Source organism: Odocoileus virginianus, chromosome 3, assembly GCF_023699985.2.
Source record: "Odocoileus virginianus isolate 20LAN1187 ecotype Illinois chromosome 3, Ovbor_1.2, whole genome shotgun sequence".
Lineage (NCBI taxonomy): Eukaryota > Metazoa > Chordata > Mammalia > Artiodactyla > Cervidae > Odocoileus > Odocoileus virginianus.
In genome coordinates this window covers 40442380-40683340 of record NC_069676.1, presented here as the reverse complement: position 1 = coordinate 40683340, position 240961 = coordinate 40442380, and the positions used below count along the sequence as shown (strand labels likewise).

The following is a 240961-nucleotide window of genomic DNA, read 5'->3' as shown; positions in this document are numbered from 1 at the left end:
TGTAAATATGTTTTCATCTTTGATTCGGTTCATGGTTCAGTAACAAACTTAGTATGTTTTTCTTCCCATCATCAAATTAACAAAGAGGAGAGAACTCAGGCCCTGCCCCAGCGCCGGCTGTGAGATGGGCAGCACTAAGTCAGGGCTGTTGGGACATGTGAATTGGTACCTTTCTGGCAAATGACTTGACATTATCTGTCAAATTCCTGAGAAATGCTTCAGACCCTCCAACCCCGCAATTTCCACTTCCAGGGACATGTAAGGATATAATCAGATGTGCACAAAGATGTATGTACAGCAGTGCTTTATGCAATGTTAGTTTTATCGTGGAAGAAAAATCAGGAGGCCCTGAAATGTCCAGCAATAGAGGTCTGGTTAGCAAAAACACAACGGAAGCTATTTTTTTTTTTTTTTGGAAGCTATTTTTTAAAATGTGTTCAGTCGTAAGAAATGTTTATGATACATTTCCAGTAGGAGGGAAAAATTTTTAATTAAAGCCAAACAGACTTCCAAGAAGGATGGATCTTGTTAAAGGATGTTCTCTCAGCGACTCTGCCAGGCATTTGTGCCACTTTAGAAGGAGGCCCTTTGGTGCAACTGTGAGTCTCGATGATTTGGGGCATGTATGTATTCTTGAAATGAAGACTTGAATGGCTACTTGGTGACAGGAACTGGGCATACAGTGGTGAGGAAAATAGCACTTGGGGAACTCAGCCTTATAGGGAAGACATTTAATAAAAGCACAAAAAATAAAATCACAAGGAAGCATTGTAACACTTTTTGCTGCCACTACTATAAGTGCTTTATAATTAATGTTATTGAACACACGAGCCCTAAAAGGATGGTGTAATAATAAGCCCCGTTGCTTGAATTATCACTGTACAACAAAGCATCATGAAGCATACACAAAGATGTATACACTTAGCTGAAAACCGATTTGTTTGTTCACAGGTGTGTGGTCTGGCCTGAATTCGCCTATGTGGTTGTTCTGTTGGTCTTGCCAATGACCACATGGGTGCTTGTGTTCAGCAGAGCCTGGGCCTGTGGGGTTTGCCTCTCTCCAGGTGCTCACTCCTTCAGGGAAGCTGACTTCTGGCTTACACGACTGCTCAAGGTTCCCAGGACCACAACAGTGGACACTGCAGGTCCTTTTTAAGGCATAAATTCTGAACTGGCCCGGCTTCACTTCCACCACGTTCTCTTGGTGAAAGTGAGTCTCAGGCCCAGCTAAGATATAAGAGGAAAGGATTGTAACAGCAGACATGAATCACTGGGCATCGCTGTGCCCAGCCATAGTACAGACAAGGAAACCGAGATAGAAAAAGGTTAAATCACCTGTCAAAAGCAGAGCTAAGATTAAAAACAGGAAGTCTTGCTGCAGAGTCCAGAGTGTTAACCACTGCACCATAAGATAAATACAGGTTGTGAGGAAGTTTATACAAGAAAAGTGCAGGGAACCCTGAGAATAACAAAGACAACTTTGTCTGGAGTGAGGAGGTGGGGGGTCAGGATAAAGGAAATAACATTTAACCCTGAAACCTGATGCCTAAATGTGTTGGGAGCAAGCTTTCAGAGCTTAGGGAACTGCATGGCTCTGGTGTGGCATCAGGCCCAACTGCACAGAGGAACTGAGTGAAGCCTGGTGAGGTCAGGACCAAGGTGTGAGGGTGGAGTGACACGCAAGAGTCCCTTTGGGGTTGGATGTGCTCTTGGAAGGTTTTTGGGGTTTTCCAACTTATAATTTTGAAATACTTATAAATTCATAGAAATTTTCAAAAACAGTACAGACAGGTCCCTTGTACCTGTCACCCAGCTTCCTCCTAAGGTTATAGCTTATGTAACTATAGTGTAAAAACCAGGACAGTGACATGGGAACAGTCTGTGTAGATTCCTGTAACCACAAACCCAGTTACAGGACGTTTCTGTCCCCATAGAGAGCTTCCTCCACCTACCCCGCCCACATAGACTGCCCCCTACCCCATTGCCATGCCTCACCCCTGGGCTCTAGGACTCTTCTCCATCTTTGTCATCCTGACAAAACTGCTTTCCCCCTCAGCACAGTACCCGGGAGATGCCTCTGAGCCCACCCGCGAATCAGGACTGCCTTCCTTTTTGTTACTGAGCAATAATCCATACTGAGCACATGTGGGTGACCTCCCTATCTTAAGGTGCCTAACCTCATCCCACTTGCACAGTCCCCTCTATCATCTCACATGATATATACAGAATTTCCAGAGAGGAAGGGGTGGACATCTTCGGGGCCCAATCTGCCCACAGCAGGGGGTCGAGGGGCAGTGGACGGCCTGAGTCACCTAGACCTTTGTTGTATCAACTCTGTCCCACATCCCACATAGGGTCCAAACAGACCCTCCCAGTAAGCCTAGGGGGCAGGCCGGCTGGGAGAGCTGTCTTTATTCTGGGAACCACCTTCCCAATTAAGAACAGGGGTCTTCCATTTGGGGGAGAAGGAATATTGGGAGGCAGCTGAAAAATCACAGCAGAAGCCATCCATAGCTCACCCCTGTGTAACCCAGAGCAGTATTTTTGTTACTCAGGGCCCTTACTTGTAGCATGTAAAGTAGAGGGGAGGCTGGCTGTGACTCTGGGGGGCCAAGAAAAAAACCCAAAGAGAAAGGCACCCGCACGTCCTGAATCGCTCCTGCCAGGACCACAGGTGCCAACAGCCAGCAGCCACACCTCTAGCTGTGGTGCCATTGGACCCCCCCCACCCACCCACTGTCAGTGTCTTTTTGTGGCAGGCAGTCTTAAGCCAGTCCACAACGGCTCACCCTTGAGTGTGGGTAAAGCCTGTGATGTGATCCTTTGATACTCTGGCAAAGGCAAAAGGATTTTCCCAACGGAATGAAGGTCCCTAGTCAGTTGACCTGTAGTTAATTGCAAGGGAGATTATCGTGGCGGGGCTTGGCCAGATCGAAGGAGCCATTTAGAAGAGGGAGAAGACTAGGGTCCCCTAGAGGCCCTAGAGGCTCTAGAAGCTCTCCTGTGGTTCACGGGGAGGAAAGATGCCCCGAGTGCCAGAAAAGTTCAGTCAATGATCTGTGAAGCTTGGAAAAGGTGCCAGCCTCGGATGCAACACAGCCCCCGTGACACCTGAGTCACCATGGGGACCCTAGCAGAACACCCAGTCATGCGTGCCCAGGCCCCTGACCCACAAAAACTTTCAGAAGGTGTTGTTTTAACCCGCCGTGTTTGGTGCCTGCTGCATGGTGCCTCTTGCTCCACTGAGGCAGAGCTCCCTCCTTGCCTCACCTGCCTTCCTCCAATTCCATGCTCCCCAGGCCACATCCCCCTCCAATCCCAGCTCGAGTTTCAGGAAACCCTCCTGGGAGCCTAGCCCAGGGAGCTGGGTTCTCCCTCTGAGACCACAGCCAGTCTGAGCCTAAAGCTTGGTGCTCACTGGCACTGTTTTCATCTGTGTGGTCCTCTCTCCTCCATGCCCATATCCTGCCCACTTGATCCAGATGTGGTCAGGGCACTTGCTTTGATGACATATGAGCAGAGCGTCATGGCAAGCATGCATGTCCCCATTTCCCCTTTCTGTCCACCCTGGGGACTGGCTCTACTGCTGATGCTGGCTGCCTCACTAGCTGGGCCTGAGATCGAGGAAGACGGTGACACCCAGAGGGACCCTGTCAGCTCTGGTGGTAGAGCTCCCCTGGATTCAGACAGCAGTATCCATGACCTCACATCTGTGAAGATGTTGAGATTGAGGCATGGGCTGGGCTGGTTCTCTCTGGGGACTTGGAGAAGCTGCCCCCTTCCAGCTACCGGGGCTCTGACTGTCCTTAACTTTGTAGACACACCACTCCCTCTCTGCCTCCATCTTCACATGGCCCTTTTCCCTGTGTCTCCCCTTGTAAGGACACCCACTATTGGATTTAGGGCCCACCCTGATCCAATACAGCTTTTTCTCAATAAATTAATGTCGGCAAAGGCTTGTTTCCAAACAGGGCCACTTTCTGAGATTCTGGGTAGAAGTGAATTAGGGGAGAACGATGTTCAACCCAGTCCCTCTAGTGTCCGTGAGAAATGGATGTTAGTTGTTTATAGATGGTGAGCTTCGGGGTATTTGTCACCACAGCACCACTGCGCGAAGCCTCGCTGATTCACGCTGTAATGTAATTATTTGTCTACACACTCGTCTTCCCCAGACGCTGACCTCCCGCTGAAGAGAGACGGCATGTCGTTTGTTATTGTATCATAGAGGATGGTTAGGAAAGAAATTAATTTTACCGGCTGGCACCAGAAATCATTTTAGAGATGCAACTGGGCTTGTTTAGGAAAATACCTTAATTAGTACTCGGGGATGGTGAGCGAGGCCCTGAGGATGCGAGATGAAAGGGCACACAGAGAGACCGCTCAACACCTCTGTGTGAGAAAATAGCTGTTATTTGAAAGGAGAGGAAGAGGAGGTGAGAGAGGTGGGACCCACGGAGATCAAGAGAGAGAGAGACAGCCCGGAGACGGCAGAGCAGGTGTGGTCAGGGACCTCCAACATCCCCTTTTCATGCCCTGTGCCACATGGCAGGATCAGCCAGGTCCTGGCAGAGCCAGACTGGCTCAGCTAAAGCAGAGAACTAGCCTGCATGACCCAGTCAGCCAGCTGGCTGGAGCCCGGCACCCAGGTACCCTGGCCAGTGGTACCCTGGTGTGTGGTATGACCATGTCTGACAAAGATGAATATTAACATGGTGATTAGAAGATGCCTGCAATTCATGAAAGCTCAAGGAAAATCATGCTACTGATTAAAACAACAAAACCCTAACGTGCCCACATCCCCATAGACTCCAGCTTGTCTCATGCTGATGTCAGCCAGATGTGAGTGAACTGAAGGAAGGGCCAGTGGGGTTCCACCTTGTTCCTTTTGTCCCATTGCCTTTGACCTGTGTTACTTCTGTATTGTTCTTCTTTTATTTAAAAAATTGTTTATTTATTTGCTCGCCCTGATGCGAAACTTCTGGGATCCTTGTTCCCTGACCAGTGATCTAACCCCGGGCTCTTGGCAGTGAAAACTCAGAGTCTTAACCACTGGACTGCCAGGAAATTCCCTGTATTGTTCTTTTAAAAAAAAAAGAAAGTAAAAAGCTTTAAGACCAGTTACACAATGCTAGCTCTTCCGTGCTCCGTGTCTGCCTCCATCCAGGCCCCAAGGGGTCATCAGGTGCCACTGAGCTAATTGCTGTTTCCCATATTGTGTTAACCCTCTCCCCCACAGCTGCCCCATTGCCAGCTGTCCTGGGAGCCCAGATTCCTCACTTGACCTCAGGTGTCATCCATGGCTCCACTGACCTCTGTGAAGAAGCTGTGTGCCTTGCTAAGCACTGATCCTATTGTGTGCTGACCAGTTTAATACTAGAGTGGCATCTCCCCCAGTTCTGCTAATGCTGAGGCCTGTCATTTTCTGAGGGGAGTGGGGTTTCTTAGGCACTATAGGGGATGGAGCAGCATCCCTGGCCCCCACCCACTTGATGCCGGGGGCACCCTCAGACATGACAACCACACATGTCCCCAGACATGGCCCCATGTCTTAGGGGAGCAGAGTGCCCCTCGGGGGAGACCCGCAGCCATAGACTAATTGCATCCCTGCCAGAGCCCTGGAAGTAGCCACGCCTGGGTCAGCTCGCTCCCTGGGGTGTCCTCGGGACAAGCCCAGTGCCTGCATCCAGTGTGTGCCCTCCACCTGGTGTCTGAACAAATGAAAGGCAGCCGTCTGTAGCAGACAGATCTTCCCTGAACTTTCCCTCATAGGTCAGCATTGCCCATCAGGCAGGGGCCACAGCAGGAGGAGGGGAGAGCCCGGGGTGAGGTGGCATATCCCATGACGTCTTTTCGCCAGCTCCCAATGTCAGCTCACCCCATCTTCCCTCACCCTGCCCAGCCACCCCGCCTGCCATCTCCTGGTACTCCCGAACTGATTTTGGCAAACAGCTTGATTTTCCTCTTCACCCAAAACCTTCCTTCCTGGATCTGAGACGGGTCCAGTCGAGCACGTCAGTAACCAGTCGTGTGCATTTGGCTCATGAACAGTCATTCACGGGGCTCTGGACTCAATGCCACTCACGGCACTGTCCTGACCGGGGACTAGCCCTGCAGATGAAATGCTAACTGGGCAGCAGTTACAGTATCTGGCCACAGACCCTGTCTATAGAGCAATCTGGCCACCCCTGGAGAGACAAGTGTGTCACCAGACAAGGACAGAGATGCCTCTAGAAGCTGGAAAAGGCAGGAAACAGATGAGAGCCTTGAGAAAGAAGCACAGCCCTGCCCACACCTGGATCTCAGCCTGAGAGACCCATGTTAGACTCCCGACCTGCAGGACTATAAAGGACTATGAGATAATCAATGTGTGTAGTTTTAAGCCTTTGAAAAAAATTGCCTTTGTGGACAATGGAATAAGAAAAGTACCCATGCTTTCTAATCCCCATTTTACATATTTCCAAACCCATCTTTATAGAAGTAAAAAATATTGAGCCTGGTCATATTACTAAGAATGGAGTTCAAAAACACATACCACCTCATGTCCATTAGGATGGCAAATACTAAAGAACAACAACAACAACACAGGAAATAACAACTTGGTGAGGATGCAGGAAAATTGGAAACCTCTTCCGTGAATGCTGGAAATGTAAAAAGGTAGAGCTGCTGTGGAAACAGTCTGGAGGTTCCTCAAAAATTTAAACATAGAATCGCCATATGCTCCAGCAGTCCCACTCCTGGGTACAGACCCAAAATAAGGGAGATTAGGGAATTTTTAGAAATATCTGCACACCCATGTTCTGAGCAGCACCATTCAGGACAGCCAAAAGGTAGACGCAATGTAAGTGTCCATGGACGGATGATGGATAAACACAATGTGGTCCATGTACACACTGGAACGTTACTGCACCATAAAAAAGGAGGTTCTGACACCTGCTACAACAGGGATGAACCCTGAGGACGTGATGCTCAGTGAGAGAAGCCAGACGCAGAAGGATGCACTGTCTGATTCTACTCACAGGAGGTCCTAGAGGAGTCAGATCCACAGAGACAGGAGGTAGATGGTGGGGCCAGGGGCTGGGGAGTCAGTGTTTCATAGGGACAGAGTTTCTGTTTGGGAAGATGAGAACGTTCTGGAGATGACGGTGCGGCTGGTTGCACAACAATGTGAACGTGCTTAATGCCACCAAGCTGTGCACTTTAAAATGGTACATTTTATGTTATGTATATTTTACCACATAAAGAATATTTTTTCTCTAAATTCATCCCTACCAGCAAGCATTTCCCATACTGTGTGGGACACCTCCCAATGTGTTCACTGTTCGGCTCAGAGGGCAGCAGACACCCTGCCGGGAACGTGACCCTGCCGCGGCCCCCCTTCAGTTGTTCTCTTGTCGTTGCATCCCCCACTCCATGGAGATCCCCGCGTCCCCAGACCAGGAGAGGGCGGCGCACTGCAGTGTCTCTTCAACAAAGAGTCAAGGATTAGGCCCCGTTGAGTTTCCATCCTGTTTGCCTTTGATTTTTTTTAAAAAGCCTTTCATTTTAACTATTAGGCATTTCAGGGCAGGCTGCACAGTGTCATCTGCATTTCAAACAAGCGCCGCTGTGAGGGTTTGTTTTCTTGCTTTTTTTCTGTTTCCTTGTTCTTCTCCCAGACGTCGGTAATCTACAACCGTCTTTTATTTGTTTTCTTCAAGGTCCTCTATCATATTATCTCACATTGTTCCAGGCAGTAACTTTCCTCTTTGTCTGCAGCTCGTCCGCACGGACACAGCACTGACCGTCCCCTTCCAATCCCCCCAGGCTCCAAGCCAGCCCTCTAACGGGGCACCAAAAACTCAAATTCTCAGGGTCACCCCAACCTTGTTTCCATTCCACCCAAGACACAGTGGCTTCCCTGGTGACTCAGACTGTAAAGAATCTGCTTGCAATGCAGGAGACTGGGGCTCAATCCTTGGATCAGGAAGATCCCCTGGATGAGGAAATAGCAACCCACTCCAGTTTTCTTGACTGGAAAATTCTACAGAGGAGCCTGGTGAGCTACAGTCTATGGGGTTGCAAAGAGTCGGACACAACTGGGCAACATACACTTTCACTTTTCACAAGACACACTGAGCAAAAATAAGGATTCTGCCTCTTTAAGTCCCCTAGAACCTTGGCTGCACGAAGGACCCAGAACTGCAGCACGGGGCCAGGTCCTCACTCCAGGCTGGACCCCGGTAGGAACCGGGCTGCTCACCAGAGGCAGAGGGACTGTCACTTGCCTCTCATCTGGCAGGTAAACCTCAGTTCCGTGGAATAGATTCAGGGTGGATGAAAAGGGTTATTTATTTCTGTGTCTAATTCTTATACGGGGCAGTTTTCAAAAATTATGGTAAAACACTCATAATTTAAATTTACTATCTGAGTACACAGTTCAGTGGCACTCAGCACATTCACATTGTCAGCCAGCCATCCCCACCATCATCTCCAGAACTTGCTGTCTTCCCAAACTGTACCCCTGTCCCCATGAAATTCTCCTGTCCCCAACCCCCGAATCTGGCCCTGTTTAGAAGCTTGGGTTCTACTTTTTGTTTCCATCCAAAACTGTCATTGGACAGAAGAGGCCATCATAAATCTGGTTAAGAGATGAAAACTGCAAGCGTCTAGTTAATTTAGTCGAGTCATATTTTGTATTTGCCACGGTTCACGGGTCAGCTTATGACCTGAACCGTGGTGTATTTAGGCTCTTAATTCTTTCGATAAGGACCAGACGACTTCGCTCAACAATCTTACCAAAACGAAGTGGGATGGTGCTGGGAGGTGTCTATCTCCCTACCATCCAGAATTTCATTCTCTGAATGTGAAACTGATCAATGAAGAGTGTGAAACTCTATGATCGCCTGTCAGAGTGATGGCAACTGGAGGAAAAGTCACATTTCCAGCTGAGGACCAACCACGTTCCCATCTCTCATGTGCAAAGCTCTCCTGGGCCACCTGTATCTGTGTGTTGACTGTCTCCTATCGTTAGGGAGCCTCTGTCCTCATTAGAGGGTTTAGCACCAATCACAATGCCCTCTGCCCAGCCACAGAGCTGCCCCTGTCACCGGTCACCGCTCATCAACACATACCTCATCGGTGGTACAATGTAGCTGTGAATGTTTCCATAAACACTCCCCCCAACATTTTTTGTATGAAAATCCTAGGCTCTGATGCCTGCTTTAATCAGCACCATACATCAGAATATGAAGGAGTGAGGGAAACAGAGGAAAGATAATCAGAACAAACTTTCAGACATACAGTGCGTTTGCTGTGTTCTCAGTCCTCCCGCCAGCCGCTCCGGAATCTGCCTGGTCCTCAGGCACCCACGGCATCGGTGGAGGTGGTGCTCAGGATGGAGGGCACCCAGGTGAGGGCGGGCCTGCAGGGGGGGGCAGGAAGGGGGCCCACATCCTCCTGTAACTTGACCCCGGGAGCTGTGACTTACATCTGTGCATGTGACCAGATGGCAGGGAAACATAAACAGAGGCATGCATGGACCTGGCAGAGCCGAGTGGGCTCTGGGGTTGGGCCGGTAGCAGCATCCTGGACTTGATGATGCTCTGCAGGGCAGCTACTCTGTTGTCTGGCTCTCCTGGGATCTCGTTACTCTCTGGGCACTCTAGTACCAAGGTGATCTAGTTACCATCTGCTTACTCTTGTGTCTAGTTATTATCTGTGTGCACTAGTACCTAGTTAATCTAGTTGCCATCCACTTACTCTGGTTGTTCAGTCACTATCTGACTCTTTGCAACCCCTGGACTACAGCACGCCAGGCTTCCCTGTCCTTCACCATCTCCCAGAGTTTGCTCAAACTCATGTCCATTGAGTCAGTGATGCCATCCAACCACCTCATCCTCTGATGCCCCCTTCTCCTCCTGCCTTCAACCTTTCTTAGCATCAGGGTCATTTCCAATGAGTCAGCTCTTTGCCAACTGTTGTATTCAGCTACTATCTGTACATACTAGTACCTAGTTAATCTAGCTACTCTGGTTATTCTGGTATCAGCTTCCTTCTGAGGCTCTGGTACCAGATGCTGTAGGGTCCTGGTGCCATGGTTACCAGGTGTTGCTACTGGTGGTGGCTGGGCCAAGGACACTTACATACACTTACATACCTGTGTATTTTGGTGTACCTTTCTGTGACTATGATTATTTCAAGTAAAAAGTTTGAAAATACATTTTTAAAAAATGAGGGCAACACTCCAGAAATCAGTTCCCTCCACAAGCCAGCAGGGTTGCAGGAGGACAGAGGTGAGTGGACACCTGTGTGACCCCACCCCAAGGGGAATGGTGGGGCGGAGAGCGGGATGGCTGGGGATGCGGGCAGGTCCTTTCTCTTGCGGGGATGCACCATTTCTGACACTGTGTTCCCCTCACACTCAAATCAGGACCAGTTGCCGTCTGTCCAACTGGGGGTCTCCGAGCAGCCCTGGCTACCCCCACCAGCCCCTTTCCTCCTCGGCGTTCCCAGTATGCCCACCTCCACCCAGATCTGCAAGTAGGGAACTCAGGGGCCCCAGACTGCATTCTTGACGGGGCCCAGATCCATGGGGACCAAGCCCCATAAGGCATCTAGAACCCCGCAGCATGTCATGTTTCCACAAACCCGTGTCAGAGCCAGAGTGTCCTACACAGAGACAGTGCCCGTGTCCTTGTTGGGATGGAAGAGGGCCTTAATATTCTACTAGGCTTCCCCTGTGGCTCAGCTGGTAAAGAATCTGCCTGCAATGCAGGAGACCTGGGTTCAATTCCTGGGTTGGGAAGATCCCCTGGAGAAGGGACAGACTACCCACTCCAGTATTCTGGCTTGGAGAATTTCATGGACTACAATCCATGGGGTCGCAGAGAGTCAGACACGACTGAGCAACTGTCACTTTCACTTTCAATATTCTACTGGCAACCAAAGGTTCCGGAAGTAACGGACACACACTGTTCTGAAAACGTAAACTTGATGGGACTGCGGGACTCTGGGACTCCAGGCCAGAGGGAGGCCACAGCTGGGCCCCTCGGGGGCTTAAAACAAGGTGCCTGACTGCAGCAGTGCCTGCGCCACCCCCATGCTGGCTTCGGTGGGGGGGTCCTGGGCATGGCCAGGGCTCCCTGAAGGTGCCTGTTCTTGGGGGACCATGTCTGGAATCAGGGAGACAGCCACGTGGGGCTGCTCCAGGCCACTCCAGAGACCGTGCCAGCCCCAGGATGGAGGTGGCAAGTTGAAAAGAAGCTTTTAAATGCCGCTTCTGCCTCTTGAGGCTGCTGGTGCTGATGCAAAGATGCCAGCAAGGACAGGACTAGAATCCGGGTGACCTTGACAAGGTAAAGACCTCCTCGGCAGTGGCAAGTCCACTGTGTGAAGAGAGGGCAGTGGTGGGGCTTGAGCCCGACCCTCAAGTCCACACATGAAGACCTGAGCCTCGGAATCTCACAGTGTGACCTTGTTCGGCTATAAGGCTGTTGCAGGTGTAATTAGGGCCCTAAGCCAACATGACGGTGTCCTTACAAAAAGGGGACGTTTGGACACAGACACACACAGGGGTGGGCTCTGTCAGCATAGGGTCGCCCCATCGCCTGAGGCTGCTGACATCCATTGATCACCCTCTGGACCCCTCTGGGGTCCTGCGAACTCCCCCTCAGGATGTCTAGGGGGACATCCAGGCCACTGTGGGGTGTGGGGCAGCCTCCCTGGCCCCACCCCCTTGATTCCAGGAGCCCCCCTTGACCACAGACACCCCAGATGTCACCTAGCGTCCCCTGGGGGCAGGACTGCCCAAGTGAGACCTATGGCTGTGGGTAAACCTCTATTAAACTCATCTCAGCTAAAGTGCTGCTTTTTTCAGCTTGAAGAACATGCAGTTTCCTTTAAAATGTCCTAGAGAGAGGCCACCAGCGATTAAAAGCTGTGTTAACTTCTGAAATTCGAGAAAGGGCACTTTTTTTTTTAATATGAATGACCAAACACTTGAGTAATTTTTTTTAAGGACACAAAAATGTTACTTTTTGTTTTCAGATTCTGAGATCTGAGGTTTTCCTTTAATTTTTTTTTTTCATAGTATGATTCCCTTTAAAGTTCAAAAGCAGGACGAAGGAGATGCTTCATTTAGGATTACAGATACAGGTGGCATCCTTTCATTTTTAAAGGTCGTAAAATATGAGTAAAACATACAGAACACCAGAATGAAATAAGTTTAGGAAATGGAAGAGCCCAGTTATCAACAATGTGAAATACACTAGAGATGCTGGGTGTGTGTCCTGAGGTCTCCTTCCAGGATTTGGATCCCGAGGATATGTGACCTGAGTTCACAGGAGAACCACAAAGGTGGGTGTGGACTAAGGACCCCTCCTCAAAACCACCTCCCAGGCTGATAACCACAAGAAAACAGCCAATGAACCCCTCCCGACTGCCCAGGGCACCAAAAATCACAGCTTAGGGGGGCCCGGACATCACTGGGGACCCCTCGGGCATCAGGGAACCCGAGCCAATGCGATTGGAGCATGTGTATGAGTCCTAAACATCTCTAGTCTGCTGGTTGTGACAAACGGATGGTATGAGGGGACCAAGACTTCGAGGTGTGCGTTAGGGTGGGCTGGTTCACGGGTCCCCTGCAGCCCAGCCCATCAGCCCCCTGGGGAAGCCACACATCGAGCTGATGACAGTGTCCATACTCAGTTTTCCCCTGACCCCTGAGGGAAGAACATGGACAACGGGTGTGTCTTCTACAATAACAGTAAAAATCAACACCTGTATTCAGTTAAAGTAGCACAGACTTGAACAACGCTGGAGATCAGGGGTCCCAGACTGGCTCCTGCCCAGGGACCACCTCTTTCCCCCTACCCCACTGTCTCCCAGCTCCTGGGGGTTGCCAGTCACCCTGGGCTTGTAAAGGGCCTCACCCCACCTCTGCCTCCACCTTCACATAGCCCCTCCCCATGTGTCTGTGTCCAAGCATCCCTCGCATGAGGCCCCCAGTCCTGCTTCATCAAGACCACCTGCTCCCGGGCAGCCTCCCCTTAACTAACTCCTCCTGCAGAGACCCCATTACAGACAGATCCCGTGCTGAGATTCGGAGTCAGGACTTCAGCTTCAGAATTTGTTGGGTGGCGGGTGGGGGGTGCACCATTCAACCGGTAACAGAACCTGAACTCTAAGGACACTGGTCCACACGTGCTGGGAGCTAACATGGGCACCTGGAGCCTTCTCTTCCCTTCTTCCCCAGCACACAGCTCCACGTGGCCCCATGATGTGATGAGGGCTGAGGGCATCTCGCTCGGGATCTCAAGGGCTGGCCAGGTGCCTGCCTATTCTTTCCTGCTGCCTGGACCCTGCCTGGTGCCCAGTCTCACCTCCTGGGCCAGGATGCTCACCTGCTCCCCCACAGCTGCCCATGAGCTCTGCAGCTTTGAGGGGGTCCTAGGCTGGCTCCTGCCCGGGGGCCACCTCTCTGCCCCTGCCCCTACAGATTTGAGGGGGCCTCTGGGGGAGCTTCAATCTCCTGTGTGGGCCCCAACCCTGGATGTGTACACTCCAGCAATGCTGAGGCCCCAGTTTCCACCTTGATCCCCACAACCTAGCCATGAGTCGTGCTCCTTGGTTATCGGCTCCTATTAAAATGACCCAGTTTCCAGATGGCTGAGGGGCTAGGGCAGCTCAAAGACCGACCTGAAGTCATGTACCATGGCCAGGAAAGAGCATGGTGTGAGGCCTGACAGCTCACAAACCCCCGGCCCTGGGCTCATGGACTGACGCCTCTGCAACACCTCCTGGCTTTCTCCAGCCCTTCTCTGGACGGGATCCCCAGACCCAGCCTGCAGGGGCCTCTCTGCCCCGTCCAGTCTCCCAGGGCCAGCCTGTGCCCCTGACACCAGGCAGGACCCACCTTCTGAGGCCTGGGCCTCAGTCTGGGCCCCTCGGGGGAGGCTAAGGGATGGAGGGGCCCCGCGTCTGCCCGCTGGCATTCTCCAGACCCCAGGCCCACCCAGCTTACAAGAGCCTTGTATGCAATTTGTCTCGAGGCCACAGAGACGGGCACCAAGAGCCCAGACAGAATGTCCCCAGCCCCTGGAGCAGGTGTTAGAACTCAGCCCCCAGAGGTGTCGGCTCCCTGGCCCAGGGCCTGTGGAGGCATCATCTCACACGGTGAGGGCCCTCATAAAAGGGAGGGGGAGGGCCAGAGGCAGAGAGACCAGAGACAGCCTGCTCTGCTGGCTGTGAGGATGGAGGGAGGGGCCGTGAGCCAGAGATGCAGCGACTATAGAAGCTGGAAAAGGGGGGAGCCGGTGCTCCCCAGGAGCCTCCGGAGGGACCAACCCAGCCCCCGCCTGGATTCAGCCCCGTGAGGCCCGAGCTGGACTCCTGACCTCAGGACTGTCAGAGAATCAAGCTGTGTTTTGAGCCACCACGATTGCAGTGGTTTGGTCCAGCCCCTGTAGGAAACCCAACGGCTGTGGAGAGAAGCCACAGGAATCAGTCTCAAGATCCCTCTAGCTCCAAGGGCCCAAGGCTTCAATGAAGGCCCGTCCCGAACAATAAAAACACAATCTGCCTCTCAGAACACTTTATACATGTTCCTGTCCAATCTGGAAAGCAGGAGGCGCTCCAGAGGGACCAGCCAGAGGCTGGGAGTGCAGGGTCCAGGGCAGTGGGGGGGGGGGGGGGGGCGGGGGGCAGAGGAGGTTTGAGGACCACCGCTGGTGTTGGCGGCTCCCACACACCAGCCGCCTGCACACACAGGCTGGTCTCACTCTAAACCTGATGGGAAACCAACAAGCCTCATGGTCCAGCCGTTTCCAAAGTATTTTTCCAACCCTCCTCTCAACAGCTGCCAGAGTCCTTGGAAGTAGACCACGAACTGAAACCCTGACCTACTTCTCAGGACGGGAGCCATGCTGCAGAGTGGAGGACGGAAGCAGGTTTGCAGGGCTTGGCTGGGAAAGGCTTCATCACTTACCATGGGGAGCCAGCAGGTCCCCGAGGAAAAGACAAGCAGTAGGCTGATAGAAGAGATATACAAATGGCTAACCAACTCAGGTCGGGAAGGTCCCCTGGAGAATGGAAATGGCAACCCACTCCAGTATTCTTGCCTGGGAAATCCCATGATAGAGGAGCCTAGCAGGCTACAGTCCATGGAGTCGCAGAGAGTAAGACACGACTGACTTACACTAACACTTCACTTTGCACTTTCAATTGACTCGGGAGAAAGACATCTTTATCTTCAGCAGGTAATTGAAAATAGGGACTAACTCTAAATTGTCAGGTTTTTAAAAAAATACCAAGAATCTGTACCAATGAAAGTGGTTAAAATGGCACATTTTATGATATATATATTTGACGCAATTAAAAAAAATTGATAATATAATATTTCCAGAAACCATTGAATCGTGCATTATAAATAAGTGAACTGTCTGATGTGTAAATTATGTTTTGATAAACCTGTTTTTTTAATTCAGTATTATGCTATGGCCTCAACCTTTCAATTATGTTTAATTTTTAAAAATACACACATATGTATGTTTATATTTTACACGTTTGTATATGTATAGTTACTTTGATGGATTTTTTTTTTTGCTCTCTTTTCTGAGTTTTGTTCTCTCCAAAATCTCTACCACTTAAAAAGTTTGTAATTTAAAAATTGCTTTTATGAAATCTACAGATAACAAATGCTGAAGAGGGTGTGGAGAAAAGGGAGCCCTCCTACACAGTTGGTGGGAATACAAATTGGATCAGCCACTATGGAGAACAGTATGGAGGTTCCTCAGTAAACTAAAAATAGAACTACCATATGATCCAGCAATCCTACTCCTGGGTACGTATCCAGACAAAACTATAATTTGAAAAGACACTTGCACCCCATGTTCATAGCCGCACTAGTTACAAAAGCCAAGACAAGGAAACAACCTAAACATTCATCGTTCATCGAAAGAGGAATGGATAAAGAAAATGTGGTACATGTGTACAACAGAATATCACTCAGTCATAAAAAATGATAGAATGCCATTTGCAGCAACATTGTTGGACCTCGAGATTGTCATACTAGAGAATTCTCTGGCAGTTCAGTGCCTGGGACTCCTCGGTTTCACGACCGAGGACATGGGCTCAATCCCTGGTCAGAGAATCGAGATCCCAGAAGTTGTGCAGTGCAGCCAAAAAAAAAGAGATTATCATGCTGAGTGAAGTAAGTCAGAGAGAGACAAATACCATATGATATCATTTCCATGAATTTATCTACAAAACAGAAACAGACTCATAGGTATAGAGGAATAACTTTGTGGTTGCGAAGGCGGGAGGGATGGGGAGAGAAGGATTGGGAGATTGAGGTTAGCAGATGCAAATTATTATATATAGAATTGATCAACAAAATCCTACTTTATAGCACAGGGAACTATATTTAATATCCTTTGATAAACTATAAAGGAAAAGAATATTGAAAAGATGGACGTCCCTGGTGGTACAGTGGATGGAAATCTGCCTGCCAATGCAGGAGACATGCGTTTGATTGCTGGCCCGGAAAAATCCCCCATGCTGCAGAGCAACTAAGTCCGTGCATCACAACTATTGAGCCTGTGCTCTGGACCCTTCGAGCCATAACTGCTGAAGCCCATGCATCCTAGAGCCCATGATCTGCAACAAGAGAAGCCACGGCAATGAGAAGCTGATGCACTGAGATTAGAAAGTAGCTCCCATTCACTGAAACTAGAGAAAGCCCGCATGTAGCAACGAAGACCCAGCACAGCCAAACATAAATAAACAAATAAAAAATTTTTTAAAGAATATAAAAAAGAATGTGTATATATATGTATACAGTGAAAATGAAAGCGTTAGTTGCTCAGTTGTGTCCAACTCTTTGAGACCCCATGGACTGTAGCCTGCCAGACTCCTCTGTCCTTGGGATTCTCCAGAATACTGGAGAGGGTTGCCATTTCCTTCCCCAGGGGATCTTCCTGACACAGGGATCAAACCTGGGTCTCCTCCATTGCAGGCAGATTCTTTACTGTCTGAGCCACCAAGGAAGCCTCTTATGTGTATAAATGAACCACTTTACTGTACAGCAGAAATTAACACATTGTAAATCAAATATACTTCAATTTATTTTATTTAAAAAAATGTTTTTAAGTGCTTTTATCGACTGTCACTATGTGTGATGTGTTGGTCTTCCTCCCTAAAAGCCATCACCACAGTCTGACCATGTGAAACACATCAGCAAATCCCAGTAGAGAGGCATCCACAGAATTGACCCAGCCGTCTCACGACTGCCCAGGGCAGCAAACAAGGCATGCGAGAAACCATTACAGCCCAGAAGGACCCCAGAGATGGGAGACCTACCTGGCTGTCACGGGGGGAGCCTGAGGGACCCTGGGGCAGAGAGGACGTCAGGGAACTGCATGTGGGTGTCGGCGAGCCCTGACGCAGCAGTTAGTGCTGGCCTGTTGCTTGTGACCAACACATCGGGTCAAGGTGAGCTGCTGGGGGCACTGGGGACAGGCATACGGCAGTCACGTGCTGTCTTTGCACCCTTTCTGTGACTCTAAGATCCTCCAAAAAAGTGGAGTGTATTAAAAATAGTAAGAAGAGTAATCAAATGTTCAGAAAATGCTTTATAAGCACAGTGTTCTTTGTCCTGTGAAACAGTCACCCAGGTTGGTCCCGGGGGCGGCCAAGGAATCATTCTCTGGGGTTCAGTGGCTAAAGTAGGTGCAGTAGGCTAAAGCCTACGCTATGTCTGTCCCCTAGAATAGGGATCCCCAACTTTTGGCACCACCGATTCAATTAACATGTGTTTGAGTAAACTCTGGGTGATAGTGAAGGATAGGGAAGCCTGTCATGCTGCAGTCCATGGGGTCGCAGAGAGTCGGACATGACTGAAGGACTGAACCAGAACATCTTCTGGGATCTGATGCCTGATGATCTGAGCTGGAGCTCATGTAATAATGATAGAAATAAAGTCCACAATAAATGTCACATGCTTGAATCATTCCGAAACAATCCTCCCACCTCTGCCCCAGTCTGTGGAAAAAACTGTCTTCTATGAAACCCATCCTTGGTGCCAAACAGACTGGGGACCCCTGCCCTACAGCCACCAGTACTCCTTCCCTGACCAAAGCCCTCCTGACTCGGGGTGGAGGTCGGGGCCCAGACCTGTGCTGGGAATCGGGGGTCCCTTTGTAACCACCAGCATCCACATGCCCCCATTCCCACCCCAGGAGGCACACGGCAGCGGGGTGTGGGCTCTATCTCCCCCACAGCCCTGATACAATTCTGACACCATTTACATTTTCAGCTCCAGGTGAACGATGGGTGCCCCCCCTCATGGTTTGGAAGCAGATCTCTGTGATGCTGTTTGTGCACCTGGGAAGCTCCTGGGAGCCAAGAAATGCAGATCTATAGACACAGAGAAAGGGTTCCTGGTTGTCAGGGGCGGGGGGAAGGGGTGGGGGGCTGATTGCTGATGAGGACAGGGCTTCCTTTGGGGTGATGGAAGGTTCTGGGATTAGGTAGAGGTGATGGTTGCACAAACTTATGAAGGTACTAAACACAATTGTTCACTTTAAAATGGTTACTTTCATTTTATGCAAATTTCACATCAATGGGAAAAAAAAAGAACTTCAGGGGACCACTTCAGGGGGGAATTTGTCCCATAAGCCCAGGCATCCGACTGGGCCCACTTTGCCGGTTGGAGGACATTCTCCACAGGTGGGGCTGTGACGCCCACCCAGGGCTTCACAGAGATGGGGACTCCCGGCCCTGCTCCCCTGAGGGGAACAGCCACCACCTCTCAGTTGAGAAATTGACCTTTTGCCAGTTTCTCCCCTCCTCCCCCAACATACAACCCCAGTTCTGTGAAACAGGCACCCTGAGGAAGATGGTGCTGCCTGGCCGTGGGGGCTCCCCGGGTACCTAACACATATCTCAGAGCCGCGGCCCTGGCAGACACACCAGAGTGAGGACAACCCACCGACCCGCAGGCCATCAGCCACTGGGGATGAATCAGTGATTGTCGCTGGGGCGCGGCCGCCATGCACCACCACAGCCACTGCAGTTTGCTCTGATTATACATTCACCGTGGGAGAAGAAGCGCCAGGCTGGCCTCGTGTTTTATTCATGAAACCCGACTCTGTGTAACCATTACAGGTTTTTAGCAGGGAGGCCAGGACCACCGACACCAGGAGCTGTGATCCCCATGCCATGGCCACTCTGGAGGTTAGGGGAAGGACAGCAGAGGCACCTCCAGGGCAAAATGCCCACCAAGGGTTGTGTCCCGAGAACCAGAGGCTCTGGTCAGAAATGTGCCAATCCCAGGGACTTTTGGGACCGGCTGATGGGGGGCAGCAGGCTTCTTATTTCATGAAAAAGGAGAAGCTTAGTTTATCGCTGCCTGTGTCTTTGGTCTCCAGCCATTGTGGAAGTTGGGTCTGTGCTCATTGCCTTTCAGCACCGTTCTGTAATTCTGCACCAGGCAGCTCCGAGGTGTTGGCCTGGGCTGGGCTGGGGGCTCCAGAGCCCCACTCCCACCTGCTTACCCGAAGGAGCCCCCGATCTGTAGGAGTCAGATAATCACCCGTGTTTCCAGTCCCCACCCTCAACCCAAGTCCACCTGGCTTCCAGCCTCTCCTAGCTAGTCACTGCCCTCACCTTCCCCTAGCTGGCCGCAGAGGGAGACCCCGTGTCCCCACGGGAAGCACACTATTCCCAGATCAGGACTCTGCTGGGCAGGGATGTTTCAGTACCCACAGAGCCAGCCGCCCCACCCCCACTCCTCCCCCAAGTACCCCATGGCAAGAGTCCGACCGTGACCGCTACGGACCGAGAGCTGTCACCCGACTTGTCCAGAGGGTGGAAAAGAAGGTGTCCCTATTGTCTCCCCCAAGGGACACACAGAAAGGGGACAAAGACAGTCAGCCTGGAAGGGCCCTTGGCCCCCGCTTTCCATGGTGGCCACAGGGATGGCAGAAAACTTGGGTCGACAGCCCTCATTGTGCGCCCAGCGCCTCGCTGCACCACAAGCCTCGGCTTTCCACAGCCGTGTCCGTCTGATTTCTGGAGAACCGGACCCCGGGGGAGGGTTCAGGGGCCCATTGTGCCCCTACCTCCCTTCCTCGCCTGCCCCAACCCCCTCCAGGATGCCTGGGGTCCCGCTGAGCGTGGGCCCCGCACAGCATTGTGCCCGGGGTCGGGGCGCCGAGGCCTGGGTCTTGCCCCTGGTCATACGACAAGCCGAGCTGTGGCAGGTCCTTCCTGGCCCCCTCCAGACACCAGCCTGTTCTCCAGTCTGCATCAGATTTGGGGGGCTCTGCCTGGTGGCTGGGAGTGAATGTGCAAAGGGTTTTTAGGGAGAATTGAATATAATCTTCAGGAAATTTTCCAGAAGGGTAAAAAGAAAGAAGTATTCCTCCTGGAGCCAAACGGGGGGTAGGAATCTCAAAAGAAGACACAGAAATTTCCTGCCTGAAGGAGTGGGCAGAGGACTGGGGTGAAGGTCCCCAGGTCCTGAGGACTCAGGTCCTCAGACCTGAGTGAGGCTTCCTGGGCAGGAGACCAGGTGGGCAGCCAACCTGAACACCCCAAGCTGTTCATCCTCTCCACTTTCAAAGGCAGGCCATCAGCCCCTGCTGGGTCCGGGGCCATCAAGAAAGGAGAGAATGTCCCGTCACCCCAAACCATACTGCTCAACACCACCACACTCCCAGGCTGTATGAAAGAGCTCTGCCTGGCCAGAGAAAAAGAAACAAAGACTCCGGAGAGAAAAGCAGACCAGAGACAAGGCAGCAGGTGTCAGAAGATACAAGACCACTAAAAACACCTGGGGGGAGAAAGAGGCCGCGCATCACCTGTGATCCCACCCATGTTAGAGTAACCACCTACCTCTGGGGCTTTTTGAATCGGCCTTGCTTGCCCAGTCTCTCCTGTCCTCCATGGCCAGCGGGCGTGTGGACCTGAGCTGCCCTCCTGGAGGACGATCAGGGGACATCTGTTCAGCTCCCTGGAGGAGGGGGGCGAGGGGGCTGCCTCCTGGGAGAAGTCCCAGCAAGCATCAAACCACTGCCCGGACCAGAAGGAGGATTGTTGCAGCTGCCAAAACTTCTGTCCCAGCACCATCCTCATGAGAGAAGAGCTGTGGTAGCTCCGGAGACATTGTTGGGTGGTAAACAAGTTACAAATCAGCAGGCAAAATACCCCTAATCAGGAGAGGAAAAGTGGGTGAGCATATACACAGAGGCGCTCGGACACACACACGCACGCACGCACATGGATCCGGGAGGGGAGGGGCAGGGGGGTATATACTCCTTGGTGCCAGGGTGGGTCCTGGGTGAAGACCTTCGAGTGAGAGTTTGTGGCTTGATCTAGAACTATTTTCAGTGTTCTCCATGCTTTCTATGATGCCGGTGCCCCATTGTCATGGCCAGGAGGAGAGAGAGCCACAGGGAGACTCGGGGGTCACTGGCCCGCCAGGGAAAGGGCAGGCGTCAGGCGGCCAGTCTCGCACCCCAGCCCGGGGCTGACACTAATTCCCTGTCGGAGCAGGGTTACTGCTGCCCTTGCGTGACCCTCCTCAGGAAGCCGTGACAAGTGTTAAATCACACTGTCGCATCTGTGGGGACCACATGTAATGTGGCTCCCATTCATCCATTCGGGCACCAAGGACATGACACACACACGGAGGCTGGCTAGAACACAGGCGCGTCTTTTCCAAAAAATACAAACATGCTCTTTTTTTTTTTTTTTGGTATGGTAAAAAAAAATATACCTCCTGTGGAAAAACTCTGTGAGCATTCAGAAAAGGGAGAAAGGAGATGTTCCCCTAGATTGCACGGACATCACCATCCTGGGAACACCCTGTCAGGGAGTCTGTGCTTTCACACAAATGGGATCATATTTTTTTATGCTGTTTTATTTTTTTTTCTTGCTGTTTATTTGGAGATAATGACAGAATCACATGAAGAAGTGGAGACAGCACCGAGAGGCTCATCTACCCATCACCCAGCTTCCCTCCACGGTCAAAACCAGGCATCCGATACTAAGATGCTGCATAAGGCTGGGTGGATGCAGACTTCTTTGTATCCATTGTATATAGGTTGTATGAATTTTGGTTGTATCACTGTATTTCCCGTGCAGATTCCTGTAACTCCTGCCCCACCCACCCCCCAGCCCCATGTCATTTCTCTGTCTCTTCTCATCTTGAGATTATTCTGTCGATGCAACTGTGCAGCTCAGAGCCCTCAGAGCTCCGCACAGCACCCGTGTAACACGCACTGTGTTGCCCATCCCTGTGGCTGGTTCCGACGTCGTGCATAGGAACATTCTGTGGTGCACACGTCCCAGCCAGTGTGGCCAGTCACCAACTGAGGGCATCTGGGTTGGTTCCCACTAGGAGGTTTTGAAAATAAGCTGCCCTGCACGTTCTTGCACAGGCTGTGAGCAAAACATGAATGTTCACTTCTCTGGGATGAACGCCAGGGATAAACGCGGTGATGGCTGGGGCACGTCCTAAGTGTTTTACATGCTGTTTGGCGAGTTTGACACCAGCATATCAAGGACAGCGTCCCTCACAGCCAGACTCACTTGTTTGTTTGTTTTTTTTTTCAGACTCACTTGTTTACGGTGGTTGCTGGGGATCCCACCACACAGAAGGGAGTGAATCCTTAGGATCCCTGGAGATGAACGTGCAGGTCACTGGCAGGGACACAGCCCTGGATACACGCTGCCCCCTGACTGCTGTGGCTTTCAGACAATGTTTTTCTAGAAGCAGAACCACTGAACCCAGGACCCAAGCTGGTGTTGATATGAGGAGCCACATGGCCCCACCCCAACTGCCCTTGAACATTTTTTACATTGCCTTTTTTTTCTTTTGGTAAATTGAGATATAATTGACATATAACATTGTGCTAATTGTGGGTATACAGAATGATTCTGTATATTAGAAATGTATATTTGTGTATATTAAGAAATGACCACCGTGATAGGTTCACATCCTTTCACACCAAGCTACAAATTATTTTTTCTCCTGATGAGAACTTTAAAGATCACTGTTAGCAGTTTTCAAATATAGGCTGCACTGTTGATTATAGTCACCAAGCTGTAAGTTACCAATCTCATAACTGGAATAATGTATTTTCTGAACCCCTTCACCCAATTCCCCTGAACACCCCCTCTATCTACCACTCACTGGCTTTCTGCATCTGTGAGCTTGGTTTTTGTTTCAGATTCTACATTGGCACTGAGATCAAATAGTATTTGCCTTTCTCTGACTTATTTCACTGAGCATGCATTAAATCTTTAAAAATAGATGATTCAGACCATTGGTTAAAAAAATTGTTTTTTTTAACCAATATATATAATATATGAAGGATATATAGAGTGTAACCAATTTAAATCTCTATCAGTCATTCAGCCTTGTCCAAAAAAAACACAGAAAAAAATGAAAAGACATCTCTTTTCAGTGATTTCTTTGGCTGTTGAGTTGAACATCTCTCGCATGGAGAACTGCATTTTCACTGATTTTGCCCATTTTTTCTCCTGGGTTGCCAGTCTTTGTTGATTCGCAGCAGAGTTTTTTACATTAATGATATTAATTGTGTGTCCCAATGGTTACCCACATATAATTTGTTGTAAACTTTTCAATGATCTGATAGTTGAAGATTTTTTTCTTTTATTTTGGCCACACCGAGCATCATGTGGGATCTTAGTTCCCTGACCAGGTATGGAACCCAAGCCCCCTGTAGTAGAAACGTGGAGTCTTAACTGCCCTGAACTGCCAGGGAAGTCCCTGAAGGGTTTTTTTTTTTTCCCCCTTGATGGTTTCTGGCATTTAGAGCAAATTTTATTTATTTTTATTTATTTTTGTTTTAGTTCTACCACTTTATTTCTACCAACCCATCTCCCTCCACCCTTGTGCACACATGCTGAGTCATGTAACCCCATGGACTGCAGCCCACCAGGCTCCTCTGTCCATGGACTTTTCCAGGCAAGAATACTGGAGTGGGTTGCCATTTCCTTCTCCATAGAGCAAATTTTAAAAGGATTCCCTCATCTCAAAACTAAAAAGAAGCTTATCTGAAATTTCTTCTAGGACTTTATGGATCTACAGACAATCCAAGGATGTCTTTCCCAAGTGAACTGTCTATTGTGGAATAATTTGAGATTTTCAGAAAAGTTGTAAAGCCAGGCTGTTGGGTTCCTGACACCCAGCTTCCCATGGGAAACTCTGACAGGAGGGGGAATTCCCTAACAAGGAAACCAGGCTTTCTTTGATTTCACCCATTTTCCACTGATATCTTCTTTCTGCTCCTGGATCTCATCTAGGATTTCATGTTTCATTTCATGTTTCAGAGTTCTCACATCCCCAGGCTCCTCTGGCCAGATCTTACTGTCATATAAGAATCTGCTTGACTCCTCCCACCCAAGGGCATTGACATGAAATTTACACAAATTTAGAGTCAGTTCTAATCTATAAAGGTGGGTTTTCTCATTCCTCAGTATTGTGGGTTGCTGTGTATGCCCCCAAAAGATAGGTCCATGTCCCAAGTCTCAGAACCTGGGATCCAGGGCTCATTTGGAAATCGGGTCTTTGTAGACGTGATCAAGTTAAGATGAAATCACAATGGATAAGGTGGCCCTGGTGCCATGGCTGGTGTCCACGTAGGAAGAGGAACACTGGGACACAGACGCACAGGGAGAGGCCACATGAGAGTGGCGGCAGGGATCAGGGTGTTGCAGCTTCAAACCGAGGGAGGCCCAGGATTATCAGGAAACTACCAGACCCTAGAAGAGGTCCAAAGGACCCTCTCCTGGAGCCTCAAGGGGCCACATGGCCCTGCCCACACCTGGACCTTTGCCTTCTGGCCTCCAGAACTGGGAGTGAATCAATCCTGTCATTCGAAGTCATGTAACTTGTGGTCATTTGCTAAAGCCGCCCCCAGAAAACCACACACTGGGCCAGAGGCAGAGGATACTGAATGGCTGCAGTGCGTGGTGGTGGTGTTCAGTCACTCGTGTCCAATTCTTCACGACCCCTGGACTGCAGCACCCCAGGCTTCCGTGTCCTTCACCATCTCCCAGAGTTTGCTCAAATTCATGTCCATTGAGTCAGTGATGCCAGCCAACCATCTCGTCCTCTGTTGTCCCCTTCTCCTCCTGCCTTCAATCTTTCCCAGAACTCAGGTCTTTGCCAATGAGTCGGCTGTTTGCATCAGGCGGCCAAAGTACTGGAGCTTCAGCTGTAGCATCAGTCCTTCCAATGAATATTCAGGGTTGATTTCCTTTAGGATTGACTGGTTTGATCTTGCAGTCCAAAGGACTCTTAAGAGTCTTCTCCAACACCACAATTCTAAAGCATCAGTTCTTCAGTGCTCAGCTTTCTTTATGGTCCAACTCTTACATCTGTACATGACTACTGGCAAAACCGTAGCTTTGACTAGAAGGAACGTTGTCAGCAAAGTGATGTCTCTGCTTTTGAATACGCTATCTAGGCATGGTGTGCACCCTCCAAAGTGTTGCCTTGGAGCTTCCCCTGACAGGGAGCCCCCAAGCAGGTGTGTCTCCAAACAGGTTCCCCTACAGAGGGTGCCCCGTGTCTGTATTTATTATGAAAATAGCAGGTAAAAACTCAGTAATCAAATATGGCATCTCTGCCACAGTGTTGGGCAGCCAGGCTGGCTGAGGGGTGGTGCATGGCTGACGGAGCACAACACAGGTAGCCGTTGTGCAAAACAGGATATCAGCGCTCCCTCCCCCCAAATTAAACATAGATGCATATGTGACCCAGTTATCCCACTTCTGGGTCATCTTTGAGTATTTGCCCAATTGAAAGCAGGGTCTCAAAAAGATATTTGCATACCCGTGTTTACAGCACTGTGATTCATGGTTATGAAGAGGTGGAAACAACCCATGTCCACTCACACATTGGAATATTACTCAGCCTTAAAAAAGAAGGAGGTTCTGACACCTCCTACACTGTGGCCAAACCTTGAGGACATGATGCTCAGTGAGAGAAGCCAGACACAGAAGGACACACGGACACACACTGATTCCACTCACAGGAGGTCCCTGGAGGAGTCAGATCCAGAGACAGGAAGTAGATGGTGGGGCCAGGGTGGGGGAAGGGAGAGGGAGCTAGTGTTTCATGGGGACAGAGCTTCCATTTGGGAAGATGAAAAAGTTCTGGAGATGATGGGCGGCTGGTTGCACAACAGTGTGAATATGCTTAATGCCATCAAGCTATGCACTTAAACATGGTTGAAGTGATAGGTTTAATGTTATGTGTATTTTATCACAAGTTTTTAAAATATGGAAATGAAGAAGCTGCTGGTACTCAATCCCGCATGTCCAAGATGGGAGGGCCCACTGCTCTGCCAGAGGACCAAGGTCTCCTAGTGTCCTGACCCACGTGGTGGGGGTGACTCTGACTTTAGAACTGGAGTTGAATGCCCCCCAGCCTGACTCTCTGGTCCATACAGGCCATATTTTTTTAAGTTAAGGGTCTAGAGAAAAGAAAAGAGGAGATGAACAGCTGGCCAGGCCAGTAAAGAGCAATTCCCCAAGTAAAGACGTCCCCACTGCAGCCAGTCAAGGCCCTGGGGTCCTTGCTCTGATTTGTTGTTGTTGTTGTTTAATTGTTAAGTACAACTCTTTTGAGATCCGGTGGACTGTAGCCCATCAGGCTTCTCTGTCCTTGGGATTTCCCAGGCAAGAATACTGGAGTGGGTTGCTACTTCCTCCTCCAGGGGATCTTCCAGACCCAGGGATTGAACCTGTGTTTCTTGCATTGGCAGGCAGATTCTTTACTGCTGAGCCACCTGGGAAGCCCCAAGTGATTAGGGTGGTCTAGGACCACTGACAAGCTTCCTCGTGAGACAGAAGAGGCCATGTGTCAATGGAGGCAGTGACTGGGGTGATGGGACCACAAGCCCAAGATGCCTGGAGCCCCCAAAAGCTGGGAGAGGCAGGATGGACCCTCCCCCAGAGCCCCCAGAGAAAGCTGGAGCCTCACTTTCCCCGTGCCCAGAGCAGTGCCTAGCACACAGTATATACATAGTCTTCAAACACATGAGAACCTGCTGTGGGTCTCCTTAATCCACCTGCTGACCCCCAATCCCTGGCTGGGGCCAGCACCCCTAGAACAGCCTCGGGCAGGGACCCTGGCCTCTGTCCTGGGCCCTCCTGCTCCCCTGGGGCAGCTCTGACCCACCTAGGTGGTGGGTGCCATCAGCATGTAGAGCATGATTCAGCACAGGTTTTCATAAAGGTGCCTCTGTCCCTCCACACACGGGAACATCCCTCAGCCACGAAAAGGAGAGAAGCCCTAACACTTGCTACCACATGGATGGACCCTGAGAACACGATGCTCAGTGAGGGAAGCAGACACAGAAGGACACACAGGGTGTGATTCCACTGGTAGGAAATGTCCAGAACAGGCCGATCCACAGACACAGAGAGTGGGTTGTCAGGGGCTGGGGAGGGAGTAGGGGGTGACTGCTGATGGGGACAATCTTCCTTTTGGGGGTATGGGGTGATCTGGAATCAGATAGAAGTGATGGTTAGTAACCCTAACCCTGTGAATGTACAAAATTCCACAGAATTATTTGCCTGAAAACAATTAATTTTATGTTGTGTGAAGTTCATCTCACAAAAATGTTGCCTTCCTATTTCCATCTCTTGTATCACAGGAGTCAGATGTGGTCACTGCTAACTAAAACTGTCATGAAAGACTATAGCCTGTGAGGAGGCGCACACCTTAGTTCAAAGTTCTCTCTGGGAGAGACATCTGTGCAGACAGGCTGTTTTTATGTAACAGCCAAACAGTAATGTCAGCCACAGATGTGGTCCCAAGCTGAGGGCCACTCACGTCTACTCCTGCTGGTTCTGAAGGACCTGGGAGCCCACGGGGTCAGAAGTGGCTGCTACCCAAGGGTCTCAGGCCCCATAATCCCTCTTGGGCAGGGTGGGGGATGGTTTCTCCACGGAGATCACTGCCCTTGTGTTTGCAAATCTGAGCCTCGGGTCTTGTTCAGACCCAGAGGGCTGGCAGGGTTCCTGCCCTGGGCTCGGGAATCAGGGAAGGAGAACCCTGGCCTCTCCCCTGCTTCAGCTCATCCTTTGGGGCACTGCTCAGATGGGACATACCCCCCGGGAGATGGGGACGCCCTCTAAGCCCCGGGCACCACTGGCTGCATCAGAGCTGCTGGAGGGCCTGGGAGGTGACTCCACCACCAGCTGGGCCAGGGGTCCTGTTGTTCCCACTTCACCACTGAGAACACCGAGGCTCAGGGGGTCTCAGCAGGCCCCAGGCCCAACCGGGGCAGGACTGAGATCTGCCCCTCATTCCCCACGTTCCTCCCAGGGCCCCCACTCTGTACCTCCCTGGGCTCTGCTCCCCACCCCACCCCCCGCCCCCAGAGCCTATGACTGGGCCCCTCACACAGGGTACTTCAGGGAAGGGAATGTCTGCTCTCCTTAAGCCTCCATCTTTAAGCTGGCCGTTGCCTTGGCAACAGTCTGCAGCTGACCTTTGTGCAGGAAAAAAGGGTGACCCTCCCAATGCAGCCCCCCTCCTCACCGTTCCCCCAACCCCCTGCCACAGAGCGGTTTAAAGGCATCTGTCTAAACAATGCATGATGGATTCTCTGCTGGCGGGCACGGCCTGAGAATTTCAATCCGCGTGTTCCAGGAGGGAAGAGCGTCCTGGGCCAGGGCGGGCCTGGGAACCAGAATGGGGCCTGAGATGCAGTCCAGCTAAGGTCAGAGCCCCAGCCTCAGTTTTTTCATTTGTACACTGGACGCTGGGCTTCCCTGGTGGCTCAGTGGTAAAGAACTCACCTGCCAATGCAGGAGACACAGGACATGGAGGTTCAGTCCCTGGGTTGGGAAGATCCCCTGGAGCAGGAAATGGCAACACATTCCAGTATTCTTGCCTGGAGAATCCCATGAAGAGAGGAGCCTGGAAGGCTATAGTCCATGTGGTCACAAAGAGTCTGACATGACTGAGCCACTAAACAACAACACTGAATGCTGCAGAACCTAGCAGGTGGAGGTGACCGGCTGGCCATGCCAGGGGCCATAAGGGGCAGTTCCCCCAGCAGAGACACCGCCATGCCAGCCACAGGGACATGCTGGTCCCTCTGCAAACCAGGCCTCCCTCACCTGCCCAGGGCGGGAAGGAGCTGCCCCCACTGCAGCTGGTCAACGCCCGGGTTCTTGCTGGGCCCGGTGCTCCCTCAGAGTTCAGACAATAGCTGAGAGCTGGAAGGGCGGCAGGGGCCCCTCTTCTCAGAGAGTGGCTATGGGCACCAGGACCCTTGCCACCAGGCACAGGAGCCACCATCCAAGGTCCTTTTGGTAGGACTTCTGCCCTGGGCTCCTTCCACCACCTCCAGGCAGCCCTCTGTGCCTGGTTCTCCTGATGGGCCACTACCAGATCATGTCCCTCCCCTGCTCCAAACTCTGCCATGGCTGCCCAGGAACCTCAGAGAGTGGAGGGAGGAAGCAAGCTCCTCCCTGGAACCCTCCCCAAGCCCTCACTGGCCTCCTCGTGCCAAACTCTCCCTCCCCTAGTCCCTCACTCCAGCCACACCTACCACCCAGTAGACCTGCAAACACACCCAGCTGCGCCCCCACCTCGGGCCCTTTGCTCTTCTCATGCCTTCTGCCCAATTCACCGCAAGACCTTCCTTTCAGGCCTCAGCTCAGATGACACCTCCTTTGGGAAAGCCTCCTGCCCCTTCCCTTGGAGCTTGTTGAGATGGACAGGGAGAGACCGGGGCTGAAAGAGACAGAGGCAGCTTGTGGAGCTCATGGACGGCAGGCTCCCTGAGGACAGGACTGCTCTGTCTTCATTATTTTATTTTCTTTTTTTTTGGCCGTGCCACATAGCATGTGGAATCCTAGTTCCCCAAACAGGGATCAAGCCCACACCTACCTGCAAGGGAAGCACAGAGTTCTAACCACTGGACAACCAGGGAAGTCCCTAGTTTATCATCCTCTAAAATTTCATTTCAGGGGCTTCCCTGGTGGTCCAATGGCTAAGAATCTGCCTTGCAATGCAAGGGACTCAGGTTCCATCCCTGGTCTGGGAAGATCCTACATGCCTCGGAGCACCTAAGCTGGTGTGCCACAACTACTGAGCCTGCACTCTAGAGCCTGTGCTCTGCAACAAGAGAAGCTACCACAGTGAAGAGCCTGAACTTCTGAACTAGAGAGTAACCCCCACTCAACGCAACTAGAGAAAAGCCCACACAGCAATGAAGACCGAGCACAGCCGAAAATTAATTAATTAATTATATTTCAAAAATCCTCAGTTTGGGAACAAAAATCCTGAATGGTGCTGCCAAAAAAAAAAAAAAAATCACAGAAGAGGGTCCCCCCTCAGCTCCAGGATCAGGCCTGGCAGCCCTTCCTAGGGGCCTGGGGTGCTCAGACCTGGCAGAGCCCAAAGGTGTCCCAGCACTTCCCCCAATCCCTGAGGCTGTGGCTGGCATTCAGCAGGCGCTTAGATGGGGCCACCCCAGAGCTTCTGGACACTGGGAGTGGCCATGAAGCGGCCCCTGAACTCCCAGGAGCCCTGACCCGGCAGCATCAGCTCACCCTTGATCCCAGACTCAGAGGGGTCAGGTGGCCTCCCACCTGAGGCCACAGAACAGGTCATGGTCAGTCAGGGCATGGGGTTTGGGGGGTTGGGAGCTGAGAATGAAGCTCCTAGCCTGGAAACCCCAACCTGGCCCCAGCTCCTCCTGTGTCTCTCTGTCTCTGTGTCTCCGAACCACCGTGTGGCCACTGGCCCCCATGACATCTCTGGCCTCTGCCCCACACAGTCTCCACTCGGTCTCCTGGACCTCCTTTAGGAAAAGAAGGAGATGGATGCACTTGGGGGTGGATGAGGGCAGGGATTTATGCAGCCCCCCTCCTCCCTGGGGACTGTCGGGTGCAGGCTGCCTGGCATGATGGGCAGAGTGGGGCAGGTCCAGGGAGGGCCCAGCCAGTGGACAAGGAGGATTTAGTGCCCCCACCGGGCTGCAGGCATCAGGTGGGTCCACCCCCAGGGTGGGCTCAGGGATCCCCCCCACCCCTTCCTTCCCCACTTCTGCACAGCAGGTGTGAACACACTCCTCTGGGACCACCCCCTCTGAGGTTGGGGACCACAGGCAGAAAGTCACCCTCCTGGGGGTCTGGACAGAAAATGGAGGGGTCATGGGCACGGGGAGACCCCCTTTATATGCTCGGCCTGCCCTCCAGTCACAGCAGCGGTGAGACTCCCGTCTGCAGGAGTGTGCGAGCCACCTTTAAGTGAAAGCAGGTGCAGGCCAGATGCTGTCCCTAGGTTGTGACATACAGTGCTGCTAGAGCCCTTTGGCAGATGCAGACACCGGGCTCAGCGTGGGGTCACCTGAAGAGACTCAGGGTCCGTACTCAACCCCACTGGAGGTCTTCCCCTGGAGCTGCAGACGCCCCTCACTGGCTTGGGACCCATACTTTACTTTTGGCCTCAGGGGGCCTTGACCTTGTGTGAGGGTTTAACGCACAAGGCATAGGATGGTTAAAGGGTTTTCAAAAGAACAGCACTCTCTCCATTAATTCCAAGGGAGGGGAAACGGCCCAAGCTCCCATCAATGGTGATAGATAAACACACGTGTTCTTCCACACCCAGGAATACCATGCAGCCTGGAAAGTGGTAAAGCCGTGGCACTGGCTACCACGTGGATGGACCCTGAGAACATGATGCTCAGGGAGAGAAGCAGACACAGAATGACACACAGGATATGATTCCACTGATGGGAAACGTCCAGAACAGGCCGATGCATAGACACAGAGAGTGGGTTTCTGGTTGTCAGAGGCTGGGGAGGGGGTGGGGGTGACTGCTGATGGGGATAGGACTTCTTTTGAGAAGGATGAAAATGTTCTAGAATTGATTGTGTCCATGGACACATAACCTTGTAAATAGAGTAAAACAAATGAACTATACACTGTAAATGAATGAACTGTAGGATATGTGAGTACCTCGGACTTCTCTGGTGGTCCAGTGGATAAGAATCCACCTGCCCATACACAGGACATGGGTTTGATTCCTGATTCAGGAAGACTCCACATGCCGTGGGGCAACTAAGTCTGTGTCCTGCACCTACTGAGCCTGCACTCTAGAGCCCGTGCTCTGCAACAAGAGAAGCCACTGAAATGAGAGGCCTGAGCACTGAAGCGAAGAGTAGCCCCCGCTCATTGCAACTAAAAAAAGCCCATGTGTAGCAACAAAGACCCCCCAACAAAAAATAAAGACCCCTCCAAAAATAGTAAAAGATATTAGTATCTCAGTAATGTTGAAACCGTGGCATTCGCTTCTGTCCTGTGTCCCTGTCCTCCCTGACTTTGGATGTCCACCCCCAGGTAAGGCATAACTTCACCCTCAACCAGGTCCACATGCAAGGAGGCTTTGTCTGGAAAATTTGCAAGTATTGATCCTCCCATCTCCAGAGGCATGCAAGCAGAGAGCAACAAGCTGTGAACAGGGCTCCCTGTCCTGGGTGACAAATGGCCTCTGACTCAGGCTGAGCCTGAAAATCGGGAACTCCTGGCTGCTAAAAGTCCCTAGTGTCTCGGACCATCCTGCCTGATGCAGAAGCCCCAGGGGTGAGCGCTCTGCTGAGATGGCACCTCAGGCCTAGCAGGGCCGCTGCCACTGCACGTACATACATGTATGTTCACATGCACACATATAACTATTCGAGGAATTTTCCCTTCTTTTCTTCCAGTAAAGGAGCCTGTCATGGTCACGGGGCATCGGTGACACCGTGGATTTCACGGTACTTTCATCACCGCAGGCCTGGCTCACAAAGGCCCCTCTAAGCCCTCTCGTCTATTCTCTACGTGGGAGCCTCCTGGTTTCCTATTAACTTCAAAAGTCTCAATCCCATTAGGGTGGGGGCAGAGGGACAGCGGGCCATCCGGGGGCCCTGGGGACCCTCACTAGGCTGGCGGTGCTCCCACAGGTCTGAGGATCTCTGACAAGCACCATCCCCGCCTCACCATCACCGGAAGCCACAGCCAGACGCTGAGCTGCCCACAAGGGTCATTCCTTCCGGACAGGGATGCTGGGCGGGTAGCAGGGTCCACATGTCTAGGGGTTCAGCTGACATCACCTAGGGTAGCTGAGACCCCACTCTCTGGAGTCCCGACTTACACCATACCACCCAAACCTCCATCTCATTACCTGGGGATGGGGCCAATCTCATGCACCCAGCCTTTGCCTGCCCTTCCCTTCCCATCTGAGCCAGGACCCTCCTGAGGATGACGTGATCCCACCCTGTGGCATCAGGGATGTCCGGCCATGCCCTGGAATCCAGATTAACCCCAAGGGCAGTCGGGAGCCACAGATTTAGGCAGAGGAGGGTCATGGTCTGATTTGGGGATTTTTACAAGTGCCCTGGTTACCCCGGGAAGCAGGGAGTGTCCGGCCTCTCCCAGAACGGAGTCCTGCATGAGGGAAGCGCACTGATTCCATGTGTGTTGTACTAGAGGGGGACAGTTGGGGGGGGGTTGGGGAAAATTGTAGATCCCTGTGGGACTCCAGCCTGGAAGTGCTGGCCACAGGGAGGAAGGGTCAGTTCCAGTGGCCTATGTATGATATTGGGACATGGATCTCATCAGGACCTTGACTAACGTGGAGAAAAGGACAGGATGAAATGGGAACATCCACACACGGGAGCATCATTCAGCCATGAAAAGGGGATGAAGCCCTAACACTCACTACTGCATGGACGGACCCTGATGCTCAGTGAGGGAAGCAGACACAGGACACACAGTGTGTGATTCCACTGATGGGAAATGTCCAGAACAGGCAGATCCACAGACAGAGAGTGGGTTCCTGGTTGTCAGGGGCTGGGGGAGGAGATGGGGGTGACGGTGATGGAGACAGGGTCTCTTTTAAGGGGGATAGAATGTTCTGGAATTAGACAGACGTCATAGTTGCACAACAGAGTGAATGGACTTGAAAACAGTGAACTGCCCACTTTGAACAGGTGAACTACGTGGTGTGTGCATTTATAGTTCTTCTGGGTAAGAACATACCTCTCACTCTGTTGGTGTACAAGGTAGCCCTTTTTCAAGCACGTCTGTCTCCTGAACTTGACCGTGACTTTCTGAGGGAGAGGAGCACAACCCCCACCTCATTTTTAATAAATATTGTTGGACTGAAAGTGAGAATGGGTCGGCACATTGGGGGGGGCTAACTTTTGCCTGGCTGGCCCAGGGTTGTCACACACAGGAAGGGAACATCTGTGCAAGGGCCCCGAGGCAGGGACAAACAGAACAGGATAGCTGGGGGCAGGGAGCAAGGAGGAGAGGTGGCCTATGGGGAGAAGGTGGGTGTCAGATTTCTGGCTCTCAGTGCAGGAACATGTGTAGGAAAGTGACTAGGGACATGATTCAGGGGTCGAGCAGGGTAGCTCGACAATGCTGGGACCCCAGGGCTGCCCCCAGAGCAGCTGGTGGGCAGGGGGGAACGAAGCATGTGTTTTGGGGGATCCCCCCACAATGGAAACAAGCAGGGGTGCCAGGGCAATGTGGCCTTTCTGTGGTCCAGGACACAGATGGGCTAATCACACCACAGTGGGGACCCAGGTGTGCTCATGACATAGAAGGGGTCATGAGGACCACAAAGCATTAATTGCACAGATGCACCCCAGATGTGACCATAGTACAGAGGGGAATTTCACATGTGCTAATTACACAGAGGGAGCCCCGTATGTGCTAATTACACAAAAGGGGACCCATATGTGCTAACTGTACCAAAGGGGACCCATATGTGTTAATTGTACAAAAGGGAAGCCACATGTGCTAATTACACAGAGGGAGCCCCGTATGTGCTAATTACACAAAAGGGGATCCACATGTGCTAACTGTACAAAAGGGGAACCACATGCGCTAACTGCAGAAAAGGAAACCCATATGTGCTACTTACACAGCTCAGTGACTCAGTCATGTCCTACTCTGCAACCCCATGGACTGTAGCCTGCCAGGCTCCTCTGTCCATGGGATTCTCCATGCAAGAATACTGGAGTGGGTTGCCATGCCCTCCTCCAGGGGAGCTTCCTGACCCAGGAATCGAATTCATGTCTCTTGCATCTCCCGCATTGCAGGCAGATTCTTTACCACTGAGCCACCTGGGAAGTTCCAATTACACAGAGGGAGCCCCAGATATGTTGTGAGTGACCAAACCCTCTGGACCTCAGTTTCCTTTTCTGAGAGATGGGTCTTCCAAGAGGATGCAGCTAGAAGCCACTCCTCAGAGGGCAGATGGAGCTAGTGCAGGCAGGAGGGAGTGGGGGTGAGGGGGTGGGGGAGGCTGGGGGTTTCTGTTGGGGATGGATCCAGCCCTGAGCTTCTGGGAGGCAGGGGACAGCCTGGGGCCAGTGGTAACACCTGAGCCCACTCAGGCCATCCACATTTTGAGCCTTCCTGCTCCATCCCTGCCCAGGCCATACCTGGACGCCCCAGCCTCCCCCTGGCCCACCGGGGCCCTCACTCCTGCCTGTGCTGGGAGCTTGGAAACAAAGTAACTTAACCATACCACTCTCCCACTCTCACCCACCATGGCTTCCCAGTACCATCTGCACAAAACTAAAGTGCATCACCCTGTCCTATGGCATAGGAAGGCCTGGAATGGGGGTGGCCTGCAGCCCACCTTGGGGTGGGGGGAAGCTGCCCCCTGCTGCAGAACGCTCAGCCTGCTCAGGATCCCTCAGGCTCCAGGCCAGCTGCAAGGCCACCTCCTCAGAGAAGCCCACCTGTCTGCCCTGACACTGAGTCCGTGCCTGGGGATGGGAAGCTGGTCCTGAGGACCTGACCCAAAAGGATTCTCGAATGCCCCTGCACGCTGGAGGCAGGCAGCCTCAACCTCCCCGGACACCTGCATCCACAGGAGGCAGCCGGGTCAGGAATCGGGGGTCAAGGTCGGGTCGGTGGTGGGACCTCACCGAGCACTCCGGACCCGCCCTTCCCGTCCCCCACGCGCACCCCTCCCCGGCTGTCCCGGCCCGGGGGCGGCTCGCTTCCCTGTCTGCAGGGCAAGGGGCTTGAGCACGGAGCCGTCCCGGGATCCCGCGTTCCAGAGCGCGCGTCCTCCCGCGCGGCGTCTCCGCCGGCCTCCTCGCTCCACCTAGCGGCGGCCGGAGCCGGAGCCGCGTGGGGCCCAGGGAGGGCACGGGGCCGCTGGGCACACAGCCTGGGTCGGGCCCCAGGAAGGGCGCAAGGCCATTGGGCGCACAACTGGGTATGCGCGAGGGGACCACCAGGCGCGCCACTCGGGTTGGGGCCAGGGGTACCACCTCCCTGGGCGTACACCAGCGGGGATGGGGTGTCACCCCCCTCCCCACCAGGTGCACAGGGCAGGTCCAGGCCCGAGCAGGGTTGCAGGATGTGTTCACAGCCAGGAGAAGGGAGCTTCATACCCTCCTCCACCTTATTCTGAGAGTGAAGTCTCCCACAGTCTCTTGTTACAAAGTGGGAAACAGAGGCACAAAAGGGACCGGCATGACCCAAGGTCATCCAGAAGGACAGGTGACTTCAAGTCAAATTCCAGGGACTCTAGACCCAATTTATGTCCTTCCTCACCCCGGAAATTGAAGGGGTCCTGGAGCCCCTGAATAGCTGGGAGGAGGAGAGGGGTGGCTGGATTGTTGGGGGGGGGTGGCGGGTACAGTATGGTGACTGACAGTGCACTGCAGAGGGTGCGATGGGCCCTACCACCGTCCTGCCTGGGACCCTGGAACATATCTGAGTGTGGACCAAACCCCATCTCTGCCAGACGATAGCCCTGGCCAGAGACCCCCTCTTTGGCTTCAATTTTCAATCTTCCCCCAAGCGGTCAGTGGTAAAGAATCTTACTGCAGAGCAGAAGGCACAGAAGATGTGGGGAAGATCCCCTGGAGGAGGAAATGGCAACCCCCTCCAATATTCTGGCCTGAGAAATCCTATGGACAGAGGAGCCTGGTGGACTACAGTCCATGGGGTGGCAAAAGAGTCAGACATAACTGAGCACATAAAGGGTAGTTGTGAGATCTAGGGAGATGAGGCAAACAGTTGGCACTAAATAAATGCTGTTGATTAACATTGAGTAATACTGTCACTGGGCTCCTCCAGGCTTCCCCTGCCAGATCTCCTAACCTGCTCCTGCCACACAGGCCTCCCTGTGTTCCTACAGCTGCCTCGGGGCCTTTGCATGTGCTACCCCTCCCCACCCCAACCCCTCCAGGCCCAATTAACTTGCCCTGAAGAGGAACTTTAAAAACCTCTTGATGAAAGTGAAGGAAGAGAGTGAAAAAGTTGGCTTAAAGCTCAACATTCAGAAAACTAAGATCATGGCATCTGGTCCCATCACTTCATGGGAAATAGATGGGGAAACAGTGGCAGACTTTATTTTTGGGAGCTCCAAAATCACTGCAGATGGTGATTGCAGCCATGAAATTAAAAGACGCTTACTCCTTGGAAGGAAAGTTATGACCAACCTGGATAGCATATTTAAAAGCAGAGACATTACTTTGCCAACAAAGGTCTAGCCAAGGCTATGGTTTTTCCAGTGGTCATTATGGATGTGAGAGTTGGATGCTGAAGAAAGCTGAGCACCGAAGAATTGATGCTTTTGAACTGTGGTGTTGGAGAAGACTCTTGAGAGTCCCTTGGACTGCAAGGAGATCCAACCAGTCCATCCTAAAGAAGACCAGTCCTGGGTGTTCATTGGAAGGACTGATGCTACAGCTGAAGCTCCAGTACCTTGGCCACCTCATGCAAAGAGTTGACTCATTGGAAAAGACCCTAATGCTGGGAAGGATTGGGGGCAGGAGGAGAAGGGGACGACAGAGGATGAGATGGCTGGATGGCATCACAGACTCGATGACATGGGTTTGGGTAGACTCCAGGAGTTGGTGATGGACAGGGAGGCCTGGCGTGCTGCAAATCATGGGGTCGCAAAGAGTCGGACACAACTGAGTGACTGAACTGAACTGAGCTGATTAAGCCCATCTCAGTTTTGTCTACTTTGGTTCCCACCGTGTTCCCAGCATCCCGTGTAGGATCTGGCATACAGTTGGCACTCAAGAAATGCAGGAGGTCAGATGAAACAGGCCTGACCCCAGGCTGCTTTCCCCTCCCCATTTCATTATTTCCAGGAAACTGAGGCCCAGAAAGGGGGCAGCAACTGACATCAGACACAGGTGCTGGGACCTGGGGGTGGGCAGGCTGAGGAAGCCACCACCTCCTCTTCTCCAACCCCAGCCCCCACGGAGGGCCAGGCTGCAGAGGCAGAGACCAGGCCAAATTGAAATTGATCGTGGGGAACAGCTCGGCAGGGTGGAACAGACACGCGGCCGCCAGGGAGTGCAGGGGCGCCCGAGCGTGTGAACGCATCCCAGCCAGCCAGCGGTGGGGAATCGTTTAATCTTCAGTGCAGGCTCCTAGCATCGGCCTCCAAGGAGCCGGCAGTCTAAGTCGCCTCAGCTGCCAGAAGCCAGGACACCCGCCTCCCCTCATCCCTTCACCCCATTCTTCTTCGGGCATTTAGCAAGCATCTGCTTATTGTCTCAGTCTCTCCTCAGCCAGCCCTGCCAGGCCAGTAGAAGCAGAGAGAGGCAGAACGCTCCTGCACAGTGGCCCTAGGTCAGGACCAGAGTCAGGGTTGACGTCCAGCACCATACAGAGCTGCATCTATTGAGCGCCAGCTGTATGCCCAGCACCGGGCTCAGCCTGATTACTGCGTTTCCTCATTTTATCTTCACAACAGCCTGGCCACCAGGGGAGGGCCAGAGAAGAAGGTGGCTTACCTGTGGACTCACCCCTGGGGAGGGGGAACTGAGATGAGAAGCCAGGCCACGGAGCTTGATGGCCAAAGCTTTCATCACTGTTTCTGCAGCCTTTGTCTGGGTGAGGAAAACTGTCTTGACATAAGTGGGAGCAATGGAGGGATCTAGATTAGAAGAGGGCAGTCCAATCAGAAAGCCCCTCCCTCACTCCAGGCCAGGGTCTTTGGGGGCCTATCCAGAGGGGACACCAGGGCCATGTACCTTCTTAGCCATCCCTCAGCCCGGAGGGGTGCACTGAGGCACAGAGCCACTCGGGAGTTGGGACCCCCAGCGTGGCGGTAAGCCGCCTTCCAAGACCCCCAGCTTTTCTAGAGTTTCATTTTCAGAGCCCATTTTCAGGCTCAAAAAGGGCAGCTGCTGGCCTCCGGTCACCAACCAGAAGGTGGCAGGGCCTTGGGGCTGCCGACAGCTCTGCCGGCCCTCAGTTTCTTCTGTGGGCCTCTGCAGGGTGGTGACCGGACACGTGGCCAAGGGGACTGATGTGTTTTCCAAAGCCCCTGTGACCCTGACCCGGAAGCCCCCCTTGGTGCCTGGGGTGAGGGTCACACCCGGGCCCATCTCTCAGGGCCCCTCCCAGTGAGGGCCTCAACTCTGGGATTAGGGGGCCGGGGTCAGGGGTCAACAGCATTTGCCTCGGCTCCTTTCAGGCCTCCAGCAGATCCGTTCTCCCTGCCACCTCGAATTTCCTGGACAAAGGCTCGGTGGTGGGACTGGGCGGAGGGCCGGGCCAAGCACCCCTGGGAAAACTGCAGCAGCTCAAGGAGGGTATCTGCCCCCGCCCCGCACTTCTGCCCACACAGCCCCATCAATCCTCAGACTACCTACGGGCAGCCATGGCGGACACACCCATGCTACAGATGGGGAAACTGAGGCTGGGGAGGGGCTCAGCTGGGCCTCCAGGCCAGAAGCTGCTCTGCCAAAGGCCCAGTGGAGTTTTGTGCCAGCCTTGCCTTCTGAGCGCCGGGCTCGGAGCTGTGCTGTGCAGTGCTGGAGGCGGTGTCTGTGAAGGCAGGCGGGGCTGGCGGAGGACAAAGGCGGGCAGGCCTGGCCCGCGGGGGCGCGTTCCGCTCGTCAGCGTCGGTTCCACTTGAGTCCATCCTGGACAGGCTGGAATAATCCCTCCCTCGACCACTGCTGGGCCGTGACGACTTGAAGGGGCCCCGCGGGCCTGACTGACGGCCAGGCCGATGGGGCGGGCACCTGGGGCCCCCCCTACACCCCCTAGTGCTGGGAACAGCCTCAAACCATCACTGATGACAACTTGGGGAAACTGAGTCATGGGAGGGCACACATGACCTCTTACATCACACAGCGAGGGCTGGCAGCCCTTCGAGGCCCAGACCCCAGTTCAGCTTCACCAGGGCCTTCCCGTCCCCACTGGCCACACAGCCTCGCTGGTGACCTGGGGGAATTTTGGGGCCTGGACCCAGCTGAGTCATGGGAACCACCGGCCTCCTGTTCATTTCCCAGCACCTGGGAGGCAGGTACACACAGGTGGCTGGACCAAAGCCAGGCCAGGGGCCCAGGGAAGGCCCCACTGGCTGCTGCCAAGGCTGGTAGACACGGCTAGCTGCCATGTGCTCAGGCCGCTTGGCAGGGCGCGCCTCCTCCTCCGCTGCACCTGGGTGCCTGGAAGGGATTCTGTAGGGAGGGATCAACGACCTCAGGAGGAGAGGAGGAAGCAGCTGGGCCAAGGATAATTAGCAGACTCGTGGAGCATGAAGGTCAGATGGGGTCAGAGGGAATGTGGGGACCACGCTGGGGAAACTGAGCCCCAGAGGGAGGTGGCCTTTGAGGGTCAGTGTTCCGCAAAGGATGCTGGAAGGAGGACAGGGATGGGGGACAGGGGCCAGTTGGGCTAAAAACCTCACAGGGCTCTCTTGTTGCCCCTCAGAAGGAGAGACTAGATTCTTTTCTGCCAGCCTCCTCCCACACCAACCTCGGCCCTTCCTGGGCTCCAGCCTTCACTGCCTCCACCTGCGGCAACCTCCTCATGGACTCATCCTTCGTCCAGCAGGCGTCTATCTCCCACCAGATCCCAAGCTGCCCAGGTGGTGCTAGTGGTAAAAAACCCGCCTGCCAGTGCAGAAGCCACAAGTAGATGCAGGTTCGATCCCTAGGTTGGGAAGAGCCACTGGAGAAGGAAATGGCAACCCACTCCAGTATTCTTGCATGGAAAATCCCATGGACAGAGGAGCCTGGCAGGCTACAGTCCATGGGGTTGCAAAGAGCAGACATGACTGAGCACATACGCACGCACACAGACCCTAAGCTGCCCAGGCCCCAGGCTCCCTCCTTATTGTTCACTCTTTGCCCTCAGCACTGGTCTTCGCAAACTGCAGGTGCTCAATAAAGGCATTCTTAAAGCACAAAGGAATTGTTGTTTAGTTGCTAAGTTGTGTCCGACTCTTTGCAACCCCATGGACTGTAGCCCACCAGGCTCCTCTGTCCATGGGGATTCTCCAGGCAAGAATACTAGAGTGGGTAGCCATGCCCTCCTCCAGGGGATCTTCCAGACCCAGGGATCAAACCTGCGTCTCCTGCATTACAGGCAGAATCTTTACCTTCACTCTGGTTCTATCTGGGCCTCAGACCCTTGCTGAACACAGGTCCTGGCTTCCGCAGAGTGAGATTGCTCCCCCACTGCCCACCCCAGGGACAGCTTCCCCCAACCCTCCAGGGGCCTCACTCTGCTAATCCACTAGCCAGCCTGCGCCTCGGTTTCCCCTCCCGGAGGCCTAATCCCAGGATTGTGGAGGCTGGTTTTACATACATTTAGAGGCTTTTCATAATAGATTTACTGGGCCCCAGAACAGCCCTTGCTGGGTGATTAGCTGCTCCTTAATTGAAAACTCCCTTTCCGCCCCCTCTGGCCCTCCTGGCCGAGCTCAGGCAGAGGGATGGGGCCCGGGAGCACCCCTCAGCCATGTGGGCCCCACAGGGGCCTCCCCCTGAACTCAGAGGGGGTCTCTCTCACAGCCAACCTGATGGGGGGTGGGGGGGTTACCAGGATTGTTACCTCCGGGAGGGGTGGGGCCCAACCAGGATTCAAACCTGTTGTGTCCCAGCCCCACGTCCAGTGCCATGGACTGGGGGGGGGGGGGGTCTCATCCAGTACGTCCAGGTCCTGGACGCACACCCTAGGGCTCAGAATTCAGGTCTCAGACCCAGATTTTGCTCTCTGACCCCTAAAGTCCCCCCAGGTCCCCAGCAGGCTCCAGGGGAGCTGGGATGTTTCCCAACAGAATGAAGGGCGGTCCAGGGGCAAGAAGCCAGCAACACCTCCCCAACCCCCACCCCAGCCACTGCTGCAGGGTCCCCAACCGGGCGACTTAATTCCGCCTGTCACCAGGATGTGGGCTGGGTTATTTATCTGGTGTATATATGTATTTTAATTTAAAGATCTGCCAGCCAGCAGGGCTGACTCCTGTGGTGCCCCCTATGCCCCCCTTGTCTGAGAGAGGCTATTCCCCACTACCTCCCCACACCCAGGCCTTCCCTGAGGAACCAGCGCCAGAGAAGGAGGCCAGTGCCACCAGCCTTGCTGGTGAGCAGAAGAAGCTCTCAATTTGGAGTCCATGCACCAAACACATTCAGTAAGTCATTCAATAAATGTTCATTGGGGGCTGGCTGACATTGTGCCAGATGCTGGGGCCACCGGGGGTGGGGGAGAACTGAAAGTCCTGCCTTTATGGGGCCATTCAGGGCATCGAGAATCCCCCAGGCAAGGAACTTCCCTGGTGGTTCAGGGAAGACTGGCTAAGACTCCACGCTCCTGATGCAGGGGACCCAGGTTCAATCCCTGATTGGGGAGGTAGATCCCATATTGTTGTTCAGTTGCTCAGTGGTGTCCAACTCTTTGCAACCCCATGGACTGTAGCACACCAGGCTCCCCTGTCCTTCATTATCTCCTGCAGTTTGCTCAAACTCATGTCCATTGTGTAGATGATGCCATCCAATCATCCCATCCTCTGTCCCACTCTCTCAAGTAAAGGGTCCTGCATGCCTCTGCTGGGACCCGGCACAGCCAAATAAATACAGGAATTTTAAAAAGACTTAAAAAAAAGAAAAAAGAACCCCCCACCCCAGGCAGAAGCCCCACCATGTGCCATTTTCTGGGCCAACAAACTGAGGGTCTGAGAAGAGCGATGCCTCAAGCATGGTGGGTGGCAGAGCTGCTATGATGGAACCCCAGTCTGCCTGATGCCTATAGCTATGCCCTCGGCCAGGTAGGGCACTAACCTCTCTGTGCCTCAGTTTCCCCTCCTGGCCACCGGACGTCTCTAACCTCAGCGGGGCTGCAGGCATGATGCATGATGCTAATAAAGACCCCCGGGTGCGCGGGGCCGGGGGCGGCGCTGCGTCATTAACACTCGGCCCGGAGGGGAGCAGGATATTGCAAACCATAACTCTGGCGCGCCTGCCGGGCGGCGCGGAGGCAGAAGCGCGGAGAGAGGGCCCTTTCGGCTTGCCTCCCGCAGCAGGGTAATAGCAGGCTCTTATTTTTGCCGCTTAAGGAGGACTCCCAACGCCGGTCCTGCCGCCGCGCCCCGCCCGCTCAGGCGCCCCAGCCGAGCCGCTGCGGAGGGTTCTGCCGATAATAAAGACTCCGGACCCGCCTGAGCCGCTGGCTGCCTCCCTCCCCACCCACCCGTCGCTGACGGCCAGGTGCCAGCTGTGGGGCCCCCTCCTCCGGCCTCAGTGTCTCATCTGTAAAATGGGTCTCAGCTGGGTCTCTTCTGCTAGTAGAGAGGTCAACTGAGGCCCAGCGGGGAGTGGGGGGGCGTTCCCAGTGGAGAGAGAGGCTGAGTGCGGGCTGGGACCCAGGCCTTGCACCACTTCGCACACCTGGGGAACTTGAGTCCTGGGGAAGCCGACTGCTCGACCTTGCCTGCCTGTCCTCCCCTACCCCCAACACCGGAGCTCACGCCCCCACTTCGTAAACGCGGAAACTGAGGCCCAGAGCGGGGTCTTCAAGGACGAAGTGACGCCCTTTCGCAAGCGAAGGCGCGCAGGGGACCGTGGCGCGGGTGGGATGGGGGACCCGCCTGGGCGGCTGGGCGCAGTGGGCGGGGCCTCACTGGAGGGGTGGGGCCCTGTCCTAAGTGTTGGGGAGCCACGCAGGGATTGGAGCAGAGGAAGGGGTGTGGGAGCCGGGACCTTGGGTTCCGCGGCGTGGGGTGGTGTGCCCGGATGCCCCTCCTATCTCAGGGTCAAGGCCTTTTCCGGTGGGGGCGCCGCCAGCCTCAGTCCCCACTGCCGTCCCCCCCCCCCGCCCGCCCGCGGGTCCCAGGGGCCGCAGGAGGCTTTTCAGCACTTAGAACCGCAAACTTTGTGAGGGGAGCGGCTGGCTCTCCGGCCCCAACTCCAGCCCGCCCGAGGGTCCCCGGGACCCAGCACCGCCTCTTGCCTCTTCTTCCTCCCATCGGGCGCTGTGGGGGTGGGACAACGCCCCGAGGCTGCCTCAGTCCCCCCTACCCCATCCCGCCGCCTCAACAGGTCAGTGCAGACCCCTGAATCAGGGAAGCCGCGGAGGAAGGAGGCCCAGGGGACCAGAGACTCTGAGGGCGCCATAGACAATAGCCCCCCCACGCCCTCTGCCTCTCTGCGCACCATCCTTGCACAGAGGGGCGGGAACTGGTGGAGTTGTCCACCCCCAGAGCTCAGGCCCTGAGGTGTGCCCCCCCATTCTACCCCGCACAGCCTGGTGGGAGAACCTGTGTTTCTTGGAGGACTTGCAGAGTGGCACCCACCCTGGCTGCTGTGGGGAGACCCATGCCTTTTCCATCTCCAGCTGCCCTGGGCCCAGCTCAGATCCAACTCCCAGGTCCCAGGGAGGCCTGGGACTCACCCTGGATCCACCCTCATTGACCTGTGGGGCCTCAGTTTTCCCCCTCTGCACAGGAGAGGGGTCTCCTCCACCACTCATCCATCCCCTTCCCCAGGGACTTCGTCCATTAGGGCTCATAGGTCGTCTCTGGGCCTCAGTCTCTGTTTAGGGATCAATGGGGCAAGTCAGGGCTGTCGGGCAGGCGGCCCCCTGGGAGAGTCTATCTGTCAGAGGAAGGGGTCCGGCCCCCAACCTCCCTGCCTCCACCCCGAGGTTCCCAGCTGGCTCCAGAGAGCGAGGAGAGGATGGCTGGTGTGCAGTTCTCCTGCAGCAGGCGACAGTGCAGGGAGGAGACAGGGAGGGTCAGTGGCCTCCGGAACACCTCCCTGGGGGAAGCTGAGGCCTCAGGCTCAGCAGACCCCACCGAGTTCACTCCTTCCTGGCCTCCAGTCCTGCCCCAGAGCCTCCTGTGCACACACCCGCCAGCCAGCTCTTTGCCCCTGCCCTCTCCCTCCCAGCCTCCCACAAGACCACGCAAAGCAGTGCCTGAATCTCCAGCAATCTGTCCCTGTCCTGCACCTGCCCTGAGCCCCACATTTGAGCCCCTCCCTCCCCTCTCCAACTGCCTTGCCCCAGCCCTAGTGATCATCTCCAGTATAGGTCCAATAAGGGCCATCGCCAGCAAGCCAGGATGGGAGATTGAGTTTGGGAGGGTCTCCTGGCTCCCGCCTACCACAACTGCCCATCTCAGCTTCACCGGCCCCACTAGCCCAGCTGTAGCCTCTTAATTTCCAGCTTGTATGTCATCTTGTGGTGATTTATGGCTCCTTGGGGGCTCCCAGATTGTGAGCTCACTTTTTGTCTGTGCATGGCCACCTGCAACCAGGTCCAGGGTGCCCATCACTGTGGCCTCCTCCCATGACCCATATGCCCCCAAATATGCGGCCTAGGGGCCATCGGGGCAGGACTCAGCATCCTCACCCTGACCCCACAGGCTGAGGGAGGGCTCAGCACTGACGGCACACAGGAGGCGCTCACTGAACGCGCACTGAGGATGCTGACACTGACGCGGGAAACGTGGACGGCGGGACATCGTGTCGGAGGGTCCCTGAGGGAGCAGGTGTCAGGAGGGAGGAGGGGGTGGAGACACCTGGAGAGGGGAGGTGAGCCCAGGGCCTCTGGAACAGTGGCCTTTCCTCCGATATGACCCACTGTGTGGCTGTCGTCAAGGGACTTGATCAGACCCCCTGAAAGCCAGGGTGGTCCCCATCAGTCCGGAGGGCAATGTGTGAGCCCCTTCTGTCATGGTTCCAGAGTTGGGGGCCAAAGGCATGGCCTGGGGCTTCTTCTCAGACTAGATGGGGACACAGCAACCCAGAGGGGAGGGGCTGCGGTGCCTTCCTGTGACTGTGGGCATTGACTCCCCAAACCAAGATGTCCACAGATCAAAGAGGTACCTGACCAGGAAGCCCAGCTCCACCCAAGAGTGACAGTCATGATGTGAGGGGAACCTCAGGGTTCTCCCACCCCGCCTCCCAACCCTCTCCGTGGGGAACCTCCAGGTACACACAGGACCCACATACCCATGGCTGCCTGGGGTACCTGTGTCCAGTGCAGCCCCAGGAGTGGGGGCCACCCTGCACCTTGGTGTGGGCTTTCAAGGCCATTACCAGTAGCCAGTGATGGACGGTGTGGTTCCTGAGAGACCTAGGTCCCAAATGCAAGCACCTCTCCATACAGGGGGCGCACAGGTGGGCAAGGCTGTGTAGTTTCTCTGCATATGTGTGTATGTGTGTCTGCACCCGTGGCAGATGACAAGTCCCAGAGGAGACACAACTGTGGACCAGTCCTCCTCCACTCTGGGGACTCTCAGCCCAGAGGGAAGATGAATGGACAAGGAAAACTATCAGAGATTTAACAGCAGGAGGGTGTGGGGTGAGGGCTGTTTGACCAGGGAGGTCGAGAGGGGACATGGGACATATTTAAAGGGGGTTGGGGAGAGAGCCAGGTGTGGTCTGCTGGGGGAACATGTGCAAAGACCCCAATGTGTGAACAGAGCTCTTTGTACTTACCCATCCCAGGTCACCTTTTGTGTTAAAACTTTGTCTCAAAAATAACAAAATCCTCATAATAGCTAAAAGCAAACAACCCAAATGTCTGTAAGCTGGTGGATGGACAGAATGTCACCCTTCCACATATTGGAATATTACTTGGCCCTGAAAAGGAGAGAAGCCCTGACACTTGCTACCATGTGGGTGGTCCCTGAGAACACTATGCTCAGGGACAGAAACAGACACAGAAGGACACACAGGGTGTGATTCCACTGATGGGAGACATCCAGGCCAATCCACAGACACAGAGAGTGGATTCCTGGTTGTCAGGGGCTGGGGCAGGAGTGGGGTTATTTTGGGGGTGATGGATTGTTCTGGAATCAGATAGTAGTGATGGTTGCTCAACCCTGTAAATGAATAGAAATTGTGGAATTGCACTTGAAAGGGATGGCTTGTGTGGTATGTGAATTATATCTCAATAAAGTTTTTAGTAACAAAATCAAAATGAGCTGCTATGATTCTACCCCACAATCCTCGCATTTAACCTTCTTTCGCCAGTTTCTTCCAGCCCTGTGGTCGAGTTGGGGTGTTTGGGTGAGGGGTCTCGGGAAGGGTGGGCAAAGGAAGACTCGGAGTGCAGGGGTCCCTCGGCTCTCCCTCCGTGGCACTCTGCACAGTGGCCACCCTGCATCCCCTGATGCTGGGCAGGGCGGGTGGGGCACACACAGGGGTCTTTGTGTCGCTTGCTGGCCTCATTAAGAGGCAGCCCCCGTCGCTGGACCCAGCACGACCGAATTAATTAGCCGAGAGCCTTCCCTCTCCACTAATTATGCCGGGATGCTACAGTCCCCTCGGGTGGCACTGAGGCGAGGAGCAGCCCCGAGGCCCCCTCCCTCAGCCCCACTCTGTGCCTCTCCTGGGCCAGGCTGGGGTGAAGGCCCCTGGGACTCCAGAACCCTCTGATACATGCTGTTTGGAAGCCAGAAGGGGATTCGAGAAGACAGACAAACCTCCAGGCTGGCCTGGAGTCACTGGGGACACTGAGTCACACTTTGGCAGAGCTTGGCACCAAGATAACATGGAACTTTTTTTTCCCATTGTTTTATTATTTGGCTGCACCAGGTCTTAGCTGTGGCATGAGAGATCTTCAGTCTTCACTGTGGCACTCAAGATCTTTAGCTGTGGCATGTCAGATCTAGTACTCTGATCAGGATCAAACCCGAGCCCCCTACATTGAGAGCTCAGAGTCTTGGGCAGTGGACCACCACACATAGAACTTGGTAGGATCCTAAGAGACCTGTCATAGAACCTGGGGACCGCCCCCCAGCGTGAATGAGGGGTACAGGAAACGACTGGCCCTGGGGTCTGAGGACTCCAACCTGCTCAGGTGCATTGGGTGGTGGACACTTAATAAGCCCCTGCTGTGTACTCAAAGGCAGCCTCACCACTTCCTGGCCTCCCCATAGCTGCCCCAGGGAGCAGGGGCTTGTTTCCATTTCCCAGGGAGGTGAAAAAAGGCACAGCACCCCACAAATGCTCATGCCAGGGCCCTGCGCCCAAACGACGCATGCCCAGAAGCATCAACCCTATTCGCCATCAGCCCTATGGTCTGCAGACACCGCTCCCCAGCAGACCCCAGACCCGATCCCAAATTATGAGCTCAAAGCATCCCTCCAACAAGGACTGCCAGGCCCCAAATACAAATACACACCCTGGATGCTTACGCTCATTTTATTATAAAAAAATACAGAATCCAAAGTTGATTGTGACGGAGTGGGGGAGGCCCCGTCGCCAGCTCCAGGCGTGGCAAGGCCGCCCGCCCACGACCCCTACAAAAGCCCCCCCACCGCCGGCGTGCCTGAGCCAGCTCCCAGCGGCCGCGCACCATATATATTTATATATAATATATATAAAACACAGATCAGGAAAGGCGGGTAGAAATATGAAATCTGTATAAATGAGCTGTTTACTTCATTAAAGTGTCTTCCGGAGGGGGTTTCTTTTGGGTGGTGATGTTCAATACCCCCCTCCCCCCAGTTTTGTTTTGTCCTGTTTTCCTTTTTTCTTACAAACATTAGTCATAGAGGAGAGGGAAGGGGGTCTGACAGACAAAGGAGCTTATTGCGAAGTGCGGCTTCTACGCTAAAAAGTCTACCCCACCCCCCCGCCAAAATAAAACACCCTCACCCCACATGAAGGGGTGAGAAAAAAAAGAAACATTCCAGTCCATCCTCAGGAATACAGTAAAAATAAATCACAGTATATACTTGCTGGCTCTATTTACAGAAATGTAACATCTTCTCTGCCTCTGGGGTGATTGTGCGAGGCTGGGGGAACGAGGGGGCCTAAGACATCGCTAAGATACTAGGATGCTATGATTCCCAGGACCAGGACTGCATGGCGACCTCCAGTGAAACCCCATGGTTTCTTCTCTGGGAGACAAAGACCCGGAGGGAGGAGGGGAGAGCTGGGTTGATGGGGGTCTGAGGGCCCGTGGACCAGAGTCAGGGGAACTCACTACCCGCCTGCCCCTTCTGCCTCAGGCCAGCCTGTCCCAGGACACCTGGGAGTCCACTCCATGGTAACCTCCAGCCAGGACCAACAAATGGAATGACCAGGTCAGGGGTCCCTGGTCCCCCTTCTCCCAGTGGTTCGGGAACCCCTGCCCCATCCATCCATTCTGTTTCCTTCCCAAAGTCACAGGCGACAGCAAGGAATAAATTAAATTAGAAACTCAAGTCTTTCCGATCCAACCATGAAAAATACACTAAAAACAAAACAAAACAAAAATCCAACATTGCCAAGAGGTCCCCAGGTTCACCAGGGCCTCCAGACAAGACAGCGAGGCCATGAGCTGGGTGGACAACCAGCCTCTTGGGCGCGGGTTGGGGGGGCCTTGGCTGCCCCCGCCCCGGCCAGCCTGGGACGTGTGGACAGCCCCGCCTGCCAGAGCAGCACCAGTGGTAGGAGGAGCGGCGTCTCTATTTGGTCTCAGAGGCGGGCCGTCAAGGTGGAGCTGACGTCCTGTGGCAGGCTAGGAGCCCAAGAGGGTCCACAGCACGGGGACAGTGCTGAGGAAGAGCTGGCAGCTGCCCAGGCCACTGCAGGAGTTATTGCTGGTGAAGATGGGCTCAGGGGCCTCATACAGGGTCTCATCTGTGGGGGGGGCAAAGAGACAGGGTAGTCAGTGGCAGGCCCACCCACCCCCACCCTGCTTCCCAGACCTCATCAAGACCCAATGTTGTTATACATCTCAGTTTCAGGACTTCCCTGGCAGTGCAGTGGTTAGGCCTCCAGGTTTTCACTGCAGAGGGCACGGGTTTGATCCTTGATTGGGGAACTGAGATTGCACATGGTGCACAGTGCAGCCAAAAACAAAATAAAATCAAACAGCAAAAATAAGAAAACAGTGTCACCAGATGACTGACCTGAGATCATGACCCTGCTCTAAGGACTCCATGTTCCTGTTCCTCTGGGACAATGCCTCCAATCAATACAGAGTATGGCAACCAGCAGGAGCCCAATAAATGTGCCTGGAGCCAGGTGAAGTGGTGAGGCCATGGGAACCCCCCTTTCCTCTGAGCATCACAATGTTTCAAGAGCTCAGAACATGGGTATTCTAGAGAACTTTCCTGAAGCCCACTCTGGGTAAAGAGGGCTTCAGCCTCAGGGAGGCCCAGCTGCAGACTTCAACCTTCATTCTTTCTTAAATTTATTTGGTTTTGGTTACACTGGGTCTTCATTGCTGCACACAGGCTTTCTCTAGTTGCAGCAGACAGGGGCTATTCTTCATTGTGGTGTGTGGGCTTCTCATTTTGGCTCCTTCTCTTGCTGCCGAGCACGGGCTCTAGGGACATAGGCTTCAATAGTTGTGGTGCATAGCCTTAGTTGCTCCGCAGCATGTGGGATCATCCCAGACTAGGGATCGAACCCACGCCCTCTGCATTGGCAGGAGGATTCTTAACCACTAGACCACCAGGGAAGCCCCAAAACTTCATTCTTGAAGTTCTGACATGGCCCTATTTGCAGGGCCTGTCCCAGCCATTGGAGAGATTGTGGGACTCCCAAGGGTATGCTATCACCACCTCCTTCCTTACTTCACTGACCACTCAGTGGGTTCTGTGAGTTGAGGACGCCATTGACCCCCAAGCACTTACTGGTTGGCCTCACATAAACCTTCAGTCTCAGGCAGGGTCGGTCCACAGCATTGGGCGGTGTGGCAGCTGGAAGAGAGGGGTTGGGGATTAGTAGGGCAGAGGACTCTTGGTGCCTGGGACCTCGCGGGACTGCATCTCCTTCCCCATGCCCGTGACCCAAGCCTGACCCCAGGTAGGGGAATCCACACATAAAACTCCTCATCATATATCAAAGGCCCAGACATAATGGCCATGAGTTCCCAGAAGTCCTCTTGCATGCTCCCCTTGCCCCTCACTTCACTGAATCCTAACCCCAGAGATGGGGGTGGGGTGTCTATGTCTGACTCCATCTTACCCCAGGGCAGCACAAGGCAAAGTTCAAAGGTGATGAACAAAAATGTGTGTTTTCAATAAGAAAATAAAGGGAATTCTCTGGCGCTCCAGGGGTTCGATCCTTCATCAGAGAACTAAGATCCCACATGCCACACAGTGCAGCCAAAACAAAAACAAAACAAAATCAAATAGCAAAAAAACCCACAAACAAATGATTGACCTGAGATCAAATCCCTGCTCTCAGGGATCTGCGATGTTGGCAAGTCACCCCCTACCTAGGCCTCATGTGGCCCCAGGTAGGTGCTTTGGCGTGCATGCACACTCAGTCGTGACCCACTCTTTGTGATCCCATGGACTATAGCCCACCAGGCTCCTCTGTCCATGGGATTCTCCAGGCAGGAATACTGGAGTGGGTTGTCATGCCCTCTTCCAGGGGACCTTCCCGACTTAGGGATCGAACCCACATCTCTTGCGTCTCCTGTACTGGTAGTCAGATTTATCATCACTATGTCACCAGGGAATCCCCCACTGGGTGACTGCCTGAGCCCATTAAGCCTGGGAAGGAAGCAGCATCCGGCCTCCCTTGAACAGTGGCCCACAAGGCCCGGGGTCACGTGAGGTTGAAGTGCATTGAGTCCTCACACCTGAAACTCCACCACCGGGCTCCCTGCTTCTTGGTCCACATGGGGACAGGAGAGGTCCAAGAGCACTGCCCACGAGTCAGGAGAGAGGGGCTTGGCGGCCAGGATGGGGATAGGGAGGGAGGCCTGAGGCCCCGTGGGTGGTGGGGTTCACACAGGTGAACAGGCGCGGGCACCCACATGGCTACGGCCGGGGCTGTGCCCGCCTGTGTTCTTGGCCGGTCCTCTTTGTGGCCATCACCTCTGCCTGCCCCCCAGAAGTCCCTTGTGCTGAGAGATGAAGATAAAAAGCACGTAATAAAAATAACATTCGTCACAGAGATAGGACGAATAATTACAATAATTATCTTTATGAAACTCCCATCTCGGAAAGAAAAATGTAATTTTTCTTACATTACAGGGACTTAATTTAAACACCTTCTTCCCCTCCCCCACCCTCTTCTTCCCTGAATTAAGAGGAAAAAATCCAAATAGAGCAGAGGAAGGAGGAAATGGAGCCTCGTAGAGTTTAATTTGACTCAGCGGGAACCAGGGTGGTGAGGCGCTGGGTCCCTCCCCAAGCCCGGGCGGGGGTTGGGGTGGGGGTTGGGGGGGCAGGGGCAGGCCCCCCTCCCTCTCCCCACCTGCTCCCCATCAGCCTCCAGGACGCTGAGAAATGGGACCGCACAACCCTTCAGAGTCAGCGCCTTGGGCCGGGGTGGGGTTCCTGGGACCCCATCTTGGCAGGGGCTATGGCAGGACCCTCCTGTTCTCAGGTTTTCAGAGACCACGGGCTGCTGAGGCCTGGCTGGTGGGAACTTGAACCCTGGGCACATTCCACCACGCCAGGCCCTGCCCTTGGCATTTAGTGGGGAGGAGGAAGAAGGGACCCCTCGGGAGCCCCTAACGCCCAGCAGAGGCGGGGACAGTTTACCCGCCCGCCCCCACCGCCCCCAGGCCTACAGCATGGCATGAAGGCCCAGTGGACTGGACCAAGGCTGCCTCCGATCTTAACGCCTCCACACTCCTCTGGGAATCTGGGCGCTCGGGTGCGAGACGGGGTAGGCACGGTGTGTCCTCCATCACTCCTCAGCGACCAGACTAGGCAGGCCTAGTTTCTGGCCTCAGTGCAACATGGGGTGGGCCCCCCTGGTCTCAGGGTAAGACGATTTGACCGTGGGGCCACTGGCTCAGCGGCCCAGAGGCTGACCCGCAGGACGAAGGCTCGAGGATGGAGACATGAGGCCCCTGCGGAGGAGGGATGAGGGAGGGAGAGGGAAAGGGGAAAGGGAGGGGGAGGGAGGGAGAGGGGAGGGGGAGGGGAGGGGGAACGGAGGGGGAGGGGGGGGAGGGGATTGGGAGGGGAGGGGGTAGGGGAGGGGAGGGGGTAGGGGAGGGGAGGGCCCCACTCACAGATGTAGTAGTACTCGTGGCCTGGGCGGAACTCGAAGCCCAGAGAGAAGGGCGTGAAGAGCTGGAACTTCTCGGAGAACTTGAGCGGGCCCCCGGGCGCCGCGGGCCGGTTGCACTCCCAGCGCTTGAAGCCGCGCTGCCTGTGGTCGCAGGAGGCGTGGCCTTCGCCGTTGACCATGTACAGCACATAGTGCTCCATGCGCTCGGCCGGCGGCAGCGGCGCCCCGTAGTGCGGGCAGTAAATGTCCAGGTAGTCGTTGATGCTCACCTCCACGGTGTAGCCGCCGCCGTCGTCTGCCGCGCCCGCGTGGAACCTGGAGGCAGGGCCGGCGGTCAGCGCGGGGGAGGGGGGCTCAGGGATGCGGGGCAGGGGCCGGGAGTAGGGTGACGGGTTAGTGCAGGAGAAAAGGTAAAACTAACGGATGGGGTAAATGGGGAGGGGTCATTGGTCAGCGCAGGGAAGGGGTGGGGCCTGAGGATGGGGAGCCCGGGGAGGGTGTGGAGTTGACGGGTCAGTGCAGCAGACAAGTGCAGAGTCAGCGAAAGGGTAAATGGGGAGGGGTCACTAGTCAGCACAGGGGGATGGGGAGCCCTGGGAGAGTGTGTGGATGATGGGTCAGTGCAGGGTAAAGGGTAGATCGGAGATGGGGGAAGGGCAAGGGGTTGGGGGGGGGACCTTGCCCACAGTCAGGTGCCAGGGTCTGAGCCCATGGTCCCCTGCCTGGCACAACAACCCTGCCACACCAAGGCCAGAGCAGGCTAGCAGGCTAGCCCTGAGCCCCAAGGTGAGGTTTGTCCCAGGGAAGAGGGCCTGCCCCCAGGCATTCTGGGTAACCACATGCGCGCAAGCAGGCGCCCTGTGACACAGCCCCCCAGACCCCCAATTGCCTGCAGAATCCACATCTGGGCCCTTCAGCCACAACAGGCCTGGCACAAGATATCCCCCCACCAGGAAGTCCCACTCCAAAAACTTTAACTGCTTGACTTCAATGCCCCCTCCTCCAGGCAGCCAGCCCTCCATGCCATCCCGAGACAGCCTCCTGTTTTCTTTCTGCAGATCTGCCTGCCAAAAGACCCAGGGTATCTGGGACACAGGTCAGTGATCCCTACCTCTCTGAGGCAAGCTTGGCCCCTCTCCTGTATCCCCAGAGGGGGTGGGGCTTGACACCCCCTCAGATGCTCAGACACCCCCATCCCTCAGTCCAATTCAGGGGTGCCCTGGGTTTGACCCCCCTCAGCCCCACCCCTTCCACCCTGAGTGACATTCTTCATCCTCCCTCCAGAGCCTCCAAAATCTGGCAGCTACCCCACAACTCCCTGATTCCCCACCCCTGACACCTTGACCCACCAGCTCTGCCTCCCAGCCTTGGCCCTGGAGGTCTCCTCAGCTGTCGCAGAGCCTGTACCCCTTTCCCTGGGGGCCCCTTTGACCCAGCCTCATCAGGCAAGGATGGAGGTCAGCTGAGCAAGGGACAGGGAGCTACCCTTCCATCAATGCCTCCGGCTACAGCGCCAGGAGCCCTTAGATCTCTGGGACGCATTCCCCCGGGCCCCTGTCATGTAAACGCGGCCTGGACCGAGGGGGGACAAGGGGGCCTCCCCAGAGGGGCTTATTAGCACATAAAAGGCCTGGCAGCAGAGGTTTGGGGGCAGGCTCCCCTACCTCCTCCCTCCCCACACCAGCAGGGAAACTGAGGCTTGGTGAGGGGCAGCGGCAGCGAGAGAGGGCGACGTCACTGGGACCCCGACCCCGCTGCTGCCTCTGTGCCCGTGTGCCAGCCACCCCGGACCGCGGAAGGGAGCAAGGCAGCCCCCATACCAGGAGCACTAATTGGCACAGCCAGCACCTGACGGGGCGGCTGATCAGATGGCATTGGCTGGCCCCCTGCCACCCCGAGACAGTGTCAGATGGGGGTGAGGGCTCCAGGGACCCTCGAACTGGGAAGGAGGCAGGCAGGGGACTGGCCCATGGTGCCTCAGTTTCCCGATCCATCAGGAGGGACCCCAGATGATGATTTCAAGTCTGTGGCTGAAGTCAAGGTTCAGAGAATTTCAGGTCGGGGACTAGGGGGAGTGGATTCACTCCCAGCCCTTCCCTGCTGCATTGGGTTCACCCAGGAATAGGGCGCCCACTCCCTCCTGCAGAGGTGGGAAGGCCTTTGCACAATAAATGTGTCTGGCAGTGCAGGTCCGTTGGGGGCCGAGGAACCTCATCTGGCTCCAACCCAGGATGGAGCCCAGCTGGGTCCTGCCTTCTCAAAGACTGTTTCCAACTCTGTCATGGAGATGGTCCCTGAGGCAGATGGAAGAACTTCAACTGTGCAAACAGCAGGCACCCCATAGATGCAGGGTGGCCCTGAGTGGGGCTGGGAGCCTGCCCATCCCATGGGCCGCTCCGCGGCTGGCCGGGCACAGGCGTCTCATTGACCGGCCGCGTCCTCCGGCCCCTTGGGCACGATCGATGCAGAAGCTGCTCCAGGCTTTTTGAAAAGTCATTTTCGCTCCTTCCCGGCCCCACTGAAAGCCCAATTGATCAACCGATCGATGACAGCCACGGCCCAGCAGCCGCCCAGGGGCCCACCCTCACCCCAGCAGGCCCTGCAGGGGAGGCTGTGACGGGGAGCCATAGGCAGAGGTGGGGGAGTCCTGGTCCTGCCCTCTGGGCCTCAGTTTTTCCTCTCATCCCTGGCTTGATGCCAGGGATGTACATTCAGTCTGAAAGAGAATGTGACTCCACGCAGGGCGCTTCTGGAGAAAAGGTGGGCTGCACTGCCTCCCCTTTCTCCCCTCTTGACACCAGCACCATCAGGTCCCCCCAGCTCACCTTCATTAGAATATCAGCGACCAAAGCTGCTCTGCTGGGTCAGAGGCTGGACACCCAGGTCCCACTTGAGCCCCCCTAAATCCAGGACTCACTTTCCTGAGTGTCCATCAGACCTCGCCACCCACTGGCTCAAAGCCTTCTATCAGCTCCCCATCACTCAGAACAAAATCCACAGTCCTCCCAGGCTCATGGGGCCTCATATGGCCCCCACCCTCAACCTCATCACCCCCTGACTTCCCCAGCTCACTCCCTTCCAGCCATGCCAGCCTCGGGGCTGCTCCTATTCCTGTCCCAGGGCCTTTGCACACACTGTTCCCTCGGCCTGATAGCCTTTCTCTACTTTCCCCAACTCATCTTTTGGACATCGTCGTATTTATACCATTACACAGTCCACTGTCTGCCTTCTGGGGGTCAGCCTCCTCCTCTGTACCTTGTTTGGTGGCCAGCATGAGCCCAATATACAGTGGTGCTCGATACATGTTTGTTAGTCGGTCAAAGGCCAAACACTTGAGGTCTTTGAGGTGCTAGAGTCATGGGAGCAGAAAGCTGCCTCAAGGTGGGGAAACCGGGACCCCAGGTAGGTGGATCCCAGGAGAAGCCCCCCTACTCACCCCCCACACCTGAACTCTGGGAGCCAAAATGGACATTTTTCTCCTTTCCCTGCTCTCAAATAGCCACAGCCTTGCATTGGCATTCCCAGTTCCAAGCTGGTGCCTCGCCCCTGCTCAGGGTGGCATTGATGCAGGGGAGATGGACCCCACCCCAAGCCGAGCCCGGTGAGAGCAAAACAAAGCCTTCATTTCCTCCACCAGTGCTGAGGCCTGATATGCAAATGATCCCTGGGAGCAGTAGATACAGATCGAAATTCTCACTAAGGGGTTAATGACTGACTTGGGATGGTTCCCAGACACAGGGCTCCCCGAGGCTTCAGACCTCCCCGCCCCCAACATCTACACCTTCACCCTCAGTGGTTCACCCTGCCCACCCCCTGCCAATGTCCACCCTGCAGGCAGCCGCTCCAACCCCACCCACCACCCCTTCCTCTGGCAACCACCCGGCCTGCAGCTAATTAGCTCCAGTCAGGCGACAGTCAAGTCATTAGATGCTAACAGCACAGAAACTAATTAGGAGTCTCACCCAAAATGGGAGTGGGCTGCTGGGCTGCCTTCCCAACCTGGAAACTGAGGCAGGGGCGGGCAGGCGGGGGAGTCTGTCCCCTTCACTCTCCGACTCTCTGTCTCTTGTCTCCCTGGTCTGAGCCATTTCACAGCTCCTACTAAAGGGCTCAGAGATGCCAATGAAGACCCCAGCAAAGAGACACCCAGGCCTGCTCAAATGGACAGCAGGGCCCCCAAAGGCCAAGGCTGGGACCTCACTGAAAATTAGGGCCTCAGGACTTCCCTGGGGATCCGGTGGCTAAGACTCTATGCTCCCAATGCAGGGGGCATGGGTTCCATCCCTGGTCAGGGAACTAAATCCCATGTGCCACAAAGAAGCTCGAAGATCCCGCGTGCTGCAACCAAGACCTGGCACAGCCCAATAAATATATAAGAAAAGGCTTTAAAGGAAAAGGAAAGAATATCATGGCCTCACGATAGTGCAGCATCAGCTCAGAAAGGACAATTATGGCCTTGTGGGTGCAGGGTAAACTGAGGCACGGGCCCCACCATGGAAGCAGGAGGTGAAACAAATGGGGCAGGGTAGGTGGGGGAAGGTGAAGGAAGGGCCGCAGGATCAGCCCACCCCCCTCCCCCGGCCTTGGTCTCAGGCAGGAGGAGGCCCGGGTGCCCAGTCCATGGGGCATGCCTGCCCAGGTCACCCCACCTTCCTCAGCCCCCACAGCGTGTATGGTGTCCCCGCACTCCTCAGCCAGCCCCAGACCTGCATGCCTCTCAGAGGGGGTCCCCCCACTGGACATAACTTCCTCGTGGCCATGGGTAAATCACTTTCCCTGGGTCCATGAAACGGAGGCATAATGGGGAGCCCGACCCATGAAGTGGACAGGCGAGATGAGGGGGTGCATGGCTGGGGTAGGGGGGGCGAGGGGAAACGTGGCCGGGGTGGCAAACAGAGCCCCTCAAAGTCGAGACCCCCGCATGGGAGTGGGTATGAGGGTGAGCCCCCACCAGGACCAGCACTCAGAGCTCGGAGTCTAGATTGTGTGCTCCAAGCTCTCAGCTGTGTGTCCGCGATGGGGCAGCACAAAGGTGGCTGTGCCCTTCCTTGCCTGGCCCATTGCACAGGGGACACAGTCAAGCCCTCCTTTTGGAACTGTCCCCCACAGACAATTTCCCCAAGGCAACGCCAGGGGGGTGGGGGGCAAGGCTGGTCCGTGCTTGGAGGCTTGGTGAGGGGAGGGAACCTTCTACCAAGGCAGGACCCTGCGTTGGGCTTAGCTCAGGGGCTGCAGAATGAGCCATCGAACCTGCAGGAACCCTGCCTCCCAGACCCCCTGTTCACACACCTGCGCATCCCAAGGTCGGCCACCTCTGCACCTGCAGCCTCAAGGGACGCATGACCCACAGGGGACATTTGCTGAAGGCCCCTGAGGTCAGAGATGTCTGCCCCTTCCCCAGGCCCAGCTCCCAGGCAGGCTAGAGGCCAGTCCCTCCCCTTTCCCCAATCCTCAGCTCGGCTGCTGCCTCAGTTTCCTCCTCTGCATGCTGAGCTGCCCAGGGTGGGGGTGGGAAGCAGTTGTCCACCGTGGGGAGGGACCAAGGCTGGGGAAAGGGACCCTGTGGATCCAAGCCTCAGAGCCCAGGCTGCAAGCAGGTGGGGGCACCTCAGAACTGGCCCCCCACCCCAGCACTGCAGTTCCCACCCCTGCACAATCACCTGAACCTCGCTGCTGCTGCAGATGCACTGCGGGCTGGTCTGGAGCCTCCCTGCTTGCCTGCAGGCAGGAATGGCCTCCATTTCCCCTCCCCGTCGGGGTCCTCTGGTCCCTTGGGGTCACACCCATGCCTCGGGCGTCCACACCGTGCCCACCCTGCTGCCATCCGCAGAGGGGCACAGCCCGCCGCCCTACTTCACAGAGGAAACATGACACAGGGGCTCTGAGCAGCCAATCCACTAGCCCAAGGGCTTCCCAGATCCCCAAGTCCGAGATCCAGCCCTCCATGGCCCCCCAGACCACACCCTCGGACCGCAAGGCTTCCAGGTCCATGGGTCCTCACTCTCCAAGTCCCCCTTAAGTCGGGTGGATGAGCTTCTTTCAAACAAAACAAAAAGCCTCATGCGGCAAAATATGGCATCGCCCCCTTCAAAGCCGGTTCCCTGGAGGCCTGGGCATGGCTGGCAGGCGCCAGGGGTGCATGACACCTCCACAGGGAGGACGCAGTCCTAGTCGCCATCTTCCCCCTGGGCATTTGAGATGGGAACATGGCCGCTGCCCACACCCAAGGGCAATCAGGGTCCCACTCAGGGTCTGCACCACTGGGTCCACCCAGGCTGCAGACTTCCAACCAAGTGGGGGACTCAGGGACAGGAGGGTCCCTGCCAGTGCCAGCTCTGAACCTCGATGGCCCCTCTGCACCATGGGCAGCAAGGAGCCCAGTCCGCAGGACCCGGACACGTACCTCCAGCAGGGACCCACCTGGGCTGGAGGAGGGGGTGGAGGAGCGGTCAGGTATGTGTGGAAGGCAAGCTGTGATCACCTCCCTCTGGTGTGGGCTGTCAGCACCCCCACCAGGGCCCCCAGAGCCAGGCCGTACATACAGACACGTATGCACGCCATGAAGACGTTCCAAAGACACGCGTGCACCCCACATACAGACACACCTTCTCCCCAGGTGTTGATTTGCATGCAGATACACACGCACACCCCACACCCAGACACACTGCTGCAAACACGCATGCACCCTGCACACGCGTGTTCTCCAGGCACACACATGCAGAAACATGTGCAGACACACAGGGCCAGGGCTGCCAAACACATGTAGGCACTTGAGTGTCTGTGTGGCAGTGGCGGGGAGCAGTGTGTGTGCTCCACACACACTGCTATGCACCTCCCGGGCCCCGGGACCCCTGAACCGCATGGGAAAGAACACGCAGCTATGGGGCGGACATGCCCTGCGGCCCAGCGAGCCTCCGAGGTGTCCCTGTGCCCCCGCAGCCCCAGAAGCAGCCCGCCAGGATGCCCGGCCCAGTCCAATACGGCCACAGACAGGCCCAGAGATGCCCGGCAGCCAGACCCACAGTGCCCAGCTCAGGCGGGGACTGTACGGATAGACGGCTGAACAGCTGGCCGGCAAGGGTGCAGGGGTCCGTGGCTGGACCCAATCTCCACCCTTCAGCGGCAGTGGAGGTGGGTGTGGGGCTCCCTGGCAGCGTCGGCCAGCCTCGTGTGCACAGGAAATCCACGGCACAGCAGGAGAACACAATTGGGGAAGCACAGCCACACTCTCATTACCTCGGCGCAGGTACAGGCCAGCCAGGCGAGGGTGGCCGGCCTCACCGCAGCCCTGCCTGGGCCTGGTGGTCCTCCACCAGCCCACATGCATCCCCGTGGCTCCTCTACTGCCTGATGGTACCCCACCCGAGGCGGCCCAGCCCTGGCTCGGTCCCCTTCCCAACTCACGGTGCCTTTTGTGTGCGCCCCCCTCTCTCTCTGCACGGCCTGTCCCTGCGTCTCCTGGCTCCTCTGCCGGCCGCCGCCACCAGTCTCCCTGTTTCGACCCCATTCTCGCCTGTCCCTGCACAGGCCTGTCTCTCATCTCTGCCCAAGGCACTACCTCCCACATCAGGCCCACCCGCCGACTTCAAACCTCTCCCTGCACCCTGGCAGCTGTGCCCGCAACTGGGCACCCTCAGGAAATGTCCATTCCGGGTGCCCTCAGAGCCTGAGGCTGGGCAGCACCCTCCTCCTCTGCCCGGCACTCACCCAGTCACTGGACACAGATTCCGTTCCAGACACCCCAAGATACCCAGCCTTCCAAGGGGGCCACCCTTTAGCAGAGACCCCCAACCATAGTGGTGAACAGAGCCCTGATTCTTGACCCAACCGGGCTTCCCAGGCGAAGGGCTCCCTGGGACCCCAGGCCCCGCTGCAAGAAGTGGGGGAGGTCACCTCCCACCCAGGACGCCCCAAGCAGGAGGAGGCAGAGGAGAGGCCAGCCCTGACCACCAGGGTCTGTGCTGGACAGTGAGGCTGTCCCTTCGGGCGGCTGGTCAGAGAGAGCTGTGGGGTCAGCAACAGGAGGCGGCTGAGCGGCTGGACAGAGCCGGCCCCGGGGGCTGTCTCCTTCCCAGCCAGCATCCTGCCTGCCGCCCTGTGGCAGGTGGGGCAGCGGCCGGCCCCCGCAACCCCCTTCCGTCCCTGTTGGAAGCTCCTGGTGGGTCTGGCGTTTGCTAGAACAAAGGACAGGCCACGCTGGGACGCTGGGACAGGATTCCAAGGCTGAAACCAAAAACTTGGGCCAGGGAAGCGCTGCCCGCTGGGCTCCCTGCTTGGCCGCAGGGAAGAACCGTAATCAAACCCACATGTGACCAGCGGGGCTAGCGGTGCAGGGAACCCGCTCCGCAGCGGCCCAGCCATCCCTCCTCGGCCCTGGCTCTCTGCCCTCAGCCCTGGGGCTGACCCCACAGCCAGGAAAATGATGGGGGGGGGGGGTGTTTGGGTGGGCTACCTGCCCCGACCTGGGACACAGGCTGCCCTGGTCCCAGGGCTGGCCTCAAAGACGGTCCTTTATGCAACTTTCTGCAGGAGGACCGAGGACAGCAGGGGACGGCGAGGGGGTGGCGGGGGACCGCTGGCTTGGAAGCCAGGCAGTTCTGGCACTTGAAAACCGAAAGAAAGTGACTGGAGGCAGAGGATCAGGGGGTGAGGAGGCCAGCGCCCCTGCCCCCACGTGCAGCCCAGCTGGCCTGGATATGACCATGACCCTGACGGTGGGGTGGACCGGGAGCTGTAGGACCCTAGATCCCATCTCCCATGGGACCCCCAGCCCACTCCCGCCTCCCAGACCCCAGAAGGTCCGAGGTTTCCACTGCTGACCAGGATGTGGTCAGTCCCTAGCAAACTTTTCTCGCTTGAGTAGCAGGGGCTCTCGCTGCCCCCAGACTGTACTCAGTACCCGACCTAGAGGAGGTCTGCAGACAGGCGGGCGGGGCACCTGGGCCGGGTGTGGCAGGCTGGGCACAAGGCCACCTGGGTCCTAGCCCCAGCCCTGCTCCCCTCACCGTGACCTTGAGCCAGCTGCTTGGCCCCTCTGCGCCTCAGTTTCCCAGTCAGTGCAAGGAGGACCGCGGAGGACACAGCCTGATCAGGACTCTGGGGACAGACCCTGAGCCTCCTCCGTGCCTCAGTCTCTCCGTCTCTTTGAGAGCCCGGACCAGGGACCCGCTGGAGCAAATGTGGACACTGGTCCACGGGGAGGGACATTCCAACTTCCCCAAGTTCATCTGGGGAGCCTCCGACAGAACGCGCCTGAGGAACCCTCCCCTGGGGGGCCACGGTCCCCCACCTCAGTCCCTCACCTCTGGGCGCGGCTCAGTGACAAGAGTCCTGGGCATTCCCACCAACTCTAAAGCTAGCGGAGGTCCCCAGAGAGACCTGAGCATTGGGTCCCCCAAGTCCGGGGAGGGAACTCAGGGCCAAACGGCTTCTGAGGGTGCCAGAGGGGATCCCCAAACTCCTGGGCCGGCGGCGCTCCGAAGCATGCAGGGCGCCAAGTCTCCCAAACCTGTAGGCGGAGGGGCGCCCCGGGGGGAGATGCACGCGGAGTGAGTCCCCCAAACTCCGGTGGCCGGAACTCCCTGGAGGCTCCCGTGGGAAGCGGGAGCCCCTACTCCTGGGGGTGGCGCACAGGGGCTCCCCGAGTCCGGGGTGGGAGGCCAGGCTGGGGTGGGGGAGTCCGGGGTCTCCCGGCGCTCGGTCCCCGCCCGCGGCCGCGCTCACCTGGGGTTGCTGCGGTTCCAGTAGACCGCGTAGCGGTCCGAGTTGGCGCGGGCGGCGTCCTCGCCGTGCGCGAAGGGCGGCGGCGGCAGCGGCAGCAGCAGCAGCAGCAGCGGCAGCAGCGGGCGCTGCGCGGGCGCCATGGCCCCGGTCCGGCCGCCGCGCTCGCCTGGCCGCCGCCTGCCAGCCGTCTCCGCCTCCTCCGCCGCCGCCGAGCGGGCGGGCGCGGGGCGGGCGGGAGGAGGGCGCGCCGGCGCTTGGAGATCCCCAGCCGCCCCCGCCTGAGCGCGCGCGACCTCGGGCGCCGAGAAGTCAGGCGGCGGCGGGCGGGGCGCCGGGGTCGCCCCGGGCGCCGGCCCGGCCGCGCGGACACTAACAGCGCGGGCCGTCACCACCGCACCCGCCGGGGAGGGGCCGGGGCTCCGGCCTTTGTCCCGCCCGAACGCCGGGAGGGCCGCGGGCGCCCCCTCCTGCCGTGCCCCGGCCACGCGGGGGCTGGGCGGGGGGCTGCAGCCCCAACGGCGCCCCCACCTCCCCATACCCCTGCTCCACCCAGACCGTCCGGGATGCCTTCCCCGGTCGGGCTACTTTCACCCCGTGCCCCAGGTCCTGCCCCCTGTCATCCCAACTCTGTGGGGCCCTGAGTGCACCTTCGTCATCATGGGGGCCAGACCCAGGGTCGCGGAGTTGTCCTCAACCACCTCCATTCAAGCCAGCAATCTGGTCTGCAAAGCCAACCAGGCGAAGGGAACAGAAGACCCAGAAATGGCTCACGTCCCTGTGCCCTCCCACAGTCAAACCCGGACCCCAGAATCCTAACCCAGGCTCCCCCAACACCGAGCCACCCTGTCCATCCTGATGAAGGGTTTTGCAGTCTCACTGCCCAAAATGGGAAGTCAGCAGCTACTGCTGCCTCCCTGCAGGACCCTGGGGACACCCCCCCCCACCACCACCACCACGGGGGTGGTCAATTCTCATTGAGTCTGTCTCCTCATCTAGGAAAGGAAACAGAAATCCTGACCTCAGCCACAAAGGGTACCAGGCATAGCAGGTGCCCAGTATACCCAGCAGCCCAGACTGGGGTCCAGGCCAGCAGGAGGTGGGAGGACGGGGAGTCTGACCAGGGCAAAGAGCAGGAAGGGTGTCTGGCAAGAGGGTAGAGCAAAGGGCTAGAGGGCCTGACCTGTTTGGGGCACTCAGAGTGACCACTCCTGGGTGTGGGGAACAAGTTGGTTAGGAGGAGGCTGACTGTGGGCCAGGAACCGGGTCCTGTCCTTCATTTCTGCTCTTATCAGACTGAGTTTGTGAAGGTACACTGTCACCAAGTGCTGGTTGGAAAGTGTCAGCAGTGCCCAGCCAGGTTCTACCTCTCTGGACTTGTTTCTCTCTTCCAGGCCTGGCCTGGCGCAGAGTCTGGGAGCCTAGAGCTGAAAGGTCATGCGTGAGGGATTATCAGAACTCCTTGTAGAAAACTCACTGGAGAGGCCAGAGCTTCACCACAGTCAGGTGGGGAGGGTAAATGCATTTCGGATATGCTGTGGGCATGTGCCAGGTGTGCCCTGAGCATTTTCTTCCGGAACTTACCCCTCTTTGCTCAGGCTGCTACCTGGGAGGCCTTCCCCTTTCCTCCTGTTAAATTTCAGTTCTTCCTTCAAGGACTGTCCTCCCCATGTTTCAGCCCTCCTCACCCCCAGCCCCACCACAAGGTTGTCTGTCCTCTGCCTTCCAGGGAACTCTGCCCATCTGTTTGGGGTGTTCTGGCTTCTGGATCTTGTCCATTGACTGTAGTCTGCTGGAGTCTGAAGTCCCAGGCCTAGCCTAGAGGGCTCCACACAGGAAGGTAGGAACATGCCCCACCTCCCACCCCTGGCGGTGGCCGGGGCAGGCCCAGAAGGCTGAAAGAGGACCAGAACTGGCCCAGGCTCACCTGGCAAGGCCACCAAACAGTCTGTCTGGACCACTGGAGCCCAAGTCTGGGGCTCCAGCCACACAGGCCAGGCTCAGCCCAGGCTGGCTGGTCTGGCTCTCTGGGGAGTGATGGGGTGGTCACTCAGGGAGGTGTGGGGCCCAAGCCCAGGGACAGGGGCCATGAGCCCAGGGGGCCAGGCCTGGCTGCCAAAGGGGACCTCTCGCTCTGGGACGAGAGCCCCCTCCCACGTCATGAGACCTCATGGGTGGGGGGGTCTTCTCTGTCACACCCAGCAGGACTTGGACCTGCAGGGGTGGGGGTGTCGGAAGGGCACAGCGCGCAAGGGGATGCCCTGGCTGAGGCTGGGATGGGTCGACTCATTTGCATGCAGGGGCCACCGAGGCGGGAGCCGCCGCCGCTGCTGCTGCTGAGAGGATTTGAGCAGAAGCTCCGTTTTCCTTCTGTTCTCGTCTCTCTCTCAAGGTCAGAGCCCAAGCGGGGACAGGAACAAAGCGCACGTCCCCCATTCAACCTCCCTGCGCCTGCTGGCCGCTCCCGGAGGAGGGGGCCCGGGCAGGGGAGGGCAGGGCAGCTCCATGGCCTGGCCCCAGGTGAGGCAGGGATGGGGCCGCAGGCACAGCTGCCCAGCTGCCCTTGGGGACCCCTGCCTGGTGGGGACCGCTGTGGGTGCCCAGGAGGCTCTGTCCCCTTTCAGAGTGCCTGGCCATTCTGGTCTCCAGACCAGCCATCAGGAGGTCAGGGGTCATGGAGTCAAGGGTCAGAGGTCAGGCTCACTCCGGGGACAGGGGTCAGTCTTAGTTCAAGGCTCAGTTCAGGGACAAGGGTCACTGAGAGCTGACTGTCGGCCTCAGCTTCAGACCCAGGACAGGGTCTTTGATGGGGGTCTGTCCCTGTTCACAGTGGTCTGCTCTCCTAGGCTTGAAGGTCTGCCTCAGACTCTGGGAGTGTCTCAACTAAGCCAGGCCCAGACCTGCCCTTAGCCTGTGCCCATCAGCTCTGGTCCACCACCCACCGCCTACTGCCCAACAACTGTGACCGATCACCCAGTACCCACTATTCCCAGCCCAGCACCCACTAGCCCTACCCAGTACCCACCCCTGCTCACCCACTGCCCACCACCCCCAGCACATCACCCACTCCCCATCACCTGCCCACTGATCCCAAGTCCAGTGCCCACCACCCAGCACCCATGACCTGTGGCACTCCAGCCCTTCAGCAGAATTGCCAGGGCTGGGGATCAGTGTCCAGGGCACCCTCAACCTTCAAAGGCTGTGGTGCCTTGGAGAAAGCTAAAAATATGTGGGGAAGAATTTCTCATTACAGAAAAAAGTGGACCAAATCCATCACCTGCTCTGATTCAAGAGTTTTTCAGGAGGCAGGAAAGGGTTGCTGGGAGGGTGGGCGCCTTGGCAGGTCTGGGGCTCCACAGGCCCAGGTCAGAGTGTGGTGTGGTGTGTGTCCCCACGGGCAGTGAGGAGCAGGCATCTGCTGGCAAGTGGGAGAGGTCTCAGAGAGCTCCCCAGGCTGTTACTGAGAATAAACAAACACACCTGTCCCTTTCCCTTGCTGATCAATTAGAATTCCCACCCTTGTGTCCAGTCAGGCCCTGGAACCTCGGCCCACATCTAACATCCCTGTAACCCCCCCCCAACCAGGCCAGAGCCCAACCAACCAGGTGCCTCCCCTGCAATGTCCCTTCCTCCTCCTCCCCCTTCCCCAACTCCTTCCTACCTCCGGTTCACCCTCCCAGTTGCAGGGCCCAGGATACAGCCCCCCTCCTCCCAGGGCCACCTGCCAGTCTGGGGACTAGACCACTGCTGTCCAAAAGAACTTCCCACAAGGATGGCCAAGTTTCAGATCTGCTGGGTCCAACACAGCCACCAGCAGCAGCTCCATGTGGGTACTGGGCACAGAACATGTGACAGCAGGATAAGGAGCAGGGTTTTAGACATCACTTACTTTCAGTGAAGGTACATCTAAACAGCTGGTCCACCGGGTGACACAGCTGTGGGCAGAGTCATGCCTCGGTGGGCGCTTGGACATGAAGGGCCGCCAGAAGGAGGGAGGTGGTGGCGCAGACAGCCCAGAGAGCAGGAGATGGGGGGCCCTGAGTCCCACCGGAAGAATGGGGAACCAGGGGAGAGGTCCCAGAACATCCAGAGGGCATAGCTCCATTGCCTGCTGATCCCAGGTGAGCAGGAGGTGGCCCTGTTGGGTGCTGGGGCCACGTCGGAGGGAGACCCACATCAGCGCCGGCAGAGGAGCCGGCTCTCCAGGAAAGACGCCTGGCCTTGACTGCTGGCTACCCACTTTCTGAGCCCAAGGTGTCCAGCCCTCCCCGCCCCCACCTGGCCCCATTCCCCAGATGGAGATAGGAAGTTGGGAGCGGGGTGTTTTGCGCACAGCAAGCCACCCAAGAGCCAGAGACTCCCACGTGGCCACGGCAGGCCAAGAGGCTGGTTTGCGGCGTGTCCAGTGGGCACTCCCCAGGTAGCGAGTGGAGGGGACGGAAATGGTGGGAGGGGCCTCGAGGGCGCAGGACGTGAGTCTGCGAATCAGCACCTGGCAGGGGCTTGGGACCGGCTGCAAGCGACACCCGTGCACGAGTGTGGGCTTGTGTCCTGTGTGCATCCCGCATGCGTGGCTGCCATGTCGCGTTTCCCCGTGGCTGTGTGTCACGCCTATGCCCGTGCATGAGTGCACAAGGTGGAGGAAGGTGCTGGAAGGCCTCCCGATCCGGCACGCACACGTACACGCACACGTGTCACTCCAGCCAGCCAGGCCCCAGGGCCTTTCATCTCGCGCTGACAGGCCCCTCTCCCGGCTTTTAGCCACCGAGAACTTCCTGCTAATAGTGCATTAACCTTGGTGGGGGCTGCCAATTACTCGACACTAATGCGGGGGGTGCGGGGGGCACGGGTGCGCGCGCTGACTGCGCTGACAGGCACAGGGGCCGGGTAGCGGGCGGGGCTCCCCGTCCCACCCGAGGGGGGTGGGCAGGAGGCACAGGGCTGTGGGGGCACGCGGTGTGTTCCTGGCTCCGGATGGCAGAGCGCCGGGGTCTCTCCTGACCTCATTAGAGTAATTAATGTGCCTTTTGAAGCTGGAGAAGTCGCTCAGAGCTGTGGGAAAGGGGAGCAGATCACAGGGGGGGCGGGCCATGGATGGTGTCTGTGTGCCTGTTAAAAGCATGTCCCAGTGAGTCAGGCACAGAGAGAGCCTGAGTGACAGAGGGACAGACGGAAACGGAGGGGGGCCAAGGGAGAGGCAGTGCAGATGGTGAGAGACACCAATAGGGAGGTAAGCAAGGCTTCAGAATAAAGTACAGGCAGAGACACAGAGACAAAAAAGCAGAGATGCGTGGAAAGACCCACGGGGGGAACAGATGGGGAGAGAGCAGGGGGGTTGGGTTGGGAGATGTCATCTCAGTGCCTCCCTGGGACTGTGGCCTCAGTTCCTCAACCTTCCCTGGTTACTGGGGACCTGCTGGCCAGTCTGTACAGGGGTCTGCCAAAGAATGGTAGTGGGCAGTCAGGGAGGACCTCCTGGAGGTGGCAGCAGTGCATCAGAAGGGGAAGAGGAATTGTGAGCAGCCTTGGGCATGATGGGAGATATTGCCAACAGAGAAGGAAGTCAACTGGGGGCCAACGCAAAGGACCCCGGCTGGAGGGAGGGGGGACCAGCTGTGATAGAGATGGTGCTTCTTCAGGAACCCAGGCTCAGGCTGGGTGGGAAGGGTCAGCAGGTCTGAGGGAGACTGGCCAGAGGGGCTGATGAGGCTTGAATGGGCAGCACACTCAGACCACCCCATGGTGGACACGGCAGCAAGGTGGAGCTGAGGTGTGAGAAACAGGGCCCCAGCCGAACCTATTTCCCCCCTGTACAAAGTTTGGCTCAGGCCACACCTGGGACCGTAGGCCAACAGAGTAGAGATTGTGCAGCACAAGGCTGCCATCTGGTGGCAGCTCCCTCTGATGACAGCTCCTTCTAACAACGTGGCCTCCATGCTTTCAGCCAGAGGCCTGAGGGTAACTCAGGCTGGGCACAGAGCTACAGGCCAGCCACACTGGTCCTGCTTTCCACAACCACATTTATAGGGTGCAAGGGGGAATAGGCCAGAGCCAGACTCTGCCTAGAAACAAGGCCCACAGAGGAACTCATCAAGCCCATCACAAGGGATGGTAACCAAGGTACTCCAGTGGGACTCAGGTGACCAGTATGGGCCTCAGACGGTCAAGATGGGGACTGAAACACCCCTATGGGGTCAGGTGCCAGGATGAATCCCAGATTATGAGGATGGGGACTGAGGTACCCCTAAGAGGTTCAGGTGCCCAGAATGGGGATCAGTTGCCCTGATGGGACTCAAGATGCCTGAAAGGGGTTTAAGTTCCAGATATGGGACTGAGGTGGCCAAGATGGGCATTGAGCCACACACTGTGGAATTCACGTGTCCCCATGGGACTCGGGAAGCCAGAACAGAGGCCTGAGTGCCAGCACAGATTGCCTGGGATGGGGGATCAGGTTCACCAGTTATTTCACTGGAGGCTGAAAGGAGAGGGCAGGGTGGGCACGGGGAGCCTCAGCTGGCTCCAGACCTGGACGCTGCAGCCTGGGGCTCTGTGAGAAATGACTCTGGAGCAGGAGTGTGTGGTGAAGCAGAGGACACCACCTTTGAGGGGCCCTGGGCTGAAGTCGGCCTGGAAGGGAACCCCTTAAGCAGTTTGCTGGACAAACAGGAGTTCTCCTTTACTAAGCCTAGAGATAACTAGTGGCAGGGTCTTCTTCCAGACAGGTGGGGGCAGGTCTTCCCCATCTCTATCCCTCTTTTGTGGGATTCCCCATGGGACCCTCTGAACAGCTAGGGATGATCCAGATGGTCACAGGGGGGAGAACTGAGGCTGATATGGACCCAGATCTGCTGCCCCCTGCCCCACCCGTGAGCCAGGGTGCCGGGTCTGGCCCGCTGTGGAGCTGGGTACCGGCTACAAAAGCACTGCTGCCTTTATTGTCCCCGCCCCAGAGGAACGGTGCTCCCAGACAGGACACCCAGCCTGCCCGCCTTCCAGGCCTCAGGCTGGTGCTGCTGCATTCCCACCAGGAAGGGTGACTGATATAAGTCACATCATGGCCAGGGGCCTCAGAGTCCTGTGTGGGGCTGCCAGTGCCCCTCTGGCTTCCACCTGGTAACCTGGGCAGTCCTGTCTGCAGGGAGGGCTGAGTTGGCTTCCAGTGGGCCGGGAGGGCCCCACACACACTCTCTGGTCCAGGCAGGGTGTTCCAAGCACTGGGAGGGCCCCTGCCTTTCATCCTTCCCCCAGAGCCACTGGAAATGCTGCCTTCCCGAACCAAACATCTGGAAAGGAGGAGTAGAAGGTGGTGAGAAATGTGGGTGAGCCCACCCCACTCTGCCCCCACCCAGCTGTGTTTGAGGCTGAGTGCTGAGCCCTCTAACATCCCAGCCCCTGCCCCGAGCCTGCAGGCCTTGCTGACTCCCGACCTGGGGGGAAAGGCCGTAGGTGCTGTAGCCAGGAGATACAGACACCAGAGGGATTCGTGGACCATACCCACGCCTCCCTCTGGGGGTAGGAAGGGGGCCGGAAAGTCAGAATCATCCTATGGTCTCCAAGCTTCTGGGCCTGAGCCTGCAACATGCTGGGGTTAAAGGGGCCATCAATCCCGCTCAGGCAGTCGCTGGCCCTGAGCCCAAAGCCCCTGGTTCACCTCAGTTGTCAACCCACTCTCTTCTCTGCTCTCCCTGTGTCTGGGACACTCTTACTAGGGCTGGGAGCTGGAGAAGCAGTCTCAGACCCATCCCGCAGCTTTGGTAGCACCTGGCAAGAATCCTCCATCTCTGACACTGATCCTGGCCTTCAGTGTCAGGCAAAGAGGAAGTGCTCACCTACTCCAACCATGCAGCTAGTTCCCATGTTAAAGAAATGGGAAACTGAAACTGTGAGACAGGGGCCTCAGATGAGGCCACGCAGCCTGTGACAGCAAAACAGTGCTCACTCCAGGCCCACCCCTGCTGCTGGGTGCTGACTATGCTGAGCACAGGCACAGGTAATCCACCTGACTCTCTTCCTGCTGATCCCACCCCCAATCCACCCAAGGAGCCCCAGAAAGTGTGTAGAGTGCTACCCTACCATCTCAGGTTCCTCGTCTCAAAGACTGTCTCCTCATCACTGTCCATCGAGGTCATCTCGGTGGGGTCCTCGGTGTTGGCCAGGAGCCCGTACCGCCTCCTCTGTGGCTTTTTCAATCTGAAAGCAGGCCCAGGCTCACTCAGTGACTCTCTCACAACCTCTCCATGAAGCTGCTGACCCCCTGTCCAGCTTCCCACCTTTCCCCATAATCCTCCTCTGCATGACTCCCAAAGCCTTGCAGTGTACCTTCCCGGCCTAATTGCACTTCTTCTCACAATGGTCACAACCATCATCAATTGCTCTTATATCAATAACAAAAGGTGGACATCTCCCTTGGCAGGCCCCCGAGCTAGGACCCTTGGGGGGGGTGGGTTTCTCCCACTATACAGATAAGAAGACTGAGTCTCAGAGAAAGTATTAGGGTTTGCCAGAAACATCAAGTTGAGAGCTGTCTCAGATAGAAGCTCTGGCTCCCGACCACCACCAGGGAAATCGCGAGGTCTCTATGATGGATACAGCATGCACTGACATGGAGACAAGCATTGTGCACCCACAGCAGTGTTCGAGGAAGACAGAAAATGCCCGTTGAGAGCTCCTGAACATGGTCAGCTCTGTGGGACACAGGCTCTCTGGAGATCAACCCCAGAGAGGAAGCCAAATGCGGAGGTCAGGGGCCCGAGGAGGGGCCAAAGGGCCCGCACCAGGCAGGGGGTATGCCTCGGGAAAAGCAAAGTGAAAGAAAGTGAAGTCGCTTAAGTTGTGTCCAACTCTTTGCGACCCCATGGACTGCAGCCTGCCAGGCTCCTCCGTCCAAGGGATTCTCCAGGCCAGAATACTGGAGTGGGTTGCCTTTCCCTTCTCCAGGGGATTTCCCCAACCCAGGGATCGAACCCAGGTCTCCCGTATTGCAGGCGGGAAAAGCAAGAGGGTCCTCAACTTGGGGGAGCATGGGCAGAACCTAGACACCTATAATCATGGCCAGCCCTGGACTGAACAGGAGCAGCAAATCACAGGGCCAGGCTCCGGTCTGGCACCGGCCGGGCTGTGAGCATTAACTACAGGGAACGATGCGGCCAGCCCCGACTCGCAGACGCAAATTGGACTGGTGGCGGCGACGCTCGTCGCCAGGCTGGCGGAGCCGCATAATGTTCCGGAGACTCCCGGTGCCCTACGCAACCCACAACCTCTCGCCTCCGTGGCTCCCTCTGGAAAACTAGCGGCAGCACCCAAACTTCAGGGGCGGGGGACGGGGGGCGGGGGGGGGGGGGACAGCGCATCACGTGACTTTCTTACCGCACTCACCCAACCAGCCACGTGACGCTGGCGCACCGGGCTTCAGGCGCCTAAGCACGTGGGGCGCGAGGCGCGCGAGGATTGGCTGCGCCCGGGCGGCGGCGGCGTGCGCCTGACGCACCTGAATGCCCGGATGAGGAAGTAGAGCGCGGCCAGAACGATGAGGCCCGTGACCACGTAGAGAGAGCGCAGCAGTGGCGAGCCTGGCGGCCGCGGATGTGTATTGTTGTACGATGCAGCCGGCTGGCTCCCGTTCGTCACGACGGGCGGCGGCGGCAACGTGGCCTGTGGTGACGGGGGCGTGTCTTCGGCTCCGCACAGCAGTGGCGGCAGCAAGAGCGCCGACAGCAGCAGGAGCCGCGGCGGTAGCAAGCGCGGCCCCATGGCCCGGCGGAAGCGCTGGTTGCGCCCCGCCCCACTTTAGGCGCTGTCATTCAATGGCGCGGGGCAGTCTCAGCCAATGGGATTCAGGGGCGTGGCTTCGTAGCCGGAAATGCCTAGCCACTCCCCCGGCCGTTCACCTCACTTCACCTGGGCTCATGTTTCCCCGCGTCCCGAACCGGCTGGCTCCTCGCTCAGCCTGTTCCCGAGGGCTCGAAGCCTCAGTCCTGTCCCCCGACCGGAGCGTGAGCACCGCGGCCGCCCCGCACGCCACGTCGGGAGCGGGTTATTGGGAACACCTACCAGTGTCAGGGACTTTGATGCGGAGGCAGGTGCTACGGGATCCGGCGGGTCTCCCTCCCAGGTGGGCCCTGGGAACACTTGCGTCCCCACCCAACTCGCCCTGGGCTACGGTGACAGCTGCGCGGTGGCACACTGGGCCTGATCCTCCCATGGAGGAGACATCCAGGCCCCGAACCTGCACATCCTGCCTTTGGGGGCGGGGGAGACCAGAAGAGACCAAACACATCCCGTGGGAGAAGCAGGGAGTTAAGCCAGTGACCTGGACCTCACAGGGCCACACCCTGATCGGAGTTGATACAACCAGCCCAGAGCCCGAGGCAGTGGAACCACGGCTCAACCCTAAGGTTCTGCACCCCAAGACGGGGGCAGAAAGCAAGCAGCTTGGGAGCAAGGCCACCAGCCCCGTGGGCTGTAAAGATTAAGATGCCCAGGGTCACTGCCAAGACCTCAGCCTGGGCTCTGGGAGAAATGCCTGCCCTCCTGGGATGGGGGACCCAAGGGACCACCTCCTCCTCTGCTCAGGCTGGCCACACCCTCTCAGACCCTGAGAGAACAGTCCCAGGGGAACTGCCCAAAAAGGCAATGAGCTGCCAAGATGGTCTTCCTGGTTTGATTCCAGCTCATGCCCAGAGGAAGGCTGAAATAGGTTTTCTCCAGTGGACTCTCCACCACACCCCTTCCATCTGGACCACCCCTGCAGAATCGGTGTCCACCCTCCACACCACGCCCCAAACGAGACTCAAGATTTGTGGGTGGACACACCATCCCTTTATTCAAACGTGACTTCCACGCTTTCTTGTCACATCGCGGGTGAGGACCCATCACCTTGCCAGCACCACAGGCCTGTCCTCTGGGAGCACCTTGAACCCCGTGCCCCAACCTTGCCAGTAAAACATCTGCTGAAAAGATAGGAGGGATTGGGGGGAGCACAAGGGCCATTCCAGCAGGAGGCGAAGATGCTGTCCCCAATGGATCACGCTGCTGGGAGGGGAGAACCCACTGCAAGGGCCTGGGCCAAAGGGCCACATGCCTCCCGCCCCAGGAAGCACTTACAGGCGACGGGCTGCGAGGGCAGGCATCCGTGCCTCTGGCTCGATCCTGGGTAGAGTCCCTCCTGGGACAGGAACCCCAGGTCAACACTGTTCTCAGGCCACACTTCCTCTGGGTCACACTGACTTCCATTCAACCTGCCAAAGCAAAGAAGTGTTAGCCCTTACCCTCTGGCAGAGCTGAGCTCCCCTCCCTGCTTCCCCCAGAACAATCCACAGCTCCTAGGAGGGTCTCAAGCTAGTCATCGGGGCCAACCTGAGGCCCCGCCATGGGCAGGCCTGAGCCTTTCAGATGGGTCAGGCTATCTTCCACTCTTAAGCAGAGCCAGCCACCCACTTGGGACGGAGCTGCTTAGAAAACGGCACAAGCTCTGGGAAAAATGTCATGGCAGCAGCAGACACCATAGAGAACTAGTTAGCAGTGTGACTTAAAGAGGTCTGGAAAAGACAGTCAACTGATGAACAAAAAATTCCAAAAGGCAGGGCATTTGGTGGTCTCCAATCCTACTAGCGGGTGGAACCTACCAGTGAAGCTTAACTGCTCAGGCTGCTCGCCTGGCTGCAGGTGGGGAAGGGCAAATGGCTGGGGCCTGCCTTTGGTTCCACCTTGTTTTTATTTAAAAAAAAAAAAGAAAAAAAAAGGAAAAAAAAAATAGAAAAGCAAAAAAGTCAAAGGAACATTCCCCAGGTGATATGGCTTTCCTTTCATATGAGCGCCCGAGAGAGGAGGAATGCGGACGAGCAAAAGGAGTTACCTCGGTGACAGGACTATCTCCACATATGAGCTAGCCCAGGGAGCGGCTTGCGTCTCAGAGGGTTCTGTTGGGCGCACAACACTTCTGTCCTCCGAGGGGCTGCAGCTTCCATAGGCTAGCAGAGAATGCTCAGAACTTGTAAAGCAACAGCAGAGCTAGCTAATGAGCCAGTCAGTCTGTGGTCACCCAGGGACACTGTCTGCATCCGCTCGCTCTCTGGCCTGATTCTAGATTAAGGGGCTCAGGGTCAGCGTTGGGCGCCCCCATGTCCACTGTCCCTGCTAGGCTGCCCGCCCATCGAGCCCTCCAGCTGCCATGGCCAGAAGAATCCCGGGGCTGCCCTGCAGTCCGAGAGCCCACTCCCGTCACCCACCTGCTCGCCTAACTGGGTGGGGGCAGTCGGCGGTCACAGGGGCCCAGCCAGCATCACTGGCTCCACCTTCCTCCTCTAGCTCTGGGAGCTGCAGGCAGGATGGCAACCCTAGTCCTCTAGCTGCCCGCTCTGCTCTACTTTGCCTGCCTCAAGCTGGCAGCAGGACGCGTGTGGTGTGATCAAAGGGAGATGCTCAGAGCGAGGTTCATTCAGACAGTCTTTTAATCAGCTTCGTGAAGCCAAAGAAAACGGCATACAAGGATTCCTCAACCACTTCAAATACAACAGTGATGGCATATGTGTATGACTTCCAGTAAAAAAGGACAATATAAACACACATTGTCAAGAACCTCTTGGGGACTGTGGGTCGCCCAGGACAGGCGGGCAGCCCGGGCACCTCCACTGCCTCCTGCACGGTCTGACCACGCTACACTCAGAAATGTTACACCAAGTTGGAAAAAAGCCACAGCTTGCTCAGCTTCCGACAAAGAGAGTGGATCCAGAGTTCGTTCAACCTCAAAAAAGAGCAACCTCACGGGGTTGACCCCACTGAAAAGAAACGAAAATGGCAACACAACCAAAAACAAAAACAAAACCCTCACAACCCCCAGTTATTTTCTAAAAAATCTCTTGGCTAGTGGTAAAAAGGCTAAAAGTAAAACTGGAAGTGCTTTTCAAAACGATTTAAAAACCCTTAAAAACAGAATGCACTTCCTTAAAAAGCAAAGGGCAGCAGTGAGGCCATCTGGGGGTCAGAAGCAGTCAGGCTGTGTTTGACAAGATCAGAACCAACAAAACTACAGAAGTGGGCACAAGGAGGCGTGGTCACTACACACTAACGATGCAGCGGCGCTCCCCAAATCCTTAAACACACAGCCATTGGAAGGACGATCTCGAGCAGGAAGGATTTTTACTCGTTGTGTGTAGCTGAGAACAAGAAGCAGGCACAGTGTAAAGGCGCGGAAGCAGACGGCAAGAGGCAGCAGTCCACGCCTGGCCCGGCCCTGGGGGCCCAGCCCTGCAGCCTCAAGAGCAACCAACCCCCCAACAGCCGAGGGTGGCGGTGGCCCACACGCACGGATGCTGCCTGCCCACTCTGCTCAGAGGCCCTGGATCTCCCTTTTCTCCTTGGTCAGTAGAAGTGGCTGCTGGCACCAAGACCCGAGAGGGCAGTCTTGTCCCTTACAGGGTCAGCAGAGTAACCAGCTCTGATCGAGACTGGCAGAGCGCACTGAGGCGCGCTTAACTCCCACCACCAGCCCTTGGAGTGCCACTTACCATAACTGTCGTAGCTATCTCTGTAGGACCCGCCAGAGCTCCGGTCGTAACCGCCACCCTGACTCCGGCTGCAAGGACAAAGATGGGCATGGAGGGCACCTCAGGGGGTTTCCACCAGCCCCCACCCTCTGCAGGACCGCTGCCCCACCTGCTATAGTAGTCTCTGGAGCTTCCATAGCCCCCACTCCTGGACTCGAACCTGCTCCCCCCATAGCCGCGGTCCCCACCTCCTACAGAGGGCACAGAAGGAAAAGTGTCAGCTCCTGCAGCAATGCCCCCCACCTCATCCCCGCAGGTGGCACTCACCTCTGGAGAAACCACGGCCCCGGCCCCGGCCCCCGCGGAAAAAGCCCCGGCCTCCAGCAGAGCCACCTCGGTATCCACGGGATCGGTTATCAGATGACTTGCCTGCCTGGTCCACCCGGATCTGCCGCCCATCCACAGACTGGAGACCAAGAGTGAACACGGTAAACCTCTGCACCTCCCGCCCTTGGTCTGCAGCCCAGACCCTCCGGACCCCAAAGTGGCCACCCCTCACCTTCCCATTCATAGCCATCATGGCGTCCTTGGCATCGTCGATGTTTTCAAAGGTGACAAACCCAAAGCCCCTGGATCGCTGGGTCTCCCTGTCTTTCACGACCACCACTGTGCAGTAGAGAGGTCTGAGGTCAGGACCCCGCCCTCCCTGTGTGCAGCCCTGCTCAGCCACCTCCTCTGGTACCAGTCTCACCTTCAGAGATCTGTCCGTACTTTGAGAAGACCTGCTCCAGTGACTGCTCATTGGTGTCAAAACTCAGCCCTCCGACGAAAAGCTTGCCCTCATCTGATGCCATGGTGGCCTGAGGAAAACACCATTGAAATACTCTGAGGTCCTGCAGGGGCTTCCAAACTCACCCCTCCCTATTTTACTTTATACAAGTAACATATGCTCATGGGGGAAACCGTGAGAAATTATTTTGCTGCCCTTTAACTGTCCCAAGCCCACACCCAGTACTTCATCTCAAACAAGCCCTTAATCCCTTTATCACTTCGGGCCCTTTGCCTCTACTCTGAGCGTGGGCCAAGTCGACCCCTTTCAACCAATACTCGGAGCTCCAAAAGCTGGGTCCACACCGCGGTTCTGCCGCGCTCGTCAGTGCTACTTGACCATGGGGCCCCCAAACTCCAGCCTGGTCACACCCTCACAGGAGGTTTAACACTGGACCCTTAAAGAAGGCATCGACCACCACTGCTGAGTGCATCTTGGCTTCCGCACTTTGCAAACACCGGAGGACTAAGTCCTAACCAGACCATCATGGCAGAGTGCTTGGTCCACTGGATGGTACTGTGCAGGGAGTGGCGGGGGAGTGGGGGCGGGGGGCGTCTGCGCTGGGATGCCAACGCAGGGCGGGATTGTGGGGCGGTGCTTAGATTGACCCTTTATGGGACACAGGCTTCCGTCGAGGAGCCAGAAACAGGCCACAAAGCGACCTGCAGCCGCGAAACTAGGACCCAAACTTAAGCCGTGGGTGGCAACAGTGCTGTGTTGCCCTCGCAGAACGCCAATAGGAAAGCGGGGAGGAGCCCTGGTCCGGCCACGCCCAACATGCGCATGCGCCCCCGCGCGCGTCCTGCGCCACTCCATCCGGGCATTGGCGCTCCCGCCATTTCGATAGGCGCCGTCTCGCGCTCGCGGCCGCCATTTTACGGAGATGTCACGCTCGCGGCAGGCCTGGCCCACAGGGAATGCCGTCCGGCCACGGCTCTACCCGGTCTACGCTGCCCCTCGCCGCTGGCGGGGCGGACTCCACCCCGTGCGCGCCCTGGCACCGCCCCCGCCCAAGGGCGTGCCGCCACCGCCCCGCCCAGCTAGCCGCAGGCCGCCCGCCGCCCCGGGCCCGTGGAGCCGGTGCCACCAGGGCCCTCACCACTGAGTTGGGCAGGTCCCTGGCGCAGGCAGGAAGACAGGACAGCAAAACGACCCGAGCCTCCTAACGCGCGAGTGAGGAGGGGGGCGCTGTGCGCCTGGACTTATATAGTTCGCCGCCAGGCCCCGCCCCTGGGCTATCCTCCCCGCGCTGCGCCGGCCAATCCCAGGCCCTGGAGACCGTGGCTGTGCCTCATATTCATGAGCTGGGGGGCCGGGCCTGTAGCGGTCCCGCCCCCTCCCGCGCGTGGGCGCTGGGCACAGGGACGCGCGGGGTCCGCAGTTCCCAGCCAGTGAGTGGGGGGCGGGGCAGGTTCGCGGCGGGGCGGAGCGGACCTACTTCCGCATGCCCGCCCCCTGGCCTGTGGCGGAGAACAAAGGGGCTCTGGCGAATGCTGCCAGAGCATCTCCTGGGAACCTTCTGGGGGTGGCTGAAACCCCCAGTTTTGCGGTGCTCCAGCAATTACCGACTAACCAACCTCACTTAGGTACCCAGAACCACCCGAGATACAGTTTTCAGACACCCCACCTTCATCTGAACCCCGGCATCAGTCCTTATAAACTTGCCAACCTAACGGACAACCCGGAACTCCTAGAACCTCAATTCTCCTGAATACACCACTTCATGTGGTCAGCCCCAAAGCCCGCCCAAACCCTAACACTGAGACAACTCCATTTATGTGGACCCCAGTATTCTCCACGATCCCAATTCTTCCTGCTTCCCAACTTTGTTCCCTTACAAATTCCAGACTGCATCCACACCTAATTCCCACCCCAATCCTGACTTCACCAGGTCTGGTAGGTGGCACCCACAATCCCACAGTCAGCCGGCCACACATTTTTGTGCATCCCAGGCTCTAGATTGCAGGCTGACCTTGACTGGCTCTGTGCCCAGCCCTGGAGTCTCCACTGCACCCCAACATTCAGCTCAGCCCCCAACTTCACTGTGTGCTCCAGCCCCCTCCCTTCTCCTCAAAGAACACTGTTTTGCACACCTAGAACCCACTCACTGCCCATGCCAGGGGCGTGCCAGTTGGCTCCTCCCCATGAAACTTTTTCCTGTCTGGGGTTCCCAACACCTCTGCTATTGCAGAGATATTCACCACCAAGGCTGTTCCCAGTTTCTCCTCTTGTCACCCCTTTCCCCCTGCCCAGGCCTTGGCTCATATTACCTTCTGTGGCCCTGAACCCTTCCATGGGGTGCAAGAAGCTAATGCAGACCCCTGCCTCTCCAGACCAGAGGTCCAAGGTAATACTCCTGCTCCAGACGGTCTTCAAAGGCAGACATTCTGCTAAAAGTTAGAGGGACTTGAGGGACTTCGCTGCTGGTCCGGTGGTTAGGACTCCCCACTTCTTATGCAAGGGTGCAGGTTCAATCCCTGGTCTGAGAACTAGGATCACATATGCCCCAAATTGAGGCTTAAAAAAAGAAAAATTAAGAGGGAATCCGAGAAGAAAGACCTCACACACATACCAGGCAAGCTCCAGGCCTCCCCAAGCCCCACACTCGATCCCACGCTCGGGTGGGTCTAGCTGACATAGTAGGCACGGGGGTATGGACACTGTCTCCTGTGACAAGGTCGCTGGGACCCCTCCCAGTTTCAGGCAGTAGTTCATGACTCCTGGCAGCCATCTCTCTGCGCCTCGTCCCCCACACCACAGCCCCCACCATACAACTCTGTCAGCAGCAGCAGGAGCTGCTGCGTCAGCCACTCACGCAGGGCGGTTATTAAAAGGAGCAGAGGGACTCATCGCTCAGCTCCCCCTCCCGCGGCGCCCATGGTGGAGCCGGAGGGCTGGGCATGCCCAGCCGGAGAGTAATCCCCCCTCCACCGGCGTTCTGATCTGCTCCCCCAGCAAAGTCAGGTCGGCGGCTCCTGGCCCCAGCCCAGGCGACGGGGGCCCCGGACTCACAGGGGACCCTCATCACTCTTTGCCCCCGGTCCCCACTGTTCTGTGGTTCCTAATCTGCCTTCTCCTGGTTTTATGAAGTACCTTGGTTCATTCATTTTTCCACCAGCAGTTATTCAGCGTGTACTTACTATGAGACTGTTGCTTGGTACAGGGCTGAGTAAGTACCCACGACTGTCCTGGGTTCCCACGGCAGTGTGGACCTATACCTGTGGATACCTGTCCTCAGGTGCGCCTGCCCCGGGCACAGTGTGGGAAGTGTGTGCTTGCGTCTCAGGTGTGATACCTGTATCCGTACCTGGCTGCCGGCGTGTCCCTGTGACTCAGTGTGTAACAAGGACTGTTTGTCCCCGTGAGCGGCGGGGTAGGGAGGGTGGTCGTAGGGGGCTGGGACCACCTCGCTCCCTGCCTCGGCCCTGCTCCACGTTCTCCCCGAGGACACAAGGGGGCGCTTCGGCCTCGTTGTAAGCCTGGCCAGGGGCTCCCAGACCCGCCTCGCGGTCCAGTCGACTGCCACGAGCATTGGCGTGGGAGGGGGTTCCCGTCCTGCCCTCAGGCCCCCTCCATCCCACTCCTCCGCCAGAGCGCTTGGGGTGGTCGGGGAGAGGGGGCTTAAAATAGCCTTGGGCGGGGGCGAAGCTGCTATTCGCGGCCGCGATGCGCGGCTTGCCGCCTGACCGGCTGGACGCGGATTAAGCCGAAGGTCTACTGCACACTCACAAGACGCTCCTCCACAGGCGCCCGCCCGAAGACCACCCCACTTCCTCGGGGCAGGACATCTCACCCACTCGCGTTGCCACGGAGACGGGGGCGTGGCCGCTGCGCTCCCGCACCGAACCCCCAGGCCTCCCCGCTGGGCCCGGCCCGCCGGACGCCGGGTCCTCCCCCGACCCCGGCTAATGACCGGGCGGGAGGCGGTAATGAGCGTCTGGGCTCGGGTCGGGCGTGGCCGGGATGAAAGGCGCGTGGAGGGGGAGAGACCCCGGGGCCGCGTAATTACCGCCCCCTCCCGGCCGACCAGGCGAGGGCCGGGCCGGTGCACCTGGCGGCCGCTTGGCGGGGGCGCGGAAGTGGGACGGTCCGGGCAGAAACTCCAGCCCGCCAGCCTGGCCCAGATCCCCGGGGCCCAGAGCCAGGGAGGGAGAAGTGGGGACTGGATGTATGTGTATGTTGCCAGGTGTGGTGCACATGTGTGCCTCTGGGCAAGGGACCCGTGGGTGCAGAGATGGAGAAACAGGATCTGAGGACCATGCCTGTGTGAGCATGAAAGTCGTGCTGTGTGCCCGTGCACATGGGTGTGGAAGTGTGTGCACAGAACTCACGTGTATGTGCAGTGGCATGGAGGTGTGTGCATGCGTGTGCACACATGGAAACATGTTTGCATGGTCATTTTCTATGTGCAAGAACAGAGGGGTTGTGCACAGACCCCAAAATATGTGCAAAACCAGGATGTGGAATCAGCCCAGAAGGGCTGGGTGTGCGTGACTCAGGGGACCAGAACTCCCAGATCATATGTGCCCATGGCTGGTGGCGTGTTGTGACTCATTACCCTGGGGTGGGCACATGCCTTGTGCTGTGTCAGCAGCAACCAGGGCCTCTAGGGCAGAGGAGGGTGACAGGAAGGAGGCCAGAAGCCCGGAAGAAGAGGTTAACTGCCCCCCATTTCCCACCTGCATGCGTAGGGGGCACATGTGAGATCCCTAGGAAGCCCAGGTGGCTGCCCACGGTGAGTACAGAAGTTAGCTGACTGCAGCCTGGAAAGCTTCTGCTTCCCTCCTGTTCCTAGGAAGGGGCTTCCTGGTGGAGGGGGTCGTGGCGGGCACCTGGGTGGAGCTCCCTGTGACTCATGGCCCAGGAATGTGATGGCTGTCTCTCTTCTGCTCCTGCCCGGGTCCCTCATACCAGGAATACAACGGTCAGGCAGCTCCTGGACCATGCTAGTGACTGCAACCCCCACCAACTGCAGGCAGACTGTGAAGGGACCCAGGGGACACCTGGAGGCCCACACCAATACATGCATTCACTCATGAGACATATCAAGTGTGTGTGAAATGCTGGCCCAGTGCAGCCACTGCATGCTCATGGAAACCCCAAAGCTTCCCTGGGTTGGGATGCTGGGGAGGCAATACCTCCTGGGTTTCTGAGACTCAGGCAGGGCTGTGTGGTCCACAGCCCCACTGCAGAGGTAGGAGGAGCCGTCCCACTGAAGCGTGGATTCCGTTGACCTTGGCCCTATATACAGGCTCACTGCAGACACTTGGAGGGGACAAAGGACCCCTGACTGGGGCTGTAGTTTCCATGGCAACATTGGGAGTGGCAACCATGGAGAGAGCCCGCCCTCCTGGGGCAGCTGCCAAGGGCTCAGGAAAGACACCTCTGTGACCTGTGTGTCCAAGCAGACGTACATAGCAGCCTCCACATCCCTGCCCCCACACCCAAGCTGGCAGACACAGGTGCCCACAGGACTTGTCCTGCCCGCCGCCCATCCCCATCCCTCCTTCAAGGGTCAGCGACTGCCTGGGTGCCCAGCTGTGAGGGCAGGCAGCGTCTGGGCTTCTGTTTGAGCCTGGGGTACCTCAGCTGAGAATGGGTGCAACAGCAACACTTCCCTGGGTCAGCAAGAGTCATAGCGAGGCAACCAGGTCTCACCCTGGAGTGGCTCCTAGGGTCGTTTTTCTCTTCTTCCTCTGGGTCTTAGGCCGCTCAGGGGATGGTCCGCAGTGCACGAGGAAGCCCAACTTTTTCTGACGGTGCACCTACGCTCCTGCACCTGCCCACCCCAGTGGTCGCTTTGCTTGGCTGGGCCTGCAGGAGGAAGGGTGCGTAGGCAGTGTCTGTGGCTGGGGCGCCCCGGGTTTGGGTGCCGCCTCCGCTGAGCAGCGTCTCTGAGGGTCTGAGTTTGGGCTGCCTGATGTGACCTTCAATGCTGCGGTTTTTGTCAGGGAGGTCTTGGTCCTGGGTGAGAGCAGGTTCTGAGGGTCACACAGTTGACTGAGGTTGTGGCACCCATAAGTGTAGGTTGTGGTAGGTCTGGGACTGTGGGGGGCGTTGCGTATGGGGGTCCCTGTGCTACAGGCGAGATAAGCCTCTCCCGTGGACTGCAGAGCGGGTGCAGCACGCACGCGTGTGGGACGGGGAGGCGGATTGGTCTGGTCTGGTGGCAGTAAGGGGCCCTGCGTGGGCGTCCGGGGTTGGATTGATTCTCCTCGAGGCCCGTGGGTAGCGTTCGGGGTGTGGGCCGTGCACAGGGCAGATGTAGCCAGCCGTCTCCGGCCGGCTCAGCCTGCGGGCTCGCGACCTCCTTCTCCCGACCTCGTGGGGCCGGCCCAGCCCACATTCCAGAGGAGTTAGGGGGTGCCCTCTCCAGCCCCCGCCGGCTCCCGACCTCTCTGACTCCAGCTCAAGCCTTCCCGCAGTATCTCGGGAACCCACCACTGCAGCAGCTGGCTCCAGGGAGGGGCGGCGAAGCGGGGGCGGAGGCTGGAATGTACGCCGGGGTTGAGGGAGGGGGCCCCCAAGAGGGGGCGGAAGCGGGGGAGAGGTCGGGAGGAGGAGCCGGTGAGGCCGAGAATGGACGAAAATAGAGGGAGACCGCCGAGAGAGATGGGAGACTCCGACAGAAACACAGACAGACCCAGAAACCAAGAAAGGCGGAAAGAAAGGGAAACAGGAAGACACAGGAAAGGAGAACTCAAAGGGAGGAGGGGAAAGGCACACGTGGGTGAGGGGAACCGAGGCAGCAGGCCAGGGCTGGGAGAGGCTCCCGTCGGGAAAGGGCCCCAGGTGACAGCGGCCCCGCCCCCACCTGCGAGCTGGGCGGCTCACCTGTCCCGAGTGACACCGGAGGCTCCTTGTCCTCTGCCCGGCCGGGTGGGGGCGGCCGTGGGTGGGGCTGGAGGGGAGACTCCTGAATTGAGCCCTAGCACCCTTGGCTGTAGCTTGGCAACTCCCATTCCCAGGGCGTCTGGAGAGGAGGGCGTTCCCGCCAGGCCTGGGCGAGGGTGGCTGTGCTGGGGCACACGCCCGGTGTTGGGGGTGCTGGCGCGCCCCAGCAGGGCACCACTCACCCTCACCTCCCCAGGGACCTGGCTTCTCTCAGCGTTCCTCCCAAGCCACCCCAATGCCGCGTCGTTTGGCATTTCAAAACCGTGCAGCTAGCCCCAGTTATCCATTTGGCCGCCCCGCAGGGAACTCAGGCCTTGTCGGGCCTTGAACAAAAATACGTGACTCCAGTGACCTTCTCTTTCCCGCCCACAGCTGCCTCACCACCCCAGAAACACGGCCCATCTCTGAGGCAGCACCTGGATCCAGGCCTCTGTCTGGACTCCACACCTTGGCAGCCACACCTGTCCACACCTCCAGTGCCAACCCCCATCTAAGTGTTGGGGCTCTCTGTCCGCCCCAGCTAGTCCCAGGGGTAACCTCGGACCAGAGGTTTTGGCTCACATCTCCCCACCTGGCAAAGGTCACCCTGTTCCTACTAATCGCTGCCTTCTCTGAGTGGACTACTGGTCACAGCAAAACTGAGGCATAGCCAGGCAGAGATGAGGTCTTCCTGCCGCCATGACCCTTCCTGGGTCCCCAACCTCCGAACTCCCTGCAGCCCCCTTGCCAGACATCTCGCTGTGAACCAGAGGCCCCCTTCAGACAATGCCTCATCTGTCCCTTCCCAGGCTTGTCTAAGCAGAGCTCCAGACCAGACATCTCCTGGGATGTTCCGGCCTCTGCTCCTTCCACCTGCTCCTCCTCCTTGGGGTCCCCATCTCATCGCCCCCAAGCCAGATTTGAGGAATCATTCCTGTCGGGTCTTTGCCGTCGCCTTTTGTTTTAGGTCCCCCAAACTGACTTTCAGATGTTTCCCAAATGCACCCGCATTCACGTTTTCAGACATCTGCGCACGCCGTGCCCCCAACATGGGGGCACCATTTCCCTTTTCCTGTAGTTGGCAAACTCCTATTCTTTTGGCAGAGCCTTAGCCCAACTGCCCTTCTCCCTCTTCCCGCCCTGCGCTCCCCTAGCCAGGAGCTCGCGCACACAGGGTCGGGGGAAGAGACAACAGACAATGGCCGGGCTTGAAAGGCGGGTGCACGCGATCGCGCCCGTGCGGGGGTCCACGTGCGGCACCCTCAGGTACGCCCCCCTCTTCCATCTCAAAGCTGCAGCGGTCGTCAGACCCCTCGGCGCGCCTCCCGCCCCCAAACTGCGGACGTGCGGCCAGAGGGAAAAGGAGGGGGGGGGGGGCCACACGCCCCCGCGCCGCGCCTGCGCACTCGGCCTGGCCACGACGCAGTCCCGCCTCCGGCAGCAATCCCGCGCGTCTATTGGTACGAGCAGAGCAGCGATCGAGGTGGCCGCCAATGAGGCGTCCCAAGAGTAGGCGGGGCCTGAGCCTTTCAACGCTAGGACGGGGGCGGGCGGGGCACCCGCCTCACAGTGACGTCAGGCTCGGTTCGCGGCCCGTTGCCATGGAAGCCGCGTTTCCATCCCTGCGGGCTTCCGGGGGCCGCCCCCTCCCATTCAACTTTTTCCTCCCTGAGAGGAGGGGTTGGTTGGTGCAGGGCCGTCCCCGCCTCCTGTGATTCCGCAGCCCCTGCCTACACTGGGCCTCAATTTACCTTTTTGTGCTGCCCACGCCCACGTGGCCTGACCGGCCGCCTCTCAGGTCGCTGCACCCCTTCGGCTGGGCGCCTCTCCCTCCTCGCCCCCCCCCCCCCACCCGCAGGCGTTTGCGTTTCAGGCCCGCACAGCGGGAAGGGACCAAGGGCCACAGTCTCAACCCGGGGTGGGGTTCTAGGACTCCCGGGTAGGGCTGTGACCCTCGGACCCCAGGGTTGGGCGCCAGACAGCGCCCTGAGGAGTACCCGGCAGTAGACCAAGTGCCCCCCCGCCCTGCACCGTGCAGACACAGCTCCTGTGATTCAGCGGGTGCCTTGATCTACACCCTCCTTCCTTATCCCCTACCCAGCCCTGCAGTGGCCAGCTGGTTCACAGCCCTAATCTCCGGGGGTCCGGCTGCCTGGGCAGGGTGTTCGACCTTAACTGTCCCATCCCCACCTCCATCTTGTGGTCCTCCGAACCAGAGGGGACATTTGCGCTTTTGACCTTAAGGTCTGAAGGTATAAGGTAGACCCGGGCATCCTACCTTCCCGGCTTGGTTGTGCGATGATTTAGGGGTGACTGGGTGGCAGGAGGGGCAGAAGGGCCTTAGCAAGTGCTCCCAGGACACTCCTGGACTGCACCTGTTCCCTTCCCCTTGGGTGGGGCTCCTGGAACTGGGGCTTAAGAGGGCTGGGTCTTGGCTACAGGAAATGAGCCTAGGGATGGTGGTCACTAATTTAACAAACACCCTCAGTGCTCTGGACCAAATGGTATTTCTCTCTGGGCCTGGGTTCTCTCATCTACCAAGTGGGAGGATAATTAGTTCTCTTAGTTAAGTGAGGAAATACATGTAAAACGACCTTCAGTATTATGGTGTGTCTCTGCCCAGCCCCAAAGTGGATGAAGGTGGGACTTACCACCTGGCCCGGCCCTCAGGGAGCCCCAGGTGGGCTGTGGTGGAAGACGCAGGCTGGGGAAGTTCCCAGCCAGAGCTGGGGCACTAGGAGTGTTCCTGGGTAGGGCACGGACCGAGCAAAGGCCTGGAGGCTTGATCGCAATGGTCAGGGCTGGGGAGAGCTGGAATGCAAGGCTTGGCAGGCCTAAAGGAGTCCACTAAGGGCCAGGGTGGAGCCAAACTGACGGGCCTTGAGTGCCTGCCCTAGGCCCTGGCTTTACTCTGGGTGCGATGGGTGTCGTGAAGGCCTGGCGCCACCCCCCGAGGGGTGGAGCTTGGGCCAGGGGTCCTCAGGCTGCCCACCACCCCCCCACGCGTGGGCGGGCGGATGTAACTACTTCCCCCTTTCTGTGGCTAGGGAACCCGTGGCCCCGAGTGTGCGGCCAGGTCTCCCTGGAGACTAAGTCTTTGGGCTCGCCTGCAGCCCACTTAGAACTGAGAGGCCCCACCCAGGGCACACAGCCCTTGGGCAGCCCCTTGCCCACACCCTGCAAGACTTCCGGCCTTGGGTACCGGGAAGTGGCCGGGCCCCTCCCTCCCTTGCCAGACAGCTTCCTGCCCACCCTCACCCCAGGGCGGGGAGGGAGTGTGGGAACTGTTATGGGACGCGCCCCTCTCCCCGCAGCCCTTCCACTCTCCCACTCTCCGGGGTGGTGGGCTACCCCAGCATCTGACCTGGTGGCCCTCCTGGTAAGACCACCCTCTCTCATACTCAAACGCCCTCAGTAACCACTCCACCCTCCAGGTGAGCAGGCCGGAGGTACACTTGTGTTTCATTTTCTGTTTATTCCTTGAAGTCACCGTGTTTGTGTAGGCTTCTTTTCCAATCTCATGTTTTCATACAGGAAACTCTGGCAAGGTGCTGGGACACCCCACAGACCGACCTCCCCCCCAAGGTGGGTAATGCTTTCTGGGGAGGGGAGGGGCCCTCCCAAGGGCAGAAAGGGTGGACAGTTCCTGCCTGGGGCCTCCACCCTCAGACCAGCGGAGGCACATACTGTTATTTAAAAATCGTTAAAAAAAAAAAAAAACCATCAGAACACACATTAAATAGATATCCAAGACAGCGTTTCAAAAACAAACCCGCCCCTTTTTCTTTTTTTTTGGAAAAATGAAAATAAAAACAAAATCCTTGACCCCTCCCCTCTGACCCCCCCTGCCCTCCCACCCCCCCCACAAAAAATGTACAGAGCTACAGTTAACACAAGATGTTCACATCTGAAACCATTAACTTTAACACATAACCTGGGGTAGGGTGAGGACCTGGGGTTCATCTAACAAGGAGGGGCAGGCAGAGGGTGGGGGGGAGTGTTGCGCAGCAGAGGGGCGGGGCCAGGACAAGACTGACAGGTGGGGGGCAGGGCCCAAACGTCTCCATTATCAGTAAAAAATAAATGAATGAAAAAATAACTCCACCCCCACTGAAATGGCCCCAATAATGGGGAGGTCTGCCCCTCTGCCCTGGGGATGCCCCTGGGACAGGGGCGTGAGTGGGGGGGGTCCAAATTAGACCAGCAGCGAACCCCCCCCACGGGGGGTTAATGCTACACAGCTTTGCCCCTAGTGGGGGTTTCACAGCTCAGCACCCCCGCCCCTCCTGGCTGCTGAAGGGCCCCCCAGACACAGTCCACAGGCCCAGATCCCTCAGGTTGGGTGGGGAAGAAGGGCCGGGGGTGGGGCATCAACCCCGGCCCCGCCCCCCAGCCATTTCTCTCCCTATTTTTCAAGAGATTCCCAACCACTATTGGCTCAGTCAGAAAATTAATAGTCTATAAATACCCCAAGCGCAGAAAAACGGGGTGGGGTGGGAGGAAACGCACAGTGCGTGGACGGCGGCGAAGGCTGGCGGCAGGCTCCTCCCCCCCTTTCCTTTCCTGGCAGGAAAGGGTCCCCAGCCTGCACCCCAAGGCAGGCTCTGGCCAGCCTCTCCCCTGAAACGGCTTTTCTTTTCTTTTCCAGGAAAAAGGAACATGGAAAAGGAAATCAGGAACAAGAGTTCGAACATGGAAGAGAAGCAATCCCTGGCAGTCATGGGCTTGGTCGCGGTTGACGCGCACCTGACCGCGGGGTTCCTCACCCGGTGGTTTCAGAGCCAGGGTTTGCGGTGGGGGCTCTCCTCTCCGTGGCCCCCTCCCCTGTCTGTAAAGTGCATAATGAGGCATCTACGTTTTTGACTTAAACCTGAAAGGAGTGGGGAGGGAGGCAGAACGGAAGGGGGGGGCGGCTTCCTAGTCTCCGCTCTCTCTCAACCATCTGGAAAGACTGCTACATATTTGGAGCTTGGGAAGGTGGGCGGGAGGGACCCAGTGCAGGTCGGGAGGATGAGGCAATGGAGGAAGGGGCGGGGAGTGTGAGCCGAATCAAGGAGGCAGGAACCCAAGTCCACGGAGAGTTCGGAAAACCATGGTAGGAATTGAAATTTTAAAAAAGAAAAAGAAAAAAAAAAAACCACCGGAAGGACACGGAACTGGGAGGGGGGAGCCTCTTGCTGCACCGAGAGACAGCCTGCCCTCCCGTTCGAGGCCACACTGGTGGCCACACAGGGCTGGGGCGAGGGACAGGGTTCCTAGGCCACCACGAACTCTGATTTGATGTCGGGGTTCACTTCTGGCTTCCAGACGGAGTCCTCGAAGTCGAGGCCCAAGCCGGCCGCCTCGCTGGGGCCGCCACCTCCCCCACTGCCGGTGCTGTCGCTGCGGCCGGCCTTGCGGCTCGGTGGCCAGTGATAGGGACCGCGGGCATCACGCCGGGCCTTTCTGCGGAGCCGTTTCTGCTGGAGCAGCAGCTGCAGGCGCTCCACCTTACAGCGGGTGGCTCGGTTCTCTGTCTGCCGCAGCCGGTCCCCTACAGAGGACGCAGTGGGTGTGACTCTGAGGGTCCCTTGGAGGCCAGAGTCCCAAACAAATGCAAGGATCCCCAGCAGCTGCCCCTGGATATCAGGCCCAACCCAGGACACTCCCTCCAGCGAGGGAGCCAGGCAAGAATATCTACTGAACCTTCCATCAACTGGGCTGTCAGCTCCATGAGGGCAGGGCTGGCCCAAGACAGCCTTTAGTGACTCAGCTGTCATGAGCACTAGCTGCTCAGGCTATATGTGTTTCCCCTTCAGGACCCGGTCTCAGGGGCCCACTTCACAATTCTGAAGGACTCGGAATGTGTCCAGAATAACCAAGTTTTGTGGGGGCAGGGGGGCGCAAGCTGCCCTTGAGCAGGAGGAGAAGCTGACTCCCTCCCTCCCTCAGGCTGACTGGGCCATTCACATTGGTTTCACCCACCATCTGGAGAAGGTGCCCAAGGGGGGTGAGGAGGAAGTGCGGATGGAGCCCCCTCTGGAGGACACAAAGACACTGTGTGCCCCAACACACACACTCCCTTCTCTACAGGCGCCTGCAGAGCAGGGTGAGCGGCAGCTGGCGGCCCCCTCCCCACCACCGGGGGCTCAGCTGCTGCAAGAGGCACACAGAGGGGCCTTGAGAGACCCATTGAGGGGGGGGTGCAAGGGGGACACTTACCCGGGGGCTTGCACAAGCGGGCCTGGCTCAGGGAGGCCGGGGCCGCGGCCGCCAGCTTCTCGCAGGAGGTAGTTTTGGGGCCGAGGTCTGGGGTGCACTGGGCGTGGCAACGCAGCTGTGTGAGTGATGGGGGCATGCCCTGGTAGTGCCGTGTGGCACTTAGGAGGTCATTGAGGATCTGCAGGATGGTCCCGATGTCCCGCCTCGGCCGCCCGCTGCTGTCCTGGCAGTTGGGGTGCAGCGTGCCTGTGGGGAGACATGGATGAGGACACCCCTGGCTGACTTGGGCACTTGCACCCCCCATTGGGGACCTGTGGCCAGCTGTATAGCCAGCCACATGCGTGGCGACCCCGGGGAGTGTCTCATCCCTAAGTGTGTGTTACTGCTCATGGGGACACTCTGACACCTACCAGAGAACGTCCCTGAGAAGACCCCTGGGGCGTGGTTCACGAAGCTCTCGATGACTGCGCCAGGTTTGCGGGAGCGGGAGGTGGGGCTGCCCCCAGTGGGGGACGTGGGGCTGGCACCGGTGCTGGCAGCGGGGGAACAGTCCATCTGCTGATGGGGGAGGAGGGCACGTGAGCTTGGGGTGTGAGGGTAACCCCTGGGGTTCAGGGCCAGGGGATCACCCACCACACCACACAAGCCCAGGTTGTGGGGAGAACTATGGGATTTTGGATACAGAAGACATATCTGGAGCTCTGCCATCCTCCCGCTGCACCCTTCCCCAGACTCACCTCAGGGCAGGTGGTAGAGGCTGAATGGGAGCGGAAAGAGCCGGCAGTGACAGGTGAGGATGCGGGGGCAGGGCTGGTGGGCACTGGGGGGACGCGGGCGGCACTGGACACTGGCCGGCAGGGAGAGGACACAGGGGTGGTGGTCATGCTGGGGTCCCCACGGGTGGCAGCGGCGGCGGCAGCAGCCAGCACGTGACGGTGCTGCAGTGGGGCATGCTGGGCTGCAAGCTGCAACTGGACAAACATCATGTGGTCCCCCACACGCAGCGCCAGGGTCAGCGGCGAACGGCCTGACAAGAAGTCACTGACCTGCAGAGAGAGGCCCGTCAAGCCTAGGGCCCTAGCCCGCAGTGCCCCCAGCCCGGCCCAGCCCGGCCCCCCACGCTGTGTGACCTGGGGCCTCTCGCCGCCCCTCTGTGGGTTCTGGGGTCCCTGTCGGTGCCACGGATGCTTAAATAAAATGAATCGGTATTTCCGGAAGCCGCCTCCGCCAGCCCGGCCCAGGTCGGGAGCCGCTGGGGGCTGTGGGGGGACAGAGGCAGATGAGACGGGGGCCTGGCCCACCCTGGCCAACTTGGTTCTTTCAAGGGGAAACCGAGGCCAGAGGGGGCGGGGCCCAGCCGGCATCTCTGCTCTCAAATAACCCCCAGCTCACACCTCTCCCCACCCTCTCTCTGCCTGCACACTGCAGGGGCTAGGCTCAGGCCCCCTCCCAGCTAAGCTACTTGGGCAGCGAGTGGGAGGAATTCCTGGACAAATTCTTGTCCTAACCTTTGCTTTCTCAAGATAAATATTTATCTGTCCTGGGCGGGGCTGAGGCTAAAGGGGAGGCGTTGCCTCTGCCGGCAGTGGGGGGGCCCTGACCATTCACTGTGGCCTGAGTCCCCCAAGGCCTCAATACAGCCCATGCAAACATGAATCTCCAACCTGGCAACCCCTTTGGAGCAGGCGAGGAGCCCATAAGATCCCCCTATCTGCACTGGCCCCCTCCTCTGGGGGCCCGCCAGCACTGCACTCTCCCCAGGGGCCGGGATTGTTGGGGGGGGGATGGAGGTTTCTGAGAAATGACACAGGCCCGGATGACTCAGAACCACCTCCTCCCTGCTCTCTGCTGGCAGAGGCTGGTGTAACCTTCCCTGCTTGGGGGCCGTGGGGAGGAGGCAAAGGAGGCGGACAGAGCGCACTCCCCACTCCCCGCAGCCCCTTCTGCATGTGCCCTCCCCAGCCCGAGATGCCCTTTGCAAAAAGGGCCTGGGTGGCTTTGTAAGAATGGCTGCCCCCCCCCCCAACTCCACCCTGCAACTTCCTCCCAGGGGAGGGCGAAGGGGCAGGCATGACTTGGTGCCAGGCAGGGAAGCAATGCTGGGAGCCCAGTCACTCCGCCCAGCGCCTCCCCAACTCCCTCCTGACGCAGGCACCCTGGGGCGGATGTGAACCCAACACGCCCCAGGGGCCCCCTGCCAACCACAGCACCACCCCCCTCCACAGGAGCAGGGAGCTCAGGTCACATCTGCCCCAAAAAGCACACCCCCAGCTGGCTCCCGGCTCTCCCCCCACTCCTCTGCCCCTCCCAATGGCGGACCACCCAGCTCCCAGGGCCCCTCCTCCTCCCCTGCGCTAGCCGGCTGGCGAGGGCAGGACGCAGCACGCCGGGGAGGGGGCGAGGGCCTCGGGGCAGGAGGAAGGGAAGCCGCTGAGCAGGTTCTGAGGCCGGGGGCCAGCCCAGCCAGGGAGGCTGAGGACTTGCCACCCCCACCCTGGCAGCAGGCGGATAGCTGAGGCCTGTGTCACCCTCCTAGGAGGAGGGCCCCGCTGCCAGAAAAATGAGGAAAGGAGGGGAAAAAAAAAGCTGCAACAAAACCGGGAACCCTGTGTGGGCCAGCCCCAGCCTTCCTCCTCACCGCCCTCCCGCGCGCTTACTAAATATTTTCCTAACATCCTGTCTGGGCTGTGCTGGCCCCAGGGCTGGGTGCCCCCACCCCCTCCCCCTTTTGGGGCAGAGAACAAAGGCCAGAGGAAGGAGGAGTAGGGGTGACTCCCCACCCCTCACAATGGGGTCAGAGAAGGCGGAAGGAATGTCACCCAGAACCACCCCCCCATCAGAAATGTTAAAAAGGTTGCTCTGGGGAAACCACAGTCTGGCCAGGGGGAGCTCTACGACAAAGCCAGTGGGGCTGCGGACCCAGGCCCCGGTGAGTGGGAGTGGTGTGAGAGCATGGGCCAAGGTCACCCCGCAGGCAGGCTTGTGAAAGCTGGGCCCCCTCCCCCATGGCGGCCACCGTGGGAGAGAAGGCTCTCAAGGTCAGGTGGAGAGTGCTGGGGGGGCGGGGAGGAGGAAGAGGAAGCTGGGTGACCAGGCCAAGCTGGCACGAAGGCGGAGCGGCGCGTCCCCTCCCCTTCCCACAGGCCTCCCGGGAGCACAAACAACCCCTAAGCTCTCCGGAGTGGCCGGGTACTCCACCGGTTGCCCCCAGGGATTGGGAGGGCGCTGGTGCGCATCTTACCTGGGTCTCCGTCAAGCTCTCCAGGGCCTGCATCACAGACTGTTCTGGCCTGGAGGCCTGAGACTACAGAGAGAGGAAGGAAGAGGAGACCCTGAGGGTGGGCCCTGACGGAGGAGTGGGATGGAGTGGAGTGGGGTGGGGTGGGGTGTGCAGCCCTGCAGGGAAGGGGTTCTGTGTCAATGCTGGGGGCTGTGCTCGCAGGGGAGGGGGCTGCCTGCTAACGCGGGGCTTCGGGGCTCGCTGCCCCAGCCATTTACCATGAGGCCCGCCTCCACGGTGGGCACGAGCGTCAGCTTGCTGCCATCCCCCACGCCGAACTCCTGCAGCTTCCCCGAACTGAGCCGGCTGAAGAGGGGAGGAAGGAAGAGGGTGAGGCTATACCGCCGAGACAAGGCAGGGACTCGGAAGCAGAGTCCGCGGGGGAGGGCTATGCTCATGTGGTAGAGACAGGAGTCCATCGCCCCCACCCCTTCCTGGTTTCCAGATCCAGGGCCCTGAGTTTGTGTGAAGGGTGGAGGTCAGACCCTGGGAGTCCCATGCTGGCAGTTCAGACCCCTTATTCCAAGGCACCCTAGTTCTGCACTGGGACACTCCAGCTAAGCCTCAGAAAGGCACCTTTTCACCATCCAGGCCCAGCGCGCCCCTTGGCACCCTCCTCCCACCCCGGGGCCGCCCCCTTGTAATTCAACCACCCGGGCCTGGGCTGTCCCTGCGGGCCAAGCGCTTAGCCTTTCGGGGCTTTGCCAGGCGGGCTCCCCTCCTCCCTCCCTCCCTCCCAGGCGCAAGCCGCCGCCGCTCAGACAAAGGAGACCCTCCCCCACCCTCCCCTCCCCCACCGGGCCCCTCCGCTGGGGATGGACATTGCGTGTCCCCGGAGGCCCGCGGAGGGAGGGCTCCCCGGCCTGGAGGCGATTTAAATGGCAGGGGGGAGGGGTAGACTGCGGAGAGCGCTCGGTGGCGAGAACAAAGGGGGGCAGAGAGACGCGAGTGGGGGGTGAAACAGTCAGAAGCAGAGGGGGCCGCTGAACAGATGCGGAAGCCAGCGGGTTGCAGGCAGAGGAGGCCGCCGCAGAGCCCCCCACCCCCGCAGCTGGGACCCCTACTCCGCCCGGAACTCCTGCCTTCCCGTGGGCGACGCCGCCTAAGAACGACCCGAGGAGCCCTCGCAACCGCCTTTGTGCAGCGACCCCGGGCGGGGGAGGGGGCCGAGACACGCAGGCCGAGCAGAGGGCGCCCGAGAGCGCGCGGCGCGCCCCCGCCCCCGCCCCCCGTCTGGCCGCCCCCTTCCTTCCCCGAGCGGCGCGCTCTTTGTTCCCGCCCCGGGGCCGGGGCCCGAGGGGGCGGCGCGGGGGCTGGGGGCGCGCGGTACCTACGTGTCTTTGTGGAGCAGCGCCAGACGCTCCTTGGGCACTTTGAGGCGTTGGGACAGCCGCTTGCGCAGCCCTTCCACCGTCTCGTCGGGGGGCACCGACAGCTCGTAGCGGGTGCCTGTCGTGCTGTGGATGGCCAGGCTCATGGGCGCCGTCTCGGCCGTCGGGCTCAGCTCGCAGGCGCCGCCGGGGGCCCCGCGCCGGCAGCTCCGGGCGCCGCCGGGCTGCGGCTCCATCCCCGGCCCGCGCTGAGGGGCTGGGGTCCGCGGGGCGCAGCCAATTCTCGCCGCGCCTCCGGGCAGAGCGGGTTGGGAGAGAGATCCCAAACTGGTTTCCTCTGCGTCCCTGGAAGCGGGGGGCAGCGAGCGTCCCTTTGGAGAAGGTTCCACGAGTGGAAGGTGAATCAGAAATCAAAAATCCGAGTGGAGCTCCGAGGTCGCGCGCCTTCCTAGGTGGGGACTACACTCCCAATTCCTTTCCAGGGCGGCGGGCTCCGGGAAGGGTCCCAGAGGAGGGGGCGCCGCTCACCCAGCCGCGCTCAGGGATGTCTGCTACTCCGGCCGTGCTTCCCCTCGCGTCCCCTCCCTTAGCAACAGCCGCCGCCGCCGCCGCCGCCAGAGGATCTGGGGGAGAAAGTAACAGAAAAAAAAGTTATAATGTATCAACGTTCCGAGGGGCGGGGCAGCCGCCCCCTCCCATTCACTACTTACTCCACCGGCCCGCGCCGACCAATCAGCGTGCGCCGAAGGCCCAGTCGGCAGCGCGGTCCGGCCAATGGGAGCCGCCGAGGCACCGCCCCACGTGGCCGCGCGGGCCCGCCCTCTCGCCCCGCCCCCGACCCGGTGGCCAAACGGAGTGCGACGGGGGCGGAGCCGACTCCGCTCCGGCCCGCCCCCACCCCCGCCCCGCCCCGCCGCAGCCATTCATAAGGCCGGGACCCTCAACAAAGGGCGGGCGGCGGGGCGCTCGGGGCCCGAGACCCCGGGCTGGGGTGGTTTGTCGTGGGATAAGGCGGCGGCCCGAAGCTGAAAGAGTAGGAAGCCGGGGCCTCCCCCTGGGCCTGTCCGGGAAACCGCTGCAAGCGGAAGCGGGACGCGATCCCTGCGCCTCGTGGCTGGGTCCCCGCTGAAGGACTCGCGGCAGGGTCGACCTGCGGCGCCCCCTTTCCCGAGAAGCGTGAAGCCCCTGCAAGGGGTGGAGCTGCGGGCGGGGCCTGCACCCCGGTGACGTGGCCGCTGCCGGACGGCCCCTCCCTCGCCTGTGCCACCTCGCGTCCCACCCCCGTCCCGCGGGCCGGGCCCGCTTCCCGAGTCGCGCCCGCCCGAGCCGTGACGTGACGCGGCGTCCCCGGCTGCGCCCGCGCGCGCCGCTCGGGGCTGCGGTGAGTCAGCAGCGCTGGCGCGCCCTCTGCCGGCCCCGCCCGGGAGCGCTGCCCAGAGACCCGGGCAGGGGGCGCCGATGCAGCCCGGGGTAGGGGGCAGTCAGACGCGACTGCGGGCGTCAAGGGAGCCTAAGAGCGTGAAGCCTCTGCGTCAGTAGACTGGGGCTACACAGTCGGAGAAACAGAGGCCAGGACGGAAACTAACTCAAGGTCACTCGCGGGGAGTGGGAGTGCCCCGGGGGCGGGGCGGGGGCAGAGGTCCAGACTGGGCTCTGCCGGCAGCGCCGAGTCCTTCCCATTCCACGTCCCAAGGGGCTCCTCAGGGTTGGAGACACCTTGAACCCTGTCTGCTCAAAGAACAAAGAAAAGTAGGGCACCCTTAAGAGCCTAGAGTGAGAACCCTCTTCTTCGGCCAGCGAGGTCCCGCCCCCCACTCACCAGGAGCGGATCGTCCGAGGTCCCAACTGTCCAGAGTGTACCCACGTCCGGGACGAGTACGCGGTGGCGGAGCCGGTCTGGGGCTGAGCGGGCGGCCCCCGAGCCTTTATCCGCACCGCCTTCCCTCGGGGTGGAGTTTAGGCGGCCAGGGGGCGGGGGGCCGGGCGGTCGGTGACGCAGGCCGGCCCCCGCCCCTGCCTGTCGGCCAGGGCCCTGGGGCACCGTCCTGCCTGGGCCGCCCGCCCCCTAAGCTTTGCCCTTTTAAACAGGGAGGGGTGTAGCCATCCTTGTTTGCTACGAATCAAGGGTCACGGTCGGCAGCTGACGACTGAGGGCACCCGCACTCCGGCCCCCGCCATAGGGTTTTGGGGTGCACTGCTGGATTTGCTGCCCCGCCCCTTTCCTGCTACCCCAGGCTCGGTGCTTCCGCTTGGGGGCGCCCGCATTAGGGAACGGGAAAGGGGGGCCTGAGTCAGCGGCCTGCGTCCAGGAAAACAGGCCTGTCACCTGCCTGCAGTGGGGGTGCCCCAGCCAGCTGCCCTGGCCTCCTGCATCCCTTAACGGTGACCTCAGAGGGTATTTATGGAGCGATTCACCAGCTCCAGTCCTGCCCTGTGCATCTGTCACTACCTGCTGGGCTCTGTGACTCTGGAGGGCAGTGACGTTTGTGAGCTCCTGTGGTATGGAGTGAGAAAATACGGCAGGTCTCTCTGGAACCCCAGGGATACAGGGCCCTCACCTAAGCCTGGCAATCGACATCAGCCCATTAGGTTAGCTTACCTGCTGGTGTCCAGCCTTAGCTGCTGGTGTACTCACCCTACCCATCTTAGAGGGGATGAAACCAAGGGCATACAGCCATTGGTTTGTCTGTAGCTTTGTCCCTGCAGGTCGTCACGCTTTCTAAGGGTGACCCTGACTGAGGACAGTTCCCTCTCCGTCCTCCTTCCCTCTCTGTCCAGAGGGGGACCCCAGGATACCCCCATCCACTTATCTGTGCCTCCCTTTATCTGACCCAACCACCTCCACCTCCACCCTTGCCCTGGGGCCCCTCCCAGGGCTGTGCTCCTTCCTAGGATGGAGCCAGTCCTCATCCTGCTCCCACCCAAGGCCCCCCAGCCTCTGCCCCCCACCCTGTCACAGGCACACCCAGACACTCCCAGTCCCACAGGATCAAGGCTGCGCCTGAGGGATGGACAAGAGCTTGCCAGAGACAGAAGAGCTCCAGGGAGGAGCAACTCCACACCAAGCACAAGAGGCTCGAAAAGAGGGCCCCAAGGTCAGGTGTGGGACCAGGCCCTGGGCCTGCATCCAGGGAGAGCAGGGAGGCAGCATGGGGTACGTGGGCTCTGAAGCTGCAGCATCTGAGCACAGTAGGGCACCAGGGCAGGCAGGCCAGGTGGGACCCTCAAGTCAGCAGGTGGCACTGGGTGGGGGTGTTGTGGAGACCTCAGGTAGGTCTCTGATCTCACCTGGCTGGGTTCCTCTGCCTGCAGGGGAGTGGGCTGGTCCTGACATGGGCCCCCTGAGGGTCACACACACAGGAGGGGACAAGCCCCTGCCTGGCTTTGCAAATCCAAGTTGATTAAACGTGCCAGATCAGCCTGCTTCAGGCTCTCCTTCTCAGAAGACCCCTCTCACCTGGCTGCTGGTCTCAGGTTTCGAGCACACTCTAGGTATGAGGGCATCCCTTCCCAGGAAGGAGATGAGCACCATCTAGTCTGCGCTCTCAGTAGGGGGTCATGGTCCCTGGTTCCTGGCCCTGTCACCCACTCCCACCCAGGGTGCCCTGACCCCAGGACAGGACCTGGCCTATGCTGGCCATCCCTGTAGTCTATCAGCAGAGGTCCCCAGGCCAGGCTCCAAGCATTGCCCATCCCTCAGGGGGCCTGCTCTGCGCTGTGGGGCCCGGCTGTATCCCAGTCCCAAAATGTGGCCTTGGGGCGAGGGGCCAGAGGCAGGTTCCCTGGTGTCAGGGCCGCTGCTTCAGTGGTCGGCGATGGTCTCCTTCTGCAGGCCCCCTGCCATGTTCTCACTCTTATTTATAGACCAGATAAGGAGCTGACCAGGAACTGGAGGACCTGTGCCCTAAGCCGGGGGGTGGGGGGGGTGGGGGGGGTGTAGGGCTGCACCTGAGCCCCCATGGCAGTTCCAGCCTTATCTGAGCTGGGGGTTCCTGGGCAAGTGGGGGCCAGCCACTTGGCCTTCACCTGCCCAGAAGGATCAAGCCCGGACAAACGCCCTCTTCAGAGCTGCAAGCTGGCATGGCAGCTCCCAGGACATCAAGCCTCAGAAATAGCCATGGGACAGTCATTTGCACGGGACCATGACACAAGACCAAACAGCCCATCCGTACCAATGAAGAGCCCTGGAGTGGCCTGTCACCTTCTAGCTGCCAGTGACACACAGGGAGGCCCAAGCTCTCCCACACATTCACTCCCCTGGAATCCCCTGCCAGCTCTGCTCAGACCCAGGGCCAGGAAGGGGGCAAGGCAACTCCTGCTGGCCACCTGAAGCCAGCTCCAGGAACACCCCTCAGTTGCAAAAAAAGGAGTGACTGGCTGAAGGAGGTGGGACAGCACTGAAGCTTCCAGGTGCCAGGACTGCCCCCGCCCAACCACCCCACCCATCCGGGGCCATTCTAGGGGCCGGGGTGCCACGGAGGTGCCAACACCACCAGGGACTGGGCACCCGGCCAGCTGGGGCCACCCACAGGCCAGGAGAACACAGGGCGGGGCCTTCGTGGGAGCAGGCAGAGCCGGCCCCTTCCCAGTGCAGCTTGGGCGGGGCGCCCGCGGGGCACACGTCACAGTCTGGAACCTGGTGGAGCCCTGCTGTCCGCTGGGCAGCCCAGGCCCAGCCCACAAGTGGCAAACCACACCCCTGCCCACCATCCCCAGACCCAGCTTGGTGACCTTTGCCTGTCCCCACCCTCTCGGGGTGAAGGCCAGAACCCAGCCTGGTTTTACTAGCAGTGCCCCTACCTCCCCCAGCTTACTGCAGACACTCAGGACGTTTCAGGACACAGCCTGCGGCCCCAGGAAAGCTGAAGCTGGCGTTCAGCGCCCCACCTCAGTGGGCAGACACAGGAAGCCAGCGAGACGCTGGGCTGGATCCGGAGCCCACCACCAAGCAGGATAAAATCAGCGTACACAAGTTGAATCCCAGGTCTTTAATATAGGCTGGGCAGGGGGCAGGCTGTCGGCTGGCGGTGGCTAGGAGCAACAGTCCCTGCAGCAGACACTGCAGGGGCAGAGTGGTGGTGCAGATGGCAGGAGACTCCCCCAGGGGGACAGCATTCCCTGCGGGCAGGGCAAGTGTCCCAACTTGCCCCCAGCCACCCGACCTGCCAGAGCTGGGTTATTTCCCTGGGTTTATTTAGCATAAAGGGGCAGGGCCCCAAGAGGCGCTCTGGGCAGAAACTGGCACTGTGCTGCCCCCTAGTGGCTTTTTAACAGGACAGCTCCCCACAGGCCCGCTCCCTGTCAGCCTGCACCCACAGGGAGCTGTGTCTTCATGCCAGGCCACCCTTGCCCAGCTCCGGCCCGGTCTCCCGGCTGGACCAGTGTGAGGCAGGCACCGCCTACTCCAGAGCCTTCACCAAGGCCTCGTTGGCCTCGATGCGGATTTGGATCTCAGCCCGAGTGGCCTCGTCTGCTGCCCCCAACAGCTCCGACTGTGCCTTCTCCAGGTTCGCTTTGGCTGCCTGCAGGGGGTGGGGGTGGGTGAGGGCTGAGCAGGGACATCAGCCGGCACCTGTTCCCACCAAACCCCAACTTCCCCTGGGACACTCACCCCCAGATCCAGCATGTCCAAGGTGACGGCTTCCTCAGCCAGTAACTGCACGGAGGAGTCAGCATTCACTGTGACAGAGCCACTACTCACTGCAGGAAGAGGGAGCTTGAGAGTCAGCCCCACAGACCCTGTGAGGCTGGGAGGCTGACCCTACAACCTGGCTCCAGGGTTCAAAGGCCCCAGCACACGAGTGGACAGGTGGCCATCAAGTGCATCCATTGGGGGTTGGACATGGAGACAGAGACCCCGCTCTTTGCCCAGCAGCTGATTTAAGTTTGGGGTGATCCCCAGCTGAATTCCAGTGCTGGACAGGAGCCATGCTGTGGAAGACCTTTACAGAACCAAGGACCCCTTCTCCAAAAGGCCCCTGCCAGGCAGCACTCTTAGATCTCTTTCCCCAGTCTGTCAGTCCCAACTGCTGAGCGGTTACATCCCAAACCACAATTAGACCACTGCCAGTATGGGGACGGTCTATGTCCCTGGCGCCCTTTCTCAAGCAGCCAGCTGAAAACAGGACTGAAAACAGTCGGCTGAGACGAACGTCCCCTACTCTCTGTGTGGCCACTCGACTCACCGAAGTATTTGGAGGTGGTGCCATCCTCAGCGTGGACCACAACCAGGCCTGGCCGCAGGACCTGCAATGTGGGCACATGGGCTGCAAGGATGCCGAAGGCGCCGGTCTGCGTGGGCACGTCCACCTGGCGGACGTTGGCGCCGTTGAAGAACACCTAGAGAACACACGTGAAGAAAGGGTCACCTAAGGCCAGCCCCTCGGTGTCCTCTGTAGTTAAATAGCTAGAACAGGACTGACAGCAGGGGAGGGGGGCACAGGCGGCTCCGCTGCGGCCAATGTTTCGGAGGGGTGCAGCACCTTCCTCTACTTGAGGACGAAATCGACACCCTAGCCTTCGCGGAAGCAGATACGGTTAAATCACCACCAGCGAGCCGCCAGGGAGGACACACTGAATTCTGCAAAGGGCCGAGGGGCTCAGGTCGTGAACCCCGCGATGACGGGTGCATGTCGAAACAGGGGCTGAGGGCAGGCGACCCGAGAACTGGGGGCTCGGATCCCAGACCACAGGTCCGGCATGGAGGTGGTCTCCGACCTGAAGGTTGGGGGCTCGGATCCCGGACCACAAGGAGGAAGGGCGAGGGTCTGGAACGCGGGTCCCCGATCTGAGGGTTGGGAGTTCGCATCCCGGATCACACGGAGGAGGGGCGCGGGTCTGGAGTGGAAGTCGCCGACCTGAGGATTGGGGGCTCGGATCCTGGGCCACATGGGGGAGGGGTCCAGAATGGGGTCCCGAGCACCGCGGACGTCCGAACCTGCGTGGGTGAGGCAAAGGTGAAGGACATCTGTCCCGGACCCGCCGCAGGGGCCTGAGCAGCGGCGGCCTCGGCGTAGGCGCGGACCTGGCGTACGAGGCGGCCCAAACCCGGACGGCGGAGCAACGCAGCGGGCAGCATGATGGCTGGCGGACAGCAGAAGGCAACGCTGAGGCGAACTGACTCCTGTTAAACGCGAGCGGCCTGGAGGGCGAGGAGGACGACGCGAGAGGACCTCTGGGAGAAAGATCCTGGCGAGAGCGCACGCGCGAATTACGACTCCCGGCGCGCTGCGCGCGATGCTGAAGAAGAAGCACCACCTGGGCGCGTGGCATGCTGGGAATTGTAGTTTCCTTCCGGTGAGCGCTCCTAGCCCTGTGGTACCTTGAGGGAGATCGGTTACACGGCTCTGCACCCTGAGGACCAGAAGCCTGCGCGGAGAAGTTACGGAAACACTTAATTCAAGATTTGGGGGACGCTCGTTGGATGTCAGGCGCTGGGGAGCCATCAAGGAAATAGCGAGATTCCTGCTCTAGTTTGGGGTGGTGGGGGCGTTTAGCAGACATTAACGTAATAATAAGAGCTCCCGAGGTGGCAATAGTGGTAAAGAACCTGCCTGCCAATGCAGGAGACGCGAGATCGACCTTTGGGTGGGGAAGACCCCCTGGAGGAGGGCATGGCAACCCGTCCCAGTATTCTTGCCAAGAGAATCCCGTGGACAGAGGAACCTGGTGGACTACAGTCGATAGGGTCGCAAAGAGTCGGACTCGACTGAAGAGACTTAGCACGCGCTCAACATAGTTTATAAGTTGTGCAGTACATTACGAAGTAACAAAAAAAAAAGGAGGTAACAAATACATAAAAATAACAAAGGGGCGAGGGCCGGATAGAACAGGCTGTGACTGTGGGAGGTGCAGGCGGCGAACCGGGGACGGCATCCCAGGTAGAATTAGTGTCCAGCTCCTGCAAGCGTCCAACGGGAACCTCTTGGCTGTAACCCTAAGGGCGCCGGCAGAGGGCGCACTGCGCCCAGAGGTGAGCTCCCCTCGGCCCCGCCCGGCCACCGCCCCCGCGCGCTGCTGACGCAGGGGCGCGTGCGCGCGGGCACCCCAGGGCTGCGCTGCCGTCACCCCGGCCCGCGCCTCCTCGCTCGCGGCGCTGACGTCACCGCTCCGCCCCCGCGCTCCGGCAGGTCGTCTCCAGGGGTTGGGTCCTAGCCCCCACCTTGGGCTCCGGGAAAATGCGAAGTCGGGCTCCGCGGGGCTGGGACTTAACATCGGAAGGGCCTTGGTTGAGGAGCGGACGGATGCAGAGCGCCAGGGAGAGGTGTCACACCTGGGCTCGTGGCTGCGCAGGTGCTGTGTCCAAAAGAGGCTCCCACACCGGGGAGGCCCGAGGCCTGGGGCCCAGACCCCCGCCAGACCCTCTAGACCAGCGCTGTTAAGGGCTCCTAGGGATTCCGTCCCTATGCGTTGGGCATCCTAGCCCTAGTTGGATGTTTGTAGAGGGAAGCTGTACTCCCATTTCTTAGGGGGTGCGTCCTGTCCACGCGCCTCTCGGAGCGCTGGATCCTACTGGAATGGAGGCCTATTCTAATCCGCACCTCAAACCAATCTACGGGACTGGTCTCTAATTCCCCTTGCAGGGTAGTCAAAGGGACAGGGCTACTTGTTATCCAGGTCCCAAACCTGGGGTTATCCTGGAATTCTCTGCTGGACCGGTCAACAAGGGTCCTCCACCCATCTCTGCCACTGCAGCCATTACTGGCTTGGATGGCTCCCCTGCTCCTTCCTGGCCTCATCACAGTGCCTCGTCCACCCACAGCCAAGAGGGACAATATCACTCCCGTCCTGGGAACCACAAATTGGCTTCCCCCTGTTCCTCTGGCATGTTCATCTTCCGCCCACACACTCTGGGACCTCAAGGACTTCGCACATGCATTTCACACGTGCCCAGAGCCAGCCTTCCTGGGTACTTGTCCCCCTGACTGCTCCTTGTCCTCCATTGGCAGTGTCCCCCTTTCATCCACTTAACACTCATGTTCCCTCCACTGTGCTCCCCCCAGGGATATGCTCAGGGACCCAACGCAACTGAACTCCTGCTCTGGGAGGTCAGGAGGCAGAGGTGAGCAGGGACACAACACACAGGAACAAGCAGCAGGCAACGACACGCAGGGCCTCGAAGAGAAGCCAAGTGTAGCAGGGCATGGGAACATGGGGTGAGAGTAAGCGCTGAAGGAAGCAAGGCAGGGAGCAGGCCGCTCAGGCCTGGCAGCTGCCGGTACAAAGGCCCTGGGGTTGGAATGGTCCTTCCACTCTCACTGCACAGGAAAGTGGAGCCATTGAGCTGTATTGAACACAAGGCCCGGCAAACTGGGATGGAACCCCAGCCACGCTGGTGGTAGCTTGATGACCTTAGCATCTAGAGGGAATATGCATAGTTGTCTGAGAAAGAACAGCTTTGGGGCTGACCTGACATGGCGTTTCAGCAGGGTAGTCCTGTTTGGTGGCACTCACAATAGGTTGGGTTCCATTATCTCTGCTAGTCTTAACAAGGCGACCCTGACAGTGCAGCCCACACAAAGGAAGAAAGATAGACACTTGCCCCAGAGCTCCCTGGCTGTGCACCCAGTAGGCTCCCAAATTGGGAAAGCCATCGACGGGGAGTCTGTGCACCCCCAGGACACTGGGCTGCGGGGAGTCGTGCGCCCCAGGACCAACACCCCTTTGGTTCCCCCGTCCCCTGGGATCCACGGGAAGGGTCGAGGAATCGTGCGCCGTGGACCTGGTACGGAGATTCAGCTGCCTCTGGAGAGGGCGGCTCCGCGTGGGGAGGGGGCGCCCGGGAGCGTAGACTCCGCCTCCCGCCCCCTCCGGAAGGGAAGGAGAGGCGGCGGCCGGCGCGGAGCAAGCAAGCGAGACGCGGTGGCGAGAGCGGTGGGGGCGGCCGGCCGGGGACCGGGCGGCTCCCGGCAGTACCGAGCGGGTCGGAGCTGGCTAGCCGCCAACGCGATCACGTGTGCAGCCCCTCCTCTCGCGCCTACCTCCCCCGCGCGCCGCGCTCTCCATTCATAAATTCTCCTCCTGCTACCGCGGCTACCGGGCGCCGGAGCCAGCCGGGAGCGCTGCGCAGCCGCCTGCCCGCCGCCCATGGGCCGCGCACCCCGGCGCTGAGGTAGGCGCGCGCGGGCCTGGGGTTGCACCGGGTCGGGCGGGGGGCAGGGCGAGGCCGCACGGCTAGCTCTGGCTAGAGATCTCCGGCCCTTGCCCGCGAGGCGGCGAGGCCGGAGGCTGCGAGCGGAGGAGCCGTGGCCGGCGTGGGGGCCAACCTGCGGCGCTCTGCACCCGGACTTCGGCGCCCGGCATAGGGACCCTCGCCCACGCCCTTCCCAGCCTGTTTCCCCTTGAGAAATTCGGCCAGAGCCGTGGCATTTCCGCCCCCTGGCTTAGCCCGAGGTTGAGACATGCCCGAAGTCGGTTATCTGCATCTCACTTCTCGCCATCCCCATCTCCGGGGCCGGTTGGGGACGCGGGGGTGGGCGCAGTGACGAGCCCGATCCGGAGCCGAGGCCCCGCGGGACTTAAGGGTGGCCTGTGGCCAACCTCCGCCCTAGGTTCACGTCCCCGACTGCCCCCTAGAAGCCCACCTCCCTTCCCCCTGGGCCTCCTACTGTCTTTCCTGGTCTCCTGTCAACGTCCCTGTGCCTTTGCCACCTCCCCCTCTAGCCTGAACTCATTTCCCGACCTACATAGAGGGGCCCCCTCCCCCATGGATGCAGGGGAGCCGCGACCAGCCTCTGACCCGAAGTGTCGAGGACGCCTGGCTTTTGCCAGGCCCCTCCCCTGCAATGGGCCTCGGTCTCCCCGCTCCTCGCGTCCAGTAGGGTGAAAACCCCAATGGATTGGGGGCGCTGGAACCTGTGCACAGTCTCTCCCATTCCTGTGGGCAGGGGCAGCGCGCAGTGCCCAGTCAGAGCGGTTGGTCATCCTTGCCCCAGACTCCGTTCCCTGACATTCCAGAGTGCGGCCGCCGGTCTTTCCCACCCGGAGGGCGGGTTGGGGAGGGCGGTCAGGTGCAACGTCCAGGCAGTCCCTCTGCTGAGATCTGAGACCCTTCCTGTCTCGGCGCCCCAAGCGTCAGGCAGACGTGGAGCCGGCCGGCTCCGGCAGCGAGGGGGTGCGGCGGGGGCATGCGGGCGGCGGGCACCGGCGGGCGGCGGCGGCAGCAGCCATCTTGCCGCCCCGGGCTGGCTCCAGCCGCCCCAGTAGGAGGCCTCCCTCCCCCGCGCCCCCTCCCCTCCCCAATGCTCCCTGGCAACCCGCCTCCCCTCCCCCCCCCCCCCCCCCCCGCCCCGCTCGGCCTGCTAGCTCAGTCACCATGGGAACCAGATTCTTGAGGGTTGGGAACAGATGCGCCTCCTTTGGCCTTGTCACTCCCACTAGCGCTGGGCGGAGTGAGTCCTGAACCTCCTGGAGTCGTGACCTGGGGGTCCCGGGGCTCGGCCTCTCCGTCCCCTCCCCAGGCTAGACAGCCCCGCGGATGGTCCGAGTCCCTGCTATTTTGGAAGCCGTCTCCTGGGGCCGAGGCTCCCCGGATGGGGCAGGCCAGACCCCTGGGGTCTGGCGGTAGTGAGCTGATTCAGGTCTCAGTTTCCCCTTTCCCGGGCAGGGCTCCCTGCCAGCGCTATCTTGCCGGGCCGGCCCCACCGGCTGGGGAAGCTGGTTGTTGATACGCACGCGTCTTCTCTTTTTCAAAGAAGGGGACATGGAGGTCTGATCCGAGCCGGTGGGGGCTGCCTCGGGGCTCCCCCCACATCACCACTCTGTGAGTCACCGCCCTGTGTGGGCCCCTGCTCCCGCTCCCGGGAAGGAAGGCAGGAGGGGGGACGCGGGAGCTGGAGCTGAGCAGGCCCTGCCTCCGCCCCCCACCCTCCTCCTAGCCTCAACATGCAGCCCACAGCCACCATGGCTACAGCCGCCGCCGCCACCACCACCACCACCGCCACGGTTGCCCTGACCATGACGTGGGACAACGCCACGGATCGCCCCACAGTGAGTGAGGGATGGGGGGAGAGGGGGTGGGGCAGGGCTGCCAGAGGTCATGCCCACTGGCCCTGACCCTTGACCTGCTGACCCCGCAGGTGGAGCCCGACCCAGTCCTGGACAACTATCTGCTCCTGATGGTGGTGATGGCGCTCTTTGTCGGGGGTGCCCTCGTGGTGCTGTCAGGTGCACTGCTGCTCTGCAGGCGCTGCTGGGAGGTGCACCGACGCCTCCACAGGTGCGCAGACCCCCCCAGGGGAAGTGGAGCAGGTCAGCGTGAGCGCCCCGCTAAGAGCAGGTTTAGTGAGCTCAGGATGCTGCCTGTGGACAGGAGCCCTGCTGGGGCCCCAGGGAGGGCAGCCAGTCTGGGTCCTCAGGCCCACCGTGCTCTCTCACTGCGCTCCCCAGAGCCCCAGAGGAAGCAGAGAAGACCACCACCACCTACCTGGACAACGGTGCCCACCCTGCCCAAGGTGAGGCGCTCTGCCAGGCCCTGTCCCAGCCTGTCTGCCCCCACCTGGCCACTCCACGGCCGCCCCCCTTGGGCCACCTGACCATCTGTGTCTGTCTGTCTCCCCCACCAGACTGGGCGCGGCTCGATTCCGACTCATCTCTGTTTCCTTAAGCCCACGCGTAGGTGCTCACAGGCGCGTGCTGCGTGAGTGAGTGTGTGAGCGGATGAGCGAGTGCCCGTCCACCCTCCCACCCTGCCCCGCCCCTGGTGGTTAGCCGGGCCCTCTGTGCTCCCTTCCCAACCACTCCCCTCCCTAGCTGCCTGCCGGCCCACTCGTGGCCCACCCTCTCTTGGCTCTCCTCGCAGACCCTGAGTTCAGGGGGGAGGATCCGGAGGGTCAGGACACCGAGACCCAGCGCTTCTTGTCCACCAGCTCCACCGGCCGCCGGGTGTCCTTCAATGAAGCAGCCCTGTTTGAGCAGAGTCGGAAAGCGCAGGACAAGGGCCGCCGGTAAGGAGGGCCAGTGCAGCGGCTAACCTGGGAACTTGCCTTGCCACCCCCGCCCTCCCCAGCACCTGGTGGGCAGACTGACAGTGGGGCTGGAGAGGGCACTGGGGTGTGTGTGGGGGGGCCCGCTTGCCCGAGGTGACGGGCAGGCGCGCTGGGCGCAGGTACACCCTGACGGAGGGGGACTTCCACCACCTGAAGAATGCCCGCCTCACCCATCTGCACCTGCCGCCCCTCAAGATCGTCACCATTCACGAGTGCGACTCTGGCGAGGCCAGTGCAACTGCCACACCACACCCCACGGTTGCCCCCAAGGCCAGCCTTGCCATATTCCAGGTGAGTCAGGTGTCAGGTGGCCCAGAGCTCGGGGGTGGAACCCCACCCCACCCCACCCCACCTCCACCCAGCAGGTACCACCTTGCCCACCCACACCCTCCCCCAGCTGTGCCCCTTACCTCAGCGTGGGAAGTGGGGCCTGGCCAGGTCCAGTGGGTGGGGGTCCAGCACACCCCCTCACCCACCCGTGCTCTTTGACCTGTCACTGCTTCCTCCTCCCCCCTGGCTCTGTCCCACAGCCCCCGGGGAAGGCCCTCACCGGCCGCTCCGTGGGCCCTAGCTCCGCCCTGCCAGGTGACCCCTACAACTCGGCCGTGGGCCCTGCCAACTTCAGGATCAGCCCCTCAGCCTCCAGTGACTCCGGGGAAGGCAGCTCGGTGAGGCCTCCCCCCACGTCCTCTGCCCCCTCCTCCAGCATGGGTCAGCCTATGGGCCTCTACCTGGTCCCCTCCCCGGGAGGAAGAGGGGCCGGTTATACACGGAGCACACATGCACCTGGCTCACCTCCTCCAGGGTTGTCCAGCAACAGGAGAGGGCATGGTCAGGACCATCCCAGGCTGTGGGACAGGACATCCCCTACCCTGTCCTGTTCTGGGCTGGGCAGGACAGAGCTGGCCTGTGCCTGGGGAACCTCTCAGACAGGGTCTGGGGGGTGGGGGGAGGCCCAGCCCCCTGGTTTAGCGTGGCCCCCACCAGCCCCAGCTCTCTGTTCTTCCTCTGCACTCCAAGTAAGTGACAAGTGGCCCAAGCCAGGTGGGCACTCGGGTAGCAGGGAGGGGTCAGCGGGTCTCAGAGCATCTCTCTTCTCTCACAGCTGGACACTGGGGCCAGGAGCGCCAAGCCTGGTGCACAGGGGGCCGCAGCAGGGCCTGGGGATGTGGGCCCAGGCTCTGGGGCAGGCCCCGTCCTGCAGTTCTTCACCCGCCTGAGGCGTCATGCTAGCTTGGATGGGGCCAGCCCCTATTTCAAGGTCAAGAAATGGAAACTGGAGCCCAGCCAGCGGGCATCCAGTCTGGACACAAGAGGTAAGCTGCAGCCCCTGGTGGGGAGTGAGGCCCAGGGAGATGTGGAGCAGCAACCTGCTCTGCACCGTCATGGTGGGGGGGGTCCCCAGTCCCCACCCCAGACTGGCCAGCATCATCTGCTCACCAGTGGGCATCTGGCCCATGAGCTGGTCAGGAGGATGACCTGGGGCTGCACACAGTGCCCCAGTAAAGCCAGGGCTTGTCTAGCTAGAGCGGACAACAGTGAGCTTCTCCAGTAAGGCCTCATACTGCGTGTTTCTGGCACTGTAGTCAGTTTGCTGTGCTAGTGAGAGCACCCCTAGATGACATGTACAGTAGTATGGCTGTGTGCCAGTAAAACTTCATTTACAGCCACAGGTGGTGGGCATTTGATGCTGCAGACCCCTGCTCATGGAGCCCTGGACACAGGGCTTCTAAACCTCAACCCAAGGGCCATGCAGGTGGGGGGTGGCGGTGGTGGGGTGTGGCACCAACTCCCAGGACCAAGGCTGCTCACTGGAGCTCAGCAGGGCGAGGCTGCTAGGGCATCTACTGCCCTGTGGTGGAGGTGGCAGATCCCAGTGCCAGGAGAGGCAGGGTGAGGGGACCAGGGACAGCACGAGTCCCCTTGTTGGAGCCAACCTCCTGCGCCATGGGGCGAGGGAGGGCTGATTTCTGGTTGAGTGCTCCTGGCCGGGAAAGGGAGGGGAGGGCTTGTTCTGCTGCCCCACTGGAAGCCTAGATGGAGCCTGTAATTCCAGAGGTGATTATAGGCAAATGCAGGCAGGAAGAAGCAGAACCTGTCTGCTGGGTTACTACCATCCCCACCCCTGAGGCTCCACCACCCGGCTCCCTGGCCCACCAGTGAGGCAGGATCTGGAGCTGGCAGGAGAGAGCGTCACCTCTCCCCCTTCCCTGTCCCTTACTTGGCCCTACCTTCGGCCTTCAGCCAGGCCATGTCTGTTACCTGATGTCCAGGAAAAGTCCTTGCTCTGGCCACACCTGCTTGCTGCCTTGGCACCTCCATTCATGCCCGCCCTGGCCGCCGGGCTCTTGGTCCTGGCCTTCCCGTCCTTGGTGCCTTAGTTTCCCAGCTGCACCACGGGGTGGGATAAATACTCACCTGGCCCAGGCTGTTGTCTACTGGCCTGGCTCAGATGTGGGCAGTGAGCCTGGTGCTGGGAGGGCTTAGGCAAGTGGTCGGTTTTCCTTTGCACAGGTTCCCCCAAGCGACACCACTTCCAGCGGCAGCGGGCGGCCAGCGAGAGCATGGAGCAGGAGGAAGGGGATGCCCCCCACGTGGACTTCATCCAGTATATTGCCAGCGCGGGCGACACCATGGTCTTCCCAAGCCCCCGCCCCTTTCTGGCCAGCCCCACCAGCCCGCCCCCCAGTCTCGGCAGGTATTTTTCAGTAGATAGAGGTGCTGGGGTGGACCTGTAGGCCCCTGCCCCATCCCATCCCCCATAGGTGGCCCAGAGGATGGGCGGTCGAGTCCCTCTGGCTCCACAGTCTCCTGGAGGCTGCCTCACTGGGGCCATCTCTCCAGCTCGGATCGGAGAAGGGAAGCGGGGGCAAATGGGTAAGGGTAGAGGGATGGCTGGGGCCCACTGCTTCCTGCTGAAGCCTAGGGCGTGAAGGTCTCTGCTGTGGACCCAGGGCATCTCCCACTTGCTGGTGCTCCTGGGGCTGGACAGCTGCTACTCAGAAACCGTTGTGACCACTTCTGAGGGTGCCACCCTCTCCCCCAGCCCAAGGGCAACTCTCAGGAAACTCTGGGCCCCTGTCAGCAGGATGAACAACTGGACCCCAGGAGCAGGGCAGGCTTCCTAGTCCTGGGTGCTTCCTGTTTGGGGAGATCAACACTTTCTATGTGCTATCTTCCTCCTGGGTCCCTGTCAATCTGTGGTGGGGGAGCTGAGGTGGCCCCCTGGGGGGGGGGTCACCCAGGTGTCTGGGCTCAGTTGGACTCCACTTGATCCAATCCAATGAAGAAGGCATCTCCTGAGAAGAGCCTTAACTCTTTCAGGGCAAGGGGCCAACCCCCTGCACTGCCAGCAGATGCCCTGGTCACATTTTCTTTTAACATTTTATTTTTAATTGAAAGATAATCGCTTTACAATATCATGTTGGTTTCTGCCATACATCAGCATAAGTCAGCCATAGATATACGTATTATACATATATCCCCTCCCTCTTGAACCTCCCTCCCATCTCTCATCCTGTAAGGCCCTGGTTGAACTGGCAGGCGCCAGGACGGCTCCGGGTTAACCCAAGAGCATCCAGGCCAAAGTGGACAGGCAGCACTCAGAAACATCATCTTCCACGGCCCGGCCAAGCCTGGAGGGTTCCCACATGTGCCCATCCTCCTGGATCGAGAAGCAGGGTGGTCAGGAGGCGGGTGGGAGAGGAGGCTCGGGGTTGGGGGAAGGAGGGGGCCTAATGCAGCCTCCTGACTGCGGCCTGGTTTGCAGGCTAGAGGCAGCTGAGGAGGTGGGCGCCGCAGGAGGAGCGAGCCCTGAGTCCCCCCTGGAGCGCGGCATCATCGCAGGGCCTGAACAGCTACAAGACTCAGATGGAGAGCGAGACGCGGGGCTCGAGCAGGCCCCGACCATCTACCGCGATATCTGGAGTTTGCGTGCCTCACTCGAGCTGCACGCGGCTGCCTCCTCAGACCACAGCAGCAGCGGCAACGACCGTGACTCGGTGCGCAGTGGCGACAGCTCGGGCTCAGGCTCCGGGGGCGCCGCACCCGCCTTTCCACCGCCCTCGCCGCCGCCCACACCCGTGCCACGGCCGGCGGATGGAGAGACGGGCGGACCGCGCAAGCTGCTGCAGATGGACAGCGGCTATGCCAGCATCGAAGGCCGCGGTGCGGGGGATGATGGGCCCCCCAGTGCGCCTGAGAAGCGCTCCTCCTTTACGAGTGCAGGCCGCGAGGCCACCGTGGGCTGCAGCTTCGAGAGCTCCGCTCCAGAGACACCCGTCCGTCCCCGCAGCCCGCGTGCTTGGCCTCGCCGTGCCCCGCGCCGCGACTACAGCATCGATGAGAAGACAGATGCGCTGTTCCACGAGTTTCTACGCCACGACCCGCACTTCGACGACGCCCCGTCTGCCACAGCGCGCCATAGGGCGCGCGCACACCCCCACCCCCATGCACGCAAACAGTGGCAGCAGCGGGGCCGACAGCACAGCGACCCTGGAGCACGCGCTGCGCCCCCCACCCCATCCACAGCCCAATCTGGTGCCCCCCGCCCCGCACGCGCACCCCTGCGCCGCGGAGACAGTGTCGACTGTCCGCCCGATGGCAGAGCAGGCGACGACCCAGCCACATCCTCCATCCCTGTCATCGAGGAGGAGCCCGGTGGTGGATGCCCGGGGTCCGGCCTGTGTGCCGGGACCCCGGGTGCGCTGCTGGACAAGCTGGCGGCCACCTTCGACGACAGGCTCTTTCCGCCGCGGCTGGCCCAGCCGGTCGCCGTGGCCCCTGCTTTGGCCACGGCCGCGCCCACGTCCCCTGACCACAGCCCGGTCTAAGCCTGCGCCCCGCGCCCACCTCGTCAGCTTATTCGGCACCGGCGGGGCCCCGGTGCCGGACATACCTGGGGTGCGACGTCCCGGCGCGCCTGCGCTGGGACCACGGGCCTGGAGCACGAGTGCGGTTCCCCAGGCGCCCCAACGTGCGCACGCACAGTCCCCTCCAGGCACTTCGTAGAGTCGACTAGAGGGAGTGTGGCGGATTCTCACCTTGGGGTCCCAAGAGCCACACTCAACTTCCCTTGGCCCCAGACTGTGGCCTCGGGGTGTTGACGGGGGTTGCCAAGCGCACGGCGCCGCATCTCTGGCCAAGCTACAGAAAGCGCATGCGCAGGGCTTGCATCCAGACGGGGTGATACGGGCCAACTGCGCAACACGCATGCGCACAGCGCCTCTTCCAGAGACCAATGAAGCCTCGAGAATTGCTCGATGCGCACGCGCTGCAATTCGCGCCAAGACACATGCACAGGGACCGCAGGGTGCCAAAGCTCAATCTCTTGATTGGGCCGTCCCTGGCTGGGAGGTTAGCTCGAGGCCGCGGCCACCAACCCTTCAAAGCCGTTTACCTCACCGCGGCGAGTGCTCGCGGCAGTCCGCACCCCCCCACACACACCCCTGAGCAATAACTGCTGCCGCTGCCCCCAGCCCTGCACACGCCTCCCACCTCGCTCCTTCCCAGTGTCTGCACCCCACACCCGCCCTCCGCATGTTGAGCGGGCCGCACGCCCTGTAACCGCTCCGTCCAAAGAGCCGCCTGGACTCACCAGTGTTTGAGACATAAAACCCAAATGATCAAGGTTTCAAGTTTCCCAAGCTTTATTTATTGCCAAAAGATGGGGCAGCCCTCGCCAGCGGCCGAGTCGCCCTGCCCCGCCCCTCCCTCCTAAGCTTCCTGCAGTTTGTGTACCATCCAGTGATGGAGCTTGTGTTTTGTTTTCTGGTTGATTATAAATATTTAGTGCATACTCTTGCTTGCTCTGGGTTGTTTCTGGGGACCCAAGAGCGCAGATGTCTTGGGCAGAAGGGGATGAGGCACCCCCCTAGCCACCATGCTGTGAAGCTGTGGGCCCTGGGCTGAGCAGAGGGGCCTGTGGAGCTTTGGGGAGGCCGGGCTCTCGCTAAGAGCAGAGATCCAGCATGGCTAGAAGCAAATATGCCTAAGAGGCCCAGGTCTCCAGCAGGTAGCCTGGCCAGCCCCTCCACTGTGGGACCCACAAAGGACCCCAGGCTCAGGCTCAGATCCCCTGACAGCATGCTGCCACCCACAGTTCCCAAATATCCCTCACAACCACAGCTCAAATCCACCTGTTTTATTTTTTGTTTAAAAAATAAAAATAAAAAGGAACCAACCAAACAACAAACACAAGGAGGCCGCCTGGTTCCCTTGGGCATGGGCATGCATCTGGGTTGGCAGGCCTGCGTGTCATGCCCATCCCGTTGCGGCTGTGGTTGATATGAACACATCACCAGGTGTGGGAGGTGCTAACCAGTGGCAGAGTAAAAAGAGGAGTTGGGGTGGACGAGAACCAGTAGTCTCAACGTAAAGTGCATGGCAAAGGCTGGCATGGGGCCACGCCGGGCCCTCTCCCTCCTCCCCTAGCTGGGGGAAGGGGCTCAGCACAGGATTGCAGTCAGCAGGAGGTCGTGTCCACTGGCCACCGAGGGAGGGCCAGATCCCAGTCCCTGCTGTCGCCCAGCCACAGTCCTCCAGGACCCTCTGGCTTCCAGAGGAGCAGTCAGCACGGAGGGCGCTGTGGCAGCCTTCCTGGGCGGTGGGCAGCAGGCCAGCCGTCGACGGGAAGACTGAGCAGGACCTGGCCGGGGCTCCTGGAGACAGACTGAGACCAGGACACAGACAGGTCACTTCTGGGCCAAGCAAGGTCCTGTGTCACAAGCAGCACGCTCTCCCTGGATCCCTCCAGAAGATGGGGAAACGGAGGCCTAGTCACGCAGTGCTGTCAGACGCCTCCACTGGCCAGGGAGAGCTGCACTGCCTCAAGGGGCCACCCCAGGAATCTCTGGTCGCCTGGTGGGATTAAGCAGGGCCCTTGTGCCACAGAACCAGGCCTCCCTGCAAAGAGTTTCTACCCCACCTGACCGGTTCTGATACTGGCAGGTAAGTTCTATGGGGGCCATTTCAGAGGCAGCTCCCGGGGAGAGGAGGCATGGATGGACAGGGGCTGGACCCTCAGGCCTCCACCCCGCTGCTCATATCCTGAATGGCAATGGGGGCACAAGCACCCCTGAGGCCCACCCAAAACGCCCTTTGTGGACTGGGTGGTCAGAGCTGGGAAGAGGGAGCAGGGAGAGGAAACGACAACCTCAGTCAGAGCACAGCCCCCTGCACCCCTCAAACTCCTCCAATGCCAGGAGCAGCCTGGGCTGGACAGGAGGCAAGCCCCTCGGGTCTGCAAAACAGGCTGTCAGCTTGAGGGGCCTTCCTCCTGCACACACACACACCAAGCCCCTGCACCACACCAAGTAGCCAGTATTCTGCAGAAAGTGACTTCCTTCAACTCCAACCCAGACTCCAGGGACAGTGACACAAACCAAGATGGTAGTGTCCACAATGTGCCCCCCCACCCCTCTGGTCCCGGCCCCATCCTACCTGCGGGCAGCCAACCTCACTGCTGTTTGCAGGCCGACAGCCGGCGGATCTTGCTGCTGGCTGAGCAGGCCTTGCGGGCAGGGTTGGAGGCAGCGCTGGCCCGGCGCTCTGCCCTTGACCTGGTGTTCAGCTGGGTGGTGTCGGTGCCATTCACGCACACAGCCTTGGGAAGGACCCGGTTCTGTGCGCTCCGCCCAGCCTCCTCCTCCAGGACCTGACCTTCAAGGGGAGAGGGCCAGAGTGTGCTGACTGGGGATCCCAAAGCACACACGCTCTGCATCATTCCTGCCCAGACCCAGGCCCCCCACCACCTGTCCCATCTGACCTGCCCGGTCCTGCCACAGGGCCTCATCCAGGGAGCGGGAGGGCGGGCCTTCAAACCAACCGGCCAGAATCAGGCCCAGCCCATGCTCACCTGCTCATTCAGCTGTGAGCGGGGCTCCACACTCAGGTGAGTGGGAATATGGTGGAAGACCAGAGACCTGGGGCCCGAGCCTCAGCTCTCTCACCTGGGTGAAGGCCAGAGCCCACTGGGCCCTGTGGAACACAAGGGGCTGTACTTGGGCCAGGCGTCCAGACTCGATGTCATTCTCGAAACAGCCCACCCTGGCTCTCCATGCCAGGCACGAAAGAACAGAGAGGCAGGCTCGGGCACCTCCCATACCCCATTCCTTCCCACGTGGCCTGCCAGCCCTCACTGGGTCCTGGGGTCCTGCTGCATGCCCGCTGAGCAGTGGGGGAGGGAGGGGTGCAGGAGCCCAGGCTGATCACAGCACACCCTCCTCCCGTGGATACCAGGAAACCACCACAGCTGCCTCGAGCCCGTCTGGTCCTCACACAAGAATGCGTTTCCACCAGCGGTGTCTGGGGCCTAACTTGGCCTCTGGACCTTGCCGGAAGCCCCCTAGGCATGTCTACAGGCAGCAACTCAGGTCAGAACTCAGAGCATGGCAGAGTGGGCGGGTGTCAGGAGCCTGCTCTAATGGCGGAGGGGGCTGCCAGGGTGCTGAGTACCACAACGCTACTCAGCCTCCAGCACAGCGACCACAGCTGGGGGGTGGCCGGCAAGAAATCTGCTCCACTTGCCCTCAAGGCACCAAGGGCACTGGCTCAAACAAAACCATGGTGGGTGGCAGGAAGAGGGACAGACCAGGGAGACCCTGGTGAGCAGATCATGAGACGGGACTGGAGCAGAAGCAGCCCCAACACAGCCTGCCGTTGGCCTAGGGGAGTTCGGCAAGGGGCAGCTGCCTGATCTCACTGCAGGCTTGTCCCCCATCTGGAGTAGGGACATTTCTGGGCTAGGGGTCTAGCTTGGGCCCAGAGAACTGCTCTTGGACAAGCATTCCGCACCCAGGAAGAGTAGACCAGGCCTCTGGCATAGGCCTGAAGGGACGGCGTGTGGTCAGTGCCCAGAGGGGCTTGGGGGATCCGGCAGGGTCCACACTCAGCCAGCCAGACACCTGTCCCAGAGCCCCAGTGCCTCCCAAAGGAGAACACCTTGATCCTATCCCGCCAGGGACAGAGGTCCAGGAGGCCTTACTTAGGACTGGGCTGTGGCCAAGGTTCCCAGGGCAGGGTCTCTGACCTGACCCCAGGACCCCAGTGGGAAACAGCTACAGCCAGCCACCATGGGCACCAGAGGCCTAACATGTGCTGGGAGGGCGGGCCCATGCCCGCAGGCCACCCTGCACACAGGCTCTTTCTACAGAAAACACCTGAGCCCTGGCCAACGAGCCAGAAGGAGGCAAGCAGGACCGCACACACAAAGCAGGCAGACCTTTATGCGGAGCCAGTGGAACCAGCCCCGGGGGCAGCACAGAACCGCAGATGCGGTGGCGGGGCAGTGGCCTGGCCTCCCTCAGACCCTGGGCAGGGTCAGCGAGAGCCCACGGTGCACAGGGCGCGGGCCGGGCGGGGTGGTGCTACACTAGGGCCTGGGCTCTGCCTGGAGCTCCTCCAAGGCCCTGGCCTCAGCTTCCTCTCCAGAAAGTTCTGAGCACGGGCTCTCCCGTGGGCCTCTCTCTCTAAGCCCTGCCTCAGACGCCTCCTCGCCACCTGGGGAAGAAGGCCAGGCATCAGCAGGGCACCGGCGCCGAGAGGGCCACCAGACCCTCAGGCAGAGCCCCCGGCCCTCCTCCCGACCGGGGCTCACCGGGCACTGTGAAGTCCTGAGTGTAGATGACGTCGTCCTCAATGTCGAAGAGCTCGTCATCCACGTCATCGGCACAGCCGTGCAGGTCCTCCAGGTAGGGCACCACTGTCATGCCCCGCCACCGGTCCTTGCAGTCCGCGCTGGGCGGGATGGGCACCGGCTGCTCGGCTGGCGGGTGCTTCTTCCGGAACCAACTGTGGGAGCGGGTCATCAGGGTGTCCAGGCTGGCTCCCCACACGGGCCCACCCTCAATTCCCACAGAGAACTACGTGGCGTGCAGAGATGGAGAAGGGTGGGGCCAACAGGAGAGACTGAGCCGGCAAGACCCCTGCACCACGCCCTCCCCCTCCAGCACCCAGCCGGGCAGGAGACTCACCTGTGCTGCCGGATCTGCTGTATGGAGAACCGCTTGGCCGGCTCATACTCCAGCATCCCTGCCAGGAGACCAGCCGGGGGCGGGGTTAGCGCGGGCAGAGGCCCCGCCCCTGCCTGGGAGGGGTGGGGGGGCGTGGCGCGTGTGAGCGGAGCCCCGCCCCCGCTGCAAAGCGAGATCAGGAAGGAGACCGGAGCAGGCTGGAACACAGGACAAGAGCCCACCCCAGGGATCCTGAACCTGTCCACACGTCCCACGAAGACAAAGCACAGGGGTCGACCCTGCAGTGCCCGCCCGGCTCTAGCCAGCAAAGCCGATGACCGGCAATCCCTGCCGGAACCCCAAACCCCCAAGGCGGCAGCAGGAGAACCAGGGGCCTCCAGAGGGACACACCCTAGAACCTGTGTGAAGGCGTTTGCCCAAGACCCGGACATGCAGAAGAGGCAAGGCAGCCCTGTAGGCCTCGCTGGGCTGCCCCGAGGTGGCAGGGCTACAGGGGTGCAGAGCCCACAAGCCCTGTCTACGTGCACCCCCACCCCCACCCCCCACAGGTGGCTTTGTTCTCAGAAAGTGTAACTTTGGGATGCTGGCCCTCAGAGCTGAGCATGAGTGGTGCAGAAGAGGAAAGGTCATGGTCACAGCCCTGTTGTGGGAGAGCGAGGGCAGGGCTGGGGCGGTGTTCCAGAGACCTGTGGGCAGGAGGCTCGCCGCCCAGCTATGCAAGACCTCTAGGCAGGCACAGGCAGAGAGGACAGGACACTGCCTGGACCTGGGGGACAGGGATACCAATGCCCTCTGCCATCTCGTCAGCCAGACTTGGGGCTGCTTCTTATTTATTTGGTTGCGCTGGGTCTTAGGTGCGGCATGAGATCTAGTTCCCTGACCAGAGATTGAGCCAGGGCCCCCTGTATTGGGAATTTGCAGTTGTAACCACAGGACCAGCAAGGAAGTCCCCCTAACTTGGGACTGTTTCAAGTGTTCATGGGAGTGAAGGCAATAACAGGTCATCATCTGTGTCACTGGAGCAAAGAAAGCTTTAAACAGAGAACTCCAACTCATCAGTCCCCGTTGAAGGAAGGAGGGTCTGAAACATCAATCTTTGCTAGAGCTGGGGGAGGCCAGGGGTGGGGGTTGGGCCATGAGCCTTCAAGGAACACTTGGGCAGGGAGGGCCAGGTCTGAGTCGGTGGGGCTGCCACCTCCCACACTCCAAGAAGACCCTGGGAGGGCGGGGGAGCCCAGTGCCTGGCTGCCAGGGTGGCCCTGATGCAGAGGGCAGGACGGGGTTGCACCACTGCAGAGCACTTGAACTGCAGCTGCTCAGCTTCACTTCACCTTCACTAACAACCAGAGAACTGGCGTGACTCGGTCATCAGGAGGCTCCGGAGCCACGCAGGACTGTGAAGCAGCTTGTTCATCTGTAGGCTACATATAGGCTAAAGCACGGATTAGGTGTCTGGCACAAGCCGAGCGTCAGGTCAGTTACACAAGGCCCGGGGACTGTGGGTAGAGGACCTAGGACGGTACCAGTCACACAGGCAATACCCTGGATGTGCTGTATCATCAAAACTAACTTCACCAGAGAGCTCCCTGCCAGTGCAGGGGTGAAGACTCGGCGCTTTCACTGCTGTGGACCTGGATTCAATCCCTGGTCAGGGAGTAGGATCCCACAAGCCATGTGGGGTGTGCAAAAACATAAAACACTAACTTCAGCCAAACCCCAGGATCCTGGTGTGGCTTTATGGGGGCCACGGTGGGCCAGGCCCCTGTGTGCAGGGACAGTGCCACCTGCTAAGCAGCCTGGGAACTGCAGCAGAAAGAGGTCCTGCAGGAGACCCCCTCACTCTTACTTCCCGTAGGGATGGGTAATCAGGACAGGGTGGAACCAACACCCAGGACAGGTGGCAGAGCCCAAAGGAGCCAGGGACTCCTCGCACACTCCACTCGGGCTGCTCTCCAAGCCTGGCTAGGCTGTGCCCACCTCCCATGTGGGGGGGTGGGGCAGGCGGCTGTGGCTGCGGCACAGAGGTGGCTCAGCTCTCAAGAGGCCAGTGGTCTAGGGAAGACCCTCGGGAGCCCCCACACCTGCAGCCTGGCCTCCACTCCAAGGGCCTCACCTCTGAGCAGGTCTGAGAGCGGGGGCCCGCAGTCCCCCGGGATGGTATAGTCCCCCTTTCCGATGTTCTCAAACAGCTTGTAGATGTTGTCGCCCTCGAACGGGTACAGGCCTGTTGTGATATTGTACCTGTGGCCCGGAAGGACAGACCAGTCAGAGCCTGCCCTGTGGCCCTGGAGCCTCTGCCACACTCCCCCACCCCCACTATACACACCCCACCCCCTGCAGGGATCGGACATGAGGACGATGGTCTGGAACACACAGTGCTGTTGGCTCACTGTGAAGACACGAAAAGCCACTGGACTGTGCACTCTAACAGGCTGGGTCAGGGGACACCTGTCACTGAGCTCTCAGTGGAATAAAATGGATGCCTCTTTGTCCAGACCATCAGCTGTCCACGGGGCTGCAGCGCCAACTCGCCTTGGGTGGAAGAACACAGGCCCCCTCGCTACTGCCAGGCTTATGGAGGGACAGACGCCTGCAAGGCAGTCTGGGTGGGAGCCAAGCATCACTGGTGACTCGTGATATCTTTAAGAATTCAGCCCCAGGAGTCAGGACAGAAAGCCTTGCCCAAACAGTGATAGGTGACTCGCGCAGGGGCAACAGCACAGGGGGATCAGCGCAGGGGACACCAGCACAAGGCGAGGTGGGCCGAAGGACAGCTGGTCCCAGTGTGTGCCCCCACCCACAGGAGTTCCTGACCCTGGCTCGTGGCCTCCCCAGACATAGGGGACTGCCAGGAGGGGCAGGTCATGAAGGCCTGGAGTCTGAACCGAGTGCCTGGGGCTGGGGTGGGTGAGGTAGAGGGACCCTGGGGTAAAGGGACCAGGCCCAGGGCACTTACAGCGTGACTCCTGCTGACCAGATGTCCACCTTGAAGCCAGAGAAGGTGTCCAGGCCATTGGCGATCTCAGGTGGCTGGAACGCTGGGGAGCCCTGGCTGGTCCGGCACGTGTCATCCTCAGCAAACGGGTGCAGTGCCTGTGGCAACACCAGGTAGTCCTTAGGAAGTGGCTCCAAGGGCTGGACCCCATGCCCAGTCCACCCTGGGCCCCCCCACGCACCTCAGCCACACCCAGGTCAGAGATCTTGAGCGTGCCACCAGTGGTGAGCAGCAGGTTGCCGGGCTTGATGTCCTTGTGCACGATGCCCTGGCTGTGCAGGTACTCCAGGCCGTCCACCAGCTGGCAGAAGTACCTGCAGGCACAGCTCTGTGACCACCACCCAGGGCCAGCCACCTGGGCTGTGCTGTCACACCAGTCTCTGGCCTGGAAAGAGCCATGCTGCTCACCGCCTCTGCCCCCTGTCCCCTCCTACCACAGGCCAGCTGGTCCTACAAGCAACTGGGGGCTGACTCTCCAGGAGAACTTGGCCTCGGGGCAGTGAGGCCCGGTCAGGGGCTCCCCCAGCACCAGGAGGCCCCACAGCCTCAGGCAATGGGCATGCGGGGCAGTGCGTGTGCAGAGAGGAGCCGGTGGGCTGCTGCACGGTGTGCACAGCAGCCAGGCTACACAGTTGCAAATTGTGCGCCAAAGCCCCGAGTTTTAAAACACACTTGAACTTCCATCTCACTCATGCTCAGAATAAGCTCTCTGAACATAGGACCAGGTCCTTTAAGGCCCTGGCCCGGAGTGACCTACAGGGGTGGGGGCCGCGGTAGGGCTCGAGCTCACTCACCCATGGGCCTGGCACACAGGGAAGCGCTTCTCGGGCACGCTGTCCAGCATCTCCTGCATGCCACACACGCAGTACTCCATCACCATGTACGTGGGCCGTGCTAAGGAAAACACGCAGCAGGCACCCTGCTCTGGACAGGATGGGCCCTCAGACACAGACAAATGCTGGGGGTGGGGCTGCAACAGTGCAGTGAGTGGGAGCACCCGGGAGGGATCATGGGCACTGCAGTGGATCCCCACCCCTCCATGGATCCTCCAGGGCCGTCCTGTGGAGCTCAGGACGCCACCTTTGGGCTTAGCCTGCACAGTCCAGCATGAAGGCCCCTGGTTGTTCCATCCCAAGGAGGAGCTTAAGTCTTGCCCACCCCCCCCCCCCCAAGGGGAATGAGGGATAGAGGCCCATGTGGGCCCTGGGAAAGAGAAGGCTGGAGTTGGGGGTGGGGAAGGGGAGGGAGTGAGGAAGGGTGGGAGCCAAGGTCAGGTTGAGGTCCCCCAACCACACCTCTTTGTGGAGAAGAGCCCAGTCATTCTGCATCCAGCAGGTCAGGGATAGACCCCTCAGCAGGACCCTAGGCCCCTAGACCTGGGCTCTGGGAGTCGCAGCCAAGGAGAGGGGAAGGCCAAGGAGACTGCCCATATGCCCACCCACCGTGGGGACATGCCCACCTCCCCACCCCCTGTAGGATATATCTTCTGCTTCTCCTCGTTGTACAGCACATCCACTAGCTGGATGACGTTCCTGTGCCGTAGCCTCCTCAACAGCTGGATCTCCCTGAAAAGAGGATGGGTGGTCAGTCAAGTCCCGGCAGCCCAGCTGCACCCACCATGTGGAGGGCACCGCACAGAGGGTGCTGGGTCTGCCAGAGCCTGGCAGGGCTTCAACACAGCAACAAGACCAGGGACATCCAACACTTGGACTGAAGGTGCATGGAGACCACAGCAAGGGTGCACGGGGCAGCACGAGGGGTGTGGGAGCTGGGACTCCAGAGACAGCCCACTCCACCCCCACCCCTGCTGCCAGCGCAGCTCCTGAAGATTCTCTGCAGGAGCCGGTGGGCGTGAAGGGGTAAAAGCTGGAGGTCTGTGAGGAGGCTTCACAGAACGCTAAACAGAGTCACCAACGGACCCAGCACCTCCACTCAGGGTATGTGGCTGGGAGGACTGAGTAAAACACGACCTATGCACATGTGCTCACGGCAGCACCATCCATGGGAGCCCAAGGGTGGACACAATGCCAGTGTCCCTCCACACCCAGGAGCATCCCTCAGCCCTGAAAAGGAGAGAAGCCCTGATACTTGCTATCATGTAGACAGGCCCTAAGGACACGATGCTCAGTGAGAGAAGCAGACACAGAAGGACACGCAGGGTGTGATTCCACTGATGGGAAATGTCCAGAACAGGCTGATCCACAGATAAAGAGAGTGGGTTCCTGGTTATCAGGGGCTGGGGAGGGGATGGGGTGACAGAGGAGACAGGGCTTCTTTTTGGGGTGATGGAATGTCCTGGACCTACACAAAGATGACCATTACTAAGAAGATACCAAGTGCCATGGTTATGTGAGTGATGACTCAATAAAGGTTTTGTAAAGTCCTTACCAGGAAGCCCACGCGTGAAACACAGGAACATCGGGGCAGGTGAGGGCCCATTCTCTTGAGACTCAGCTTCCACCCCTCCCACTGTCCACATTTCATGAAAAGGTTGCCTATTCCAGAAAACCCACCCCACCCTCATAGACCAGTGCACAATCCTGGGCCCTCATAGTGTAGGTCCTCCTTCCACGTGGATCATGGCCCAGCACTCAGAGCGCCCACTCCCTAGAACCAGTGCACAGGAGGCCCTCCACTTGCAGAAGGAAACACAGCTTTACAATGGCTTCTTGCAAGCCCACTGGCTGCCCCGTCCCTGCCCAGGGTCCCCTCCAGGCCAAGAGGCTGCACATCTAAATGCTCCCCTGAGCTGAACCGGGGGGAAGTGACTCAGAGGCTGGGCCCCAGGTTCATACCATCTGACCACCGGGCATTTAGCCTCCTGTCCAGCTCAGTGAGCAGGGACCACACACATGGCAGCTCCACCTGGGCCCTGACCCTGGCTGTGCGGGCTCTGTGGGTACGTGGGAAACAGACTCTGATGCGAGGAGTCCCCCACATCGTGACACGACAACCAGGACATCTCCCAGGGTCTCTGGGTGTCCCCGGGGACAAGGCAGTGTGGTGAGTCCTGGTGGGTGGGGCAGACTCCCCAACCCTGCCTCTGGCAGGTCCTCCCTCAACCCGCCCAGCTTGGGCCCACTGTGGACCCATAGGTCCCACTCACTCCTGCAACGGGCCTTCCCAGGCTGCTGTGGGCCAGGCACTGGGTCCGTGGGCACCCTGTCCTGGGGGCCCCGTCATACGCGCCAGGCCCACCAGCACTCGTCGGCAGTGGTCCTGTGCTCCCAGGCTTCCTTCCCCCATCACCTCATAGCTCTGACTCCCAGCCTGCTGCCGGCTCCTCAGGGCCAGAGCTCAACTGTGGTGACTCAGGGCCCCTCCCCTGCCTATAAGTTCTCCACCCCCTCAATCTGACAGAGAGGTGGATACCCCAGGCCGTCCAAATGGAAGCCTTTATCCTGACAGTGGTGACCAGGCCTCTGGGGTCTCTGCTGCATGCTGCCTGGTCAGAGTACAGAGCAGCTCCTTTCAGAGGTGCCAGGAGAGAAGGCCCTGGGGAGGGGTCCCAGGGCAGCTCCCTCAGTGTTTGATGCCGGCTGGGCTAACTGGCCAGCAAGGGCACCCACCGCGGGGATGGGATTTGCAGCCCAGAGGGGAAAGCGGTACGTGGCAGCAAGCTCAGTAGAGAGCCCACAGGCTGGGGCGGGGATAGGACACAGGGCCCAGTACAGACCAAACTCCTGCGGCATGGGGACAGCTCAAGTGACCATCCCCATCGGCCTCCCTGCTAGACACGGGAGGGGAGACACGAAGGAGGGCCCAACCCAAACCGTGACTCTTGTGGCAACAGGACAGCCCAGGTGACCGTCCGTCCCCTCTCCATCCAAAGAGACGCTACATAAACCCACCTGTGGAGACAAGGAGCCCTTGACACCTGAGCCAACACGTGGCCACCTCGGGGAGGCAGGCCTCACAGCCAGACTTCAAGAAGCAGCCCCAAGTCCTAATGTGCAGCCTCCAAACTCAGATGCGGCTGCCAACCACACGCGCGGTGGTGTTTGCCCCAGGCCTGCCCAGGCGTGGATAAGCCCAGGCTCTGCCTTCTGTGCCATGAGTACCCGTCCCGGGACCATCTTCCCAGCCGAGCCTCCCCCTCTGACCACTGCCACTGGGGCAAGACTCCTCTACAGGAAAAGTTTAACGCAGGAGGGACCCCCAAGCAGTGGACAGCACTACCCCCCACCCCACGTCAGTAAAGTCAGCTCTGGAGGGAGGGCCTATGCAAGGGCCCTCAGTCAACATGATCACAGCCTTCCAAGAAAGTGAGTGAGCCTGCTGTCAACACCAAGGAAGGGGTGACAACACCAGGGAAGGGGCCACTGTGTCAAATTCTAAGAGAAGGGAACCGCACGCCCACAAGGCCAGGACCAAGGTCCAGAGACAGCACAAAGACACACTCCGAGTAGGTGAGGGGGTCCAGGAGGATCCCTGAAACATGCACTGCAGGGGCCGAGATGTTCTCGTCACCTAGGAGTAGCACCATTGGCCAGAGAAAAAGAAAAACATTATTTAAAGAAAGAGGAAAGCCAGGCGCTCAGCCAGGATGCAGGAAGTGAAGTGAGGGGAAGCAAGCCTTCCGGTCCAGCCGCAGCTGCTCAGGGAGGGCATCACAGAGACCCGCCTGTGGCGCTGGGAGCAGAGTGGACCCAGGGCGGGCTCGCTGACCGCCCACAAGCGGAAGGCAATGAAACAGCCGGGTCCTAAAGCACTGGAGTTCACAGAGGGGTGCAGCTGCCCCCACGGCCACCCACCTCAGGGCGCAAGGACCTGCCACCTCACTCCCTCTAGATGCTGACGGGTCCACAGAGAGCAAGGAAGGGGTGATGGCTGCTCCGGCCGAGGGTCACTGAGCAAGACCCCCTCACCACTCGGTCCTTCTGCTGATGCTTCCAATCATGTGGCAAGGGGCAAGAGACAAAAATGAGGAGAAACTCAAGAAAAGTGAAGTTCAACACAAAACACGTGCTCGCACAACTGCCGAGCAGCACAATTCCTAATGGGCATCAGCAGGGGATGACCCATACGTCCACTGACGGGGATGAATACACATGTCCACACACATGGGCATCAGGAGTAGATGACCCACACGTCCACTGATAGGGATGGATACACACATGTCCACACACACACACACACAGGAGGGGATGACCCACATATCCACTGATGGGGTCAGATACACATGTCCCCCTACACACACATGGGCAGCATCAGAAGCTCTGACAGTTGCTACCATGTGGACGCACCTGAGAACATGAGAGGAAGAGACACAGAACACATAGTGTGTGATTACACTGATGGGAAACATCCAGAACATGCCGATCCACAAACACAGAGAGTGGGTTCCTGGTTGTCAGGGGCTGCGAGGGGGAGCAGGGGTGACTGCTGACAGGGATGGGGCTTCCTTTTGGGACATGGACTGTTCCAAAACTAGAGATAGGTTGTGGTCGCACTCTCCAGGAAAGTACCTGACCGTGAGTTACCTGCTCACAGCTGAGTTTCACATCATGTAAAACGTGTCTCACTAAAGCTGTTCAGACAACATGCCACCTCCGGCTGTGTAGTAGACACATGATAATGGGCGACTGGGCCGTGACTTCCAACAGGCTTCTGGGTGAGGGACAGTGTCCCCTACGCCCCAGCCTGGGGAGTCCCTACGGCCCCCGGGCTCCACTGTGTCTAGTCACCCCTCAGCCAGGACGTGCAATGACAGCCTGGGTGCCTCAAGCAGCAGCCGTGCCCTGGTGATGCCAGCTGGCCTCAGGGAGGAAGCTTTACCAATACCTGGGTAGTGGGGGTACCAGCAGATGCCAGGACCTGGCAGAGGCCACTTGGGATGCAAACAAGGGCCAGAAAAGTCCAGGCTCCGCTAAAATCCCAACCACTCACTCTCAGGTCCAAGAGCCTACCAGTCACCACTGCTGGCCTGGAGACTGGCATTGGGCACTTGGGCCAGGACGCAAGGCAGGAGCACCAGGAACGCTGATGAGGAGGGAAGCTAGCAGGGCCCCGAGTTGCCAGTCCCGGCTCTGCACAGCTCACCGAGCACATGCATCTGGCACACAGCAGGCACAGGCCCTGAGCTGCCCTCTCAAAGAGGGAATGTGGGGTGGGAGAACGGAGACTGTCCCTGCTTCTCAACAGCTGATGGAAAAAAGCCCACAAAGAACAAGACCTTGTGACAGGTGAGAATCCTGGGAGCTGGGCCCACCTGGCCTCCCAGGGGTCGGGGCAGAAGGGTCTACACTCACTATCTGTACAGGCATGAAGCCCCAGGGCTGCCCCCGGCCAGGGAGACACCAGCGTGGCCTCAGTGGCTGACTGGAAAAACAAGCAGATACAACTTACATGGAAAATGACCCTTTTCATTAAAAAGTTCTTAGATTGGTAAAGAGAAGTTCGAAGGTGTCAGTGTTAAAACGACGACTGCTTTCTTTTTCACTTCTTGATGCTTTTCTGAGTCTTCCTATTTTACAACAAGAACAAGTTAGCAGGACTTCCCTGGCAGTCCAGTGGCTAAGATTCCGAGCTCCCAACGCAGGGGGTCCAAGGGTTCCATCTCTGGGTTGGGAAGATCCCCAGAGAAGGGCATGGCAATACCCTCCAGTAGAAAACTCACAAACAGAGGAGCCTGGCAGGCTATAGCCCATAAGGTCGCAGAGTCAGACACGACTAAGTGACTTACACACATTAAAAAAAGAACAAAGAGGGTTAGGCACAGACCACAGCAGCCCTCCTGGGAGAAGCCACAGGAGGGGAGACTTCCTCTGTCACACACTGCATTTCTTAAGGAATGCGTCCAATCCCAACTGGAGCTGCGGGACTCCTGAGGCTTTTCTGGAAAGTTCCGGACACTTCACTCCATGAGAAGAGTCTGGAGTTGAGTTTATTAAGTCTCTCCAAGACAAAGGAGCCTTTTTTTCCCCCTGTAGCTGCCTTGGCGGCAAGGCTGACCCAGAACCCTGGATCTTGGGGCCCTGGTTGAGCACCCACACAAAGCAGTCCAGCACGTATCATCAGGATTCAGGACAAGGGAACAGGATGCTCAGAGCAGGGCTCGCCCTCACGACATTCAGGAAGGAGGCGTGAGGGTTCTAACCTGAAGGCACACACCCAGTGGGCCCTCCCAGCACCAGCCCGCAGGTGGCCAGAGCTGTGTTCGGAGAGGGGAAGACCTGTGCCTCTGGGGCTGAGAAGGACGAAAGGGTCCGACCCTGCAGCTGTGGCACCTCACAGTGACCCCCAGGCCGCTGTGGATGCCAACAACCCTGCCTCCCCAGGGCTTCCTTCGATAGACACTGTTTCCACAGCTCCTGAGACCACAGCTGATGGCTCAGGAAACCAGAACTGGGAGCCGTGATCCTCTGTCGGGTGGCCAAGCAGGAGGGAATCTCTGGGTGGTGATCGCCCTCTAACTTGACCTTGGCCACGTACATTTGCAGATGGGGAGGGGCTTCCTCAGGTGTGCATCACCCTTTGGAAGAACTTGGAAGAACTCGGCACTCACCCACCTGACACCTCTCCCTCATCTCAGGCTGGGGCATCTGCAGATGTTCCAGGTGCACGCCCCTGGTCCCCCACTTTCTCTGAAGCCCCCGGGATGGCCAGCAGTGGCTGGGGCAGCCCTAACCAAACATCAATTGGTGCTGGAAATGAGCCTGGCCCCTCCCAGCTTGGGATGCAGCAGAGCGTAAGGCACCAGACACTAGGGCAATCTGCGCCAACTCCATCCAGGAGGGCTTGTCCAGACTGGAAGAGTCCAGCATCCCACTCCTGGGACAGACTCAGGGATGAGGCCTAAGAGGAGCCAGGAGGACAAGGACCAGCCCTGGAGAGTATGTGTGTGTGTGTGGGGGGGGTTCCCTTTCTGCCAGGAGCATCCAGAAGCCCACTGCCCCTCAACCTGCAGTGGTGGCCAACTGGCAGCCCGAGGGTCACCTCTCCCCCACACACTTCTGGATTAAGGAGAAAAGGTGACTCAGAGAAACAGGGAGTGGGGATTGGATCAGAAGTGTGACCTAACTTAGCCTGCAGGAGGGCACTGGCACCCACTGTCCCCTGGTCTGTCTCGTCCAGGACACTGGTGGCTCCTGCCTAACCCTCAACATGCAGGTGACAGATGGGCACAGAGAACTGGCTGGGCTGATCCTGCCCTTGCTGAGGGTCCATGGCTGGGGCACGGTCCGCAGCCGGTCTGGCCCCACTGCCCTGCTCTCCAGGTGTCCCACAGAAGACAGAAGCAGCTGGGTGCTCACTGTCAAACTGCCCGGAGAGCAGGGGGACCGGGGGGAGGGGTGAGAGTGATCAGGGAACAGCACTCCCAGGACTGGCCAAGGTCACCAGCCAGAACTGCCGCCTGGCCCGTTAGATAAAGCCCTGGGCTGGGGTAGGGTGGGATCCCCAGGCAGCAGAGATAAGGAGGGGGTGTCCCCTCCCAGAGCCAGCAAAAAGGACGGAGGCAGGGCTCCCACCACCTCAGGGATGCCTATGGCCAGACAGGCACCTGAAAAAATTCTGTGTAAAAAGTTTGCGGGGACACAAGCCGACCCCCACTTCTCAGGAGCCACCGAGCCTGCAAGTCGTGGATGTGTCCTGTGGCACATCCCAGGCGAGTGAGAAAAGGCCAAGTTCCCCCCTGCAGGCTGATAAACCAGTGCAAACAATTATTTTTGGCAACCGCAGCGTCCCCCTCCAACAGGGTAAACAAATGGCGTGTCCCAGCCCTAGTAACAGCCTCACGCTGGGAGGAAACCTGCTGGCGGCAGGCACAGCCCTTCCGAACCCAACTGCTTTTGGTTTTCCGAAGCCAAACCAACACTGGCCGCCTCCACCGGGTACCTGAGCCCTCCGGACAGCTAAAAGGGCACAGGGGGAGAGGGACTCCCCCTTCCGAGGAGCGCCCCGCAGCGGCTGAGAGCCCAGGACGCCCAGCCGCAACGAGCGATCCTGACTTCACCAAAGTCCCCCAAAGTGTTGCCCACGACTCTCCCTGGCAGATCGACTCGGGGTGCTTAAGGAAACGGAGAACGAAAGAAAGTAACCGAGAGGAGAAGGGAAGAGGAAGGGAGGGAAGGGGAAAGGAGGGGGCCGCCCAGCGGCGCGCGTCCCCACCCAGGAAGCCCGCACTTACTTCTTCACGTTGGCCTCCCCGTTGGGGATCCTTCGCAACTTCTTCTTCTTGAGGATTTTGACGGCTCTTCTGCACAGTGTCTCCGAGTCCAGCACCTCCTTCACCTTGCCGTACGACCCCTCCCCCAGCAGGTCCCCCATCAGGTACTTTCCGATGAGTTTGGCCCGCTTGCGGCGGGGCTGGTAGATGACCTCGGTGGAGTCGATCCGGTGGATGAATGTGTCCATCCCCACCGACATCAGCTCGCCCTCTGTAAACATGCCCAGCTGCTGCGGGTCCGCCACCTCCATCCTGAACTCCAGGCCTACGTCTCCGGCCGGCGGTCCCTTATCCCCTTTGTGAACTTCGCGGGGAGCGGTTCTTCCTTTTGTTTCCCCCCCACCCCGCCTCAAAATTCCCTTCTCCAAAATTAAAAGTCAACAAAATCGAAAAAATAAGAGAAAGAGGAAAAAAAAAATAAAGGAAAACCCTCTTGGAAAAGAAACGATTGTACTGAACGTAAGTTCAAAAGGCGCGGCTGGTCCAGAGCCCGGGCACCCGGGCGTGCGCAGCGTCCCAAGTTTGAGGGCCGCCCGACCTCGGAGCTTCGGGGCGGGCAGGCGCGTCCACGGGGGCCCTCCGGAGGCCGGTGGGGCCGCGAAGTGCTAGGTCATCCTCCAGGGACTTTAGACCCTCGAACGAACACGGACGCGGCCGGGCCGAGTCTTCTCCGCGCCGTCCATTACCAGCGGGCCATGGCGCGCGCCCGGGAACCCGCGCAGGCCAGCTCTGGGGCTCCCAGAGCTGGGCAGGTGAGCTTTGCCGGGGGCAGGGCGCGCAGCTCGGGGGCGTCTCCCGCCGTCCGGGGCGCCCGAGACGCCGGCAGGTGCGTATCCGGGGCGCGCGGGGCACCTTCGTCCAGCTCGGCCGGCTCCCGCCAGCGCCGGGGCTGCCCGGGGCCCGCCGGCTGCAAGGAGCAAGCCTCGTCCGAGCCAGCCGCCGCCCGGGCGCCCGCACACCGGCCCGGGACACCGAGCGACCGCGCGGGCCCGGCGGGCGCCCTGCCCCAAACGGCAGCCCGCGCTCGCTCTCCGCCCGAATGCCGTCGGTCGCGGACGGCGGGGCGCGCGGGGCTCCGGGCAGCCGAGGCGGCGCAGGCCGCAGGCCCCGGACCGGGGTTCCCGGGGTTGCCGGGGCCCGGGCGGCGCGTATCCCGCCGCGGCTGCCGCGCGTGTGGAGCAGGCGGGGCGGCGCGGGGGCCCAGCCCATGCAAGGCGGCCGCGCTGCCGGCCGGCGCCCGCCGCCGCTACCGCCGCGCCCCGCCTCAGTCGCGGGCGCCCCGGGCCTCCTCCCCCTTCCGCGCCCGACACGCCGCCGCCATCTTGTTTACCTCCTCCCCCGCCCTGCACCGCCTCTCCGTCGCACGCCCGCCGCGGGCCCGCCCCTCGCGACGCCGACGTGCACGCCCGTTGGCCTAGCCGACCAGCCCCGCCCCCGCAGCGAACCCTGCCGCCAGCGCCCATTGGGCCATTTGGACCCGGGCGGGCCCTGCGGCGGGGATTGGTTCTCGTTTGGCCCCGCCCAGGGGGTGGTTACTGCACTCTCATTGGTCCGCGGGCACGCCCGTCAAGTGGAGGGGGCGGGAAGCAGGCTCGGGGAGGTGAGAGTGGCGTTGACCTAGCTAAGATCGGAGTTCACAAAGGCCAAGGGGCGCCTCGGACCGGGAGTCGGGGGAGGGTGTCTGGGCGTAGCCCTGGCTGGTCGGTTGCAGCTCACAGATGCTGGTGGGCGCCTGATAGGGTCTGTCCCCCGAAATCCCTTTTGAAGCGAGGTCAAGGGTCAAAAAGTAGCCGAAAGTGGCCAACTGAAGGCAAAAAACCTTTTATTAAGCATCTCTCAGACCAGACGGGGCTAAAAGTGCGCTGGACCATCTCTACCCTAAAGAATCTCACGGGGTAAAACGCAGTACTCAGCTGACATGGTGCCAGCAAAGTGCTTTGGATGAAAAATACTGAGATGGCAAAATACTAGGGCTTGATGAAACTGAAAATTCCTCCAGGCCTCTGGGGTTTTTCTATCTTTCTGTTTTTTATCACTTGATTATTTTGCCAGAACAAACTGCTTGTCTTTAGTGGGAACGGTGGGAGCTGACACCGTCAGATTTGGGCTCCAGGCTGCGAGTTCTGAGCCTGACACCTGTGGACTGCCTAAATCTATGTGTGAAATTGAGTGTGTCCTTGTGTGTGTTCTTAGGGACATCTAGGACTTTCATCAGATTCTCAAATGACCTACAGAAGGCGGATTGCTGTGGCTTTGGGGGTGGGGGGACCACAAGTCACACCAACATACCAGCAAGCCCTAATCAGAACGTGTAGATTAGCCCCAAATTCCTTTTCCTTAATCATAAAGAGCAGAGCAGAAACCAATGAAGCAGAATAGAAAAAACAAACAAACACAGGGAAAACTGATGAAGCCAAAAGACTATTCATTGAAAGAATTAAAACAACTGATTAAAACTCTGGCCAGACTAAGCAAGAAAACTAGTTGACCTAAAATGATTAGATATAGGAACAACTCTATGTCCAAAATTCAATAGGAAATTGACCAACACCTGAAAAGACACTAAAATGAAAACTCTATGAAGAAAAAATAGATAATCTGCATAGTCTTAGATTTATTAGAGAAATTAAATCTGTAGGGGAAAACCTTTCAACAAAGACAATTAAGGCCCAGATGTTTTCATTCATGAATTTCCATCAAACATTTTGGGAAGGACTTCTCTGCTGGTCCAGTGGTTAATTAAGAATCTGCCTGCCAATGCAGGACACACCAGTTCAATCCCTGGTCCAGGAAGATTCCACATGCATCAGGGCAGCTTACCCCCTGTGCCATAAGAACTGAGCCAGCACTTTAAAGCCTGTGCTCTGCAATATGGGAAGCCCCAGCAATGAGTAGCTCCCACTCTGAGGCAACTAGAAAAAGCCCATGAACAACAATGAAGACCCAAGGCACCCCCCAAAATTTTTAATAATAAAAAATTTTAAGAAGAAATAACATTAGTTCTAAACAATCTTGCAGAAAACAAAGAGGCAACACTGCCCAACTCAAATTCCTTTTGGTATTTTCTATGTTTTTAACTGCTGACTTATGCCCAACTTTCTTAGAGTCTGGGGGTATTTGATAATTTTGACATCCCACTCTCCTTCACTCCACCCCTCTCCTGATGTGCAGGACACATGGAAGGACATAGGAATGTTTGGTGATCATTGCAGAAAGAGTATGTGAAGGTGAACTCTTGGCTCAAATGTGATCTCCTCCAAGAAGTCCTCCTGGTCATTCCCTCCAATGTAGCCCCTTTCATGTTTAGTTTTCTTCTTAACACTTGTCACCAGCAAAAATTATCTTATTTGTATATATATTTTCCCCATATTTCTTTAGTCTCTGGAACTGCACTGGAAGCTCTCTGGGGCTGAGGCTAGATATGTCTTGGCCACTGCTGTATCCTCAGCAACTTGAGCTGTCATTCAGTACAATAGCCACTGGCCACATGTGTCTGTTAAGCTCCTATAATGTGGCTGCTGGAATTGAGATGCGCTGTGAGTGTAATACACACTGAATTTATATATACATATATATATAATGTATTTCTTTTTGATTGCACTGGATCTTTGTTGCTATGCTCGGGCTTTCTCTAGTTGTGAGTGTAGGCTACTCTTCATTGTGATGCAGGCACTTATCACTGCAGTGGCTTCTCTTACTGCAGAGCACGGCCTCTAGAGTATAGGTTCGGTAGTTGTGGTGCATGGGTTTAGCTGCTCCTCGGCATGTGGGATCTTCCCGGACCAGAGACTGAACTGGTGTCCTTGCATTGCAAGGCAGACTCTTAACCACTGGACTACCAGGGACGCACTACACACTGGATTTTGAAGGCCTAATGTGAAGGGGAAAAAAGTATGTATGATGTTTACGTACGGGGCTTCCTGGTGGTTCAGCGGTAAAGAATCTACCTGCCAATGCAGGAGATGCAGGTTCAATCCCTGGGTCAGGAAGATCCCCTGGAGGATTAAATGGCAACCCGCTCCAGTATTCTTGCCTGGGAAATCCCATGGACAGATGAGCCTGGCAGGCTATAGTCCATGGGGTCGCAAAAGAGTCGGACACAACTTAGTGACTAAAGAACAACAATATATGTGTATATCTTATTAATAACTGTAATATGAAAACAATAACATATTGATCGCATATTGAAGTGATAAATTTTGGATATATTAGGTTAAAAGAAATATATTATTAAAATTAACCACTTCAGGGAATTCCCCAGTGTCCCAGTGGTTAGGACTGGGTGCTTTCACTGCCTGGGCCCAGGTTCAGTCCCTGTTTGGGGAACTAACATTCTGCAAGCCACAGGGTGCAAACAAAACAATAAATTAAATAACATAAAAGTAACACTTCATTGGAGAAGGAAATGACAACCCATTCCAGTATGCTTGCCTGGAAAATCCCATGGACAGAGGAGCCTCGTGGCTATAGTTCATGGGGTTGCAAGAGTCTGATACAACTGAGTGACTAAACAACAACAAAACCGCTTCATACCCACTATGATGGTTATAATTTGTTAAAAATGGAGTATCAGCAAGGATGTGAAGAAACTGGAACTTTCTTATAGATGGTATAGCCAGGTTGGAAAACCAGTTGAAAGGTTAACATTAAGTCACCATATGGCCCTGTAATTCCAATCTGAGATTTCTGCTCAAGAGAAAGAAACATACATCCACATAAGAACTTGTACACGGATGTTTACAGCAGCACAATTCACAATAGTCAAAAAGTGGAAACAACCCACATATCCAGCAACAGATGATGGACAAACTGATCATGGCATGTCCACATATTGGAATATTGTTCAGCATGAAAAGGACAGAGGCATTGACATACATGGATGAACTTGAGAACTCGATGCTCAGTGAGAGAAGCCAGACACAGAAGGAATCACACAGTGTGTGATTCCATTGATGGAAAACGTCCAGAACAGGCAAGTCCCCAGAGACAGGAGAGTGAATTCCTGGTTGTCAGTGTCTGGGGTGGGGATGGGAGTGGGGTGGAGGGGGTGGCTGCTGACATGGGCGGGGCTTCCTGTTGCTCTGAGTGGGGAGTTAGAGTACCGTATGTCATGAAATACAAGAGGCCATTGGAAGTGAGGTGTGCTATTACTTTATGAATCACCATGAAAAGGAAAGACTTAACAGTCAGAGATGACACTCTGGATCCAGAGGGGCAGCCTGACCTCTGGGACAGTGAACTGTGACAAATGGGATTATTAATAGACACAGGCAATAAGTATGAATATTTATGGTAACCCTGGGGAAAAACAGCTTTGACGAAAAGTTCTCACCCTCACCATTCTTCAGGTTCTACTAAAGACGCTGGGTTATAGGTTGGAACCCAGGGTTGGGTTTCAGATTATCACTGAGAGGCCCCAGTTTCTAGGTGGGGTCCTCAGGTTACATGTGGAGGCTCTAGGTTACAGGTGGGGGGCCCAGGTTATAGCAAGGGGTCCCAGGTTATAGATAGGAGTCCCAGATTATAGGTACGGAGCCCGAGGTTACAGGTGGGAGGTTTCAGGTTATAGATGGGGGCCCCAGGTTATACTGGGAGACCCAAGGTTATGGGCTCATGTTAAAAGTGAGGGGCCCCAGGATTGAGGTGGAGACCCCAGGTTATAAGTAAGGGCACCAGGTAATAGCTGGGGGAGCCAAGGTACAAGTGGCGAACACCTGGTTATAGATTGAAGCCCCAGGTCATAGCAGGGGGCCCTGGTTACAGGTGGAGAACTCCAGGGCATATATGGGTGGCCTCAGATTATAAATGGAGAGCTGTAGCTTACAGGGAGAGGCAGGTTATACTCAGACCCCTCTAGGGCTCAGTCGTCCCCTCTGCCTACCCCACCCCTCACACCTATCGTTTCTCTCGCCCCCCTACAATTCTCACAGACACGCATGCACAGCTGGTCCCCAGACCCGTCTGCTCCTTCTCACTCCTCTGGCTGACCCCCTTGCTTCCCTCTGATGCCAAGTCCCCTTTCACCCCCTCCCTGAGGACTGAGGAGGCAGAGGTCCTTCTGGCCTTCTCCTGGCTGACTGCCCCACCTTGGGTCTCCTCCCATTTGGTGGGTCTCTTAAATGTTAAGCTCTTGGCCCCAGGGCCACCTCTTTTCCAGGGGCCCAGCTGTGGCCCCCACTTGAGAAATGAGGCCCCTGGGAGTCAGAGAAAGTGAAGTGAAGTTGCTCATTCATGTCTGACTCTTTGCGACCCCATGGACTGTAACCCACCAGGCTCTTCTGTCTATGTGATTCTCCAGGCAAGTGTACTGGAGTGGGTTGCCATTTCCTTCTCCAGGGGATCTTCCCAACCCAGGGATTGAACCCGGGTTTCCCGCATTGTAGGCAGATGCTTTTACATCTGAGCCACCAGGGAATTCTGGGGATCAGAGGGGTCCTTCCAAAATCAAGGTTAGTCCCCACCAGGAATCCAGCAGGGGATGGCTCAGCCTGGGCTAGTGTGGCCACCAGGGGGCAGGTAAGGATCATGGCTGAGGCTGGCCTGGAGTGGTGTGAGCTTGTACTTCGTGTGTGTGTGAGCTTCTATGTGTGTGTGTGTGTGCGTGTTGTGTATGTGAGCGTCTGTCTGTGTGTGAGCATCTCTGTGTGAGCATCTGTGTGTGTATATGTGTGTATGTATGAGATTCTCTGTGTGTGTGTGTGTATGAGCATTTCTATGTGTATGAGTATCTGTGTGGTGTGTGTATGTGTGCATGCCAACATCCACTGCATGCCAAGAGATTCCCCAGTGGTGACAACTGCAGATGCTCCCAGAGGTGGCCCAGTGACCCCTGGGGGGCAGGACCACCCCACACCCCCAGTTGGGAATCACAGCTTTAGAGATACACACTGAATTATCTACAGATAAAAGGACATAATGTCCAGGGTTTTGCTTCAAAACGTTCCAGGGTGCGCTGTTCAGGCCCAAGGATTTGGGAGAAAGTGTTCTGATGTGGCCACTGTTGTATTGTGTATGTGTTTAAAAATATTTTATTTATTTATTTGAATGCACTGGGTCTTAGCTGTTGTATATAAGATCTTTAGTTGCAGCACGTGAACTCAGTTGCAGCATATGGGATACAGTTCCCTGACCAAGGATCGAACCCAGGCCCCCTGCATTGGGAAAGTGGAGTCTTAGCCACTGGACCAGCAGGGAAGTCCTGTCACTACTGTTTTCATTTTTAAGTAAAATGTAACATGTTGAGTGGAAGCTCCCCGAAGAAATGTTCCTGTCCAGATCCCTAGAACCTGTAAATGGGACCAATTGAAGTATGGGGTCTCTGCTGTGGTCATCAAGACAAGGATCTTGAGGTCAGCCTGGGTTATTTCAGTGCAGTTCAGTCATTCAGTCGTGTCTGACTCTCGGCGACCCCATGGACTGCAGCACGCCAGACCTCCCTGTCCATCACCAACTCCCAGAGTTTACTGAAACTCATGTCCACTGAGTCAGTTATGCCATCCGACCATCTCATCCTGTGCCGTCCCCTTCTCCTCCTGCCCTCAATCTTTCCCAGCATCAGGGTCTTTTCAAATGAGTCAGTTTTTTGCATCAGGTGGCCAAACTATTGGAGTCTCAACTTCAACATCAGTCCTTCCAATGAAGACTCAGGACTGATCTCCTTTAGGATGGATTGGTTGGATCTTCTTGCAGTCCAAGAAAAGAGCCTTCTCCAACATCACAGTTCAAAAGCATCATTTCTTCGGTGGTGCTCAGCTTTCTTCATAGTCCAACTCTCACATCCATACATGACTCCTGGAAAAATCATAGCCTTGACTAGACGGACCTTTGTTGGCAAAGTAATGTCTCTGCTTTTTAATATGCTGTCTAGGTTGGTCATAACTTTCCTTCCAAGGAGTAAGCATCTTTTAATTTCATGGCTGCAGTCACCATCTGCAGTGATTTTGGAGCCCCCCAAAATAAAGTCTGCCACTGTTTCCACTGTTTCCCCATCTATTTGCCATGAAGTGATGGAGCCGGATGCCATGATCTTAGTTTTTTGAATGTTGAGCTTTAAGCCCACTTTTTCACTCTCCTCTTTCACTTTCACTACGAGGCTCTTTAGTTCTTCTTCACTTTCTGCCATAAGGGTGGTGTCATAGGCATATCTGAGGTTATTGATATTTCTCCCAGCAATCTTGATTCTAGCTTGTGCTTCATCCAGTCCAGTGTTTCTCATGATGTACTCTGCGTATAAGTTAAATAAGCACAGTGATAATATACAGGCTTGACGTACTCCTTTTCCTATTTGGAACCAGTCTGTTGTTCCATGTCCATTTCTAACTGTTGCTTTCTGACCTGCATACAGATTTCTCAAGAGGCAGGTCAGGTGGTCTGGTATTCCCATCTCTTTCAGAATTTTCCACAGTTTATTGTGATCCATACAGTCAAAGGCTTTGGCATAGTCAGTAAAGCATAAATAGATGTTTTTCTGGAACTCTCTTGCTTTTTTGATGATCCAGCAGTTGTTGGTAATTTGATCTCTGATTCCTCTGCCTCTTCTAAAACCAGCTTGAACATCTGGAAGTTCACAGTTCATGCATTGTTGAAGCCTGGCTTGGAGAATTTTAAGCATTACTTTACCAGCATGTGAGATGAGTGCAGTTGTGTGGTAGTTTGAGCATTCTTTGGCATTGGAATGAAAACTGACCTTTTCCAGTCCTGTGGCCACTGCTGCGTTCCAAATTTGCTGGCGGCATATTGAGTGCAGCACTTTCACAGCATCATCTTTCAGGATTTGAAATAGCTCAACTGGAATTCCATCACATCCACTCACTTTGTTCATAGTGATGCTTCCTAAGGCACTTGACTTCACATTCCACAATGTCTGGCTCTAGGTGAGTGATCACACCATTATGATTATCTGGGTTGTGAAGATCTTTTTTGTACAGTTCTTCTGTGTATTCTTGCCACCTCTTCTTAATATCTTCTGCTTCTGTTAGGTCCATACCATTTCTGTCCTTTATTGAGCCCATCTTTGCATGAAATGTTCCCTTGGTATCTCTAATTTTCTTGAAGAGATCTCTAGTCTTTCCCTTTCTATTATTTTCCTCTATTTCTTTGCACTGATCACTGAGGAAGGCTTTCTTATCTCTCCTTGCTATTCTGTGGAACTCTGCATTCAAATGGGTATATCTTTCCTTTTCTCCTTTGCTTTTCACTTCCCTTCTTTTCACAGCTATTTGTAAGGCCTCCTCAGACAGCCATTTTGCTTTTTTGCATTTCTTTTTCTTGGGGATGGTCTTGATCCCTGTCTTCTGTACAGTGTCACGAACCTCCGTCCATAGTTCATCAGGCACTCTGTCTATCATATCTAGTCTCTTAAATCTATTTCTCACTCCCACTGTATAATCATAAGGGACTTGATTTAGGTCATACCTGAATGGTCTAGTGGTTTTCCTTACTTTCTTCAATTTAAGTCTGAATTTGGCAATAAGGAGTTCATGATCTGAGTTACTTAGGTGGGCACTAAAGCCAATGACACTTGTCCTTATAAAAATCACACAGGGGAGATCTGACGGCCAGGGAGAAGCCATGTGAAGACGGAGGCAGAGGCTGGGGAGGTGCAGCCACAGCCAGGACACCTGCAGCCCCCGGAAGAGGCAGGAACGCCCCTGCCCTGGAGCCTCCAGCACTGCCATCACCTTGACCTATGAAGTCTGGCCTACACAGTGTGACTGTGTACAGTTCTGTTGTTTAAAGTCCATTTGTTAGGGAAGCCCCAGGAAACTCATGTGCGAGTTTCTGAGAATTATTTATTACAGAAGAATTTTGACAAAAAGATGTAGTTGTGTAATTACCACCATAATCAGGAAATAAATATTTTCATCACCCCAAAAGGTCCCCTCTTGCTTCCTGTATTCACCTCCCTCCACCCCCAGCCCTCCCCAAGTACGCATTGAGTTTTGACCTCATAATTTGGTCTTCTCTGAGTTGCCATGCAATGGAATAGGACAGTAGGAGCCTGGCTTCCTTCATTCACCCACAGAATTCATCTGAGATGCATATGTTGTGAGCACTGGCTCCATGTTAGGTCTGGATGATATCCGTTCATATGGATATTCTGTGTTTTTTTTTCATCCATTCACCAGTTGAGGACCATCTGGGCTGTCTTCAGTTTTGTGCGATTACAAATCATACTGCTGTGAATACATGTGCACAGCTTTTTTGCTGTACAGAAGATTTTATTTCTCTTGGGGTAACACCCAAGAGTGGAACAGCTGAATCACCTGGCAATTCTGGATTTCCCATTTTGAGAACCCTTAATCCATCTCCCAAAGTGGCTGCATTCCCGGCAGCAACATCTGAGGGACCTGGTGGTTCTGCCTCCTTGCCAGCAGTTGGTGGTGTCCAATTTTTTTGGTTTTAGCTTTACCATTCAGATAGGTGGCACATTAACACACGTGTGCACAAATATGCAGCCACATAGAGGAAAGGATGAATGTTCAGTTATGTGCTAAATAAAGTGTTAGTCGTAGGAAGTAGGTTTTGTGTTTTTAACCACAAAATCCTTTCAATTCTTCTCCACACTTGAAAATATTCATAATAAAAGGTTGGAAAAAAATAATCCAAGGGTGGACTAGAGAGAACACAAGACTCGTCTGGAGTCGATACTGGTTGAAGCTAGATGGGGGTGGAGGGGTCAATCTACCTTTTCCTCTCCCATGTGTCTGAAGTACTCCACAGCAAAGAGTTGGGAGACTCATACCTCATGCTCCTTTGGATGGCTATGAAGAAAAAGGAAAGCCAAAAATAGCAGGCATTGGTGGGGATGTGGAGAAATTTTTTTGGAAGCCTTGTGCACAGCTCATGGGGATGTAAAATGGTGCAAGCACTGTGGAAAGCAGTCAGAAGTTTCCTCAAAAAAATTAAACATAGAATTACCACATGACCCAGCAATCCCACTCCTGGGTACAGAACCAAAAGAGTCAAAATCAGGGACCTGAAGAGATATTGGCACACCGGTCTTCACAGCAGCATGATTTACAACAGCCAAAAGGTGCAAGCAACTGAGTGTCCATCAATGGATGATGGACAGACACAGTGTGGTCCATTCACACCACGTGGTCCATCCATGGTCATCCCCAGCCATGAAAAGGACAGAAGCCCTGACTCTCACTACCACATGGACAGACCCTGAGAACACGATGCTCAATGGGAGAAGTGGACACAGAAGGACAGACACACAGTTTGTGATTCCACTCATAGGAAGTCTCTGTGGTAAAGATGGAACTCTCTATGGTGAAGATGTAAGTCTTTGTGGTGAAGATGGACGTCTCTAGGGTAAAAATGGACATCGCTATGGTGAAAATGCTGAATTTTATGAGTGGGGCACACCTTTTTTATGGTAAAAATCTACATAACATAAAATTCAACATCTCAGCCATTTTTGAGTTCACAGCTCAGTGGCATTAAGCACATTCACATTGTCTTGCAACCATCCCCACCAACATCTCCAGAACTTTCTCATCTTCCCAAATTGAAGCTCTGTCCCTGTGAAACACTGACTCCCTGTCCCCTCCCTCAGTCCCTGGCCCCACCATCTACTTCCTGTCTCTGTGGATCTGACTTCTCCAGGGACCTCCTGTGAGTGGAATCAGACAGTGTGTGTCCTTCTGTGTCTGGCTTCTCTCACCGAGCCTCACGTCCTCAGGGTTCATCCCTGTTGTAGAAGGTGTCAGAACCTCCTTCCTTTTTAAGGCTGAGTAACATTTCACTGTGTGGATGGACCACATTTGTTCATCTATCATCCATCGATAGACACTTGGGTTCCTTGTAACTTTGGCCATTGTGAACTCACTACCAGGAACACTCCCACACAACGGGTCAGGTCTCTGCTTGCAGGGCTTGGGACTCACACCTGGCAAAAGAACTTCTAGGTCGGGAGGTGATTCTGTTCAACATTTTGAGGAGCTGTAGGACTCTCTCCCTGCAGCTGCCCTCTGGGTGGACTTTTGACTCTTGAGTTTTGAAACAAGGGGATGAACTACCTCTTTGAAAATTTAACTCATCACAGGGAAACACATCAGCAAGTTCTACACTGCGGGAAACTTAACAGGAAAAACAACCGGGTTTCAAGCAAAAAAAAAAAAACAAAACAACAAAACATACAAAGAACAAAAAAACCCACCAAACCACAGAAAAGAATGGGGGAGGGGAGTACGAAGTTATAAATTAAAATGTGAGCGGCATCAGCTACATTTTGTTTACACATTTATGCATGAGCAGGTTGGACTGGGTCATCAGGGCTAGCATCTACTCAGACGCTTGGGCACCAGAAACCCTGAGTGGATGAATGAGTGGGCAATCAGAGTGACGAAGGGGAGAAAGCCTGCCCAGTGCTAGCCACACTATCCATGCCTGCTCCCACTCACTCAGGACCCCAGTTCCCAGCCCCAGCTCTGGGGTCCCACACCTCCTTTGGCCTTGGCAGGCCCACCTATGCAATGGGCCATTCACTGGGACCCAGGGTTCCTGGATGACTGGGGAATCACCAGGAAGGGGCAAGGCAGGCGGCCAGCCCCATGAGAGCAGGGTCCTGACAGGCGGAGGTCACTGGATATTCATCCCCAGCTGTGCCCAGGACTCTCCTCTCCCTGACACCCACAGCCTCACATTGATACCTCTTGGCCTGCATGGTACGGGGGAGGCTTTGGGACAGAACCTACCAGAATCAGAGAGCAGGGACATTGGTCAGCATCCCCCAGCCCTGGACCATTGGCCCGTCCCGTTGCTCAGTTTGGCCTGGGGAGCCAGAGATGTGGTGGCCAGCTTGACACACAGTCAGGCCAGCACAGACCTGAAATTCCAGGACATCACTGGGCTCTGGCTGCCATTCTGCAACTGGGGTCACTGAGGCTTGGGGGAAGCTGGACTGGAGGTGGAGAGGGCCATGCCAGCCCTGTGTGCTTAGGTGTGGCCCTGGCTAGGGGTCATTTTGCTTCAGCCACATTGTCTTTTCATCTCCAGTCACCAGACCAACTTCTGCCTCACCCCAGGGCCTTTGCTCTTGCCCCTCCCCCCACAAGTGTCCACACAACTCCCTCTTTCACTCATTCCAGTTGCAGCTTCATGTCCCCTGACCTCCCTGGCTAAGCCCCCACCCCTGACACACACTTGCTGCCCCCATTATTACAGGCTGCAGGGTCCTGTTGCCCCATTCAAGATGATCTCACAAGGTTGTGCTATGGTTCTAAGACCATTAGAACGTGCAGAATGTGTCTACGTTTCCCACCTGCTGCCTGTGGATGCCCCTGCCCCAGGCCACCCGAAGAATGACAGTGATCATCATCTGACCCAAAGTTCACCTCTTGATGGCCTGGAGGCCAAGATCCTTCCTCCCTCTCACCACCCCATTTGAGAGAGGAGATTTCTGGGCTAAGAGAGCTCACAGCATCCTTTGTCAGGGGCATCATCGTCACCGTTCAGTTGCTTAGTCGTGTCTGATTCTCTGTGTCCCCATGGACTACAGCACACCAGGCTTCCCTGTCCTTTACCATCTCCTGGAGTTTGTTCAAACTCATGTCCGTTGAATCAGCTGCCATCCAACCATCTCATCCTTTGTTGTCCCCTTCTCCTGCCTTCAGTCTTTCCTAGCATCAGAGTCTTTTCCAATGAGTCAGTTCTTTGCATCAGGTGGCCAAAGTATTAGAGCTTCAGCTTTAGTATCAGTCCTTCCAATGAATATTCAGTGTTGATTTCCTTTAGGATTGACTGGTTTGATCTCCTTGCTGTGCAAGAGACTCAAGAGTCTTGTCCAACACCACAGTTCAAAAGCCAGGAACATAGGACTGTGTAGAGCAGGGCTCAGCCAGCCCTTTGTGTCAAGGGCCTGAGAACAAACATTTTCAGCTTTGTGACTTGCTGGACTCTTGATTCTCCACCTCTGTCTGTCATGTCATGGAAGCAGTCACAGCGGATGCTTAGTGGAAGGTATACATCTTTGCCAAGGAAACTACACCAACATGTGAATTTCATGTCATTTTCTTGTGTCACAAAAGAAGTCTCCTTTATTTTTTTCACCTACTTCGAAATGTAGACATCACTCATAGGGTATTGCAGTCCTCATACACATGGACAGCAGTTGGCCCAGGCTCACAGGCCGGGGTCTATGGACCCCCCTCCAGATGATGGCACTCTGTGGCACTCAAGCTCTGAGCTACACAAGGCTGATGTTTCCTCTGCTGAACCTGGAGGCTGTGTGGAGGACAGACCCTAATGTGATCCAGATCCTACCTCCTGCTGGCCACTTCCCTTGAGAGGGTGGGGCCAACAGACTGTGGCCAAGGTGACATCATGCCATGCGTGGTCAGACCTATATCCCCTCCCTGTGGGTTTGACAATGTGAGTAGCCGAGTTGGAGGAGCCCACGTGTGGCTGAGGGCAGCCTCCAGTCAACACCAAGCAAGAAACAGGGCCCTCACTCTTAAAGCAGCAAGAGTATAAATCCTGCAACAATGTGAGGGGCCTGGAAAGTGACCCCCTCCCTAATCAGGCCTCCCAATGAGCTCTGAGCCCTGGTTAACACCAGTGATGCAGCCTGTGCAAAGGACCCAGCTCCACCGGCCCTTGGAAACTGTGAGATAATCAATGTATGTGTTGTTTTAAGCCTCTGTTGTTTGGGGAAATTTGTTACATGGCAGCTGCTAATAGAGGCCATATGTGGCAATCACCCCAGCTTCTGCCATTTGTCCATCCACTCACTAGTTTACATCCAGCATGCATTTATTGTGCACTACTATAAACCACTCACTCATTTATTAATGCTGCCCTGCTAAAGCCCACAGTGGGATGACAGGCCAACCTTGCCCAGCAGGAGACTCTACTGCCCAGGGCTACTCCCCCTGCTTCCAATCCAGTCCACAGTGTACTCACCCCATTGGCTGACATCATGGGGTTCTAACCCCATTGACTGGCTCCATACAATCATGTGATCCCAGTTTGGCCAATGAGGGCTTTCCCTTACCTGGCCACAGAGATTGATTCAACAAGGTCATGTGGCTAAAGTTGGGCCAATCAAAACCTTCCGTGGGACTTTTGCTGCTTCTCTTGCAGAAGAGGTGCTGACCTTTTGCTGGGGCTGTTAAGCTCATGTGGGGATTTAGTCAACGGTTGCTGGTACCATCTTTGTCCCAAGCTGGGGAGACTTGAGGAAAAAAGCCAAGAGCAAAGATGGCAGAATTGAGAGATGGAGAGGTGGACAAATCGTTGTGACACTGTTTGAGGGTTCTGGATCCAGCTGAGTCTGATAGCTGGATCAGAGGGAGTCCTGCCCCCGGGGGATACTGGGGCATCTGTGGTTGTCAAGACTGTGGGGGGGACTTCCCTGGTGGTCCAGTGGTTAAGACCGTGAGCTTTAAAAAAAAAAAGACCGTGAGCTTTCACTGCAGAGGTCATGGGTTTGATCCTAGTCAGGGAACTAAAATCCTACATATCGTGCAGTCAAAAAAAAAAAACCAAAAAAACTGTGGGGCTTCTGGCATTGGGTGGGTAGGGAGCAGGGATGCTGTCCATACCCCACAGTGCCCAGGACAGCTGTAAAACACAAAGAACCATCTAGTCCCAAATGTCAGCTGTGCTAAGGGGGAGAACTCTGAGTTAAATCTATCCCTGAACCTTTCAGTTCCACAAGCCCAAAATTCCCATTTAAAAGAAAAAAAAAAAAAAAACCTGCCCGTTTCAGTTGCGGTTTCTATCACTTGCAACCAAAATATTCTAACCAAACTTGGAGGGAAGACTCATGCAGGGGGTTTTGGCAATGGAAGCTGCAGGTGTCCAGCCTAGGGATGGACATGGGCTTCATCCCATGGGGTGGGGTGGGAGGATGGATCAGGTCTTATACTTTGATAATTTTTAATAGGTTTAGAAATCTAAAGTTGCAAGCATGGTACAGGGAGCTCCTGTCTTCTGGCAGCCACTTTGTCTGGACGTTAACATCTTCCATGAGTGTAGGACACGTCATTAATATATTGTGATCAACTAAATTCCTCACTTCAAAAAAATATTTCTTTAGTTTTTCCCTAAGGTCCTTTTCCTGCCCCAAGACACCCCATCAGGATTCCCACATGACATTTAGTCATTACAACTCGGGGTTGTGACAATTTTTCAGACTTCCCTTGTTTTTACTTATTTTATTATTTATTTATTATGGCTGCATTGCAGGGTATTTGGGACCTTTGTTCCCCTGAGCAGATGTCAAACCTGTGCCCCCTCGTTAGAAGCATGGAGTCTTAACCACTGGACCACCAGGGAAGTCCAGATTTTCCTTGTTTTTGATGACTGGACAGCTTTGAAGGGAGACTGGTGGGAAATCGCGTAGATAGTCCCTTGATTGAGTCTTTCCAGTGTTGTTCTCAGACCTTCACAGCCAGCGCTAGTGGTAAAGAGCCCACCTGCCAATGCAAGTAGATGTTAAGAGATGTGGGTTCAATCCCTGGGTCGGGAAGATCCCCTGAAGCAGGGCATGGCAACCCACTTCAGTATTCTTGCCTGAAGAATCTCATGGACAGAGGAACCTGATGGGCTACAATCCATAGAGTTGTACAGAGTCAGACACAACAGAAGCAACTTAGCACACATGGTGGTGTTCTCAGGGTTAGATCAGGGTGATGGGCTTGGGGAGGAAGACCACAGGGTGAGGAGTTATCCCAGCCCATTACATCAAGGGTCCCCACTGTCCACACCGAAGATCACAGTCAGTGGTCATGGAATTTCTCCAGTGTGTTTGAAACCTGTTGCTTTTGGAGGCCTTCCTGGGATCCGAATGCAACTTTAGGATTTCATGATGACTTGATTGTGACATCTGTCACCCCTTTGATTACAGGGCCAACTGCCTTTTGCTTTCTTTTTTGTTAGTTTGGTGAAATTCACATGACATACAATTAACTGTTTTATTATTATTGCTTATTTATTTTGGCTGCTCTGTGCCCAGACTTTCTCTAGTTGTGGTGAGTTGGGCTACTCTCTAGTTAGGGTATGGGGGCTTCTCTTGTTCATGAGCACAGGTAGGGCGCTTGCACATCAATAGTTGTGGCACATGGGCTTATTTGTTCCTTAGCTTATGGGATCTTCCCTGACCAGGGATATTGAACCTGTGTCCCCTGATCGGCAAGTGGACTTTTAATCACTAGGGAAGTCCACAATGGACCATTTTAAAATGTACAGTACAGTGGCGTTTAGTACATTCACCCTGTACAACCACCACCTCTAATTTCAAAACATTGTCATCACCCCTTTAAAACACTGAATCCCAAATAACCAGTCATTTTCACCCCCTCCCTAGCCCCTGACAACCAGGAACCCACTCTCTGTGTCTGTGGATCTTCCTGATCTGGACGCTTCCCATCAGTGGAATCCCATCATGTGTCTGTCTGTCTGCTTCTTTCACTGAGCATCATGTTCTTGGAGTCCACCCACATGGTAGCGAGTGTCAGGGCTTCATCCTTTTCATGATGAATGATGTTCCTGTGTGTGGAGGGACCGGTGTGTGTGTCCACCCATTAACTGAAGTTGATGTTATTCTTGTTCAGTCATGTCCAACTCTGTGACCCCATGGACTGCAGCATACCAGGCTTCCCTGTCCTTCACCATCTCCTGGAGTTTGCTCAAATTCATGTCCATTGAGTCGGTGATGCCATCCAACAATCTCATTCTCTGTTGTCCGTTTCTCTTCCTGCCCTCAATCTTTCCTAACATCAGGGTCTTTTCCAACGAGTCGGCTCTTCGCATCAGGTGGCCAAAGTATTGGAGCTTCAGCTTCAGCATCAGTCCTTCCAATGAATTTCCAAGGTTGACTTTCTTTAGGTTGACTGGTTTGATCTCTGCAGTCCAAGGGACTCTTGGGAGTCTTCTCCAGCAACAGAGTTCAAAAGCATCAATTCTTTGGTGCTCAGCCTTCTTTATGGTTCAACTCTCACATCTGTACATGACTACATTAACTGAAGTACATGGGGTTGTTTCCACTTCTGTTATGAATTGTGCTGCGATGAGTTTGTTTTTTTAAAACACTTTTACCATAACGTCCCCAAGCTCACAGTGATACTCACCAAATTCTCACAAAAACCCTCCAAAGGAGGTAGTGATTTTTCTCCATTTTACAGGTGGAGAAACTGAGGCACGTGGAGGTTAAGTAACCTGCCTGGGGTCCCAGAGCCACTAGCAGAGCTGGGATTGGAATCCAGGAGGTAGTAACCTCATGCTCTGCTGCTGGAGCTCCATCTTCTTGGCTGGTCATTTGTACAGCCCTGGGGATATCAAATGACCAGCTCAGTACCCCACTTCCAGAGAAGCTCTGACAGCCCCAAATTCTCACCCTTTGGAACCCAGTTTCCTGGCCTCACCTAGCAGGCTCTGATGGGGACTCCTGACCTGTGGCTGGGGAGTCTGGCTTCTCCCTAAGCCTGGGGGCGGATTCCACAGAGTGATCCAAATGCCCCCGATGCCCCTCAGAAGTGTGGCCACTTGCATGCCACTGAAGCCTGGACATGAGTCAGCTGGTCCCCGCCTGGCTTGGAATTTCCCCATGGGTCCGGGCAGATCCAAGGTGAAGGTTCAGGAAGTCCCAGCACAGGTGACATCAGTACCCAGAGCTGACTGTGGTTTACAGCGGGGAGGTCAGGCCAGGGCAAGGCAGGGCCTGGTCCACCTGCCTGGATCTTCCTCTGGCACTTGTGTTGCAGGGACCTGTCCTGTGCCACAGGGGCAGTGGGTTCATCTCCTTGTGACCCAGGAGCATAACGCATGTGTCGGGTGCTCTGCTCCATCCCTCATGCCTGGCCCGGGATGATAAACATTTAGTGGATGAACGCGTGGTATGTCACCAAAGCTGAGGTCCACCTCCTACCCCCACCACAGCCCTCCTACCCTCCTCTGGGTAACCCCCCACCAACCCCCAGCCTACACCTACCCCTGCTCCCCTCACCAACCGCCCCCTGCCTTGGCTGGATCACTACTGGCGCTGGATAGAAAGAAATTCAGAGGGACTTCCCTGGGGTTCCAGCAGTTAAGAATCCACCTTCCAATGGAGGGGAAGCGGGTTAGATCCCTGGTTGGGGAACTAGGATTCCACATGTCTCAGTTAAGCCTATGCACTGCAAATAAGACTTGATGCAGCCAAAAAGAAATAAATAAGGAAGAAATACAAACTTTGGCTCTTTGGCTTTGGGGCAACAGCTCCACTTCCTCCAGCCTCTGTCTTTCCACCAGATGAGATTTGCAGATGTGGCCCCCTGTCCAGCATATGTGGCAGATCAGGTGACCTCCAGCCCCACCCTGACCATACCACACCATTGCTTCAGAACCTTCAGTGGCTCCCTAGTGCTCCAGGATAAAAGCCTCGCCCTAGCTTTATGTTGGTTGGGGGCCGGGGGAGGGTAACAATTCCTCCGCCCTCTTCCCAGCCTCACTGCCTGAGCCCCCCATAGGTGTTCCTCGGGGCCTTGGCACATGCCAGCCCCCCCCTACACTTCTTCCCCTGTGGGCTTGGTGGGTGAATTGCTGATCTTTCTTCCCCTCCCACCTGCTCCCCAACCTCAGGGCCCAGCCAGGACCCAGCCTGGGGTTGGGGGGTACTAGTCAGGTGTCACATTTAACCCCTGCAGCCCTGGTGTCCCCGGCCCAGCGGAGAGGCGGGAAGCCCTGTCTGGGGCGGATCTCAAACCTGTTGGACAGGTTTGCTGTTCCCAGAAGTGGCCCCGGCTCAGAGGCAGCCTAGCCGAGCCTGGCAGGATCCAGCTCCGGGTCAGACACGGCGGGAGGGAGCTGTAAGGCCCTGGAAACCGCCAGCCAGTGCCAGCGCCTGAGGACGCCTCGGGGCAAGTGTCAGGTGGGCACAGAGGGGGCGTGGTGGCTGGACAGGGCGGAGTCGGCTCCGTGTGTGCGGGAGGACTGGTGGAGCCGGGGACAGAGGTTGGGACGAAGTGAGGGACAAGGGGACGGCGATCGAGAGAGAGACACTGTGGTGGGGGGGCGGGGGGAGGAAAGACGGAAAGTGACCGGAGGCCGGGGGACACAGACTTGGCTCGTGGGACCTTGCTGCCTCGGTTTTCTGTTCTTCACCCTGGAGGCGCCGATTGGGGCTCCAGGAGGACAGAAAAGAGGAGAGCCGGAGAAGAGATGGGAAAAGGAGGGGAGGCGGGGAGAGAAGGGGAGAGAGAGCCGGGAACCGACCACTGGGCTGGGGGGAAGCGGGTGCGGAAAGGAGAAGTGGTGAGGGACCCGGGCCCGGAGGCGCGGGGAGGGAGGAGGCGCTGCGCGGTCCGGGAACGCCGGGGCTTTCCAGAATGTGGAGAAACAGGAAGTGGCGAGTCCCTGCCCCTGCCCCCGGGCCGGGTCCACCTGCCCCGCCTTACCTGCCCATCACCCGGCTCCTCCTCCCTGGGCGGGCCTAGCCCTGGGGTCCTACCCCCGGGGGAAACCGAGGCTGGTCGGGGACTCCTGACTTAGGCCGAGAATCACCTGGCTCAAAGGGAAGCCCCCAGGGATCTGACCTCCATCCGTGTGAAGTTTTCTGCTCTTTTGAAATAATGATCCACATGGGGAACTCGCCTCTGTTTCGTGCTAACAGCTCGCCCATTTAGCAGGCGGGAACGCCGAGGCTCCGCGAGAGGGAGCCGCTCACCAGGGCTTCTCCTTGGGTCCCATTTCTGTCCGTGGCACTTCCCACATAGAGTGCTTGAATTTCACCAATAAAAACACAGGACTTCCATCCCAGTTAGATGTGAATTCCAGATACACCGAGGCTAGTTCTTTGGTATAAATATAGCCCAAACGTTGCCTGGGCTATACTGGCACGAAAAATTATTCTTCCTGTACCTGAAATTCACACTTAACTTTGTGTGCTGCATTTTAGATGGCGACCCTACTTCCTTGAGCCTGGTCAAAGTGTCTGGGGGACAGTCAGGTGCCCCTCCATGGGGCAGGGGCAGAGGGAGGGGTTGAAGAGGAGGTTCTTTGACCTTAAACAGAACTCCACCAGCAGACCTGGGGTCTTCTGTGAGCCTGTCCCCACCAGATGAAAAGCCTTGATCACTTCTGACAATTGAATGGAGTCACTTAGGTGACCCCATGATCCAGATGTTCACCTGGAAACATTCATAACGTCTTAATGCTAGGCACTGTTCATTTAGCTATCTGAAAAAATAATAGCCACTATTATCTGTGGGAAATGGAGGCACAGAGACGTTAAGTCACTTTCTGGGGGTCACACAGCACCTTGGGCCAGGTTCTGAGCTCCAGAGTAGCATCCATTCTGGTCTCCCAAGCTGCCTCTCGTGATTCCCTGGAAATCCCCAAATCTGACTAATTCCCTAGACATCCCCAGACTTGGCAGTTTCCTCCATGCTGAGATGGCTGGACCCACCCCGGCCTGGGCAAACTGCCCCCATTTCAGGCAGAATTACCCGTAGAGATCTCGTGCTTTTCTGAGGTGGACGATCGAGATCGAGATCGAGTCCACGCCTCCCAGCGGCTCCCTCTGTGACCTGAGCCATCTGTGGAACAGTTCTGCGCCTCAGTTTCCCCACCGGCAAAAAGCAGGTACTATCAGTCAGACCCCAGAGGGCTGCAGTGGGGGCAGGGCCAGCTTCATGGGTGTGTAACTTAGGACTTCGCTGTGAGCTTGGGGGGCTGTGCTCAGTTTAACGGTCCCGTCTTGAAGTTCTTGCTATTTTTTGAACAAGGGGCCCTGCGTTTTCACATGTCACTGGGCCCTGCAAATTGTTTGATGGTCCTGTGTGAGCAGAAACTGAAACATGCCACCAGATGCTCCGCGAATCAATTTATTCACCCTTTTGAAGCTTAAGTCTGTTGCTCAATTGGATTTCTTCTCATTAGCTATAAAGAATAGTTCCAGGGTCATGGTTACAACTCAATTGCCAAAAATAACGCATGCCAAAGTGGAGCTCCATCTGGATATTACTTCTCTCTGGGTCCCAGTTTCCCCATCTGCTCTCTTGTGCCTGTGGGTTTGGGTACAGGAGGTCCTGAATTTTTAGGGCAAACAGATTTTTTTTTCTTTTTTTGGCCACACCCCATGGCATGTGGGATCTTAGTTTCCCAACCAGAGATTGAACCCACGCCCCCTCCAGTGGATGCAAGGAATCTTAACCACTGGACTGCCAGGGATGTCCCAAGGGAAACAGATTTTTTAAACATACTCATCTTCCTTACCAGATCTGGCCTTTGAACAGCTTTTAATTTGCTCTTTCTAAGTTTATCTGTCTGGCAAACTCCTACTTGAACTTCAAAGCCCCAGCCTCAACACCCTCTCAACACCGCCCTCCATGATGCCCTAGGCAGAGACTTTGTTCCTCACTGAGCCCTATGCCTGATTTTGCAGATGGGAGTGTCTGGTCCCAGCTCTGTTTCCCCTAGACTGGGGGCTTCCTGAGGGCAAGGATGAGAACTGAGTCCTCTCTGGGGGCCCCAGACTTGTCCAGCTCAAGGCCAGGCACATAGCAGCATCCATAACACTTCACTGAATAGACAAGCAAGTGAAGAGGTGGCCTCTAAATTCAAGGGGTTGAACCAGGTACAGGAGGCCTCTGGCTGGTTGGTGAGGTGGGTCCAGGAAAAGGTGGCAGCGTCTTCATTCCCTGATGGGGAGGGGGTGGTGCCTCCTGCACTGGCTCTGTCTGACTTGCCAGGCCCAGCCCCTGGTGGGTCCAGTAGGCCCTAGTCACAGGAACACAGCAGGCCTGTGCCGCAGCTGAGTCCCATCCTGTGCTTGACAATGAGGCAGATCCCAGCGCTGTTTGCATGAGGCCCCTGTAAGCCCTGATGGGGAAGGAGACAGCAGGGGAGCCACTCAGGTCTCAAGGCCCCTGCCTGAAAGGATCCTGCTTTTCTCAGGATGGCCTCTGGGGCTTATCAGACCCCGTGTGCCTGGCTCCCTGTCCGGGGGCAGGTGGCCCCAGGACTCCTATTGTAGAGTGGAGATAGGTTAATGAGCAGACTACTATTAGTAGGGAGCAACCAAGAGAGGGAGCATGATAGGAGGACCCAGGGCCCTTTCAGATGGTTGCGAGGCCAAGGTCTGGGGTGTCCGAGAACCCCAGTGGCTGAAAGGTCAGGGTCAGAGTGCACCAGGGGAGGGCAGAGTCATGCAAAGATCTGCAGGTAGGCATGGTTCCACAAGCTGCAGAGGAGGAAACGGAGGCTCACTCGAGAATTCGAGCCCCTTCCAAAGGCAGAAGGGCCTCAAGGGGCTGGGAGAGGGGGGTCACACCGAGAGAAGGCCCCGCGCCCAAACCCCGCCCACCAGAGGTCCCGCCCCCACGGCATGACCGGAAGTGCGCGAGCCCCCCCAAGATGGCGCCCGAAACCCGGAAGTAAGCGCGGCCGCGGGGAAGCTCAGAGAAACGGAGGCGCCGTGGGCTCCGCGCCCGGCCGGACCCGGGTCCGAGGTGAGGCTCGCCCGGTCCTACCCCGGCCCGCTCCCGCCACCCCTGCCCGGCCAAGCCGCTCTACCCGGCCCGCGCAGGCCATGGCACCCCGCGGCCGCCCGCGCCCCGAGCTAGGGGTTACGGAATTCTGGGGTTCCGGGGCCGCGGGCGGGGGGAGCACGGCGGCGTGTCCCCGCCCTCATGGGCGACCCCCTGATCCCGCCCTCCACCGCGACCCTCCCGATCCCGTCCTTCGCCGTCAACTATAACTCGGTCCTCCTTGGCGACCCCAGACCTTGCGCCGCTCCGTCACCCCCGCCTGACACCCGCCTTGGCATGAACCCTGAAACAGGGCGACTCCCAACCCTTTCCTCTCTCTTTCCTCGCTGATTCCCTGATCCCCCGCTATCTGGCGCTCCCTGGTGATACCCGGACTTTACTTTGGTGACCCTTGACCCCGTGCTTCTCTGTGGCTCTCCTGCACTTGGTGACCTCCTTCTGGCTTCTCCCCGGTCATTCCTTGACTCCTCTCTTCTTGTGACTCTCCAGCTCCGTGACTATAGCCCTCACTCTCTGGGTGACCCCTGACCTCAGGCTCCTCGCAGATTCCCACCCTTTCTCCGCAGTGACCCTTCTCCCCGGATTCCTGCTGTCCTGGCTTCTCCGCCCTGCGTTTTTATGGGTGCGATCCCATGGCCTTGGGATGGGACCCTTGCTGGTATTAACTGAGCAGGGAGAGCATGTTGGGTTAGAGTGTCTCCTGGAGCTGGGCACGGAGCGCTGGTGGGCAGAGGTGGCCCACCACCTCAGCACCCCAGGGCTGCTGAGACCTGGAGCCTGTGGAGCAGTAGCTTGTGTGGATTGATGGGAAAGGTGAGGTGTCCTCCCAGCACCAGAGCACTGGTGGGGAGAGGCTGGTGTCTGGGAGCAGAGGCGTGAATAGCCAGGCAGGAGTGTCTAGCATCATGTTATTACATTCCGGAAAGGGAGAGACAGCTGAGTGTGGGAAGTGTGTCGGTCCTGCCTGCCCTGGGCCTCCTTTCTGCCTGTCCACTGCCTGACTGGGCAGGTGTGATCCCCTCTGTTTGCACATGGCCTGGAAGCCGTCTGGGAGGAAGCCTACTGGCAGTTGGAGGGGTGGTGAATGTTGCACCCGTGTTGACGGGGGCTGGTGTTGGACAGACTTCAGATAGGAACCTGCCTACCTTCTGCCAGGCCAGGTGACCCAACCCGGAGGCCAGTGTGGTGGGTCTGTCCTTGTAGGAAAGATTCCAGGCAAGTGGGCCTGGGCCCCCAGAGTCCAGAGGGAAGAAGGGCCACCTGTCAGAGGCTGAGGTTCCAGGGAAATCTGTAGAGGTCAGGCCCACCCTTTCTCCAGGTTAGACAGCCTGAGCTGGATCTGACCCTGATTTTGTGTCCCCTCTTGGGGCTCTGTGTGCCTGGCTGTGGGGGGAGTTCGACAGTTACAGACGCTGCAAGCAGAGGAGTGGCTGTGTACCCCATCCTTGGGCTGAGACTTGGGCCTGCTGGGCGGCCTGGGGAGGCCACTCCCTGCCCATTTGCACCTTTTCTTCTAAAGGCCCTGTATTTTCCTAGGGGAGTCCCCAGAGGTGGATGATGGCTGCTCAGGGCTGTCTGCTTGGGCCCTGGGTGAGTGGGCCGGAGATGGGTGATCCCTGGGCACCCCTGGGCCGGGGAGACCCAGGTGGGCATCAAACAGACCCTGGGGAGTCTGACGAGTGAGACGCTATCCCTAGGGACAGCCAATGTGAGGACCTAGGGGAAGGCATTTGGGGATTTCAGAGGGCGGGAGGGCCCTTTGTTTAACTCTTTGCCTCTGAGCAGACGTCTGCTCACACCTGTCTGGAGCTGGACCTGCCGTGTGTGTGTGTGTGTGTGTGTGTGTGTGTGTGTGTGTGTGCGCTTGCACGTGTGCACACATTTGGGGGAGATGTCTATGCTTTGATAAGGGGGTGAGGGGCCTTGTTTCCAGGGGAGCCCGTGTGGCAGAGCGCAGAGGAGGCAGTTGGCTTTGAAGTTGGGGTGGGACAGCATTGGCCTCAGATGTGCAGCCCAGGGCCGGGTCTCTCCAGCTACCTGGTCACACCGACCCTTGGTGGGGTGGGGAATGGAGGCTGGACCGCCACTGGGGACATGACCAGCCGGCTGGCCTAGCTCGGTTCTAGTAAAGTCTCAGAGCACCACCCCCCCCACCCCGCCAACCAACAGGGGCTGGGCCGGAAACGCTGACCCAGCAGAGGGCTCTGGCCTCATGAGCAAGCCGGCTGGGAATAAAGAGGCGACTGTGTCCAGTCTCCAGAGGCTGCCTCCCTCCTTACAGGGCCTCCGCCCCATGAAGCTTTCACAGCCGCTGGTGGGGGCGGGGTCTGCCTGTTCCTCATGTGGGGTCAGGTCATGGAGAAGTGGGGGCACCTAGAGTCTGACACGAAGAGTGGGAACACAAGCCTCTTGGGCAGCCACACAGGTCCAGGGGGTGTGTGTGCATCTGCCCACATATGTGCCAGTGTGTGTCTGTGACACACACATGTGTGGCAGTGCACGTACGTGCTGGAGTATGCATGTGTCACGTGTGAGTGCTGCATGCACACGTGTGCGTGGTGTTGCCTGTGTGCATACATGTGAGAGTGCATGCATGTGTGCCTTGCGTACGTGCAGTCCGTCAGTGGGCCAGCTTGGAGCATCTCCAGCCGCTTTTCTGCAGCCAAGGGCCGCGTGGTCAGGCACGGGGAGGGCCGGCTGCAGCCAGCCGCCTGGGGTGGCCAGGAGCGAGGTCACTCAGGCCTAAGCCTGGCCAGCCCTGCTCACCCACCATCTCCCCATCTGCCCAGCCCAGATACGGCCTGGTGTCCGTGGGCCCCTAGTCCCCCTGGAACTGCCCTGTCCCCTGCTGCTGGTAGGTCAGTCCCCCATGGGCCAGCTGAGCGGGGCTGGGACAGAGCCAACTTTCTGCATCTTCCTGCCATGGTGACAGCTGCCATCCTCCCTTGCTGGGGGGTGTGGCTGCCCTGTCCTCAAGTGGATGACTCAGGTGAGGGCGATTTCTGATGCTCTGGGCTAGCCCGGGTATCCACTGCTAAAACCTGTCATTTATTTATGGTGATGTGGACCCTGAGAACTCCATGCTCAGTGAGGGAAGCAGACACAGAAGGACACACAGGGTGCGATTCCACTGGTGGGAAATGTGCAGAATAGGCAGATCCACAGACACAGAGAGTGGTTCCTGTTTGTCAGGGGCTGGGGAGGGCATGGGGGAGACTACTGATGGGAGTGAGCTTTCCTTTTGGGGGTGATGGAATGTTCTGGAATTAGATGGAGGTGGTGGTTGCACAAGTCTGTGGATGTATTGAAGGCCACTGTGCTGTTCACTTTAGATGGATGAAGTGCATGGCATGTGAATTGTGTCTCCATAAAACAGAAAAGTGGTTAAAAAAAGAGACAAAAAAAGAGAGACAGCAGGGCCTAGCCTGGGGTGAGGGGGTGTTGGCCCATGAAGACGGCAGAGGAGGTGCTGTCTCCCTGTTTTATGGAGGGTGAACAAGACTCCCCTGGGAGCTCCCCAAGCCCCAGCTCTGCGCTGACAACTGCTGACAGGAAGTGGGCTTGCGGGGAGGCAGGCTCCTGGTGCAAGGGTGCCTGGGCCGGGTGTGGGCAGTAGGAGGCCCAGGAACCCCTCCCTGAAGCCTGGCCCTGTGGGAGGAGGCACCCTGGTAGCTGTAGCTGGTAGTGCCCTGACCCTCCTGTAGGCTCCCTGTTGGCTGAGATGCCCAGCACGTTTCCGCCTCCCTCCCTCCCCCATTACAGTGACTCCTCTCCCGTCAGTCCTACACTCCCCCTGTGCTGCCCATGGGGCAGAAAGCGAATCCATGGCCAGCTATGCTGGGACACTTCCGGGAAGGCGTTGAACTTGGCCCCTGCAGGGGGTGGGGTGGGGGGAGCAGTGGTCACCCAGCACCTCCCTGGGTCCTCAGGCACCCCTTCTGTGCCAGGTGCTGCCCAGCCTCCCCTGGGCCCCAGAGGGGCAGGTGCCTCCAGCCTGGCCTCCGTCCCCAAGTGAAACCGAAAGTGGCCTCTCTGGCCTTCCTGCCAGGCCACATCCCGGAAGGCTGGCGCCTGGCATTTCCCGGGAGTCCGGGTGGGTGGGAGTCACAGCAGCCTGGGGTCAGAGGCTGACCCAGGAAGTGGGGATGAAGTGGGGAGGAGTAGTATTGCGGGGCAGGGAGCCTTTGTGGCTCTGAGTCAGACTGGGATGGGGTGAGAGTCCCGCTCAGAGATGCCCAGAGCCACCAGGAGCCAGGGCCCCCTTGGAGGTGAGGTGCAGTGAGGGAAGACTGATCCAGGAGCTGTGACAGTGGGGGCGGGGGTGGGTAGACAAGCCTGAGCACTCCGCCCCTGAGCCCTCTCCTATTCTGAACATTCAGGTGTGTCCTCAAAGATCAGTGCCACCAGGGCCACTCTTCCCCAGCTTGGGGGTGTGGCTCCAGCCTGGAAGCTGCAAAGAGGGCAAGAGACCCCTCCCTACCACCCACCCATAGCCCTGTGGGGGCCCTTCTGCTGTCGCTCAGGGTATGTCAGCTGACCAGGGATTTGAGGGGGGGTTTCATCAGATTTGGGAGCTCAGCCTGTTGTCTGGGGGGCAGGACTCAGAGTGAGCCCCCAGGTGGGCGTCAGGGGCTATCCAGGACACCCTTAGGGGTGGGTGATCTTCACCATGAGAACCTGGAGGAAGGTGCCCCATGCTGGGACAGAATTGGAGTGCTGCTGCCCCCACCAGATCCAGACCTGCCACTCGACTTGCAGAACCTGCCCATCTAGACGCCCCAGCACATTCCTGCACTTGGGGTGGGGGGAAAGCCCCGCCAGCCTGCAGCTCCTCTGTGGCCCTGAAGAGGCTGCCCCATGAGGGGCCACTGGGGGCTTCACCACCTCCAGGCACCTCTGGGGTGTTACCGTGCCTAGCCCTACCGCCCACCTGTCCTCTCATGGGGTGTGTCCTAGCTGTGTTCTGGGGTCAGCTCAGTAAGGGCCCCAGAGATACCCCTGTCCTGATCCTGGGACCTGCAGATGTGTCCCTTCACATACAAAGGGATTTTGCAGGTGGGATTAAACTAGAGACCCTGAAATGGGGTGACCCTGGGTCCCCAGGGCCCCAGCATCATCACGGGGTCCTCATGAGCCGAGGACTCTCTCCAATGAAGCCAGAAGGGATGGAGGGTCAGAGCCCAGGGGCGTCCGTGCGCTGCGACTGTGGCTGCTCTAACCACAGTGCAGCCCCGCGGAGAGCTCTGCCCTGCTGGCGGTGTCAGCGCTGCGCCAACCCTGGGAGACCCAGAGCCAAGGGCTGGCGAGCTTGCTTGGACATCTGACCTGCAGGCCTGGGGGAGGGTTTGAGTTTGTGGATGCTCATCTGCACCTGAAAAGCAGACACAGGCCTGTCGGTGGGTCTTGGGGCCCCTGCTGCTGCGACTTAGGAGTGTCTGCCCTCTTCCCAGCACAGGCCCTTCCTTCTGTGGCACAGGGGTGCCCTTTGGCTTGGGCAAAGGTCTCTTGTGATGTTCTTGGCACCAGGCTGGACCATAGGAGCCCAAGGAGGTCACTGGCCAGTCTGATCACTCGCCCAGGCCTGGTGTGATCTAGCCATAGGGGGCACCCTCCACTGTCCGCCTCTGGGCTTTCCAAGGAGCTGGGCAGAGGGACCTGGTGTGCCAGCTGGCTTGAGACTCTTGTCATCAAGCAGCAAGCGTCAGGAGGAACAGACGCTTCTCCCTGCCAACCCTGGACATCAATGTCCAAAGACTGGGATGTCAGGCCTGCAGGATTCAGCTTAATGTCCACTCAGGGGAGGAAGGTCTGGGGGTCAGAGGAGACCACAAGCTCAGTGTATCTGAAGCCTTTTCAAGACCACGAATAAACACGAGCCCTGAGCAGGCACTTCCCAGAAGAGGAACCCTGCATGCATGTGCCCTGTCATCATGGGCACCACTCCATACCTGTCCACATGGATGCAGGTTGGAAGGTCCATCAGCTGCAAGGGGAGGCCAGCTGAAGTGCCATCCTTCGGGGTCTCTCCTGATAAGGCTGGACTGCACCTGAGAGGGGGGACCAGGGATCAGGGCCCCGAGACCTAGGCTCAGCGTTTCCAGCTGTGACTAAAGAAGTTCCTTGTCCTCATTTCCCTTCCCTTCTGGGCCATTGACTGGGTATGAAGGGCTCCATGCCCCTAAGCTGTGTCCTTGGAGCTGGCGGGGGTGCTGACTGGCCTCCCAAGGGCTGTGAGACTCTGGCAGGTCCTTACAGATTCAAGGTGGCCCTCTAGGTGTGGGAGCTGCTTTGAGAAGCACCTGGCCCGCAGTCGGCCCTCAGAGTACCCTGGGCCAGTGGTTCTGTGCCCGCTAGCGGACAGGTTTGCAGGCGCAGACACAGCTAGTGCAGGTTACCCTGAATTGGTGCCCACAGGACTCAGCCTTGGGGTCTCCTCTTCTGCATAAACATTCATCTCCGCAAACATCACTCCGTCACCTGGGTCTGGGGTTAGTTCTCCTCCAGCTAGGGTTTGTTTTTGCCTTCTATCTGAACGTCCCTGGGCGGCTGTAACAGCTGACCACAGGCTCAGCTTAAACCACAGGGATTTACTCTCCCTGTTCTGGAGACTAGCTGTCTGAGATCCAGGTGCAGCGGGGTGGTGCTTCCTCCACCCACTCCAGGAGAGGGTCCTTCTTTCCTCTCCCAGTTCCTGGTGTGGCCCACCGTCCTTGGTGTCCTGGCCTTGTGGGCACAGCACCCCTGTCTCTGCCTCCATTGCCACACGGCCACTCCCAGGGTCTCTGTTTCCAGATTTCCCTCTTGTAAGGACACAGGCCCCACCACCCCATCTTAACTCCTTTTGCCTGTGAAGAGCCTGCTTCTAAGTGAGGGCCTGTTCCTGGTGGACCTGAGCTTGGGGGTCACCCCTCTCTCCAGCATGCCTCACCTGTTCCATCACTTCCGTCCACACACACCCTGGGCCCTCCTCCATAGCCCTGGACCCCCGTCGCTCACCAGCTGGCCCTGTGTCCCCATGTGTCCCACCTGAGTACATGGCCTGGTCAGTCAGTGAGGAGGGGGCCCTGAGGCTTCCCTTGGGACCCACCCCCTCCCTTTTTGGCCCACCCATGGAGGTGGCTGTGCCCTTCTGGGAGTCCTGACAGAGTAAGCTGTGCCAGCCAGCCCAGATGGGACCTCAAGGCCTGGTCAGTGCCCCCAGGACAGAGCTCCTTCCCCTTGCCTGACCTTCCCTGCCCCTCTGCCCCTTTGACTGCAGCACATCCTGACCCGGCTGGACCCCTCTATCAGGAGTAGAGGAGATTCTCCGGGTACCCCTGCTGAGGACAGACCTAGGCTATCTCTGACCAGTAGGGCAAGAAGGGGCCTCCCCACCCCAGCCCTCCCCCAGACATCCCAGACCTGGCCCCCTGATCCCACCTAGGCCACTGCCCCCACCAGCCCCCTACTCATTCCCCCATCCCAGATCCCAGGGCCAATGCTCAGAGTCTAGCCAAGGGGTGGCCAGAGGGACTGCTGGCCTACGGCCTGGGGGAGACTGGCAGGTCACTGATGCCTGGAGAGGGGGTTCCTGGGGGACCTGGTGACATGTGACCACTAGAGCCCAGGCACCACCAGGCAGGGATCCAGGTGGCTGGTTCCAAGGATGCCTGGGGGGCTGAGCCCTTAGTGTGCATCAAATGGCCCACTCTGGGGGCACTGGCCCTGCACTGAGGTCTGGCCAGGGCACTGAGGTGTAGTGGGCTCAGCCGAGAAGCAGGGGTGGCCATGGTCACCCACCAGCTGGGTGCATCCCAGGGATCAGGCTGCCCCAGATCTGCCCTCTTCCTACATTCCTCCTCCTGCCCCACCATCATCCTGTCCAGGCCACCAATTCCTTGATCTTTCTGTTATACAATGACTCATTTGAAATGTGATCTCAAAAGGAAATCCTGCAGCTCAAAGCTGGGTGAAGTGCGGGCCCCTCCCCAAGTGCACCTTGCGAGCACCCCTGCCGCACGTGCCATGGGGCTCATGTCTCAACAAACATGCTGTGGCCTGGCTTCCTTCATACCCGGGGAGTGCAGCCTCTGAAGCTTGGGAGCTGGTGACGCTGTCCTGACCCCAGGGGGGTGGGCAGATTGGGGTTGCTCAGCAGAGGTCAGAAAGTGAGGGGATAGGAGGACTGTGTTTGAGGGTGCAACGAGGTGAAGTGGGCTGAAGTTGGTGGTGGGGCCTGGAGATGACCTTGGGTCTGGGCATCCAAGGATGGCGACGTTGTAGGGGTGGCCTCTGGGAGTGTGGGGATGGTGGTGGGCACAGTGTCAGCCCCACCCCAGCCTCTGACAACCAGGAACCCACTCCCTGTGTCTGTGGATCATCCTGTTCTGGATGTTTCTCGTTAGTAAAATCACACCCTTTGTGTCCTTCTGTGTCCGCTCCTCTCACTGAGCATCGTGTTCTCAGGGTCCATCCGCGTGGTAGTGAATGTCAGGGCTTCACTCTTTTTTGTGGTTGAGGGATGCTCCCAGGTGTGGAGGGACACGTATGTTGATCCATCATCCACTTGGGGACACTCGGGCTGTTTGCACCCTTTGGGTGTTGTGGATGTGAGTGTTCAGGTTGCTGTGTGGGCGTGTCTCCATTCTCCTGGGTGGACACGTGGGAGCAGGACTGCTGGCTCCAAGGTTACTGTGTAGCCGGGTGAGGTTCTGCCAGCCCCCAGGTGGCACCATGTCCCCTCCCCCCATTTGGGTTCACGATCCCCAGTGGCCCTGTTGACTCGTAGCCCCGTTGCTCCCCTCCCCACAACCCCCCCAGGTCTAAGTCTGAATGCTCTGCTTGGTCAGAGAAGACTTCTGGGGTCCCCAGGGCATGCCCCCCTCATGTCTTGGTAGGACAGGACAGACAGGTCCCGTCACAGGAACCCCCCCCTCCAGTCATGACTCCCCCATGGAGCATAGAGAGCCTTCCCCACGGGGACAGCTTCTTCCTCTGGAAGGATGTGATACCCTGGGTTGCGGTGTGGGGCCTGAGCCTGCGGGGCCAGACACTCAGAACGGGTGCTATACAGGCCTGGCCTGCTGCCAGTGGGGGTCCCTGGGGCTCCATGCACCCCAAGGACAGCCCAGGGGTCCCCCTCCTGTGCCGTTTGGCAATGGTCTCTGGATGGTGCTTCCCAAGGGAGCAGCCCCAGCCTCTGTAGGTGTGGAGCTGAGAAGAGCCTGGGAGTGAGTATAGGATCAGCCCCACATAGACCTGTTGAGGAGTCTCTTGAATCAAGGAGCTTGAATTGACGGTTTCTGTGATGGCTGCGGTCACTTGAGTGGCTTGGGGTCTTGGAGGCTCCAGGCTCTGTGGAGCTCCTGACGAGCCTTATGCCCAGACAGCCCATTCTCCTGATGATCAGACTGAGGCTTACAGAGCTCTGGGTCCCGAATCTTTGGAGATTATCCAACCCTTAGACATGGAGCTGGGTTTGACCATCCGCTTGACCAAGGCCACGGGTCCCAGAGCAGCCATGTGTTCCTCCTGGTGCCGCCAGGTCCTGCTGGGAGCCGGGGGACTGGCGTCCTGCCAGCCTCTCTAGCCGAAGCAGGGCGGCCCAGCCCCCACAGGCTTCCTGAAGAGCTGGACGCGACCCCTGTCCCTCTGGACCTCGGGTGAGGCACTCACGGGCAGCGAGTGGGTGCAGGCGGCTCTCCCCGCCCCCCGCGGGATTGCACAAGACTCTGTGTGGCAGAGATTACTGGAAGTCCTGAGGATTTCTTCACTCAGGGCTTGGCTGGGAGTGGCAGCTGCCTCCCCTTCCTGCCTCTCTGGGTGATTAACGTCCCGAGGCCTTGTCCTGAGGGGCGTTCAGTCAGCCTGGGGTCCCCACCCTCCATTGGTGATGTGGCCTGCAGTATGTTGGTCCTACCCAGGCCATGGGCGGGTGGGCATGGCGGGGTGGGGAGATCACTTGGGACTGGGTTGTCCCCTGTGCTTTCCCCAGCTGGGTGTCTGCCCCCCTTGTCAGTGGCACCCTATGCGATCCTACCTAGCCCCACCCAGGTCTGGGGGCTCCTCCCGGCTCAGCCCAGCTGCCCAGAGAGCCTCGGCACACTTGACCTGGCTGCAGTAGGATGGGGCTCCCATGGCCCTGCGGCCCCTCCAGCTCAGAGCTGCCAGTTGGCTAAACTTCTTCTCTTCCAGACGCTAGTCACAGATCTGGGGGTGTGTCCCTGTGGCTCACGCTAGGCTCCCAGGGCTCAAGGTTCCCTTTATGGGTGGCTGGAGTGGCTCTGGAGCCCACAGGATTCAGGGGCCTGAGAACAAGGGTGGGAGTGCAGCGGGACCCCCACCCCCAAGGGGCTGCCATCTTCCTGGAGGTCTCGGCCATTTGCCTAGGAGGGAGTGACGGGGCAGCTGATGGATCCCTCAGCACAGCCCCTGCATGGGTTGGGTAGTCAGGTGAGCTGGGGTCATCTGAAGGTTCCCCTAGGGATCCTGTCGCCCCCAGCCCACTGTCACCAGAGGCACCCTTCCCCACCCTTTGGGGTTGGAAGGCAACCTTGGGACGTGCCTGTCTTTCCCCAGGTCATGATGCCGCCACCGCGGAGCAAGAAGCCCAGATAGCTGCCCCTGCAGCCTGGCTCCTGGAGCCCCCTGATGCTGGCAGTGGGGCCCGCCATGGACGGGGAGCTCCCTTCGCACGAGCCCCCGCCAGCTGGCAGCGTCCTGTACAGTCCGCCGCCCCTGCAGACCCCGCTGTGTGGGCCCAGCGTCCAGGTGAGCCCCTGCCCCGGGTGTGTGGGGAAGACCCTTTGGGGGTCATGCGCCACCCCCGAGTCCCTTACACGTTTGCTGTAAGGTTTCTGACGCCAGGACCTCGGCTGGCCCTTGGGAACATTCGGCCTGGGTGACTGCCCCCACCCATGAGACGTCAATAGCTGGGACTGCTGGCCAGTCACACTCATCCACTCTGCTGCAGCACTTTTTTCTCCTTATTTTTCAAGACTTTATTTCTGAAGCATTTTTAGGTTTATGGGAAAACTGCACAGAAAGTTCCCGTACAACCCTCCCTGCTCCCCTCCGCTCCATTAGTGTCTCAGGATCCTCAGGGTGCTGAGCCCAGGAGCCGGTGCCCATCAGCATCACTATCTGAGGGCCGTAGTGACATTTGGTTCACTTTTATTGCTAGGTGTTCTGTGGGTTTTGACTGATGTCAGGTGACCCGTATCCACTGGTCAGCATTACAGAACAGTGTCACCATCCTAAACCCCCCTGCCCCCATCCATCCTTCTCTCTCCAGAGTCTCACCTTTTTTAGAATGTTCTAGGGTGGACATTAGGACACTGTGTATACTGTTCAGACCAGCATCTTCCCTTTAATGATGTGTGTGCAAGGCTCTTCTGAGTCTTTCCATGGCTTCACAGCCCATTTCTTTCCATCACCTGCATGTCCCACGGTTGGTTTATGCTTCCACCTGCCGAGAGACAGCTCACTCGCATCTGAGCTATGATGGCTGCAGTAAAGAACCGCAAGTGATGGGACGACTGCGGGTGTCGGGCCTCCTCATATCACAGAGGGTATGGAGGTCTTGTACTGAGAAGGGTCCAGCATACTCCAGCGAGTCAGGCCTGCCTGGAGCAGAACAGGGCTCCTTCCCTGAAGAAAAGAAAAGAACCTGAATGTCTTGGTGGGGAGACTTGAGCTGCTTGACAGGGGGAACAAGTGGGATGTGGGCTGCATGGGCGCAGCAGCAGCAGCAGGTACACTCGGGCATGTCCTCCCCCGATACCTGCTGGGATGGGAGGGAAAGGCTGGTGGGGGAAGAGAGCGAGGATCCAGCTTGGGGTTCAGAGAGGCCGGGCACTAGGCCTCTGGAGCAAGGCAGAGTTCCAGGTCAAGGGCCCAGAGCTGTGAGGAGGCACCCCAGACTTCCAAGTGTAGCATCAGACGGGGCTGTAGGTCGTGCACAAACCCAGGACCAACCCCTTGCCCGGCTGTGCCCATGAGGCACCCTGACACGGCAGAGCACAGCACCAGGTCACGTCGAGCAGACCTTGCTATTTGGTGGGGAGAGAGTGAAAGCAGATCCAGCTGAAGACCCCCCACAGCCTCAGGCTAGGCTTCCCCCCAGGCACACCTGTGCCCATCCAGCTATGCCCACAGGGGCTCTGCCCTCCTCGGCCCCGCCTCTCTCCAAGCCTCCTCCCAAGCCCTCTCTGATTTGTGGCATGAGGAGTGTTCCTTCCTCACATGCCATGTCTCTCCGTTTCATGGGCTTGGAGCCTGCGCCTGTCATTCTTAATAACCCTTCAGGATTCCTCCTCCTCAGCATCCCGTCATCTGCTTAATTATTTCCCCGTTGTTGGGCCTTTGGAGCGACTCTAGTTTTCTGCCACTATAAATAGTGCCACTGTGTTTTCCCCCTGCTCCTGGATGAGTCCCTAGGGGTGTGCTTCTGGAATAGAATTCCTGGGTCAGAGCGAGCCCCAGCTCAGGCAGGTTTGCAGATGATGGAGCTCTTCTGCAGGGAGTAGGCTCCTGCCATGTCCCGTGGTGGTGACCTAGGAAGCTGGCCATGGGCCAGGAGGTGAGCTCTGCAGGGACAGCACATGGGGACCGCAGGGGCTGAGATACTGGAATCTGGGGGAGGATGTTTGGGCCAAGATGGGGACCTGAGTACAGGGAGGTGCGGCATGGGGGCTGAGCTTCGCTCTGAGTGGTCAGAGCCCACAAAGCAGGCTCTTGGGCTGTGCACAGAACCTGTCCCTCTCGGGCCACTGAACATGGAGGTGGTCCCTCAGGCCACACTGGGACTGGCCCACAGTATTGACACTAAAAGCTATCTTTTCTTTATCTGAAATTCCAATTTCACTGGCCAGGTTTCACTGGCCATTCTGTATCTTATCTGGCAGTTCTCTGTTATCTGCTGCACGCCTGAGCAGGAGTGTCATCTCCTTCATCAGTTTACATGAGGCCTGGGAAGCTCCTGGCTAATCTCCCAGGACCTTCTCCTCCCCAGGGGAGGGCCAACCTCTTTGTCTTCAGGCAGGCTCTGATTGGCTAGCCTGCATAGGGACCCATCTTGGGACCAGTCAGGTCCCCCAGGGCCTGCCTTCTGAAGGTGGTGTCACTCCCACTCGCTACAGGTATAAAATCCCAGGGAAGGCTCTAACTGGTTGGTTGGGGTCATGTGCCCCTTCTCTGAGCCAGTCACATTCTATGGACCTTCCTGTTCACACTGGCTCTCTGGGGAAACGGAGGCACAGTGAACCTGCTGGGAGGCCTCTGGTGGGGGCGGGGCTCAGTGCCCTCTGGACCCTGCCCCAGGGCAGTGGAGGGGACCAGGGACCCTGCCCCACCACCCCCTGCCCTGATGCCCACTGCTTTGTCATAGGACACCATGCTGCACTACCCCTGGTGGAACAGCTTCTCGCCCACGACATACCCAGCCTTCTCCAGTGAAAGCCAGTAAGTGTCCAGCTCCCAGGGCTCTGCTGGGGGGCCCTCACCCACAGGGGCTTTACTTTGCCTCTCCATCCCACAGTTGGGGCTAAATGGAACCAGAGCTCTCAGTCGGGGAGTGGGGCTTCAGTGTCCAATCAGGAGAGTTGAGACCCAACCCTAAACTGACCTGCTGTGATCTGCCTTAACGAGAACCCTTCAGGGAGACAAGCAGTGGGACAAGGGGGCCAGGGAGGGCCCCACTGTGGGGACATCACGTGGGCAGTGAGAAACTGTGGGGCTGAAAGGAACCTGGAGGGCAACTTTGTGAAGGGCATTGGCAAGCTGGGATTTGAAGGATAAATAAGTTTGCTGGGTGGGGAGCAGGCCTGGAATCCGGCCAAGGAATGGCCCATGCAAAGGGCATTAAAAGAACATGCAGCCAGAGCCTCAAGGTTTTTCTGGGGTTCCATGTCTGGGGTTGTGGGCATGTGGGCCCTTCCTAAGCAGAATTTCTGAGGTGACAGAATTGTTCCTGCAGGCTGGTGACCCCCACCTCTGTCCTGCATGCGGGGTGGGTGGGCAGAGTCCCACCACACCTACCGGCTCAGCTTCCTTTTCCTCCTGCAGCCAGTTCATGAATTCCTCCTTCATCATGGGCCAGCCCTGCATGGACACCAGCTATGGCCCTGCGGCCACCGCCCCCAGCTTCCCACCAAAGAGCAGTGATTTTCCTCAGGTAGGAGACCTTGGCTGGGCTGCATGCCTCTTGGAGGTGTTAGTACCTGCGGACGGGGCTTATGTTGGGGGATAGCCGGTGTGACTTTTCATAGCAGGGGCGCTGGGTCAGAGGTCATGTCACTGAGGCTAGGGTCCCATCCACTGTCACTCCCACCTGCGTGTGGGTCACAGGCCACATCACAAGTGGTTTGCCCATACCTGAGCTTTCTCCATTCGGGCGCCTTCGTGGGTCCACAATCCCCATGCCTTGTCCAGGGGGTTCACAGGTGGTGCCACGCTTCCCTCCACTCAGCAGCCCTTGATCGAGAGTTGCAGAGAGGTCTGTGGGAAGAAGCCCAGTGCCATCCTGGAGGGGGCCTTAGTGCCAGGGTGACCCCCACCTGGGGGCAGGAAGTAGGGGCAACAGGGGCTTTGTGGTGCTGAGTCTCCCTTGGAAGTTTGGAATCCTCGGCCCCAAGAGCTTCCTGTGTCTGGGCAGACTCGGCACACTGTCTGGGGACCATCCAGTGGACCAGCTGGAGTGGGGGTGTCAGGTGCTTAGGTTTCCTTCCGTAAAGTGGGAGCTTGTGGGCCCCACTAGATGACAGACTGAGGAAGGCCACGACACACACAGGCCAGTGCAGGCCCACTGGACTCGCATGGACCCAGGCCAAGGCCCTTTTGATTGGTCTTCACCCACCGGAGGCAGCAGGACTGGCAAGAGAGCTAGACGGGGCAGTGGGGGTGTGTGCTGCGGTGACTGCATCCCCCCAAATCTGCATCCTCCTGGGACCTCAGGATGAGAACCTACTTGGCTGTCGGGACTTTGTGGGTCAATTAGTAAAGACAGAGCTGAGGTCATCCTGGTTAGAGTGGCCCTAACCTTTCCAGAAGTCCATGTGGAGACACAGTGTGAGGAGGCATGTGATGAGGGAGGCAAAAGCTGGCACTGGGGAGGCAGGGAGATCCCAGAGCCTGGAGGCATTGCCCCCATGCCATGCCCTGGACGCCTGCCCTAAACACGAGATATGTCTGTCATTTGAGCTGCCCCATCAGTGATCTTTATGGCTGCCCAGGAGGTGACATGCTGGTCTTGTGGCCCGGGGAGCAGAGCCTGCCCCTGGGGACCCCTGAGACCCCCCCAGGGCAAGGATATTGGAGTGAGGACAGGAGGCCCATGGATCTAGCCTCCCAGAATCTATAGAAGGCTTTGCGGTTTCTACTGCTGGCCTCTGGTCCATGAGGACACCATTGACCACCAGGAGAGGAAGGTTGGTGGGTTCACACTCCCAGGGCATCTGCCGTGGCCCCTCGTCTCTGGGCATTGGCTCGCCATGGGCTGGCAGCTGATGGGCCTCTTGTCCACTGGGTCCAGGGCCTGACTCTGTGTCCAGACTTGTTCCCTTGCTGGGAAATCCCGTCCTGGATGGATGAGGCCTGGGCCATGCCGAGTCCAGGGCCAGCAGAAGCCTTTGTGGGCTGACCCAGCTCCTGCGGCTACCCATGGGTCTCACTCCCCGTCCCAATCACCGCTTCCATCGCCTCCTGGGCTCTGTCAAGAATTCACATGGCTTCCAAGCCAAGAATCCCCTGGGGCACTGCATCCGCTTCTTGCTGCAGGTGGGGAAGAGCACTTGCATGGCCCCTCATTGGAGGTCACACCTCCACCCCACAGAAGCTCACAGAGTGTGGCCGCAGCCCACTCACTCTCCAGTCTCCCATGCAGGGGACGACTTGGACCAGGTATCCCTTTAAAGCTGTGAAATGTCTTCAAACGAGCTCTCACCCCATTGCCGACCATGGGGTCACACAGATGTGAGACTGTAGTGCAGCCAGGATCTGACTCTGTTGTCAGCATCCTCCATCTCCCCTGGGACCCCTGTGCCTGTAGCCAAAAGCAGAACAGAGTCCAGAGTGGGCCTGGCGTTCAAGGTTCTTCCCAGCCCAGCTCCCGCCTGGTGGGTCCACTCTGCTCCTGGTTCAGACTGAGTGACATCGCATGGTGGCTGGCACAGGGACAGCTCCAAAGACATCCTCATCTTGGGACCTGTGGATGTGTCACCTCATGGGGCAGAGGGGACTTTGCAGGTGGGATTAAGCTAAGGCCCCTGAAATGGGAATGACCCCTGGGGTCCCAGTGTCATCACAAGGTCCTTATAAGAGGGATATAGAGGGTCAGAGGCATAGAGACGGGAGATGCTGCCCTGCTCTCTGTGAGGATGGAGGGAGGGGCTGTGAGCCAGGGATGCGGTACTTCTAGATGCTGGAAAAGCGGGGAGCCTCCAGAGGTTACCAGTCCCATGAACCCATCTCGTACTTCCGACCTCTAGAACCATAAAGTAATAAATGTGCTGTTGGAAGCCGTGGAGTTCAGCGTAGTCTTATTACAGCCGCTCCATCACGTGAAGCCCTCACGAGGCCCATGACACATACCAGAAGCTGTTGCTCCTGTTAGTACATCAGAAGGAGTTTTGGAATGGGGAGTGCAGACCTGGGCTGGGGGCAGGCAGTGGGTGTACACCTGCAGGCCTTAACACATCCCCCTGGTAACTAAACCTGAGCCCCGAGTTTCCTGCTGGCCAAAGTGAAAAGGGAAAGACTATCGGGGGGATGTGTGACCCTCATAGCCCACAAGCAGAAAGCTTCCCCCTGCCTTCCCCTGGGGCCTGGAGCAGTTCCCTGGAGGCTCCACACAGCCAGCTTGAGCCCAGAACCTGGTGAGGTCAAGCCTGCCTCTGTGTGGGGTCCCCATCCATCAGTTATCTGGGAGGGATCTACAGGCAAGGGAATTTGCTCTGGGGGTCTAGGACAAGAGGTCAGTCTGGCTCCCACTTGGGGGTAACTGCTTGTCTGGACAGTCCTGGCCGTCAGACCAGGCGCCCGCTGAACTGCCACAGCCCTAGTTCCAGCCAGGGAAGGGTCCACTGAAAATTTCATCCCTGACGCTCTTTTCTGTATGTTTGAAGGTTTTCATGAAACACAATGAGCTTTAAAATGTCTTAGCCTTAAAAAAATAAAATAAAATGCCTTAGCCTTACAGGGACTTTCCTGGCAGTCCACCAGATTAGAACTCCTTGCTTCCAATGCAGGGGGATGTGGGTTCCATCCTTGGTTGAGGAGATAAGGTCCTGTATGCCATATGGTGTGGCCAAAAAATAGAAGAAAAAAAAAACTTAGATTCACAGCAACGTAGCCAAAATGATACAGAAAATCCCTGAGCGCCCTGCCTCACCTTGTGGCTAAGATGGCAAAGAATGTGCCAGCAGTGCAAGAGGAGGAAATGACGACCCACTCCAGTATTCTTGCCTGGAATATCCCATGGACAGAGGAGTTTGATGGCCTATAGTCTTTAGGGTCGCAAAGAATTGGACAGGACTGAGTGACTAACACTTTCACTTTTCTCACTGCCTCACCGTTTCCCTGCATGTTACGTGTACCAGCTTACACGGCCAAGGCCGACATCACAGGTGCAACCCACATGACTACACTTGTGTGCCCCCATATGTGTGCTGAGGCTTCGAGGAGAACCAACCAGGTGTCTATAGGGTGCTCCACGCTGGGAGGGGTCGGAGTCCCTGGCGGTAGGCCCACAAACATAACACATCAACTCCAAGGCCCTGTATCAGTGTGTCTCGTTGCTGATGGGTTGACATAGACCCCTGCTGGGGCAGCGTCCACTGAGTCACTCCACTGTGCACTGCAGTTGGCACTAAGCCGCTCAGACCTCAACACCCCTGACAGCTCAAGGGGCACCATGTGGGGTCTCCAGGCCTGGGGTGTACTATGTGTTTGGGGGAGATGGCTTTTCTTTATTCTTCATTTTTAAATTGAAATATTATTTGCATTTCTTATAATTCAGTTTTAGTACATTCACAGTTGTGCAACCATCACGTCTAGATCCAGAACATTCCATCCCCCCAAAGAAGCCCCACCCCCTTTCCAGCCGCTGACAACCAGGAACCCAATCTCTGTCTGTGGACTGGCCTGTTTCGGACATTTCCCATCATTGGAATCACAACCTGTGTATCCTCCTGTGTCTGCTTCTATCACTGAGCATTGTGTTCTCAGGTTCCCTCCATGTGGCAGCTAGGGTCAGGGCTTTAGCCTTTTTCCTAGCTGAATCATATTCCACTGTGTAGAGGGACCACATTGTGTTTATCCATCCTGTGGATGAACTTGTGGGTCATTTCTGCTTTTCAGCTACTGTGAATCGTGCTGGTGAGAACATGCATGTACAGACTTTGCTGTAAACATGTGTTCCAGATGTGACTGAATCTCTTCAGGGGGATGTTTGGGGCCTTGTTAGGGTCAGGGCTCGGGGGGAGTGCTCAGCCTTCCAGACACACCTCTTCAGGCTTTGTGCCTCCAGCTGTCCCTGCCCCTACCCCTACAGGCCCTCCTCTGATCCTCCCCACTCTGGTTTTTTTGGAATCCTGGCTGCAGGGGTAACCACCCCGCCCTCCTCTGCTGCCCCTCAGTGCCCAGCCCCCTGCAGCCCCCCGGGAGCAGGTGCTACCCTGTCCCTTCCTCACAAGCTTCCCTGGATCCTTGCATCTCTGCTAGGCCCTGGGGAGGGGGACTCTGCAGTGCACTGAACCCTTCTCTCTCTGTCGTGAAGGTGAGCATGTGCCCTGAGGGTCCCTCCAGGCATCCCAGGTGGGCCTGGATTAGGGCGCTGTCCGTTCGCCAGCTGGGCTTCTGGGAAACAGGATGAGGTCACAGCTTCGCAAACTCTCGGCAGCATCCTACGCGGGTTGTGGGGAGGAGCATCAGCATCTGCGTTGCGGGTGTATCTCCCACAGTTGGAGGCCCCGCCTACCCAGCCAGCAGTTCCCAGAGCTCCTGGTACTGGCTGCCAGCACAGAGTTGCTTCCCATGGGAAGCCCCTGGTTCACTTCCATGGCCAAGGCCCCTGCTCCGGGGTCCTCTGGGGGGAGGGTCTGTTCTGCCTCTCACAGTACCTGGGCCCCAGGTGTCCCAGGATTGTGGTCCCGTCATGCCCCTCTCACCTCCGTCTTCACCCAGTCTTCTCTCTGTACACATCCAGGCCTCCCTTTTGTGAGGGCACCAGCCGTTACTCCAGCATGACCACATTTTAGTTGACTACTTCTGCAGCGACCCCTCCCCAAAGAGGGTCCCATCATGGGCCTCACCCACCCCTACGTGCCCAGCCCAGTGGTGGTCCAGCGTCCCGGCAGCTGGGCAGCCCCACGCCAGACAGGGACAACGAGCCATCTGGTGACAAGATACAGGGGACAGAGTCTGAGCACACTCCTGGCAATCCTACCAGTTTCCTGCCCCTGAAATCTAATAACAAAAGTTTGTGCTTGTCCTTTTTGGGTCTTCTTTTCATGTCAGTCTCCTAGTAGTTCTTTTTAAAACTGAGAATTTACACACCTTAAAATTTATTCCTCCAAAGTATATTTGCACAGCTGTACAACCACCACCTTTATGTAATTCCAGAACATTCCATCACCCTAAAAAGAAACCCCATCCTCATTAGCAATGACTCCCCAGCCTCTGACAATCAGGAATCCACTCTCTGTGTCTGTGGATTGGCCTGTTCTGGACGTTTCCCATCAGTGGAATCACACCCTGTGTGTCCTTTGTCTCCTTCTCTCACTGAACGTCGTGTTCCTGGGGTCTGTCCACATGGCAGCAAGTGCCAGGGCTTCCCTCTTTTCCTGGCTGAGGGATGCTCCCGGATACGGAGGGACACGTGGTGGTGTTCACCTTTGGCTGCTGTGCGTGTGTGGGTTTCCATGTGGACCTGTGTCTCCACTGCCCCTCATGGGTGCCTGGTGGTGGAATCACAGGGTCATGGAGTGACTTTTCTGAGGACGCTGCCCCATTTCACAGCCCACCTGCCATGTGGGGTTCCAATTTCTCCTCATCCTCCCACATTGGTCCCTGCCGGCTTCATGGATCCAGCCATTCAGGCGGGTATGGAATGTGTCCTGCTGGTTTCAGTTTTCGTTTCCCTGTTGCCAGACTGTGTATGTCCTACCTATCCTGGTTGCCGTTTCTACATGTTCCTTGCCTTCAGCAGTGGCCTCCAGGCCATGTGCCCCCCACCTCCTCCCCAGCTGTGGGCTGCAGACTGAGTGGGGTTGCAGCGCCAGGCCAAGGTCTCCCTGACCCCAGGGACCGTCCCAACTAGAGTCCCGGGGCAATGGGCAGGTGCAGGGAGGCCTCCAGGCCCACCTGCTTCTCCTGGTTATGGGCCGGCATTGAACTGTCCTGGGATGGTGGTGATCAAAAGAAATAGTCCAGGATGGGGCGCCTAGCCTGACGGCTTTGTGTCCCCCAGCCGCTGGCCCTGTCTGTGTCTCTCCCTCTGTGCTGGGTTATGGGTCGCAGGGGGAGATGGAGAAGGGGAAGGACAGAAACCCCTTGCCAAGGCAGGAATGGGAGCTAGGTGGGACCTCAGAGCCCTGCCAGGGTGGCCCTCCAAGTTGGGGGGCAGCCTACAGCATGGTAAAAGGCCCTGGGCCAAGCCGCCTGGGGAAGCAGGCACTGAGGGTCAGCTCTAGGGCAGCCGGGACAGGCAGTGAAGGTTAGGGTGCAGGCTGAGGAACCGACCGCAGACCCAGGAGGGGCCAGCCTTGGTTTCCTCCCCACAGCATGGGGTCTGTGCCCTTTGAGTTGCTGCTATGGGCACCCCCAGGACAGCCGTGGTCCCTGCCAGGAACAGTTGGGCCCAGACTCTGGGGGGCAGCAATTTGGGGAAACTGAGGCTCGGCGTGGAGGGTGCCAGGACAGCAGGGTACAGGCCAGCAGCAGCAGGGTTCAGGCCGGTGGCGGCAGGCCGGCATTGTTGACAGCCGTCTGTGGCTAGAATCCGCCCCGTTCAGTAATTCTCTGCACTCTGCCAGTAATCGCCCTGACTTACCAGGCAGGCATCATTTCCTGAAAGTCAGCCGGCCTTAGGGGAAGTAGGCGCCGGCGGTGACTAAACCAACATGCAAATGCAGCCGGGCGGGCGCGGGCTGAGGGCTGAGGGCCGGCCGGGCTGAGCCCCCGCGGTCATGAGGCAGCTGCTCCCGCTGCCTCCCAGAGACCCGGCCATCACCATGTCCCAGCTGCGCTTCTGGCTGCAGTTTGCCACTATCGGCAAGGTAATCCGGCTCCTGCCGGGCGCGCAAGGCCGGTGGGGCGGTGGGGGCGGGGGGGGGGGGGGGGGGGCGGGCCTGCCCGTGGGAACAACCAGGGTGGGGGTGGGGAGGCGGGCTCCGTCCGGCTTTTTTGGCAGCCAGGGTGATTCCGCTGGAGTTTTCCGAGCAGAGCCACGTGGGATGTGGGGACAGCCAGGGAGGATAGGCAGGGGGGCAACAGGGGGCCAGAGCCACCCCACCTGGAGTCTCGGGGGCACTCCAGGCACGGGGGCACTGGCTCCATGGGCCGGGGTGGGGCACGGCTTGAGACGGGCTCTGATGGGACAGGTAGGAATGGTCCTTTCCTGTCCTTCTGTCCTCCCATCCCTCCATCCCCCTTTCCCTTCATCCCCCTCTCCTCCATCCCCCTGACCCCCATCCTCCCATCCCTCTGTTCCCCGGTTTGTCCTCCGGGCCCCTGGATCTGTGTCTGAAGGGCGTTTCTGGTGTCGCTTCCTCAGCTGGGAAGGGTTGCTGAGCAGACCCAGAGTCACCTCCAGCCTCAGGTCTGTCCTCTTCCGTCCTGCTGGGTACTGGTGGGAGCATCGCTGTGTGGGCAGCTCCTCCAGGTCCCTCCAGCTCCTCACTGGTCCAGGGTCTCTGGATGCTGAGAGAACTGTCAGGGTAACCAGCCAGCTCCCCACTCGGGGGCTGCAGTGGAAGGAGCAGAGTGGGGACACATGTCAGAAGGTGACTGGGGGTGGGGTGGACACAGGCTGCTGAGTTGGCTCTGGTGAGGGCCGGGGAGCTGCTGCCCTGGCCTTACTGGGCCTTGGGACCCAGAGAGGGTGGATCTGGGTTCAGGTCGTCTTGCAGTTCTGCTGTGGCTGCCGGGGGTCAAGTCTTGACATGGGCAGGCGCCCTCTCACTCGCTTCCAAACACCCACCCTGGGCAGGGCAGGAGGGGCCCTGGGAGCCCCACCCCCAACCCTGGTGACCCCAGTGAGGCCCCACCTCCCTTTGCCCCTGAGGATCCAGGGGCCCCCAGACGATGCTGGCTGCTCCTCTGGCATCTGGTAGGGACAGGGTCCACAGACTGGGGAGAGGGCACCCACTTCCTTAATAAATTGTACTTTTCAGAACAGGGTTAGGTTTATAGCGAAGCTGTGGATCAGTTCAGGGTCCCCATGGGTCACACCTCAGCTCAGCACCGCCTGCATCCCAGCTGATGGGCTGGTGCTGATGTGTCATCCTCGGCCAGGGTCTGCACATCCCCTTGTCCTCTCTGCCCCAGGACCCCATGTCACCAGGCCCCCTTGGTCTTGCTATTGTCTCCCCTTGGGGGTGGGGGCCTGGGCAGTTGTGGGTGGAGAGCCGGGGCTGGGCATCCTACAGGATGTCCCCAGTCTGGGCTTGTCTGGTGTTTTCTTGTGGTCACCTTGGGACCATGGATTCCTAGGGGAGGGACCCAGGAGGGGATGTGCCCTTCTCACCTGTCACACCAGGGATCCCTGCTGCCAACCTTGACCTGACCTCCTGGCTCCTCCATGGTGGAGGAGGTGTCCTTCCCCTGCACACTGTCCTGGGAAGGGTCTCCGTGCAGCCCTCTCAGAGGGTATAGTCCCCTTCAGCCCAGGGACTCTGCGATAGTCAGGGCTGGCCCCCCACCCCCGCCCTGCTTCTTGCCCACTGCTCAGCATCTGTTCTGCCTTCAGGGAGCAGGGCAACGCCTCAGGGCTCTAGGTCTGCTGGCTGATGGCCCGGGCCACCATCACTGTGCCCAAACTCAGTGCCATCCACTGGGAGGACCACACAGATGTGGTACCAGGGGATTTCAGCAAAGACAGCTTTCCTTGCCTGTACTCCGACCCCACCCCAGCCAGCCTGCAGAGTCTGGGGACCTCCTCATTGTCCACCAGGCTTGGGATGGGCCACCTCTGACCCCAGCTGACCAGGGATGGGCTAGGGAGCAGGCAGGCCAGACCCCCCAGCCCTCACTGCCTCAGTGTCCCCTGAGATGGGTGTTCTGGCCTGTTGAGTCACCCAGCTTGTGTGAGGGTGCCAGGAGCCTAAAGTGGATCACGGAGCACCTCTTCCCACTCCTGGCGTTGGCATTCCCCTCCTGCTTCCCTTCCTGCTCTGTCCCAACCTCGAAGATTTTATTCACTGCCTCGCCTGGATTTGACCAGGTCACAGGGTCCTGCCACTGCAGGCGGTGGGGGAGGCTGGGGTCTGTCCCCCCAACACCGTGAGACCAGGCTGTGCATGGCGGGGGGCAGGGGCCAGTAGGGGCCTAGTGGACAGAAAGCTTTCCTTACAAACCCCCCAAGCCAGGGCAGCATGCTGTGGGAGGCCATCTTCCCAGGGCCCCCAGCCTTAGACTGGCCGACCTGGCCCTGCCCCTGCCATGCCCCTTCCTGCTGTTCTCCCTGTTCTCTGGGCACGGTGGGTCCCACCTGCCTGTTTGGGTTCCCCTGCCTGCTAGCATGGGAGCATGGGGGTCTGGGGAAGCTGGTCAGTGTCACCTGGAGGTCCCCTCACCCCAGGGCGGGGGCAGGTGGTTCCCATCAGTGGGAGGGGAGCCCCAGAAACACTCTGCAGGGGGGTGGGGCAGGGCTTGGCACTGCCTGAGCCAGGGTGCCTAGTCTTAGTGACCTGGGGCTGAGGGGACATCCCCGTCTACCCCCCAACCTAGCCAGGAGCTAGCTCAACTGCGGCCTCCAGGCCCCAGCCAGGCACATTGGGTGGGCCCCACTCTCCTGCGTCCCTTCCTCCCCAGAGTCCACTGATCTTGAGTCCCTAGGCTGGAGACCCAGCTGGTCTGTCCCGCCCGCCTTCCTTGCCTCCCCCACCCCCCACCACAGGTTAATGGGACACATGCAGCCTTCTTGGCAGCCTGCCTCAGCCCACCTGGCTGTGGCCCTCCGCCCGCCCTGGTGGACGATGACCTGTGGAAGGTGCGCTGGGCTGGGTGCTCCCAAAGGGCTTGTTCCCTCCCCCTCCACCTTGGCCCTACCTCCTCGGCCCCTTCCTGCTCGAGAAATGCTCCCACTGACATGCCCTCTGGGACCACAGGCTGTCCATAACTCCTGCCCCATGTCAGGCAGGCTGGAGGGCTCCTTCCCTGGAATGATCAGCTGAGCGTGCCCCACATTCAGGCACTGAAGGGCTAAGGGAGGTGGTTAGGGCCTTCACCTTCCCAAGCTCCAGGCACTGGGGGGGCCCCTGCATCTTGGCATCATCCCTTCACAAGGATAGGTGTGCCCTAAGTAGACTCCAGTGTGTACTTGTGGGGTCTGCTTTCTTTCACCTCCCCTTACTTTTCCCCTTTTTTTTTAAAACAGAAAAAACAGCTTTATTGCTATAATTCATGTACCATACAGTTGACCCATTTGAAATGTGTAATTCAGTGTTTCCAGTGCATTCATAGAGTCATGCAAATGTCATCTCTGTTTAGTTCCAGAACATTCCATTACCCCCCCAAGACGCCCCTTCCCCAAGAGCAGTCACTCCCCTCTCCTCCCCAGCCCCTGACCACCAGGAACCCACTTACTTTGTGGATCAGCCTGTTCTGGACGTTTCCCATCAGTGGAATCACATGCTGTGTGTCCTTCTCTGTCTGCTTCTCTCACTGAGCATCATGTTCTGAGGGCCCATCCACGTGGTAGCGAGTGTCAGGGCTTTATCCCTTTGTGTGGCCAAGCATCATCCATGGCATGGCTGGGCCTGTGGTTCTGCCTGTGTGGCCTCACAGCCGCCCATACCTAGCCTGTCTTCCAGGACTCCTCATACCTCGATGACCTCTCCAACGCTTCCATCTTCTCCTCGTCCGTGGACTCCCTCTCGGACATAGCCGACACGCCTGACTTCCCGCACGCTGACAGCCTCAGCCAGGTGCCTACCATCTGGGACGTGAGCACCGGCCCCTCCGCCCATGACAAGGTCAGTACACCCAGCCTCCAAGCTGGCAGCCATGCCAAGGCTGCTCAGACCCAGACAACGCTGCTACTCAAGGTTGCTCGTGTCTCCCATGTGGGCCTGAAGATGCAGGGGCTCCCAGGGTGAAGGGGGACTCTGGGGAGCACAGTACACACTAGTGGATGTTGGTGGATATCTTCCCAGCTGCCCTGACAGGTTCAGTGCCCGTGAAACTCCTGGACCCTCAGGAAGGGTCAGGGGGATGTGACATGCCCAGAGCAGGTGCAGTAGGCAACCCAGGCCCAACCCTACCTCTGGCTGCAGGGGCCCAGTGGGGCAGTAACCCTGCCCTCCCCTCACCAGGACCCTCCCGCTGGCTCCTAGCATCTGCCAGGCCCAAGCGGGCAGCTGAAACCCTACACGTACTCCTGCTGCGGCCAGCAGGGCTGCGGGAACCTGACTCAGCCTTCCAGGAACCTGAGCCCAAGGCTGTTTGTTTGTTTTTGTTAATTCAAAAAAAAGAAAAGGGAAACGGAATTGAGAGTAGGTTTCTGATCTCCTTGTACATCATTTCCATTTTATTTTCAAGAAAACTTTGTGTTTTGTTTTTTTTTAACTTCCCTGGTGGTCCAGGGGCTAAGACTGTGCTTCTACCATAGGGAGGCACAGGTTTGATCCCTAGGGAACTAAGATCCTGCATGTGGCACAACATAGGCGCCACACACACACACACGATCCTGCATGCGGCACAACACAGGCGCCACACACACACACTACACTTTGATTAAAAAAACAATTTTGTTTTTACTTTCCTTCCAATTTTATTGAGATATAATTGACACATGGCAGTAAGTTTCAGGAGATGCACACAGCACAACGATTGACTTGCATATGTCATGAAAAAGGACCACCATAAGTCAGTGAACATCCACTGTCTCATATCAATACAACAATAAAGAGATAGAGGGACTTCCCTGGTGGTCCAGTGGTTAGAACTGGACTGCTAACCAGTTGTCACTGCTGGAGGCCTGGGTTCAATACCCGGTTGGGGAACTAAGAGCCCACAAGCCACACAGCATAGCCAAAAAAGGAGAAAAAAAAGAAGTAGAAAACCATTTTATTTTCTTGTGCCCAGAACTCCTTGCATTTACTGTTAACTTTCATATACAACATACAGCAGTGTTGTTTACTTACCATGCTTCATGTTGCATTCCTAGTTCTTCCTTATCTCGAGCTTTGTGTGCCCCAGGTACTTATTTATGCAGCAGATCTAAGTGGGCAGGCAGCAGGAGGGAGGCTTGTAGCCAGCTGAGGGGCTTGAGGATAATCGGGCAAGCCCTCCTGGAGGCTGGGGGCCTATAGAGGCACTTCAACCCCACCTCTGGCCTGCAGGCTCATGCCCCCTCTCCCTGCCTCTCCCCTCCAGCTGTTCCCGCCCAGTGGGCCATTTACAGGCCTCGAGGACCCTGTGTCCTCCCTCCCCAGCACCCCACTTCTCATCAGCTACCAGGTGAGCCAGGTACCTTCCCTACCCCTGCCCACCCCTCCTAGGCACTAGGGAGGGCCACTCAGGCACTTGCTGTGTGCAGAGTCTGGGCCAGCTTGGGAGCATGGTCTATTTTACAGACAGGGAAACTAAGGTCCCAGGGAGGCACCATGCTGCGGGGGGCAGTGGGGGAGGGTAACATCTTCCCATCACCTGAGTCACTGCGCTGGCTAGTGGTCCAGGCTCCTGCCCCTGACAGGGAGGCTGGCAGGTTGCAGGGGACAGGACAGTCCCCAGTGTGACAGCACCTCTCCTCAGGCTCAGAGTCAGCCTGAGGAGGACGACGAGGCCGAGGAGGATGAGGCAGAGGAGCTGGGCCACGCGGAGACGTACGCTGACTACGTGCCATCCAAGTGTGAGTGTCCTGCTATGGAGACCCCCAGCTGCACAGCGCCCGAGGCCTGGGTCCTCTGGCCTGGGGCACCAATTTTGGGGGTCTCTGAAGGTACTAGGGAACCTTAAACTGCCAGAGCAGGTGTGCATGCTGTGGGTGGGCTCCTGAGAGACTCTTCGGTAATCAGGGTTGTGATCCTCACCTGGCACAAAACCAGCGGCAGGCCGAGGTTACAATGGAGAGGCAGGCCACCTTCTTCCGCACCTGGGAGGCTTGTAGGAATCTGCCACCTGCTGGCACTAGGCTGATGGGCCCTCCCCTCCCCTTCCTGGGGCGTGCCCCGCCCACCCTGGCCCCAGGTGGACCTCTCTAGTGCTGTGCTCAGGCCCGGGCCACGCCCCTGACCTGCCCTCTCGGCCCATCCCTACAGCCAAGATTGGGAGGCAGCACCCGGACCGTGTGGTGGAGACCAGCACGCTGTCCAGCGTCCCGCCGCCGGACATCACCTACACCCTCGCCCTACCCTCCTCGGACAGCGGGGCCCTGTCCGCCTTGCAGCTGGAGGCCATCACCTATGCCTGTCAGGTGATCCCGGGGTCTCCCACCGGGTCTGTGTCCTGCGTGGGGATAGTCTTAGTGCCCACCCTGACCCTGTCGCACGCTGAACCTCCTTCCCCCACCCTTGCAGCAACATGAGGTCCTGCTCCCCAGCGGGCAGCGCGCGGGCTTCCTCATCGGAGATGGCGCGGGTGTGGGTAAGGGCCGCACGGTGGCCGGTGTCATCCTGGAGAACTACCTGCGGGGCAGGAAGAAGGCCTTGTGGTGAGCTGCCTCCCCTGGGTGCCGGGCGGGCCTGCAGCCGGGGAGGGGGCTCCTGAAGCCTACTGGCCCGCAACCCCAGGTTCAGCGTCTCCAATGATCTCAAGTACGACGCGGAGCGCGACCTCCGGGACATCGCCGCCCCCGGCATCGCGGTGCACGCACTGAGCAAGGTGGGTGGGCTGCAGCCCCAAACCTGGCGCGGGTCGGGGTCTCGGAGCCCAGCTCTGGCCAAGCCACCTCATGCACAGATGTCCGCCCTCTCCCCCAGATCAAGTACGGCGACAACACTACCTCAGAGGGCGTCCTCTTCGCCACCTATTCCGCCCTGATCGGTGAGAGCCAGGCCGGTGGGCAGCACCGCACGCGCATCCGGCAGATCCTGGAGTGGTGCGGGGAGGCCTTCGACGGCGTGGTATCCTCGCTGGGATAGGGGCGGAGCCGAGCGCAGAGGCGGGGCTAGAGGGGCGGGGTCTAGGACAAGTGGCTGGGAGACCCTGACAAGTCCCATCCTGGCAGGCTCTGGAGGGGAGGAAGCGCGGGAGGAATTCCCGGCAGGGAGGGCCTGGTGTCACAGGCTCGCCCTCAGTGACCGTTGCTACCCGTCCTTGGCTGTCTGCCTAGGCCTCCTGGCTCCAATGGGCCAGACCCATGCCCACAGGATCAGGGTGGTGTTGGCTGAGACACTCCAGGCGGTGAGACTCAAGGTCTGGAGATGGAAAGCAGTTCCTCCCCCATCCTCATCCAGCCGCCTAGTAGTGGGGCTGAGTGGGCCGGCCAGGCCAGACGATCCAAAGGGGAGCCAGGCTAGAGCCCACCCCCCCCCCCCCCCCGCCCCCGAGCTTGGCCAGCTGGTGTGGGTCCCAGGCCTCTCCCTCCTTCACTGTTAAGCCTGAGATCACTTCCTTTTTGGTCACACCAAACTGTAGGAAAATGAAGTGTAGGAGAGTGTAAGCTAGAGTCTGATGTTTGTGGCTTGTCCACCTCTTGTTTCACACACTCCTCTTACCAGTAACAATCTTCCAGAGGACCCACCTTGGCTTCCCCACAGCTGGGCATTCAAGGGCCATGACTCCTGGGGATTTCTGCAGGGGCCCACAGAGGACCCTCAAGCTCTATCCTCCCAGGATCCGCCCTTGTTCCCAGAAGTGGGGCAGCTGCATTCTCCCAAGGCTCCCCCTCCCTTCTTGATGAGAGGAGACCTGAGGTCCTCTGCTCAAAGGACAAAGTCTGTACAGAGGCCCTCAAGCAAGACACAGCAGCAGGTCTGCTGATGCATCAGCTCAGTAACAGCATGAAAAATACCAAGGTTAACCTCACACCCGGGGGCAGGCTGTTGGCATCAGGCTAACCTCACCCATGTTCCCACAAGTTCTCCATCGACCCTATGTACATTTGTGTGGACACGTGCACACACACGGCACTCACACCTTGTCTTTCAGATAGGTTTGTGACAGACTTGTCTGTAACTTGCTCCACTGAAAACACGAAGAACTTTCTATGTTTTCCAACTTCTGTGAACATCATTGGGGTCTAGGGCTATTTTCCAGTGCCCCTGGTAGCCTCATACCCCAAGGACCCCGCCCTGTGGCCAGAGACCCCAGGCACCTTCTGGAGTTCCCCCAGCCAGGAAGGGAGGCAGTGTGGTGGGTCTGTGGGGCGGCCTGCCTTCCAGAACAGTCCTTAACCCACGCCTACCCCAGATTGTGTTTGATGAGTGCCACAAAGCCAAGAACGCAAGCTCCACCAAGATGGGCAAGGCTGTGCTGGATCTGCAGAACAAACTGCCCCTGGCCAGGGTGGTCTATGCCAGCGCCACAGGTGAGGGCCCACTCATTGATGGGTGATGCCTGCCCCAGTGCAGCTGTAGGGGCATCTGATCTACAGCCCACTCCTGCCAGCCACCTTGCAGCCTGTCTGCAGAGGTACCAGCCCCTGTCAGGGCCTCCCCTCTGCCCACTGGTTGTGGGCACTTTTCCAAGAGCCTCAGGTCCCTATTGCAGGCCCTCATGCCATTTCTGGGGCCCCATCCAAGGCCTCCAACCTAGCCAGGTCAGAGGAGCTGACAGCAGCCCCCCTCCCCTAGGTGCCTCTGAGCCCCGGAACATGATCTACATGAGCCGCCTGGGCATCTGGGGTGAGGGCACACCCTTCCGGACCTTCGAGGAATTTCTGCATGCCATCGAGAAGAGGTGCGCTCTTCATGCCCACGTGATGGAGGTGGGGCCGCAGGGGGCTCTGCTTGTCATATGTGGAGGTGCACCCCTCCCACCCACTTTGCTGTGGCAACCAGGGGGGTCTTAGAATGAAAATTGCATGCTTTCTCTGCCTAGTACTTCCAGTCATCTCAGGGGAAGGGCCCTCCCCTGCCCCCGGCCAAGGCAGACCACTTTCTCTTTCCAAGGCGCACCAGGCCCTTGATGACCACAGGGCCTTTGCAAATGCTCTCTGCCCCACACACCGCACCCCGTGCACCTAGCCCTTCCTCACTCTTCACAGTGACAGCCCCTACCTCGCTGGCTCCATCTCTTGGGACCCAGCATGTGGTCCCTAGCTGGCACCCAGGCAGCCTGTGCTTGCCCACAGGGGTGTGGGCGCCATGGAGATTGTGGCCATGGACATGAAGGTCAGTGGCATGTACATCGCTCGCCAACTCAGCTTCTCTGGTGTCACCTTCCGTATCGAGGAGATCCCGCTGACCCCGGCCTTCGAGCGCATCTATAACCGGGCAGCCCTGCTGGTGAGCCTCTGACCTAACAGACAGCCTCGGTGTCCCCTTGGAGTTCTGCCCCATCACCTTCAGCATCTGCCCTTGAGGGCGCCACTCAGATTAGTCAGACCGTAGACAGGAGGAATTGGCTGGCCCGCCCAACTTGTCCTTGGCGGGAGCCCAGCATCTGAATCCCGTTCAAGCTGGGGATGCTGTCAGACTCCCCTCCCCTTGTCCCCAAGGTGTGATCCAGAGCTGGTGGCCATTTCAGTCTCTCTCCATGGGGCCATTCTAGGTGTTGCAGGGTGTGGAACAGCCTCTCTGGCCCCACCAGGTCAATACCAAGAACCTCCTCCCTGGTGACAACTACAGATGCCCCAGACATGGCCTGCTGTCCCCTGGAGGCCAGTGGCAGGAGGCAGGCATGACAGATATCCCCACCACTCTGGAGGTGTTGTCCATTTACCCTCTGACTGCATGAGCGCCATTTTCACCATGGCTTTCCCAACGTTATACATTTTGGATTTTTAGCATTTCTGACCACCCAGTTATCGCCAGGGCCTTTGTATAGCCCCACTTGCAGCCCCCATCTTCTGTCCCTACATTTCTGTGGGGCAGGGGCCGGCAGTAGCAAGCTGAGCTGGGCATGTCGTTGCAGTGGGCCGAGGCCCTGGGCGTGTTCCAGCAGGCAGCCGACTGGATCGGCCTGGAGTCGCGCAAGTCCCTGTGGGGCCAGTTCTGGTCAGCCCATCAGCGCTTCTTCAAGTACCTGTGTGTGGCCGCCAAGGTGCACCGGCTGGTAGAGCTGGCCCAGGAGGAGCTGGCCCAGGACAAGGTGAGCTGGGCTGGGCTGAGTCCCCAGAAAGAAGTGGGCACAGACTTGTGTGGAGAACGGGGTTGTCTGGGAGCTGAGGCCAGCCATTGGTGCCAGGTTAATGTCCCAGGGGATGTGGGCTTGTTGGGGTCTGGCAGCCTGAGAAACACAGGGGAGAGAAGACAGAGTAACAGGCCAGCCCCAGGTTTCCAGCTGCAGGGGTGGCTATGGGGGCAGGGGTGCCAAGCCTGCTCACACACACCCACCTCCGCAGTGTGTGGTCATCGGGCTGCAGTCCACAGGTGAGGCGCGGACCCGGGAGGTGCTGGGCGAGAAGGAGGGACAGCTTGATGGCTTCGTGTCCGCCGCCGAGTGAGTGACACTGCAGGGCCCTTTCCCTGTGTGACCAACCCTGGGGCCGACCTGGGGCCTAGCCCTGCCTGTGACCCCAGCCGAAAGAGCCAACCCTGACCCTCAGAGACCTTAGGTCCAGCCCAGGTTGTTAAGCCAGAAAGGGTAACCATGTTGACCCAGGACTCGGTGGGCGCTGGCCCAGGGTCCCGAGACTTTTGAAAGAGTCTTCCCCAGGCTTGCCCACTACGTGGGTACCGGGCTGTTTCAAGGACTACACAGATTTTAGGGACTGTCTGGTGGTCCCTGAAGCCCCTGGCCTCCCTTCTCACCCTGGGGGAGGATCCCAGCATGAGGCCCCTTGCCCGCTCTGCCTCATCCCATCTTTTCCTACATGGTCCAGCATGTCCTCCCTTCCACTGGGCCCCCCACCCTGGGATGCTCCCCTTCTTCAGAGCCATCAGAGCTTGCAGGCAGAGCCCCACCCAGCCCCGCACCTACATTTCATCCATTGCCCACCAAGTGTGGGTAGGACCCCGGTGGGTCCCCCGTCCCCGGCCCTGCAGCTCCTTCCCCCTCTACCCATCTTCTCTGAGCCCCTGTGCCCAGACCCACCCTTAGGGCCCCTTAGTGCTAGGCATCTACTCCCCGCAGAGCAGCCCTTACACATGGAACTCAACCCCTCGGTGTCTCCCAGTGAAAACAAACTCTGCATCTCACTTTCAGAGGCGTCTTTTTGTCGCTAATTCAGAAGCACTTTCCTTCAACCAAGAGAAGGCGAGAGAGAGGAGCAGGCAGTAAGAGAAAGCGTAAGTGCCCACCACCCGCCTGGACCTTGCCCCTATGGCCCTTCACTGCTCCTGCCAGCCCTCCAGCCTCCCTCCTCTCTGACCCTCGACCTGGGTTGGTGTGCTGCCACACAGCCACATGGCCTGAGCCCATCCCCACCCCAACCCTCCAGCGGAGCTGCTCAGTCAGCAAAAAACCCCAGTGCTGCAGGATGGCAGTGTGGCTAGTGCATCCCGAAGGCCTCCAGCCTCATCCCCAGAAGGCAGGGCCTCGTATTCCCTAGGTGAAAGTGAGTCTGAGGTTGAAACCACACTGGTCCAGGGGACCAGGATGGAGCTCTTACAAAGCACCCCAGGATAGGGGAGTGGCCTGAGGACCTACCTGCAGGCACACACTGCACCCTGTTCTTGCAGGCAAAGGCTGAGCATCCTCTCATCAGGGGGAAGTGAGGCTCAGAGAGACCAAGCAACTCACCTGAGGGCACACAGCCAGCCTTGGGGCCCAGTCCTGCCCCTCAGGCTTCCTGGGAGCACCCTGCAGGGTGTCTGGGACAGTATCCAGGTTACTTGGGCCCCTGGACCGCCATCCCCCAGGGCTTGGGCATGTCCTGTGGCTGACCCACCCAACGCCGCCTTGTGAGGTGGGGCATGTGGCCTCCCCAGGCACCACCCAAGGGCATGCTGCTATGTCAGGAAGTCTGGCAGGGTCGGTAACATGCCCCCACCAGCATCAGGGCCCAGACATGCCACAGCTGCATAGGGGGAAGGGGCTTGGGCTGTAAGCCCTAACCATCCAGGCATGCAGCCTGTCCCTGGACCACTGGGAGTTTTCCCGGGACCAGACCCTTGACTGCTTCTCTGCAGGGCGGCCACGGGGCCGTGGGGCCAAGGCGCCCAGGCTGGCGTGTGAAGCGGCGGGTGTGATCCGCATCAGTGATGACAGCAGCACGGAGTCAGATGGCGGCCTGGACAGTGACTTCCACTCCTCCCCCGAGTCCCTGCTGGACGACGATGTGGTCATCGTGGATGCCATCGGGCTCCCGGCCGATGACCGCGGTGAGGCCCAATACCGCCCTCCCCATCCTCACTTCTCAGGCTCTGAGCAGGAAGTCAGGGGCACATGAGCAGGGGCAGCCAGGGGTTCGGGAAAAGATTCTGGACCCCTACTACCCATGGACTCCCTCATCCTTAAGGGCCCATGGCTGGGAGCAGGGCTGTGGACAGGCGGCCTGGCCCAGTTCCCCCTGACCCTCCGGCCCCACAGGCCCCTTGTGCCCCCCACAGCGGGACCTGCATGGCCCCGGTGTCCTGGAGCGGGTTGAGCGGCTGAAGCAGGACCTGCTGGCCAAGGTGCAGGCGCTGGGCCGGGAGCTGCCAGTCAACACCCTGGACGAGCTCATCGATCAGTTAGGGGGCCCAGAGTGCGTGGCCGAGGTGAGCTCTGGTGCCCCCTGGTGGCCAGTTTGGTGGGGGTGGGTGGGTAGGGGGTGGCTGCTTGGTCCAGTATCCTGCTCTCCCGTTCAGGCCCGACCCCTGACCACCCCCCCCCCGCCCCGCCCCGCTTCCTCTATTCCACTGTGTGCCTGTGCGCTTTCCCGGGACGGGCCCTGGTGCCACTTCAGATCTATCTTGGCCCCGTATGGTCGGGTTGCAATAAAAAGACTCAGGAAGATGAAGTGACAGTGCCTGCTGACCACCCCATGGGTACCCGAGCCTAGGGAGAGGCCAAGTTCTGGCAGCCCCCACCACCCACCCACACCCAGGAGCCCCAGGAGCTAGGTGGCAGGACAGATGGGGAAATTGAGGCCCATTGGGACCAGCCCCTGGGTGGCCATACCAGCTGACAACCTGTCCTCTCCCCCCACCACGACCATAGATGACCGGCAGGAAGGGCCGCGTAGTGTCCAGACCTGACGGGACAGTGGCGTTCGAGTCACGAGCGGAGCAGGGTCTCTCCATTGATCACGTGAACCTCAGGGAGAAGGAACGCTTCATGAGTGGGGAGAAGGTGGGGGCCCTGGGGCACCCCGTATGTGGCTGCATGTGGGCTGAGAGGCGCAGGGCTCTTGATAGACTGGCTGGAGGACCACCAGCAGTGTGTAGGGGGGTGTGCTGTGCTTGTGTGCCTGAGTAGGGCCCCCTAGCCCTTGCCAGTCCCACTTTCAGTGTGAGTCGTCCAGGCTCTCTCTCAGTGCCTGGCCCGCTAATGCTGAGCCACCCCGTGGGAGCTGATGTCTGCAGGGTCAGCAGACTCTGGGGGTGACTCAGGATGGTCCAGACTCCACTGTAAGCCCACAGAGGCCCCTCAGGGACACACATACCTGACTTTCCTGTGTGGATCACCCTGAATGCTTCCAGTTAACCCAGGGCACATGGGGTGTGGGGCAAGGTGGAGCAGGCTGCCCGCCCTGCCGCCCCTCTCACCCATCCCCGACCATGTGTCCCAGCTTGTGGCCATCATCTCAGAGGCCTCCAGCTCTGGTGTCTCCCTCCAAGCTGACCGCCGCGTCCAGAACCAGCGGCGCCGGGTGCACATGACGCTGGAGCTGCCCTGGAGTGCTGACCGAGCCATCCAGCAGTTTGGTGAGCCCTGCTTCCGCCCCAGGCCACCTTGCCCCAGGGGGCCCACCTGATCCCTAAACACCCCTTCTGCCTCCAGGGCGGACCCACCGCTCCAACCAGGTCTCTGCGCCGGAGTACATCTTCCTCATTTCGGAGCTGGCGGGGGAGCGTAGGTTTGCTTCCATCGTGGCCAAGCGGCTGGAGAGCCTGGTGAGCCTGCAGGCAGGGGTCGGGCTGGTAGCTCCCCAAGGGAGGTGGGCCAGGGAGGAGCAACACATAGGTAACATGTGACGGCCTCCCATCCTGGGCAGGGGGCTCTGACCCACGGGGACCGCCGTGCCACTGAGTCCCGGGACCTGAGCAAGTACAACTTTGAGAACAAGGTACCCGAGGAGGTGGGGCCCAGGAGAGGAGTGTTCCTGGGGTGCTGAGACCTGGGGTGCCCTGGTCTCTGACATGGCCCTTGGCCCTCCCCGCAGTACGGCGCCCGGGCACTCAGCTGCGTCCTTACCACCATCCTAAGCCAGACGGAGAGCAAGGTGCCACTGCCCCAGGGCTACCCCGGAGGGGATGCCACCTTCTTCCGCGGTGAGCTGGTAGACCCCCCCCACACATACATACCAGGGGCAGAGGAGATGCTGGTGGTGAGGGGGAGCCCCGTAGGCTGTGGCCAGCAGTCGTGTGAGGCTCTCCCTCCCCGCAGACATGAAGCAAGGGCTGCTGTCAGTGGGCATTGGCGGGCGTGAGTCCCGGTCCGGCTGCCTGGACGTGGAGAAGGGTGAGTCCCTCACTGGCTGGCACCTCCAGGATGGGGGGAGGGGGGTGGATATGAGGGGAGAGGGGGAAGACAGGGAGGCAGCCTGGACACAGCTTGAGGCACCCTGCTGTCCACAGACTGCTCCATCAGCAAGTTCCTGAACCGCATCCTGGGGTTGGAGGTGCACAAACAGAACGCACTCTTCCAGTACTTCTCTGACACCTTTGACCACCTCATCGCTGCCGACAAGAGGGAGGGCAAATACGACATGGGCATCCTGGGTGAGTCCTGTGGGGACACCCTCCCCTGGGCCGGGCCCCAGACCACCATTCACCCCGCTCACCTGCTCACCCTCCACAGACCTGGCCCCTGGCATCGATGAGATCTACGAGGAGAGCCAGCAGGTGTTCCTGGCGCCCGGGCACCCGCAGGACGGACAGGTGGTCTTCTACAAGGTGAGCAGCCCTGCCCCGCTCACCGCCCCTCCCCCCGCCGGCTCACAGCCCTTCCCATCACTTGACACCTGCGTGCCCGCAGATCAGTGTGGACCGCGGCCTAAAGTGGGAAGAGGCCTATGCCCGGTCGCTGGAGCTGACGGGCACCCACGACGGCTTCTACCTCTCCTACAAGGTGGGTCCTCCAGCGAGCCCCCAATGCTCTCCCAGGGGCAGGACCCAGGCTGGTGGGTTGGCAGGAGAGGGTGGTGGCCATCCTCACGCCCTCTCGGTTGACACGCCTCGGATATGCGGCGCGCCCCCTCCCGCGCACTGCCCCATCCAGGTCCGCGGCAACAAGCCCAGCTGCCTGCTGGCCCAGCAGAACCGCGGCAAGCTCTTCACCGTGTACAAGCCCAACATAGGGCGGCAGAGCCAGCTAGAGTCCTTGGATAGCCTGAGCCGGAGGTTCCACCGGGTAGGTTCCCGGGGCCCCCTCTGTGCACTTAATGCTCCAGTGTCCAGCAGCCCCCAGGCCGCCCCCTGCTGCGAGGTGGGGGATGAGCAGCCCTGGGTCCTTTGCGCCGCAGTTTCCCGCCCGCCGACCAGCTGGGGAGTTCGGACAGGCTCCTGCAGGGGCTGAACCCGCTGTGTCCTCAGGTGACGGCAGAGGAGGCCAGGGAGCCCTGGGAAAGCAGCTACACGTTCTCGCTGACGCACTGCAGCCACACCACGTGGTGAGGGCCTGGGGTGGCCTGGGGGGACTGTTGGGGGCACGCGCTCGCTTGCGCGGCAGCTGGTGAGAGCCGTGGTCCCTCGCAGGAACCGGCACTGCCGGCTGGTGCAGGAGGGCAAGGACTGCGCACAGGGCCTGCGGCTGCGCCACCACTACATGCTGTGCGGGGCCTTGCTGCGCGTGTGGGGCCGCATCGCCGCCGTCATGGCCGATGTCACCAGCAGCAGCTACCTGCAGATCGTGCGCCTCAAGACCAAGGACAAGAAGAAGCAAGTCGGTGAGTCAAGGGGGTGGGCTGGGGGAGGTGGCGACCTCAGCCCCGCCCCGCAGGCCCTGATGCTCCCGCCCCTGCCCCGCCCCCACAGGCATCAAGATCCCAGAGGTTTGCGTGCGCCGAGTCCTGCAGGAGCTGCGGCTGATGGACGCTGACGTGAAGCGCAAGCAAGCGTGCACTCGGGGTCTCCTTGCACCGCCGCCCACCCCACGCCCGCTTGCTTTGCCCTTCGGCCCTGGGGAGGTCCTGGACCTCACGTATAGCCCGCCGGCCCAGGCCTTCCCCACGCCCTCACCCTTCACCTTCCCGGCCCTGGGCCCGGGCCTGGGCCCAGGCCCCGGCTCCGGCGGCCAGCTGCTAGGCGCCCCCGACACCCCCGACGCCCCAGCTGACCCCGTGGCACTTCTGCACCAGGGCTGTGAAATCAACTTTAAGGAGGTGCTGGAGGACATGCTGCGCTCGCTCAATGCCGCGCCGCCCCCTGAACCCCCCGGCCCTCTGGGTGCGGGAGCGGCGGGGGCACCGGCCGGTGGAGCACCAGAGCGGCAGAGCGTCATCCAGTTCAGCCCCCCGTTTCCCAACTCCTAGGTCCAGGCATCCTTCCCGAACGAAACTTATTTATCCGTAATAGGCTCCCATCTACACGGGGAAGAGGGTGGCTAGCCGAGCAGGTCCAGGACCCCAGCCGACTACTGAGAGGAGCAGGGCCAGGGGCCCCTCGTCCAGCCTCCTGAGGCCTCCATTGCAGTGCCTTCCCGCCCGGTGCCTGGGCAGACCCCCAAAATGCTGTCCGCCCCGGGGGGACCTCCGAGGCCTTGCCTGGTGGGCAGAGGCCTTGTGCAGCCCCCACTCAGGATACTTGGGGGCCAGGCAGGGCCTGGGGTGGCGGTCCTTCTTCTCTGTGCCTCTATCCTCTACTGCCCCCCTCCAGGCCTGGGTTGGGGCTCCCACCCCACCCACCTTAGAAGGCCCTGTTCAGGCCTGTACCCCTGACATCCGCAAAACTGGGTGGCCCCAAGAGCTGGAAACTCAGGAAATCCCAGGTGCTCAGGGCCCCACCGCCTCTGGGGGGCTCCAAGGGGCAGATCCCCTCTTAATATATGCAACCCCTCCCTGCTCTCTGTGCCCTAAATTATTGTCCAGCCACCTCTCTCAGGGGCCTGGAATCCCTGCAGAGCTGGTGGCTGGCCCCCTGGTTTCTATGTGTATTTATAATTAATTCAAGTGTATATATGTAAAGAGATCTTTTTTAAATATATGTGCCTTTTCACTACTTCCCAGGCTGTCTGCTGCTGCGACCTGCAGGGCAGCGGGGCGGGAGGAGGGCAATGGTGGCGGGTGCCCTGCATGTTCCTTTCCAGTGGGGTGTGGGGGAGGTCAGGATGGCTGCTGGCCCTCATCTCTGCCAGCTCATCTCACCCACAACAGCGCCTGGCCTTGTGGATGCCTGGGGCCAGGCTAGGGGAGACCCCACCCCGCTGGGCCCTTTGTCCAGTGTTATCCTGGCACCTGGGCAGCAGGCCAGCTGCCTTTGAACTGACTATACCAAACCCCTAGAGCCTTGGACCAGATGCCCTGCTCCCTGCCCACTAGAGATGTGACCCCACTGGGCCCCTCTTGGTGATGTTGAGTCCCATTCCTCAGAACCCCTTGATCTGGACTGACTGCCTTCTCTGCCTTGGTTTCTTCCCAGGTCTGCTCCAGATGGTGTTGGGTGTGGCAGGCAAGGCAGCCCAGGGACAGGCGAGCCCAAGAGTTGGGCTCAGTTTGGAAGGCAGGACGGGATGCCTAGCCTATGGCCGGGAAGTTGGAGAGGGACTAAGGAGCAGTCAGGAGACCCTGCTAGAAGCAGCCAAGGGTGGTGGAGGTGGCTCTTGTCCCACCAGCCAGACCTGGCCAGTCCCCTCCCCCTGTAGGTCACCACTCTTGGGGGAAGGCTGCTGATCTTCCTGGCTGGTGTGGGCAGGAAGGGAGCCTGCTCAGCCATTCTATAGCTGTGCGCCCGCCCACCGCTCTCACAAGATGGCCCCTTTGAGCAGCAGGCAGGCTGTACCCACCCACAGCCCTTTCCCAGGGAGTGGGGCTGTATCCGCCAGGTGAAGCCCATGGGCAGGCCTGACGCCCGGGCTCTGTCTTCATCACAAGGCCGCATAGTGAGCAGGCCCTGCCAGGCATGGCTCGGTGCCCAAACCAGCCTGGCCTGATGCCCAGCCTGGGTGCAGCGGGCCTCCAACAGCAGGGTCACGAGTCCAGGTCCCCTGATCTCCCACACCTGGGTACACTAGAGACCAAGGCCACCTGGGCTGAGAGCAGCAGCCAACGAGGCGGCATTACCTCCCCCAGGATCAGCTCGGCTGGGCTGGGCTGGGCTGAGATTAACAACCCCAGGCAGAAGGACACGCACAGCCCTCTGAACCCCGAAGGAACTCCACCTCCCACTTGCCCCCACCCCCTGAGCCCTGGGTTAGCAAAAGCCAGGAGCAAGCCAATCTGTGTTGTGTTGTACATTTTATTCCCACAAGGCAGCCAGGGGTGGGGTTGCCAAGCCACAGCCAGGCCAAGGGACCTTCCTCCGGCAGGAGTGCACGCCAGGTTCTCGGGTCTGCCCCACCAGGGGCTGGTTTTCAGACAGACCGTCATAGGCACCGGGGGAAGGCTCCTCGGAACACAGGCAGCAGGTTTGGGTAGGGGCAGCACCTTGTGGAGCTAGAGGTAGCATGGCAGGTCCTTCTCTATCACCTGCGGGGGAGAAGGAGGTGAGGGGCGCCTTTTCCTGAGTCCCCCCAGCGGGCTCCCCGGACAGGCACCTACCAGGGGCTCTTCCATGGGACCATACCGCTTCACCACACAGCCATTCTTGTCAATGAGGAACTGCAAGGAGGCCACCGTGGGGCTGAGGTGAGACAGTGGCCCCCACCTGTCGTCCCCATGGCTCTGAACTCTCAAAGCAGCACAGCTGTGGCAGGTGGCTATGTCTGTCCACCCAGCCAGGGCATCTAACCCCCCTTACCTTGGTGAAGTTCCATTTGATGGCGCTAAAAGAGAAGCAAGAAGTTGTGAGGAATCCCTTGGCAGTTGCAGATACCCCCTCCACTGCCCTGGGGAAGCCATCCTGTCCTCCCCCCGTCCCCCAGCCCCCAACTCACTTTCCCAGCATGCCCCTCCCCTTGGGCTGGACTTTCATCCATTTCCACAGAGGGTGGGCATCGTCCCCATTTACACAGATCTTGCTGAACATATCGAATTTGACGTTATAGCCAGCGGCAAACTCTTTGATCTCCGCATTACTCCCTGGCTCCTGTGTAGACACGGGTTGGGGGGGCGGTGAGTGGGGAGGGGCCTATACCCCCTTCAGTCCCCGCTTCCACAGACAGGTCCTCTCCCCAGCCAGCACAAAGGGACACACAGGGACATCCAGGGCCAGCCACGACGCACCTGCCTCCCAAACTGGTTGCAAGGGAAGGCCAGGATCCGTAAACCACACTCGGCGTATCGGGCGTGCAGGTCGACCAGCTGAGTGTAGTTTACTTCAGTCTTGCCTCATTGCGAGGCCACATTGGTGACGATGCACACGTGGCCCCTGGAGATGGGATGAGGCGGTCAGGTCAGGGCCACGACCTTACCCCCGCCGCCCCCACTAAGTGGGCAAGGACCCACCGGTACTTGTCCAGGTTAACCATGCGCCCGTCGATGTCCTTGGCTGAGAATTCGTGCATGGAGCGAGCACAGCGCCAGTCGTCGCGGGACGCGCACTGCAAGGCAAGAGCTGGTTGAGCGGCCGACTGACCTCGGGGCGTGGCGTCCGCAGCCGCTCGGCCCACTCGCCCAGCCAGGGTACCTAAGGGAGAAAAACCCGGGCCCTGGGACTAAGCAAAATGTGAGGCTCCTCCTCAAAGGCTCCCCTGTACAACAGGGCGCATTGGGCCGGAGTCATTGAGACCTAGGGAGGGCTCGGGACCCTGCCAGGTGCCCCAGCGGATGGGGGAGGCCGCTGGGTGTGGGGGGCCTCTGTGCGCACCGGGTCTTGGGATTCAGTGGCGCAGCCGCTCTCCCCGGTCGGGGGTCCCGCTAGCCCAGGGCTCTCAGGAGCTGGCCTCCTCCGCCGGGGGCGCGCCCTCCTGCGACGGCATATCCGAGCCCTCCGCCTTCGAGGGGCTCGGCGCCGTCGCCCGGCCGGCAACCGGCGCCGCTGCCCGCGACGACCCGGGGAGCAGGCGGCTGCGCGGCCCATGCCCGCAGGTCTCTGACTGAACTTGTGCCCACCGAGAGCCGGGCCCCGGGGACAAAGGGCCGGTAGCCAAGGGCGCCAGGCCGCTCCTCTGTGACGCCGCTGCAAGGGGCCCCGGAGCGCGCAGGGCGGGGGAGGGGCAGTGACGACCCGTGGCGCGTGATCCCGGATTTCCACCCCTTCGGCCGCCCCGCTCTCCAGGCCGCAGTCGGGGAGCCAGAGGCCGACGGCGCCGCCCGCAGCTGCCCCGATACAGCAGCCTGGGCGCGTCAGGGGCTTCCAACAGGGGGTTCTGACCGCCCAGCCCTGTCCCCAGCCCCCCGTACGCCGCCTCGGCCCCCGACCCACACTCGGACCGTGACCCCCGCCAGCGCTCTTAGCCACGGTCCGGATGGCCGCGGAGGGGGCCGCTGGAGCCCCCCGCCCAAGGTCGCCAGAAGGCAGGTCGCGCGCCCGCCCAACGGCCCGCTGGCCGGCAGACGGCGCCGCACTCACCATGGTGCTAGCCAGGCCCGGCGCAGCCAGAGCCCCGCAAAGTAGCGCTGGCTTCAGCAGGCGATACAGACGGCTAAAGCTCATCTCGGCGGTGGGGGGCCCGGGAAAGCAGCGCTCCTCCCCTCGCCGAACCGACCAATGGACGCGCGCCGGTGGGCCTCACCTCCCCGCCCTACGACACGCCCAGCAACACACTCACTGGTCGGATGCTTAGGCGTCGCAGACGCGTGCCCACACCAGCCAATGGGAGGCCGCAGTGAGGCTGGCGGGGCGGGGCCTGGGCCGGGCTGCGGTTTTTGTCGCTAAGTGTGACTGCGCATGCTCATGCGCGGGCGGGCGGTCGCGTCCACGCAGGCGCCGCGGAGGTGGGTTGAGGACAGTTATCCGCACTGAAGGATGCCCGACAACTTGAGATACTACTGGAAGCCCGTGTCAGGGGATCGGGGTGGTGGGGGGAAAGGTTGGCTCGAACTCTCAGAAAACATGCCTCAGCTTACTGAAAACGTATTTGTTTCTTTAAAATGTAAATAAAACCACGCTGGGCGTCGGACTACCCCCACTCGGGCTGCGGTGTCGCTACGAGGGCCTGGAGGTCACCGTTGGCGACAGGCCCGGATGGCGGTGGCGGTGGCGCTGCCGCAGGATGCGCCATCAGCGCGCGGCCTAACGTCGCCGCCCTTGGACCTTAGCTTGGCTTAGCCGCTTATATAAGTGAACGTGAGCTGTGGGCGGGGGAAGGGAAGCTTAGGCAGTTACCTTGTGGTCCCGCCCCCTTCTCTGAGCGGACGCGCAGGTGTGTGCTTAGAAAGGAAAACACAAGACCAGAGGGATCTGCTGTCACTTCCAACGTGACACAGCACCAGTGCACGCGGTTGGGGACAGAGCGCCCACTGATCTGGCTCCTGGCGCATTTCCACTTGAGGCTCAGGCGTTGGGCCACCGCCCAGAGAGCAGGCCCACCCCATTCTCGGGACCTGAGTCACGGAATTCCACAGCCCAGCCCGCCTGGCTGCCCCCCACCCCCAGCCGCGGAAGGACGTTGACCTGCGGTCAGGAGGATGGTTTCAGCTTGTGCTGCTGGTCAATTTCTCTCTTCTTGGATCCTCCCCGTGGACGTTTCTGCAGAGGCCTGGGGGCAGAACTGTTGGGGCTGGGCTCATTTGGGGGAACTCCCCCACACACACATACACACACACCCTGCAACCTAGGCCTGCCCCAGGGGGCTTAGTAGGCCGCATTTGGTGGCAAAGGTGACAGGACCCCTGGGGCCAGGTTGCCACACTCCTGTCTTGCACAACAGCCTTCATGTATTTCTGCCTCTCAGCCTGATCAACCAGAGCCGGTGAGTTCTGAAGTCACATCTTTGCTGGAGCCCCCATTGTCTCAACTTAGCTATCTCACTTCTCAGGAAATGCCCCCTCACTTCCGCCCCGGGTGGGGGGTGGGCAGCACTGGGTGTCAACGTCCACACCAGCCAGTCTGAGTGGCCCTTAGAATGACACAGCTGTTCCTAGTTTCCCTTATGGTGGGATCTGTAACTTTGTCATGACTATGGCCACCCTCTGCTTGGTTACTTGAGGGTTTCCAGGAAAATAGCTTAGGATGACTCCCCCTCCCCATGGAGCCCACTGCAGGGGAGACTGGGCAAGGTCTCATCCCATTCCTGACTTCATACCAGCTACAGTGAGAGCAGAGGGGGCAGGACAAGCTGCCGGCTGTGGTTCCACTGGCTCTGGGAGGGCTTTGTGCCTGGGGATTCGCTGCTTTTCCAAACATTCCTTCCCTTACAGAGGAGACAGTGGAATCCTGGGGAAGCCCCAGCCAGGCTCCAGGAAGGCGCCCCTGTGGTGGCCTTTGAGTTTAAAGTTCACATAAGAACAACAACAAAAAATTCACATAACATAAAATTCACCATTTTCACCAGAGCATACAGTAAAGTGATTTTTAGAATATTCATAATGTTGTGGGATCATCACCACTATCCAATTCCAGAACAATTCTTATCACCCCAAAATAAACTCCATCCCCATTTGTAGTTACCCACCCCAACCCCTGGCACCCACCATCTACTTCCTGTCCCTGTTAAAATTCCTGTGAGTGGAATTAGACAGCACTTCTTTGCTTTGTGTCACTTAGGTCATTCAAAAAGAAACCCTGTCCCCATTACCTGTCTCCTCCATCTCCCTACCTCAGCCCCTGACAACCATGAATCTACTCTGTCTGGGCAGATTTGCCTGTTCTGGACTGTTCACATCAATGGAGTCAGGTACTAGGTGGCCTCTTGTGTGAGGCTTCTCTCTACGAGCATCATGTTTTCAAGGTTCATCCACATTATAGCGTGTGTCAGTGCTTCCTTTCATGGCTGAGTAATATCGTATGATATGAATGGACTATATTGTGTTTACCCATGTATCCATTGATGACTATTGTGCTGTTGCACCATTTGGCTTTGTGATGCTGTATTAGACTTCTTGCGTGGGCGTATGTTTTCATTTCTCCTGGGCATGCACCCGGGAGTGGAATTGCTGGCTCACATGGTCACTTTAAGTGTTAAAAGGAGCTGCCAGGCTTCCCCACAGCTGCTGCTGGATTTCACTTCCCCGGCCAGGAGTGTGGGGGTTGTGGCCTGATTTCTGACCCCTGGGCTCTCCCAACTGGCAGAGCTGCATGGTGGCAGGTTCCCAGGAGAAAGTTGCAACTCCATGTCCCATTGTTGAGGTCATGCAGTCACAAGCAGAATTCTGATTCATGGGCGATGGGGTGGGGCCCACCTGCTCCTGTGAGCCCATTCTCCCCTCTTCCCTGCCCCAAGTAACAGCAAGGTCACCTAACATCCCCTACCACCCATACCTGGACCTTCCCCGGGTTACGTCCAGGCTGCCCTCAGGAGCCTCCAGCAGTTCTGCCCCCTCGCCCACTCAGATTTGCCCATCAAAGACACTCTTCTGTCTTAAAACTCACTCTAGGACATCCCTGGTGGCTCAATGGTTAAGAATCCACCTGCCAATGCAGGAGACATGGGTTCGATCCCTGGTCTGGGAAGATCTAGCATGCTGGAGGGCAACTAAGCCTGTGTGTCACAACTACTGAGCCCAGGCACCCTAGAGCCCGTGCTCTGCAACAAGAGAAGACACCGCAATAAGAAACTTGTGCACCACAACTAGAGAGTAGCCTCCACTCACCACAACTAGAGAAAGCCTGTGCTCAGCAGCTAATACCAATGCAGCCAAAAATAAATAAAACCCACTCTAGACTGCCTCTCTCCCCGCTATATCCACATCTCCAATTTCTTTCCTCCCATAAAGAAAGGCCCCCCTCCCTGGATCTGCCCTCTGTGGTCCAGTCCCCTGCTCAGTCCGCAGACTGCTTTGACAGCTGCTCCATGCCCCCTTCTCCAGACACCTCCTTCACCTGGCTCCAGGATACCTGGTTTCTACCCATCCTCTATTCTGTTCCAGGAACACTTATGTAGCGCCGGCACCCTGCAATCTTCAGCCAAGTACATACGCAGTGGGTGCTGTTCTTGCCCCTGTTCTACAAAGGGGGAGGGGGACATTGAAGCACAGAGAGGTTAAGTAATGTGCCCAGGTCACACAGCCAGCACTGGAGCCCAGGTAGCCACATCTCTTTGCTTTCTGCTGTTTCCTCCCCTCCTCCCAGCCTCAGGGCTCAGGCCTGACTTCCCATGCGCTCCGTGACCTCATCAGACTCTCAACTCCAGTCTGCACTGTGCGCCCACAACATCCACGTCAGTCTCCACTCCAAGCTCATCCTGAGTTCCAGGCTTGTACCCTGCTGTCCCCTGGATGTCTCCCCATAGGGTTCCTCAGGAGTCCCAAGCTCACCATGTCCAAGAGCTGCTCCTGATATGCCTCCTACACCTCCCCAGCGAGGTCTGTTCCTCCTCTGCTTGTCTCTGTGTCTCTCCACATCCTGTCCACCTACAGATCCCGTGAGCGCTGCCTTCCGGACACCCTGGACCTGCCCACAGCTCACCCTTCACTTGAAGCCTCATCTATCTCTGGCCAGGATGGTCCTCCCTAGCCCACTCCTTGGTCTCCCTGTTTCTGCCCTGCAGAGATGCTGAAAATGGCTCCAAACGAAAACTTCTCAAACCCAACCAGCAAGGGCTCCCAGGATCTGCCCCACCTGACACTAACCCACAGGCCTCCTTGCTGCCAACACACTAGTCCTCAGGGCCTTTGCACACACTGTACCCTCCACCTGATACATTTTCCTCAACATCCCCAGGGCTTCTACCCTCTCACCCTTTGGGTTTTTGCTGGAACCTTCCCTGACCACATTTGAGACTGCTCTATTTTTTCTTCCACAGCACTGTCTCCTTCTAACACGCTGTATCATTTACTTATGTCCACTGTTTCTGTCCTGTCTCTCCCTGGCATGTAAGGATGCTTGGTCTGTTTTGTTCCCTGTCCCTTTGGCTCCTCATTAAATATTGAATCATTGAATTAATATATTACTGAATGAAAAGTTACTGACACAAGTAAGCTGGGCTGAGCAGGCCTGAGCAAACCTCCTGAATGAACTCGGAGGGGAAGGGCCGATGCAGAGGTTGTGCACTCTTGGGGGTCTGCGGCGTATCCAAGCAGGGGCTGGGCTGGGGCTCAGGGGACAGGAAAGGGGGAAAAGAGAGATGGGTGCATTTCATAAGCACCAGGAACTATACCAAGCTCCTCCCAAGTACGAGGATCTCTTTAGACCCTCTAAAGTGGGGGGACACGTTATTCTTTCCATTATACAAAACGGAAAACGAAGGCTCCACTCACACCTCCTCAGTCTCCAGATTCTAAACAGTCTCTGCAGATTCTAAACAGTCTCTCCAGACTGGCGTTGAGCAAAAACCACCACTCCCGAGAGGACTTGCGTCAAAGCATCGCGAGAACTTCTGAGGGGCGGGTGGGCGGTGCTGTTTGAAAGCTTCTCGCGCAGCCAACCGCAGCTTTAGTTAGGCTAGGGCTGCCCTTGGCAGTGCCGCTCCCGAAGGTCTCTGTATTCAGGCGTTCGCCTGCGACAGCCTTGCACGGGTAGACTACGTATTGGGGGCCTGATCAGGACTCGACGTAGGCACGGTGGGCGCGGGTCGGGCCGGTGGCAGGCTCTGTGTGTGAGATCGGCGGCAATCATGGACGACGAGGAGGAGACATACCGGCTGTGGAAGATCCGCAAGACCATCATGCAGGTGAGCCGCGCGGGGGCCGCCCTCCTTGGAGAACACGGTGAGGGCGGGCCTGGCTGTGCCAGACGAACTGGGCACGCGGCGGCCGAGGCGTGAACGGCGGGTGCGAAGACCCGCTGATAGGAACGAGCCTCTTCACTCGCAGCCGCGCGGCTGGAGCGGAGGAGTCGAGCCCCAGAGCCCCCCGAGAGGGGCTCAGGATCTCGCTCGAGCTGGAGGGAGGGAAGGCGGGAGACGCTGGGTCGCCGTGTGTTTGTGTTCCTGGAAGGTTGTGGTGTTATAGCCCCTGATCCTTGAAGTCCTTAATCAGTAAGAGTTGGTAACAGGCCAGACTAGAAGTTCAGGCAAGGCTTTGTTGGAGCTTATGGTGCAGCAGGAGGGAGCGAAAACAAGCAACAGGCGCCCTTCCTAGCTCGTCTTGACGGGTGAGGGTGGGCGCGGGTCCAGGGGTCATGCCAGAGTGATGAGTTGGGTGGTCTGCCCGCCCTCTGGGTGTTGCAGTGTGCAGGGATCATGCCTGGCACCCAGCTTTTGCTCCGTGCACCTCAGAAGTAACAGTGTAGTTTATGACTTTTTGTTGTTTATAATTTGCTCCAGCTGGGCAAGTGCACAGTTATTTTTAGTCCCACATAGTTTCTGGGTATTCTGTTGCTGGAGGAGACATTTGTCCAAGTGCAGGCGTTGCCGCAAAGGGCCGCAGCTCCCAGTCTGTCTTATCAGCACCACCTTAAGTGTATAACACAGAATCCCGGGTTCTTGACGGTGGAAGGAACCCTGGTGGGCTGGTCTGACCGCTGTCTGGTGGCTACATAGATGCCTTGCCCACCAACTTGGTCTCAGTGTCACAGCAGTCATACCAGCTTTTTCTGTGTACCACATGCTTTAAGCTACCCTGTGAGAGGGGTCCAGTGTGATGCCACAAAGACTTGGGGCCTTGATCAAGAGCACCCAGCCGCCTGGGAATCGTGCTGGAGCTAAGGCCGGGCCGTGACCCAGCCTCTCCAACGCTTGGCAGAGCTAACCAAGACAGGGCTGGAACAACTGTGCTTCTACCTGATGGTGTCGGGGCCACGGGAGAGGAGACCCAGGTCTCTGAATGGAGATTCGGCGGGGGGTGGGGGATGTGGGCAGGGCTGGGTGGCATCTCCAACCTTCCTTTCTCTGTCCGGGTCCTCACCTAGTCCGTGTGATCACAGAGCCCAAGTTTCTGAGCAGGACCTTGAATTGCTGAGCCTCAGGCTTTCACCTGGTTTCCCAGCCAGCACCCTCCCGGCCTGCTGTACCTGTCAGACCTACGCCCTGGGGCCTGGCTCTGGACTCAACATCCTCCCTTGCATCTCAGGCCTTTCCCCAGTCTCCTCTGCGGTGGCCTCAACCCACCGGAGCTCTGGCTGCTGTCCCACCTCCACTGTGCAATCATCTGCCCTTTCTCTCTGCAGCTGTGCCACGACCGTGGCTACCTGGTGACCCAGGATGAGCTGGACCAGACACTGGAGGAGTTCAAGGCCCAGTTTGGGGACAAGCCCAGTGAAGGGCGGCCGAGGCGCACGGACCTCACGGTGCTAGTGGCGCACAACGATGACCCCACCGACCAGATGTTCGTCTTCTTCCCAGGTGAGGGCTGCTCGGGGCCAGCTCACAGCAGCCACCTGCTATGTGCCCCAGAGTCAGGCACCCATCCTCATCCTTCTGCCCCCTGCCCTCCTTGCTGTGGGGACCCCTTCTCCAGCTTCCTTTTTCTCAATCACCCACTCATTCTCTCTGGGCCTAAAGATCACATTTCCAAATACAGTTTCATTCTGAGATTCTAGGGCCAGGATCCCAACAGAGGGACTTTGGGGATAGAGGGGGTTAGTGGAATGGGAAGTGAGGAGAGCAGCTTGAGGGGGCGGATGTACTACACACAGACCCTGGGGCTGCCTTAGGCGCTGACCTGCTGGGCTTCTAGGGTCCAGCTGTTCTGTGGCAGGCCTTGCCTGCTGCCAAGATCGTGAGGACCCCCACTGCTGCAGCATGGAGATGGGTGATATGTGTCTGGCAGGACCATGCTGTCTGGGTCATCTCACCTCAGCTCATCTCTGAGAACCCCAGCCCTTGTCTCATGAACCCCCAGACTACACGACTTAATCCAGGGCTTCCCGAACCTTAGAGCCACTGAGCCCTGGGCAAGCCCAGACTCCCAGACCCCACTTCCAGAAGAGGTCCCTGAGGTCCAGGGGGCCCAGGGCACCTGTCAGCTCCCATGTGACCTGGAGGCAGCCATCCCCCCCCATTCTGGGAACCAGTTGCCTGGTTCTTGCTTTGCACACGGGGAGGCTGAGGCCCGAGAGTGGGAGTGGCACCGCAGTGCCTTGGCAGAGCCAGGTTAGAACCTGGGTGCCTGACGGGAAGGGGCCCCTCAGCTCTGACCAGCCTGTGCTCTGCCTGCAGAGGAGCCCAAGGTGGGCATCAAGACCATCAAGGTGTACTGTCAGCGCATGCAGGAAGAGAACATCACGCGTGCCCTCATTGTGGTGCAGCAGGGCATGACGCCCTCTGCCAAGCAGGTAAGCCTGCCCCGCTGGGGTGGGATGGAGCCTGGCCAGCACCTCTGTCCCCAGGCCCAGGGACCGGCTGCCACACTAGCTCCCAGCAACTCTCAGAGCATCCTGACAGGTGCTCACCTTTCTTGATGTGAGACCAAGGCCTTATCACTGTGCTGAGATCCTGGGCGGAGTTGGATGGGGTTTCCCAATTTATGATGTGAGATGTCTTTCTGAGCCACAAGGGTAAACCCTGCTCCACTTCCAGGGTGCCAGCTGCCCAGGAGGAGGAGCTGGGTTAGGGCGGGCCTGGGGGCCACACGGGGGTGGGCGGATGCCCCTGCTGCACTTGAGGGTTGATGTCTCTTCCAGTCCCTGGTTGACATGGCACCCAAGTACATCTTGGAGCAGTTTCTGCAGCAGGAGTTGCTCATCAACATCACAGAGCACGAGGTAAGGGTGCGGGGTCTCGGGTGGGATGAGACTGGAGAGCCACCCCCCAGCCCCTCACCTTTTTAGGAACAGCAGACATCTTGGGGGCCCCCAGTGTGGAAAGGAGGTAGGGCGACCCAGCCTTCAGTCAGAAGTTGGGGGGCAGGGTGCAGTTTCTATCTCCCCTGGTGCCCCGGGTCCCAGGATTGTGCCCTGTGGCCCATCTGCAGGGCAGGTGTGTAGGCTCCAGACACCCACCCCTTCCCTCCCAGTGTGGAATCAGGACTGGCGCAGACACCTGGAGCCCGAGCTGTACCCCTCCCCTGGGGGCTCCCAGGGTCTGCTGCCCCATGGAAACCGGGTTCTCTTCTCATAGCTGGTCCCAGAGCATGTGGTCATGACCAAGGAAGAGGTGACGGAGCTGCTGGCCCGGTAGTATCCTTTCTGGCCCCTGACTGGGCCCAGCTCCTCTCCCCACCCTGCCTTTCACCCCAACCCCAGTCAGTCCAGCAAGGCCTTTTCCCTGACCTGCTACCCAGTAAACTCCGAGAGAACCAGCTGCCCAGGATCCAGGCAGGAGACCCTGTGGCGCGGTACTTTGGGATAAAGCGCGGACAGGTAAGAAGCCCTCCCAGGGTGGAACTAGAGCCAGGGCTTCTGGGCAGGGCGGAGGGAACCCCAGGCTGCTGCTCCTGCGCTGCTCCAGCTCTGCTTCCTGCCCCTAGGTGGTGAAGATCATCCGGCCGAGCGAGACTGCGGGCAGGTACATCACCTACCGGCTGGTACAGTAGCTGCCTGTGGACAGACAGCTGGCGTCGAGGGGCCAGGCAGTGGCATTCATCCCACTCCTGTGAGCGCGCCCCACCACTTCCGTCTCTGGAGGCAGCCCCAGTTCCGGCCTGGTTGTGCCCAGCTTCTGTGACGATCAGTCACAGATCACATGATTAACTGCCTGTTTCTCTCCCAGCATGTCCCCTGGGGGACAGAGAGACGGTCGTGACCACCCCCTCACTCCACCCCACCCCCGCCACTCCTGGCCAGGAGTGTGGGAGCTGGTTGCCTTGTGAACCTTGCCTCTGCTCCCCCTGGATCCTAGGGCGCTTTGCCTTGCGCCATGGATCTGCCTTTCCTGGGCTGAGAGTGAGTCCCTGCAGCCTCTCCTGGATGCCAAGCTCTGGCCCTGGATCCCAGCTGACGGTGCCTCTGGAGGGGCCAGGACACCTCAGGGTGGCCCGGCATTCTCTGGCCTCAACTTGCTGTGTCCCCCACGGTGGCCCTGATGCTGCCTGTCCAGGGGCTCTGAGGACAGTGGTGGTGAGATGGAAACTGGGATTTGGTTGCTTTGGAATGCTGGGCATCTTAAAGAATTAAAGCTATTTTGAGTAATAAGTTCACTCATCTGAAGACCAAGGCAAAACAACATTGGGTTTGCTGTGAGCAGTCTTGCTCAGGCTCTAAGCCACTCCACAGGGTCACTGCCCACTTCCCCTGGAGGGGTGGGCAGGGGTGGGGCTCCAGCATGCCCTCTAGCTTTGCTTCTTGGTGCTCTTCTTCCATAGCAGTTGGAGGTCAGACTACCTAGTTTTCCTCTATACTAACTTCAGAGGCCTCCCTCCCCAGGCTAAGTGCCATTGTTTGTATTTTTAATTAATAGCTTTATTGACATGCTATCTACGTACCATACAGTTAACCCGTTTAAAGTTCATGGTTCTGTGATTTTTAGTACATGCACAGTTGTGCACCACAGTCAACTGTGGAACATTCCATCACCCTAAAAAAAAGCCCCATCCTGTTAGCAGTCACCCCAGCCCAACTACCACTAACTCTGTCAATCTGCCTGTTCTGGACCTTTCCCATCAGTGGAATCACACCCTGTATGTCCTTCTGTGTCTGCTTCTCTCCTGAGTATCGTGTTCTCAGGGTCTGTCCACATGGTAGCGAATGTCAGGGCTTCTCTCCTCTTCCTGGCTGAGGGACACTCCTGTGTGTGGAGGGACACTGTGTTTCTTCTTCATCTGATGGACCCGCGTTATTTCTATGGTGAGTAGTGTTGCTGGGAGCGTCCAGGTACACATTGCTGTGGTTGTATTTATTTTTCTGGGTGTGGTGTGTACCTTGGAGTAGAATTAGTCTTGACAGAAGCTCTGGTCACTCTTTGGAGAAGCTGTCAGACTCTTCCCTGTGGCTGCCCTGTTTCTCATTCCGGAGCCCCATATAGAGGTCCCAGGGTCTCCACCTCCTTGCCAGCACTGGTTCTTATGGCCTGGGGGGCGGGGAGGGGGTACAGGGTGGCCAGTGGTGGCGCTGTGGTTCCAGTTCCCTTGCCAGGTGCTGGTGGTAGTGAGCATGGGGCTTGCCAGCTGCCTGTGGGTTACCTCAGATATGTGTCTGTGCGCAGGTCCTTTGCCTCATGTGTAACTGGGTTATTTGTCTTCCATTACTGAGTTTTAGGGGTTCTTTATACATCCTAGGCACAAATTACAAAACAGTTTTCCATGTTTTGTATTTCTTAGGTGTCCCCATGTAGTGTTTTTCTGACTGCCTTGGGTCTTAGTTGCAGCATGTGTGGGATGTTAGTTCCCCAACCAGGGATCAAACCACCGCCTGCTGTGCTGGCAGGTGGATTCTCAACCACGACCCCAGGGACATCCATTCCCCTGCAGTCTTTATTTGTGGGTCTCAAATTCTGGGTTTACTCCTGGGCATCGTGTGACCTGGGGTGATCACTTTCCCACAGACAGATGGTGCTCTTGACGCTGTTTATTGAGGAATAGTGCTGCCCTGAGTTTCCACTCTCTTGTAGTGAATGCATAGACCCACGTGAGTCTGTGTTGAGGTCCTCTTTTCATTGATAAATTTAGGTGGGTTTTTTTTTTTTTATTTTAAATTGGAGGATGATTGCTTTACAATACTGTGTTGGTTTCTGCCACACATCAACATGAATCCGCCGTAGGTATATATATGCCCCTCCCTCTGGAACATCCCTCCCCAAAACTTAGGTTTTAAAATCATAATTTTACAGTACATCTTAACAGGCAAACAGGTCTCCCCTTTCTCCAAAACAGACATACGTTGTTTTCCAAAACTGTCTCAGCCAGAATAAGCCAGATGTAGAGGGAAAAATTCTGATTCCATTTACCTGGAATCTTAAAGGAGTCAGGTCCACAGAGACAGAAGTAGATGGTGCTGGGGGGTCAGGGACTGGGAGGAGAGAGGGAGTTGGTGTTTCCTGGGGACCAGAGTTTCAGTTTGGGAAGATGAGAATGTTCTGGAGATGATGGTGGGGATGGTTGCACAACTGTGTGAATGTGCTGTGCTTGTGAACTATGCAAGTTAAAATGGTAGAAACAGTAAACATGTAGTTTACAGTCTTGGATGTTCTTAGATTTTTTATCTTGCTAATGAACTCTAGAATCAGTGCATTGATTCCCTGAAAACTCCTTTTCTTCTGGTTGGGGGTTTAGTGGGGGGTGGCTGGGTGCAGGCCTGTCCACCGGTGCAGGGCCTCGGATGCAGGTGTGGACATTCCACCAGCGGTACCAGCTCTCCTTTGGCCCCCCGCCCCCAACCCCTGCTTGTTGCTTGCGCATCGGTTCAGCTGCCTGTAAGTCCCTGAAATTGGTCCAGACACCAGCCTCAGAGCTTCAGGAAGTGGGGCCCTTCCCCTAATTGAGCCTGAAGGTGGCACATCCAGTTAAAGTCCTTTGGTGGGGTTGCGTCTGGAACTGTTAGCAGGCCAAGCCGGGCTCCTCGCTGGCACTTGGGTGCCTGGAGCAGGGTGCTTATCTTACCTCCTCCATGGAGAAGTGGAGAGCCCCTCTGCCCTGAGGAGCACCTGGAAGTGTTCACAGATCTATTCACTCATTCTTCTGTTTTAAAAGCTTAGGGGTCAGCATACTTGTTCTGTAAAGGCCAGAGGGTGAGTGTCTTGGCTGTGCTGGCCAGGTGGCCTTGCTGCAGTTACTCAACTCTGCTGCAGGGCAGAAGTGGCTACAGGTCACATGCAACCAGAGGGTACGGACTGGGCCTTTATCTTGGTTTGCAAAACTGCAGGCAGTCTTCTGAGCTCTCAGGACGCTTAGGCAGGGGCAGAACTCTGACCACCACAGCTGGTTTTACCTAAGCTTGGGGAGGACTGCTGTTTTGGAGAGCTGTCCTGTCAGAAAGGGAGGCCTAGCAGGTTTTACCATGATGGGGTGTGAATCCATGTCATTCATCTCGTGAGTAGTTGGGTCTCTGCTTAGCCATCCCTGGCCCTCCAGGATAAACCTGTAGGAATGGAGGCAGAGCCTCGCCTCTTCCTGGCTATGCTGTCTCGGACAGTGGCTACTGTCTCCCTGAGGCTCTTCAGTCCGTGTGGGTTTCCTGAGCCAGGAGTGCAGGGAAGTGGTGCCTTGTGTCTTATGTCCCAGGGCCACCTGGGCTCACACGCCCTATGGGGTTGCCCTGCCATGTGGTGGAATTTCTATTCACAGCTTCCCCAGTTAGGAGCTGGGAACAGTGCTCAGGCTGCTGCTGCCAGAGGAGGCAGGCTCAGGTTGAAGACTTTATTGTATGCAAAAAGAAAGTACAGGTTGGAAAACTCCCATCGTGGGTACTTCCTGTAACGTAACACCAGTGTCCAAACCCGCTCTTCAGTAAGAGCCAGGTTGTCTTGAGGCCGGCCAGCCCACTTTCCGCAATGCTTCCAGCCCTCCTCCCAGGTGCCCTGTGACCTCCTCGGCCTGGCTCAGGGTAGGCAGGGTCCTCCATCACAGCAAGTTTGAGAGCGGGTGTGCAGAGCAGTGCAGGCAGAAGCTTCTGGGAAGGCAGATCAGTAATGCCCCGGCTGCTGTGGCCCAAAAGAGAGGCCTCGCAGTGACGTGTCCACAGGGGTGGGACCTGCCCGCTACCCCAGCTACACAAACTCCGGCTGCCTCTTGCAGCTGTTGCCCCCTACCAACCGCCCACCACGCAACCTCACAGCCGGCAGCCAAGCTGCGGCCACACTGTTGCACCGGTTGGTGGTGCTGTACTGGTTGGTGGTGCTGTACTGGTTGGTGGTGGTGTACTGGCTGGTGTTGTTGCACTGGTTGGTGTTGTATTCGGAGAGCCTCCGGGCTGGCTCCTCCCCAGGGCCCTCCCAGGCCCCAGGCCCGTACTCCCCGGCTGTGGCGCCCAGCTGTTCTTCGCTGCCGCTGTGGCTGCCCTGACTGCCCTCTGTGCCTGCCTCGCCGCCCTGCCTCTCCAGAAAACTGAGCCGGTGCAGTGCAGCCCCTCCCGCCGGGGACTGCAGGTCTGAGGCCTCCTCCAGCTCTGAGTCGGAGTCATTGGAGGCGACGGGTTCTGAAAAGTCCAAGGGAGAGGGACAGAGATAGAGGGACAGATGGACAGCCTGTGAGCTGGGGGTGGAACCACTGGGTATCTGCCTCTGGTGACACCAAGAGGCTCCCCCCCACCCCACCCCAGCAGGCCTGTCTCCTTGCTCAGAACCCTCTCAAGTCAGGTGCAGGGTCTCAGATACTTGGGGTTGTTTCCACATCTGGGTGCCTGTTTCTTGGAGCTGGCAAAACACCTTGAAAAGGTATCTCTTTGCAAGGGTTTGTAATGGATTAAAGACAGGCGACACTTGTGTCTGGGGAGACAGTTCAGTTTGCAGCCCTTGACATGGACCTACTACATCACCCACCATCTGCCCAGTACCTCCAGGGCCACCCCACTCACCAAGGCCCCCGTCCTCAGCCTCTGTCAAGGGAAAGGCTGCATCCCCGCTGCCCCGCCGGTACGGTGCCTGGACCACCACCTCGGGTCGCTGGCTGGATACCCCATCCTGCAGAAGCAGAAGGAGAGGTCAGGGAAGCGCCACGGTTCTGGCCATGCCACATTCCATTTACTCTCTTGTAAGTTAACCAAGTAAAAACCCTAAAAACCATTAGCACCTGCTGCAGCTGAGCGTATGAGGGCCCTCAGCCCCCCATCCCACATCTGGACAGGCAGAGCTCACACAGGGCTGAGTCCCGGTGTGGACACCAGCACTGGGACCACTGTCCTAGAGCTACAAGCAGGCATGTCCCTCCATAGCCTGCCGCCCCTAAAGGCAGCTGCCGGGTTAAAGATGTGCAGTGGGACTGAGCATGGGAGCCAGTGCTGCCTGGAAGTAAGACCCTCTACCAAGCAGAGCAGCAGGCTGGACCCAGCTGAGCTGTGTGGGAGCCAGGACACAAGGACAGGCTACAGGTGGCGCAGAAGTGGGAAACCAGAGGGGCTAGGACAGCTGGTAAAGTGCAGGTGTCATATGAGCTCAGGGGAGGGTGCAGGTTCCATCCACAGGTCTGAACCCACACTTCACCAAGTTCTTTGCTTAAAATGTGCCTTGAATGCCCCGGACAGCCCTGTCCAAGCCAAACATCTCCCAGCAGAAACCCCTGTCTAATCCCCCCATAGGTGAGCAAGGTTCCTAGCCCCCACCCTGCTCAGAGCCCTGCACCCCTTGTCCACAGTGGGCAGCCCTCACCTGGCCCCCTGCGGCCTCTTCGGGTTCCTCCTCGAAGACCAGGCTGAAGTGGGTGATGAGAGTCTCCACAATGCAGGCCTGGTGGGGGTAGTCCACCAGCGAGGAAAGGGACACGGTGGCCTCAGTGGGCCGGGGCCGCAGCAGCGTGGGCCCAAACACAATGCCCAGGTTCCCTGGTGTCATCTTGTTGTCCTGTTCCACCTCCACGATCCTGGGGGGTTGTAGGGTGCAGGGGCAGGTGTGAGCAGCTCCCAGGACCCTGCCACCCTTGACCCCGGCCGACTTGGCCCTCACCTGCGCAGGTGCCGCATCAGGTACCGCAATGTGGCCCAGTTCTCCCGAGGCAGGTCCTGTAGGAGTTCCCGCAACCGGCCTGCCATGGCCATGGCTGCAGCCTCGCTCTCTGTGGCATCTGGCCGACCCCGAGATGCTGCCTTGGCCTCGGCCTCGGCCTTCAGATTCTCTTTGGCCATCCCCACAAGCTCGTGGTAGAGGCGGAAGGAGATGAGCGGCTCAGGCAGCTGCGGGGTGGCAGGTCAGGTGTGGAGGGTCAGTGGTCCTGGCCCACAGACTGCCAGTCCTGCACTGGCCCTGCCCCTGACAGCAGCCCCGCCTCTAGGCACAGGTCCCATCCACTCAATACTTACCACGCCCCAGCTTAGAAACCACACCCCTTCCTAGCGCTGGTCACGCCCCCAGCGGGCTCCCTGTCCAGCCTAGGAACTGCTCTGCCCTGTCACCATCTAGCTCACCTGGCGCAGATAGAGTTTGAGGACATTGCTGATGTCGTGAGGCGAGGCTTGTGACAACTCCACCAGCTCCTTGCCATTCTCGAAGGCCTGGCACAGCTTCTCTACACGTGTCTTCACCCCATTGACCCGGTAGATGCCCTGTGGAAGCCTGCAGTCAGCAGGGGCCTATGCCTCTCCCTCCCTATGCAGTCCCTTGGCTGGAGTCCCTGCCACTGTGCCTGCGGTGGTCACCTTGGTGCGCAGCGCCCGCTGCTCGATCTCAAAGATGCACTTCTTGATGATGAAGGGCACGCCGTCGGGGGTGCTGCAGGCAGCATGGCTGAAGTCCTGGCCAAAGAGCTGCAGGCGGCCTTGCAGCTTCTTGTGGCCACACTGGATGGCTAGGGTCTCCAGGCACTTCTTGTGGCAGGCCAGGCAGCACTAGGGGTGGGCAGTGTGAGTAGCCCTTCCTGGCTTAGGTCCAGCTCAGACACCCCTGGATCCATCTCCTGCCTCAACTCAGCACATACACATACACACACACACACAGACACACCCCACTCCCCCATCCCACCCCATCCCTGACGCCCTGCCACAGTGCAGCTTCTGATTTTAGTATATGTGCTGCCAAAGCGAGCACAACAGTGCAGCTTCTGAAATGGCTTTCACCCTTCAACCTGCGCTTCTCCCACGGCTCTGGCCCCACCTCCAGGCCGCCGGTGCTCTCTCCCAACATGGGATGCACATCCAGGTGCCTGGCTCCCTTGGACCCGACTGGGACCACTCACCTCTTCACATTCGGCGCCCTGGAAGTACACGTAGCTGTTGCACTCCCGGCACTTGGCCGGTGTGCGGAGCTTCCGAAGCCGGTGGGTCCGGGCCGCCTTGGACAGCCCCACGTGGCGGAAGGGCCCGCTGGGCATGGCCACAGGCAGCTCTGGGGTCATGCCGTTGAGCTCAGCTGGTGGGGGAGGGGGAAAGTGGTCAGTGTCACTGAGGGAGGTCAGGGCCAGACCCACAGAGAATCTCCAAAACCCCTCTTTTCCCACTGCCCGTTCAGAGGTTCCCTCACCCTGATCAAAGGTTGACGCCCCCGCACTGCCCTCCTGGTCGGCCAGCTCCTCGTTGGACGACATGGTGCCACAGGAAGACATACGCTCGAACTTCTTAAAGTCCTCTGAGCAGGAAACAGGACTTCAGAGACTCCCCCTGCCCTCCCACCCCTGCTGCCCACTGCACAATGAGCCCAGTGAAGCCTGTAATGGGTCTCAACGTTTTACCTCCCGCTGTCCCAGCAGGCCCCTTCACCTGAGCCAGGGCTGGGGTCCAGACTGGCTTCCGAATCCGAGATGGAGATGGGCCACGACTTGTGCACCTGGTGGCCCCGCCCACCTGTGAAAGAGGTATCCCCAGTGAAGGTCTGAGGGGGTCTGCAAGGGGGCTGCGTCCAACCCCTCTTGGCACTCACCCCTGCGCTCCTTGGCAATCTCCCCCTCGCTGGATCCGCCTTCCTCTGGGGGGCTACCAGCAGCCTCTGCCCCCACAGCATCGCTGACATTGAAGCTGCTTTTCCGAGCACGCAAGACTGGGGACCTGGTGGGACCAACAGCCAAAACGAGGGGCTGTGATGGGGGTCACAAGGGCTCGCTGCCCCCACCCTCATCTCAGGCAGGAAGTTTGGCTCCCTGGGCATGCACAGAAGGTAGTGTACCAGGCACTGGTGGACACGTGGGGCTCGAAGTCGTAGTGCACATCGGGCTCCTCACCACGCTGCAGCTGGCGCACGTGGGAAGCGTACTGCTGGCCTGGGTCGTACAGCTTGCTGCTCTCATACAGCATGTGGAAGTGCACGGGCAGTGGGGCCGTCTGCGTGTGCATCATCTGGTAATAGGAGATGGTGGCCTGCGGACGGGCGGGAGGTGAGTGCTAGCGGTCCTGGCACCTAACAGGTAGGTGCTCCGCCCACCTCTCCAGGGGAGCCCCAGTGCGCACCGACTTGATGGTCTGGTCACTCTGCCGGATGACCTCCTGGATCTGCCGTAGTGCTGTCACCTTGGTATCCTCCAGCTCCTGCTTCTGTGTCTTAGCATCAGCCACGCATGTTCGGTAGGTGGCCATTGCTTCGTCCGCCTGGGGTGGGGGCGGGAGGTGGGCAGTTGCCCAGAGAAGCATTAGTCCAGGGTTCAGCCCTCAGGGCATCTTCAGGCCCCACAAAGAAATCAACTAGGCACAAAAGGATGGGAAGGCATTCCTGCCAGGAGGCAGAGCCTGGACAAGGGACCAGAGGTAGGCAGTTCTGTATGTGGCATGAGGATCTGTCACCATGGGTCTTGCCCTCCATCACCAGCCCTCACCTTGTTCTTGGCCTCCTCCTCCAGGCGACGACGCTTGTCCAGGGTCTTGGAGGCTGCACCCCCTGTGCCGGGCCCAATGCTGGCTTGCTCCTCTTCCGCCTTGGCCACCTGGAAGCGGGCCTTGTCATGGTCCTCGCAGCGCTGCATGTAGCCCTGCTTGGCCTTGCGGAGATTGGACTCTGCCTCTTGCTGTGGGTGTGGCAGTGAGCAGATGACCCAGGTCAGTCAAATACACATTAGAGACCTCTGCCACCTACATCTCTTGTGCACAGATCCCGTGGCCAGTGAAACAAACGGGACTGATGGTGGAAGAGCAGAAGGTGACACCCATAGTGGGACCCTGGGAGGAGCCAGCATCTGGCCTGCCCATTTTACAGCTGGGGAAAATAAGGCACAGCTAAGCTCTGAAGGAGACACCAACGACATCATCCTCTCGACACCTACACCCACGCCCACCACAGTGACTTGCGCTTTTGTCTCTTTCACTTCCCTTCTTACAGACGAGACCAATGAGGTCGCCCAGACAGGAAGTGAGGCACCCTCAAAGAGCACTCAGTTAAAACCCAGTGAGCCTTCTGGGGGCCACACCTTACAGCCTACACCATCAGAAGCCTAAACATACAAAAATTCATATGAGCACTAGGAGAAACCATGGAAGAATTTGTTTAAGTAACCATAGCACAGGGAAGGCCTTTCCGTATGTGACACAGAACCAAGAAACCATAAAAGATAAGACTACTACTAAAAAAAAAAGAAAAAAAATAACGATCATGGGTTTCAACTGGGAAAACAGGCTAACAGGTTAAATCAAAAGTCAAAACAATAAACTGGGGGTGAAGGAGTCTGTAACACGTATCATCCAAGGCTGGGTTCTCTAATAGGTAGAAAGCTCTGGGAAGTCAATAAGAAACAGGCTACTGTCCAGTCCAAGGTGAGCAAAGGATATGAACTGAGAGCTCACAGAAGAGGAAAAGCATGGTTGTGGCTGTGGAGGTCAGCCTCCCACCCTCATCCCCTATGACCCAGCCATAGGGGACTGGGCACTGATCTGAGATGAATGCTAGGTCACAGGTCTGAGTGACAGCGGCACAAGTTCATCATAGCAGCGATGTTTGAAACAGCAACAGTTCAACCACAACTAAACTCCATCAATAGGGATGTACTGAAATAAGCCATGTAGCTTTGTAGCTGAGAATGCCTAGCTAAGAAAAAGGCAGGAGGGTTCATGTGGACTGAGATGGGGCGAGTCCCTGAATGTGAAGGTGAGTTTAAAAGATCAGAAGCAAATAAATAAATAAATAAAAGATCAGAAGCAAAAAAAAAAAAAAAAATCAGAAGCAGAATGGGGTACTCGGCAAGCTGTCATCAGGTGTGCAAAAGTTGGGGAGAGGGGCATTTGCCAGACATGCTAGAGGGAGTCGCAGGACTGCACTAGCTGGAGCTGGGGCCACAAGAGCTGGTTTCACCACCAACCCTGTCTAACACATCTAAAAAACAACACAAAAGATACAAGTGCCTTTGGAACTGCCCAAAAAGAGGTGAGAAGAGTAACCTGGAGGAAGAACCTGGAGCATCCACCAGACCTGGATGAGCCCGTTTGGTCTACCCCAGACCTGCTCCTGGCAGCCACAGGTGACCCTGTTCCCCTGTGACAGCGAACTCTTGACACTGAGGGGGGCCCTAGGGCCTGGGCCTTTCCTGCCACAGCTTGGAGGTCAGGAGCCTGAAGCAGCTTGGAGGCAGGACCTGCCTCATGTGGGCACAGGGCACTCTGCATCGTGTCGGCAAAACTCGGGAAAACTTCATCTGGGTGCATACCAGAGGACTGCCCATGCACGAGCTGGCCGCCCTGGCCCCTCCCAGCCCCCGTGCCCCACCCGTCGTACCAGCTTCCTCTGGGCACGGTGCCAGGACTCCTTGATCTCCTTCCTGCGCTTCTCATGTTCGAGCCGCCGTAGATTCAGGGGCTTGGGGGAGACAAGTGTGAGTGGGGAACCAGGCACCCTCCATCCCACCCACCCTCCCAGGCGCAGCCTACCTGCATGAAGGTCTGGGTCAGCAGCGTGCCCACTGCCTGCACCAGGCCATGGCCAAACTCCAGGTCCTGTTCCAGCGCCAGTGAGTAGATGGACAGGAGGGGCATGTGCGGCTGTGGGGTGGGGCCAGTGTCACAGTCACGTGGGGGAGGGCCAGGAGCCCTCCTGAAAGCCCTGCTGCCCCCCTGCTCCCTCAACCAGCCTTGTACAGACTGGAAACCCCTTTCCTCTGGTCCATCCTGGAGGTATTGAGACTCACATCCAGGCCTGAGGAACCCTGCCCGGTGCCCCACCCACCCACACACTCCCCCCAAGTTCCCTACCTCCTGCGTGACACTCTGTCTGCAGTTCTGGACAATCTTCTGCAGGCCTTTGGCAAAGTCCATCTCTGCAGGGGAAGGAGTGTGAGGGCAGGGGGGCGGAGGGGCCCTCCAGCCAGACCCCCACCCTGCAGGCTCCAGCTCTCACCCAGCGCGCTCCGCTTCTCCAGGTAGCCGATGAGGTCCTTCATGTATTTGGCCATGTTCTTGGCGTACTGCAGGGCAGCATCCACGCCCCCCTCACAGCGCTGCAGCAGGGTGTCCACCTCCTCCGGGGACAGGCAGCCTGTGGAGTAGATACCCCTCAGCTCAGGCTCCGCCCCTGCCCAGCCCTCCCCTGCCCCAGCCCACCCCTCTTCCCACTCCCCCCCCAGTCCTCTGCCACTTGCTGGGCTCAGAGACTCACCCGCATCACACTCCTCGCTGCTGGGGGGAGCACTCTCACTCCCCTGTCCATACAGGTTCTCCATGGACTATATCAGAAAGAGACAGGTGAGTCCAGCCTGGGCTGGGCCCTGTTTGAGGCCCACCCTGCAGGAGACAGTCACCGCCCCCCTGGACAGAGCGAGTGGCCATGGTCCACAGAGGGAACAGGGGCACTCACCCGCCCTGCCAGCCTGACCCCAAGCAATATGCAGGCCACCCTTGCTCACCTGGCCTGGGTCCCCAGGGGGCACTGACAGGAGGATGCTGCTGTCCACTTCACCCATGAGGAACTCAGACACACTGCAGGGTGGAGGAGCAAGTGTCAAGGGGCACATGGGTCCACATGGGTCCCCACCCTTCCCCACCCCCACTCTTCCCCACCCCTATCCCACACTCACGTGCTGCTGAAGGAGACGGCAATGGTCTCCAAAGCCTTCTCAAACTCCCGCTTGTCTGACTCATTGTTGCACTCATAATGGAAGGCTGGGGACAGACAAGGATGAGAAAGGTTGGCCCAGTCTGTTTGGGAGGTGACCAACGGTGCAACTAATTGAAGGGGGAGCACTGGAGCTGTTGTGTCCATCACATTCCTATGCATCCTTCAAAACCAACTTCAAACATCCCCTCCTTCAGAAAGCCCTCCCAGACAGAAAGCCCTCTGTGCCTTGTCCCAGCCGGCTGACCTTTGACTTTGGCAATGAGGGTGCCAGCAGCCGTGAGTGTCTCCACAGTGTTCAGCAGTGGGTACTTGGAGATGACCTGGCGCATCACACGGAGAGCCTCGCCCAGGCACTCATGGGCCAGTGGCCGGCGGGCCTCAAGGAGTTCTGCCAGGTAGAGTGGGTATGAGCAGGGAAGGAGGGAAAGCCTGTCCACCTAACTACCTAACCCTAACACTTCCCTCCCCAGCTGGGGAAACTGAGGCAGAGGTGGGAGAAGGCAACTGCCTGAGGATCAGTGACCTCAGGGGGTGGGATGGGGTGGACTGTCCCTCTCTGGACTGCTGGCCAGGTCGACAAAGGCCAGATGGCAGTCTAGACAGTCCTGCTTAAAACACCCTTTCCTTGTTCCTCCAGAAAATAACCTTCCACTGTCGTCCAAGTTGCAAAGCTCTGTTCAGTTCTCCCCTGGCCCCGCCGGCCTGGGAACTAAGGCTTAAACACCCCATTATCTCTCTCCAGACAGCCACCCTATGAGGCAGGCACTGTTTTCACCCCCATTTAGAAGATGAGGAAACTGAGGCACACAGGGGAGAAGTCATTTTGCAAGGATCACACAGCTTTTCCATTTACACTAGCTCTGAAGACAGAAGGACACCGCCTGGCTTTATCAGGTGGGCAATGCGAAGCCATGGAAGGTGTTAGAGCCAAGAAAGGTCAAGGTCAGATCTACATCTTTGAGGGAGGCTTTAAGTGCCCTCCTCAGATATTCTTAACTGGAAAAAAAGCAGAGTGTGCAGGCAGAACATGCACCATGTAATGGAAACAAAACTGAAGAAACTTGTAGATGCTGAAGGAATGAGCAGACCTTCTGACATCCAGGAGGGGCCTGCCTGGACCTCCCCCACCTGTGTGCTTCTGACTCAGCCTGGTAGGTGATACTCAAAAAAAAAAAAAGGAATCTGGAAATAGGTGTCTGATCCCTTTTCAGCACTGAGGACCCACTGAATACCACCGATAGGGAGACCCCTATGGAGTCCTTGGCCCCAACATTCCTCGGATTCAGGATTTGCACCTGAATCAGCGGGGAACTCCGGGAGGCCGGAAGGAGCTTCAGGAATCCAGGGAGGCCGGCTCCACCCCTTCCCCAGACATTCCTCCCAGGCACAACGCCCCTCGTGTCTCCTGGGCCTCGGCCACCTGGGTCCCCGCAGCACCCCCACCCGGGCAGATGGGATTCTGGCGAAGCCCAGACATGCCCAGCTCTGCACCGGCCAAGGTAAGCGCCCGGTAGCCCTGCGTCCCCAGTGGGCAGGCAAATGCCCAGAGCGCCACGTGCTCCTGACCAGCGCCTGCATCCCACACCCCGCACCATCCTCTCACCTCGGGGCCCTGCCTGGCAGCGCACAGGCCTCTGGTCCTGCGCGGGGTGCACCGTCCCGCAGATACACATGGTGTACCGTCAGAGCGCGGGGACCGTGAACTCGCACGACGGAATATGGGCTTTGGTACAGCGTCTTCATCAGCTAAACCGGCTCTGGCCGGTCCAAAGACCCCGCCTCCGCCGAGGAAAGCTCCGCCCCCTGGAATCCCGCGAGCCCTGGCTGGTGTTCTCGGCTCCCCAAACTCAAAAGGATCAGGACTCAGACCCGAGTAGATGTGATTCCATTGGGGATGGGGCTGCCAAGGGCAGACAGGGAAACAGGCCCAGGTACATGGTGTGGGGAGGTGCAGGGAGACCCCGCCCACGTGGATCCCTGCGCTCACTGCCTCCCAGGCTGAAAGCCGTCTGGCTATCCCCCAACCATCATTGTAGGCTGAGGACCTCTGGTCACAGCCAGCATCCCTGCAGGGCGTGTCTTGCCCCATTTCACAGATGAAATACCAGGGTCTCCCAGGCCGGCAGGGGCAGCACCAGCATTCAAACCCAAATCCTCTCTACTCCAGGCTGTTCCCTCTGACCAGGGCTGCCCCAAGGTGCAAAGAAGGGGGCCCCTGCCCTGGCCATCCTCATGCACAATCCCCACAGGCTCAGCTCCGCCCAGGCCTGGCCTCCAAGGAAGCGCTAGGATCGGAAAGGAACCGAGATTAGAGAGTTTCCCCAGGAAACAAGTCCAGCTCCACCCCAGGACCAGATAACCCCACAGGCTGACACCACCACCCCCCAGCAGAGGCTTGGCCAGCAGGGAAGCTCCCCATTACAGCCTGCAAAGCTGAGGTCCCTCTCCAGGTGGAGGTTGAACCTGGGCTCTGGCTCAGGTGAGCTGGAGTCAGGGGGCCACCCTGAGCCTCAGTTTCCTCATCCATAAAATGGGTACCTGAAAGGAGCAGACCAGGGTGTTTAACATGGCCCTGGCACTGCGGTTTCCGGCAGGAGAGATCACAGTGCCCTCCTTGGCTGTCAGGGACAAACAGGAAGCAGATGAAAATAACTCGGCAGGAAGCTGGGCTGTCAGCGGACGCGTGGAGAAAACGGAACTGCCATCCACAGCCCGCTCACTCCCGCAGCTTACGTGCCGGTCCTGCCCCTTGTCCCTCCTGAGTCTCTGTGTCCAGACCTCAGTCTGCCTCCCATTCACTTCAGTCCAACATGCAGATCTGACCTTGTTCCACCTCTGCTCTGACACCTTCTATGGCTCCCCAGCACCCTCAGGATAACATCCAGGGTCCCTCTGCTTGCCATTCTCAATGTCTTCAGCCTTACACATTTCATACGCCTGAACCTTATTCCCCAAATGCATCTCTACTTTGTGTTTCTATGCACATGACATTCCCTCTACCTCAATGCCTTTCCTTCCTAGTTGCTACTGAACTCCTATTCATCTGTCAGAACCCTAGCTGCATTTTCCACAAAGCCCTCCCAACCACTTCCTTCTGAGCCTCCCCAAGTCCCTCCCCAACCCTGTGCTGACCCCTTAGGTTTTAAGGTCTGACCCTGCCTTCCTCCACCCAAGCCTTGGTGTCCCTGCCAGTTCTCACCATCATGCAGAACACACTCCTTCAGTTTCTCAAGGCCCTCGGCAAAGCGGGCTACGTCAGCCAGCAGGTGGGAGATGTCCTCCACGGTGTCTGGGCAGGGTCCCTGGATGGGTGCCTCAGCCGGGCTGGCCGCAGACAGTGGGCTGCGATGGCTGCGGCCCAGCGTCCAAGTGCTGGCCCCCGACAGAGGGAAGCCAGCAGCGCTGGCATGGCGGCTCAGGCTGGTGGGCCTCTTGAGAGTGCCCGTGGCCTTAGCATTCGAGGCCACACTTGGTGGTTCTAGGCCGGGCCCCAGGGACACTGCATCAGCCCCGTCTCTCCTAGGCAGCTCCTGGGAGGGTGGGGGGAGCTGGTAAAGCAGGTGCTCCTATCAGGCCCTGCCTCAGTTTCCCTGGAAGTGAAGTGGGGCTCTGGAGGGTCTTCAGCCTGACCCCATAGGGGTCAGAGGCCACAGGTCAGAGGGCTGAGATTTGGTGTCCTGCCCCTCCCACACCTGTTACCCAACGTCCTCTCCTGGAGCTTTCACAAACAACGTCTCTGCCCAAACCACAGCCCGGGTGGGGGAGGGGCGCCCCACTTCCGGAGGCAGGGGAGGGAGTGGGGGAGGGAGGGCTGGGGTCTCCTGAACTGCCTCAGTAGAGGCCACTGCAGATGCCTACTCACTGGTAGACACCTCCTCGGTTCCTGTCCTTTGATGGTCCAGCAGACTCCTGAGCCCACAGACACCACCGGCCCTGTAGATGCCCCCAGGCTTGCACCAGGCCTGCCCCCGTGGGTCTCCTTCCACACTCTGCTCCCTATAAACCTTCTGCCTAACAGTCTGGCTATAGCTCTCAGATCTAACGGCGCCTGGAGACCCCAAATTTCCTGAGCCCCCACCTGACGGAGTCCAGGCCCAATGCACCCACACCCTGGTACCCACCCCACCACTCCCTGGACCCCACAGCCAGCACTGGGTAGGGTGGGAGAGTTCATGGCCATCCCAAGGGCTCCTACCGTAAGCTGAACGCAAGGATCCCAGCCCATCCTGCGAGGCCCCTGCAGTCCAGCCTGGTGGGGGCTGTAGCTGGCTCGTGCCCCCCGCCACTGGCCCAGCATGTCACTGCCTGGCCCTGCCCTGCCGGGCCTGATCACAGGGTGTCCTCCTGTCCCCGTGCTGCCCAGCTGTCGCTCCAAGGTCCCCGCCCGCTCCGTGCTCCCCTTAAGAGGCTCACTCACCCCCAAGGGCTGTGGGCAGGGGCTTCCCGCCCGGTTCTTTTTCGAGATAGACGGGGTTTTCATGAGCTCTCTCTTCTTCCTGGAGAACATGGTGGGGCCGGACCCAGCGGCCTGAGAAGCCCAAGGAGGGCAGGCTGGGGGAGGTAGGCCGGGGGTCTCAGTACCACAGCTCCTGGTGTTGGTAGCCTCGGGAGCACATTGCCGCTGGCCACCCCCTCCTCAGCTGTCAGGCTCACGTGACAGGCCCAGCCCTCATTGGCGGGCGCTTCCCCCCACAGGAAAAGGCCTCCGGAGGCGGTGACTCAGACCCGCCCCTGACCCTCCCCAGCCTCAGCCTCAGCCTGCCCCTCCGCACAGTGGGCTCGAAGGTGGGGTCCCAGGCCCCGCCCCCAGCTTCCGCTTTCCTGAGCTGTGCGTGTGCACATTCGCCGAGGTGCCAGGCCCTGCCTGACGGCAATGCCCTAGACAAGACACCGATGCCCCAGGCACCTGACCCCAGCAGGGACACAGCGACGGCAGATATGCTCACCCCCACTCGGCCACACCCAGATGCACCTAGGAGCACAGATACCTGAACATGACGGACATGTGGGGACACAGACTTTGATGTGTGCTCAGAAGCCACCCAGTTCCACTGATGCAATGGGTACCCTGGACACAGGCACCTGCCTTCCAGTCCTCCCATCGCTTCTGTGTATGGCCGCCCTCCACCCTTTGGCAACCCCCTCTGCAGACCCCAGGGAACAGTGCAGGGTATAGTGGGTTGCCTTCCCTCCATCCATCTCTCATCCCCACCCCTAATTCTACATTCTGGGGACACTCAGCAGGACAGGTTAACCCTAATGCTAACTGCTGAGGCCACCATGCTGCCTCCTCCCTCCCTGGCTTGGCCCCCAGACCTGGGGCATTGGCAGTGTGTATAGCACCCCCTGTACCCTCTCCCCCCATAACCACCTCTTATCTTGGAGCCCCCATAATCTGAGCCTTTTCCCCTCCTCCAGTCTTCCTCCCCTCCCCTTCTGGAGTCTCACCCCCTCATCCCCTACCCCTTCCCCACCATTGGCCCCCACTGACCTCAGGTGGGAGGGGCGGATCTCCAGGGCATAGGGCACGCAGGCCACAGCCCCTCACGGCAAACCCAGTTCTCCAGGCCCAGGTCCATCCACTAACCCATCCCAGAAGGCCCTTGAGGATCCTCTGTCCACCACTCATCGCTCTGGATGCCAGGATCGGGGGATGAGGGCTGGCTGCAGGGCTGGCTAGCTGGTGGGCCTCTGCCTGGTTGGAGGCCTTAAGTCTGGGCCACCCCTTCTGGGCTCCCCCAGCTGCCCCAGACATTCCTGAGCCCTGACTTCATGCCCACTTCAGATCCAGCCACTCACAGGTACCGCCTTCAGGCGTCAGAACTACAGGAGCACTCAGGGGCTCTGGGAGCAGTGTCCAGGCTCTTATGAAGGGTGCACCTGCACAGGAGACACTCCCCAGCCACCACACAAGCTTTCACAGCTGGGAGTCCAGCTAGCTGTAGCTAGGTTCACATCTGCATCCACACACTCACTCCAGCACACACTCTGTGCCAAGCCCAGTGTCCAGGCACATGTACAGAGCCATTTTGGGATGAATATGCAACTTGGCACAGGGACACAGGTGCATGGTGCTTCACACCACAGCTTCCCTTTATTTCCTCCAGGGCCCCTGGAGTCTGGGTCAGGCTTCAGCCCCTCTGCCCTGCTTTGGTCCCCCCAGCTCCATAGAGGAGGAGGCTCAGAGGACCGTCTCAGCCATGTCGTGGTCATCAAGGAACTGGGTTATGAGTTTGGGGCGCTGTGGGCTTGGCACAGGGTCAGCCCCCACTTCTGTCTCCTTCTCATCTTCCTCTTTGCCCTGATCCTTGGAGAAGTACAAGAATACCTAGGAGTGGATGGCCCAGGGAAACAGGAGAGAAGGTCAGCTTGAGGGCCTAGCCCCCAACTCCATCTTTACCCCCAACCCCATCTTTACCCCCAGCCCCGTCCTGGCGCAGCGGTCACCTCCTCCAGTGTGGTCTGGCTCACAGAGAAGTCCTCCACACCATGCTCTGCGCCGCTTGCCGCCAGCAATCCAAAGACGAGCGCCAAGGTGCAGCGCCCTCCTGGCAGCAGCTGGAAGCGCAGGCGGCCACCATGTGCCTCCCGCAGCTCAGCTCCCGGGAACGCCTGGGCCACGAAGTCAGCCGCCGACTTGGATCTCGACAAGGGCACCCTCAGGGTCAGTGTATGGCCAGCCCCAAATCTGGGGTGGGGTGGGGTGGGGTAGACCATAGCTAATGGATCCGCCCATACCATCTTCCAGCCCTCTTCTAGCCCCACCACTATACTTGGCTCCTCCAGAACCCCAGGCCAACCTGACCCCAGCCTCTGCTCCTAGCCCCGCCTACATGCTCATCCAGTCTCTAACCCAGCTGCCCCCTGGTCCCGCCCACACAATGCCATGCCCCACACCAATATCCAGGTCATACCCACTTGCCGGACCCTCTTTGGCCTCCACGCATGGACACACCTTCACCCCTCAGACCTCCTCCCCATCTCAGTCCAGCCTTGCCCCCTCTCCTGGACAGTTCATGATCCTTGCCTGTTCTCTGGTTAGAACTCAAACTGGCCCCACCTGATCTCCCCTCCAGGCCTACCTACACCGCCACCCTGATCTGCCCACACCCAGGGCTTGAGGCCTTCCCCACTCACCTGCCCTTGAGGTGCTGTGTGCTGCCCAGGCAGCGGAACCGCCCATTCACCATGATGGCCAGGCGCGTACAGAGTGCCTCGCACTCCTCCATGCTGTGGGAGCCCAGTGACGTGAGCTCCGACCAGGCCTGGACCCATGGTGCTCGGCTCTGGGCTGCCCCCCCAGGGACCCTCAGCCTGCAGCTCTGGGCCACCCTGTGCTCTGGACATTTCCTGTCAGTCCCAGACTGCTCTGTTCCCCAGGCCCACCTGTGTGAGGTGAGTACCACGGAGCGGCCCTCCCGCACCACGGCCAGAAGACTGTTCCAGAGGAACCGCCGGGCACCAGGGTCCATGCCAGTGGTCGGCTCGTCCTGGGCACAGAGCAGGGAGATGCTTAAATGCGGCCACTTCCCCCCACTCTGTCCTCCCATCTGCACACACATACCAGAAAGACTAAAGCTGGGTCCCCCACCAGAGCCACGGCTGTCGCCAGCTTCCGCTTGTTGCCACCGCTGTAGGTGCCCGCAGGTCGGTCAGCATACTGAGGGAGGCCCAGGCGTGCCAGGCCGTAGCTTGCTGTCTATGGCAGGATGGAGTGGGAAGGGCAGAGTGAGAATAGGGTACAGGGTGAGTGGGAGGGGCTAAGGAGGGGATATGGTGGTGGTTTAGTCGCTCAGTGGTGGACTCTTTCTGACTCCATGGACTAGAGTCCGTCAGGCTCCTCCATGGGATTTCCCAGGCAAGAATACTGGAGTGGGATGTCATTTCCTTCTCCGGGGATCTTCCTGACACAGGGATCGAACCCCGGTCTCCTGCATTGCAGACGGATTCTTAACCAACTGAGCCACCAGGGAAGCCCAGGGATAACGTGGGACGGTAACTAAAGAGGGTGGGGCCAGAGCGAGTACGGGGCGGGGCTGCGACTGGAGGCGGGGCCAGACCAAGAGAGAGGCAGGGCCTGGCCCAGTGGCAGGAAGCCACCAGGAAGGAAGCCCTGACCCTGAGATGAAAGTAGGCGGGGCCATAGCCAGGAAGGTCTAGGAGAGAAGGGGCGGGCCCCTAGCAGGGAGGTGGAGAGTGCCCCCTGAGGACGGTGGGAGGACTGGGGGTGTGGGGTGGACCCAATAAGTGTGTAGGCACTCAGGGAGGGCAGGGGCAGGGCCAGAGGACCTACGGTCAGGGGACCGAGAGCAGCAGAGAGACTGTGGTCCAAGGGAGAGACTGGGGTGAGGACCGGAGGGGTTAGTGGGGAGAGCGGTCACCTGGGCAACTTGGGCTTCAGGGACTCCTCGCAGGCGTGCATACAGCTCCAGGTGCTCGCGACCGGTCAGCAGCTCGAAGATGGCATCCGACTGAGGGCAGTAGCCCATGCGGCAGTGAGCTGCGGCCGGTTCCTGGGCCACGCTGGGGATGCGGGATGGGGGACAGGGAACTCAGGGCCCTGGCTGGGCCCTGGCCATGCGAGGGGGCCCACCCACCCTGGTAAGGGACAGGAGGTAACTCAGGGCCGGGTCCACTTGCAGGGGGACTCAAGGCCAGGCAATCCTGTCCATACATGCGAGAGCAGGGGGAGGTGGGGAGGAACAAGAGCCCAGGAGCCCCTCACCTGTGGCCTTCCAGAATGGCCTCGCCCCCACTGGGCAGAGTGTCCCCAGTCACCATGCGGAATGTGGACGTTTTCCCTGCTCCGTTCACGCCCAGCAGCCCGAAACACTGCAGGTACACCCACAGAGGGCACTCATAGAAGCCTGGACACTTGTCCCAGCATTTCTGACTTCTGAGACGGGTTTCTCAGCTTCCACTGGGAGGGCTGTGGGCAAGGGGATCCCTGGGCAGATACTGGGGTATGTGAGTAGGCACAAGCTGTCACATAGCAGAAATGCTAGATGACACACAGCATGTGTTTAATCAATGGACACAGTAGATGTTCTATAAAGGTCACTCACAGTCAGTGCTTCCTAAATATTGAGGCAGGAGCTGGCTGAATGTTTCATGCCACGCTAGTGGGTACCAACAGCAAGAGCACCTGGTGAGAATTCATACTGGGCACACAGTCAACTCAAGATGGAGAGGTTGACTGAACACAGTAGGCATTTGCTAAAGAGTGATGGCAGTTTATACCAACACACCACAAGTGTCCACAGGTGTGTGCCAGCCCCTAGTAGGTGGCCAGGAAATGGACCACAGCAGACAAGTTTGCACAAAGTAGTTGCTTGAATGTGCATTGGTACAGAGCAGGTGCCTACTAAATATTGGTTGTGAGCAAGTGCTTGATACATATACAATATGGACTCAATAAATGTTGGTGTTTGATAAAAGTTGATCATCACAAAGGTGACATTCAATACACTTTTGGTACACACAATGGTGGGGGGGTTCAACAAGCTTTACTCTATACAGTTGGTACTCAATAAATGCTAACATATAGTAGGTGCACATAGTAACTGGCACATGTATGGGAACCCAGTAGGTACTTAATAATAAATTTATCCTCACTAAGATCTTGTTAATCCTATTGCACACAGTCGGAATCAATAAATGTAACCATGCAGTAGGAGCTTCATGAGATTTGCTGGCTATAAATAGGAGCTCAAATATTGACAGCCAGTAGGTACTGAGTTTAGGACAGACACAGAGTAGGTGTTCTATAGGGGGAGGTAGACACAAACATGGTAAAGACCAGTGGGCGTACAATAGGACAGCCGCTCACCCTTGTACCACCTGGACTTACCTCACCAGGGGGAATCCCCAGGCACAGGCGGTCAACAGCTGGCGTCCTCTGCCCAGGGTACACCTGGGAGGATGGAAGTCCATGAGAAAGGTGGGTAGGCCAGTGGAAGCCCCCCAGCCCAACAGTGGAGGCCCCCCAACCCAACAGTGGAGGCCCACAAACCCACCTTGGTCAGGTCCCTCAGTACCAACACATCCCCCTGGGTGGCCCCTTGTACTACCCGTTCCCGCTCACGGGCCACATCCTCATCCTCCTCTCCCAGGGCGGGTAATGGCCTCAGCCTGGGTCTGAGGACAGAGATATGAGTGGGCCCAGAGCCAGACCCCAGTCCCTGCCACCCTCCCTGGTCCCCACTGACTGTGGTAGGAGGCGGTTGTGGTGCTGAAGCAGTAGTGTAAAGAGGAGGAAGATTGGCCCCTGTATGAACATGGCCAAGAGGTTCTTGCCGACCACCTCCCAACGCAGGGGCGACTGGAAATGCCCCTCTCCTGTGTGGACATGAGGAGGGATAGGGTCATTTTAGGGTCTTGGTTACTGGGCCTCTCCCCATTCAGGTCACATTGGGTTCTTAAGGGAAAGCACCAAGATGAATAGACACTCAACTGGGGTCTAATTGGCGTGGAAAACCATGGCATTGCCACCTCCTTTATTTAGTGCCTTAGACCTCTTGTGACATGACCAAGATGGAATTAACTTTTATGGCTGCTTTGCTGCACTTTTAACTTTGCCTACCCACCCTTCCAGGTCATCTAAAACCTCAAGTTTTCTTCCTACAGGGCTTCAAACAGGGGCTGCTGTTTGTCCCTGCACTGTAGGATTGACTCTTGTCTGGCACTTCCCCTCCTGGAGAGAAGTTCTCACCCAAGCGCTCAAAGGCATCAGCCATGGCCTGGTTCCGCACCATGTCGATGAGGCCCCGACCCAAGCAGAAGTGAGGAAAGATAAGGAAGACCTGTTTCAGGATCCGGCTCACCTTCTGCAACTTCTGCTCAGGGGCAGATTAAGAAGGAGGTGGGTCAGAAACTGAGGTTGAGGCCCAGTCTGACCCCAACCCAAGGACCAGCCCTGTGGGTCCTACCTGATCAGAGAAGAGCTCAAGCACGAAGGTGGCCATGCTGCCATTGATACCAATAAAGAGATTGATGCAGGTGAGCACAACATAGGCTGTGCTGGGCACAGAGAAGAAGAAGGAGGCTGGGTACATGAGTGGCGTGATCGACCAGCTGAGGGGAACAGGAGCCACTGTTATTGCCAGACAGGCTGAGCAGCCCTGAGAAGAATATAGATCTCCCATTCCCAAACTGTGTTGTAGACCTCTGTAACATGGTCAGGTCAAGATGAGCTTTTAAGGCCTCCTTGGCATACCCCTGAATAAGATCACACTTGGGGTCCTCTCAGATCTCCATATCCTCTCCTTAGAAGCTGCTATAGAGTCCCAGCTCCCTCAACGGAGTCGAGGGGGTCAGTAAGAACAAGTCCTGGAGGGGCTGGGAACCTCACCCGTACAGTAGTAGCAACAGCAGGAGGGCAGGCAGGTTGGCAGGGGCCACATATGCCCTCTGCTGGAAGGCCAAAAAGATGAGCACCACGATGCACGCTGACACCAAGTAGTTACACTGCATTGGAGATGGTGGTTACACCCTCAGTATGCTGAGCTACCAGGGAAGCCCACAGCCATCCTTGGCATTGTGTACCACCCCAACCTCCCTGGGCTTTGGATAATAGGACGAGGTCTGCATTATCCCCAAGACTTCAGTGGTGACATCCTAGACAAGTTCTTGACCATAAAGGGCCAGAAGAGGCAGTGGCAAGTGGTGGCAGGGCCCCCACCCCTCCAGGTGATCTGCGCACCATGTCCCAGAGAAAGTTGCCAAGCCAGTAGAGAGTGGGGGGCAGGCCTCCCATGCACTGCAGGTGTTTGGCTCGGGTGACACGCTCGTCAATGAGGACAAGGATGAAGCTGGCCGGGACAAAGGACATGGCGAAGACCACGCAGATGGAGACAAGCACGTCCACTGAGGAGGCCATCCTGGGGGTGAAGGGGCATGAGCTGCTCATCACTGTGCTCATCATTGATGGGATTGAGGTCCCCGGGGCTGGACACGGCTGGTGGGGGATGTCCTGAGCCATTTCAAACTGTTAGGCAGGGAGAGATCGTCCAGGTCTCTAGTAGGATAGATGTTGATGTGACAAAAACGTGCAGGCAGCTGGGGGAGACTGCAGCCCATGAAGCCTGATGATGCCCTATTACCCTGGCCTAAGGGGTGGAGAGGGGAAGTTCTAGTTCTCTGTTTACACAGCAAGAGTGTGGCAGAGCGTAACTTCAGCTCCCACCACCAGAGACAACAGAGAGACCAACCGGGGTGGGGGGATACATGGAACAGGGGATCACACAAGGCGGAGTGGCACACAAGGTGGGGCAACTCACAAGGCGGGGGGATACACGGGGTCAGGGGACTCACAGCGCAGCCTCAGACAACTGCTCCTTGGTGAGGTTCAGGGGGTGATTGAGCGTGGTGATGCTGTGGGCATGGTGGGAGAGGCCTGGTGGCAGGTGGGCGTGTAGGAGAGCGTTGTTGGCTCGGTTTACAAAGGCCACCATGGCGTGCCAGCCCTTGTTGTTAAACCAGATCTGTGATGGAATTGGGGCCAAGGGGTCAGTGACCTGGCATCAGACCTCCCCCACCACAGCGCCAGCCGGCCACCGCCAGTTACCACCTTGAGGCCATCCTGAGTGTCCAGACCAACAGCCCATGCTGTGAGGTTATTCAGGAGGTAGTCGAGGGCCTCGCCTGGTGTGGGGTTCAGCAGTGCCCGCAGCTCCTCCACAGAGCGGCCCACCTCCAAGCCCGAGGGCAGGCCTGGGTCTTGGCCCCCAAGGGAGAAGCCCCCATACCTGAGGGGCAGCAGAGGTGGGAGACAGCTGAGGGTCAGGAGAATGGGGCGGCAGGCAGGCAGAGGGCACAGGAAAGGAACCCATGCAAGGGACCCTCCTCACCTGACCTCGTTCACCCATTTCTTGGTCTTCAGGCTGTGAGACAGAGAGACACAGACAGAGAGGTGAGTGGGACAGAGACAAAGATACTGGGGAGTTGAGTGAGACAAATAAAAAGGGGGAGGCACAGATGGCCCCCAGGATGCCCCAGCCCAGAGCCCCAGCCTGGGCATCCCCCGCAACCCCTCCCAAGACTGGACCACGTCCTCCCCACTGGACCCCTGCTACAGCTGGCCAAGTCAAATCCAGGGTGGTGCTCACCCTTGGCGCACCAGGCGCGGGTAGGTCTTGACCAGGAAGTCAGACAGGTTCCGGCCCGTTAGGTTCTGGACCACTTCACCAGAGCTGGTTGGTGCCTGGGGTGGCGGGGGGCCACCGGCTGCAGCAGGGCAGTCAGGCAGCAGGCGGTGGGCACCAGGCTGGCTGCACTGGCAGGCGGGGGATGGAGACTCCAGGGTCCAGTTGCCACTGGCCAAGACTTCAGCCACGTCTGCAGGGACCTCAGGCACCGAGAAGTGGCAGAGGGCAGGCCGTGTGCATGCTGGTGCCCTGTGGGGGTAGGAGCAGGGTGGGGGTAGGACTGGAGGCGCCCTGCTCCCAACCAGGCATGGGGGATGCTCCAGAGCCCAGACAAGGAAACCGAGGCCAGAGAGGAGCCAGGCCCAGACTGGAGGACCCTCACCTGCTGGAGTTACTTTTCGGGTAAGCCTCCTCCAGTCCGGCCTCCTCCAGCAGGGCCTCGACCAGGCGGGAGTGTTCAGGGTCCCCTGGAGTGTCATCGCTGTGTGTAGTGGGTGCAGGGTCAGGGCTGTGCCCACAGGCCCTGGGCCCCCCCCCCACCAGGCCCCTCTCCTCTGCACCCACCTGAAGAAGGACACCTGGGAGCCGTACATGCTGGGGCTCAGCCGCAGAGCCGGGTAGTATCCAAACGGGGGTGCAATGAGGCTGAACACCAGTGCCAGGCCCACAAAGAGGGCAGGCAGCACAATCTGAAGGGCCAGCCCATCAGCTCCCCGCCTGTCGGCCGCCAGGCTCACCTGCACCCTTCCCTGATCCTGCTCTAGAACCATCCATGGCTCCCCAGTGCTCTCAATAAACATGTTCAGAGTGAGGCATACACCTGGGCTTACGGGGCTGAATTAGGTTGTAGAGTGGAAAACAGATGCTGAGGGGCTTCCCCCCCCCCCCAGTAGGTGGCCCCTCACCTGGGCAAACAGGCCACGGCGGCTGCGGCGGGCAAGCAGGAAACGCTTGAGAAGTAAGGCCCGGAGCTGCTGACAAGTGAGCGCCCAGCTGTGTACGCGGCCTGCGGTGGCCGGCCCAGAGCCCTGTAGTGCCTGTGTCTCAGGGGCAGAGCCAGCTGTGGGGGATGGGAGGGTCAGTGCTTGGCCCTGGGGACCAGGAGGGGCCACAGGGTGGGGCAGGGACAACTCACCCAGCCCCCCATTCTCCAGGGCTGTCTCCTCTGGAGGAACTTGGAGCTGCCTAGTCGCGTCGGGATGAGAAATACCCAAGCACGAACCTTGCCTGGGCCTACCATCTGCAGAGTCACCAGAGTTGGGGTCAGGCTTAGTGTTTGGCCTGGGGTCTGGGCCTGTGTCAAGGCTCACAAAAAAGGGGTCAGAAATCAGGGTGGAGGTCAGGGCTGTAGGTTGGGCCATGTTAGCCAAGAGTGGGGACTTGGTCTAAAGTCAGGTCGGACTCTGGACCGGGGTGAGGGGTCAGGACAGGGGCCTACAGGCATACCCTCTGGGCCTGTGTCCACAGCACAATCTTCCACCACCTTCAGGAAGATCTGGGAAGACAAAGCAGGGGGCTCAGACAGAGCCTGGGGACACACAAAGGGAGGGGGACTCAAGGGCCACATATCCCTCAAACACTGGGGGTCCCCAAGCCTCCCTGAGGGCCTCCAAGCCTCCGTGTGGCCCCTGTCTCCTCCCTGGGATGCCCAGCTGTCCACAGGCAGACTTCTTCATCCTTCCAGGCACCACCTCCTCCAGGAAGCCCTCCTCCTGCCGCCCCCCTCATCCAGCAGCCACACCTCCTCCAGGCTAGTGTCGGAGATCCCATAGCCAGCCAGTCCCAGCTCCCCCAGCCGCTGGTCCAGATCATGGAAGAGCTCAGCGAAGCTGCCATCCAGGGCGCCCTTGTAGGGCAATGCCAGCACCAGTTCATGTGGCAGATCCTTGACCAGTCGTGTGCCGGGCACTTGGCGCTGCACTATGGCCCACAGCTGGGCTGCACCTGGGTGGGCAGCAGGCACGTCAGGGGCCCTGGGGTCCCATGTTGCCCTGGCTCCTGCTCCACCCCCTTGGGGAAGGGGCTTGGGTGACCCACAAGGGATCAGTCCCTGAGGGCAAAGGAAGTCAGGATTAAGCACCCAAGGGCAGGACTTGACCTGGGGTCAGGGTCAGAGGTAGGTTTGTGTGTCAGCTCAACTCAGGGGTCAGGTCAGGGGTCAAGCTTGGGGTTATCAGGCCTGTTGCCCTGAACCAAGTCACTGCCCCCCACTGGCCCCTCCCTCTGGCTCTCACAGCCCCATCCACAGCCCCTCACTCAGGCTTTCCCACACCCGCCCTCACCGGCAGAGCTGGCCTGGCCTCCTGGCTCCCTTTTCTGCCCAGCATCCATGCTGTTCTTCAAGCCAGTTTCACCCTGGAGGCAGAGGGGCACCAGCTGCCATGGCCATCGGGGCTGGATGGAGTCTTAAGAACTGGGGTCGGAGGTCTGTTCCAGCCCTCACCTTTTTGCTGGTGGCCAGGGGTGGGGGACCCTTGGCCAATGTCAAGTAGTATCCGGAGCCCAAGTGACGCCGCAGGAAGAGAGGAGAGCCACAGCAGCACAGGCGGCCCCCTGCCACTATCGCCACCCTGTCTCCCAGCAGCTCCGCCTCATCCAGGTGGTGGGTGGAGAGGATCAGTGTGCGACCTAGGCAGGGGACCCAACCCACACATGTTATCAGGCTGCCCAAGCTGTGGCCCCTGCCTCGTGCAGTAAACTCCTACTTATCCCTCAAAACCCCATCTTCCATCACCTCTGTCAGAAAGATCTTCTGGCCTCTCAAGCAGCATCCAGGGAAATCTCAGGTCACTTTCAGTTCTTACCTTCCCGATATTTGAGCAGCAGCTCCCAGATGCCTCGACGGGAAGTGGGGTCTACACCAGCTGTGGGCTCATCCAGGATAACAACTTGGGAGCCACCCACAAAGGCAATGGCTACTGAGAGCTTCCGCTGCATCCCGCCTGGGTTGGGACAGGGGTCAAGATCTCCACAGTCTTGGGCAGGGCTGCAGTCCTTCTCCCTGCACCTTTCCCTACCCACCTGGACCACAGTGCCTGATTCCTCCTGGGTCCCCAGGTCTGCCCATCTCCTCTGGCATTCCACAGTCCTCAATATAAAGTCCCAGCACCAGCTCCCCAGCCTCATCTCTGCAGACCTGGAGGCTCCCCCCAGTCCGGGCTCACCTGACAGGTGATGAGTCTGTGCATGCCTCTTGGGGATCAGCCCCATGTCCTGCAGCAGCCGGTCCTGCTCGGGACCCATGGCAGCTGCGCTCAGACCCTTCAACCGCCCATAGAACCAGACGTGCTCATCCACAGTCAGCCTGAGGCCATGTACAAAAGACAGTGGGGGGGTTACCATGGCAGGCAAGGCCACAGAGAGCACCCAGCACTCCCACTGCCACGCCCCAGGCCCATGGAGACGCACAGGTCAAAGAGTATGTTGTACTGCGGGCAGACACCCAGGCAGGGCCGGATGGCTGCCATGCTGGTCCGGACGTCGTGGCCCAGGACAGAGGCGGAGCCAGCCGTGGGTGGAAAGAGGCCACTCAGGATGGACCTGCAGGAGCAGGGGTCTCAGGGCAGCTTCAGAGGGGAAGCTGAGGCTCCCAGCACTTAAGGGCACCTACTGTATGCCCAGACCAAAGGGGTATTATGTTCCCATTTTACAGGGGAGGGAAGACGAAGCTCAGAGAAAATATTCATCACCTGCCTATTGTGGATCCAAAGTGAACTAAGGGGGAGGTCCAAAGGGAACTGGGGCTGGGGGGGCATCAGGGTCCCCCCTCACTGTACAAATAGGTACCTTCTGACCCCAGATGTCCTTCCGCTTGAACAAGTGCAAGTTGAGACCCAAGAAGAGGAGCTGGGGGGGAGGGGAGCTGTGGGGGGAGAGGAGTGATGGCTGCTCACATTGTGGTCGTTTTGCCAGCCCCATTGTGGCCCAGGAAGGCGGTGATGTGGCCCTGGTAGAAGTCCAGGCTGAGTCCGCACAGCGCTGGCTGCGGGTTGCCAGGAAAGCGCTTTTCCAGGCCGCGTATGGAGACCCCCGGAATCAGGCCAGGGGGTGCCTCCTCCACCAGCACTGAGGAAGGAGGGCAGCCTCAGTTTTGGGCACCCTCAGAAGCCTGGGGACCATTCAAGCTGGTCTGTGGAGTCAGGGACTTATGGGGCTGGGGTCTGTGGGAGTTAGGGGAGCCTCAGGACCTGGGAATATGCAGAGGATTGGAATCCATGGGGACCTGGGTTTTGTGGGGGCTGAGAATCCAGACAGGGAAGTGACAGCTGTTTGTTGGGCCTTACCCTTGGGGTCCTGCACAGCCAGGATTGGGGCAGGACCCTTGGGGGTCTGAGACCCAAACCAGTAGCTCCTCCGAAAGGGAAAGTTCCATGGTTCGGGAATCCCGTACTCGCCTGTGGGGAGTGGTGCTCAGTTACCCCTGAGGCGCTCCCCCTGGAGCCCACTGGGGATGCGGGGATCCAGGTAAGTGATAACCAGGAAGCCCCGCCCACCCGCCTGCCCCAGGCCTTCCCTCAAACGCAGCCACCAGCGCACATGTGCGCAGGTGCCAGGAAGACCCACCCTTTCACCTGTATTCCAGGCCCCCTCAGCCCCACCCCATCCCGTGCCCGCCCTCAGCCCAGTCTCCCCTGCGCCTCCTACGGCCCACCTGGGCACACCGCCTCCAGGTACCAAGTGGCGAGGCCATAGAGAGCGGCATCGAGCAGCAGAAGGCCCGAGACCTGGGCCAAGCTGAAGACATCTGCTGTAGGCCCGGTGCCCATGTTGTGCCACTGCGCACCCTCGCCCTGCTCCTCCAGCAGCGCCAGGCTCTCGCAGCCAAAACCAAAGGCCACGGGCGACAGAAGGCTCTATGGGTGGGGGCGGGTAGGTAGGTGGGTAGGTCAGCAAACAAGTGCAGCTGAGGGTGCCCTGCACCCCTCACCCACACGGCCCGGCTCTCACCGCGGCCACGCGGCCGCCCACGGGCAGCTGGTCCCTCCAGGCCACGCACAGCACGTAGGGCAGATAGAGTACGAAATAGGCAAGACCCCCGCAGGCGGCTGCCAAGTTCGCTCGGGAGAAGAATGCGCTCAGCAAGAAACTTTGGACCACCGTGGCCACAGCGAAAGCCGCCAAGAACAGGAACAGCACCCCCGGGTGGCTGTAGGGGAGGATGTCCCCGAGCTGCAGAAGGACAGGGGAGCTGGAGGGAGCTCGCGGATTCGCCCAGGGACACGCAACCCCGCGAGGCGCCTCCTGCCTGTTACCTCCCCGTACACACGCACCCATCCCGAGTAGGCAAGGCGGGGGGTGCACGCACCTTGAGCACCAGCACAAGCAGCGCGGTGCTGAGGAGGAAGGGCCCGAGGCAGCTGAGGAACCAGCCCAGCCACAGTGCAGTGGCGCTGAGCCCCATGGCGCGCATCGTGTAGCGCAGCCGAGTCTCCTTCTCACGCACCACGGCCTTCACCGTCAACGCCACCGAGTAGATCCAAGCCAGTGTCAGGAAGAGTGGCAGTGACCGGCTCAGCAAGCGCAGGAACCTGGGGCAGTGGGCAGCTGCAGTGGACGCCAGACACCCCTGCGCTGCCCCCATCTGGCACGACAGTTCCCGCCCTGGGACCCCAAGGTGAGCCGAGGACATTCGCCCTCCCTTGTCCTCGGACTCCTGATGGTGCTGTCAGATTACGTTCTCCCTGTATCCAGGGACCCCAGACCCTGAGGGATCCCGGCTCCTCCAGCTACAAGGTCACGGGGAGTGGTCCTTCTGAACTGTAGTTCTCAGCTTTGACTGCGTGAATATTCCAGATGGCACCCAGGCCCCCACCCTGAGACCCGGGATCTGGCATCTGAGAGAAGTGAGGAAAGGGTGCTCACGCATCGTCCACGTAGCAGGGGTAGGGCATCTGCTGGAGGTAGAGGCCGGCATGGGGGGTGGTCCCTGTGAGCACGCGCACAGCTGCGCGCTCCAGCAGGTCCTGCAGGTACACGAAGCCACCCCACACGTAGCGCAGGTCCGTCAGGGGGTCAGCGGCCGGACCGGGGTCCCAAAACCTGAAAGCAGTATGGGAGTAGCTGGGACCTGCCCATCACAACTTCAGCTCCGCCCTCATCTGTGTACAAACTATCTAGATCCACCTGCCAATTGCTTTAATCTTATCCCAGAAACCAAGGCATTGACCCCGCCCACCAAGCCCTTGGCTGTGCCCATCACACCATAAACCCCGCCCATCATGGATCCCTATTGGTCTAAGGATTTGGGCCCCACCCACCAAGATCTCTGATAGGTGGGATGCTCTCTAGCAACCCCCTCTGGTTCCGCCCCACAAGGCCCCCCCACCTGTCCTTGATCTTATTGGTTCTTGTGACATCATCGATATCCATGCGGATCTTGATGCGCACGTGGCCAGGGCCTGGGGACTGAGCGGGGTCCGGGGAGTCCTCAGGCCCCAGAAAAACGATGCCGGCCCAGAAACGGTGCTCGGAGAGCAGCTTCAGGGCCCGCTCCACCAGGGCAGCCTCTGAAGGGGCGGCCTCCAGCCTGTCCAGAGTCACGCACTGCGGAGGGGCCTGGGCGTGAGTTCGAGGCCCCAGGCTCCTCCCCTGGACCTAAAGGCGGAGCCGCGCTTCCTCCTAGCAGGCCCTCAGCAGGGCTGCCTCTCCACTCGGAGACGTTTCCCCAGGTGGACGGTCCCTCACCTCCATCACACGGCCCAGTGTGACCGCCAGGTGTCCCACATCAGCGTGGGCCTTCTGCCAGCTGTAGCCACCGCTGCGGGGATTCAGAAAGGCATGAAGAGCTTCCACTCTGGCCCCACCTCCGGGTCTTGGCTGCCTCCTTCCCTTGTCCTGGATCTGCAGGAGCCTCTGTAGGGGTGTCAGGGAAGGTGGGGGTCTGCATCGGACGTTCAGGGCCTGTCACCTCTTCCCATCCCAGTGAGCGGCCTGAGCTCACCTTGGATACCACTCCCCACCTCCACACCCTCGCCTGGAAGTTCCTGCCCTTTCGCCCAAATCCTTAGCAGGGGTGACCCAGCTGCCACATATCCCCACCCCCAGTACCCCTCTCCCACTCCCGTCCTGGCCCCACCTGCAGCATGGCGATATTGGCACTATCGTTCAGGAAGTTAAAGAGCTGGGGTCCCAGCAGCCCCCACACCTCCTGGATGTCCTTCAACAGCGCCAGCTCCTGGAAAGTTCGGTTGACCTGCAAGAGGTGGGTGCTGAGGTCCACACCAGCCTCAGCCATTTATGACCCTTCCTTCCAGTGAAGCCCCTGCCCACCCCTCTTGCCTTCTCCCCTCTGCTCCATCCTGCACCTCTGAGCACTGCCTGAAATCTGGCAATCCCTCCACTTCAAACCCTGCTTCCTGGACCCAGCCCAGGGGCAGCCAGTCTTGGGACTCAGGGCTCTCCTGTGGCCTGGCTCTCCCCCTCGGCTGAGGCTGGGACTGAGGGCCCCTCGCACTGTCACCTGGGCCATGATCTGCCGGGTGAAGGGTGTGTCAGGCGTGAACAGTACTTTCCCCAGGACCAGTGGCTTCAGGCGCCTCCACAGCAGGCGGGATAGGGGGTGGGTGTCCAGGGCCCCCGTCAGCTCAGCGCAGGTGGGGCCTAGGACCAGGGTGGGGGCACCATGAGGCCCTGTGCCCACGTTCTGGCCCCGCTTCCCCAGGGAGAGGGGTGGAAACCAAGTTGGTCACTCACTCAGGCTGTTGTCCCACAGGGCCTGCGCTGGCTCCTGCCCCACAAGCTCCTTCAGGTCACTGGCCTCATACCAGTTGAGGGAGGGCCCACCTGGTTTGCTGGGCCCCCTGGCACTGCAAAGGGCTTCTGCCACCGCCTCCAGGGGACCACCTGGCCTGTGGGGTCTCTGTAGCAGGGCCCACAGCTCCCCCAGGCTGGGCAGCTCCAGGAGCTGGAGGAGGGGGTCACCAGAGGGCTGGGCAGGCTTCCCTCTGCGTGACCCCACCACCAAGCTATAACCAGGGCAGGGCCCTCCACCAGGAGCACCCTTGCCCTCTCTTTCTGCCCCAGCACTCCCACACAACTACTGAGGACAGGTGCCCAGGGTTGCTCTGTCCTCTCCTCTTTCTGCAGCCCACCCCTCTAGTTTCCTGGCAGGGGCGGAGACTACACTGGCCTCTTACCTCCTGGGCCATGTCCTCTGCAGTCTCCACAAGGCTGCCCATGGACTCCTGGGCCTGGCCCAGCACAGAGCCCAGAGACTCCTGGGGAGAAAGATGACAAGGTGACAATGAGGTTTGCGGTCGTCTCACTCGGGATCCAAGTTCCCAGGGGGTCCATGCTATCATAGCCTCATTTTACAGTGAAACTAAGGCTCTGAGAGGCACCTGAGCTTGTTCAAGGTCTCAGGACTAAAGTCTAAGGAATATCACTCCAGGTATCAGGGAAGGCCCAGTCAAAGGCCTGGAAGCTGGCACCCGAAAGGGGCAGGGTGGGATTCAGTGAGATCAGGGTCCCAGATCTTGCCCTGTCCCCACCTCACCCCTTGCAGCAGTGTCCCCAGCAGCTGAGTGGCCAGGGATAATCCCTCCTTGGGCTGGTCACTGGGCCAAGGAAAGGCCGAGGGAGTAAAGCACAGAAGCCCAGGGTGAGGCCAAGGTTAGCTGGAGCCATGTCCCACTTGTCCCACTCCAAGCTGCGTCATCAGGTGGAGGCGCAGAGCCCAGCCCTACCTGCCACAGTCCCGCCTTCTCACTTGCTCGCGCTGTGCGTGCAGCCTTCAGAATGGGCATCAGTTTTCTCAGGCTAGCCAGCATCCTATGGGCACTGGGGCCCCCCAGGACAGTGCGAGCATCTGCCAAGAGCCGGGAAACCCTGGATACAGAGAGAAAGCTGGAGGCGGAGGCTAGGCGAAGCTGCCCACCCCTGCCCAGCGGCTCCCACTGGTTTACAGGGAGTCCTTGAAGTTGCTGAGGATGCCAGGCTCCTCGCCGGGGGTTTGCCACGGGAAGCAGGTGTTGTTCACGTTGCAGATGAGGCCCTGGAGCCAAGGGATAGTGCCCGCTGAAGGCAGCGGCTTGTTGGGAAAATGACCTGCAGGGACACCAGGTGTGGGGTTCTTGGCTGAGTTCCCACCCCCGGTGACAGAGTGCCCCTCTCAGCTATTATTCGAGCGTCCGGTCTGTGCTCCGGGTTCTCACTGGGGCCCCTGTGCATAGAGTGACCACTGCTAATCCTAACCCCAAAGCTCTGGACGCTGGGGGTCTTACATTCATGCTGCTCGAGTGGGGGATGGGAATGGCGAACGGCCACCAGGATGAAGAAGAGAAAGAGCGGCCACAACAACTCCACCAAGAGTTGGATCTGCGGGGGCAGAATAGGCTTGGGGAGTGGCGGCCTATGGAGGGCCGTGGGCCGCCCCATCCCCGGCCCACCCAACCGGACATTACCGGCTGCCTCTTGCGATACAGGAAATTCTTCCAAAGCAGCAGCATCAGCTGTGTCCAGAAGGCCATGGTGGAAATGGACAGCAGACAGAACGGAGGGGTCAAGCTGAGGACGTACTGTGTGGTTGCGGGCAACTCCCTGCCCCTCTCTGAACTTCATCATCTATTTCATTGCTCAGCATTCTCGGAAGCTCTGCTTTGAGCCAAGAAAATTGTAGGTGCTTATTCAAGGGGCTCTATTCTCCGGAGGGGTGGAGTAAGCCAATGGGAGACCTGCCTGAATACTTCCTCACATCTGATTGGTTGCGCGGGATCTGTCGCTTCCTCCAAAGCAGCAGCTGGCGTCCCCAAGGCGGTGAATTTGTCCTGCAGGGGGCGGAGCGTAGGCTTAACTCTTTCATTACCAGGCTCCGCCCTAAGCCCTCCTGGGGGAGCTTCCAGGTCCCCTCCCCCAGCCTCATCCTTAACCCAGGCAAGGATTCCCTTTCCCTCCGCTCTCCTCCAACAATGATTGCTAGGAGTATTTTATACTGCTGTCTGAAAGAAGGGCTATCCCAGGCCACCAGAGAGGCGAGTCACCCAGCTGATAGGGGGCTCCAGCTCTACTCACCCCTCACGTACTGTTTGAGTAAGAAGCAGGGGCGCTTCTAGAAGCAGCTATTATTGATCATGTCCCTTGCTTGGAGTCCAGCCTGGCCTACTTCATCATCGTACACACAGAGAAACTGAGGCCGCCGGAAGGACAGGGAATGGACCCAGGACCCTTGACCCTCACTTCAGGACTCATTTATAAATGGGATCGGGGGGCGGGGAGCGGCCTCAGTTTCTCTATTGGTAAAATGGGGGAGAGAGCTTAGCGGCGTATCAACTGGGAGGGCAGCTGCAGGTAGGTGAGTCTATTGCCCTGTTATGCCCGATGTCCGAATCCCCGAGCGGGAAGAGAGAAAGCCTCCAAGACAATGCAACTGGCAAAAAGGGAAATTTATTGCTGACTCGAGTCAGGGCTCCTGCCGCATCCAACGCAGTGGTGCAGGGTCAGAGACCCCGGAGCCCAAGCTGTTACACAAATTTATAGGGTGAGCATAAGCGGTAGCTGGCTTAAGCGAATTGGTTACATGTTTGCAAAGCAATTTTTTTCCCCCCTACCATGGAAAGTTTATTTTCTGGCAGGAAAGAGGGATAAATAGAAATAATACAAATTAATGCTACAAACAATACAAATACATTGATACAATATAAATAGTAAAAATACAAGTAGATACAGATAACATATAGCATGTTAAATAGTAATGTGTTCAACATCAAAATAAATAAAAAAGAGTTAGAAAATGTCAAAGACCAGGGAAAGCCTGGATGAGAAGTTAGTGTTTGAATAAAAATATAAAATAAGTAAGGATGTGAGCAATGTGTATATAGGTTCCAGGAAGAGCTACTTATCAAAGTCCTGAAAACTTTCATTCCTGTCCTCAAGTCTCCCCATTCAAACTTTTAAATAAATAAATTACAAAATATTTCAATCATATAGGAAAGTATAATACAAAAGTACATTATTTTTTTTACCCCTAACATATTTTAAATAATGGTATATTTTTCTCCATTTGCTTCAGATTTTTTTTAACCATGTAAAATGTTTAAATTCCTCTGAGGCAATACACCTCCTTCTTACATGTCCCTGTCTCCCACTCTGGAATTAACCATGGCTATAAAGTACAAACTTCAGTAGATTTTCATCAACTCATGTTATAATTGTCCTTCATTTTAATGGATATTATCAATTTCTCTTCAAAGGAGGGGTACCAATTTACATCCCACCAGCAATGTATGACAGTCCCTGTTTCCCCATATCCTCATAAATTTTGAAATGTTTGTTCATCAGTGGTTATAAAATGATGTCCTTAGTTACAATCTGCATCATCTTAATAATGGGGGTGTTA

The 240961-nt window shown here is 58.2% G+C and overlaps 13 protein-coding genes and 1 long non-coding RNA gene across 59 annotated transcripts; 3 read left to right on the top strand and 11 right to left on the bottom strand.

Annotated features, from left to right (window-relative positions):
* Nucleotides 1-48437: 48437 nt before the first annotated feature.
* Nucleotides 48438-63330, bottom strand: EFNA2 (ephrin A2). The gene is made up of 4 exons (XM_020890356.2): nt 62949-63330; nt 53227-53540; nt 50882-50947; nt 48438-49880 (listed from the first exon to the last, which is right to left on the bottom strand). Exons 1-4 carry the CDS (start codon nt 63086-63088, stop codon nt 49759-49761), a joined length of 642 nt encoding a protein of 213 aa, XP_020746015.2. The 5' UTR covers nt 63089-63330; the 3' UTR covers nt 48438-49758.
* A 6265-nt stretch (nt 63331-69595) lies between these two features.
* FAM174C (family with sequence similarity 174 member C) lies at nt 69596-72791 on the bottom strand. Its single transcript, XM_020890347.2, has 3 exons — nt 72433-72791; nt 71019-71135; nt 69596-70228 (listed from the first exon to the last, which is right to left on the bottom strand). Coding segments are annotated over exons 1-3 (381 nt in total). The 5' UTR covers nt 72696-72791; the 3' UTR covers nt 69596-70227.
* A 604-nt stretch (nt 72792-73395) lies between these two features.
* CIRBP (cold inducible RNA binding protein) lies at nt 73396-78470 on the bottom strand. Of its 9 annotated transcripts, none has more exons than XM_020890341.2 (9): nt 78358-78466; nt 77181-77289; nt 76989-77095; nt 76757-76895; nt 76599-76680; nt 76451-76518; nt 74800-74914; nt 74049-74182; nt 73396-73894 (listed from the first exon to the last, which is right to left on the bottom strand). In XM_020890341.2, the coding sequence occupies exons 2-9, from the start codon at nt 77281-77283 to the stop codon at nt 73533-73535; spliced, it is 1110 nt and encodes a 369-aa protein (XP_020746000.1). In that variant the 5' UTR covers nt 77284-77289; nt 78358-78466; the 3' UTR covers nt 73396-73532. The 9 variants fall into 9 exon arrangements, with proteins under 9 accessions (XP_020746000.1, XP_020746001.1, XP_070321406.1 ...); XM_020890342.2 differs by having other exon boundaries at nt 73396-73891; XM_070465305.1 differs by lacking the exon at nt 78358-78466 and adding an exon at nt 77636-77785.
* Nucleotides 78471-81925: 3455 nt separating this feature from the next.
* On the bottom strand, nt 81926-84282 carry LOC139034383 (uncharacterized). Its single transcript, XR_011486833.1, has 2 exons — nt 84093-84282; nt 81926-83072 (listed from the first exon to the last, which is right to left on the bottom strand). It is a non-coding gene; the product is annotated as an uncharacterized lncRNA (long non-coding RNA).
* A 3304-nt stretch (nt 84283-87586) lies between these two features.
* On the bottom strand, nt 87587-96878 carry MIDN (midnolin). 4 transcript variants are annotated; one of them, XM_020890339.2, is made up of 9 exons: nt 96763-96878; nt 94947-95566; nt 93831-93918; nt 93574-93636; nt 91463-91591; nt 91070-91378; nt 90743-90887; nt 90333-90578; nt 87587-89664 (listed from the first exon to the last, which is right to left on the bottom strand). In XM_020890339.2, exons 2-9 carry the CDS (start codon nt 95177-95179, stop codon nt 89387-89389), a joined length of 1491 nt encoding a protein of 496 aa, XP_020745998.1. In that variant the 5' UTR covers nt 95180-95566; nt 96763-96878; the 3' UTR covers nt 87587-89386. The 4 variants fall into 4 exon arrangements, with proteins under 4 accessions (XP_020745998.1, XP_020745997.1, XP_070321405.1 ...); XM_020890338.2 differs by having other exon boundaries at nt 90743-90890; nt 96763-96876; XM_070465304.1 differs by lacking the exon at nt 91463-91591 and having other exon boundaries at nt 96763-96875.
* Nucleotides 95884-98475, bottom strand: LOC110135346 (collagen alpha-1(I) chain-like). The gene is made up of 6 exons (XM_020890354.2): nt 98401-98475; nt 98232-98249; nt 97075-97242; nt 96763-96960; nt 96530-96671; nt 95884-96434 (listed from the first exon to the last, which is right to left on the bottom strand). The coding sequence occupies exons 1-6, from the start codon at nt 98473-98475 to the stop codon at nt 95884-95886; spliced, it is 1152 nt and encodes a 383-aa protein (XP_020746013.2).
* A 1441-nt stretch (nt 98476-99916) lies between these two features.
* ATP5F1D (ATP synthase F1 subunit delta) lies at nt 99917-102122 on the bottom strand. The gene is made up of 4 exons (XM_020890337.2): nt 101881-102122; nt 101129-101282; nt 100555-100643; nt 99917-100465 (listed from the first exon to the last, which is right to left on the bottom strand). Exons 1-4 carry the CDS (start codon nt 102019-102021, stop codon nt 100343-100345), a joined length of 507 nt encoding a protein of 168 aa, XP_020745996.1. The 5' UTR covers nt 102022-102122; the 3' UTR covers nt 99917-100342.
* A 136-nt stretch (nt 102123-102258) lies between these two features.
* CBARP (CACN subunit beta associated regulatory protein) lies at nt 102259-113726 on the top strand. 8 transcript variants are annotated; one of them, XM_070465299.1, is made up of 11 exons: nt 102259-105054; nt 106637-106704; nt 106820-106931; nt 107021-107160; nt 107331-107395; nt 107743-107887; nt 108049-108220; nt 108460-108597; nt 109035-109245; nt 110444-110627; nt 111699-113726. In XM_070465299.1, the coding sequence occupies exons 3-11, from the start codon at nt 106827-106829 to the stop codon at nt 112759-112761; spliced, it is 2223 nt and encodes a 740-aa protein (XP_070321400.1). In that variant the 5' UTR covers nt 102259-105054; nt 106637-106704; nt 106820-106826; the 3' UTR covers nt 112762-113726. The 8 variants fall into 8 exon arrangements, with proteins under 8 accessions (XP_070321400.1, XP_070321403.1, XP_070321399.1 ...); XM_070465296.1 differs by lacking the exon at nt 102259-105054 and adding an exon at nt 105100-106144 and having other exon boundaries at nt 108125-108220; nt 108501-108597; XM_070465295.1 differs by lacking the exon at nt 102259-105054 and adding an exon at nt 105102-106144.
* A 330-nt stretch (nt 113727-114056) lies between these two features.
* Nucleotides 114057-130315, bottom strand: STK11 (serine/threonine kinase 11). Of its 2 annotated transcripts, XM_020890335.2 has the most exons (10): nt 130026-130315; nt 122377-122460; nt 121690-121779; nt 121077-121209; nt 120857-120993; nt 120014-120141; nt 117901-117958; nt 117525-117718; nt 115370-115588; nt 114057-114599 (listed from the first exon to the last, which is right to left on the bottom strand). In XM_020890335.2, exons 1-9 carry the CDS (start codon nt 130313-130315, stop codon nt 115386-115388), a joined length of 1317 nt encoding a protein of 438 aa, XP_020745994.1. In that variant the 3' UTR covers nt 114057-114599; nt 115370-115385. The 2 variants fall into 2 exon arrangements, with proteins under 2 accessions (XP_020745994.1, XP_070321404.1); XM_070465303.1 differs by lacking the exons at nt 114057-114599; nt 115370-115588 and adding an exon at nt 117135-117427.
* Nucleotides 130316-151553: 21238 nt separating this feature from the next.
* On the top strand, nt 151554-192084 carry SBNO2 (strawberry notch homolog 2). Of its 7 annotated transcripts, none has more exons than XM_070465285.1 (32): nt 151554-151634; nt 164099-164290; nt 166908-166981; nt 167585-167693; nt 178537-178710; nt 180113-180196; nt 180491-180587; nt 180997-181151; nt 181255-181388; nt 181468-181558; nt 181657-181800; nt 183089-183206; nt 183472-183577; nt 183972-184125; nt 184754-184930; nt 185184-185281; nt 185987-186069; nt 186913-187104; nt 187313-187482; nt 187925-188056; nt 188496-188631; nt 188708-188820; nt 188922-188993; nt 189090-189198; nt 189314-189388; nt 189505-189648; nt 189728-189822; nt 189905-189997; nt 190148-190279; nt 190462-190538; nt 190624-190814; nt 190903-192084. In XM_070465285.1, the coding sequence occupies exons 2-32, from the start codon at nt 164171-164173 to the stop codon at nt 191397-191399; spliced, it is 4146 nt and encodes a 1381-aa protein (XP_070321386.1). In that variant the 5' UTR covers nt 151554-151634; nt 164099-164170; the 3' UTR covers nt 191400-192084. The 7 variants fall into 7 exon arrangements, with proteins under 7 accessions (XP_070321386.1, XP_070321387.1, XP_070321385.1 ...); XM_070465286.1 differs by lacking the exon at nt 151554-151634 and adding an exon at nt 153396-153502 and having other exon boundaries at nt 178549-178710; XM_070465284.1 differs by lacking the exon at nt 151554-151634 and adding an exon at nt 153396-153502.
* Nucleotides 192085-193306: 1222 nt separating this feature from the next.
* On the bottom strand, nt 193307-195655 carry GPX4 (glutathione peroxidase 4). 2 transcript variants are annotated; one of them, XM_020890330.2, is made up of 7 exons: nt 195535-195655; nt 194469-194563; nt 194247-194391; nt 193958-194109; nt 193822-193846; nt 193623-193682; nt 193307-193550 (listed from the first exon to the last, which is right to left on the bottom strand). In XM_020890330.2, the coding sequence occupies exons 1-7, from the start codon at nt 195616-195618 to the stop codon at nt 193518-193520; spliced, it is 594 nt and encodes a 197-aa protein (XP_020745989.1). In that variant the 5' UTR covers nt 195619-195655; the 3' UTR covers nt 193307-193517. The 2 variants fall into 2 exon arrangements, with proteins under 2 accessions (XP_020745989.1, XP_020745987.1); XM_020890328.2 differs by lacking the exon at nt 195535-195655 and adding an exon at nt 194830-195057.
* Nucleotides 195656-200488: 4833 nt separating this feature from the next.
* On the top strand, nt 200489-205074 carry POLR2E (RNA polymerase II, I and III subunit E). The gene is made up of 7 exons (XM_020890331.2): nt 200489-200734; nt 202171-202345; nt 203162-203277; nt 203626-203706; nt 204062-204120; nt 204225-204303; nt 204411-205074. The coding sequence occupies exons 1-7, from the start codon at nt 200678-200680 to the stop codon at nt 204474-204476; spliced, it is 633 nt and encodes a 210-aa protein (XP_020745990.1). The 5' UTR covers nt 200489-200677; the 3' UTR covers nt 204477-205074.
* A 3144-nt stretch (nt 205075-208218) lies between these two features.
* ARHGAP45 (Rho GTPase activating protein 45) lies at nt 208219-221153 on the bottom strand. Of its 4 annotated transcripts, none has more exons than XM_020890325.2 (23): nt 220902-221153; nt 219684-220014; nt 216729-216872; nt 216444-216528; nt 216273-216345; nt 216026-216092; nt 215768-215905; nt 215623-215687; nt 215302-215412; nt 215150-215230; nt 213264-213452; nt 212902-213039; nt 212621-212811; nt 212378-212502; nt 212218-212301; nt 211982-212086; nt 211698-211870; nt 211162-211350; nt 210931-211068; nt 210473-210699; nt 210179-210389; nt 209389-209494; nt 208219-209010 (listed from the first exon to the last, which is right to left on the bottom strand). In XM_020890325.2, the coding sequence occupies exons 1-23, from the start codon at nt 220989-220991 to the stop codon at nt 208583-208585; spliced, it is 3489 nt and encodes a 1162-aa protein (XP_020745984.2). In that variant the 5' UTR covers nt 220992-221153; the 3' UTR covers nt 208219-208582. The 4 variants fall into 4 exon arrangements, with proteins under 4 accessions (XP_020745984.2, XP_070321392.1, XP_070321395.1 ...); XM_070465291.1 differs by lacking the exon at nt 220902-221153 and adding an exon at nt 220680-220885; XM_070465294.1 differs by lacking the exons at nt 219684-220014; nt 220902-221153 and adding an exon at nt 219023-219105.
* Nucleotides 221154-222543: 1390 nt separating this feature from the next.
* ABCA7 (ATP binding cassette subfamily A member 7) lies at nt 222544-239723 on the bottom strand. 17 transcript variants are annotated; one of them, XM_020890313.2, is made up of 46 exons: nt 239321-239723; nt 239031-239220; nt 238851-238944; nt 238533-238674; nt 238314-238455; nt 237765-237845; nt 237322-237532; nt 237089-237228; nt 236705-236821; nt 236314-236481; nt 235955-236172; nt 235492-235668; nt 234935-235157; nt 234577-234798; nt 234281-234482; nt 233913-234023; nt 233523-233694; nt 233038-233169; nt 232794-232933; nt 232434-232571; nt 232073-232257; nt 231912-231984; nt 231371-231573; nt 231076-231124; nt 230765-230869; nt 230535-230689; nt 230194-230318; nt 230012-230110; nt 229591-229878; nt 229333-229365; nt 229053-229230; nt 228797-228966; nt 228186-228363; nt 227835-227950; nt 227413-227557; nt 227196-227319; nt 226693-226822; nt 226501-226621; nt 226335-226397; nt 225210-225316; nt 224866-225007; nt 224049-224183; nt 223871-223974; nt 223622-223714; nt 222932-223172; nt 222544-222812 (listed from the first exon to the last, which is right to left on the bottom strand). In XM_020890313.2, exons 2-46 carry the CDS (start codon nt 239094-239096, stop codon nt 222666-222668), a joined length of 6405 nt encoding a protein of 2134 aa, XP_020745972.2. In that variant the 5' UTR covers nt 239097-239220; nt 239321-239723; the 3' UTR covers nt 222544-222665. The 17 variants fall into 17 exon arrangements, with proteins under 17 accessions (XP_020745972.2, XP_070321372.1, XP_070321374.1 ...); XM_070465271.1 differs by lacking the exon at nt 239321-239723 and having other exon boundaries at nt 224076-224183; nt 239031-239296; XM_070465273.1 differs by lacking the exons at nt 233523-233694; nt 239321-239723 and adding an exon at nt 233416-233491 and having other exon boundaries at nt 239031-239296.
* Nucleotides 239724-240961: the final 1238 nt, after the last annotated feature.

What these genes read in the sequence shown, in the direction of transcription:
- EFNA2 (XM_020890356.2), bottom strand. Translation starts at nt 63,088, where the DNA reads ATGGCGCCCGCGCAGCGCCCGCTGCTGCCGCTGCTGCTGCTGCTGCTG. An exon ending in TGGAACCGCAGCAACCCCAG is followed by an intron (nt 53,541 to 62,948) that starts GTGAGCGCGGCC and finishes CCCTGCCTCCAG; the next exon opens with GTTCCACGCGGGCGCGGCAG. An exon ending in CCACGAGTACTACTACATCT is followed by an intron (nt 50,948 to 53,226) that starts GTGAGTGGGGCC and finishes CCTCTCTTCCAG; the next exon opens with CTGCCACACCGCCCAATGCT.
- FAM174C (XM_020890347.2), bottom strand. Translation starts at nt 72,695, where the DNA reads ATGGGGCCGCGCTTGCTACCGCCGCGGCTCCTGCTGCTGTCGGCGCTC. An exon ending in TTCCTCATCCGGGCATTCAG is followed by an intron (nt 71,136 to 72,432) that starts GTGCGTCAGGCG and finishes GCCTGCTTTCAG; the next exon opens with ATTGAAAAAGCCACAGAGGA.
- CIRBP (XM_020890341.2), bottom strand. Translation starts at nt 77,283, where the DNA reads ATGGCATCAGATGAGGGCAAGCTTTTCGTCGGAGGGCTGAGTTTTGAC. An exon ending in GGGCCGTGGTTTCTCCAGAG is followed by an intron (nt 76,681 to 76,756) that starts GTGAGTGCCACC and finishes TGCCCTCTGTAG; the next exon opens with GAGGTGGGGACCGCGGCTAT. An exon ending in TCCAGAGACTACTATAGCAG is followed by an intron (nt 76,519 to 76,598) that starts GTGGGGCAGCGG and finishes TTGTCCTTGCAG; the next exon opens with CCGGAGTCAGGGTGGCGGTT.
- MIDN (XM_020890338.2), bottom strand. Translation starts at nt 95,179, where the DNA reads ATGGAGCCGCAGCCCGGCGGCGCCCGGAGCTGCCGGCGCGGGGCCCCC. An exon ending in AGAGCTTGACGGAGACCCAG is followed by an intron (nt 91,592 to 93,573) that starts GTAAGATGCGCA and finishes GTCCCCCCACAG; the next exon opens with CCCCCAGCGGCTCCCGACCT. An exon ending in CCGCTTGTGCAAGCCCCCGG is followed by an intron (nt 89,665 to 90,332) that starts GTAAGTGTCCCC and finishes CGTCCTCTGTAG; the next exon opens with GGGACCGGCTGCGGCAGACA.
- LOC110135346 (XM_020890354.2), bottom strand. Translation starts at nt 98,475, where the DNA reads ATGGTGCTCATCTCCTTCCTGGGAAGGGATGCCCTCATACCTAGAGTG. An exon ending in CCTCGGACGATCCGCTCCTG is followed by an intron (nt 96,672 to 96,762) that starts GTGAGTGGGGGG and finishes TTCTTTGAGCAG; the next exon opens with ACAGGGTTCAAGGTGTCTCC. An exon ending in CTCCCCGCGAGTGACCTTGA is followed by an intron (nt 96,435 to 96,529) that starts GTTAGTTTCCGT and finishes TGACGCCCGCAG; the next exon opens with TCGCGTCTGACTGCCCCCTA.
- ATP5F1D (XM_020890337.2), bottom strand. Translation starts at nt 102,021, where the DNA reads ATGCTGCCCGCTGCGTTGCTCCGCCGTCCGGGTTTGGGCCGCCTCGTA. An exon ending in CCTTTGCCTCACCCACGCAG is followed by an intron (nt 101,283 to 101,880) that starts GTTCGGACGTCC and finishes TGTGTTCTCTAG; the next exon opens with GTGTTCTTCAACGGCGCCAA. An exon ending in CACCACCTCCAAATACTTCG is followed by an intron (nt 100,644 to 101,128) that starts GTGAGTCGAGTG and finishes CTCTTCCTGCAG; the next exon opens with TGAGTAGTGGCTCTGTCACA.
- CBARP (XM_070465295.1), top strand. Translation starts at nt 106,070, where the DNA reads ATGCGGGCGGCGGGCACCGGCGGGCGGCGGCGGCAGCAGCCATCTTGC. An exon ending in ACGCCACGGATCGCCCCACA is followed by an intron (nt 106,932 to 107,020) that starts GTGAGTGAGGGA and finishes CTGACCCCGCAG; the next exon opens with GTGGAGCCCGACCCAGTCCT. An exon ending in GTGCACCGACGCCTCCACAG is followed by an intron (nt 107,161 to 107,330) that starts GTGCGCAGACCC and finishes TGCGCTCCCCAG; the next exon opens with AGCCCCAGAGGAAGCAGAGA.
- STK11 (XM_020890335.2), bottom strand. Translation starts at nt 130,315, where the DNA reads ATGGAGGTGGCGGACCCGCAGCAGCTGGGCATGTTTACAGAGGGCGAG. An exon ending in AACGAGGAGAAGCAGAAGAT is followed by an intron (nt 121,780 to 122,376) that starts ATATCCTACAGG and finishes AGCACGGCCCAC; the next exon opens with GTACATGGTGATGGAGTACT. An exon ending in CTGACCTGGGTGTGGCTGAG is followed by an intron (nt 120,994 to 121,076) that starts GTGCGTGGGGGG and finishes GTGTTGCCACAG; the next exon opens with GCACTGCACCCGTTTGCTGA.
- SBNO2 (XM_070465285.1), top strand. Translation starts at nt 164,171, where the DNA reads ATGCTGGCAGTGGGGCCCGCCATGGACGGGGAGCTCCCTTCGCACGAG. An exon ending in AGGAGCTGGCCCAGGACAAG is followed by an intron (nt 184,931 to 185,183) that starts GTGAGCTGGGCT and finishes CCACCTCCGCAG; the next exon opens with TGTGTGGTCATCGGGCTGCA. An exon ending in CCAAGCGGCTGGAGAGCCTG is followed by an intron (nt 188,821 to 188,921) that starts GTGAGCCTGCAG and finishes CATCCTGGGCAG; the next exon opens with GGGGCTCTGACCCACGGGGA.
- POLR2E (XM_020890331.2), top strand. Translation starts at nt 200,678, where the DNA reads ATGGACGACGAGGAGGAGACATACCGGCTGTGGAAGATCCGCAAGACC. An exon ending in GATGTTCGTCTTCTTCCCAG is followed by an intron (nt 202,346 to 203,161) that starts GTGAGGGCTGCT and finishes CTCTGCCTGCAG; the next exon opens with AGGAGCCCAAGGTGGGCATC. An exon ending in TTGGGATAAAGCGCGGACAG is followed by an intron (nt 204,304 to 204,410) that starts GTAAGAAGCCCT and finishes TCCTGCCCCTAG; the next exon opens with GTGGTGAAGATCATCCGGCC.
- ARHGAP45 (XM_070465291.1), bottom strand. Translation starts at nt 220,781, where the DNA reads ATGCTGGGCCAGTGGCGGGGGGCACGAGCCAGCTACAGCCCCCACCAG. An exon ending in TCAAACTCTATCTGCGCCAG is followed by an intron (nt 210,700 to 210,930) that starts GTGAGCTAGATG and finishes GCCACCCCGCAG; the next exon opens with CTGCCTGAGCCGCTCATCTC. An exon ending in GGCTGAGGACGGGGGCCTTG is followed by an intron (nt 209,011 to 209,388) that starts GTGAGTGGGGTG and finishes TGGACTTTTCAG; the next exon opens with AACCCGTCGCCTCCAATGAC.
- ABCA7 (XM_020890313.2), bottom strand. Translation starts at nt 239,096, where the DNA reads ATGGCCTTCTGGACACAGCTGATGCTGCTGCTTTGGAAGAATTTCCTG. An exon ending in TGTATCGCAAGAGGCAGCCG is followed by an intron (nt 238,945 to 239,030) that starts GTAATGTCCGGT and finishes CTGCCCCCGCAG; the next exon opens with ATCCAACTCTTGGTGGAGTT. An exon ending in TGATGCCTTTGAGCGCTTGG is followed by an intron (nt 226,823 to 227,195) that starts GTGAGAACTTCT and finishes ATGTCCACACAG; the next exon opens with GAGAGGGGCATTTCCAGTCG.